The sequence below is a fragment of the Falco punctatus genome (assembly GCF_963210335.1).
Source record: "Falco punctatus genome assembly, chromosome: 13".
Classification (NCBI taxonomy): Eukaryota; Metazoa; Chordata; class Aves; order Falconiformes; family Falconidae; genus Falco; species Falco punctatus.
This window is the reverse complement of record NC_137593.1, coordinates 843334-1131691: the sequence shown is the minus strand read 5'-3', so window position 1 is coordinate 1131691 and position 288358 is coordinate 843334. Positions and strand designations below refer to the sequence as shown.

The window sequence follows — 288358 nt, the reverse complement described above, 5'->3', positions numbered from 1 at the left end:
AGAATACTGTTGAGATTCAGAATTTTGGCTTCTGTTGCAAAGAACTTACACTTTGGAGAAGAGTATACACTAATGGTTTTCAGACCTTTCTTGTGCCTATGTGCTAAACTCAACCTGTTTGGTTTTCTTAAGCGTTCTTATTTCCTAAGTGCTAGGAAATGCCATCCTGATTTCTATCTAGAATTCAACATGTGGCAAATCTTTGGTGAGCTTCAATGCCAGTATTAGATACAGCCTGCTCACATATTTTCAGTAATGCCTAGGAGAGCACCAGTGCCCAGGAAACTTAGACTTGTTCTTTCAACTAGTGTGTACGAGGTAGTACGCTGGTAACAGCTGCACTCAGGTACTCATTCCTGTTTGCTCAGTGTTACTTTAGCAATCACTGCACAGCACTGTGCAGGATAGATGAACTCAAGCGGCTTTGCAGAATCCTCTATCTTAACCAAATTTGGATGTTTTTATGTACAGAAACAGCACAGCACATCCTTGACTACAGTAATACCTTAGACTAATGGAAAGTTCCTGCTCCAAGGCACAAAAACGTCTCAATAGAACTATTGTAGTGTTCCTTTTCATGTGGCTAACAGAATGATTTTTTTCCTAGTCTCATGCTTATTAATGTCAGAGTGTAATACTAGTATTAGACTTCAAACTGGCTATCACATGAGAGAAGGTTCTTGTGAAATGCCTTATTATCCAGTTGTTCACATCAAGATTGTAAAACAAAGTATTTCAGTTTGCCTAACCTGAAGTAGGGCATTCAAGTCTATGCAAGAATGGGAAGGAAACCACTGCTTTGTCTTAAAAGCAGAAAACTATCTTTTGTAATTGTCAAAGCTAAGCATGCAAAAATCACAAGTCAGGCAAAAAAAATAATCAAATTGATTAGTATGATTCAGCATCACAAGATCTTAAAATAGCCACTGCACTTTTTGGATGGTGGTATGTCAAAGAGTTGATGAATAGAGAGACATTTGAACTAAAACACAGGAAGGCTTTCCACACCGCAATAACACAGACCTTTTTTTTCACCCTGAAAGCACTAACATCTACAGCAGGGTTATGCTATTTTTATTATCTATTATTAGATAGGGAGCTGGAATACTTTTCTCCTATTTCTGAAACCAGAAGACTCTCATATGTTCACACTGTGGCAGCAGGATGGCCTGTAAGAAAGCCAGACAAGATTGGTAGACTTGTGATACAGTCAGCATAGTCGACAATGCTGTTTAGTTTGAATTATTTTTTAGGATCAAACTTACCTGTTTGTCATTTCTAGTAAAAATCAATTATTTGCTTTGCATTTAAAGTCAATCCTAAAAATAAAGCTGATAAGATCTTGCATTATGTTGAATCTAAACTCGATGGTTTGAAGATGCATCAGTAACAGCAGCACACTGTTTTAAACCACTAGTCAACCACTAATATGCCATAACCTATTTATGGCAAACCAGCTATGCTACTTGGGAGTACCTGCTCTTTCAGTTTACAGTGCAATTTTGACCAGAAAATTCTATTTAAATTTTGAATGCTTGAAATTCTACATATTTAAATGGTTTTAACCATGATGGATTTTTTCTGTAGATTAAAAACTGTGGGATACCAGTATTGACCAAAAGAACAATGTAAACCCTTGGAAACACATTAAAACACAGTATAAAATCATCTGAGGAAAATCGATAGGGATATCCTTGTCTTTAAACCACTGTGCAGAACAAAAATATTCAACTTGCTGTTTAGCAAAACAGTATGTGAGTCAAGAAACATTTTCGTGAAATTAAGAATACTACAGTACATGTTCCCCAGACTGGATTTTCACCATTACTATGCACCCACTTTTGAGAAAATATGGGGCAATACAATGCTGTGAATTGAATGTGACTGAAACTGCTAATGAAAGCTGTAAAGGTTATCTTTCTACCATATTTAATACAGCGTGCATAGATAAAATACACTTTTCTAAGCATTGTTAACTCAATGAAGCCAACAGAAATACACTTAAATTGTTTTGGTTTTGGAGCCTGGACATAATTTTTCTGTTCATTTAAATAAGAGTGGAATCATTGATGACTTACCCAATAATGTATTTACAATATGTGACTTTATGATGTGCAGTAAGTCCACTAGCTATCATTAAACCCACACTGAGATTTTGTTAATTATTACTATTTTAAAAGATCTGTTACCAGCTACCACACTAAAGGCAAGGCTCACTGTAGCAAAGCTGCTTCCTGATGGCAGAGGGTGATCAGACTGTGAGTAGTTGAAGTACAATAAAATGGCCTCAGTTATTCAATCTGTCTAACAGAGCTGATCAACATAATCCACAAATCATCCCCTGTGAAAGCAGACATGTGCTCTAAATTCTCAGTGGAATATTTAAAAAATAAACTTATTAAGCAGCTTTGTTACTACTCATTGCTTCAGTCTTTAATTACAAGGGAATTGTTTTAATGTGTTGCCAGTTTCAGTCAGAACAACCTCTTTCTTATCCAATATACAAACCAGAGGAATATTATCATTCATTAGTCCGATGGTACCAGTCACACTAGTCTTGATGCTGTCTTCATATACATGAAAAGATGGTAACTCTCCCACCAACTGCTAAGTGCTCAGTTTCTATGGTAAAATCACCCTGGACACACTGAGTTCTGCCCATCTAAGATAACCAATCTGTTATTCTTTCACCAGAGTGATTTGAAATTCAAAGTTAAAACTGAGAAAAATATTCCTGAAGTACGCAGGTGCTCTTTTTACTAATTCAAGACAGCGACTATCACCCCTCAATCTGTATCACACCTCAGGAACTGTTCAGCACTGGTGACTCAGTTCCCATAGTAAGGGAATGCCATGAATTAATCTTGTGATGCACAGGGTACTTAAGCAAAAAGCGTAAGTGATTTCAGTTTTAACATGGTATCTAGGCTGCAATTTGACAAGTTCACAGCAAGGAAAAAAAAAAAATGTCTAAACCCATAATTTTCTGCTTGCCATCAGTTGTGTCAGATTTGGTACCTAGCTAAATAACACAACTGACCACAGTGCCATCTCGGATCAGTGAAAGTACCAATTAAAAAGGAAAAACCAGCAGCAACAAAAATATCCTAGCATATGCAGAATGAGAAGAAAGAGATCCATCTATGTTAAAAATTAAGTGTCAGAAATTAATTTTGAAAAATAAGCACACTGGAAGAAATTAATTGTCATAGCCTCAGGGCAATATTGACTGTATTGATCTTTCCTGACATGTATCTATTTAACTTGTTCTAAAAGACCAATTGTAACAGTCTTACAAAGCAATCCATCCTTTTCCTAATAACTACAGACTGGAAATAAATACTAAAAAGAGATTTCAGAGAACAAAAAGAAAATCATGTGTTTTTGTTTGTTGTTTTTTTTTAACAGAACCACACGCAGACTCAAACTTTAAGGGTCTGAGGTGATTATTTAGACACATACTAAGTGGGAAAAAAGGAAAATGAGATGAGTAACAATAAAGTTAGAGAGGCATTATATATCTTTCACAACAAGAATTTTTATGCCATCTCTGAATATTTTTAAAGAAAATGTATCCTGTGTTTTAATTTCTGAAAAGTACTTTTAAGTCCATCAGAGTGAAACATGAACGGAAGTAATTCCAACTGGTATTGTTCTCCTGATTTTATTAATAAGCAGCTGCCCCAAAGTACAGTAAACACATTAACAGGTATATAGGTCAACATGTATCTACATTAAAGTCTGTCAAAGACACTGCTGTCAGTTAGGCATGCTAGGGAGATTCTTTATCATTACACAAAGCTAGCACAGAAGCTAGGCAATTTAGCATATTTTTTACATTAAAAAAAGCAGCTAAGAAGGGGAAAGAAGCCATCCCAAACCACAACACTAACTGAGGCTCAGACTTTGTGAAGGACTGTAGCAAAGCGTACCTTACATCACTGCAAGATACTGGCTCTTCTGACCCCCTGGACTTCCCCTCCTTTCCCATTTGGTCCCCTTCCCGCGTGCTCTTTGGTATCTTTGCTCCATTCATCTGATCATACCCAATGGCTACTGGTTTTGTGCCCCCTGCCTGCTTCTAGATCAGAAACCCCAGCCAGCTAACTCTCTGAAATTATTTCTTCAGTTTCAGCTTTTGCTACTGGGTGATTGTCCTGACATAAGCTGTGATCTGCAAAACCACAGTTATACTCAAAGGGAAGTTACTTCTTCACAGACACTGGGTGTAACAGATACTGTCATCCTTCTGCAGCCAGTTGTGGCACAAAGTGAAATTATACCTTCACAAGCTTTGCACAATTTCATATACTGGGTATACCACATGACTACTTGTTCTCATCCTTTCTTGGTTACATATGAGAAGGAACCCCGCGTATTGGGATCAGAATATTAGCAGGCCCAGGATCTGCTTCAATAATTCAAATTGTAGCTATTCTTCATGCTGCATAACTGTAATAGCATTTTTATTTGATATTGCTTCATTAAAGGTCATTCTTGTGTGACATTTGCATAACTAGTGCTCTAATTATACTGCTAACCATATGAGAAGCTTTTTCAGGAACAGTTCATTCTCCCTTGCAAGGAGACAAAATTTAATTACAGAGTGAAAGCTTTAAATAATGGTTACATTAAGAAAATACTTCTGTAAATTCCTTTTAGTTTAGGTTTTGAATTTTTAAAGGTCATGCTCTTGTGAAGTCTGTAGCTTAAAGAGAGATCACAACTTAACTATATACCATCATCAGATACTTCAAATTTGCATTAGTGGACATTGTTCATTCTCTTTTTGCCACAAATGTTAAGTTTTGAAAACAACTAGAGATTACCGGCTGATTTTTTTTTTTTTTTTTAACTCAGTAGGTGGAAGGTTTCCTTTTAAAAGGATAAGCCTACGTATACATCTGTCTTGAACATGGCCACATGTCAGTGCATCCATAGTAGTCCATTTTTATTCTGGACATTTACAGTTCATTCTTCTGTTCTGCTCATCAGAAGCACAATGGTGAAAAAACAGCCAAGACTTTTATATAAAACGACTTATTTACAATAGTGAGGTTGCAAAATAAAACCCTCAAAATGTAAAGTCAATTAATAGAAAGATGTTTAAGTATACACATTTTAATTGTGGTACTCACTTTCCGCTTATTTTCTTAACCTCTGCCGACAACTCCAACCACACAGGTCTTAATTTTGTGAGGGATGAAGAGTAATTGGAACTTGATCATGGAAGCACTAGGGGTTTGCACCTCAACTTGCATCAAGCACCTAACTCAAATTTTAGGATGCCTAGAATGGTTTGCAAAGCAACAGCAGGGATCCCTTCTGACAACCAGGAAACACAGAACAGTATTCCACATCTACTTTTAGATGGTAAAAGAATGGCCAGATTCAGTGTCCAATACTACAACACAGAGCAAAATGAATCCTCATTGTTATGAGGGAGTTGCAGCTGTGCTTCTTAGCATGACCAATCTCTCCTTCTGCTCCTCTTTACTCCAGAAGAATTCTGTTCCCTCCTGTCCTCAGCATTCTGCAGAATTACTGTTTTGTTGGGCTATGTTGAGAAGATCAGAGGAATAATTTTTCTGCAGTTGCTAACACTGATGGCAAAAGGTTAAATTCTCTCATACTGTGACAGATTTGGAATTGCAGTTAAGATTAATTCATTCTTTGAATTGAAGATAATCTAAAACTACAGAAAGCATTCAGAATTGAGCAAAGAGCTCATATAAAGAGGATGACAAGCTAGCTTTGTTTTATTTTCTCTGAGCAGTTCTTGTTAACTTTACAATCTATGGTGATCAACACAAAGATTTACATGGGTGCTGTATCATTCCCATTAATTTAAATTACAAAACCATAAATAAAACTTACTTGATAAAAATAAAGTATAATATTAACAGAACTTAATATTTCCAATTCATATGTTTCATCTCCCAATTCATTAATTCTTCCAGTTCACAGTTGTTTTTTCAGTGAAGTTTGTGGCCTTTGCCCAATTTAGGCCACATTCTGCTTTAAAGTTTTCTTAGCTTAGTAACCTGTTGAGCATCTGGGCTCACAGCTGAGCCAATCATTGCTTGCTGTGTGAACATTCTAAAGCTCTTTCACTTCTGAAAATTAAGACAGTAATTCCCAACTGTAACTCAATGAAGAATCCAACAGCAAAAACATGTTCACAGAGAGAAACATGAAGTTATACTAAGGACACAATGCTTTTGTCTCTCATTGACAGTGGCATCTGTTACTTTACCTAATTTTGGCTGACCTTAAACTTTAAGATCATATTAAATGTTGCTAAAAATTGCTCAGTGTAGGAAATACAGGGCGTTCTTTGCTTCTCTTCATATACTTCTCTTTCTGATATTCATGTCCTCTTTCATATAAAACAGAAATTATCTAATTCTTCATAATGGAGAAAACTCTCAAGAAAACTTGCATGACAAAATTAACGGGAGATTGGAATCAGGACCATCCCTGTCTCCATTTGTATGAAGATGAGGCTAAAAGGAATAGAAAGACTCCTTGCCCCAAATAAAAAAGCATATGCAGATTTCTAGCTAATCTTTTGAATCAAAAAGGTTATTATGAGATGAACGAACTAGTTTTCATGACTTCCTGAACAAAGGGACATCAAAACCTAGGAATTATTTAGCAAACTCAAGTTGACAGCTACCTTCTGGAAGCATACAATCGTGAGAAGCATGCAATAATAGGGATGGGCAGGATCTTATGATGGTCAGAATAACATAAGTGCTTTCCTTCAGGATTGGGCTCTGAACCCATAAAATTTCAGCAAAGTCAAATTAAAATCGGACTAAGCACTGAGAGTTAACCCTCCAGAACTAATTATAAGATGTTAACAGTGGTTGTCATTATCCATATTGCCATACTACTGTTTCTGATGAGGAATACGTTTTAACTTGTCTAGAGTAAGATACAAAAAATTGTATTAAAATGTGCTTACTATAAACTAGTAGGAATCTATTCAACTTCACTGAGTGCTGGATGCCTTGAAAATCCTGGCCATGGAGGAGACAGGGTACATCTTAACTCATCAAGACAACTGCTAATGGGATCTTAAACATTCACCTCAAACATCTAACTCAAAAGCTGTAAGTTTTGTAACTTGGAAAGCCAACTTGCATGTTTTTTTCTCATTCACATTTTAAGTTTTTTTATTTATAGATGTATTGGAAAACTTCTTTCTAAACTCATCCATCATTTTCTTTGAGCCCAAACTAAACTGCAGTTGACCCTTCCACCAGCCAACTTCAGCTCAATTTTAAAGATTTCCTCTTCATTTCTGCAGGACACTTAGGCCTTTCCAAAACACATGTTAGCAAAGGAGCAAAGGAAGTGCCCCACGTTTTTCCTTACTGTTCATCCGTATGCTGCTAGAAATAGCATGACCTCTTCAGCAGTTTCAGTTCTCTCCAATACTCCTGTATATTCTTTAATCTTTTTCTACTGTATGACTATCATATGCCTTTAGCTTCCCCAATTTTAATACAGTACACAGGCAATATTGGAAGGTGTTGGGATGGGAGTTTTTTTAGCCTTCCTTCACATAGCTATGATATTAAATACATGAAGTCCAGAAATTTAATCAACAAAGAGGAAGATCCAACAAAGTCTTTCTCACCTGAATCACAGGGGTGTTTGGAAACAGTGTTCAGAAAAGAGATTAAGCAACTGCCTATTAACATAGAGTTACTCAACAGGAAAATTATTGTGCTGTCATTAATGAAACTCCATTTAAGTTAGATTTCTCCCACACAAGGTTAGAAATTGCACTCTTACCTCCAAACCCAGAGGACAGCTGGATAGAACGGGTCTTCTGAGAGGCAGATGAATCTGTAAAACAGAGCGAATTCAGCTATATGAAGATAAACAAGGCTTTCGTAAGGCTAGACTGACTAGATTTAGAAAGTAGGAGGGCTATAGCAGTGGTATTCACTGCATTCACAGAACAGTAATGTGAAATCAGTTTGCTTTATTTTCTGTCCCTGTCTAGTATCTGTGAACTCTGGAGTGAATGGCCTTCAGGAAATCTGCCAGAACAATGTGTCTAGAAACCCTTATGACTACAAAGGCAATCTGACTCATCATCTTTCTACTTTTCATGATTCACAGTAATTTCAGTTGCTCCTTGTTTTAACCCCCAAAATAGTTTTGTGTTGATTCAAGACATCCATATACCACTGGGAGCATCCAATGGTATTAGAGGTTAAAAAGGTGTTCTGCAGAAGTGGTAAAATGTGGGCTAAGAGCTCAGCACGTATTTGTTGCTCAGTATCTCCTACTTTACTTTTATTCTTAATATTTGTACATCATCATCTTTAGATAAAATTTTTCCATAATCACGCAGACATCTGGTGGTACACTAGGCAGGATAAATTCCTCACTACACAAAATTAGTTCTTCAGAGATCATAGCATCCAATTACATATGTAAGTGAAGAGAGTGCTACTATGACTTGAAGGCACATAAGAAACCCACAGCTATAAGACTGTGTTATTCAGATTTATTGTCTACACTGCTGTCCCACTGACAGTCAATCAACCAGACACACAAACTAATACAAGGGGTATGAGCTTTCCCTGGATAATTACTGAAATACTAATCCTTCAAAAGACTGAGCCAAACCACAAAACATTCACCTTGAGTTACTGCAGCATAACTGCAATGGAATGCCGGATACTAAAAATGGTTATTAACTGAGATACTGTGTAAAAAAACCCGTAACATTTAGAAAACATCCCTAACAGATCCCCAAAGCCTCAATGTGTGATAGTAGATCACAACTAGGATCACAAAAAATTTTAATGTAAAGTTGCCAATTTTTAGTTTAAATGAGTATAGTTAAAGTAAGCTGTAAATTTCAAGCATAGAAATTGGTAATAGCCAGGACCAGGAGCAAGAAAATGCACAGGTTTGCAGAAAGGCAAAGTGTGAATTAGTAAAATACCTTAACCGGGCAGTGGAACCTCTGAGGAATCATTTAAGTTGTACAATAAGGCATAAATAAGCAATTTCTTTCTTTTCACTTACTTTTTCTCCACAAACTCACGTAAGGCTTTTTTTTTTTCTTTTCTTATATTTTTTAATTAAAAGTTAGTAATTTGCTACCAACTTTTGCTGCATGAGCCTAGAAAAATCTTTAGAGTACTTCATTAGGTACTTGTATTAGTCTGTAGTCTGATTTGGATATCACTATCTTGCTTCAGTAGACAAGGGAAGAAATACTGATTGTGAGTGTATCTGATTGAAAGCATCCTCCCCTCTCCAAATCTGAAGAGCAGCAGCTGTAATACCAGCAAGCTATTCAGAACCAGAATCTTCAACAGTCTGCGAGATCTTTCTCATTAATCTTAAAACCACAGCCATTTTAAGACAATTTTAGGCAATCTTAATAGTTCTTTTCATTTCTGGTAGCCTGGGTAGATGGTATTCCACCAGTTTACGTTGGTTTCACAATTTGAAAAATAATTCCTTCACATTCTTAAATTTAAAGGCCTGGACCAAAGTCTCTAAGCTAGAACTCTGTTGACTTTAGCTTAGCACCTGACATCATTCTTATTTTTCTAGATGAGAGTTTTGATTTTGAATTAAGCAGCAAATTCCTCAGCAGATTATCACATTATACTGAGGTGAGAAACCAATACAGGAAAACCTTTTTCTTCAGAGATACAAGTGTAGGGCACAGCACTGGTGGGGAAACTGGGAAATCAATTTGGATAGACAGCTTCAGCCATTCTAGACCAGAAGATGCTTTTCACCAAAATGAAGCACCTTTATTGCATTTCTGTATCTTAAATGAGGCCCAAAACAAGGGTCTGTGAATCCAGGGGCCTATCTTTCCTGCCAAAGACTCAACAGTAATCTTTCCATTAGGCCACACACCCGTGTTCTAGAACTGCTGATTCTCACACCATGTGGCAACCAATCCACCTGAAAAACAAGCCAACTTCAGCGCTTTTACAGTTTTATTTTGCTTTTTCCTAGACAAATCAGTTTACTAACACACATCACCTTATGTGCCCACAGACCTTGTACTGAGACAACACAGAAGACAGGAATGAATGGTTACAGGTGGAACCTGACTGTGCACACAGACACCACTGAAGAAGGGCAGCACATGGAACCTCAGCAACAGTTCCTCAAATGATCTGAAGAAATGTAATGGGAAAGATGAGCAGCTTTTTCTCTTTTAAAATGAGTATCTTAATATTGTGCATTTTGAGGTTAAATTGTAGAACAAGTACAGCAGTTCATAAACAGTTTAATCCAAATCCAAGCATCACTTTCACATGCAAATTTCCCTGTGTTTTGAGATGTCAGTAACAGCACATCTGCAACCAACTGTATACTACAGCTGATTGTATATTTCTGCCTCATACAGTGAAATTTTTTGCCATGCCTTTTTATATCAAATTAATTTTGATCAATGTTTGATTGCAAGCCAGAAGCCTACACAACATACTGATCTCTTTTGTCATACATGCTGTTCTTTCAGACCTTCACCCATTTTCAAACTAGTAGTTTAATATAAACCCTCTGCTAACGTTCAGAAGCTGAATGCACGCTGCCTATAGACATACCCCATGACCATGCTTGCAGCGAAAAAAATTGTTCTTGTTGGACTGGTGACACCACCTGTAAAAGTGACACCTGCCAGTCTCAGCATGTAGCCTGGGGAAGAAACTCTACCAAATGCTAATAATTACAGCTGTCCTGTACCACACCTGTCACTATATGCTGGGAGGGGGGTATGGGAGGGACTGTAAAAATATTTTTGGTTTTGTTATACTTGGAAAATTTCCCTAGATTTAGGTCACTAGCCAATGTAAAGCTGGCCAAAGCAAGGAATGTTTATACTTGAACACTTAAACTTCACAAAAGCTGGAGTGAGAAGTATGAACCTGCTATTTGCACATGCAGAGGCCATGTTTACCTTCATGTAAATAATACAACACAGCAGAGTTATTTTTGGACCTAATGTGACATCTACAACTGCAGCTGATTGTCACAAGTTCTAATCAACTGCCTTGAGGTTCAGCTGCAATTCAGTGTAGAGGCAGATTTTGAACATATCGGGTCACTTTTGCAGAAAAAGTAGTAGAATCTATTAGAAGCACAAAGCCCAATTACGGAAAAGTTCACTAATGACACAGTCTTGCTTTTGCCAAGTAATAGAAATAGACTGGTGAAACACTTATTTTTGTGGCAACACACAAACCCCCAGTAACAGTTCAGTGCCCCCTCTGAAGACTGTTAACACCTTTATGACCCTGGAGAAAAGACTTCCTCCCTCAAAAGCAGCCTTCTCAAACTTGCTTACCTAGATCTAAATTTCATTTTGTACAAGGTAACTGAGGGTCTTTCCTCCCCCACACCTTGGCGCACAGCCACAATGCCATGACCAAAAAACTCTGTTCCCCCCCGCCACTGTTAATATGTGTTAGCATCACAGATGAGGAAGAAAATTTTTAAAAGGATTTGCTTGACAAGTTCCAGCTTCTCTTAGAATACAACAAAGTAAGGACAATAGCAGAAAATTAAAAGCTTACACAAGTGACCTACACCTGACAGACTTAAAGTGAAGCAACTGTGTTTTCTCTTTGAAGACCAGATATTGCACTGACATGTTTTACTTACCGCTCACTCATCTTTAGAAATTACAAATTTGCTTTTTATGTATGTTAATCAATTTTCTAGACTAGCTGATGAAAAGAGAATGTTTGAGATCTATAAATCTCAAATATTGTGTCTTCATCAGGTACAGATCCTCCAGATCCATCACCTGACACAGGACTACTTACAGTTCTTGTATACTGGTAATGATTACAGCAAACAACCAGGGAAGCGGCTGCACTTTCCCTCTCTACTTGGAATATGCAGCGTAAGTCACTAGTTGTGTTTTCAAGGCCATCTAACTATACACACTCTTCAGCTGCTTCCAGCTCTCCTATTGACAAGATTACTCCAAACTATTCGTTCAGCTTTAATCCCACCCATATACTTTGCCTATGTTAACACAGACAGGCACACAGATTCTTTTGGCATGCAAGAACAACTCTGACTTGGGCTATTAATCCCAGTACTACAAATTCCAGTAAGAGCACAAAAGATAATCATATCCCTGGCAAGTCAGAATCACATGAATGTAGTTAACAAGGCACTCATCTCTGGGAGCAAAAAGGCCTAAATTCCAGTTGGCTCCTTCCACACCTAACAGTACCTCCCAATCCATACTACCGGTCCTGTCAGCTCAGAGACACTGGATCTGTATCAATGCAAGGTTTAGAGGGACTCATTTTTTAAACATTTCCATTTCTGCAAGCAAATTTAAAGCACAGTCATATTTTAAAATCACACAATGTGAACACTTAGATTTAAAACCATGGAGCAGAAAGCAGCTTACAAGTTATGAAACAGCTCCTTAACTTACTTTATCTTTCCTTCAAAGCTTCCCACAACTAGTGTTCCTTTACTATTTACAGAAGACTTTAATAGAAATAGAAAATTGATTTTTTGGATACTGTAGTGCAGGAAAGGATGAATGAACTAATTCTCGGTTCCCACATTTTTCTGCTGCACCTGGGAATGCTGCCTGTTTTGTACCACATATTTGGCCCAAAAAGTGTGAGTCAAGTTGTGAGGAAATTGGTGGAAGAATATGAAATACAAAGCAACAGTTTGTACCTTCTCATCTCTCCTCACATACGCATACTTCTACAATCCCTTTTAATCCATTTTTGTTGTGAGGATATAACAATTCTTTTCCTCATGGAAAGAAAAAAAAAAAGAAAAATAACTCTGTCCTACTTCTGCTTTTATATGATGTAATAGCATCTAATGACGATATACATGGTGTGTGAACTGCACTTATACCATACACTTCATAAACACAATAGTTAAACTGTGAACCATGGGGATAGGGACTATGTTAAACTGAATATATCATTTATAATTTGATAAAGTAGGATTGGAGCAGATGAAGTCACTTCCACTAAAATTAATTTTATATGTACTCCTCACATTGAATGTTTAGAAGGCACTTATATTTGGGCATAGTCCCTTTTAAGGCAGTAGGACACTTGTGTTAAAATGACAAGGTTTCTTTGCATGCCTATATCAGAAATACCTGAATGAAAGGAAGATGCAGATTTCTTTCATTTTCTGCTACACTTGTTTCAGAAGTCCCTTGACACTGGGATCCTTCAAATTACTAATTCTGAGTATTAGTTGCTACTGAGAAGCGATGAGACTGAAGCAAGGAAGGTTTGGTACACTGAACTGCTTCACATTAATGTAGCCCTTCATAAATTTACAGACATTAAGTCCTGTTCTCCTACATTTTAATATACTAGCAATATATATTCCTGGTCAGAGTGAGGACGCTTGCTTTTTCTTAAAAAAAAAAAAAAAAAAAAAAAAAAAAAAAAAAAAAAAAAAAAAAAAAAAAAAAAAATGCTCACTGGACCATCAGCAGGAACCATCCAGAGCTCAGTAAGCACAGTTCCCCACACTTACAGAGGGTTTGGGAAGCACAGTAAGGCCGCCTAGCTACTGTTGCACAGTTTCAGCTGCCTGTGGCTGTGTCCTCCACAGAGGGATCTCAGAACCAAACCTCTCTGCAACAAATGCTTTGACTCCTGTCCACAAGGATTGAAAGCAGAATAGGACTGTTTATAAATACTATTAACATATGATCATTCTTAGTAATATTATTACCAGAATTTTAGAAATACATGTGATTTAATTTCCTTCTTCATTATTAATCCATTCAAAGGCTAATAATTAGCAAGGAAATTATCAACACCAGATAAAATGGTCTATGTGGAAAGCTACTCACATCTGAGTTGAGAGCCATAATCCCACTATTAAGATAAGATCACCTCACCTCCACTTTAACACACAAAAAAATCTATAATTTTTTAAATATACTTTATTGTAAAAAAAAAAAAAGGAAAAATTAGAAACAAGAAAGTTATCATGCAAATGATTTACTTGCTATATTAAAGTATCTTTAGAGAAGAGGACCAAAAAGACTATAACTTAATTAAATGGAAAAGTAATGAAAGGGTTATATTTAAATATAAATGATTGAATTACATAATTGAGCAACGCAGACTACAATAACTACTGGACCAAGATATTATTATACATAGCTACAAACACAATATTTTCATATGTATTAGAAGTGATAGTTATTCTCAATATATATATAACAAATCAGTATAACTCAAATCACTCTCACGTGATAGAACATGTTTAGAAATAAAAAAAATTAAGTATGATTTGCATTCAGAAAAGCATATTCAAAGTCAGTTCCCTCCTATAGACGCTCCTCATTAAACTAGAAAAAAGTAAAAAACTTATGTTAATGCCTTTTATAGAAAAGTATTCCAGAGAAATGTTTTCTCTCCAGATTGATCCTGTGGAAAAAACACAAACCATTGGCAATTTCTATCTTAAATGCATTTGCAAGTCAGAAAACTCAGAAGACAAGGACCAGAAAACAAATGCTGCTGTATCAGATCAAACTGGGAAGGTGCCTAGAGACCCAAGAGGCACAGTTATATTATAAACTGAACAGAATGATAAAAAAAATAATCTTTGAGATTATATAACAAAAGAAACACATGGAATATTTGACCTATGTCAGAAAAGATTTTTAAAATAGTGTTAAATCACAAAAAGATACAGAGGTAAGGGCATTTAACTTTTATTTATTATCCCTCCAAAACAAACAGTAAAAAACGCAGGAACATACTGGTTCATGGAATTAGTTGAAATAATGAAAGTAGTTTTAGGATGCACATTCACATTGTTCCTTTAAACAAGTCTCCCCAGTTTTATGTATAAGATGAAAGGGCTTGTCTACAGAAACATAAGTCAAATTACCAATTTCCTGTACACTTTTAAGTGCATTTATAAACTGAAATGTCACAATTAGACCTCACTGTAGCAGAAGGGGAGCCAGTGGTTTTTGTTTCTTTTCCTAAAGAGACAAAAAATAGGACTTCAATAAAAAAAAAAATCCATTGACTTTCATAAAAGACAAAATAAAGGTCAAGGAAAAGGCTTTAGATCTTCTGGGAAATAAGAAGTTAGTCCTGTTCTCAGAAAGACAGATAATCAGTGGCAAGTCTAGTCTGTTCTTCACTACCTTTCTTGCTCAAGAAGTTTTATTGTCTCCTTTTTTTCTGCTTATAATAGGAGCCACTGAAAATTAAAACAAAAAATTTCAAATATTTTTCCACTTTATTGCAATTCAAAATAGAGGAGTGGAAAATGCTTCCACAAATAGTGTGGCTAAAAAGTGACAAACAAGGGATGTGCACTCATCGAAAAACAAATAATTGAATGTCCTGTTAAATTTGAATAATCTCTACAAACAAATACAATAGTCATCAACAGCTTGCTTTCTAATGAAATAAAATGAAGACACATAAAACTGAAGGTGGAATACTGCTGAAGTTACTAAGTAATTAGGGCACTGAATGCCAAATGCTCACTTTAGCTGGGACACGAGACACCTGGCTTGGTGTGTACAAACAAAAAAAATTTGGTTCTTAAAGGCAACAACTGGTAATACGGATCTTACTTTCTGAAGTATGAAAGAAACTGATGAACTTCACAATGTCTAAAAATTTACTAGTGGAAAGCTCATACACCCTTATGGATGCAAGTCATTCTGTACCTTACTGAAACAAAGCCCTTAACACTTTGTTGGAACTTTCTTAGGAATAAGCCTCAAATTCAAGAACTGAACTTTTATCACTTAAGTACAATCTAGATACGATGGTGTTGGAACAGTGACAAGCTGGAAGTCCAGACTTCCAGGAATTAAGCTGGAAGTCCATAACCCATACAGATTCGATTCCACTGAGTTACCATCCAGTATTAAACACCTTAAGCCTTACGTAGGTCCTCTCAGGCCTCTCTCACTGCAGGTACTGTCTTACAGTTCAGACCTAGACACCAGTCAAGCAAGGTAACAATTATTTTAAAGATAGTTCTCCTGCCGATGGGTTACTTTTCTCTGCACCCTAGAATACAGCACACTTGTCCACAGGAGAATGTACTGGAACAGTCTGGAAGGATGCTGCTAGGAAGACTTGTGTAATGAAAGAGAAACAACTCCCCACCTATTCTCTTCATTTGTGCAGTCCACAAGGATCAAGGTTATCATTATTACACAAGGCCAGGCAAACCCCTTTCTGCTAATTGTAGATTTCCAAGAAATTTCAGCTTTCAATGTCTCAAAATCATATATGACTTCACACATCCAAATGGGAGAGTAATGAGGCAAAATACAAACAAAAATCAGGATGAGATTGATGGTTTTCTTCTTGTTATCCGGTTCAGTTTTAAAAGACTCAGATAAAATTGGGAGGCTCTGAACATATCCTCTTCACTGTTGGGGCACCACTTAGAAGTTAGAAAGTTCAGATTTTAAAAAGAATATGACTCCAAGGCTACTAAAGCTATGAGAAATATTCTATTTTATTTCTGCAGAATTTGACTTAGGCCTTTAAATAAGGCACAAAGGTGGAAAAAGGATCTCCATCTTTCTTCTGGGCTTCAGGAAACAATCCCAGAACTCAAATAGATTACACTGCATTGTGCTTCTCTGGATATTCTTCTTGGCCAATTATTTTCTCATCCCAACAAGAAATGCAATTAGTTAGACATTGAGCCATACAATGGAACAAAAAGAAAAATCTAATTGACAGAGGGAAAACAAAAAGATTAAAAAACCAATTAATTTCTTCTTTATTGCTTCAGAATCTGTAATAATTTGCATTCAAGCAAACAGTAATATCTTTTGTCTGAAGACATTACAGGCATTAGCTGTATGTAATACATCTGTGGTTTATTCTTTTGTATATTCAGTGGCTTGTTAAGATCATGATTAGATCATGACACTTTCTAATTCTTTGGGTGGTGATTCATCAAACCTCAGAATTGCTACCAGCTCATCTCTGAGACATATGGACCTGCCTATATAGTAAGAGACAAAAAAAGTAAAAGCTGGATGTACAAACACAACTAATTTGCTTGTGCATTCACAGTTAATATACACACAGCTGAGGGTTTTTTTCCATGGCAAAACATTTGTGTAGTAATCTACTTGGACAGTAGAACATATGCAAAGAGCAAAATGCTACCTTCTCTTACTAGAGATTCAGCAAGATTTTTGTCTTGCACACTTCTTATTTTCTTTTTTTTCCCTCTGAAAGCTGAATCTAGAAACTTATTGCCCCTTAAGGAGACAACTGAAAGAGTAATTCACTTTTTCTGCCCTCTGGGAATTACAATATTGTGATCAATTTAAAGACGTTCAAGATCTTGTCCTTGGTCCTACTGCAAACACATTTTTTTGCACATTGCACAAGACCATAATAAAATTTGCTGGGTTTCAAGAGAAAGTGGTAACATGAAATACTTTGAAGAAACACATGAGTTATCTGTGGAGCAAATTGCTGTTAATTACTATTGAGTTTGCAAACTCAGTGGAATTCCAAGAAGGAAAATTTGTGGGAGTAACTGAAGCAATCCGAAACATTACAAAATGGTTAAAATCTTTGTGCTTTAGGGCTGTAGCAAACACTAATAGATGGAAGTCTGTCAGAGATGTGATGTTTAGGCAGGTTATTCTATAAATTTATGCACCAGGCTTTATTACAATTTCATTAGGAACATTATGTTATTTTTAGTTATTTTCCAGAAGAAACATTCATATTCATTTATGGCAAATACCAGGCTTCTAGGGAGTCAAGCATTCAACTCCCTTAAATTCTAAATTCTGAGAGTAGTCTTACAAATGAAGACCTCCACAGGCCAGTTTAGGTAAGCTGACATTACTCCTACTTTTGTATTTCATCAGACCTTAAATACATTTTCAAATAAATAGGTATATACAGTATTTCTAATCAGCAGACAGAAATGAACAATCAGCTACACTCAAGTAACACAGCATGCAGATTGAGGAAAAAAATATTTCATTAATAAAATGAGAAAACAGTAAGTCATCTTTTCACTCACAGCTTACAAAGAAGCATTTATTCTGAACGCACATTAATGTTATCAGTGTATTAATACAGCTATCAATTCAGGTGCAGTTAGGGTTTGAAAAGAAAAAAATGAACTTGAAAGGTTTCATAATTCCACAAAACAAGAACTCAATACAGCGGGTTAATAGGAAATCATTGACCAATTACAGCACACTATTAATCCCAGCAATAACACTTTTTAAAATTACAGGTCCTTATGGAAAACTATTTTCTGTAATAACCAATCAGCTGTTCTAGAATATACTTCCTAGCAGCATCCTCTCAAAGTCATTTACCGTGGGAAACATTAGAACTTTGTCTGTATTAAGTTTGAAATAATATTAATAATGTCTCCTTGACAGGGATAAAAACAGACTTGGGGGTTTTGCTGTGTTCCCGTTCTGCGTTCCCCATGAGGGCTGACACATAGATAGGTCTTCCACCATCTGAACTACTTCTGTTATATTATTTATTTTATAATGAATGTGGAGTCACAGGTCAACAGTAGGGATATTAAGCATAGGGTCTGTCTATTTAGTTTACACCAGACAAGTTAATATCAACTGAACTAAGATTAAGCCATAATACAGTGAGGAATAGCAGGATTGCAGCAACGTATTGCTAGGTCAAGAAGAAATATTTCCATAAATAATAACCATATCAACATCAGTTAGTGTATTTCAGTAATACGCTTTCATGTGCTATACAGTTTGCATTCAATCATTCAATTCAGATGTCAGTACTTTTGTTAGTTAAATGCCATTTAAATGAACAAATACTTGCCCCACTGAAACATCAAACCATAGAACTATTTCAGTTTTGACAAAGTGCTTCTTATGCTAACAGTCATTAGGACATTATCAACATTTGTGGATTTCACTACTACCCACTATGGCCATCACCGCACAGGATTCCTTCGCTACAGCAGCAACGGTCAAGATCTGCTTTGCCAGCTATACGGACCAGATCTATCCACACTGGTAACAGACCTGTACATCAGCTATGGTTTCTCTTGTAATACCCTCAGCTTGATTCAGCTTCAGTCAGGTGTAACTACAGATTGTGCTATTAAAGAAACCAATAGTCAAATTGATAAAAGGAAGACACCAAAGAGATGATAGCCCTTCTCACACTTCTCAGAAACTTCCACAGCATTGCAGCTTACAGGAGAGCAAGGCAAGCAACACAGAAAAAGGAAGCTTTCAGAAACACAGCAGGAGTTCAGAGCCTACTTTAAATCCTCTTCCCACACATCTTCAGGAGCCCTCTTGCTCGCAATACTAAGTCTCTCCACATTCCAAATAAGTATTTTCTCCTGTCAAATTCCTGTGTGACTAACTTGTAGGAAAAGCATACTGGCCGTGAACTCCACAAGCTTTCTGCTATTTCCCCTTCTAACTTATTTCTGTCCCCAATACCTGCTCTAGAGAGATAGTTTTGCTCCATGAACACTATCCCCCTACAGTGGAAAGACAGGCACATTCATATATACTAGCAGTCTAAAATGAGGGTGCTTTGTCACAACTTAAGAATTCGCAGCACCCAAAATTAATCAGTTACACCATTGGTTTGAAATAATGTTTAGATCAACTGCCACTGTTGTGTGAAAATGCTAACCCTGGACAGTAGATGTAGAGAAACATGATTATAATTGTCCCTTCACATAAAGGGTGACATTCAAGAGTTGTATTGCTTCAATAATAAACAGGAGGAGTAGGAGGAACAGTGGCAGCACAAGTTTCTTATCAGAACAAATCCTCCTGCAACTAGCAGAAAAATTAATGCTTGGCATTCATACAAGCTCTTTGGTTGCTTGAGTGTATCCATGGTAACAGCTATCTTTCAGAAATTCTAGTATGCATCTACACACTCACTTTACATTCTACCTAAAACACAAATGGAATTGAGAGCACTGGAGTATCTGCTCCATTGATCTGGTTCTACTTCAGCTATAAAAGTGCATTAGAAGAAAGAAAAGCTCCCCCCATATCTACCCTTTAAACAAAATTCCTCCAAAACATGCAGCTGTAATTTCTGGATTACTCTATTCTTTGACAACAGTATTTATTGTCCTGCAACATGAAGATGAGACCTGCAGGATTTTGAATATTTTGAATGCATTGTTGAGTACCATTTACTAAAATCTCACCGGTAAATAAGCATTTGATTATATTAAAAAAGGATTAAAATATTTAATTATACCAATAGCTTTTTTTTATTATTATTTTGGGAAAGAAGATTGTGTATAGCATTTTCTTAGGAAATTTGACAGAACTAGTAACTTTTCTAATCCCAACTTAATCAAAAGCTTCTTAAAAGAAAGACTTTTAATATTTTTATTATTTATTTGTGGACCTGGAAAAGAACGTTACATTGGAATTTCAGATTTCTCTGTAATAAATTTAAGCCTCCAAATGACTTAACATGCTATTCTTAGGTAATTTGCATGACTTCTGTTAGTAGCATATTAGCGCACAAAAATTTGCATCCTCAGAATGAAAGCCAATATTCTAAACAATAGCCTGTGAAAGTTATGATAAAGATATTTAAATCTCTGAATGAATAGAATTGGAGTGGTGTTTCACTGAAATGAAACAGTGATTTCATTATAATGCCATTAAAATTTTAGGTAATTGTAACAGGAGAAAAAGAAATTATTTCTGCTTCTGAAGCAACTGACCTCTATGCTGCCTTTTGTTCTCTTAAGACAGCAAAACCATTGTCCTAAAGCCAACATTTTAAACTCCACTCCTTCCTAACAACTCTTAGGCTTTCATTGGCAAAAACCTTCTCACACAAGACTCTGCTTCTGTTGCTTGCCTCACCATATCAAACTTCACTTTAAAATAAAGAAGAGAGTAGATTGATTCAGGTTTAAAGCTAGCAAACAAAACTACTCCAAAAATCAACACACAGTGGATAAGAAATTACTGTCCTTTAAGGAACGTGTTTTCCTTAGCTTCACTTTTGTACTGCTCTTTATAATTCAAATTCAGCTACAGTGCCAGAAAATGGCAGGCATGCCCTTAGAAACAATGCATGCAACATGGGACTATTTTTATCAATGGGACTATTATTATCAATAGGACATTTTTAGTGGTATCTTTGAATAGATTGGGGCAGCACTGTACTGGAATCAGGTAAAACCAATGGAAATCTCCTCTCAATCCCATTTTGGCACCTTTGAAATCTTACGTAGGTTGCCTTTTCTGGAGAAAACAGGCCGAGTTAATTGCTGGGGATTTTTAGCAAAAAAGTTAAATTACCTTCAGAATGACTCTTGCATGTAAGCAGAAAGCCAGTACAAGCTCTCTCAGAATACAAATGTAACTTTCCAAGTAACACGTAGATTTTTATATTTTAGTTAATTCAAATGCCTAAAATTTGGAAGAAACTTCTCTTGGGAGGACTTCTGTTCCAATGAAGAAATCAGAGTTTTGCTATTTACTGCAAATGCCATTCATTTTGCAATGCTATTCCTTTTAGCTCTATAGCCTGACTGCCACTGAAATTAAATCTAAAAACCTTTCTTTTCACCCCACTTGGTCTTACAACACACACAGAAACTCAAAGAATGCCAAATATGATGCTCTTGATGCCTACATTGGGGAAAAAAAAAAAAGACAAAAGCTTCTTATACTTGGGGGGGAAAAAAAGGCCTCTTAGGAATCATAAAGAAACTGAAGAAGCTGTAGAATTCTATCTAGCCCTCTTCCCATGTCATCTTGGCAAGGAACTGCACAAAAAGATACTAACAGATGAGCATTACTGTTTCACCCTGGGCAAGTACAGTAAAATGGCTTGTTCGTATCTTACCTGCAAAGTCACAGCATCTGCGTTTCTTATTAGAAAAGTACTAAGTTATTACTTCCCTCTTTTCACCTCTTCATTAGAAGTCTAAATATGATCATTCTGCCCAGATTATTGGGGGAAAATCAATCTGATGTCTGAAATTCAAGACAAACTTGAGAATGCTTTTGTCTTTCAAACTTGCATAAAAAGTAAGAAAAGACGAACCTTTTTAAAAGAAAAAAAGGACAAACTAAGGCAATATGAAGTGAAACAGAGGAAGGATTCAGAAGACTTGGAAATGTATTTTAATTACAGAGACTGTAGGTAAGGGTAAATTTGACAATGAATTCAGGACAGATTCAAAAGATTCAGGCAGTCTATGAATTCTGACAGTTTTCAGATAGCTCACACTTACTGTGCAGAAGGTAGTGAATATTTCATGTTGTTTATTTTGAATATTTTTACTTGAAGAGAGGTCTCTTTGGTTAATAAAAACCAACACTAAGTTACAAAAAAGTATGTGTGTTCATAAATATTGATGAGAAGCCAGATTGAAAGTCCTATTAAATGGACTGGTCCCATCAACTTTAATGAGCTGTCACTCAGACTGCAGGCCTACAAAGCAAGATACCTTCAGTCACCTCTGGCATACACAAGTGTATAAGGGAAAAAGTACATTCTGAGCAGAGTATATCTGCTGGGGTTTCTCCTCAGCAGCACACCCATAGCCAAACAACCATCTTGGGTCTAAAGATCACCAAAAGTCAGTGGTGAGAAGCACTAACATCAGGTCCAGCTGGTGAAGTAGCTAATGGCCTTGTGATGTTAAACTACATCATTTTTTTTTTGGGGGGTGTGTGTGTGTGTAAAAAAAAAACATGTGTCCTCAAATAAGTGAAAAAAATTAATCCACAATTATTCAGTAATTTGTTTATAAGTACACGGTAAGTCAACAGATCTACATAAGTAAGTCAACTGTATCCTTCTGTCAGGTCAGAAAACCAAATTGAAGAAGCATACTAAAGTCATCTGCTGCCAATACATTACTAAATAATAGTTTTACAGAAGGAAACCAAGAATCAAGTTAAAAGCTAGATGTCACAGTGGCAAACAGACCATCACCACATACCCCTCTGTCATTTACACACCTGGAATCTATCCAGGCTTTAAGACTATTTGTTCTTCAAAACTTTCCCCACGATGCATAACTTTTATTTCCTTCTAAAATATGACAGAGTCGCCACAGGAAAAAGCAGGATATTCAGCATGTGCTGGTACTCCACCTGGAATTACCGTACCCTAGGGATAAGGCAGCCCTGATATTTGGAGTCAAAAAGGAATTTCTCCCCCACCAAAGACTGGTAGTGCTTTCTTGTTTTTCTGGGAAGAAAGCTGCGTGGCAGCAGTAGGGTTTGTTCACAGCTTTAAAGCTATTCACGATGACACAGTGTAAATATCAATTTTTGAACACTAAATATTCCCAATAAATACTTGCCAAACCATTCACATTTAGAAATGAAAAAAAAAATCAAACCAAAAAGAGCAAAAATTAAGATGTTTCACATGCTGGTTAAAGCGATGAAAAGGTGAAATGAGATTAAAATGTTTATGCCCTCTACTGTACAGATATCTAGATTATATTTTATCATCCTTGGAGGTGCTGTGAATAGTGCATTTGTACAGCTATTTTACTCTCTACCGAAACCTTTCTGAAATAATATCAGACACTGACGTTTGCCTTGCTGTGGGTGGTGAAATTTCATTCATATTCATCCTCCTGTAAAGAACTTAACAGCAAATTATCAGTGCATTTCCATTCCACAAAATCACCTCAGCAACCTCTGCAAAACAGTTTCATCTTCCAGAAGTAACAGTCACATGAAGATCTGCAAAGCATCCAAAAGAAATATACTACGTCTGGTAAAGAAAAAAATAACAAAAGCTTTCTGTTTTGCTACATAGAACCTCATAATCCCTGTAAGACACAGAAGCAACTGGTAAAGGAGCAAAATTTTCCTTTCAGAGCAAAACTTTCTGTCCAGAATATGTTGCTGTTATTGGACACCCTGCCTAATATAGCTTTAAAATTAGTTTGATCAGTATTACCATCACTAAACTGGCTATCACCAGAATTAATTTTCCTGTCTTAATTTCTAATATGATTCTAGTCAAAGATCTGGCAGAAAAGCAGCATTTTTTGCTTGTTGTTCAGAACTTCTCATGGATTTGGAATGCTAAGAAAATTCAGCAGAAACAAAATACATGTTTGCTTCCTGGCTTTTCAGCAAGATGTATGCTTTTCGTGATTTCATGTAATTAATAGACCCCAGTTTCTCTTTTGTCCTTGCCCATTTTCAGACCTGCTTTTTTTGCCCTTCAACATAGTGGTGTATGAAAGCGGCAGGACGCTTCCATTAAACACTAACCTTCAAATGCTCTATAGCTGTTCTGATCCAAGACCCTAAATCAACTAATAATACAGCTTGTTGTCCCCACAAACAACTCTGCTCTTAACAGGGACTAACCTACAGCCCACATGACAAATATAATCTGGCTGGCAAAAAAACCACTCAAACACCTGGCAGCTATCAAGCATGTGCTAAACATAGATGGGGTTTTTATTTGTTTTTTACTATCAGATTCAGGTGTTCTTGGGTATTTTGCTAGACCTCAAAACTGGCTGCAGCTGATTTCTACCATTAAATGGTCACTAATTTCAGCTACATCAGTGCATGGCTAGGGTTAATCAGTATCTGTATTAGGCAGCTAAAATTCTGAAAATTTTAAAGTTATTTTACAGGGTGTTTAAAGAACCTAAGTCCTGTGGCATTTTTAGTTACTTCTTTTCCTTCCCTCTTCAAGATCAACACTGATTATTTCTAACTGTGATTTTCTTTATTAAATATTCTCTAGGAATCTCATTCACAAAAACCAACAGGGGTTGCTCACTGCAAGCCACAGAACCAAGATCCTCAACCAGCTCGCTGTCAACCTCATGCAACAATGCTGTCTTAAATTTTTACCAACTTGTCTAGAAACACTGTATTTCCACCAGAATATTCCAGCCTGGAATATTCAGACAGCTGCTCCTAGCAACACTACTTGAACATTAGCCCTCGTGTGGGTTTCAGTTGCCGTGAAGGTCTATGGTGGGTGACACTGTTTTAGTCACAAATCCAAAACACAGCACCATACGGGCTGCTGCGTAGTCTCCATCCCAGCCAGAACTGACACCAGGTCAAACACCCTGACATAATACCTCGTCATCAGAGGTTAGCAGTCTATCATAGCAGGAGTTTTATTGATAGGATTTTTAACTCAGGCTGAAGTAGGTCATGCTTTTAACTCTGAAAATCCTTTCTCAATGAGGCAGCTGTACCACCAGAATATCAGTGGTTACAACAGAACACAAAGAAATGGGGATTTCACCCATGTATGCATGTGCACATGAATTTTTAGGAATTGCACAAGTGTATTTATTTTACCCTTCCCCACCACACTGTCTAGGCCATATCTAGTTTTAGCTTTTTGATCATAATTTTCTTAGCTCCTCTGGATAAAGAGGATGAAATCTACAGGCCATGTCAAAGATGCTAATGCCAGCTTTATAATGAAACAATTAATTTCCAATTCTCTGAAAGCCTTGAATATTTTTTAAATATATGTAATAGGATATAAGCTAGCATGTAATTAATCTCTCAAATGGAATTCCAGGAAGGTACATTTTTACATACCCAAAAGAGCTGTATAAATAATTATATATGAGACCATGCTGTACCTGAAAATGACACTCATTTGCTGTAAGGTTACATACAAGAGCCTTTGAAAAGGTGAGGTAGGTCAGTCTAATAGATCTGTTTCAATTACAGATCTACCTAAAAGCCTGTTACTGCAAAGTTCTGAGCAGTACTTTGAAGTCAGAAGGATGAAAGGGTGTTCAGTGTGTGCCAGCCTGAGGGCTCTGGTATAAACGAGAAAAATGTCCAATTCTATACTGACCAGTGTAGGGATTCCTCAGCTTTAAGCAGGAGGTCCACTGCCCACTTTCTAGCTCATGCTTAGGTAGGTAAAATTGCTTAAAAGAAATTCTGAATCTGGATAACGATAAATTGGATCAAGGATGGTTAAAACAGGCTTAAAAATAGAATAAATTTAGAAAAAACGTTATCTACAAGAACATGGAAAATTCGCTTCATTAAAAAATGTCTATAATTGCCTTCACAAGGCTACAAGACATCCAGTGGCATTTAGTAACAGTACTAATTTCTACCAGCACAGGCCAGATGAATCAGGTTAACAATTCCCACAGTCATTTAAAAAGCTGCCAGCCTAAACAACTCTTTGTTTTTTAATATCTCACTATCAAACTGGAGTAACAGATCAGATTGTCCCTCACGGTTTAGAAACCTCAACAAGAAGATGAGATTTCAAGTCATTCATTGCCAATGCTCTGTAAATCATTAGTGGAATTTGCGAATATTTTGGTAGCTATGAGCACCTTTAAGTTAGTTCAGTATACATTTTGTTTACACAACCACAATCTCAAAACTGAAAAAAAAAAAAAAAAATCATCAGCACAGCAAGTTCAGTCAAATACTAATACCAGTCTGACACACCCATGGTGAGTCGTGCCACTGGGTTTGTTTGCAAAGCAGGTGAGCTTCCCTCCCTCAGTCTCCCAGGTCCACAACAACATGATCTCCTTTCCAAATGTTCCTATGGTCAAAGTATATACGCTGTTCCTGCAAAGGAGCAAATCTTCACACTTATGCAAGGAACAAGTAGGGTCTGTCCACGGAGGTACACACAACCCCCCAATGTCCCTCTGTATAGATCTGGTGCTGCATTTGCCAGGCCAGCCCACAGTTCATTCCAGTGCTGCTGAGCATGGTTATTGTTTGGTTTCTGAATACTAATGGGGACAGACCTCTCTTTGAATAAGAACGCATTTCTTGTGAGTCAAAACTACGAAAGGGCTTAACTTCCCTCCCCCATCTTCTTTTTTCCTAAATTCTGGAATGCAGAAAACACATCATAATTACCCTGAAAGCAGCAGAGGGAGCATGAGCAAGAAGGGAGTTGGTCTCTCTTATTCATAATTCTATTCCTTTGCTTTTCAGTCATGATCTGATGAGTTACTGTTGCCACAAAAGGCTCCCTGTTATCAGCTTGCAATTAAAGCCTTCACAGAAAAATATTCAGATTGTATTCAGGCATTAATATTTAAGGAATAAAATCTTTTCTTATGTACTTTAGAACCCAAGCTTAAATATTATGTAATTTTATTACTTTCCAAGTAGGTAAGATATTGGGAGGGGAATAATTTTGTTCTCATAAGTAAATGATATTAAATAGAACGATGGTATAAATGATCATGATTCAGCATAGCTTTTACATTTTGTTGTGGAAGATCTACCGCAAACAAGAAAAATCAAGCACTTAAAATGGCTGACAAAGCACAGGTGTCACATTCATTAATGGTTTTATATTAGCTGTGGTTTTTCATGTTTCCAAAGAATCATTAAGAAGTTTCTGTTTTAAGTTTGAATGGTTTCCTGCAGCATTTGCAGCACAAACACTACAACACTGTGCTAATGCATAACAACTTAAAAAAAACCAACCAAACAAAAAACTAAGACTCTCCCAAACAAGAATTTATCTTCCTTCCCCTTCAATTTCACATCTTAGTTGTTTCTCCTCTTGTCAATGCCTATTACTAGAGAAATACAGGAAGAATAAAAAATTTAAAGCATAAATGATGACCAAACAAGTCAGTTGTCCTCATGACTGTCAAGTTCATTTGCCTAAATACTACTAGTGCTTTCCATTCTGCAACAGTGAGCTCCTTGAGCAAGCTACCAGCAAGAGAAGATGAATGGCATGCTGCACTAAGCCCTGGCTTATCCCCAGAAGCCTAACTTAAGCAAATATGAAGCCTTATATCAGTCTCGCTCTCAGTTTTATCCCCAACAACAATTCCATGAAAAGAGCTCATTTACAGAAACTCATCAAGAGAATTTTCAAAGAGTTACAACCTTATGGAGAAGTTATTATGTCTCCACAACTTTGTTTACCATATTTGTAGTTTGCTTTTTTCATACACTCCTTAAACTTATTTATTTTTCTATGGTGGAAAACCACTCAGTAAATTAGACTGCAGAAGGGCACATACATAAATTGTGGTGGGGTTGAGAGTGCAGTTTACTTTGGAACTCGTTAGAAACATAAGGTGTGAAAATTTTCTGTGTCCACAACTTTCATTTGATGAAATTTAAATAAACAATTTTTTTTAATTCATCAAGTATTGCACTCTGAAGTAAAAGCGGTAAATATGTGGCATGATATTGTAAGTACAGTAAGGTTTCCAACAGAATTATAATTATTCAGTCAGCTTTCAAGTCCTGCAAGGTCTTTTGTGTTATTACAATACTATTATTTTTTGGTACAGCAAACTGAAGAAATTAAAGCAAGGACTCTACATAGTAACAGTAAACCATTAATAGCTCTGAGTGTTTTTAGTTGGTAAACAGAATGCATATTTTTATATTGTCTTGCCTATCTCTATCTGCTTGTTAAAGCTGTGAGAAAAGTACACAAACACCAGTGTTAATTGCTGGTGACTAGCCTCTCTTCCAAAATGCTTCTATACACACTATGTAAGCAGAACCCATTTCTTCAGGCATGTTCTGTTGTAGATGGAAGCAAACAGTTCCTAGCAAAGGATTTAAATAGACATAGCCTCTTCATTCCATTTATTTTTAATTGTGAGAACAAGTAACTCAGAGTATTTCTTTTGCTTGGGATTAATATTTCTCCAAGGCAATTTATTATCTTCCTTTCAAGGTATTTAGAACTATTGTTTTGATGTAAGATCACACAGTACTTTTTGGGATCTCCTGGCTGAGTAAGTATAACTCTTGTTTCCAGTGAAACTTCTGATATTAAATAAAGTGTGTCCCAGAAATGTTTCCAATATTTTCTCTAACATTCAATGTAATTAATTGAAATTGCCTAATTTCACATATTGCTTTGTAGACTACCTCAGAAGATTAATGTAAAAAATGCAAAGAACAGCAAAAAAAACAGAAGGGAAAGTTGCACCAAACTGGCATGGCCAGGAAACATGAGTTGAAGTACTGCACAATACAGCTGTTCACCTTCCAGGCACACCTGTAGCCACAACTACTAGGAATAAAGGCAGAGCCACACAGACATCTGCACCTGACCCTAAAAAGTCAACATTTCTTACAATTACTAGGACAGGTCAGCTATTTCCTAGAGTTCCTACTTCCCAAAATAATTAGAAACTGTGAGACAGAAAGCTTGATCCCTTTAATTACCTTGGCTATCAATGTGTTAAACATTCTTTCTGTGAAAGGAACACAGCTAAAATGACATTAGTTACAGAATTACTTTGAATGACAGATAAATATATATTCTTGAGTTGGCCAACATGCAAAATAAGCAAACATACAGATCAAGGAGGGCAGAGGCATCCAGAAGCCTTTCTTCAGCGAGTCTTTCCTAAAAGCGATCTATTTCTCCAGTGCTACCTGGTAACCAAAAGCCTGTTACCTAGCAAGCAGTGGCAGCACTTCAACAGGTTCTCAGCGAGGTTCATCACCACGTTTCCCAAGGCAGTTTTGATAATATGATTAAGCAAAATTATTTGAACAGGATAGAGGCAGTAATATTTGGCTAATTTTCTCTGCTGCAGATTCAGCAAACAGTAATACCAGCTGAAGGCCAGTGATGTTTAGACAGAGTAACCACCTGCAGAAGGGTATGGGAAGTAGCTGAGGACAAAAACTTCTTTACCTACTCTGGATAAGGATGCCTGCATAGTCTCTCAATTATGTCAAGCTGTGAAAGAAGAAGGAGCCTGCGTTGCTGCATTCCCACTCATTTCCTAGTCCAAAGATCAAACTCTTCTATTTCATGGAACTCTGAACCTAAATTTCATAGTAAGCTCCCCAATTCTCTTACCTTGAGTTATTCGTAATAAGGACAAAGTTCTAAGTCAAATGAGACCTGTGAGAAGAACCCTAGGTCTTAACGCCATCTATAAATTGTGTAACTTATACCAATTACAGCATAATTCTCCTATAATTGACATGAATTGCAAAAATTGAGATTAATGAATAAAATACAAAGATAGTCCTACAGAAAAGCACTCACCCCGTTATTTAGATACGGCCCACACACACACATTTTAAGCCGCCACCGAAATCCCAGCTTCCAGCACACTGCAAGACAGCGGATGATCCCTCAGTATGAGGTAGCCAACAAAGGTACCTCACAACCAGGTAAGAGATAACCACAATTTTCATTACCTGAAGAGAAGTAACAACCCTCATAGCTCGTCTAGTTTTTGTGACAATTCAGTAGTAAAAAATCCAACCATCAGAGCTGGCATGCTTTGTCTCTGTTACGAAGCAGCACACGGCCTGAAGGAAGGTGCTTGTGGATGAGGAAGGCAACCAGGCAGCTGCCCTTGAGCCAGGCTCCCGTAACCACCCACAGCTGGCTCCTCACAGCCTGTCCCACCTCACAGGGGCAGGGGATCGCTGCCGCCTCAGTGCCTGCCTGCGTGGAACCTTCCAGAGGCAGCAGCGAGGGCCAATCAGCATGCTGGGTGGGAACCCGGGCCAATCAGAACCCAGCACTCTCATGGCCGCCTGTCCCACCTCCCTGCACCCTGCGGCCCTGACAGGGCTCAGTGGCGGGGCAGGGCGGGAGTGCTTCTGGTCCTTTCCACAACGAAAGCCAAAGCTGCATACAGGTTTCTGACTGAATTAAAATGTTATCAGAGAGCACGAAGTATTGCTAAGTACTAACGAGCTGTTTCTGTGAGTCTCTGAGTTGTGTGATAGCCAGTCAGAGGAAGCAAGCCTGGGCCAGTGTTGGGCAAGCTGCTGTCCCAGCCTGTCTGAATAAAGGTCTTTAATCTGCCTCAGCTTCAGTTCACAATACCATGTGTATCTTGTAAAATAAATTTCACAAACACCAAGATAATTGTGTTTCATTACCTGGCAAGCTAAAATTTTATTTGGATTTTCCTCTGGGTTTTTAAAACTTTCCTCCTCCACACAAGTAAATCTGACAAACGGAACCATGTTGTTTACACATACTGACTCTGATATACTTCCCCTGGTAAATAGTTAACTTTAATTACACAAAAGTGATAAGTTTTCCTCAAGTGCAGGAAGTCTGCTGGGAGAGGGAAGAGGTTATCATGGCACTGATCTCACAATAAAATTATGCCACAACAATTCCTCAGGTCAATTTTCTTGTGTAAACACCAGCTACAGCCTAGCTGTCTGAAGTGCCACACGCACCTTGAATGGGAACCACACTGTGGTATCGAAGTCAAATTGATACTGAATATATTTAAGATTAAAGAGGGAGGTTAGGTTTTTGCAGCTATCTTTTCTGTTTCCTATGTAGGAACCTGCTTATATATTGGTCTGTCTGTAGCAGAGATGGATGGAAAATGAGGGTGGATCCTGCCCCAGACTGAAAACCACAGCCTTCCTTCCACCAAGATAAAGGTTACAAGAGGAATAAATTGCAGCATTTTATGGTGGTGAACTATTGAGGTGCTCTGCTAATAAATACACAAAGAACTAGAGCATGCACAAATCTGGAAGTGGTAACTGCTCTTCACAAAACATGCAGTTCCCTTTTTTTATTAGACAGATCTTCTCACACTTTTCCTCATTAGATCACCACAGGATCATTAATTTTATTGCTTCTAGCTTATCTTAATTGCACTAAAACAAATGTTTCAGCTATCACAGACCGTTAGTAACAACTTCCTCCAATCTCTGTTTCCTTAATCCACTTACCCACAGCGATGTTGCAGAATTTGCTTTCAGTAGTTCCTACGCTTGGACATCATCAGTGGTGCAATGCCTAAAGGCTATCACAGCAGCCTGCACTGTCAGCTGAAGCACACTGTCTGTGATGCCAGAGCTCAAAACAAAACACAGACATGCCTCAGTCTTTGATCAGTCTTGCCATAAAGAAATCTGAAGAAAACCTATTTACTGGGTATACAGATCACATGGAGCATCAAGGCATAGCTGTAATATCAACCAGTGTGCTATATAATTGTAAATAACTGTCACTGCATTACTTCTAACAGTAACTGCTTGGCCTAAAGATAAATACACATGATGGTGTTGCAAAAGCTATGTTAACACATAGGATCAGGGCTTAAGTTAGTAGAAGCAATAATAAAACAGATGCAGGCATGTCTATAGAATCACAGGCCCTTAAACACTGTGCTCTTTGCAGCTGGGACCACAATTGTTTGCAGTTTTTTATATTAAACAAATAAACATAACAGCAGTATGAACTTAAACCTCAAGGTGCAGAAAGAGTTTTCAGTTATTCTTCATTTTATGCAGATTTCAAGAGTCAAACCCCATTAACTTTGAAGGGATCACTCCTACAGGAGGCAAGTGTGAGGGCAGCTGGTCTTGTGTGTGGGGACTACAACAACCCTGATGTTGAAAAAAAACTTGAAATATCACAGACACTTTTTAATCCCTGGTATTTTTTGTAATAATTAACCAACATATAAAGGAATTTTCTTTTTCTGTTACCAAGCATAGTTGGTTTTGTGTCTTATGGATTTAAAACCACCACTACTTTAGAGTTATCCCTGATGAACTTGATCGATCTTTGTATTTAACCCCACACACACTTTTTTTTGTTAACTGCTGGAAGTTTCTGGTAGCTACTTCCCCTTCCTGTCTTCATAAAATTGATGTATTTCCCTGGGGAAAAAAAAAAAAACAAAACCCCACACTTTTTAAAAATGTAAAACAAATGTGTGATGAATTAAATTTCAATCTCCTGTTACTTTAGCTGAAACTGTCAGAAAGTACTAGGTACAAACCCCAAGCTTTTGGCAGGTACCTTTTTGCATTCTTCCTTCCTACCTGTCTCAGGAGCTTGCAGCACAGCTACATGTACCACCTCATGCTTATGGCTGCATTCTGCAAAGACCTCAGAACAGCTTTTTCTATACTTACCATTACCAGTGACATGACTATCGGTGATCCAACTATTTTAAATATTAACATACACTCATGCAGGATTGGTATGAGTGAGAATTTTGTGCAGAACAAGCCTGAGAACAAACCACCTTCCTCCTAACTTGGTCTCATTCAACACACACTTAAACAGGTAACTACCATCAAAAAAAACCCCAAACCTCTTAAGTGCATTCTGAGAATCCTGTTCTCTATGCGTTTACAATATTTATCTGGACCAAAAAATAACTTTTTTTGGTAAAATGAAAGTGAAGAATGTTGAGAATCCTTTCTCTGCTTAATATGAAATAAAATTAAGGAAATACATTTTTAAAATTCACTTCTGTTAGGCTTCTGTGGCTCACCCTGTTCTGGAGCAGTTGCACACTGCCCCACTACACATTTCTGTGCCTCCCGCATTTCTTTACTTTGAATTTACTTCTCTTTGTTTCACTTCTTGCGCAGATCACTGAAGGATCCAGATTTATGTCTTAATCTTCTTTTCCACTTCCCTTCTTCAAATTACTCATTCTCCATTCAGTTGTGACCCAAAATCCCATTGCTTCTCAGCCTGACGCCCAGTCCACTATTTTGTCTCGGCTCATCTCCTGCTCTCCCACCCTTGGTCTCTGTTAACACCCGCTGACCTTTTCCTGACCTGAGTTTGGAACCTCTTAATCAGCTATGACTCCACCGTCTCCATTTCTTTTTACAACTAGGCATTAGCTAATTCCCACCCTTATTCTTTAACATCATCTCTCAAAAATTCTTCCTCCTAAACTTTATTGCCAAAATGATCCACACTGTGTTAATTTTTTGCCTCATTCCCTGCAGCTTGCTTCCTATGTGAATCTTGTCCCTACCATCTCTCTCCTTCCAGTGCACCCAAATGTAGCTGCAAAATTTTTTGGGTTTGTGCCCTTCTCTATTGTGGCTTCTCTACTTCCTCCAAAGAACCAGCAAGATTCTGTTTGCTGATTATGCCTTACCCTTTATTTCCTGACTTGCGAAGTACTGCAAAGTAAAGTAATAAAAAAGATTAAATTACACACTAATGCATACACACTCTCCAAATCCCTACTCTTAGCAAGTGTGGTTGCTCATAGGGCAGGAATGACAGCCACCTCCACATGATACCTGTGTTCCCATTCTTTATGTTCCAGCATAGGTGTGGGGAGGAAATATTTAAAGGCAAAGAAAACTCCACAATGAACCCTCTTAGTTTCATCAGGAAAACAGGAAAAAAAGCTTCAGTTTCTATCAAATAAATTTTTTACTATTTGAATTTTTTTTCTTAAATTCAGTTCAGTCTCTGAAAGAAAATATAAAAATGTTTAATTGAAAACCATTTAAATTAAATGTTAGTTTTTAAAAATATTTCTCAGACAAACTCTAGTTAACCCAACTTTTTTGTTGAACAAACTGTTCACATAGAAAAGAAATCTATCCAGAGACAGATTCTCTGAGGATGCATTGTATGATTTTTGCCTTCATATTCATAGGCATGGGAGTCAGGCAGAGATGGAAGTATAGCATATTCTAATCTTCAGACACCCACATTTCATTTGGAATTTGAAACAGACCGGAGGAAAAAGAGGTACAATGTTTGGGTGTCTCTACTGCCGAGCTGTTTCCATCAGCTATACTAACCGCTTCATATATATTTAATCAAGAGAAACAGCTACAGCAGATCCTGTCATGGTACTTCCCAAGGAATTGTTGATTTTAAACTGACTTGCAGTTCCTCTTCCACTTTTTTATGCTGTTTAACATACATTATTGGATCAGATGCTTTCCTGAGTTTGTTTATTGCTCGGTGAAGGCATTCAGTTATTGAGTGATGTGTCCTCAAGGGCACCGTTAGGTGTTGGTACAGCACAGAGCCAGCTGGAGGGCAATGGGGAGGGGATTCCACATCCTGCAGCACCAGCTGGTTCCACCTCCCATCCAAACAGCCTCTGTCACCCTCCTTCAGCCCCCACAGAATGCTCTGAAAGGAGACAAAGAATGGAAAAGAAACAATTAGCCAGAGACATTACTTGAGAATTAGTTGAAAGTCAAATGTATAGACCAGCAGGCTGATTCAGTAAGTCTGTAGCTAAAATCTTTGACTACTGCCTAGCTGACTTCACTAGCAAATTTGGTAGAATGAATCTGTCTGGAATAGGCTTTTATACATTGCAAGCATTTTTAGGAATTTTGTCCCTCATTTCAACTATGTTTAGCCTTCCAAATAGTCTCCATCAGTCCTCAAGTTTTATCTTCAGCCCCTTCTGAGATGTTTAGAGTAGCATGACAGTCTGCCAAAGTTTAATGTAACACCTAATAAACCCTATGCATAAAACAAATGCCATTTCTTTTTTCTGTTCTTGTCTTAAACATTATTTTAGTCTACTACGCATTCCTTCCCATAATCCATCTTTATTTTTCCCATAACCATATGTGTGAATAGCATTATACACTTTTCAGGCATTTCTTCAAGGACAGCAATGTTTCCTAACAGTTTAGTGTAGCTGAGGTGTTCTCTATTGACTGGCATGCTATTTCCTTTTTACAAAACTGAGACATTTCTAGAGGCCAAAGAAGATTTATGTTAAGCTGTACTTTTTAAAGCTCTGTGCCAGTCTCACCATTATCTCTAGCAACACAAAAGGTTCCCAACAATATTTATCACATCCCTGTATTGAATTTGTTAAAACTAGGCCTGTGTAACATTAACTTTCTTTTTAATTTATATTCCCAGCTACTAGTAAATCCTGCCTTACAAGCACTAGAACTATAAATGGTTTCACTTCTTGATTACACTAGTCTCAAATAGAAAAATAAAATATTTTTGACCCCTGAAGATCTGTGTAAAATGTTTTTGCCTACTATTTGCTTTACAAGTCAAGAGTACCTTAGTGATTCTTCCATGAAACTTTCAGGAGGCAAAGAAAATAATTTTGCTGATATGCTTAATAAGTACTGATATGACTTTAAACACATATACATTTTACTACTACACCTGAAAAGAGCGTAGTAGTCCTTGAATGTTGCTTCATACAAGAATAATTTTTCAGGCTGAGCATACAGTGATGAGAATTTCAATTTTTATCACTTATAACAAGTAAGGACCAGCAGAAGAATGAGGACAGTGCTCCACGTCCTGCTACCAGTGCTCAAATCATAAGTCTATATTTTCACAGCCTGGACCCATCTGCTGTAGTTGTTCCATGCACTCATTTGACAGTCATACCACTGAAGGCAGGAGAAAGGCTGCAAAGCATGGGCGTTCACAAGCCCACATACATGTTGGAAAGTAGTATTTAGTGATGGAATCAAACATGAATGTGTCTCCCTTAACTTAGCTAGGTATCACTTAAGGAAAGACAGAACAGAACAGAACAGAATAGAACAGAGCAGAGCAGAACAGAGCAGAGCAGAACAGAGCAGAGCAGAACAGAGCAGAGCAGAAGTTGGAAGGGATCTACAACAATCACACAGTCCAACCACTTCAGGGCCGACCAAAACTTGAACCATGGCATTAAGGGCATTGTCCGAATGCCTCTAACACACTGACAGGCGTGGGGCATCAATCACCTCTCCAGGAAGCCCTTCCAGGGTTTGACCACCCTCTCAGTAAAGAAATGCTTCCTTACATCCAGTGTAATAAAGCAATCATTGACCAGCCACTCCACAGTCTCACAGGCAGGTTGGGTGACTGGCAAGCAAGATGCCAGCTGAATGCTCAAATCCATTTGTCCAGGGCCTTGATGCAGCATAAGCTAAGCAAAGAGGTCTGACTCCAATGGATCTTTAAAATAAATAAATAAATAAATAATTTCCTGCTCTTCTTTAAACCCCTGGTCAGCCATTCAAGGCAAGGGTTGAGGCTGTGCCAGTGTCCCACTCTAAGGTCACAACAAAGCTTTACAATGACAAGTGACTGACGTGTTGCAAGATGCAGGGGATTAGTTGGTTTGTTTGTGTGATTGTTTTATAGTAGGTCACCCTCAGCTTCCTAACCTTTACGCAGCATTCCACTGCATCCAACTTTTGGTTCCAGACATTCATCATCATAAAAAACAACTCCTGGGAGATGCAATTCTGGTATTAGCCATCAGAATTTAGAATCACAGAAAAGTCAAGTTGGGAAGGAACTTCTGCATGTCATCTGGCCCAGTCTTCCTGCTTCCAAACATGCATCTGAACTGATTTTGGCAAAAGCCCAAAGTATGGATTCAATATTCTTCTAAGCTGACAATTTTGAGCTGATAAGAACAATGTTTTCTTTGAAAGAATTGGATTTGAAATTGATTCCTAATATATTTTCTCTGGTTGGTATATTGCTTTATCTGTGACTACTAGGTTCTTTAGTTTCAAGAAATTTCTGTATACATTAAACTGTTCTTAGTCCTAAATAATTTTAAACTTAATTTGAACCATGAGCTAGTATTTCATGATGAATCGCACATAAATCAACTATACATGTCATTATAAAAGAAATGTAAGACCTTTTGTTCATACTGATTTTCTTTTATGTCTCAAGAATAAAGCAGTCGTAAACCAAAGTTTCACGCATGAAGGATTATTTCCAATAATACTAAAATTATTTGCAATAATACAATAAACTTAATATAATTTTCCTTTACGTGTAAATGCACAAGCACTCCAGAAGCAACCACAATTTTTGTAAAACTCCTCTCTCTTACACACATCCTTAAGGCTTGTTTATATTACAGACTTAAAGAGCCATAACAAATTAGAATCTTTCTCAGCAGGATTTTAAGTCAACATCATTTAAATTAAATGATACAACAACAACAACAACAAAAAGAATCACCACACTTTTTTTAATTAGCCCACTGTGCTAATTATAATTTGAAATTCTTATGATGGGAATAGACATTTTAGCTTTATAAGAATCAGCAATAGAAACTTTATTTGGAATTTATTTAAATAATCTATGAATTTTTAAAAAGTATGTCTACAGTTCTGAGACTTCACAGGAAGCGTAAGGTATTTCAGATAAATCTATTGCTACTTACACACCACTTTTTCAATGGGGAAAAAAAGTTTGTTTCATTTCAAATGTTGGAAATAGATTACTAGAAATATTGGGGCTTAATTACTTTTTTTTATTCCAAACAGACAAAATCTCTATTAAAATGCTTTCTAATCTGAAAATGAGAAGTGCTACAAATAATTTCATTTTTAGTCTCATAAAAGGGACAATAAGCTTTCTTAAACTGTTATTTCTAATAAAAGTAATCCTTTGTAGATGTATTATTCTTGTGTTGTGCTCCACCGGATCCCTTTTACACTGAAGCAGGAATTTGAATAAAGGAGAATGTTCTGTTATACGGTGATCTAGAATATTAGCAAACTAGGTTTTTTCTTCCTGCCTTATATACTCCTTTTTATTAAGATATGCTTGGCTTTTATTAAGTTTAAAGTGGAAGATTTTTCCATAAAGATTTAAGCATAATAAAGAGTATTATTGTCTAGAGACTTTTATAACCTTTACAACATTTTAGAAACAATTAAACAGGCCTTACTTAAAATAAAATCTTTTTTGCTACATTCAGTTGCAAGACTTCTGAGGTCTCAATTTTCAACATCATGACTTTTGCTTTGAGCAATAATTAAAACTGAAAAAACCAATGAGGCAGCCTGTGCTTGCTGCTTGCTGCTTTCTATGTCATTTGTTCCCCTTCTGTTCTTCCAATTGTTAAGGTTATTTTATAGGAAACTGTAGCAGCACAGTACAGCCCATTAATGTCACCAAAGAGATGGCACAAAAAGAAACTTGTGTAGGAGTGGGTGTACGAGCGTGCCTATCTGTGTCCCTCCCCAGCACTGCAACCATGTCTACATATGGTAACACTACAAAAGCAAAATCTAAAAAGCATTCTTTTAAATTATACATATATCCAAAAGTAAGATTCAGTCTACTGCCAGGCATTAAAGTATAGTGTAAGTATATACAAAGTCACAAAAATCATCAAGGCTCGCTCATTAACCAAGAGATTCATTTGCTGACATTTTGGACTGTTGTGCCACCTTGCCTTCTAAATACAAACCCCTCATCATTTTACCTCTGGGAGGTGAAGTATAAGGTTTAGGTGATTAAATGCTTAACAAATTTTGTGAAGTGTTCTGTCAAGAAATACCTGACAAAATTAAAGTTTGGTTACAAACACTCACCTAGGCTGGATCAAAGGCCATTACTTCAAGCAAAACACAAACAGTAAAATCCTGGTCCTACAGAAATCAACAGGAGCAATTTTGTTACTGAGTCCATAGGAGCTAGGATTATATACTAAGTAGTTTGGCACATGGGCCTCTGGCACTAAATTCACAAAAATACTCCCCCCACATCCCTCCACCCTGTAACCCTTCCCTCCTGGTTTGCTCTCAGTACAGTCAGGACAGTGCTGCTCGTGTGACACCACAGAAGGTTGTTGGTTCTGCTCCCCAGAAACCACCATTTGTTTGGTTTGGCTACATCTGATTAAAGGACATTAATTTGAGGAAACTTTTCATAAAATTTTATAAAAAGGAAAATAAAAACCATTTGGGTTTTGTCCTTCCCCCATGGAAGTCCACGGCACATCTTGCAGAAGGGCAGTGACAGCAGAAGGAAGCTCCTTACTGCACCAGGAGATTCCACTCAGCTCAGCACAAACCTGCTCGGTGCCAGTTATTCCCCAGGAACTCCCACTGGTGTCAGCTTAAAGGGATGCACGTCAAATTGCTGCAAGGAGGGGTTGCGTGGAAGGCAAGCGGGAAGTGCCAGGCTACATTGCATAGACTTGAAAGGTTGCATAGGATTTACATGTATTTTCAATAAAACATATCTATAATTAAAACGTGATACTTCATGAGCACCTGTTTGTTATTTAACTGACCTTATTCAACTTTAGAAAGTAGGCCAACTACTCTGGAACCATCTCCTCTCACCAGGTCACAGCTCAAGAATGTATTGCCGTAAATCCATGAAGGTATTTCTTTATGTGTGCTGCAGGGAGAAAAGGAGAGCCAGACCCCTGGGATGCCCTCGCCATCTTCTCATTTCCTGGTGTGGCGCAGGAACGTGGGCAGATCACCTGTGACGAAGAGATGGCTTTGCAGGACACAGCACTCCCAATACCTGCAGGATCTTAACAGCTGCCTGTTCTGTAACGTACTCTGTGCCATTATCACTCCTGATAGTAAGAGGCTTCAGATTTACCTACTGATGCATAAAATTGTAGGCATTTGATACAACCTAGATCAAGCTTTAAGTACCACTGAGCATTCTTATTTGCGGTCAAGACAGAGGTTTGTTGAGATCTAAATGGGGTTCCTTTGTAAGAGGTCTCAGTGAGATAGTAAGGCAGCCCTGGCTTTTCAGCTCCAGCATGAGCTAAAACAGGGAGAAACCACAGGCTCGGGTTTAGTGCTTCTGGTCCTTCCCTTGAGGTTCAGTAGGGACTGTAAATATATTTATGAGGCCTATGCTAAAGAGTCACTAGATAAAAATGTTTATTTAAAAGGTTTATTAGGGGTACAGGCTCCAAATACTTCACAAAACCTGGTTCTATTTTGGTTTTTCAAACCCTATGGACTGAACAGTTACTTGCACGACTGGTAGATAATGCAGTGTTGAATTCCGGAGTGCCTTAACAAAAAGGCTGTTAACACATGGACCGAGGCACAGCCAGTCCTACTTCTGACTCCTTATTCCTTCAGATTTTGCCTTCAAAACCCACATGACCCAGGCAGCAGAATGCAAGGACATTTCTGTGGGATGTGAGATACTAATTGTCTCAGTTTTAGTGGTAAAGTGGAATTTCCATTTAGCAAAGAAACCTATTGGAAATCACCTAGATGTGCTGTTAGTCAGCTTGGTTCGCCTTCCAGGAAAACCCCAACACAGGGAGAGATTTATTTTTTTCATTTTTTTTTTACTGTGGGGGTGGGAGGCGCTGGCCCAGGCTGCCCAGAGCAGCTGTGGGTGCCCCGTCCCTGGCAGGGCTCAAGGCCAGGCTGGACGGGGCTCTGGGCAACCTGGGCTGGGGGGAGGTGGCCCTGCCCGGGGCAGGGGGCTGGAGCTAGGTGGGCTTTAAGGGCCCTGCCGACACAAACCGTTCTGTGATTCTATGATTCTCCATCCACGAGTAGGGGCAAGACATCAGCACAGAGTTGGACCCAGTGCCCAGGAAACACTTGCTGACACGGTGCCATCTTCACCAGCAGCAGCACTTGACTCTTCCCCTGATACCTAGGCCTGTGCAAGTGATCTGAACCCATTTAGTCAATTGTTCAGCACCTGATTTCTGAAGGCAGTTTAGGCAAGATCCTCCTACTGAAACCTGTAAAAAGGGGGGAATAGATCAGCTTGAAAGGATCTGGTTGGACAAGACCCGAGAATCAGCACTATAAGTACAATAAACACAGACTAAGGACTTCAAGATTAGGTCACTAAGGTCTGTATATCCTCCAAAACATATAAAATATTTCCATTTCATTAGGCATTTAGCATTTTTAACATCCTGTCAGATTAGCTCCTGACCTGATGCACAGCCTAATGATAAAAAATTAAACTTCATATATTTAAAAAGTATTTTTCATTTACATGACTACAAGCAATCTCACAATCTCCTTAGTGGAAGTCTATAAGAAATAAGAAAATTAAGTTATTAAAACTGCCAAAACCTAGACATTTTCAGAATAACATAATAAGGTGTATTACATAGATGCGCAGGCTGTAGAACACTAATCCTCTGCTGTTATTCCTTTAAAAAGGACCAGCCTTCTCGGCCAAGCCTGATGCTTCATGCTCATGGCCCTTAAGTTCCCTAGCCAGATTCCTGACTTGCAGTGCAGTGATGGTGTGGATACGCCTCCCTGTTCTCCGTGGCTCACAGACCTTGGATTGAGGTCCTTAACCTCTTGGCATTGTGTCTGACATCCCATTATAATAAAACACCATTGTAAAGAATAGTATCAGAAGATGAGGTAATGTTATTTACCACGTCCGGAAGGAAGGTTTTCCTGTTTGTGTCTGAAGTATGCTGGAAACATCACCATTTGCGTATGGAAAAACAGTGTCAGGCAAGCACTGCAGACGCAGTTAGTTTGTAGCAAACCTGCCCACACCAAGCCTGCACCGCGGTGTTCGCTAACACAGCCTGGCACCAGCACCGCAGCGCCTGCTTCTGCTGCTGTCACCGAAGGAGGGGTTGGCAAGAGCTCGCTCTTGCAGGGAAATCCTTGGCCACAGCAGAGGGAGGCCAGTAAGCGCATCGGACTGGATTGCTTAGTGGCGATGTACAGCGGCTGTGGTGTGCTGGAGCCCACAGCCTGCAGGCCTGCTCGGGGCTAGGCTGGGTGAGAGGCAGAGGGTGTGGGGAACCTTCCAGTGCTGCCGATGGACTACATAGCCAAAGGCAGGGCACAGCAAGGGACATCTGAGCTAGGCAGAAGTCCAGGAATTAGGGAAGTTGAAGAAAGAATTAGCAGTAACAGAAGAGTTTGTTGGACTTTTATCCTTTCTTCTTTTCAATGCAAAAATAGCAAACACTGGGGAGAAATCATGGTATTTACTAAAGCAGGGATGCAATATAGCTCTGTAAATGGAGGAGAAAACACAGCCAACTGAACATAGAAGCTGTGGGACACACATTAGCCATGAAGGATACCTAACAGAAGTTATTTATGTGTGAAATGAGCTCTGACAGAGCTCACAGGGGAGAAAATCAGAGGATTAAAAATGCATCTAGAAAATAAATGAGAGAAGAATTAAGATGTGGCAGAAGAGTGGATGAAGATGCTGTACAGAAACCTCGGGAACTGCAGGTGCATCCTAAGAGTCATCGTCTATAGAAACATAATCACAAGGGAAAAGTAGCATTAATCCTGATCATGAGCAGATTGTGCATTTAAACGAAAAGTTAATTAAGCAAATAAGCAAACACATGCCTGTAATTAAATATTTCATAAGGTAAAATTTTTAAGGAGTAGTGAGTGAACTCAGCAGGTAAGGGATTTAAATGTGGAGGAAACTCCACATTTTTTTATATTCTAGTCCAAGATGCAAAAAAATACTTTCTAACTTTCTTCTGAAAAGGGGAGCTTGGCAGGGGAGAGCTGTTGGCGAGGGCTGCAGAGCCCAGCTGACTGACTGGCCGGCCAGGATGAGGACAGACACATAGAGAAAGGAGAGAGCTATGAAGAATGGAAGAAAGAACTCACCAGACAATGAATGATGACAATAAAAGTGCTGGAGGTGTTGCGAAGTGAAGTGATACTGTGAGGATGCCAAAACCCAAGCAGAGTTACACTTGTAAAGAACAAGCTTTAGAAAAAAGAATGTTCTTCAGTTTAACAAATATTAGAAGAAAGAAGGAAAGGTGGCCACAGTGCTGGGTGCATAGAAGAGGAATTACGGTATATCACATTTTGTCTCAAAACTGACAGCAATAACTCAAAGAGGTTATGATCTTAAATGTGGGAACAAAGGCAACAAAAATCATTATGTTTAGGCTAGAAATAAGGGTCCAAGAGGGCACACCTCCTCTTCAGAATGCCAACAGTAAAATAGCATGTAAAATAGCAGGTCTTGGACAAAGTGTTTCATGTTTGTTTGTTCATTTTCTTAAACATTTTTGTTTTCCTGGACACTTGGGATGAAGAAGATGCTGTAAGTTATGACCACTGAAGAAAAAGACCTGAGGACAGCATTCAAATGGGCAGGACCTGCCAGCAAGCGCCTTCTGATTGCTAAATTCTTTCTCCATTTTGTAGGACGATGCCCTGGAAGTCAGCAGCATTCGCAGCAAAACCCAAACTGCTTCTGGAGAGCAGCCTCACTGGTTTATAGGGACGGGTTATATACAGCCACGGAGGGGGTCACAGCAACCACAGTGATGATTTTCCCACTGAGGGGTGGCTGTGTGAGGGCACCTGGCCAGAACACCTGCATTTTACTAATATTATTGTCATAATAAGTGTCTTATAAAAACAAATTACTACCGACTGTGGTTCCAGAGTCACAAGTGTTCTTGGAATAGTCACCAGGTGTCCATTTTCCAGAATCCATGCCAGTGAGTCTCAGCTGTGGGGGTGTCTATATACAAGGTCCAAGAATTTTCAGATAGGGCATCCATGGAATAGCACACAGACAAAAAATCCATTTCTCAGAGATACTGAGAGACACTAGAATAAACCAAGGCTTTTCAGGAAAGTTGTTTTCTGTCTAGGAAACTGATTATAATCAAGCTGTCTAATAAGCTTTGTGCGCATACACAATGCGCAACCAGTAGGCTGTCCTACCACACACAAAACACAATGTCAACAGTAAAGAACTGGCTGATAATTTAACTAATACTGAGAAGATAGCTTACAACAAAATATTCTTTACATAAACCTGGAAAATACATCTTTCAGCTGTTTTCTTTGACAAAATTTATTAGTATAGAGCCAGGGCCTGATCCTGCAGCCAGCAACAAATTTTCCATTTGGTTCTTGCTACCCCGTGAGTGTACTGAGGGTGCCTTCATTTTATTTCCCCCAGCAGAAACATGTCTGGTTTATATAACATTAAAAATAAAGCTGCCAGAAAGCATGCCTATTAGAAAAGGCAAAGATAAAGAGCATCCATCAGATCCAAACTAAGGCCACAGCAACAAGAACTCGCATTCTCTGTCCCTCTCCTGCTGCTGTGTGTCTGGCAGCAGCTGCCAAAGCACACGTGGACACTACGAACACCGTGTCTGCTCCGAGAGCAGCCAGGGCACCTACAGCTAAACCCAGGCAAAATACGCTGTGCTGGACAAAGGAGCTTTATGGAGCCACAAAGATGGTGATTTGTTTGTGAAGCAGATGACACAGCAAAAAAGGAAATCAACATTCCCCCCCATCCCTGGTTTGTTGTTCTCTGCTATAGCGGCACAGCTCGAGGAGAATCAAGGCAGTGAAATACAACAGCAAATGTCTCTGTTGTTTCATGTGTATTTCTAGGATTGTACTGCAAAGACAGAATTTTTTGTGTTGGTCAGTAAGATCCATAAATACAACTGTCACAGGTTGTCAGTTCTCCAGGACTTTTTCAGAGTGCTATCTCATTTATGAGAGTCCTGATTAATATGACTGGAAATACGAGATAGAAAGGTGTTTCAAGGGGTGCAGCTTTCCCCAATTCTGCTTCCATTAACTTTGATGAAGAGAACTTTGTAAAGCCTACAGCCAGTGTAAAAGCACCCTCCGAGGGTCCTGGGAATGCCATCCAAGCTGCTCCAGTCACCCTTGGTTCTTACAGAACATTTGTGGTGTGACTGTCAAAAGAAAAACCTGAGATTTAAAAAATAAAATAAAATAAGGAAACCCTGCAGATACTGAAATTGCAAGATACAGACAACCTCACATTAAAACCAAAAAACTGAATAGCAACCAAGGCACATTTTTTGATTAAGTATGGTTGGAGATATACAGCTTCATTCTGGCTCAACAGCTAATTACGTTCTCCAAACAGTCTAATGAAACAAAACATGCAGCCAAATGGGGTCTCTAATTTGCAAGCAGTCATTGGCTTCCTACTCCCTTGAACAAAAACAAAAAACAAAATCCAGCAGTGCTGCCTTGCAACACTGGAACAAAGAGGAAAATGGTATTGAAATGTAAAGCTATTTTACCTGGTTGTCTACACTTAAAAAAAAAATTGAAATAAAAATTAGAAATGCGTATGTCCTTCCTATCTCCAGAGAGCAGCTGGTGTCCTAGCACTTCAGGTGCCACATTGCATGATATGAAATGAGTGAAACCAATTTATGTCATCTAAATGGCTTACCATTGACAGCGTATATTGGCAAGGATGTATTTATGGCTGGAACAAGCACATTCTGATTAATTAGCATCTTTCCCCAAATGAAAAAGCAGCAGCATTTCAGACAGACCATGTTATTTGTGAACTTCTGAGAAGACATATTTTAACAGCAGTATAACAGGAACAAAAGGCCTACTTAAAAGGAGAAAAACATTGAGAGGACCTACATAAGGAGTTCAAATCTTCAGAGGAAGTTTCCAGGATACAGAATGCATCTCTCATTATTTTCAAATGCACTGGGACATGATCCAGCTCACCCAACTCCCAACAAATATTTACCATATTGTTAAAGACAAAGGCTTTTTTTTAGAAAATAAGCCACAAAAGTATTTCAGACAAAGGAACTGTGCTTCAACAAAAGTCAATATTGTTGGTATTCCGTAGCTTTAGCTTTTTAAACTACAGTAGCGGCACTAGAGTTACCACCTTTGTTCTTGGTTCAGCTAATGACATGTCACAAAGAACTGGTACAATAATTTTGAGCTATTTATTAACTCTCTGAATCAACAAACTGCAGTCAAATCAGTATCAAAGACATGACAGACAGTTTTACACATAAGTACACCTTTCATAGGCATGTCTCTAGCTTATGAAAGAAGCTGACAAATAAAGCTCGGGGGGAGTTCTTCAACCAAAATGAACCACAGATCTAATTTTAAGGAAGATGAGGTGACAGATGGTATTGTTCCTATTCTAATGTTATTTTTAATTTGTTGAGAATTACGAAAAATTAGAAGAAGTGCTACAAGCCAAGCTAAACAGTCTGATTTAAAACTAAAAAAATTTAAAGCATTAAATTAGATGTGCCAAAATGCATTTGTTCTTTTGTAAAAACTGTAGATACCCCAAATCAGTGGGAGAAGTACATGTAAATTTAAGAAACATCTCAGTGTTGGCAGATAGGCCTTTTTCTTCTCCTCATCAATCTTCGTCCACAAAAAATATTTCTATAAACATCACCCAATGCCTGTGATGAGTTTGCAATACTGCATCTCTTTGTTGTTCCCTGGCTCCTTCCTGTGGAAAAAGCAACAAAAAAAGCAGGGAACTCTTCGCAGGCTGCCTTCAGGGGACAGTGCAGGGGTCTGTTCGGGACTGCTGAGCACATGGCAAGCTCTTCTGCCCAGGAAATTTAGATGAAAATAAGACACATATTAAAGAAACAAGAGAAGTTGACCACTGAAAAAAAGTGGATTGTGACAGTTCTTCTACACTGGCAATAATTATGCTCTGTTTTGTTATGTTATGCATAGTTATGCCATTTTTCTTCTAAGAGACACGCTCCAGTTCCAAGGGAGCATTGGGCTGGGGGCTCAGCAGCCCAGCAGCAGCAGGACCCCTTCGGCTCGGCGGAGAGACCCACCAGCCCAGCAGAGCAGCTGTATGATCCTGCCCTGCAGGCACCACTCCTCCTTTGGCATCAGTGTTGTCAGCAAATACTGTTCACCAGCGTTAAATCCACGCCATTTGTAGACTGAAATTTATACGTAGGCTAAACTATTTGCAAATACATCCAGATCGCAGCTCACTTCATTGTGTGTGTTGTACGTGGGGACACACACAGCTCAGGCAGCCGTTTTGAGCAGTTTAACTGCAACAAAACCAACACAGTATCGCAATTTAAGCTTCTTTCTGCTACCTTCTTTTTTCATTTACAGATCTCTACCTATACAAAACCAGTCAAAACCACAGCTGTAGAGGGAGTCCATTGAAAAACTGCCTCACTCTAGGGCACAGAACTGCAGTGCTGGACAGCCAAGTAGCTGGAATTAAGAGACTTGTGTTATTTTAAGAGCTGGAACCTGAAGTATTTCCATACTCTCCTGTTCGTTATTGCCTTTCTGCTCTCATTACTTGTATTGCTTGGTAATTATAGGCTGTGTATCATTACTATAATTCATCAGCAGAGATTTGACTCTGCCTGTACCAGGTCATACATAACACTACATCATTTATCAATCCTTTGGTCCCTGTCCCCGGCTGGCTTGGTGGATCTCCAGCCGTTACTCATTTTTAGTCAATATGCATAAAACTGAATTGTCTGCCTCATTTATTTCCCTCCTTGCCAGCTTTATTAAAACAGTTTGTAGAATAATAATTAAAAAAAAGAGACTAAAGATTCTGTATTCTCCTATTTAACAAACAATGCCTGCTTTTATTTTTGAGTCGGGAAGATGATAAATCATTAGCCTTATTCTTAGAAAACTCCTCCAAGAAATAAATGTGAAGAAGTCTTTCTAAATGGTCCTTTTTCTTGGAGTCTGTTTCATCAGTAGAAAAAGATTTCGTTCTCAGAACAGAAGAGAGACTCTTAGGTTCAAGAATTTTGTAAACTATAAATTTGCTGTAATACAGATGAATGCCAAACAGTCAATTAGAAGAACTACAATTCACATTCAATTCACAACTGCAGTTCTCTTCTGAACTCATCCTCACCAGAGAGCAGGTCTGTGGGTTGCTGGACACAGCAGCAGCAGTGTTATTGTATGCACCCTCACCATTGTATGCACCACATCTTGATTTCACATCACAGCTTTTCCAAAAAATGTCACCATTTGAGCTTTCACCTCTGCATAATGTATTTCAGAGTATTCAACCAAAATGCCAAAAGATAAGATGGAAACAAATAGACAGAATCCTTTTCTTGTGCAATTAGGCTGGAGTTTACATTGCTGGAAAAAGGGACCTAATATTTTTAACTGAAGAGCATTGAGTTTGTATTGATGGAAAATTGATGGAGAGTTGTACACACATCTAACATTCAAACATTACTCGGCTGATGAACGCTCCCTGCCCCACACCCCCCCCCCCCCCAAAAAAAAAAAAAAAGAAATGTAATGGGAAGTTAGCTAAAAGTACGAGGTTTAAGATTGAAAACAACCTCTTGTGTAAAGACAAATTAAACATCATGACAGCCTGACTTAACTTCTAAACAGGACTTTGTGGTTCAGCTGCTTCACAGTTTGCATTGTGAAGAAGTTCATCAGTATCAATTAATCTTTGTTTACATCAGGCATCCCGCTTATAGCTGGAATGCCTCAGGGGAGGAAAGGAGAGGGGCAATAAATGCCAGGTGGATTTAAATACATAAATTCAATCTTCCATTCATGCCCAGTGAAAACCAGAAATTATGGAAGATAGAAAACCTCCCATTTGTAGCACCAGAGCCAAATTCTTTCTCTGTTTCTGCAGAAAATGTAGTGACCGGAAGAATACATTCACAGGCTTCCCAGGAGTAGGGGCTGTCCATCTGATCAGACAGTGCAGATGGTGCTTGGCCTTTGATAAAAAGATATTTCATTCACTAGGAAGAAAGCTGTAGGTTGTGTAACAGTAAGAATGAGGCAATATGGTGATTTGGGCAATGTAAAATGTATCTTCTGTTTATTTCATCTCATTGGTTTGGGAAATACCTTTGCACAGTATATAAAAATCAGCAAGTAAAACACTAGTCTTAAAGATTTTTCCCATTAAAGCTGAGTGTAAGAAGGATCCTGACAGACATATAACCTGCAACTGCAGATGAAGATAAACCCCAGCCCAGCAGCCTGTTGACACAGGACAAGTACTTTAAGCTTTGTAAGACTGTGTATAAAGTTTACATGCTGATGTGTACTTCCAAGAGCCAGGAGCATCATCATAAATACTTTGTCTCATTTTCAATAACAGCCTTTCAGTCTTCATTCAGGTTGAGAAAAATGTTAGTATGACATCTCCAGCCTACATAAAGAGTGAAGGCTGCCAGAGAAATCTGCACTCTGTCCTTGCACTTGGAGAGTGCTTTTGCAATAGATGGCAGTGGGGACTGCAAAATAATTGCCTGGTCCTGCTTGGTGGACATTTGATCATTTTCTGCTTGGAAAGACAAGCAAAAAATGCTCCCTTCTGACATTCAATTAGGAGAGCTATTTGGTGTCAAAGCGCTGAGGGAATTTAGTGGGACCAGTTATTGCTACTTTATGCATAATTCTGAATTTGCTGCTCTAATGAGCCCTCCTCTACATCCTTCGTGATTGTCACTCATCTTGGTGAAAATGACTTGGCCTGACAAATCCTGTTAAGCCTCAGAAATTAAATGAGATCTGAAAATGCTTGAGTACACATCCGTAGCTCAACATACTGTTCTGATCAGTAGCTTTAGTTAAGCAAGCTTGGAGGAAAGCCAATAAACCTACAGCTATCAAACAGGATCGCCAGAAGCAATTAACTGGGCCTGAGAATAACAGGTGCTCCCCACTCCTCAGGATCATGCCCTAAACAAAGGCAATAGAAACAATTAGCAAAGATACAAGCTAATTACTTGGAACCATCCAGGTCTGCTTGGGGTGGAGCATACAGTCCCCCCGGCCGCGGCAGAGAGCAGGCAGCCTGCAATGTGGAGCTGGTGGGGCTGCGGGGGCCATGCTGTGCCCTGCACCAGCCACAGCCCGACAGCAACCGCCTGCAGGAGCTGGAAGACAAAGCGCTACAGGGGTTTGACTGCTGGCACGGAGCAGAGGATATTTCATTCATTTTTTCTTCAGATGAAATTGCCAGGTAAGAGGGAAAGGTGTGGTACCTTTGTAGAGGCTGTTGAGATTCCTTAGCTCTACCCTCCCAAATCCTTTTCAATATAGACTGTCCGCCGGAGTGCTGTCCTATCTTCCACTGGCCAGCTGCAAAAAGAATATAACCCCCCCAGTATTTAGAAAAAAACCCAGACCACCACAGACTGGACTGGGTGGCCTGTGGGATTGTCCTGGCTGTGACAAAGTAAGGCAGGAAGAGTTGGAGTTGAGGGGGAACAGTCGGACAAGCTTTTGTATTCAAGACCTTTCTTCAGATCCCCCAAACCAAATCATGCTTCCAGGAATTGATTCTGACAGTTGCATTTTTAATAATTTATTTAAACCAAAAGACCTGTAGTAGTAGATAACTTTTTTGATGCCCCTACTATTTTTTTGTCTAAAGGAAACCATGAGGGGAAGTTGAATTCTACAGCATTGATTTTAAAGCTCCAAAATAAAGCTGCAAAGTAAAAACTGACTGTTGAATATTTTCTTGCATATTTTAAGTAGATAAAAAGCACAAATACCATGAGAATATCTAGCAATCCACCTTTATGTCCAGACCTAGATTCCCACAGGGTGAGAATTCCTAGCCATAACACCTCTTCCCATCACTTCCACCCAACAGCTCCCACTTCTCTGTCCCAGGTGGCAGATTTAATCTGCTCCTGTTTGGGAACTACTCTGCTGGTAGCTCTTTTCAATTTCAGTCAAGTTAAGAAAATGGACTTTCAAGGCTGTTGCACCATGTTACTGGGTTAAAAAGAGTCAAAACAGCGAGGAAGAGAGCTGGGCTCCAGAGGGTGCATTAGGAGGGAGTGCAGCTGCAAGACACTGCTGTCCACAGACAGAATTCAAAGGCAGCTTTAAAGGTCATGCAAATGAACAGTGACGTGGTCTTCCTCTGCAGCCCCAGCATGTGATTCTCATATGATTTCAGTGATCTGATGTGGGGAGTGAAGACAAGTCAGCATTTAAACCAAATGAGAATCACTGTGTCAAAGTGGTATCACTATTAACCACCAGATAACCAACCATCCCAGCTCAGCTGCTCTGGAAGAGCCTCACTGTGCAACTGCAGGAAGAGCAATCATCTCCTGGATGTTGTGGCATCATTCTTTTTTTAACCCTAGTAACTTCAGAGACTTGAGCTTTCACTAAGGCAGCTACAGAGGTATACAAGTACTTTATCCCTACAGGGTGTAGCTCTTGCTCTCCGTAACAATAATCCATCATTGCTAAGCTCTGCAGGTGGGTTTCTATATCAGGCTGTACAAGCATCTGTGTAGCCGGCAAACAGGCGTCCAGAGAGGGGGTTCCTGCCCTTCACCCCCCACAAACCCCATGGCTGTGCTCACTGCACCTGCAGAGCCAAGCTTTGATCAGGAGGTTAACAGCACTCATAAAAGCAGCTCAGCTGAGAGATGACAGAAGGTGTTCACCTCCAGGAGGACGGTGACCCTGCATGGCACTAGGGCAGAGAAGATGCTAGGCTCCCCCAAGCAGCTAAACCTGGATTGGATCCACATTACCAAGCAGACACCCTGGAATGACAGCAAGTGACAGAGCACACCGCAGTGCAGCCTACCGAGTGTCTGGTCATGCTTTCAAATCTGTCTAGAGCTGGACATCAGTACCCACACCCCTCAGACCAGGAACTGCGCTCCAGCTCCTAGAAATTCACAGCCTGATCCACAACCCTTTTCAATACCGAATCCCATTTTCACGCACTGAACTACATGGTCTGCTCATGTGCCTGAGACACAACTGTGCAAATCTATTCGAAGCATGAATTCAGATACATCCCTGAATGGCAGCACAAAGAATCCAAAATTGGGAAATAAATTCTAATTCAGTCTGACAAAATAATTTTATAGCTCAGTGTTGGCCTTACAGTGATTTGCCCTGCTTCACCCATATTTAACCCAACTTCCTTCTCAGCACATTGTGCTGGGTTGAATTGCTACCGATTCACATGTCCAAGTTGGATATTTTACTGCAACTTCATCCATATGAAATTCATCCAGCCACACATGGCTGTTGCATACCAAGCTTGGTGTCAGTGCAAAAGTAAGCCATGTTTGATGCAATATAGTATGAACTTCAAATATTTATCTTGTGCAATCTCTGCATTCCTCTGCTTTGAATGGATTTAGGGGATTTTGTATTCTATTCCAAGGAGTAAATGCTGAATGCTACAGTTATAGTAACATAATACATATTTGTTTGAATAACACTGCATTTTTCCACATCATCCCTGCAAGAGAAGGAACATACGACAAGACTATTTCTTCAGTTGCTGACAGTAGTAACCAGATGCTCCTACATGGTTCATTCACTGCTCAGATACCAGTTGCTAACCAGTAAGCACAGCCTCCAACGTTAAGTTTTGCTCATGGGCAGCTCACTTTCTCATTTGTATGAGCATATATCCTTCTCCAGAACTTGATTTCAGCCCGAGCTAAGTTTTCAGATGATAGTCAATTTTCATGTAGTTCACAAGAGCAGCACTGTGTGACTAAGTCTGACAACAGCCAGATTGTATCAAGCAAACCAAAAAATGCACAGAAAGTTAACAGAATTCCCCTTTGTCTGCATAAATACAAACTAACTTAGAAAAACAGAAGTGGAAATATTCCAGAACCAGCCTCAGTCTCTCCCTGCTGCAAAAGAACCCCCCCCCATGCATAGTACAGTCTTTAAGATCAACTATCCTACTTGCTTCCAGAACAACCCATTTCATGCAAAACCCCTCTTTCTTCAAGACAATATGCAGTACATTTAGTGCACTTATATATATATATCTATATGGAAAAATAAATATATTTTTAAAATACATATAGTGTACACAATAAACACAATATATACACATTAAACACAAGAACCCTGGACATCCAATCCAGCCATATTTTCAAGCCACAGTGACATGCTCAGCGCACACCTTGGTGACGTAGCAGACACCATGTAGCTCAGGCAAAATACCCTTCCTGCACTGGCCACACATATCACAAAGAGGACTAAAAGTTTATAGTTATTCTGAATGCAGCTGCCGTCAGCAGAGACCCAGCCTGCAGCAGCAAGGTAATGGACTCCAAGGAGACAACACTTAAAATGCTTTTCTTGAAAAGGAGGAATTCAATATGGGAATATGTCCAGTCATAGTGGATGAGGCTCATCAGTGCCGTGTGGCCACCTCTGCCCCTCTGACATGGGTAGCACAGGTGCAGGCAGGGTCTACCAAAGATGGCAGCCTGATGCCTGGAGTCCTGCCACACTCTCCCTCACTACAGCTGGCAAAACAGAAAAAATGGACAAAGCTCGAGGAGGGCAGAAGAGTAAAGAACAAGCAAGTGATCAAAACTCACAGCAATGTGTCACTTTGTTCTGTGTTTTCAATAGCGTTTACACCCAGAGTATATTAGAGCAATCAAAAGCCTGCTCTAACTCAACAGTTGACATACAGATGTGATACGGACCTTATTCGCTCAGGTGCTGTGCTAGTGCAATTACATCAGCTGTGTACGAATTCCAGAACAGAAGTTAGAAGCGGTGTAGGAAGCTGAGCAGTCAGATGCAGTTCATTGGTAAGAAGTCAGTAGCATGGTGTGACTGACGGGAGCCCTGGTGCAGGGGGTACATACCCTCTCTCCCCACAGGCACCTGCTATCACTTTTACGTGACTCTGTCTATCCTTCTAGCCCACCCAGGTTCAAGCGTACCAGGTGCACACTCAGTAGCTGCCGGGACATCACTACACCTTGCCAGCGCGTCCCTGTGAGCAGCATGGAGGGCCCTCGGGGCGGCTGGCCAGCTGGAACTTCAGCTGAATTTAAGCAAGACCCTTCTGACTATTTGCAGATGGTAACATTATAAGGATAACTTTTAACACTGGACATGCACAAAATGTTCCTCTGGTACTTCTATGGTTGCCTCTGCACTTTGTCCCACACGGCAACTTGTAACATACATGTGAACCTGAAAATAACATGTGCAGGCCTGGACCCTGCAAACACAGGCTGTGCTGGGTGCAGAGCTCAGCCAGGCAAAGCAATCAGTACGCAGCAATCCTGCAACAGGAGAGAGGGCAATATGGGAGAGTCCAGCAAGACAGCTTGCTCATTCATGGTGCTTTCAGCAGTAAATCAGAAAAGAAGCCAAAACAAACTTCCAGTGGCCTCCTTTCCATCACTCCTATTTTGAGAAAGCAGTGCGTCTCCTGGAAAAGAGAAGCCTTGCTCTTTACTGGTGGCTGAAGCGCTTAATGTGATGTGAAACCATCGTTCTTGCCTTGACCTCAGGGCCCCATTTCTGACACTGCTGTAGCAGCAAGTGAAGTGCAAGAACAGCAGCGTGCATCAGCACTCGCGGCAAGACAGGAAACCTCCAGCAGATCCACCCTTCCTTCCTGCACTCCCCAGCCAAGTCACACACCCCAGGCAAGGGCAGCTCACTCAGCACAGAGAAAGCTGAAACAAGCATTCTGCAACTAAATTTAGAGTTTCTCATACAACACAACCATTTCGCAGAATCTCTGAAAAGCTACCTTGGTTGTAAGTCAAAACATGACGCAACACACAGTAGGAAAACCACCTAGATTTCTCCTTTTCATAACATTTATCCAATTCTGGACTTTACCTTGACTTTAAGGAAATGAAAGAGGCCCAAATCTACACAAACCTTGTTTGGACCCACGAAGTAAGTTAGTTAGTTGCAAAGAATAACCAACCTCTGAAACCACAGAACTGCTGTCTGAACATTACAACATACTGAAAGCTTGAAACAGCAAATGGCAAATGATAGATCTTAGGACAACATCTGGTCCCCCTGAAGCAGAGGGAGTTTTCCCTGAAAAGAACCCAGATCCATCCTTTTAACTTTGTACTCTTTTAGCTATTTTTTCCATTACAAAGATAACAAAAAAAGCCATCACAAACCCCCTGCACAGTATTACCTCTAGCAAGCAAACTTCTTCAAGACAGTTAAGAGTGATCAAGATTTTTTTCTTCATAATTAATGTTGCATTTTCTAAAACTACTAAAAGCAAACCTGCTTCTCCATGTTTGGGTATTTCCTACTGACAGACCCACTTCAAAGAGAACTGACTTGTCAGGGGCCTTTATTCACAGCCACCTTCCTTCGCACCCTATAAACAGAGAAGCAGTTACACAGTGGCTAGAAAGTGTTTGTTCCTTCTGCCAGCAGTAAAGAAAAACTACCCTAAAACAACCCACACACAGCAGAAAAAAACCCAAAACTCTGGCTCCATTGTATGGCAGAGTACACAGTTTTAGGCCATGAGACTCAATTGAATCATTAAATACAGCTTGATGCTCTTTAACCCAGTGGGGCTGTTGGCAGTAAAGGAAACATGAGGTTCTGCATGCATGGCAAATTGGCAAGGTTTTCATTCCCAGTCTTCAGATTTTCTCTTCGCTTTACAATGGTATCATTTAGGATCTATTTTTATTCAAATCCCTGATGAGTCTGATTCAGGTCTGTAAAGACCTATTTGAAATTCTTTAGCTCAGCAGGAGTATCACACGCAAAAGTAAACAAGCTACAAGGGTATATTTTTCTTCGCTATTTAAGTCCACTGCTATTGGTATTTACAGGCAGACTGAAAAGTCACATCTTTTTCCTAGAACAGATTTTTCCAGGCTGATTTGCCACATAATCCAAAAAGTGAATCTCTCAGATTTGCCACATTTAGGCGTACTCCAAACTCCCAACATCTGACAGACACTGACAAAGACATAATCAGTCAGAACAACAGCAATGCCACTTGAATATCTGGAACAGTCAGAGGGGAAGGTAATGCAAGCCAGCTTTTTTTCCCCCCATTTACTCTGGTCCAGCCTAACTAGCAGCTGAAACAGTATGACCCACACCAGCATCGTATGAGTAAATTGTGAGGAGTGATGCTTTGCTGCCAGCTTGCCCTTGTCTTGGCTCTGCAACATGCAGCCTCCGCTAGTGCCGCCAGATGCCTGCCCTTGGCCAGGAGCAGCGGCTAGCGCTCGGTGCTGGGCAGCTTGCTGGGGAGACAGGCCACAGCCCAATGACACTTCATTTTCTGATGTTGATAGCCACTTAGGAACTGCCTGTCATACACTCCAGATGTATTTCCATTAGAGGCAGCATGTACTATAGCTTCTTCTGGGACTGACCTAGGAATAAAAGGCGGCCCGCAGCTCACTCAGTGACCCAGCTAAGCAGAAAGTCTTTCTGCACCATTACTATTTGCAGGCAAACCCGGTGCCGCTGCACTGATCCTCACAGAGGAGCAGCATGAAGAACCTTCTGTGATACTTCATGAACAATTTTAATGGAAAATTATTAATAGCCAGTAGGATGAAACTGTGGGTAACAGCTACAGAAGCTACTGTATTAGGAAGCCTAAGGCTTTCCAATAACAGGAAACTAGAGAAGAGAGGACAATTCCTCTGTTTCTACCTGACACACAAGTCTTCCATTGGCAGATGAACTGCTCAGAGGACCACAGGAATTATTCTTAGTTCTATCAAAACCCGAGACTACTCACATAGTCTTTTTTATTATAGGAATAACAGTATTTTATGCCAATTCTACACCCTTGAGTTTCTCATATCTTTTTAGCCTCATGCCTGTTGTCAGTCATACTGGTATTTGCACGATAGAAGCAGCACAGGTCTCCTCTTTACATCTCGAAGCTCCTTGACTATTCTAGACCTGCATCAGCCCCAGCAGGAAGGCATCCCACCACCACGCACTTGGTCACTGCATGTGGAAGGATGCAACAGGTATTTCATTGTAGGGACTTCTTTTAGGAGAAGAGCTGCCCTTGGCCCTTGCCCATCTGTCAGCCCAAACGCAGCTCTGGACAGCTGGCAGCACGCAGACACTGGTGAAACTCTCACACTGCAAAGCCTGCCATATGGCAGTCCTCATGGTTAAGTTTTACAAAGGTTAAGTTCGACAGCCTCCGAGAAAGCAGAGCCAATGCCAGTCAAAAGTGCCAAACTCCCCCACAAGCTCATGTTCAGAGAATTACAGACAGTTGCTATCTACCTGAATTTTTAAATGGAAAAAAGATACCATGGTTAAAGCTTGTGAAATAGAGAGGCAGAAAAGGGTACAAATTTGTAACTGCTAGTGACATACATTCCAGGCAAAAGAGAAAACATTGCAGCAGGTGCTTTGTCCAGAGATGGCACTGAGTGGGAGGGCTCAGCACTAAAATTAGGCTCTGCTAGTCTGCAGAAATACAGAAGATGATCTGCCTCTCCTCTCCAGAAAACAAACACAACCTTGTCGCTGACAAGTTACCTGCAGCAGGAGCTGGAGCATAGGGAGCCACAAATCAAGGGCAGACAATGGAGCAACATCGCCTCTTCCTTCACTCCACATGGGTGCCAAGGGACAAGGGGGTGTTGGGACATCAGAGGCAGCCTTCTTCATTTCCTACTGTCACGTTGGGTGGTGTACTTTCTGGTTCTCCTGAAGAGAACAAAACTGGTACAGTCACCAGGATTAAAACTAATATAAGCAGTAGAGGACTGAAAGACCATGATACAGGATCACTGATAGAAGTTGCTACTTTAAAATCAAAAGCTCATCAGCCATTTCAGCACATGCAGCTTGCATTTCTACTAAGCCTCATGTATTCTTAAGTAAGAGAGTATTGTCTTAAATAATTCAACCTTAGTAATCTGCCAGTCTGATTAAAAACACTGAAAACAATTTTATACTGCGCTCTAAAAGACGTTAGCAGCTGTCTCTCCTCACTGCAGAAAGACTAGGATTTACATATCAAATCCCAAACCCAAATCTAAAATGTTAGGCTTTAAGTCAAATAAAAATAAAACCCAAAAGGATAATGACAAAAATACTTATCTTGCAATATTTTGATCATTCACGATTTGGGAGACATGTGAAACAAATTAATGGGAGTGTCCTGTTTTGGAACAAATTACCGTGGTGATGCACTTCGCAGCATTCCCAGAAACTGCCATCGCTGCCTCATCTATCCTATTAGCAAACTTTACAGAACTGCAGCTATATCACATTATTTGTAAATTGAAGCAAAACCTTAAGCCAGCTCCAACAGTATCAGACCAGAAATCAGTTCGTCTCTTAAGAGTCAGACCCCAGCTGCAGACCAGTGTACGTCTGCTTGCATAACGGACCCATTCAGATAGCTCAGAACATGACCTTCCAGCTTTAGGTGGATAGTGTTCTGCCCAATAAGTTTAGCAACAAAACAGGAATACCATGAAACAAGTAGCAAAGAAAACTTTTAGAAACACGGCACTTTTGATAAAAATTCAAATGCAAAACCTAGTGAGACAAAAAGTGCTAAATTGGTCTTTATGAATCAGTTAGTTACCACAGTCTGGATCACCTAGCATCATCTGATAGGAGCGGCATGTAAATCAAATTTTTGCTGCATAGCACTCTCAATAGAGAGAGCGTGTATAAATCTAGTTATGCATATAAAGCAGCAATTTCTGATTTATTATGCATAGCTCCTAGATGACTGCCAAGTTACCAGAATATAGGATGTATTTTATGGGTGCAATGTGAACAAAGAACCTGTAAACACTTATAATAGACAAACCTTATTCATCCACCCCGTATATGTCTTCTATAAAGTCAAACTCCTTCCCGTTTTCTATCAAAGGAAGACTATCACCAGCAGAAATAATAAATTATATTTCTGCCTCATGCTGAGGAAAATCACTATGTGGCTTAAATGGCCCCAGCGCAGGCCCCTGCTATACCAGCCCAAGTTAGTTCCAAAGTCAAATCATGGTGGCTAAAAAAAATACTATATTGCAGCAGTTCATCTCAAAACCAAGTAAAACATGGGTATGATAAGGTGCATTAAGCATGATTTCAATTTTGATTTTATTTTTTGTTTGATAAAGTAATAATAATATCAAACATTCAGACACCACACATACATTTCTAAAAATCAAATGCATGGAAAGGAAAACGATTCTTGTCTCACTGTGGAAATAAGATCCAAAGTACTCACACAACCAGTTCTGAATGACAGCACCTGACAGGAGACATCAAACTCAAAGTCTAGATTGTCATTTAGTGAACAAGGAGGGAAAAACAGCAGCGTGTTATGCATACCAGAAAAAAAATATTAAAAAATTTGCTATTATTGAATTTATTGGAAAGGACTCAGATACCCTAAAGTGATCACATCATCATGTTGGAAGAAACCACCTTCTTCTCTACTGGTAGCTAAAATCAAAAAATAACATAAAAAATTCAGACTACAAAGAAAGAGAAACAGTTCAAATCTAAGGTTGCTCAACCAATAAAAAAAGGGTGCATTAGATCAAAATAAGAAGTATTTTGATTTTTGTTCTAGCTCCTTCACATTTAATTTTGATCAATTTTTAAATTGAAAATAATAGCAAAATATTTTTAGCACTTCCTAGGTGAAACGTGGTTTTGAAAATCCAAAAAAATGCTTTTGATCATTTCCCCCATGTCCTCCTCCACCCCATGCAAACTGCGCAGTATATTCAGCTCAGACTGTGGAACAGTTTTGGTCCTTTTTTCATGCCTGTGTTCAAAAGGGAAGTTAGAAGAAGAACTTTTCTTACACTAGGTCTTCTGTGGTTACACTAAAACTTGCTCCATTACATCCAGTATTTGCAAAATATGGTTCCAGCTATTCTCACATGTAAACAGCTCCCACCCACTACACATGCTTTTGGTTTTGAATGAGAGGTGAATCCCAGCAGCCAAATTAGGAAACCTCCTTTCACACCATGCTGTGGTGATCATAAAAGACATGAAATTGGTCACCACCATTTGAAATGCTGTATGAAAATAGATTCCAGTTTTTAACAGTTGAACATGCATGGCCATATTACTGAAAAGAAAGTAAATTATTAAGCCCTCTGTAATATACATAACTGGATTCTCTCACCTCCACACGTCCTCTTCTACCTGGCACACTGCCCTCACTCAGTACTTACCCATTTACACAAGCAATCACCGTTTTCTGTTAAATGATCACTTCCTTTCTCTACACTTTTTTTCAACATATTACGGTTAGCCCCAAGCAGTTCGGCACCTTTATAATTAGGGGAAAGGCCTCAAAATGAGGAATCACGATTATGACAAACAGCTGCCCCAAAGGCAAAGAACTAAGAAAGATCGGGACTGCAGAAGCCTGCTGCTCACCCTGGGAGAGGTACACAGCTTCAGCAGCCCTGTGCTGACGCTGGTACTTTGAATACCAGGATGCTTAAAAGCTAAGTGAAATCTCTGCAGACCCAGAAGTGAGCTTAGTCTGTCCAGGCGGGCAAGACCCTGAGCTGGTGTACATGTGATATCCTGGGTCATGCTGTGGTTCAGCCCAGGAACCCAGCAGGATCACAGCCTCTCCTGATCTTTTTTGTTTGGTTGTTGTTTTTTTGTGTGTGTGATTAAAAACTGCTTGGTGGATTCCTTAATAATGAGAGCTGCCTGATCTTTTGGCATTTCTGTACTCCAGACCAAACCTCCTTCTCCTCCTCCTGTTGTACCTTTCTGTTGTTTTCCTACAGAAGCAGCATTTTATTGCAGTCAGCCTCCTCCTGTCTCAAACAGTCATGCTCACATCTCAAATTTAACACAACTCCTGCTACCGTGGGAAGCACAGAGCATCCAGGGTTGGGTGCAATTAAAGAATTCCCAGTGTTACATTGCAAGCCAGCTGTAATCGCAAATACTCAGTTTATCCACTCTATGCAAGTACAAATCAGCCTTTCCTGGCCTTTTCATTTTTAAGAAAATTAACCCCCTTTTCCGATATTCCCGAGAATCATTCGTTGCTTTAACTGTCAATAGCATGGCATTAAAAAAAGATCACTGTTCAGTAATGAAATTACCTGCAGTCCTATGCAGCCAATGTACAAATGAGATAAGCTATAAAAATTCACCAGCTTCGCCACACAGGAGAGCTGGTGGATCCAGGACACTTCGAGGTGCTGGGAAAGACCCTGCTGCCCAGAAGGTCTGGGCAAACCTGAGAAAGACCAAACCACTTAGGTGGCTCGAAGGAGGTCTGCAACAAAAGCCTGATACTGGGCAGAGAGCAGGGACAGCAGCAACCTCAGCAAAGCTGGGACAACTTGACAAAGAAAATTACTAAGGAGAGAGCCTGAGTCGGAGGTACAAAAGGAATACAGGTGGCTTAGAATAAAAATTAGTGTTGGGAAAAATAAAGAAAAAAGGCAACGTTTTCACCAGTCCTCTCTCACACTCCTTATTTGCATTTGCTGATGCCAGCTCGCTGATACAACATGGAAACAGTTTGACCAAGTGATGTATCTGCAGGTTTCTATGGTGATCAGCACATAAATTGCCTGCCCAGCCGCGTGTGAAAGAAACCATCCGTGTCAGAAACTGCAAATTCTATGCAGAGAGAAAACCATTCCTTGAATCAGGGTGTCAGAGGATTGTAACTGCATGATGGAAAGCCCAGTGCTTATATGCCAAGCTGGAGATTTCTTTGCTATTGGTATAGAAGCGCAGGCAGCGCAGTTAGCTGATAACTTGGAAGAGGACAAAAAAAACCTATACAGAGTAACACCAATTACCACTAAATAATTAAGACTACCTAACATCATGTAAAAATATTGATATACACCAAATGCATACAAAATATTTTTAAATATTTGAAATATTGATTTACACAATAACACTTGAAAACCCTGTAAATAGGTAAAAATTGGCTGATCGCCCACGGCTACTGGGTGTGTTACTCCCCCAGATGCATCGGTGAGAGGGACAGCTTGGAGGCAAACCCCTGGGGAAACTGCTGGGCTCCCGCTGGGGTTTTGGAGACAGTTAGACACTAGTAAGTGTGACAGCTTAGATGCTTTTGTTTGTTTCATGCTTTTCTTGAAAATGTTTGCCATCTACCCCGGTACAGACAAAAAGGCTCCACACAACCAGCAGAGAAGGTGCTGACTCTCTCCACTTCGTAAGGGTAGAAATCTGGAGGATTTTTCACACTCCTTAGGGAACCTGCACCTAGAGTAGGAAGAAAATTATAAATGAGGACCTTATATGACAAAGTTTGTTGGGCAAGTTTGTAAAAGCCTCAAAATATCTGACAAAGTGAGATTATTGTCATCATTACTACTAAGAAAAGGAAACACAGGACAGAAATGGTTGTTAGGAAATCTGAAGCCAATAGAAGGTGCCCTGGAGACATGGTGACATTCCTGTACTGAAGCTCATGCTTTCTTTAATGGAGTACACAGGTCTGAGATTCTGCTAGTCTCTTTAATTAAACAAAATAAAACAAAAGCTGGAGTAGAGGGGTGAGGGCTAGTTTATGCTGGTGTCTTCATTTCCTTGAATTTCTGTCCTGGCCTTAATCCCAGAACAGGTAAGCTTGACAAAAGTAAACTATGGTCAAATACCAATTATCAAAGTAAACACCAAGAATAAACCATAAACAGGAATGCCTTTCAAAGTTTGAGGGAGTCCCTCCACCGGTTTCCCATCACTCCATCAATAGATCAACTCCAATTCCATCAAAAATGAAATTATGGTCTAGGCATGAGCATCATATTTGTAGCACTCAAAGTCAGCAACCCAAGTATCACACAGAAAGCTTTCACCATCTATCCAGAAACCCACAAAACTGATTTTACAAATAGATAAAGATTCCATGCATTATTTTCCTATTGAAAAAGCTGGTTTCTTTCCAGTTCAGGAAACAAAATTCTGCATGATCAAGCCCCCGAGGCTCCAGGGCAGCCACAGCGCAGGTTGTGCATGCCACCAGCCCTGCATGCTGGTGGGCCACCATGGCAGGCGACACAGGCTGGCAGGTAATGCTAAATTTCTCCAGAGAATGTTCTGATTTTGAGCCGGCATGGAAAGAAAACACTTTCAAATAAATAAGCATATTCAGTATTATAATCTTTTCATATGAAAATATATATTTACTAATATATTGGTGTGAAGCAACAGACATACTACTACTTCTTACATGGCATGAAATATAAAAATACTGTATCTGAAATTTCCAAGTGAAATTCCAGACATTTCTTGAGCACAAAATATTTTCCACTCCATTCCATGGAAACTAAACATAAAATAAAATTAAAAAATTCTGAAGATTCATACCATTCTGTTTTTGACATAACAGTTTCTGTTCCTCTTCCCTAATTCCTCCTCCTCTCCCCATTACCTGCTCCGCTGTTTTTTTCCCCCGAGCAGGGAGCTACGTGCCTTCCCCAGCACAGAGGTGTTAGCCTGCACTAGCAGAGATAGAAGGGCATGTCTGTCAAGAGCAGACATGAAAAGAATGAATTAGCATTTTTATTACACACAACCCCAAATAGAAAAACAATTTCATACATGTACATATGAATGAACACCCATGTAGACTGCAGTTACTGTGAAGAGCTATTTTAAGAAATAAAAGCTAAGAGGAGGTGGGGTTTTTTTCCCTTAAAACAAGTATGACTTATTTCTGTTAATGAAACATCTAAGCATGTAATAGTTGATCTCCAACAGCAAGTATCAGCTACACTCATGATAACAGGGCAAATTACAAGTGGTAAAAATGAATTAAATTCATGTACTCTGTAACTAGCTGATTGTCTAATCCACATAGAAGGCTTTTGATTTCATGTTCACTGTTCACTTGTGAACAACAGCATGAAACCTTGTCTTTATAAAAGTGTTAGCCCTTTGCAGACCTTTATGATGCTGAAAAAAGATTCTCAGATACTGACTGCCACACACCTTAGGCAGAAGCGCTGTATTCCATCTATTTAGGGTACTTCCAAAAGGAAGCTGTGGACAATGGACAACAAAAGACGAGCACTGTCAGCAAGACAAACCTTGTTAATCGATACAGGCTAAGTCTCTGGCTAGCACTCTTCAGCTGAGAAAGCATCAAGTACATTCCTCTTGAAAATCTTCCCCTGCGCCCAGGACTATTATTTGCCCATGGCCACGGTCTTAGTGTCCTTTAGGAATCAAACCTGTAATTTGTCAGTTCAAATACAACTCAGAGTAGACAGTGATCTAAGTTTAAAAAAAATAAAATGTTTACTCTCAGTTTTTCCACAAACAGGCTTTAAAATGCCAGCCAAGTTTTGTTTTACCCCGTTATGGAGAAACATAAATGCCAACTCCAAAAACATATTAGAAAATTAGTATGGCTGAGAAAAAGGATATAATATACACAATTATTTTCTTTTCCAAAGTCAATTACTTTAACTCCCAAGCCTGAATTAAGCAGCTGCAAACCTCCAGAAAGCAGCTGTTCCTGTAACCCCCTCCTGCACACTCGCCGACTCTGCCGGCTGCGAGCGCCAGGGTCCCAGCCCCGCACAGGCAGCTGCAGTGCAGACCAGCAACCCCAGCGTGGCCCAGCTTTCCTGACCACTCCAAGCACCATTTAGTCACCCTGGGCCATGTGATCCCCATGTCCTCCCACAAGTACTTCAGCAGTTTTATAGTTTGTAAAGCATCGCATGATCCCAGTGCGTGGATGGGGGGAAAGCAAGACTTGGGCTCCATCAGGCACTGCCCGCATCGCCAGCTTGCTGGGGAGCTTGCGTTCGCTGTCCATTAAGGCTTACACAAAGAACCATTAACCACCAGCATCTCCCGAGACCATCATTTTATAACAGTTTTACAAACAGCACCGCTGCACAAAGTCACCTTCCGCAAAGATGTGGGACTCAATGAACTTACAGATGCAGAAGATGCTACAAACACACGGCCAAAAGGTATCGCCTGCTGGGAAACCTGCCTGCGCAAAAAGTGAAGCCCCAATTTGGAGCCAGAGCGCCACTTCTGCTACTTCAGACATGCCTAAAAAAACACAGGAGATGCATGTATTCAAGATGCCTGATCAATAAATAATAGCAATTAGTAGCCTGTAAACAATAAATCTATACATTTATTTGGAACACAATGCTAAACAGTTCAATAAATAAAAACCTTTTAACAGAAAAAGGGAACTCGGTAGCATGGTGACTGCTTTTAATCAGAACAAACCACTTTTAACACCCTTAAACTCTGAACACTAATCAACGTTTATTGCTTAATGCTTAAAATTAGAGACTGCAAGTTCTGTTACTATGGCACAGAGCTGGGAGGCTGTATATCCACGCCATGCTCAGAGTGAGGGCATTTCAATTCACCAGCTAGGTTATTTTTTCAAATCAAGGCAGAGCTGCTGTCACATGCCGCCTGTTCTACGCCCAGTGAAATTAGCAGTGACTGGAATAACCCATGATTGGAAATTTAAATTATTTATAAACTTTGTGTAAACCTCTTGAGCTAGTAATTTAGTGCTGCAGCATTCACTGTATTTTCCATTATGCCAAGGAAAAAGATGATGCTCTGCCCTGAGGTGCTGGAGGCATCGGGCAATGCCGAGTAATCATTTCTGCAGCCACTCGTCTTTGTGGGCTGTGCAGTGGGGGAACTGAGGGTGGCTGCAGCTGAACAGAGCATTCACCTGCTCCAAATTCAGACATGAAAACATGTGCTTCCTTCTTAGCACCCCTGAATATGAGTTTAACCACTTTTCCTTTTGTTGGGGTAGAATGGGAGGAAGCAGAAGTATGTGCGTGTAAAAGGGAAGAAGAGGTGAGGAAGCTGACGAGTCAAGTACACTGAGATCTTCAAATCTTTTTCTTCTACAGCTATGAAGGGAGCTGGCACAATCATCTAGATTAGATTAAAGAAATTCTGTGCTGTGGGGGTGGGAGGCGCTGGCCCAGTCTGCCCAGAGCAGCTGTGGGTGCCCCGTCCCTGGCAGGGCTCAAGGCCAGGCTGGACGGGGCTCTGGGCAACCTGGGCTGGGGGGAGGTGGCCCTGCCCGGGGCAGGGGGCTGGAGCTAGGTGGGCTTTAAGGGCCCTGCCGACACAAACCGTTCTGTGAATCTACAAATCCACCAAAGAGAAAAGACAAACAAGCATAGCTTCTCTAGCGAGACCCCGCTAACCCGGAGAGGTGGGCTGCTGGTGCTGTGAACAGGGTGAGGCTCCATCACTTTCTGCTCTTCAGCCTCACAAGTTTCTGCTGGAAACAAGCTGAACTGATGCCTGTGTGAAGCTCACCCTGCGGAATGCTTACTGGAGAGACAAGAGCCCCGTGAAATGATCACCTTCTCAGGGAAGGGCTCCAATCACCAGGTTTTCTGGATGGGGCCACCCCAAGGCCTGCCGACAAAGCTCTTCTGTTCCGTACGGAGTACCCGCAGCCCTAAGAAGCTGCAGCAGCAGGCAGGAGCACCACCCCATCAGTCACAGTTTATTTCAGCCACCCCAGACAAGGCTTGCTAGAAACCCATCATCAGAGAAACATAAACTTCCTAAAAATCACTGTAACTTTACAGGCAACAAAACAAGAGACTGGCATGCTGTCTTCCAAAGAGAGTCTGCATAAATCAAAATCTGATTATGCTACATTTTAAATGTTAGATTTTCCACAAGATGGTGAAGCAGAGATATATAACCTGTTTTGCATTGGTAATTGAAATAAATTATCATAATCCTCCCTGAGTCCTGCAATCACTATTTTTCAGATTGAACCTTTCCTGAGGGTTTAAAAAAAAAAAAAATGTTCTTTTTCCATCAGGATAGCTTTAGACTTAAAAATAGTACCTACTCTTGAAAGAAAGCTGGAGCTGTAACTCGGTATGCACCCTGTTACAACGTCGTAATGTAGGAGTGAAACATTCCCTTTTTCTACACTCTGCTGGATCAACCCTTTTTGTTAATTTGATGAGCACTGTGATGGATCATCACACAAGCCCTTTTTGAAGTAAGTGTGTTTAATCTTTCAAAGAGATTGATTTGAAATTGACCCAGTTTCAAGTGAATAAAAATTTTAACAGTTTCAAATTGATTCAATTTCAGGACTACTCAAATCATATGTTTTACATCTAACCTTTGGATCTGAGAGAGAAATATTTCCATTTTTCTTCAAAGAGTGGAGGGTGGGGCCACCCAAAGGAACCATACTTCTCTTTACAAAGTTTCTACAGTATAGTATTTATGCCAAAGCAACACAGAAGTCTTGCTTCCTGATGCACTGAACTGCACCTTTTTTTTTTTTAATTGTAGAATATGTATGTTTTCATATATATGGGCCACCCACCCCTGCAGTGACCCACAGACTCCAAGGCTCACAAAGTTTATCTGTTTGTGAATGCAGAAAAGGCAGAAGGGCAGGAGGGAAAAGCAAGCTCAGGGCACCTTTGTTCTCCCTCCAGTTCTGACATAGTTCAGGGGCTTATGTAGCTCTTGGCATCTGCTGTAAAATTAAAAAAAAAAAAAAAAAAAAAAAAAAAAGTGATGCCTTCAACTAACTTATGCTCTGTTGATACAGCATGGAGCAGCTGCAGAGAAGAGCGCTTGGGATGCAACCTCAATAGTCACTCTGAGATATTGTGGACATTCACCAGGATTGCTCCAGCTGCAATGCTGCTCATCCCACAGGACACCATAAGGCATTGCAATGCAACCAGTTCAGGGTACAAAACTCTAAAAAATAAGGCAGCAGACACTCCTGGTCTCTCATGTGCCTGGTGAATTACTGCAGAGTCATTACCCAGTAGACAGTGATCATTTACACAGCCATCACACATCACCAAATAACCAGCATGTACAAAGCTCAGCACCCAGGCACCAGAGAGCCCCTGCAGCTGACCAAGGCATGCTCCAACCAGCACAGGGAGCATCAGAAACAGGAGCAACCTGCTGAGTCTGAGTGAGTCCTGGAAAGCACACCCACAGTAGGGCCCATATCTGAAAGGAACCCAAGGTGCTTCTCTTCCTGGCTGGCCACCAGCACAAGTTTTCTACCTTTTCCTCCCCCACCCCCACCCCCTTTTTTTTTTTTCTTTTCTCTTTTTCTTCTTCTTCAAATTGTCACTACAAGGAACTTTTACCATTATAGTTGACATATGCCATCAGCCACGCAAATAAACCATTGTGTCTGTAAGCCTGTCTCAACCCCCTTTTGGGAGCATACGGAAAAGTGTTCTGTCATTTTCACAAGAAAAATGCCATTTAATGCAAACTAGACCTAGGAGAGGTCTTACACTGAAAGTGTCCCAGCTTCCCGGACAGCCAGCCTGCAGTATCTGTGCTCCCCTGCACATCAGATCAATTGGATATCACTACAAGGATAAAAGGTTGTCTAATGGCTGTGAATTATGAGTATGAACAAACCTTACTGATACTAAAAAGCAACACATTATAAACTTCTGATAGAATGGGAACTACTGTCTGAAATAATAATAAAAAATATATAGTCTTATTGCCATTTCAAGATGGCATTGACAATTTACATAAACCCAGTATCGCTTCACAATAAGAAACACCCATACAAGGGGGTGGGGCAGGGGAGGAAGGTTTACATTTTAGACATCTGAAAATCCAGTTAAAGGTATGGGGGAAGGCTTTTTTTTAACTAAAGGACAACTTTTTAAAAAGGACAAAGATCACACTACTAGGTGCATGCAAAACATGTAAAATGCAGACTGGGGTTAAATTCTGCTCCTGTTTGCTTAAATAAGGCTCTGATTTCAGTAGGGTTACAAAAGAAGAGGGAACTCAGCATAAATACATTCATAGAATCAGAGAACAAGTCAAGTTCAGATTCATTACAGTGTAAGTCAGTACACAAATAAAACTTCAGTTATTAAGTTATATTAAAAATTCTGTTGTAGCCAATTTGGATACCAGACACATTTGTTTAGAGTTTGTTTACATCCTGGAATAATACAATTTATGTCTTCATATTAGTATGCACAAACATACCTGCCAAAGAACTCCAGTTACCCATCAATTAATTTCTGTTAACTATCCTAAGTGCTGAAAGCCCCTGAGCGATGATAAAGGAAGTCAGCGTCTTACAAACACCTGAAACAAGCTGCGACCAGATGCACATTGAGCAATTCCAATCTATCACAAGATCTGTAAAAGATCCAAGAATATCTGCCCTTGAACTCTCAGTATTTTAGTCCAGACAGGTTTGGTTTCCATTTCCTTATCACAAGAAATACAGAGGTAAAACACAAGGCTAGCAGTTTTATTCACAAACAGCACTGACCACTAACGATTCAGACAAGTTCAACAGGTTGCTGTCCCCACATCTGGCAAAAGGCTCCACACGTTTAATAACCACAGTGATTTTCTGGTTTAGCTGTGCTGAAAATTAGTTTGTACCAGGTCAAAAATGCTTGAAAGGAATCAAGAAAACTCTTTTTAGGCGCTTGTAATTGGCTAGATAAATATGTACCTAAGTTTCTACACTACTGGTCTGATATTCAGCGAGTGCAGGCATCCAATTAATTATTTTCTATGCTAAGGGCAGAAAAATGTGGATGTTTCCCAAACTGTGCATACCAGATACAACTTTGTACATGTGCATAAATATTTATGCTCAGAAATCTTTCACTCTTGCTACCGAGGTTGAACTATAGTAATACTGTAAGTGAATAAATATCTAAGTACCTGTGAACACTCTAACTCACTCCCAGGCTGACCTAGTTCTTCGGTAAATAAGCTTTTTCAAGCTGTTACTCTTTTGAGAGTCCAGGCCTTAGAAATACTTTAAATATACAGTGTTCTCCTTAAACTTAATTTTATTGCAAAAATACATGGAGTGCATGGCCTGTATTTCTGGAATCTAGGCAGTTTGTGCTACACAGCAACTCAAATGTGAATCTCCCCTCTCTTTTTGTCTTTAATTAAAGGAAAACCCGAAAGATCTGACAAACAAAGAGAAAGCAAAACCCACACGAAAGCAAACATAACATTTGAGAAAAGAAACACAGCAGAAAACAGCTAGCCAATCTGGAACACGGCGGAATATTCAAAAAAGAGAAATTAAGATCTCAAACATTAGAAACTTAATTATTCAAGTACTTCATTAGCACACTTTCATCTTAACTTTGTTAATCATCAAATAAACTTGGCAGCAAACTCCCAATACTAAACTGAGGTATGTAATATTACTGTAGCTCATTCAAGGAATAAAATTATCACTTATCTCATTCTTAAATACATATGGCTCCCAACTACCTTGAGTCACATTGTAACCATCATTATAAAGTTCCACACAGTTTACAAGAGATTATGGTGATTAGTGGTGTAGGGAAGTTATGAAACTCAGTATAAACTCAGAACATCAACATCATCCTTGGTGGATAACACAGTCATTGCGCAAACTTTCTTTGCACTTTCAAATCTGCTTAGCATCATAAAGGGTGGGGAGGGGGGGGAATAAATTCAATCCACGACGTACACAGAATTATGCTTTTTTATACTTTATATTTCTTTTCTGAATCTGAAAAATTCAACCCATCTTCTCCCAAACTCCCCCTGCCTCCAGCAAGACATCCCGATTCCTAACCTTCCACAGAAATCACATCTGGTGTTTAGAAAACCTGGCAATGTGTGTCCTGCTTCTAGTCCCACACCACAAACCCAAAAGACAGTCCTCCATCACAGATTCCTGCCCTACCTAGCCAGTATGTTATTAGCCCTGCACTGCTACTTCTTGATTGCTTCTTTCTTTCTCATAAAAATGTGGGGAAGGTGCATTGTTTAATACACTAAATGTCATGGATGTGTATGTACACTAATGCCCCAAACTTACTTTTATTACAGATATGGAAAATACTGAACATGCATTCAGTTTCTGTTCACCCACAAGACTCTGAACAAGCAGACCTCATCGCTCTGTTAGGGGTGGTGTGCGAGGGGAAAAAACCATGATCCAGCAGAGGAACTTAAAAAGGAGTCACATTATGCATTTCTTAAGAAACACATCTACAGAAAGTATTTTCAGGATATCTGCAGAAGACTTATCTTTCAAACTACCTTTCTGGACAAGCAAGAGTGGCTACAACACATATGCATACTTCTTCCTCAAAATGCCAAACTGTATTCCTCCAAGCCTGCTGGACGCCAGCCGCTATACAGGAGCCACAGGAGTACACTGCAAGATCTCAGTTCACCTTGCAGGAAACAGTTCTTTGTTAGTGCTTTCCCAGAGCAAACCTACAACAAACACCTAACACTGCAGAGCAAGGAGTTGCATGTATTGTGTGAATGCACGGTTTCAAGTATAACTTCAACAATGCACACATTCTCAAATGTTTAGATGCGAGCCAGCTTCCCATCCCAGGGTTTCGATAAGCGACCACTTCATCATCACTGCATCATCTGTGCTCCCTCCTCCCCCATGCAACCTACAAGAGGAAGAATGCCAGAGCTCCAAGCAAGCAATGAAGTCATGAAGTCAGCCCGTGTCTGACAAACACCCATGGCAGCAGAAAGATCACGGTTTTTCACACTATAGTGAAAAAAAAAAAAAAATAAAAAGTGCAATAGCATGGCTAGTCAAGCAGCAGTGAAGAGAAGGGACAGTCATCTCCTGTCGAAAAGGGTGTCTGTTATTCTGAGCAATTTCTGAGAAGTCATCCATAAATTTAGAAAGTTACATTAAGCATTCTTATGTGCATCATCATATTTCTGAAAACAGAAGCCTGGATCTTTTAATTCTTTATCTCTGGTAAGGCCTTCAGTAAGTAAACAGACCATCACTTCATACTTACTGTGTCCATCAATCCCTACAACATGGAGACATTTAACTAATACAAATATTAAATTGTACTTAAAACACATCCTCTATCTAGTGATAACTATCAAAATAATAAACCTTAGAATATTTAAACAAACCAAGGTCAATGAAAAATTGCAAAGATAATTCTCTGCAATCATTCAAGTACCATGCCTCCAGCTCAAAGGACTTTTAAGTATCTTTTTCAATTTAAGCATAAGGCTTGGTTAAATCAAGACTTCTGCTAGTTACCTAATACTCAAAGACTTGCTTCCAATAATTAGGTCTGTCTTAGAGGAAAAAAAAAATCACACACTCTTCTAAGTGATAGTATCCTTTCTGTGTACTTTCTTGTGTCCTCAATCCCCCTCTCCCGATCATCTTCCTTTACTGCATTTGTGGCTGCAATGCCAGAGCCAAACGCCCATGCAAAATCAGTTCATCTGCATTGAAATGGACATTTCAACAAAATACAGACTTGGAGAAACTGAGGTGTAGAAAGCTTTGGATGTTTGGTGGAAACATGCTGAATCAGTGCTGAAGCTGGAAACCAGAAGCAGGGCTTTGGTAGAGGACTGGTCTAGACACCCCTGGATCTAGACACCCTTGATACAGATCTGCAAGTCAGAAACATCTTGCTCCCTCCTTTTAATTTCTAACTCTATCACAGATGCAGTGAACTATTTAGAGGGTGCAAGATGGTAAGGAACTTAAATGATCTCTCCCATCAGGAAAGCATGCTGCTTCCCCACCTCAGGACTGCCAACACCACAGCTGGAAGGAACACTACCAGTTTTGCAACCTCTTGGCAAGACAGGGGAATGATACAACTCAAGTTTTAATTCAACAGTAAATAATGCATCTTATTCTTGCATCTGTTCTCAACTCTCAGAACAAATGCTATCACAAGGGCATCAAGATTCGTGTTTCTCAGGAACACTTTTAGGTGGACCACTTCTAACAGCTAAAACAAAACTTCTATTCAGATACTCACATCAGGCTCTACACCTGAATATCTTGGCTATTAATAACAGAGCAAACGCAAATATCCAATTTTAAGCTCAGCACTTACTACCCTACTTGGAACTCTACCTCTAACCTGAATTTGTAAGTATTCATCCTAATTGTTTAAATTGGGTTAACAGTAGTAATGCTGCAGAAACAAAGCTTTAGATTAATACACCCATAAATGAGAAACTAGTAAGGAAATACTGACACAAATGCTGACCTCTATCTTTTTCAATACCTAATTCAAAGAAAAAACAAAAACCAACTTCCATTTCAGGTTAGTTTTTCACCCAGAAAGTCAATTTACAACCATCCACCAAACCAAGCTCAAACATCTCATTTCATCCTAGCACCGTAATACAGCAGGATAAGAAGACTGTATCAACAGGCAAAAAAATTAGCAATGTCGTTCTGATTGGTCTAGTTGCTACAGCATTTCTTGCACAATTGCAGTCAATCAGGCAGAGGAGAAACATCTGGGATCTGTCTGTTACCTGCACATCACATCTATTAAATATGCACTTTTTCTAATGTTCTCTTAAAGAGCTTTTTAGAAAAAAAATTGTTTTAAGCCATTAAAGCTGAAGTTACATATCAGACACCATTGTCCTACAAATGTATCTCTGTTGAGAATTACCAAAGTAAAGCTCTGGATTCTTCATCAAAGCTTCCTCCTTGCCCAAACCTCCAAAACACCCAGAGACTGCCAAAATAAAATAAAGTCATTACAGAGCAGCTGCTTCCAATATTTTAAGACTTATTTGAACAACTTAAAAGTTCTGGTTAACCAACTTCTAATTTTACAGTGTTTTATGTAGGATCTAAGACTTGTTAAGATATTGCAGATTAAATATTTAGATACAGTATTTTCTTTATGCTATGCACAATGCCATCTACTGAATCGCTATGCTCTAGCATCAACAGTAGTAAAGCAGGACCTGATGCATATTAGAGCAGTCATACCCTCAAAAAAGTCTGAAATAGCTATAGGGAAATTTTAATAGCTGTTCTTAAGCTTTCTGCACATAAATCTCCCTGCTCTAGCCCATTATTGGTCAATGAGTTCAGGTTTCATTGGGAGTTTTCTTCAGCGTGATACTGACTACACGCAGAACTGAGATCACAGAGGTTGATATCACCTGTGGCAAGGGCAAGAATTTTGATTCCAACCTCAAGGAAGTCAGAATACACACACACACTGACTCTTACTTGGGAAATACACTGAGATTCTCGATTACAGACTACAAAACCCGTGGTCTACTCAAATTAAAACTGAAAACCAACAACAACCCAAACTCAATGCACCCAGTCCCAGCAATACACTTCCACTCCATTTCTCATAACTCGAATATCTTTAGGTGTTTGAACTAAAATTCTGCTATTGAATCACTCTCATTTGCTATACACAACTTTACCAAAGATTGTCAGCCCCAAATAAAAAGTTTTAGAAGTTGGGCAGCATTGGATTCCTACAAAAACAAGGTTCTGGAACACCACACTATAACAGTATGACAGGAAAGAGAATTTTTTTGACGTACACACTTTGTATGAGGCTATAAACACTGCAGGAGTAAGCCACAAGCTATGATCATTATTTAAAACTATTCTACCTTCGAACAGAGCTCATGCACATATCTGCTTCTACAGCAAGTCTCAAATCTCACCAGAATGTGAATGGGCACTCCAAACAGTAGTTTCCATAGATGCAGTGAAGGTCCACAAAGAAGAGCGTCTGGGTTGCCTGCTATACAAACCTGGAGAGTAAGAGAGCTTCTAACAGCAGTAGAGCTCCAACCATTTTCCATTTACAGTCATGGAAGCTGTCCCTTCATCTGAATGGGAGAATATGCGTGCCACTCATTTTTGTACAAAATTCTTAAAGAACATGGAAATTTCTGCATTCTGTCACTCCTCGAGGAAATCTGATACTGAGCAACACCTGCACGCAATGTGCATCCCAATGAAGAAGTCATAAAGAGCCAGCTGCCCTTTATTTAAAATGCTCTTTGCATTTTTTAAATAAAAAACTTGCCATACATTCTTTTGAGAGAAGCAGAACTGTCAGGAATCCCACAGCCACAGAATTCAACATCATCTCCAGAACCGTAAGCATCAATAAAGCCTGGGCATTGTGTTGATAAGAACCACACTTGTATTGAAAATGAGGTCGAGAATACTGCACGATTACAATCACAGAGACGAGGATTTCAAAGACACGCTTTCTTGCAATAGAACAAGCTTGGATTTTTAAAAATACAATCATCATGTACAGCAAAATATGTGGCCATAAGACCAGCCTTAAACTAAGGCCTTGTTTACACAATTTCTGCACTGTCAGGAAGTATTTTTGGCTGGGAATGTAATTTTTCTTCCAAATCAATTAAATATTTGCAGTTCTGACTGTGAAAAGAGCTATATACCACCTTTGTATTGATACGGGTATAACATATTCCCACAGGGAAAAGGAATAAGAGAGTACCTTTATATTGATACAACATTTTCCTCAAGTGTAGAAGCTAATATAGCTTTCATTACTCGGTCAAGTTAAAGTGCAGTATGACTTTTTTCTACTTTATAGACAAGGCCTATGTTTAACAAGCACCAAAACACTTCAGAGTATTTGCAAGATCAGACTACTGAGCTCTACTTTTTGTACGGTCCTCACAGAGTCATAGAGAACACCGAACATCTAAATACATTCAAACCTCTTGATTAGACCCATGCTATGGTTTCTGAAATGCTTCACTGTTTCACCGAACACACTTTTTTGGCAAGAACTAGAATGTATCTACAAAAAAACCCCAGCATAATCCAGAACGTACCAGGCTGCCTTCAGCTGCTCTGCTAGGCTGAGAAATACTGGACTTTTATGTGCCGCCGTGTGCTACAAACACCCATTTTTGCATTATTCCTCAATCACAACACAGGCAGGAGAGAAACAGGAGGCATTAGAAAACATGAAGAATCTGCTATCTGTTGGGCAGAACAGAATAAATACCTGCTTTTATTAAGCACAATGAGTTCCTGTCAATAAACTGATCTAGAGCAAGGCCTGTTGGGTGCTAAAAAATATATAATCCCAGTGAATTTAAGGCAAAATTGAACCATAGGAATAGCTGAGATGTAAATTTATGGCATTATTTTTTTAAAAACTTCAGACATTAAGTGTTTTTAAACTGCAGACATTGCGGCAGTCAAGCTCTCTTAGTTTTCAATGCAGTATTTTTGTTAAAAGAAAGCCCTACTATTAATAAGCATTATTCCTCTGCCCATTTAACATGCAAGTCCTTGAGGAGCTGGATTCTAACTAATTTTTAGAAATTTCTGGAAGATCAGCTGCAAAGGGGTTTTCAGTTTCTATTTAAAAATGGGGGGTTGGATCAATTTATCTTGTTATATGAAGGCCTCAAGGAGAAGTTGAGGGACCATCACTCCGGTTGCCTTCTCCAACCCTCTTTGTTTTTAACTGCGATTGTATCAGTCTGATACAACCTGACTGATTGTATCAGAAGGATACACGTCAGCTCAGAAGAAGAGATACATTCAATACTTAGGTATATAATCTTTTCCAGACTTTTAGTAGATACCGGATGTTGCCAAAGTAAGTATTCAATTTTCAACTAAATCACAAGTTTATAATTTTCATCTAAATCACTGGGATTTCAGTACATAGAATTAAACTAATACTAAACACTGTTTGCTGAAGCAGAATTTTTTCCTACTTAAAACCAGAAATTATCACATTCACAGTAGGAATCATGGCAGTTAGTTTTCAGTGCCTGATTAAAAACCCATTTATGCATCATTGTTCAATTATTGTTTTCATGTTGTAAAATAATTTCCAGTCTTCTTGGCATGGGATAGGATTGGGGGGGGGGGGGGGAAGGAAAAAAATGTTACAGGATTTGTGTGCTAATCTTTAAAGAAGGGGCTAAGAAAGGTAAACAAACTCTTTAGAAGCTCCAAATGACAGAAGGTACAGGTGTCCTCCCACCCCAATGCCCCTGCAGACCAGAATTGAAATAATGCCCTGGTGCATAATTTTGAAGAGTTACAATGCAATGAGATTAAAATCTTAAATTTTATAAATAACCGACCTTTAGAATTTTACCCCAATAAACCATGCTGTTCCCAGTAAGGAATCTCACAGATTGGCCTAATCTTACAAGGCCTTTTGCATTGAAGGCACACTGCCTTCCTAAGCTACCTACTGAATACAGTGTTCCACTCACATGCTGGCATCACATAGCATCAGGACCTAAACACAAATGAAAAACTGTATTAAAAATGACTAAATATTAGGTAAAATAGAAATCTTGTGGTTTGCTTTTTCCTTTTTTTTTTTTAAACACTGTCCTTAGCTAAATTGAGCCCCCCTCCCCCTGCCTTTCACTTCTATTAAGATATACTATACATCAGGATCAACAGCCTATGTGAAAGTTAGTGTTTCATGTAATACATAAAAGCGCACAAAGTTGTTTTCTAAAAAACAGCATTTGTATTAAAATTCTTAAAATGGATAGACATCTCTTAAATGCATGTCTGGAATTAAAATGACAGTTGTTAGAATTTTCTTGGTACATCACAACGGTAAAACTTCCTTCTTTGCTGGCTGGAGGTACATCCCACAACAAAATCAAAGGAAAAAAGAATTAAAAAAAAAAAAAGCGCCCCCCCCCAAAATCCCAAAAGGCTAAATTCTTGTAAATTTGAAGTAAATGAAACCCGAACTTGCAAGACATGGAAATAACAGTTAAAAGGCTCAGATGGAAATAAGAAATAAATTCCACTAACAATAGGCCCTTTTGTCCTGGCTTGTTCGGAATGATTACTGCAAGGAAACTGTTAAGTAGTTTTTGGAGTAGTAGATAATGGGATTCTGTGGAGCTTTCACAGGTTGGCACCGGCTGGAACAGCTGAGTTTTGAAGGCACTCTATAGACACAGGGTTGCTGTTGGCCCTGCATCACATATAGGAAGTCTTTGCACTTTAGAGAGCTAGTCATCAAAATCAGTTATTGCCAACCTAAAGAAAAAAACCCTCGGAACAAAAACACCACCGCTCCCACCCGCTGAAGAAAAGTTAAAATAAAAACGAAATCACACAGGCACGCACACCTAAAAAATTGTGCAGATTTGTAACATTTTCACAGCTGATTTAAAAAAAAAAAAACAAAAACAAAACAAAAACAAAAAAACCAAAACAGGAAAAAACCAACACGCTACCACTCTCCTGCAAACTCCCATCCGATACAGCAGGTAAACAAAATAGAAAATTATTTCACGAATCATCAGCAGACACTTTCTGGCACCCCACACTGTATTGGCATCAGTGTTTTAAGTTAAAGTCCCAGTTCCGATGTGCAATTCTCCGGGCCGGGCGCCCCGGCGCAGCCGCCCCACTTTGCATAGAGATCCCGGGGCTGGGCGCGGGGCGCTGCGGGCCCGGGAGCAGCGGGGTCGGGCGCAGCGGGCGCGGAGCGGAGCGGGCAGGGCGCCGCGCTGGGCTCCTCCGGCGGGCAGGGGCCGCTCCTCGGGCAGGCTTTCCCCGCCGTGCCCGCCCGGCAGCGGCCCGCGGCAGACACTGACAGGAAATATGCAACGACCAACACTGGACGAAACGTACATGCCGAAAAAAGCCACATTTCCAACACGATTTTTTTTTCTTTTTACGATTTTTGTCTTTTGTGTGTGTGAGTGTCTCTGGCGGCTGCCCGGGGCAGCGCCCGCCCCGCGGCTCGCGCCGGCCGGGACGCGGAGCGGCTCCCGCCGTGTCCCCGCCGAGCCCCGGCCCGCCGCCGCCCTCAGAGGATGGCGCAGGAGGAGCAGCACTGCTCGTCCCCGTTGGGCTGCGAGGCGTAGTTCATCTGCCTGACGATCTCCGCGAAGAGCTCGTCCACCGAGGCTTTGTTTTTGGCCGAGGTCTCCATGAAGGGGCAGCTCCACTCCTCAGCCAGGGCTTTGCCCTCCCCGAAGGAGACCTCCCGCTCGCCCTCCAGGTCCACCTTGTTGCCCACCAGGATCATGGGCACCCTCTCGTACCTCTTCACCCGGATGATCTGGTCCCGCATGGGCTTGATGTCCTGGAAGCTCTGCTGGTTCACCAGGCTGTAGACCAGGATGAAGCCCTGCCCGTTCTTGATGTAGAGGTCCCGCATGGAGGCGAACTGCTCGGTGCCCGCCGTGTCCAGGATCTCCAGCACCGACGGCGAGGAGTCCACCTCGATCTCCTTGCGGTAGAAGTCCTCGATGGTGGGGTCATACTTCTCGATGAAGGAGCCCGTCACGAACTGGACGGTGAGGGCGGACTTGCCCACGCCGCCCGAGCCCAGCACCACCACCTTGTACTCCCGCATGGCTCCCAGCGCGCCGCCTCCCTCGCCTCCCGCTCGGGGCTACCGCTTCCCTCCCGCCCTCACGGCGGGCGGAGAGAGGGGAGGAGAGGGGGGAAGGAGGGGCGCGGGGAAGGGGCGGCCGCGCCTCACGGAGCCGCGCCGGGCCGGCCCCGGCGCCGGGCAGCGCCGCGCCCCAGGGGCGGGCACTGGGTCCTGCGCGGCGGCGGCTGCGCGGGGAGGCGGCGACCGCCGCCGAAGGAGGAGAAGGAGGAAGGGGAGGCGGAAGAGGAGGAGAAAGGCGAGCGCGGCGCTGCCGCTACCGGCCCCGGCCCGGCGGCGGGACGGCGCTGCCGCGGCCCATGGCGCCCTGCGGCCCGCCCCGGCCCATTGGCTCCGGCCCCGCCGCCGGCCGCCCCCATTGGCTCCCCGGCGGCGGGCAGCCGCGCGCGCAGCGCCCCGCCCCGCCCGTTAGACCCCGGCGCCGCTCCCCTCAGGCAGTGGGTTCCCCCTCCCCCCCCCGTCCCTCCTCCAGGCAGCGGGTTTCCCCCTACAGGTAGCCGTGCTGCCGCGGCGCGCAAACGGGAGAAGGGCGGCGGGAGCGGCAGCCCCCTGCCCCCTTATCGGTGGAGGGCCCGGTTATCTCCTCGCTGCTGGTCCTCCCGCCCTATCGGCCCTCGCCAGGGGACGAGGCACCCCTCGCAGCCTGCGCTGGGGCAGCTGCCATGCCTCCTGCTCCTCGGCGACCGCCCGCCCTCACGCCCCCGCGGGGAGCCGCTGCCGCAGCTCCTCGCACCCCGTACAGAACGGCCGGGCCGCGCTGGGCCCCCCGAGCACCCCACGCGGCTCCCCAGCCCCTCTGCCCGGCTGGCTCTGGGGGCCGAAAGTGCCCGCTCCCCGCCGGGGAGCACCGGCCCCGGTGGGGGAGGCCCCTTCACCCGCCGGGGCTCCTCAGGAGCTGGCTGGGCTATCCGCCGCCCGCCCCGGCCAGAGCAGCCCCCGAGCTAGGGGGCCGTGGCCATGGCGGCTCCTAAGGAGCCCCTCTCGGGTTGCACCAGCTTCGGTGTCGGCCCTGTCCGCCTGCAGTCGGGACCGGCCGCTCCCTCGGGCTGAAGACGTGGTAATTGCGAGCTGCTGTTGCTGTTTGCATTTGGTGGCCCCGCACGGGAGTGTGGCCTGGCGGGGCTGGAGTCACGGGGACTGGCTACTTGCCACTGTTTGTAGAAGTCGTTCCTTGGACTTTCTATCAATCAAACATTCCTTTCAAGAAAATACTTTTAGTTATTTCGGCACACTCTGGCCTTTGGTTTATATCTTACTCAAGTTTTTTACAATCCTCAGTGCTTATTCAAGTAGTTGTGGCATTTAGGTCCTTTCTACAACACCTAGTTCAGAAACCCAATTTAAACGCAATACTTGAGGAAACAGGCTATGGTAGACAAAGGCAAAAGGATTTGAAATAAGTTTCATAAGCAACGTTCTGTTAATCCCTGAACAGTTCTCACAGAGACTAAATTCCACTTAAATTATTTTTGCTAGAATTCATGGTGAAGGCTTCACTTTGCTGCATCTAGCTGTACTGCATCCCTGTGGCCATCTGGCGAGTACTGCATCTCCACGGGTTCTCTGGTGAGTACCGCATCTCTGGTGATCCTGTCTTCAGGAGCTTAAACTAAACCCCTCTGCTATTGCTTGTGTAACTCTTTGCAAATGAAGCCTCTCGGGAGGAACACAAAAGTTGCATTCCAGCAGCCCTGCTGTGGAGTGGGCAACTGTTTAAACAACTTCCTTAAATATGTTGTGTGTCTGAAACCCAGCACTCGCTGTATTCACCTTGTAAATATAAGTCATGCTTTGCTGCTGTTGAGAGTCCCCAGGTGGGATGTTGGTCTGCCAGGCCTCCACCCGGTTTCTCCCAGGTGCACAGTCTTCTTGCTCACCTGCAAACTTTGTCAGCTGCAGGCTGAGCCTGAGCTCCTTCAAGGTGCTGCACAGATCAGTCTGGAGATCGATCAGATATTTTATCTTATATTGAATCCTGGGAGCTGGGCTTTGACTGTATCTCTGTTCTAGACTCAGCCTGCTAACCACATTACTCTTAACTTGTGGCAAACTTGTAGGATGTCTTTTTTCCAGTGCAGTACTATAGTTCTTTGAAAAAGTGAAAAAACTCACCCCTAGGAGTACTTCCAACCTCCTGTTCTGTGAATGAGTTGCCTCTCCATGACTGCTCAACTCGTTCATAGACATGCATAGATGTTGGGTTGGGAAACAAAATAACCAAGCTCACTATGAGGCTTCCAAGTCCTTTCCCCACCTCTTCCTGTTGCTCAGCTGGCTGTCCCTCTGGTTCCCCCTTCTAGAAGCACTCCAGAGGCAGAGCTAGCACATCACCCGCTGACAGCGCACTCTTGCCTTCATGTAAGCCAGCCAAAAACGGTCACCAGGCAGCAAGTGCTTGCAAAGTTATCTTTAAAAACAGCTATAAAAAATGGTTGAAAGGCTACGGTATCACTGCAAAAATATTTAATTTTCTTGTTCTGCTGACGCACTTTGCTTACGTTACTCTAAGGTTTTGGGTACAATGTGGATTTGCTTGCCTTCACCACCTCTATAGCAAGCCCACACGTAAATTCACACTTAAATTACTTCTATTGCACTTTCCCCTGACATGGCAGTAGTGGATTTTGCAAAGATCAGACAACTGTAATGTTGGTTCAAATGCATTCTATTTAATCCAAATTTGCTGTTGAATTGTGTTGTGGGTGGTTGTTGGGTTTTTTTCCCCAGTGACAGAATAAAATTACTCTCTATTTTTTTCATTTTACGTTATGCTATTAAGGAAGGATGCTATGAAGAAGGAAATGTATCCTGTTCAAAGTAACAAATGATCTTCAGCCTGTTAAGTGTGGAGTATTATTTCTGAAGTCCCAGTCCTCTACTGCATACATTAATTTAATCTCTCTTGTTATCAGCCAGCTCTAGGCAATTAGTTAGTCTGCAGTGCTGCTTTTAGGAATTTGGAGTCTGTGAAATAATAGCAAGGAGTCTGTGGGAAGTAACTAAAAGAAGCAAGTCTGTGCACGGCTACAGACTGCTAAGGGGATGTGTGAGTTGAAAGGCTGAAAATGCCCAGCTAAGGTTTTAGACATTTAAGTTAAATAAATCACGGGAGTGTGCAGCATGTAATTTTTGAGTTATGAAGCACACATTATATTGGGTTGTTGTACTTCATGATCAGTACTGTAGTTTAGATTCTCTCAGGAACAAATGAAAATTGTCCTGAAACAAGCTCTGTTTGGGCAACATGAAGCATTGCAATGCAGCAGAATCCAGGCAGAATATAATTATCAGAAAGCTGGCTGTATGTATTTGATTTTCAAAATGATCAAGTATATTTTAAAAACAATTTCAAAATTATTTGATACTATCTTAAAAATGTCAAAAATAATTTGAAAAGCATAAATTTGGTTATGGAGCAGTTTACAATATTTACATATATAACTAGCTTTTATGGTGTTGAGTAACCCTGCTTGTTCAGTGAAACTTTTCATACAAACTAAGATTTTTTTTCTTTGCATAGTTTAGAAAGATCAAATCATTAGCTGCTTTTGTTGTAGTTGCTTTTGTCCATACAAGTATCAGCATTGTAGAACTATAAAAGCAGTGTGCTATTGGTTTGGGGATTTTTTTTCCTTAAAAAATTTATTTCACTTATAGGCAAAGAATAAACTTAAGTGTAGTTTAACTCAGTAACACGTCCGATACCCGAAACTTCAGTGCTGTGAAAGCTTGTCAGTCTGGTGACAAGATTTAGTGATATAAAAATATGTAAAGACGTTCTGGTGTTACTGAAGAGGCCTTCTAACCAGCTCTTCTGGTACCTCTTTAAAGAGGCATAGCCAAAGTACTTACAGCTATGGGATTAACTCCCAGCCAAGGTCAGTGTTAGTGAAGGGATGTATAGCCTCCTGAGATCTGATTAAATACTGCTGAGCTTACTTAGAATGAGTATTTTATAGAAAAACTGTGCTATACCTGAGGAACAGAAAAATGATGTGAGGAGAAGGCTAAGTTGCAGCTTATGTCCTGCATAGCATTTGTATGCTTCTGAGTTTTAGAAGGCCTGAGCTCTGTAAATGAAACAGAGCTAAAATCTGTAGGAAATGCATGTCTTTGATTAAAAAAGACTTTGACAATATGTGGAGAACTAGGTGAGTGTGCGAATGCATCTGAAATCTGAAACTGCAGGGGAAAGAGATTATTGCCTTCATTCAGATTTTCCTGGCTTCTGTTAGTGACTACTTTTTTAGAATAGTTTTTATTAATACATGGAAAGTTCTTGTGACTGTGAAAGAGACTCTTCTGAGATTGTGGTGTTCTGCCATGTACTAGCTAGGCACAGTGTTAATGGAATTTGAAGGCTACAAATAATACTAAATGTCTGTCATAATTTGACATTCAAGTTTTATAAGATAAAAGTGTTTTTAATAGTAATTTCATAACATATATTTATGCGACACCTTTAATTTCAACATGAAGATGCAGTTCCATACACTTTTTTCTCTTCTTTCTTCTATGGCAATGGGACTTGATATCCTTCTTTGCTCTCACTTGTGCAGCAACAGTGTTTAGTTCCACGGTGTAAATGGGCCCTACAGCAACCAAGGTATCTGTGACAAGAATAGGTCCTTCTGCTGTGGGTTCTGTTTAACTGCTTACAGGCTGCTGGGGCCAAATGCAAAGAGCTGAATGGTGAATTGATCCTCAACTTTAGCAGAACTGAAGGTCCGAAAATGTCTTAATTTAGTACTGCTGCTGAGAAAATCCTGAGGGAAATCAGTCTAAGAATACTGCATGCAGGTGTTTCACTTCCTAATATCTGCAATGTTTCCTGGATATAACAGAGGTATGTTACAATTCACTTGAGTTTTTATGACTTAAATGGTTCATAATCCAATATAAAACAGTTAAACAGAGAAGATTCAGAATCATTTGGGGAAGAGCTGCTGTTCTGTCACTCCCATACTGTTAGTAAGTGACATTAATATTAACAGTAAACCTTAAGGTAAAGAGAGAATAATTACTGAGGGAAACTAAGATGATAAGACAATCTGAAATAATTTGAAGTACAGAATCACACTTTTTTCTGGCATCTGGAGAATTTCTTCAATGTTTATTAATTTTGAATATATGAAATTGAGCAAGATTTCTTGGCCTGAATTAGTTCTTAATTCAGTGGTATACAAAGAAGTCTTTGTCTTGTATTCAAAATACAGGATAATTTAGGTTGGTTTGGGGTTTCTTTGGGGGTTGAGGAAGGAGATGACAACAAAATTTGAAGGATTTGCATGTTAAAGTATTTGCAGGTTTTAATAGCTGCTTTAAACAGTAGTGGTTTTAGGATTTTGTACTTTGTGGATATTTGATCAATAAAACCTCGCTGCTTCAATAGTAGCTATGAGTGGGTTTAGTTATATTTGTCACAATAGCATCTAATAATATTGGCATTGACGTTTAGTGTTTCTTGTTCTGAAACAATGACTTTAGTTTTCCTTATTTCATTTGGGTTGCTCCTATTGAATAGCATTGGTGCATTCAGCACTGCACAAGGCAGAGACTCAGCCCTCGGCCCTAAAAATTTGATGGCAAACTTTAACCAAAAATCAGCAAGAAACATTTATGTGGTGGGTATAAATTCGTTTTAAGAATAACTGAAAATGGTTGACTACTTTTGAAAATCTTTCCACATCCCAGCAATGTTGGGTTGAAGATCTCTGTCCTCCTATCTTTACTTCTCCTATTTCATCCTTCCTTTTTGCCATGCCAGTAACCCTAAATACTGATGAGAAGGTAATGAAATATATTGCTACAATAAAGTATTCTGCTCTCATGTTCTGCCCAGAGAGCTGTGCAAAAAGCTGGATGTTTTTGTGTCCAGGTTACACGGTTGTTTATAAAAGTGCACTTGTTTTCCTATGGTCTATATTACAGAAGATTCCTGTTTGAGAGAAAAGACCTTTCAAAATTCTTCGTCAAAATAATCTGGCATTGCAACAGTATTTAAATGTCATAATTAACTTGTCTGCACCTTGAGTTTTTCTTGATAATTCTGTATGTGAATACATATCTGAAACATGACTCCCTAATGTCTGTTTATCTTAATCCAATGGTATTAGGTATTCTTATTCTAGAATCAAAATGTCTACATACAGAGTTAAATGAGATAGTCAATTAGGGTAATTCCATGGGTAGACTAGTTTTATTTTAAGTGAAACTGTTCCATCTGCTCAACACCCAGATAATCAGAAAGAAGCTGATAAGACAAATTACTAAGTGACTCAGGCCAAAGGTACTCCTTAATGCTGTAATTGGATATGTTTGTAGTATGAGCTGGTTTCTCCCCTGACTCAACCACCTGAACAGTTTCCCTTTTGCCAGCTACTTACTGAGTAGGAACTGATTTATGCAGAGTCATCCTTTTCCTGCCTGTCTGTATTAGCAAGTCTAGTGTGCATGTCTTTGGGGAATGCAGCCCCACTGTGACTTCTCTCTGCAAAAACCTTCTCAAATGCAAAATACCCAGGTTTCATTTTTCAGGAAATAACAGCAGCTGCTGGTAGGTGTAGATATTGAAGGGAGGGGGGAGGGAAGGAAAAAAGGTGGCACACAGAGAAGAAAAAGTTCATTATTTCCATCAAAAGTCCCGCCAGAGATCTTATCGGTATTGAAAAAATAGCCTGTGCTGCCAGATTTTATTACATATCAGCTCACTTGAAATGATGGAATGTCACTTTATTTTTCTTTATAAAGAATGTGTTCAATGTCATGTTTATATCCAACTCATAGATGTGATGTTTATAGTCAAAATATGCATAATTGTCAAAATTCAGGTCTATTTCTACCTTCTTTATTAGTTACCAATTTACCACAGTAGCAGTCTACATCACAGGCAATGAAGCTTAGGATTTTAGGTAAGCATATGAAACAGAGAACACTTTATTTGTTACTGTGTGTGGCAGTCAAGTTGTGTGTAGGTGTAGTGAAACAGCTTTTGGAACCGTAAATGTAATCTTGATAGCACTTGCATGGAAACAGTGCTATTGTATGTTAATGAAAATTGTATAATCAGCATGAAGTGAAACCAGTGACTAATTCAAAAAATAAATTTCCTGTCTGCAGCAAAAGCCCTTTTGTAGAAGAATGCCTTTTTCTTCATTGACCCATAACATTATATCACATTGCAGTATTGACTCAGCTGGCAGCAGCCTTCAGGTACAGCAAAAAATTATAATTTGGAGAGTTTTCACTCCAAGTTAATTCCTCCATCTCCTGACCAGGAGCAAAGAGCTTTGCCTGACAAGAATTTTCTGTCAAGTGGCAGCAAGGAATGAAAACTTTCCCCTGTGATCTTACCATATTTTGTAAGTGAGACAGGAGGTTTCCAGAAGTCCTAAAGAAGAAAATGTGGTGTTTGCAGGCCACTAGGTTTTGGTCTTCTGTGTAAGGAATCACTGTAAAACACAGCCTTTGTTTTCAGATTGGTGGCATAAAATTGTGGTTGTAAGTATAGGTAGTTATTAAGGTCTGGGGATTTTTCCCTAACTAATAATGAGAGAAACAAACACATTCTTATTTTTTAAAAATGGGAGTAAATCTGTGGAAAGAAATCTCCTAGATAAAACCAGAGTTGTACTCAGTTTCTTTTTCATTGCCTGTAATTCCCATGAACATTATGGAGTGATAGGTGAATCCAGCAAACCAGGGAGTCCATAGCTGTTATGTACGTAATGTGGAACTGGTGTGAAGAAGGGGCCTGTAGATGGGAGAGGCAAGTGAACCTGTTTCTGCCGTGTACCAGAACAAGAGAAATAAAAATGCTTATTCATCAACAAGAAAAAGTGAATTAAACATAGTGAAAACATATGAAAGGTTTTAATTTTTAGAGGAGTTTATTTTCAACGGACAGCATGGAATTTCCCCCTAGAACATAATTTAATCCAAGTACCTGTTGAACAGTGTTTTGCAGTAAATTTTTACTAACCCTAAGAGCAAGCAAGAAATTAATAGCTGCTAGAGCTCGCTTTCTTCTAGTTCAAATTACAGTGATGACATCTGTCAAGGTGAACTCTTTCCATTTCCTGACATTATTTCTCTTAGTGTATTTTTAAAAACAGTGTGGACAATATATCCACTTCTGGATTCAGATGGAGCACCTGATGACTCTATCATCCCCAGCTGAAATTTTCTGCATTCACAGTTTGCCCTGCATCACGAGCTGTATGACAGCTCCCTAGGCTACTTCAGAGCTAGCCAGGTTAGCCCAAAAGGCCCTTGTCAGTTAAAACCAAGAGAGCTGACCTTGCACTGAGCTACAAGAAGGTTGTCCGCAGCTGCTTTTTTTTTTTTTTTTTTGCCAGCTTTCTTGTGGCCTGTAGTGTAGATTCTGTTGTAAGAGGAATGGAGGAAGCTGAGCCTTAAGTCACAGTAGGGGTCTGCAAAGTCAGTATATTTAAACCCGAAGTCTCCTTTTTTGCCACTTGATACTAAGTGCTGTGAACACTTATATTAGCTACAAAGGGGAGATGCTGAGTTAGGAACGTTGGCTGCAACAAAACAAACCATGTTGAGTTATGGAAAAACTTTGCTTATTCAGCCTCCAGGGATATTTGTATAAATTCAGATCTTACCTGACGGGTTAATGCGGGTTTGCTGACTGACTCATCGTTCTGTGTCCTGCATTGTCATATTTTGTCCTTTAGGCTTGTGAGCCAAATTGGTTAATACTGAAGGAGACTTAAAATAGCATTTCTCTGATGGTAGCGGCTGTAAAAGACAGGCTGCAGTTTGTGTATCCAGGTTTAAAAAGGCTCACGTGGCAATCAATGAACAGTCAAAGGTTTAAAACCAAATAAATGTACAGAGTAACCATCAAGGCCTTTTGCCTGCTTCTGTTTTTGAGCTGTGCAAGAGAAAGTTGTTGCACAAACATGTTTTGCTGTCTGTCTGATTCTATCTCTACATGATTTTTTTTTCCCAGGAATAACGATATTACAGACTTGCAGAAGCTCACAAAAATTGCACCCATCTTTAGGCACTTGGTCCAAACGCATAAAATACTTACAGTATGGCCCTCCGGGAAGCTAAGCATCTGTAGGTCTCATGTAGGCAGGCAGGCCACAGATCCATCAGCCTCACCCTGACTGAGTCCTTTAAGACACAAGAGAAAAGAAATTAAACTTGACAAAAGGGACCACCTGCTCAGTTGAGCTTTATTTTGTAGTACATAGGCAGACTGCAAGGTCAGCAAATCTCTGCAAGCTCTGTGGCCATATGGGCAATGGCAGTTTATGAAACAACTGTGCCAGATTTGGCAGCCTTGATGATGACCACATGGCAGGTCAGTGAAAGCCATTTCGGTGCCTGAATTATACAGCTGAAACATTTCAGTTTTATAATTTCACTTTTCAGTCATCGGAGAGGAACATGTAAGACAAGATTTTAGGAAAAGTGGTGTCATTTTGGCTCTGAAACTTACACTGTTCTTTATGTAGTATATATGATTCCGATGTAACCAGCAGAGACCTTTTGCTACATCTTGGGTAACTGAAAATACTCGATCTTAAATTTGATTGTTATTCTTTATATGTGTGTGTAGACTTGTATTTGGGTATTTTGCAGTCATTTTGGGGTAAACCAATCAACAAAGAAGGTAAGTGGGTTTTTTAGAGAAAATCAAGACCCATATTAGGCTCAGACTGAAATAAGTTACTTGCAGCCTCTGTAGCCTTCGAATCTCTTGAAGTCCTCTACTTCAACAAAGTGCCATGTTTTCTGATTGTTTTAAAAGGGTTGCTGCTTACAGCTTAGTTGTTTCTGGCTGGTCAAGGCTGTAGGGATCGTTGTGGCTGACCGCTCATTGTGTCACCAGCCTAAGTACTGTTTCATCTCCCAGGCCTTCAGCTGCTGGGCCAGATTAACGTAAATGTGGTAGCAAACCGACTTTTGCAACACCTGGCCTCTGCAGATAACCCCACCCAGCCTGACTTCAGGCCAAGTCACGGCACAAACAACCTCTGTTGTATTGACACGACCTCATGAGAATGAACAGATAAGACAAAATGAGGTTGATACTACTTGATCTGTAAGCCGTGTTCGATATTGTCAGCCAGGGCAGTCAGGAATGCTGATGTGACCACAAGCCCTTGGAGAATTTGTTTGAAGGCTGGCTATCATCTCGGCCTGTCAGGACACTGACTGCTCCCTTAGGGCTTCGTCCCCATGACAGCTCTGGGCTGGCAGACTCCTTGCCCTGTCAAGGAGGCCCACCACTTTTGAGTTTTCTATAGGCCTTTCTGCATACCACAGCCCATAACAGCAACAATAAATGCAAAACATTATCGCTCACTGAATGTAGATTCTATTTCTGTATACTTTATTTTGTCATAAGTATTTCCAGTAAGGAGATACCACTGGAGCGCCAATGGCAGTTTATCAGTGTAACTGCCTTCATCGGTGTCACTGTACTGCTCAGAGTGCACCAGTAAAACACATCCCAAGCTAGTGCTGTCATGTGAGAAAAATATACTGGAAAGACCAGACTAAAATTGCTTCAAATGTGAATTGATTCTGTTGGTAATCCATCACTGAACAAGTGTGAGGGACCTGCAGGAGGCTCATAGAGACAGATCCCATGGTTCTTTGTCAAGTGGATTGTGACTTACGTGGAAATCATGTCTGAATAAAAGTACAGTAACGTGGTATCAGGAGCCAATCATTAGTAAACAGGGAAAAAACCACCAAGTTACTTTATTTACAAGAAGCATATTCCCTGGGATAGAATTTAATTCTACTTGTTTGTCCCACTAGCTAACAGCAAACAAGGTCCTAGGATCTGTTCCAATTAATCTAATGCTTCTGTTCATTTTGGCCAGTTCTTGATTGCTCAAAGATTCCTCAAAGGTGAACTTTGAGGGTCTTGTACAATCAATGAAACAGATGTGGCATTTTAACACTATAAGCAAAACAAAATGTCAAGGTGTTCAGTTTCAGTTTTCTCTGTACTTCAGGGTTTTTTTGCTTTTTTGTTTCATTTCACCCTACTAGTGAAGCTGCAGGCTACTTCACCCTATAAGCAGATTATTTTTGTGTAATGGTAAACTAAAAATGAAAACTAGATACAGCATTAAAGATGGCATACAAGGCACAAATGTTCGTCAGTTATCCAGTTTATCAAAAACTCTTCAAATTCCACTTCTGTTCTCCAGAGTGCTGACAAGCAACTTGATATAATTGGCAAATTTTGCATTTGGACTTCTGGTGTTCAGGGTATTAATAAAAATACAAATTGCATAACAAACCTTTTGGTACATCTTCCAGTTTTATGGCAGACTATTGATAACTACTCTGAATACAAGACAATTATATATATATCATATATATATATCAACATTGTTTTCTTACTGGAAACAGGGGATGTGGGAAAAGCTTTTCTACAGTTAAAAATACATCAGATCCACTTTTAATGAATGGCCACTTCATCAGACAAAAATGGAAACCACACTGTGATGTGGTTTGGTCATATTTATGTCTGGATTCACATGAGAAGTTTCTTAACAGGTCGTTATCTTCTAGATGCTTTCACAGGCTGTTTAATGAAGTGTTGTAGTATTCAGCCAGGTACACTGATATGGAGGTGACTGACTAATGCAAATATGTATGTAAGAGTCAGCTTTGATTTCATGTTAACTAGTGCCTTAGTATCTATCTGTCTTTGTACAGTAAACAACATATTTCATGGTTTACATCAGATTGAATCCTTCTGCTAATATAAACAAATACATTCATGAGAACAGGAAAGTAAACTCTGTGGGACATTCATGGCTGCAGTGACAAATCAAACAGTCTTTTATTGTTGGGTTTTTGTAAACTAAACCATCCAGCACTGTAGTGCGTAGCACCTAAAGCAAGAACAGTTTGTAGTCTGCACAGCCTGGAGAAGTGTTTGGAGGAGAGTTTGGGATCTCGTGATTGCTGGGATCTAGAAGGAATGGGCCAGTTCTCTGCATCGTGAACTCTTTCTGCACTGTCATTGCTTAAAATAATGATTTTAAAGCTCCCTTAGTCTTCCTGAGTAAAGGCTCTCATATGAAGAGACTTCCCTCACCTGGGAAGGACCGCTGTGGAAGACTGTCAAAGAAGGGGTAAAAAACCAAACCAAAACAACTTCTCATTTAGTTTCTCAGTTAACTGGAAGCAGAAGTGTCTGTGATCCTTACTCCACATGTGACTGGTCTGGGCATTTCCCTCTGGCTGCGGTGAGCTCTGGTGTTTGCGGAAGGCGCTGCTCTGACTCTTCTGGCACAGCTCACCCAGCTGGCTGATGTGGTAAGGCTTGATAGCAGGACAAAGGCTTTTTAGGGAGCGCAGTTACCGGTGTTCAGCGTGAGTCGTATTTGCTCTCTGTCTGGCAGATTCATACCTGTTGTGAGTGCGGCAATGTCAGCACCTGGGTGCTGTGATTAATGGCCTATAAATACCACCCCGAAAGCGTGAGTCATGCCTCCTGTGTGGGACTGAAAGCCATTTCTGGGGCTCCAGGGAGTGGAGGGAAGGGGAGAGCACGTAACACCTGGGACATTTTATAAGGTGTGGTGCTGACTCAGGCTAGCTACAACCAAATCTTATTATTTTCCTGACCAATAAACAAAATTAACCAGTAACAACAACAAAACTCCACACCTTAAACAGCACAAAGTGGCCATCTGCCATACCATGTCAGATCACTGAGCCCCAAACCTAACATCCTGACTCTGCAGGAGGGTACAGCTTGGAGCTGTAGGGGTTGGGAACCACCACAACAGCAATGCAGTTAGCTCCTGCAGTAATAAGCGTGATGAGAATATCTCAGTGCACTGATAAAGGTGTGACCTGTGGCTTTGGCTAGCTTTACATTTATATGGAGATCTGTGTTGGTTCTCAGCATGTGGTTATCAAGATCAGTTGTGAAAAGATTGACATCTATTAATAAATCGGTTGCATTTAAACTAAGTCTGCTTACCACTAGCACTGATACAAGAGGTTAGTAGATGCTATTACAAAATCAGATCATCCTACAAGAGGCACTGTGCAGAGGGGAAGAGTCACAGCTGCAAACTGTGCTGCAATGCATGAGGAGAGGATAGGGTTCTTCCCCCTGTGCTTGGCCATACTCAGTGGGTAAAACCGCAGTTGCTGTTGCCTCCACACAGTCTGGTGCTCTCTTGATCCAAAGACCTGGGTTGGTTTTCTAGATGGATGTATGGAGAATGGCCAAAGTTGGGGCAAATTCCTTGCAACTTCTTTGCCACTCACATGTCAGTGGAGAAAAAGCATCACCAGGGAAGACAAAAATGGGTTTTCTGTTTTAGTGACAAACATCACTGATCTGAATGATTAAAAAAACGCTATCCAAATGACAAATTTGTTAAAAGCTAATTCTCTTCCTTTATATGTAACACAGCCATTTATTCCCATCATCAGTAGAAACCTTATAGAAGCTATAATTATATGTAATTAACTTTTCTCGCTCTTTTTTTTTTTTTTTTTAACCAAATACCTAAAACCCTGTGATCTCAGAAAAACAAGCTGTGTTAGAAGGGAAGAGCAGAACATAGAATCAGTTATAGTCTATTCTTGCTAATGAGTGTGCTGCACAGAAAATATACCTGAGTTTTGCTTAACTTGAAAAAGAGCAGAGGCTCCAACAAGAAATATCCAGGATATTAACTTTACTGTTATATGGTGAATAAGTGTATGGGCTATTTCATAGTCATGGTTACAATATGTGAGGCACTTGAGAAGTCACAGGGTTAAATTCACTGGTGCTGTAAATAGCATTCTGGTGAGCCTGTGCTCTTCTATTCTACATAAGAGAAGGACTGAGGCTTTGGTGTGAGGGGACGTGTCTGAAGGTAACATTGACTCACGTAAGACATTTTAAAAGAGAAGTAAGAAGTAAAAATTAGGTAACACTCTCAAATTCCTCATCTTCTGATTGCTATAGGGACAAAAGTAATTTAAATTTTTAATGGTATGGACTCTACTTAGACTGTACCAGTAAGGGAATATTTTAAGGCAATTGACAGTAGTTCCTGGAGAGAGAAAAGCTGCATGCTGTGCCTGTCCTGGCCATGGGATGGGTGCTCAGTTATGAAGTTGCCTCTGGATCCAAATGCTTTTTTCACTGATGTGACAATAAAAGCTGTGCAAAGAAACAGAGAAATGCTGCAGTTTCAATGCAAATGTATTTCTGAGCAAAATTAAAGTTGAGGAATGCAAGTTTGCAATACTGGTAATGTTGAGCTTTATGGGCAAAACCAAATTTATATCTGTTTGATCCTTTGAGTTGTGAGATCTGCTAAGATTTTGGTTACAGAGACCAAATGAATGCTTGTTGTAATGGTATTCCTAAGCCATGGCAAAAATAATATGGCTAAAGCCCCACTATCATTCACTCAGTACATTTACAACATTAGATAAACCTTGTCTTGTCTTTGGAGAGCCATTACCTTCACACTTCCCGTCTGATCATGTGTCCATCCTCACTCCATTAAATCCAGTTTAGACTGTAGGGTTCCCAGGACAGGAGTGTGCTGTTGCAAATGCATCTGTCTGTATGCCAGTGTGCGTGCACATCCATACCGCACCCGCCAACAGCATTGTATGCAGCTGGCTGCAGAGCTCTTGGCACTTCTTTTGCACTATATTGAACGCAAGGTGCTCAAACACGTGCCTTGGGGATTCGTGATGGGGCTGCTTGCAGTGAGTGTATCACCACCCTGTTCTGCTCTGAGGAGCTGCTGCCCCTTTTTTGCAGTATGTGCTGGGCTGCGAGTGGTACCAGTCAGAAGCATTTACCTCTGGCTCTGGTAGGCAGTCACAGACAGCAGCCTTTCAAATTGCCCTGGTATGAATTGCTTAAGAGCTGCTCTGGAGGCAAGGGCAAGAGTCTTTTAGAGTTTCGTTTAGAAAAGATTGTCTATCACTCTGCAGCTAAATGCCCAAAGTGTGTCTTTTTCACTGCAAAGGAATTCATGTTATATTTCTAAGTCCTGTCTATATTCGAGTCAACTGAAATGACCCTCAGTTAAGAGTATACCGAGCCTTCACCTGAAAAGGAGTTTCACTTGATTTAACTCACCCTTGTAAGCCTCAGAGCCCACAAGCAGCTGATTTGCCTGTTAGTCAGGATGTAGCAGTGGTACAAAAAATATGGTTATTACCTGGGGATTGTGGGCAGTGGTTTGGGGTTGAAGAGGGTTTCTCGAAGCTTCTCTTTTGTACATCCTGAAATATGAAAGAATAGGTGGTGAAAAAGAAGTAAGTGTAATCTGGAACATTAAAATAAACCCCAAAAAACAATAAACTGAGTGTTATCTCTTTGTTATAGATGTACCATGAGTCTACAAATAGATATGCTGTGTTCTTACTACAGTTGCTTCATTTTTAAAATAACATATTGGTAGCAAAAGTAAAATTTCAAAGTAAAGTTTAGTGTAGATAAAGACCAAACTACCGTTCCTACTCCTACTTACCGTATGTAAAAAGCCACTGAATGTTACAGCTATGCCAATAACTGAACTCATAGTACAATGAAATTCTGTAAATAGTATTTAAGGATTGACAGTATTTGAACATTTAACCCATTGCACCTGGTGTAAGTACTTTTTCAGCATTAGGAAATCTACTGCTTAATTAATGTCTTGTGGCAGTTTGCATATGTAAAGCACTATATAAATGCTGAGTATGATTCAGTTGTCAGTATTTGACGATAAATTACATATCACACAGGGTTTGGGATAAGAAATTCCATAACATTTGGCAAAATGGCTTATGCATTCCTGGTAATTTTGCATAAAATCTATTCATAGTGTCCGTTGACTGGAAACAATATATGTGATTCTTTTAGTTGAACTACTTAATTCAGCAGATAACCACTGCTGCTTCATAGTTTGTGGATGAGAATTTAAGAGAGCAGCTGAGGCATATATTTGAATTTAATTCATGACAAAGGAACCGTTTCAGAGGACAGAGGACACACTGTCCAGTTAGCTCACAGTGCAAAACAGAAAGTTCAAGTGAACACTTTCAGTTGAATAGTGAGACAAGAGCTGGTCCTGCCCTGCCCTGCCCCGAGTGCAGCCAGTCTTGTGCAGAATGAAGGCACGAGGAGGTGTGACAGATAGCAGTGCTTGAACAGTCCTACCATATTCAAACTGCGGATGTAATTTTTCTGACATTCAGTCAAAGTGAGTGCTTCTCTCTTCTGGGTTTGTTTTTCTTTCCTACCTTTGATGATAGCAGGGTTGTTAGGTCCTAATATCGTGCTCTTTGGGCACGCAGAACGAAAGCAAATAAATGGCCGAGACTAGCAAGAAGCAGGTTTGCACGGTGCTGTGTAAAATACTAGAACGAGCTCTAAGCAGGCTTGAGTTTGGAGGGAATATTGTCCTGGCAGCATAACACCTCTGTGCAGAACATGCCAAGGCAGGTAGCGTGGCCACCGAAGCGCTGTGCCGCTCCTGCTGAACAGCTCTGCCTTGTGCCACCCTGACACCGCTTACAGAACTGCAGGCAGCACGCAAATCTGCTGTCAGCACCAACAGCACAGAAAGGACAGCAGCCTGAACAGAGCTGGAACTTCAGCCAGTGAACAAAAATACCTTTGAATGCCTCTGAAGGGAAGAGGCAGGAAAACTGCCCTGGAGGGAGGGCCATTATGGAGTATGGCCTTAGCACAGCAATTACCAGTGAAAAACAGGTGATTGTGATGAAGTATTTGCCTAAGTGTCTAGAACTGATTCATCCAGTATTTCTGCTGTTATTTTATGAAATAGTGTTAGTATTCACTCAAATAACAAAATACTTCTTTTATCTCAGGAGATAGGATATCTTATCAGCATCTCAGGAGACTCAGCTGCAATGCTCTGGGATGTTTGCTCCATCAGAAGATAGCAGTTTGAACTCAAGGAGGAAATTATCACAATACACAAGAGTAAGAGAATGGGCTCTCCTCCATTGTTTTGGACAAAATCCATGTGATTTCACTGAGAGCTGTAAAACCAGACCTGAGAACTCCTGGTACTAGTTATTTCCTGACTGACGTATTTTCTCTTTTGCTTTCCTGTTTTATGCTTCTTCAGTGCAGATGCCCTGTAGATCTCTCAAAGCTAGGAGGGAGTCCGGTCAGATACCACTGCTCGAGTGAAACCCTAACTCTCGCATCAAATCTTTTTATGCTTTTCTTACATCTACAGTTTGAGCAAGAGAGGTTTGAGACTTGTAAGACTTCTTTCCACTATCAAGACATCTGCAGAGATATAAGAGTGTATTACAAATGCACTATGCCTTTCCTGTATGTTTTTATTAAATACAAAATACTTTTAAAGCTCCTGGTGGAGCTGAATGACTCACCGGATTGGTAATAGGATTAGATCATTGGTTCAAGGCTAGTTCAGGACCAATATCCTGTAATCTGATATATGTGGCTAAGCCCTATTTATGTCAGTGGGGTTCGGTGGGGAGATACTGGCTTCCTCCTGCAGATCTCGATGCAGGAGGTAGAAGAACACAGGCTAATAAGCATTGGCATTTAATCATTGGGTTCGGTCATTTTCTCATTTCTGTTCCCAGTTCATGTTCTCATCGCTGGGTCACATCATTACATAAATAGAACCTTTTAAGTAACTGCACAAAGAAGAGAGCTTTCTTGTTCCTGCAGCATCTCTAGCCCTGCCAGAGCCCCATAGGGATCCCTGCTCTGGCCAGCGGTGTCTGGAGCTACCGAAACCTGCTCTTTAAACATGGAAGAGGGGACACATCTCTGCTGAACAGTGAGTTGTCAGACCATGCAGGAGGGTCCTGCATCTGCCCTGCCTGAGTCATGCTGATTTGTGATAAAAGACTTTGAAGTTTTATCTGTTCACAACCTGGATATGAGACCTGTGTCACGCTTGAACTGCGGTTTTGTAGAGCTTGTTCATACTATTCTTTAATTCTAACCTAAGAATATTTTTAACACGCTAAGAGATTTTCATGTCTCCTGTCTGAACAGTACATATAGTCATTCTCTCTCATTTTCTAATAGGATTTTTATTACTTTTGATATGGAAGGATAGCATCTTTTTCTTCCCATTTAGTGCAAGAAAGCCTTGCTATGGCCAAGAGGAAAAACTTTCAAATTGCCTGAAGCTCATAAATTTCAGAAGATGAAAGTTTATATCCACATTGGCCAGGATAAAGATATTAAAATTTATTTTGTAAGAGCATCAGTGTGGTCACCATTTCTTTCTTTTGAAGAGCTTATGGAAGGAGTATGTAAATCATGGGCCTTAACAGTTTGCTGCCAGTTTCATGTCAACTTCAGAAACAACAGGAGTCCTCTCTTTATTTTCCTGTCCAGCATGTAACTGCCAATATGTCCACATTCTTTCTGCTCTAGCATTATTTTTCCCCATTGTGTATATTTTAAGACACCTGAAGGACTTTAAAAATACTCTAGCTTATTTAAATATCAGTGTCTAGGACCCACAGTAGTTACAGAATGCCATCACTAGTTGCTGAATGCCCTCTCCCCAGTACAGGAGAGGGACAGCATGCACTGAAGTTCTTCTGGACACAGCCTTGGGTGGGGGCAAAATTCCTGACAAACAAATTCCCTTCTCTTCCTGGGCCAGCTAGAAGAAAGAGGTTTTTGGACTTTAAGAGGCTATGGAAGGAGCTGAACACTGCAGAATTAAACTGTGTTTATCTTAAGCTAGTTATTTCATGAGATTTCTGAAGTATCCTAGACCTGCTTGCAGGTGGTCTTTGGGGTGGAAAGGGAGGAGGCAAGAAGGAATGAAGCATCATTATTTCTTCTGTCACAGGAACAATCCTAGGAACAACTGAGTTTAAGGAAGTTATATATATGTGCATATATATGTACATAAAAATATGTACCAGGGTATTATATATTTACATATAAAAATAGCAAATATTTAGATATATTATAAATTATATATCTATATCTGCAATAGATATTATACACAATTCTATATTTAATAGAATATATATATTACATATGTTAAAATACATATAAAATTGTGTATTCTCTATGTCTTTGCTATTCTGTTTCTGGGAATTACAGGCATCATTCTCATCCTCCCCTATTTTGTCAGGACTGCCGTGATCTGACCGCTCCCCCAACCCTGTTCCTGCCCACGGCCAGGTCCATCTATCCACTCCCACAAGTCCTCTTTTTCTTTCTTTCTTACGTTTTCTGTTCCTGATAAAATCGTTATCCTAGTTTCCAGCTTTTCCTAAATGACTTGCAGAAGGCAGTGACAGGTTGCAATTTTAAATCCACTTAGCTATTTTTTTTCATGAATAATCCTGTTTGACAGGCTTTTCTCCCCTCCCTCCTTGTCACTTTTCTCCCCTCCCTCCTTGTCATTAAGCATGGCTGCAGTTCAGGCAGAGTGAAGACCAGGCTAATTGTTTTGGTTAGGGTCACAAATGAGAGAGAGAGTGATTTCCAGCTACTGTAGCCGAAGCAGAAACAACAGAACTGGTGTCCAAAATCTAGCTGAAAAGTAGTTTCGTTTGTTACATACCGTGAACATCTATTAATTCATGTTTGGGCTGACATTTGAGTATTGTTTCACTACTGGTAAAATGGAATATGGACAACTCTAAACTGTTGATGTTCAAGGCCCAGCAATCAGAACAAATGCCGATAAAATCACTTGCTCTGTGCAAAGTTGTAATTCTATTCATTTAGTTCTTAACTAAAATCTATTAAAGACTATAAATATATTTTTTGTTAATGCTTGTGTTAATGCTTTCCAATAGCATAAATTATGCAGTCTAATCAGCTTAAATTTTATTCCTTCCTAAAGCGAATAAAAGGGTTACCTAAGATGAGTGGTTAGAAAATGAGCACAGATCTCCACCTAACCTGTGATGTGTAGAGAGGAGAGGGGCAATGCACCAGCTCCGGGGCTCAGACACTCCTCTCCAGCTACACTTGCTCAACACTTTGCTCAAGAGCACAGCTGGCCTGTCTATGCAAGTGTCCCCATTCATCTCACAAAAACACTTTCTGTGGCTTAGTTAACAGGGCACACTAGAGACAATCCAGGAGAGAGGGAGGAACCATAGAATGGTTTGGGTCAGAAGGGACCTTAAAGATCATGTAGTTCCAACCCACTGCCACAGGCAGGGACACCTTCCACCAGCCCAGGTTGCTCAGAGCCCCAGAATGGACAGCAGAGAAGAGGCAGTAGGCAGGTAACATAACATGTTAAGCCTCTTTGCTGTGCTGCTGCTGCCTTGCGACCTGGTGCCACTGTGTGCCAAAATCAATGGCATGGGATCCAGGACAGGGGAACCCTCCCTGTCCCGTAAGGATATTACTGGCCTGATGCAAGCATGAGATTCCTAGGGATTTGTGTGGGCTGTGGATCTGATACAGGTCTCTCTGCATGTCTGCTAATGTTGTAGGTGACTGTAGTATATAGTATAGTATATAAGTAGTATATATGAAACGTGTACACTGAATGGAAAGAAAAGGTGTCTAGATAAACCTAGCTTGTATGTATGAATTATTCCATACGTGCTCAGATTGGTACTGGCACTATGTTAGCACCCAGCCTTCAAATCATGAATAAGCAGCACTGGAAGATGATCAAAGGAACTAAACCCACCTACAGCATGCCATGCATTGCTGGGGCAGAACTGAGGGTATAGCTTTGCTAACTTGGTGAGGACAAGACCCAAGCTTGCTCTGCCTATGCTCTAAGCTGGTCAGATGCATCCAATGCAGAAGCCAAATATTTGCATTCGTAGTGTTGCACCAAAACCATACCCCTTTCTCAGCATGGTGCAAGCACAGCCACATGGCTGTTGCACTTGTTCACTGGAGCTAGGTCAGATGTAACCATGGGCAACATAAATATGGGTGCTCAATTCTGCAGACATGAATTTACACCTGGATTGATCCCTTTTGCATGCTTATGGAAGATGTTTATGTTAGAAACCATTTTACCAGAATCCCATCACTATTCAACTGATGGTGAGAAAGAATGAGCTTCAGGCAGGTGAAGCTCCAACTAGATGAATTGCTTTGTGGGGCTGCCAAAAGTTAACAGGGATAGGCCTAGTTATTATTTTGTTAACATTATGGGAGTAAGCTATTTCGGTAAAACCTCAATTTCCCATTTGGTAAAACCTCACTTTCCCATTTGGTAAAACCTCACTTTCCCACTCAGAATTTTGCGTATGTTCTTCTTTCAGTGTTGATTCACAATAAAGTTGGTCTTCTCAAGGACAAAGCCAAGTCCATTAGCATACATGCCCTCTTTCTTCTTGAGACTTTGATCTCTGTTTCTCTCTCTCGCTCCTTTTCACTTCTGTGGGATGGGCAGTCTTTAAAATAATGAGCCTGCAGTCCAGTGGACGTGCATCTTGCACAGGCTCGCACTGTCCAAAGTCTCTGAAAGTCCTACTCACTCAGGTGTTTGAGGACACTTTGCAGAGCAGTGGGCACAGAGCAAAGTGAGACCAGTTGTCTGCAAAATTCAGATGCAGAGCACATCGGTGGAGGAGGCAGCCTGACAAGGGTTAACTACAACAGCCCCTCAGCAGGTGCCTCCTTGTCCTACTACAGCTAGTGTCCTCACTTAAGGGTGGAAGTATTGGGGGTATCTGTAGATCCTGGTCAAAGCAGAGTCCCGTTGTGCTGTTACTGTGCAAACTTGGCACTACCGGGCTGGTTTCACTGGAGCCCATATGTGCTCAGGCCTTGTGTGCCCGTACGTTGAGATGTATTTATTCGGCCTGGCCACATTCCAGTCTCAGTTATCTAGTAACAGTTGGTGGCTCTTCGTCTCTACCACATTTGCCCTGGGCGTTTCTTGCCTCCTGTTTCAGGCTGTGGTCAGGGGGAAGGGATGCCCCATGGGATGCCTCTGCCCCAGGATGCTCCGTGGCACCCCGAGGGACAGGACCACTCAACACAAGGCACACTTGCCACACATGTCTCAGGGCGCTGCCAGGGACCTTTATCCAAAAGAGGTGGCAGGGAGCTAGAAAGCTTTACAAACCCAAAACTATGTGTAAGACAAGGTAACACTGATGCAGCACAGAACTGTTGTTTGGGCTGTGACTATTTTCTTCAAGTTTTCTTTCTAGATTAAGCACGCATCCTTCAAAAGGCACTGCCAAGTACTTGTCATTTTTATTGCGGACAGCCTGCATTGTGCCAATGTCCTTTACAACCCAAATGATTTTAGTCTTTCCCACTAAGTGTCTTTGACAGGGATTTTGAATAGGTTGGAAATAATACAGTGATCACTGTGTATTAACAACTGTTAGCTTTAGCCTAGCTAAATGGTCAATTTGGTGTATTTGCACTGTTGTGCCCCTTCATGTCAAAGCAGTCTGGCAAAATTAGTTTATTTTACTTCTTATTGATTAGTTTAAAAAGTTTTTGCTTACCCTGTTCTCTGGAAAAGATATAAACCTAGTTATTTTGTAAAGCTAATGAAATCTTTCAAATTGTAATGGACACATCTATTGCCATCGTGTTTAAGAACTTTTTGCCTCGCATCCAATTGTCCAAGTAATCAACACACAGAGCACATATACTCTGATATGTTTATTATTCTAGAGGAGAGAGGGAAATAAAAAATAGCCTCCTGTTGCCTTTTAATTGCTCATTTCCTGCTTAAGACAGCAAATGCCATTTTGCTGCTATAGGATAGATAAACGGTTGGGATGGTTTTTGCGCTCCATTAAGGCAGCAGTGCTTTGATTAATTATTACAGAAGCAAACTGAAAAAATAATTATTAGGAAAATAAGCTAGAGGTAGTGTTGTTTTCTTAAGCAAGTAATAAATGCAGATGATTTCCTCCAAATGCATAAAGGTTCCACAGTCATATAAAGTGGCACTAATTGATTTGATTCCTGTGTGCTGCCAACTAAGCAGATGGGTTTGTACTTGCATTTCAAACCAGAGGTTCAGTAACTAAGTGGATAAAAGCTCTGGCCTTTCACCTCAGGTGCAGCTTTGTTTTAACAGCGATGTGGGGCTTGTCTTTCTCAACAGTTCTGACGATGTATGGAAGTTAATTTCTGACTTGCTATTTACATTTCATATATTATTAATTCCCTTGAAAAATGTTGTTTCTCTACAATTTCCATGGACTTTTTAAATGCCTGAGATTTGATTAAGGGCAAAATATCAAATCTAGAATCTTTGTGAGATTCCAGGATGGTACAAATATCACATAGAAAAATAGTGACATGGCACAGCTGGGAGAGCAAAATTGTCTTCCTGAGGCAGACAGAGACTGGGAGCAGTGGAAGCAGAAAGACCATGAATCTCAGCGGTACCTGAGCGCTGCTGCTGAAGATGCTGTTGTGGTGCTTGGGCAATCAGCACCCAGGAATGCCCAGCACTGTGAATTCATCTGTGGGGCATGGACCTGAGCATTTAACAGCCAGAAGCGGGGAGGGGGTGTCTGCAGTGTTTGGTCCCTGAGGAATGGAATCCTGGGTACTGGATGAGAGCAGGGGACCTCTACTGCTGCTCAAGGGTGGGCTAGGGATGCGGCCCTGCTTTCCCACCTGGGAGAAGAGCAGACAACAGTGACTGTTTCAGCAAGAAGAAACCTATCTGAAAAATTCCCTATCAAAAGTGAAACTCTCCTTTGAACAACAAAGCCACCCCTTCCAGGGGAGGGAAAAGCAAAAAAACCCCATTTTCACTGACCTGCTGCAGGTAGATATCTATGCGAAGCTGCAGCTGTAGAACCGCTGTGGTACAAACAGCTCTGACAGAATAAAGAAAGGTCTTTGGCTCAGTTCAGCTCCTTCTTTGCACTGAGGAGGGTGGCTGTTGGGAGGATTGGCAAGTTCTAGCAGTACAGTACCAACCAGCTTTTCTTACAACTCCAGCCATGTTTCACCTGGAGATGAATGAACATTTTTAGCTCTCCACGTGCTGTTTGTGGATTAAGTCATGCAAACAAGCAAACAAACAAGAGTAAAGCTCTTAAAACTAATGCATGGCTACCATTTATAAAAGTTCTTTGGGTATTAATAAAAACTGCGGCTCCACTGATCTCAGTGTGCAGCATTTTCACGTTATCAAGGCAGAGAATGAAGCGAGTGGGAGTAAGGCAGATGAAGCTTAATCAGTCACTGCGAGCTGAATGCGGTCCTTGACACAGTGCTGGATCTCGTGCTTAATAAATAATTATGACAGATGTTAAGAAATCTGAAATCTCATATTTTAATGTGGTGCTAAATTCACGTAGACGTGTCTACAGAATAAAAAATGAGAGTGCACTGACTGAGACAGTCTAAATGTGCTGAAATTTCATCATTAAGTGGCTATTTAAGCACCTTTGAGTTAGTGCTTCGGGGATAAGAAGTCAGCGTTGTGTGTGGTGCTTGTGCAGGCACAGGAGCGGGGTGCAGTTCCACAGGGAGCTAATGGGGTGATACGGCAAGAAGCCACAGGTACCAAGATGCTCTTAGTCCCAGGGAAAAAGGCAGCACTTGAAACACTCTTAGGCTGACTGAACTGCCTTCTGTATTTTTTCTCTGCCATTATAGTATCTGCGTGCCAAACTTTGTGCTTAAGCAAAGCTTACAGCTGATGGTATATAAGAAAAGCCAGGCCCATCAGTTGTTTACGTGACAGCTTTTTTTGTGATTGCTCGTCCCAGGAGAAAACTTGGACTGAAAGGTCCCCTGGCCCTGCAGGTTACAGGTCTTTTCTGATGGGAGTGCTCAGGAGAGAAGGGCAGGTTATTTCTGTCACCTTTCTCAAGAAGCCATTGTGGTTAAAGTGGGGCACTGTCCCTAGACAGGATCTCTCATCTCCCATGGAGAAGATAATTAGAAAAGCAATTATTTAAACTGTCTGGAGACCTTCCAACTCAAATATCTACCTCTGGAGAAAAGCGAAGGTGAAGGAATGTTTCCAGAAAACAAATTTAGACACTTCACACAACCAAGAGAAAAAGAAGGGGGTTGCCTGGTGAATGGTGCTTGTGGAGCCTGATTCATGTAAGCTGCACGAACTGGAGTCAGTGGAGTTACTTTAACCTCCACCTGTGAAAGGCTGGGTGACAATAAATTTCAGATGGATTTGGCTATGGGAATAAGCCAGAAATATAGACACGACCACAGAGTGTACTTTCATTTGATATTTCCAGCATTGGCACTGCAATCAGCACATTAGCAACCTACTCTTAAGAAGTGTTTGGTTTTGCACTGTCTTGTCTTTGCATTTCTGGGATTGTTCAATCATGTAAAGCAAAAATTTATTTCACTGGAAAAAGACTCTCATTAACCTCAGTGAATAGCTTACAAATCGAGCCCAGTTTTACTTTGGTTTTCCCACATGGGGGCAAATTCTGTGCTGATCAGCCACTGTTCGGCCACAAATACATAACGGGCTGCGCAGCAAATCCATATACAATGCGATCCAGTGATTTCAGCTGAAATCATCAGTCTCTCAAGAGGGCAGCCAAGAGCCTGTGCAGAAGACAATTTAAAATTCCTTGTACCACCTTAATAGAAAACTGACAAAGTTCCTTGAAATCTTAAATAGCCCTTTACCCCTATCACACAGTCAGGGGAATTTGTGGCGGTTTCCATTGTGTTTTCAGCTGTTTTCCTCCAGACCCAGGCTGGTGCAGAAGGGGAAAGGAGAAGAATTTCCACAGTGGGTTGAGAAGCTTCTACTGCTTGCCTTGCAGTGGGTGAGCCAGCCACATCAATCCCTCCTGAAGGTCTTTTGGCTTGTTTCTTCACAGTGCCCTGGACATGGGGATCACTCATGTGGGGTATTAATGGTATGAGAATACTTAAAATCTTATAAATATGTTATTCAAATGCACAGGTCATTTTAGTGGTTTGCTTGTGTCAAGCTAAGCTCCATATGTGTATTGTGTTTGAAGATCTATTGCAAAACCTCTGTGTTAACACTAATCCCCTCGAGATCCCTTCTTAGCAGCCAGGACTGCTGACCACTCAGGACAAAGTTAAGCAAATTGCCCTAAACAGGGTTATCTAGTGAAGGGAGCCGGAAAGCCAAATGCAGGAAGGCTGAGGTTTTACACCTGTAAACAAAAGGCACCCCCAGCCCGGAGGGTTTGAAGCTGGGAAGATCCTGTCTGACACATGCAGCCATAATTCCAGCCTGCTTCCTTAAAGGCTGGAACAATGGGAACATTGAGGCTCAACAACCCATCGGGAGGTTTCAAGTACCATTTGCTACTCTTGTTTACAGTCTTGTCTATTTTCAAATCAGTTCTCTTAGCCAAACAAAAGTGACAAAAAGAGTCAGATTAACAAACAGGATCAGTCTTCTGGTAGCAGTGTGTAAGCAGTTTGCAAACAAAAACCCCCAGAGGTTGAACATTCAAGCTGGAGGACATCCGAAGAGGTGAACCCACATCTGTTTACTTTCATAAGCACTGCATTTATAAGTACATACCTGAAGCTTTCCAACCACTTAGGCAAGATCATGGTTGAGAGTAGCCAAAGCTGTGGAATGGACAGGGTTACAGAGCACCAAGCTGACAAGGGGATTTAGGAGAGTCTCTCCTTTCCCGTCATGCAAGTGAATGCTCATGTAAGGATGTGACACACACACAGAGCTTTGTCTCATTCACACAAGCACTGCCACCACTTTTCACGCATACCTTGGTCTGTGCTATAAAAAACAGTGAGTTTGACAGGAATTGGTCATTTTGGCCCAGGTCCAATGATATCCCAACAATGAGGACAAAGCAAGAAGAATTCAAGGCCTTGGTCAGCCGCTGGTGGAAACCATTGCAATTCCACTGGTCTCTACTGGGTTACCCCAAATCATAAATACTGAGTCCTGGGAGAGTTTTAAGCCCTGGGGGTTATGGCCTAATGCCACCTTATTGATATATCTGCTGCTCTTTTGTTTTTAACCCAGTAACAGATAAACATTTGGTCTCAACTGTGATGTAGGACCAAAACTTCCTCTTAAGTAAGTGAGGAGCCACCAACTTCAAAAGCAACTCTTCTTTATCACCCCCACACCAGGCAAACCTGTAACCCTGTCTACAAACCCCTCGTGAACTGGAACCTTTCTTCTAATAACAAGGGTAGCTGTTGGTCGCAGCCACCAGGTACATGAATAAATGGTATATTTTTTACCTGAGCTGTTAGTTGGAGGATTTATGTAAGTACAGGAGAGAGGATTTTCAGCTGGTGTCAGAGCAGAGTCAGGTGTAGACTTTGCTGGAGGCAGAGTGCAGCACTGCCCAGCTTCCTCACCCAGTGGCACAAATCCCGTGTAACCACAAAACACAAATCCTGTAATAATCATAAATCCAGTGTTGAAGTTCAACACTCCACCTTGCTGCCTGCAGCTATGTTCTTAGCGTCTTCACTGGCCCGGGGAGCAGTGACCTGCTCCCGGCTAAGCTCTGTGCACAGTGTTAGCCAGCAGAGACCAGCTTGAAGCCAGAGCTGGAGAGGAAGGAAGAGCAATCCCTCTTCATCCTCCTCTGCCAGTTTGCAAGCACTGCCCTCCAGGTCTGACTCTTCCTCCCTGCCTCTCAAACGAATGAATGTCTGCCAGGCTGCTGCACTCATGTTTGCATGCACAAATGTTTGGAGTTGCTGTGCCTTGAGACGGGGGTCTGTCATTTCAATGGGAGTCAGCTTTGGCTGGAGTGTCCTGTACCACAAAAACAGCCGCAGAGAGCAGGAGCCCCAAACAATGCAGGTCCCTGTGGGGCTGGAGCCAGGGAAGACCTTGGCCACATGGCCTCAGTGGAGCAGAGCGGCAAATGCCGCATTGCCAAGCCCAGCACAGCCCCCTCGAGCCCGCTCAGGCAGGGCCAGAGCAGCCAGCACTCCGAGAACAGCTCAGCTGAGGTCGGCACCAGCTGCCCACCCTCACCAGCTGGTACAGTCTTCTCTCCCTTTTTTCTCCCTCAAAAGCACTGACATGCTCAATGCTCCACTTTTCAGCATGGTGGGAGCAGATGCTGCTCCTTTCTGTGCTAGCCCAGAGATCAGAGCTGCCACCCAGGACGTGGGAGACCCTGATGAAAACCGCTTTGCTACCCAAAAAGAAGCAAGAGTGCTCATCCTCCTGAAGGAGCTGCCCAAGCAGGCAGGGGCTGCGGGCACAGCTGCAGGGCAGTGCCCGGGGCAGTGGGCAATGGCATCGGGTGGCGCGGATGCGGGAAGGAGCAGGCCTGTTGCCAAGCAGGTTGGAGGCTCAGCCAGGAGGATGGACACTGGCATGGAGCAGCACAGCAAGTGGAGGGGACGGAGCATCAGCCTGAGAGCAGAAAGCAGACGGAGGGTGGAACGGCAAGTGCCATGGGGACATGGCAGGGAGGCAGCAGTGGTGGCATGGCCTTGCTCAGCTGGGAGCTGCTCCAGCAAGGTGCAGGAGAGCTGGGGACCCCACACTGCCCTGTAGCCCAGGGTCCAGCAATGTAAGGGCAGGCTCTGAACTGAAATGCCTTGAAGCTCAACTCTCCCTGGCTTTCCCAGGCTCACTGCAAGGCTGGTGGCAGTCGCTGGGGCTGGGCTCTGCTTTCTCCTAGTGCCTGGGAAAAAAGGAAATAGTGGTGATGCTTTGTGGTTACTGCTGCGCTGACTTTTCCAAACTCCCAGCCCTTGTGTGGCTACATGCACAGCTGGCTCCAGGCACAGCATCTATTGAACCTCTGCTCTGGTGGCAGTTTAAAATTCAATAGTACATTCTCCTCCAGGTCCCAGAATGGCTCAACATGCTTGTGTTCACCTTGGTGAGCAATAATCACATGCTTGAGCTCAAATAATTTCTGTTTCCTACCCAAAAGCACCACAGAACTGCCAGAGAGAGGTGTTGGGCTAAAAAGTCACACATGATGTGACCTGTGTCTTGTTTTCCCATTCACTTCCTGCATCACCCTTCCCCCCACGCTCCTCTCCCTAGCCACTGGCCCTGCAGAGCAGGATGGAGCAGGACAGGCAGCATGGCACCAGGCGGGATGGATGGGTGCTGGTGCGGAGCCCAGCTGCTGTGCTGCCCAGGACGGGCATCCTCAGAGGCCAAAGTGCTGCAAGAGGCAACTTGTGAAGAAACAACTCTGCTTTTAACCACCAACCTGGGCACAAAGGAAGCCTCCTCGTACCTACTGTTGTATGTAAAATGTCTCCAAGGCAACAGTGCACAGCAGAAGAAGCTGCATTATATTCAGTGATAGCAGTTGGATGGACTCTCAATGATGTGGGGAACTGGCAGGATGCTCTCTGGCCAGTCACGAACAGCCTACATGCAGCCTGCTGAATATTTTCAGCACTGCAGTACTATGAGCATATTTATGTTTATTTTATACATCTCTGCCTTTCTCAGAGTTATGCTGGGTGTGGAATTGGTTTTAGATTCAGTTATATTTAAAGATGAAAACAACAAGACCCCACAAAACCAGCTGCTGCTCTTCATTCCAAGCTGGAAGTTGGTGAATCAAAAATGAAGGTCCAGTTTTAAACAGTATTCAGTACTCTTTGAACTAAAGAGCTTAATCCATTTAGTTTAACAGAAAGATAATTACAGTGATTAACTTACAGCTTATGAACACCTATAACAGACCAAAAGTGTGTTGGGTTTAGGTCTCTCTATCCTAGCAGACAGATGTGTTTTGAGACCCAGTGACTGCAGGTTGAAGGTCTGTAAAGGCAGAGCGAGGCAAATGCGAAGAGCCAGGATAACCACAGCTTGGAATGCTCTTTGGAGAACTAGGAGCCTCCTACCCCTACTGGGTTTTTTTAAAACAAGAAATTTTTTTCATACACGAGATGCTGCGGGCAGGCAGGAATGCGGCTGGGGGAGTGCTGCAGTTTATAGTGTGGAGAAGGTCATGCTGGAAAATTACAGTGATGTCTTCTGGGTTTGGATTCTTTGAATGTAGACTGCAAGGCTACGGCAAGTAGCGCCTGTGAAACGCAAACCAGAATAGCTGAGATATCATAGGGAAAATAAGCCAAGTAGTTGTTGAAAATTGCAGAGCACAGTGTCAGATGCTATTTATTGCAGAGATAAGCTGTTGAACAACTCGCAGCCTGCGCGGAGGCAGGTGCCTTGGACCAACATTGCTCCGTCTCGTGTGAGATGTAGGGAATCGCGCCCCTGGCCAGGCAGGTGTTGCCATGGCCGCAGGGAACACGCGGCCGGGATCCGGCGCGAACCCTGGCGGTTCCGAGCAGGCGGCCGAAGGGGCCGGGCGCACCAGCCCGGGGGGGCAGGCGGCCCCGGCGCGCCCCGGTGCTCCGCTCCCCGGGTTGGCCCGTCGGGGAGAAGCCCCCGCGGCAGGAGCGCGAAGCCCGGCCCGGCCGCTAGCCCCGCCTGTCCCGCCGCTCTAGCCAGCCCCGCCGGGCCCGCCGCGGGGGTCCCCCGCCGGCCCCGGCCCCGCCGGCCCCGGCCCCCCCCAGCTCGCTGCCGCGGGGAGAGCGGCGCCGCGCGCGCCACCTGCTGCTGCCGTCGGGCGGCACAGCCCGGGCGGGGCACGGCGGGCACGGGGGGCGCGGGCGGGGGTGCAGGGGGCACGGGGGTACTGGGGGTACGGGCTGGGGGTACGGGAGGTACGGGGGACACGGGCCAGGGAAGTAAGGGCCGGGGGGGCGCAGTCCGGGCGGGGTGCTGGGGGGTAGGGGCTGGGGGTACTGGCCAGGGCACGGGCCAGGGTACAGACCGGGGGGTACAGACCAGAGTATTGGCCAGGGTATGGGCCGGGGGGGGGCACGGGCTGGGACTGGGGTGCGGGCTGGGGGGGGCGGGTACAGACCGGGGATACAGCCGGGGGTGTGGTCCAGGGTCCGGCTCAGGTGGGTCCGGGCGGGGGGAGTCTGGCTGCGGGGACCCCACCACCCCACCACAGCCAGGTCCCAGCCAAGGGCCAAGGCGAGACCACGCAGATGGTGCTACATGCATGCTGAGGGTGAATCTGCGAGCAAGTGGCTGTTAAGGAGGGGTGACATGCCAGGTGGAGGCTCAGGGTGCTGGGGAGCGTGGGCACCCACCGCAGCCAAAGGCAGAGCCCAGGTGCTGGGAGCTTGCGGGGCTGCTGGGCACTGGCCCGCACAGCACGGGAGGGCGGCAGCAGCTCCCCAGAAGCTTGTGACAGTGCCACTTCCCACCCTCCGCTGTATCTTTGGGTGCCGACTCACTGCCTGCCTGCTGAGACCAAGGGAGAGCCAGCAAAGGCCGGGGTCCCTCATCAGCTGGAGATTTTGGCAAGGTGAATCCCAGGTGTGAACACACCTTACATGGGGAAACTGTCCAACATGGGCTGGGAGCAGCCGGGTCTCTCCAAAGGTAAATGAGCAACTTCAGAAGTTTGGGGATTCTTTTTCTTAACACTATGAAGCCAATGCCATTTAGCTCTTCCGTGCTGAAAATTTCATAGTAAATGTCAGAAAGCTAGCAAGAGGAAGAGATTTTTTTTTTGTGTCTTTTACTCCTCTTCAACACCAAAATTACTGCAAGACTCATTGATGTCAGTGGACTGTGGATGAAGTAACCAGTGAAACTCGGCATTGGTGATAGATCTGAAGCTGTGGGCATCGTGGCCTGCATCCTCACCCAGAAACACCCCTGCAGGGTTTCTCTGCCAGGGCTTCGGAGGGGAAAATCAAAACCAGCCCTCTCTCGGAAGGGCGGCGAGCCTAGCCTAGCGTTTATTCTTGGTGCTGCAACTGCCACCATGGTCTCAAGTAACGCTAATTGTCACAACAGGGCCTGCGTCATGCCCTTTCCTTGCTGGCAGGGAACGTCTGTGGCACTGCAGTCACCAGCCAGACCTGGGATGTCGCCCCCAGGACTGGGAGGGAGCAAAGCGAGAATCCCGATGATGGACACTGTGTCCCACAGTGGCAGCTGAGCATCCCTGCAGTTACTGCTCTCACAGTGGCTGGGCACATGCCAGCCTGTTGTTTCCCATGGGCCACCCATCAGGTGGTGACAGTTTTAGGATTGGCACAGTGACCTAGTCACAGCCCAGTTCTCTGCTTGCAGTTTCATTAATCAAGAATCTCTAGGAGGCAGTTTAGGATAAAGACACAGAAAATAAAATGTCTTTCATGTAAAAGGAAAACAAAAATCCAAGTGCAGTCCCTTTGCTTCCAGTTTGGTTTGTAATTAATTGCAGTGGTATAATATATCAGCTTGTTTTGTTGTGTTGTTTCCAAGTGGGACTTCAGCTTGGCCTTCATATATTTCCTAAAGTCTTTTAGAAAATGTGTTCTTTGAGGCTTCTTAAATAGACCTGCATGCACAGGGCCAGTAACGCAAGGCGTCCGCTGACGTTTGCTGGGGGCGGGGGGGGATAGTATTTCAGCCCAAGAACAGACCAGATCACTCAGCTCCTGCCAGAGCAGCCTGGCCTTTCCGAAATACAAAGGGGCCTGAGGGCTGCTGCACCCGTGTACGCAGCACCCGTCCCTGCCCGGCTCTCAGCCCACTGTGTGAGGCCACTGGCCGCCTCCAGAGAGGGTGCTGGGAAGCAGGGTTCGGCTTTGGGGGTGAGAGATGGAGAGCTCTGCGTAATTAGTGCTGAGGTAGTATGTTAATTGTCTGGCAAATACTCTGTAAAGGTGGATTAATTTGTGGGAGCAGCACAGCGCAGCCAAGGCTCCCATAGGGGATCCAACAGGAGCCAGTGCAGAGCCCACCGGCCACCCGGGCAGCCTCTCCTGGGGGAGCAGGAGGTGTGCAGGGCAGCAGAGCAGGCAGGATGCAGGCATAGTGCAGGCAGGATGGCTTGGCCCCTGTGGAGCGGGCAGGGCCATGGGGACACAGCAGGTGGCAGGGCCAGTGCCATGCAGCTGGCAGCATGATGCTGAACCCCCAGACCTGGAACCGGGGAGCTGGGACCTCCTAGCAAATGCAGATGGTCTTGCAGACCCACCTGCACCAGAATCTCCAGGCACGGTCCATGCGCTGCCCACGTGGAGGCAGGCATCCCTCCAGACCTGTTGCTGCATGGCGTGCCGAGCACATCTCCCTGTCACCGCTGCGCTGCGTTGCCGGCTTACCCGTGAGCGCTGCCCTTTCTGTCATGTGAATGTGACAAATAACAGTTTGGGTGTTCAGCGTTTTTTACCTCATCTTCTTCCACCCCACTGCACCACATTTGCAGCTTTCTCAAAGCCTGACCACATGCTGCTTTGCTGTGGCTCTTCGCCAAACGTTACTCACCACACGGTACAAGACATATTTAGCCAGTGCAGAGACAATACCACCAACTTAAAAATAGGCATACATGAGCCTGCAGCTACTGCTGCCAGCACCTGCGTGTACCAGAGGGGCCGTGGCCGTGGCTAGCTGCGGGGCAGGGCAGCGCTGGGTGCGTTACCCATCATCACGGGGCAGCGCACCGCCAGCACCACGGCCACTCTGCCCTTGCACATTCGGCTTGCATTGAGCCTTCCTGGGTGCTGAGCCTGCGGCTCTGCCCAGTGCTGGCACTGAGGGGTCTCTGTGTGGCAGCCCACTGCGGAATGTAACCCTGTCTGTGTCCTCCCTGCTGCTCCTGCCAGCTCCCTCAGCCCAGCCAAGCTGCAGGTGCTGCTTGAGCACCCTGCGGGAGCCCGCACCAAGCAGTAACCATGGAGATGCCTGCAGCTCCGGGGTCCATCCCTCCATGGATCTGCAGAGGAAGGGAAAGGCTGCTTTGCAGAAAAACAAACTATTATTTGCAATCGTCCCCTTCTTGTTCTTCATATGTATCTCTGAGTATCTGTGCCGGTGCTTGGCTGACCCTGGGTCTGTGAGAGCTGGGCTGCTCCACCCAGCACCAACCCAATGGTGCCCAGCAGCCGAGCCACAGAGCTGATGCTCGCCTCCAGGATGGGGACTGTCAGCAGGCCTGTGCCGGTGACAAGCTTACCTCTGCTGTGGCCGATCTTCACCCGCTCTGCGGCAGCCCTGTCCAGCCCCTGCCCCCTGCAGCGAAGGAGTGGATGTGGCAGCACAGGGGGGGGGTCGGAAACACAGGGCATCTGGGGGCTGCTCGGTGAGGGGAAACAGCAAAGTCCAGTGAGACCATCTTCACTGGCACTGCACGCGTTTGTGGTTCCCATAAAGGGAGTGACTCTCTTAAAATGGGTTTCACAGCAATTACCTCCATTTGGAAAGAGTTTTGTTAGGGGCTTTCAGCACCCTTACCTGCACTGAGCCCATTCGAAGGTGCTTTGATGAGGTAGCTCATCTTGGGGATTGTATCCAGCTCTCCAGTACCACGATACCTAACCATGTGATATCTCACTACAGCCGATCTAGGAGAATAAACAAGTACGTGCTTTGCTAAATGCAGCTAAATTCTGGGTCAGGATGAGACCAGCTCCACACAACAGTGAAAGATGCTGTTGTCCCTGTCCATCCTTTGGTGAAGAGATAATGCTTCCTTGAACTGCCCAACATGGTACCTGACCTGCCTCTGATATTTCTGTGAAGTATGAGAGCACAAGTAATACTTGCAAAATACACATCGTTCTCACAAATCACACATTGCAGAGAGATAGATCAGTAAGCTTTGCAAGACACAGGCCTGTTGTTACAAACAACAAACCCAGCTGATGCCAAGTAGCCTGTGGGTGGTGGACAGAGACACCCAGACACTTGCCATACCTAAGAAGCTGGGATCCAACTAGTGCATTACCATACCTAAAGGGAATAAAAACCCTTCAGTGCTAAATGATGCTTTCTAGTGTACCTCTAAATTGACCTGTGATACATTATTTAGGAGCTCACATTATAAGACCATTGTTCTGATAGTGGGATTAGGACACTGTTAAGCTTAAGAGGAGAAATAAATCATCTTTCCAGAAATGAAACACTTCATGATTTTAATGCAACTTCTTGTTAGTGACACATTTGGACAGACTGCAATGCCAGAGCACTCCTCCTTTGAACTGCTGGGGTTAGAAGACTCTTTCATTTACCCTGCTTCCATCCTAAGATACTTGCTTTTGCATCCGAATTGCCATTTACTGTGCACGCTGCTAGAGCTCTAATTTACATTTTACCAAAACATCACGATTCCTTTCTTAGCCTCTTTACACCCACCTTGTTTTCTCCAGTCCCAAACTGCGGCATTCAGCGTGTCTTGTGTGATGGCAGGGTTATGGTCTCACTACGCGAGGGATTTGTAAGCATTTTTAATTTGGGCATTCCCCTGTTGCTTGGACATACCTTTTCTGTCCCTTCCCTTTCTGGTCAGATTGCGTTATCCCTGACACACCGGAGGCTTTCTCCCTGCTGCTGCCGTGGAAGCCAGTGCCCGCAGCCACTGGCCTCAGCCCTGTGGGAAAGCCCTTCTCCTGGCGCTCCCCATGCCCAGCTCTGCTGACTGAGAGCATCCTCCAGGAAGGGCACAGTGCTTCGAGGTCTTCCACAGAGGTGCTGTGATTGAAATGGGCAGGTGGCAGTAACTGCCTTCTCTGAGGAGAGAGAATACCTTGCTCTGCTGCCGTAGGGCTGGCAGAAAGTTCCCCGTGTGGGAACAGCAGAGAAAGACCTTGTCTCCTCTTCCTGAAACTGGAACATTCACCCCGTGGCACACAGCCTCTGGAGAATGAGACCTGGCCCCGGTGTGGCGAGGCGGCATCTGAGCTCCAGGGCTGCACTAACAGGGACACTTAATCTGAAAATCCCCTTTTTGGACATACCTTCATGTATGGAGACTTAGGAACCCCAGTTCTCGAAGGGTGAAGGCTTTCACCGCCAGCTTTCTATCTGCACCTTCAGGGTACAATCCCAGCTAATCATGTTTGACTTTTCCCATGTGCACTTTTACTCTAGCCCTGTGGAAAATGAAAGTATCCATCGGGAAACTGATGGTGCCAACTCCCAGGCTCTGCTCCATCCAGCTTCCTGCACAGTCCAGCACCCTATGGCAACTCCTCCTGTGGGCCCAATGAGCTGAAGACGGGACAGCATGGCCAGAGGGCTGGCACACTCGCTGCCAGGGGCCAGGGTGGGTGGGCACCATTCCCCTGGCCATATTTGAAGTAGCTGGTAGCCATCATCCATGCTTCAGAGGGTCAGAGGTGGCAGGAGAAGGCTCAGTCCCCGGTACAGGTCTGCGAGCAGCAGGCAGCACTGCCTCGTTGGGCTGTCAGGATGCACCTGGCCCTCAACCATGTCTCCAGGTTGCAATATGCCGAAATAAATGATAGGCTTGTGGTAAAAGTGTAATTGGCAGAAAACAGCCGCTTTCTGGCTTTAAGCACAAAAAAACTTTCTAAATCAACAGCAGCTTTTTTCCTTATTTACTTTGGAAAGCCTGCTGATTTCTGAATTGCTGCAGCCTGCTGTAGATGATGTCTGAAATGAAAAAGTGTCCCCTGCCCCAGCACAGGCAGGTTCCAGTGGCGTGTTGCAGCCGGACACAAACCACATCAGGCCTCGCCAGGTGGCAGGAGAGGTTTTGCCCCTTTTCTTGGTCACAGCATGTACAGCTTGATTATTTTATTTAAAAAAAAAATCACAAGAAAGCTGCTTTCTGCCAGCAGGGTCCCCTCCAGCCAGGCGAGGGGCTACAGCCTGCGGCTGATCCAGCTCAGCAGTGTGGGCTGGTGGGCAGCAGCCATCCCCCCACTCTCACTCCCAGCGCCCTGAGAGGTTGCAGGAAGCCAAGCTTAAAGGGGCTGAGCCCCAGACAGCCAAACCAGTGGAGCATAAATGTAAAGTTTTGTTTTTCTCTCCACTTGCCTCTTCTTCAGGCACTGGGAGGGCAGAGCCTGGGCTGCAGCAGGGCAGGCAGGGAGGGCAGCAGTGGGCCACTGTGCCACTATGCCACTGGCCACAGCTGTGGCTGTGTAGGCAGGAGACAAGCGGCAGATCCAGCCCATGCTGTCGGCGAGGCTCAGCACGGCCAAGTGTGGCTACAGCACTGAAGCCCAAGGTCTGACTGGCAGCAGCCCGGCAGGAGGGGGCTGAATGGGAGCCAGAAATGTGGTGTTATTGCAAGAAAAGCAGCCGTTGGAGTGGTATCGCTTGGGTAATACTTTTCCCTGTCTACCACGCGATAGTACATGTTAGCTTAAATGTTAGCTGAAGTGCGGGCAGAGCCTGAGGCGCAACTGTGGATGCAGATCCGCTGTTGAGAGTCCAGGGGGCGAAGTGAGAGTGATGGGGTGCATGGCTTGGGAAGCAATGCTGGGAGAAGCAGAGCTGGGCAGAGAAGCAAAGGCTGGAGGGAAAGGGGATAAAAGGCTGCTTTGAAGGGAGCGGGAGCAGCAGGAGCAGCTGCCCAGGCATGGGGGATGCTGCCGAACAGCTGGGGCTTGACACAGAGGTTTGTTCCATGACTGCAGGGCCAGGCTGACCCTCCTCGTCATGGCTGGGGCCAGTGGCTGCTGTGGCTGCTGTGTGGGCACGGGTCACTCACCCGGCAGATGCCATGGTGTTCCGTGTGGGGCTGAGCTGCTCCCTGCTGCAGGCAAAGCAGGGCAGGAGCTGCTCTGCTCCTGACGCCAGCACTGCCACTCCCAGCGCTCCCAGTGCTCCCAGTGCTCCCAGCCATGCTCCGTGCTCCAACACTGGTGGAATAATCAGTCTCTAATAGTTTGTTTCCTTACCCATTTTTAGCTTTTGTGGCCCTTAGCTGAAAGCACAGCTAGTGCAAGTGCAAACAGACTAAATGGTGTCATAGAATTGTGGAACAGTTGGAAGGGACTTAAAGCCCATCTAGTTCCACAGGTGCTCTAGGCAGCCTATGCCTCGCCACCCTCACAGTAAAGAATTTCTTCCTTGTATCTAATCTAAATGTCCCCTCTCTCAGTTTATAACCGGTGCCCGTGGTGCGGTTACGGTGCAACACGCTGGGCACAGCTCACAGCTCACCCCCCCGGCAGGCTGCAGCGCTGCTTCAAATGTTGTGGCTTGTAACCAAGTGTGTACCTCTAGGAAATAATGTAAGCTTCTAATCATTTGGGTGATTATGTTGCAGCAGAGTTCTGAAATGGGAGTGCCTGGGAAGAGCCGGGAGCTGCCAGCGCTGGCACCTGGTTGGTCCCGGCCAGCACAGGGGGCTGCTCACGGCAGATGAAGTCTGGCACCTGGCAGGGTTTAGTTCCAGTGCACGAGGCTTCCTGGCAGGGATGCTGCTTCTCAAGGAGCCCAAGTGGAGGCTGGCAGAAGTCAGGAGGTTTTCTAAGCAGAAGAAATTCAAAAAAACTTTAGTTATGCTAAGTACGACTTGTCTAAAGCAACAGTGTGTTTGTGTCTGGCGGAGGTGATGCAGAACATGTTTGACATTTCCTTGCTTCGGCCCATTACAGCAATGACATATTTTCAGTGAGTATTTAATAAATAAAAAGCTAAGCAAAACCCAGGCCATGCAGACGGCTGTAAGGGGTTGGGCAGAGGACAGACTCCTTGCAGCAAATCTCTCCTAATAGTTTCAGGTCCTCTGAAAAGAGGTATTTTTCTTCTGAATGCATTTGGTAAAGGAGCTTTGCAAAAATACAGAACTAAGCTACTTTTTTTTTTTTTCCCTCTTTTTAAATGGTACTAATCAGCTTAACACAATGAAAGGCACAGTGGAGAAGTTGCTTTGTAATTTTAGACAACCTTGCAATCCTGACCTCACTGCTGAGTTAGCCAGGGGTGCCTGGTCTCTAAATCTGCCTTCCATGCATCTGCAGCATGGGAGGAGAGGGGGAAGGAAGTGTGGAGGGATACATGTTCCACCCCGATCTCTGCTGGGCATTCCCTGGATGAGGGTTCCCAGGGACCCGATGCAGCCAGGACAGATGTGGGGAGCCCTAGGCAGCACCCAATGCCCCAAGGTGCAGCCCCCTTCCAGCACGTGGGATTGAATCAGACCTGAGCGTGATGCTCCAGGCTGAGAGAAATGTCTCACTGCTGGGCTTTGGGGGGGAGGGGGAGGGGGGGGCAGTCCTGCCACGGATTTGATGGCAAAGGTACGCAGTGCCAAAGGGGAAGTTGCATGGTCCTAGCTCTGTTAGACTCTGGTATAACCAGGCAATCAGTTTAATTAAAGAAAAGTTTGCTTGTGATTATTCCATGCTGGAGTCTGGACACGAGCTTTCACATGTTTTGTATCCTTCAAACTTGCTGCACTTGAGCACAGCATAAATCCCTGCCGCTTCAACTGTAGCATTGCTCTGTCAAAAATCTGTGCACTGATTTGCTTTTAGCACCCGTTATATAGGGCATTCAGCAGTTTGGTGGCCAGCAGGGAAAAAAAAATCCCTGATACTTAAATAAACCTGCATATAAATATGTATGCCTGCAACGGAGCAGAACAGCCCGCAGGAGCCAGCCCACCACCCGTTCTGTATGCTGCTGCTGCCCATACATATGCATACCCGGCTCCTGGTGCATTTATAACCCTCCATATGTGCATATCTATAAAAGCACGAGGTCAGCCGCCATCCCCTCGCCGGGGTGCCAGGCCTAGGGGGTGTGCTGCAGCGGCAGGGTGTGATGAGGGCCAGGGGCTGTGTGGGTCTGGGACCCCGCACTCAGGACTGGAGGCCATCCCACCCCGGGCATCCCAGCCCCAGCGAGGACAGTCTGCCTGGGCTGGCATGTGCAGTGTGGAAAAAACCCCGCGTGACACCTGCAGCCTACTCAGGAGCAGCTCACTCCTGAAAGTGTAAAATCACATTTCCAGAAAAAACAAATGTGCTGCAAGTGGCTGGGAAACACAAGTGGCAGGAGGTGGCTCTGAGCAGCTATTTTAGTGTTTTATTTTAAAAACACAGTCAGTGAGTGCCCCTGGCAGAGCCAGAGATGCCAGCATTTCGGAGAAACGTGTTGAAGAAAAGAGAGGAAAAAACACCAGAAGGATTCCTGCTTCCTTGGGAGGTTTGCAAATGTGGTCTTTGGAGGACCAAGGATGCTGATTAACTTGAACAAGCAGACAAAGACCCTGACATCAATTAAGTGCTGCTGATGAGGTGAGGTCAATAGAAATTATAACCTGCTCATATCTTCACACATTATAGACATGTTTAATCTTTTTATTGAAAAGCTTTTTACTGAAATTATGTGGTATGATAATTTCCTACAGTGTCCTGTTTCTAATTAAGTAGTTGGAAAAGCAGTGGATTGCACGTAATCGTCTCTGCTTCAGTTAAGTCCTTGCTGAATAAATACCTTTAGGGGTTTTTTTATTATTTTTTTTAAACTTTGAAAATGGAGAACACACTTGTATCACTATTTATATACCCTTTCCAAATGTGAGCCTTAGAGTCAATGGCCATGACCATGGGACAGCCATACCTTCGTGTTTTGCAGGAAATCAACTGTCTGTGTGTCTCTGGCTCTGTTTGATGCTCACCAAGTGCCAGGTTAGCGCTAAATGCTGGAAGCACAAAGGACATTTGCTCAGCAATAATCATTACTGGTGTGCGGCTGGCTGGTGTTGCTGGGTGCGGGACCTTCCCGAGTGACCAGTGACCGGAGGCAGCCATGCCGGGGGCAAGCGGGGGTCCTGCTGCCAGTTCACCCCGAACTAACCCTGGGGTGACCTGGGTGGGCATCTTAGGGGACTTGGCAGCCCCAGGCCAGGGATGCCCCTCTGGATAATGCAGTGCATTGCCAGGAGAGGGGACCCGGCTCTGTGCTTTTGGGGTGGCTGAAGACGAGCTGCCTTCAGCTTCAGCTCTGTAACCCTGCCAGTGGCACCGGGTTCTGCTGGAGCACCAGGGTGGTGGTGGAGGTGGCAGGTTGGTACAGGAGAAATGTCGTGTCTCAGAGCTGCAGAGGGAGCTCTGGCTTCCACCTGCACAAGCCTTCCCTACCTCGTCAGTATCTCATAGAAAGCAGCTTTGATTCAGGGACTGTCTAGGGCAGTTTTCAGTCATGTAGAGCTCTTCCACCCACTACCAAGCCCATCAAGAAAGATCACAGCTTTTCGTTTTCCTCTGCTGGCCACGGAGGAGCTGCCCACAGCAGAGGCAGCCCCCAGCCGCCAGCAGCCAGCGGGGCTCGAAGCCCCTGCTGCTCTTGGGGGGCAGAAGAGGGCACGCGTGTGCCAGCCTCCTGCCACTGCTCGCCAGCATTTCTAACAAATGGCCGTGCAAAAGGTAGTAACCACATTTGTTAAGCCTAGCTGTGAAATCTTACTGAGTGTTTTAACCCAGACAATTATGAGGGAGCGCGACAGCCAGTGGCTAAATATAGCTCTGGAGCGGTGGCAGCAGCGGGGCTTGGGAAGGCGTTTGAAGGGAGGCTGGGAAAGTGGGGAGCGCTGGTGGGGGGGTGCCTGCTGGCTTACGCTTCGCTGCCTGAGCTGAAAGTGCAGCCAGGAAAGATAATGCAGCTCCTCTGTCACACTGCCAGCTGGGAATATGCTTCAGCCCATGTTATCACTGATTTGAAATCTCTATGGAGAGTTTGTAGCTGAGGTGAATCATGCTGGGAGCAGAAGTGGTGTGGAAGGGAAGGGTCAGGCAGCGGTGGATGCCGGCTGGGCACGGGGCTGCTCCTGCCCCAGCTCTCCCAGGGCATGCCAGTGGTTCTCACTTCTCATTCTCACCTCGTCTCCCTGCTTATTTTCCAGGAGCTGTGACAGGATTTGTCCAAAGCAGGTTACCTTATGCAGTAGCAAGAGTTGTCTGTTGACATTGCCTTTAGCATCACTGCTTGTGCTGAGGGTGCTGGGGGATTGGAGGGCTGTGCTGGTGCCCCAGGCTTTGGGACTTGATGATCTTAAATGTCTTTTCCAACCTAAATGATTCTGTGATTCTATGTTTCTACCATCGCCAGTGCTGCCTGGCCAAACCAGGCCTTGTGTTATCATCTTGAAGCTGTTGACTGGGAGACTGTGCCCCTACTCCCACATGATGAACGTGGTCTGTCTACCAGCAGCTTGCATACCTGAGCTGGAGAGGCTGCAGCGCGAACAGGCAGGGCTGGAGCTAGCACCCCTTCTCTCCAGCTGCCCTCAACTACACTGCGACTCGCTGGCTGGGGCGTGCTAATGTGAGGTTTGGACTGTGTCCATTTAATGGTCACTCGGCAATGAGACAAATGTATTAAATTTGTTGGAGAAAGTTTATATACCAGTTAAGTGGCTTTTATAGTTCCAGTCTGGCTGAGAGCTGATGCAGTGGTTAGTGCTTTTGACTCAGTGCTTTGCTGCTCCACAGACTTCCCACACAGTCTGGGGCATCTCCATCACTCCTCATCCCCTTCTCTCTCGGTGGCACTGTCCCTAAGCCCAGGGGAGGGCTGGGGAGGACAAGTGGGAACTAGAGGCACTGACACTGGGATACAACAGTGACCAGAGAAACTGAAAAACTGGTGGTGGCTGGGGAGAGGCAGGGAGTAACCAGCGAGGCTTTGGGGTATTTCGCAGAGGGAAATGCCAGTGCCAAAGCTTCGGTACCTCTCAGGAGGTGTTGCTGCCACCCACCTGGCTGTGCCACTTCCCCAGAAAACAGCTCCTGGTGTGCCAGATGCACAGGGGACAGTTAATGAAGCTCCACGGAGCATTATGTGAGCAAAGACAAGCAAGAAGAAGTTCTCCTGAAGTTACTTGAACCAAACAATGCCAGCAGTCTCCAGCACTCCCTTCCCTCTCATCATCGGTCAAAACAAAGTTGAAATAATAGCACACATCTCTCCCTGCAAGCCACGAGACATCAAGTCACCAGGAAAAGGCTGAGAGCAGCTCGTCAGAGCGCGTGCCGCTTGTCTCTCAGCATCCCAGCTTCCCCGGTGATTGAGTAATTGCAGTGCTGACTTGCACTGGGACAGAGCAGAACTGCTTTTATTATTTTAAAATAGCCCAGAAGTCTGAGGGGAAATAAGAGCTGTGGTCTTTCCCTTTCCCAAGCCAGAAAGGCCCCTTGCCAGTGACACCAAAGCCCGTTGGAGCACTTGCAGTGTCTGTGCCATCTCTAGAGCCTCTCCTGCGCAGCTTCTCCTTCTTGTGAGGGTGGGTGCCTTGGCTGGGCTTGAGGAGGGGTTGGGGGACACATCCTGTCCCTGCAGTCCCTGGCCAGGGCAGTGCCTGTACCTGGTGCCACGGCTGTGCTCCAGACCCCACGGGCACTCTGAGTGCTGCTGCCTGTGACCCAGCGGAGGGGCTAAATTCCCTTCCCTTCCCTTCCCTTCCCTTCCCTTCCCTTCCCTTCCCTTCCCTTCCCTTCCCTTCCCTTCCCTTCCCTTCCCTTCCCTTCCCTTCCCTTCCCTTCCCTTCCCTTCCCTTCCCTTCCCTTCCCTTCCCTTCCCTTCCCTTCCCTTCCCCATGTGCTGGGCATGTTTGTGCACTGTGTGTGCTCTGTGTGCACCTTGCATGTGTGTGTGCTGAACTCATGGCACAAGTTCTGCAAAATAAAATCCATGACGTGCATCACACAGCCACCAAAAGCCCTGACAAGCTTCTTTTCTTCCACCACCACCTTCTCCCTGCCCAGTCCCTGTGGTCACTGTCCCTGTGGGCAGGGCCTGGTGTGCGGGTGGCTGGGAGGAAGGGCAAGGCCCTGGGCTGCCTGACGTCCTCTGCCAGCACGAGCATGAATGGGGACAAAGTCTCACAGCACAGCTCTCTCCTCGAACAAGGCTGCTTTCTTCTCCATGGGGCTCAGGATAAACTCGTGCTGGCTAAAAGCGGCTGGCGAGCACAGCTGCATGCCGGGCTGTGCTGCACAGACCCTGTGCCGCAGCCCTCGCCAGCCCGCTCCCACCCGACAAGCACCCACCCAGGCAGCGCCGTGGGTGCCAGCAGCCAGCGCAGTTCTGCTGAGTTTGCCGCCGCTGAGCCCAGCCGTGGGAGTGAGCTGGGATCTGGGCTGTGCCTCGGTGCTGCTGCTGAGGCTGGTCTGAGCAGCCGCAGAACAGAACCAGATGGCAGAGGGGCTGGCTTGGCAAGTGCCCACCTGCGCAGCGCGAGGGCAGTGGAGTCGTCCAGTGTTTGAGCTCCAGGGCCAGGAGGCCAGACCTGGTCTGTCCTGCAGCACCCATGTGCATCACTGTGATGGGAGCAGGGCTGGTGGCTCCGGAGACACGTGTGGGTGCCCGCCTGCTCACAGGCAGTGACAGACAATAAGCGTTATGTTCAGCTGCACACCACAAACCCCACGTCCTTTCTCACAGTGGAACCAGAATGCTGCTCTCCTGCCTTGCCAGAGATCTGAGTTGCTCTCAGCTGCCCGCGCGTGATGGTGCGTGGTGCACGGCAGTGGGCAATCTACCACTGCCCCTGCCCGCGTGGTTTGGAGTGACCCTCCTTGCCTGGTACCTGGAAAGGCACATCTCCAGATTGCACCTACATATGTTTACATAAAAGTCTGCAAAAGACAAATTGCAGCCTGTAAGGAAAGCGGGAGTCTTCGGGATCCGCTGATAGTTTGCAAGCAAAGGTCCAAGCAGAAGCATTTTTTCCTTTTTTTGGTTGCTGTTTGCTTTTCTTTAGATCACATCATCGGTGCAAGCAAGAGCATTAGGCACCTGGGGACTGATCTCCTTCACACAGAGAGGGTAGTTCAAAAGGTTTCATGACAACTGCATCTGCATTACACCTCATTTTACCGGATAAAACATGTTAACAACTTTACAGGTTTGGAGTTGATGAAAACGAGCATCACACTCAAATCATTTTCAAAGCAGAGATCTTGAAAACCACTGGCAGCCTGACACACTTCTCCATATGTTATGTAAAGTAACTGTTTACAATATGAGCTGGCAAATATATAATATAACTAATAATTAGATGACACTGAAATATGACTCATTTTGAGTGATCTCATATGCATATTTATACCCTTAAAAGAATTACTAGGGAAAAAGAGCAAAAGCTTCTCAAGGAGCACCGGCCCAGCATGCATGCTGCTTCAGCTCTTAGCCAGGGAGTTCGGGGGTGCACAGCCAGTTCAATATAGTGCCTCGTGGGATTTCTGGGGGTGCACAGCCTAGATCAGCCTGTCATCCCAGGGATTTCTGGGGGTGCACGACTGGGTTCAGCTCCAGCATCCTGGGCAATTTATGGGGGTGCACAGCCCAGTTCAGCCCCAGCATCCTGTGACTCCTTAATGCCTTGTGCTGAGAAGGTGCCTTGCTGCTGCAGGTGAGGTGCAGCACATCCAGCCCGAGAGGCACTGACATGGGCAAACCAAGGGGCTACTGCTTTGGCAACATGGAGTGGAATGAGGGTATCTCAAAAGATAGAGAAAAACTGTAGAAAATTACTAATTCACTGCACTTGGCCATGCTAAAATCGATCTGCTGTCCTCGTTTTGGCTAAAGCCATCTGAATTCTACTTCCTTAATCCTTTTCCCTCCCAGCACCGGGCTGGGTCTCTTCCCTCCTGTCAGCCCAGTACAGAGCATGCCAGGGCAGCTGGCCAGGGGCTGCAGCCTGCCTGAGCCCCGAAGGCTCAGCCCGCCCTGCACGCCCCTTGGTGGGGCAGCAGCTGCTGCTGGAAGCAGCTCCCAAACCGCTGGGGAGCACCACACCCCGGTAAGGCTCTTCCAGGCGGCCTCTGTTCCTGCCATCTCACCTGCCTAGCTTTAGAAATTAAATCTGGTGTTTAATTACAGGTAGTGATGACAGCAAGGTTAGTCATAACACAGTAATTAAGCCCAAGGTTTGTACTCACTAGCTGCCATCCGGCGTAACAGAGCAGTGGGGCAGGCAAGGCAGCGGTGCAGCCAGCCCTCGGCTGCAGCGCCGGGGTCGCGCCGAGCAGGTGCAGGAGCTTCGCACAATGTGCCAATTATTTCTGGGGTTTGCTGGGGCAGACTCTGTCACAGTTCAGTTTAAGTTTATCTCAGCCTGAGGCAAATTCTTTTGTTTGGTATTTTAAAAGTTTCAGTCTAAGAGGCAAAGGCTGGAACGCAGCCCCTCATCTTCTTGGCGTCAGCTGCTGATGGAAAGGATGACGGGGCTGAGTGGCTCCAGCTCCTTCTGGAGATCTCCCATCAGTGGGGACTTACCAGTGCTTCTAGATCTGCTTCCGACTCTTATGAGCATGGAGGGGCTTCATGGCGTGCTGGGAAAACCACAAAATCACCATTTGCCTTTACAGCGAAGTGTCGGGAATTTCTGGCTTTGAAATGCTATAAACGCTATGGTAACTGTGCAGGGGCCACATTAAAGCAGGTTGGTCACTGGGATGCCAGACCCTTGGGGAAGGGGCTGTTCTGCGGGTGGGTTCACTGCCATGTGCTCCCGGCTGCTGCAGCTTCCCAGGGCCACAGCCCCGAGCCCCAGGCGGAGCACAGGGCTTTGGTGGAACGTGCTGTTAGTAGTACCTGCTGCTGCAGTCCCTGTCAAACGAGGGTGGTAGGAACCATCTCTGAAGCTGTAAAACTTCTCCCCCCACATGGCTGGGTATTGCCGTAAGCAATTTCAAATGTGTCATTTAAAGTGGAAAAAATAGTATAAATTACAATTGGATCTTAAGTGCTTTTGAGACACATGCACATACACGTAGTTATGCACACACATACTGCCTCTTAGATATGTATGTATGCAGTTGATGGTGTATTTTTAGGTGCAGTGTAAATTGATCCTATTCATAAGCTCTCTGGTTAGTGTAAATTGATTAAGAAAAGCAGCAACCAAAAGCTTTTGTTTCTATAAAAACACGAAGTAGCCGTGCAATTCTGGGAAGGAAAGTGAATTAATTTCCAAAGGTTTCATTTGAACCCTGGCTGGTGATTTTTCCTTGGCAGGTGAAGAGCTGACGCTGCCCGGGGTCTGCTGCTCTGCATCGCCCCTTCGGCTCCTGCTGCTTTAGGGGTCGTTAGGGGGCTGACGGCCAGCAGCGGCAGGGCTCGCCTCTATTTCGGGTGCAGATAACTATACTTAGGGCTGAGTCATCCCTTCCAGTATCAGTTGCAGGAGAGCTTAAATGAGCAGAGCCGGTGACCAAACCCTCTGATGAAGGCTGAGGGCTGCATGCTGGGGCCACGAAGCCAACCTGGAGCCTCTCCGCCAGTGTCAGCAGCCAGGGAGCTGCTCGCTGCCGGAGCCCAGTGTGAGCGATGGGGTGAATGTCAGCTGGTGGCAGGGAGCGGGGAGGTGGGTGCTGCTGTGCTGGGCTCCAGCCCCGGCTGCGGCAGGGCTCCTGCAGGGAGGTTGGAAAGGCAATATCCTGCTGTGGAGCCATTCCTTGGCCAGGGATGGGAGGGCTGCAGAGGGCTGCCAGCCAAAAATTCAGGTCTACCTCCTTATGTGAGTCCAGCGAGGGCAACCGCTGATGCAGCCATTTACTGGGGGATTGCAGAGGAATGAAAGCAGCGGGTTAATTAACACTGATAACATGCAGCTGTGGCCTTGCTTCAACGGCAGCGGGTTGATTGACATGGATGATGTGCAGCTGTAGCTCGTTCCTGCTAAGTAGTTAAATAGCCCTGAGGAGCGTAGAGGAGGTGGTTGGGCAGAGGAGGGGTGGTGTGGTCTGACCTCTGGAGGAAGGACAAGCAGTATGGGCAGTAGACTGAAGATAAAGCCTTGTTGCAGCCTGATAGCTTGCTTGTGTTGCAACAGGGGATGATACTCATTGGTATTCATTAGCATTCAATGCTATTTAACCTCCTTTCATCCTAGTACCCTCTGATGATCCCACAGCCAGCCAAAGCAGCTTTTCTGTGTACTTATTAAGAATCATATAGAAAGCTGGCCTTAGCAATGCTAGGTATTGATGGTATGATACTAGTCCTGCCAGCAAACAGCAAAGATAAATGTTTTTCTTTGCAGATTTATTTGCAGAAAGGGAAGGCTAGAGAACATTTTCATTGAATTGCATCCAAACAGTCAAGTCAGCCTTCTCCATCTGCTTGAAGTGAGGTTAATTTGTTGTTAATTTGCCTCTATGGGTCTCTCTGCACCTATTTTCTGTGGTGTTACATTGGATACCTGTAGGTCATTTTTCTTTTGATTTTTGCTGTGCTCCATTGTCACTGCCAAGTGACATTTTGAACAGTGTCTGAAGGGGAAGAAACAGCTTAGAAATAAAAGACTTTCAGTGAAAAACTGTTCTGATGGCAGCAAGAGCCAGCTTATGAAACCAGAGCTTTTACTCTGAATTGAGTCCCCTAAGTAATATCTGACTATTGGCACAATTTTTTTAAAAAAGCATTTAACACTGAAAACTTTATTTTTAGTGTGTAAGTGTCAAGGTGAACGACAGCCTTTCAGTCTTCCCCCAGTAATTCCTGCTCAGTCTCTGAAGCTCCTGCTCCCCTCCAGCACCCTCTGTGGGGCTGGGAGCCCCCTCAATGTGGGGGGAGAATGCTGCTGCTCCCATCTGGGTTGGCGGGTGATGGGATACAGGGGTGATGGGATGGAGAATGATGAGAAGGGGAGTGATGGGGCCAGGGCATGACAGGATGGGAGGTGTTGGGGCCAGCAGGTGTCAGGATGGGGGGTCATGGAGCCTGGGGGTATCAGAGCCGCTGCTGGACTGGCGCAGTCAGGGAGAGGAAGCAGTCCTCCCAGCTCTCTCCCTTCCCCGAAGGACTTTGTTTTAAAACAAGTTGTCTTTTAAAAATCTAGGGCAAGTCAGTCTCTTGCCAAAATTAGTCTTTGTGCAAGAGCATGAGAAGGAATTTTAATGGGTAGCTCGTATATGGGGTTGGAGGGAAATGACTGCTTTTACTATCTAAACGCTGTTTTAAACAAGGCTGTAATATCAAACAGCTTTGCCACACTTGCAGATATGTTTTACAGGAAGCATCACTGCCACCACTCAGTAATACACAAGAATGTTAAACAACTTTTTTATTTGTGCCAAACGTGTCCTGACACATTGCTGAGGCAGATGAAAGCTGCAGCTCAAAAGAAAGCACAGGCAGAGCCTGGGCATGCTGCTTTTATCTGGCCTCGTTGTCGCCGTGTTGGTAATTGCTACAAAAACCCTGCAAGGCCATTTTTTCATGTAGAATTTGCCTAACTGCAGCTGAGGGGAGCAGGGAGAGGCAAACCCCAGCCTCTGCTGTGCCCGGGCAGGTCCTGGGGGCCCTGTACAGAGCCGGCAGCTGGGATGAGGAGGGGATGGGGACAGGGATGGGGTGGGCTGATTCAGCAGCTGGGCTCCAGCTGGGTGTCCCCACCTGGTGCTGCTGCCCTGAGCAGCTGCCGTGGAGGTATGCAGTAGAGGACATCACTGGTTATGGAATGAATATAATAGAAAACAGGGAAATGGGAGTTGCCAGGGGAAAAAATAATTACATGATTGCACGCCCAGTTCTGTGCTGGCTCCTGCCCCTTGTCAGCACAACCTGGGCCCTTCACAGTGGCATCGACCTGCCCCACTGCCTCCCCTGCCCGCGGGCTCTGCCAGCTCCTCCAGAACCTACAGAATTATCCGAAGGGGCTGATAATTTGTGATTTCTTTTTGCAAAAATTATGTTTGACTTTGTAAACTAAAATCCATAGGTACAGTCCCTTCCATATCACAAAGCCGTTTAATATCTTTAACTGGGTTTTTATAATCCCAGCCCATGCTGGTCCCAAGCTTCCTGCTGAGGCTGCATGTTCCCCCCCAGGATGTGCTCTGTGGCAGCAGCACTAATTCCCAATGCTCCTGGAGCAGGAACAAAATCCACACGATGTACTGCCTTTACTGGTTGCATGGGCTGTGCCGGTCTGCCCGTATGCTGAGACAGACTCTGTATGACTTCATTGCATGTTAATCTGTTTCTGAATGCACCTGCTAGTCCAAGGATTTCCCTCTGCTGCTAAAGCCTTCTCAGTGGGGAAAAAAGTTTCTCAGTGTGGCAAGAGAAGCCCATCCCCTGTGCCTGTGGTACAGACGCAGCTGGGGACAGGAGCTGCTGTTTCTTCTCTTCAGGCAGACATGCACAGCACTATGTTGGGCACGACCTTCAAAGGGGCAGAGATGACCTTTGGGTTGCCTGAGCCCAACACCCTCGGCTCTGGCAGCTGCGGCACCTGCCCAGCAAGGGGGAGGCAGCAGGTCCGGACCCTGTCCCAGTTCAGCACAGGAGGGGTTGGGTTGTGCTGGAGTTGTCCCTGGTCACTGCACTGCTTGCCTTGGGAGAGTCTGGGGGCGTTAAGGAAACAGCAGCAGCCTCTTGTAACGGCAGTGTTGTTTGGTGAATCCACCATAAGAAAGGCCCAGTAATATCAAACAAACAAGTAATTTCAGCTCTACAGTGCAAAGTTTATTTATTTTCCATGTATGACTGAACTTCTCAGGTGTTTATTCAAATTGCTATTCAAATATGTTATTCAAATTCTACCATGCAAGTAGTCTGTAAAGAATTACACTTGCATAGTTTCTTGAAAGTACTCTTTAATTCTGAAATTAATAATGGCATAATATTTGGAAAGAAAACCAAGAGCTTCTCCCAGCTGGGTCCCAGAGAGAGAGAGTCCACATCCACCGGTGGCAGGGCTGTGCCCCAAGCCTCCAGCGCATCGCCTCAGGGTGCTCAGCTGTGCACAGAGTTGTCCCTTCCCCACCTCTGCCAGTCCTTTCTGTCTGTTTGGGTGGCCTGAGATCAAGGGCCTCAGCACGGTAGCCCAAATGCTGATTAATGATGTCCTATAGCTAATGCTATCCACTCTACAGCTCAGAAAGCTCTGCTTTCTCCTGAGCCGCCGGCCGGGTCGGCCGTGCTGTGCCAGCTCTGCGCTGCCACTGCCCCAGCGGCCGCCTCTCACCCCAGCTGTGCTAAGCTGGCACTCAGCTCGTAGCCAGGTCACCTCTCTGTCACTGTCTTGGAGAAAAACCAGTTTCCTACAAAACACTGTTATTCACAGTGGAAGGAAATGCATTTTTAAGCACCCAACACCTCTTTTGCAGAGAACAATCTGTCCGAGAGCACATGCTGCCAGCAGCGTGTCCCACAGGCAGGGGACAAGCCCTGCATGACTGTGACCTAGAGGCAGGGGATACCCCAGCCCCACACCGTGGTGCGCTTGCAGCCACAGCGTTCCTTCACACGGTGCAAGTGTGGCAGTGGTCCTGCCAAGGGCTGGTGGTACGTACTAGGCCCGGCTTTGGTTCTTAACATGAGTAAAACGGAGCTGAGGCACTTGCCCTGCTGGGCAGGGTCTGTGCGGGTGGCAGGGCTCTTGCTGCTGGATTTCAGTCTGTCCCCAGGTCACTGCTGCAGACTCGGGGAGCAGGGTTCAGGGCAGCTTCTTTGTGGAAGAGCCATAAACTGATCAGAGAAGACTTTTATGAATTATTTACATAGATAGCACTGCTGTTCCTTGGCTGTATGGGAATGCCAGGAAGGGTAAATGGTGTTTCGAGCACTTGAAACGAGTGGCGCTTCTGGTGATTGCTCCAGGATGCTCCCACAGGCAGGCAGCAGTGTGGTGGGGCAAGCACAGGCAGAGGTGCAGGACCCTGGCTATGGGTTTCCCTGTGGGAATCGCTGCCTGAGTCTTGGCTGGGCAGTCTGGCGTAAGCCCAGGTTTCAGGACCCCTGCCTGCTGGCTGCGGCCCAGCACCAGCTGCCATGACCCTGGCGAGAGAGCAAGAACCTCAGAGGCAGAGGGGTGCTGCCGTTCCCAGGGAGCACCATGCTGGTGTGTATGCCCCAGGGGCTATAAATACACCCGTCGCTTCACTGTCCTCCTGGTACCTCATGCAGAGGCACTGCTAGCATTTGTGACACCCACACTCAGCTGCCATGTAACTTGTGAGAGTCTCTGGGTATTTATATTTCTGCCAGCAGACAGGGTTGGTTCAACCTCAGCAGTACCAAACAGCCCTGGCTCTCTCCCACCCGACCCTTGGGCAGGCAGGGCTGCGGGGCTGCCTGCAATGGGCAGCAGGGCTGGGATCCCACTGGGGCCAGTGGGGCTGTGCACTGGCTGCGCACAGCACTGCTGGCCATGATTTGGGGTAAAACCCAGGGGAATGTGTCACTTCTCCAGTGGCCTCCAAGCACTGACCTGCTCCCAGCCCGATCTGCCTGAATTCAGTCTGAACCGTATCGGCAGCATTCCCAGCATCTCCCTCCCACTGCCATACAGGCGGGAGCCTGATGCTGGCAGCAGAAACCTGAGCTGCACAGTTTGAAAACCCCCATTTAATTCATTATTTATCTATTCAGCCCTTTGCCTGTTGCCATGGGCTTGTCTTCTATTTTTTAATGCTGTAAGATAATTTAAAAGAAGTTTATAAACAAATATTCCCTAAATTCATGTGGTGCCTCACATCTGCCAGGGTGACAACAAACAGCATCTGCACGCTTAGGCCAATTTTAAAGGAAGCCAGGAACAAATGCACAATCAGTGCAAGTATTAAAATATGGTGTTTATACACTGTATGCTGCTCTTTATGTTAAATTTAACCAGCAAGAGCTGAGCTTTACAAACACCAATGCTTCTAGACTTGGTGAGTCTTTAAAGGCTTCTGTGCTGAGGCTGGAAGAGGCCATCATGTCTTAGCAGGTGTTGGATGGGGAAGGGAACTTTGGAAAGGCATGAAACAGAGCTGTTCGTTGAAGATGGAATCCATTTGCTGATAAGAAAATAGCATTACAACTGAAGGGACATTACAGCAAAGCTAAAACATTTTCATGAAGTACAAATCAAAGCAAGAATGATAAAAAAACCCTGGGGTAAATAAATAGTAATAAAAAATAAAATGAGGTAAATAAATCTTAAAATAAAGCAGATGAAATAAATGAAATACCAATATATTATATCCCATGTAGCTGCAGTTGGCACCCCTGTTGCTCCCAGCACCCCACACATGTATTTTCAGTTTGCAAGATCAAAGTATTTGACAGCAGCGGTCTGTGCCTCCCCTTGCAACGCCGGCCGAGGGCCTGCGGCCTTGGTGTGTGCGCCGGGGAACTGCCTCGCGTGGCTGCTGGCACGGGAGGAGGATGGCAGCAGCTGTCCCCCGAGGCAGCCGTGGTGCTGTGGAGAGCCAGGATGCAGAGTCGGCAGGGGCACAGGGACCAGCAGCTCGAGCTCTCCCAGCAGCTGCAGGGCGCTGCGGCCGTCCCACAGGGATAAAGAGGGGAGCAGAATGAAACTGCCCTGTCTGAGGCTAGGGCAGCTGCAGGCAGTGAAACAAGTCAATGGCTTGAAAACAGAGGTTGACATAAAATCCGAAATGCCTATACTGTCTGGTGAGGATAAAAAAGGGGGTTAAATAATTATTTTTAAGACATTATGCTGTTTGGGAAGGAAGAGTCACTCTGCATCCTGCAACGAAATCAAATCAACGTGCAGGAGCCATTGCCAATTAGGAAAAAAGAAAAATTCTGTACAGACAGGTGTAGCTTTTGATCTGTACAGACCAGGCGATGCACTGCAGGCTGTCAGGTTAGTTGCACAGGCTGCGGGGTGATAGCATGAGTAAATACCCACAGCCGAGAGGGAGCTGCTGAGGAAAAGGGAGAGGGGACCTGGGAGCAGGTGCCCCTCCAGCCGAACACGGGGTCAGCCCCCTGCCAGCTGCAGCTCGCCCACCCGCAGATGTGCTGGCCCCTAGCACCCAAGAGGACAAAGCATCATTCATTTACTCACTACTTTTGATTCTCAGTTGATCCACCTGGTTCTTCCCAAGATTTTAAATTCCGTATGTTTTGCAAACCTTTTGTTATATGTTTTTAAGTCCATATCACTGCCTGAAGAATCACCTGGAAGCATGAATTAACTGCAATAATACAAAAGGCAGAAAAAGCGTTTCATAATTTTATTGGAGCAGTTTCAAAGTGAGGTTGCTAGGTACAGTGCCAGTAACTCTGTGGCTGCAGTTCTGCTGCCACTAAAAATAGTTACAACTTCAAAAGCCATGCCTAACAGTAAATGTACATGCAAACAACCTCATGCTTTATTAAAAAACGAAATCTTTTTATTCGTTAAAATTATAGACAACTAAGGGGAGGTTTTTTTACTACTATTTAATTAAAGCAATTACATAACCTGAGCTTAAATACCAAGTAGCACTCTCTCTGCAGATATTGCAGTCAAATTTCACTAGTATTTGCACAAAAATTGAACTTACTCAACAAGATTAAAATCACAGTACAATAGAAAAATAAACATTTTCATGTATATCCTTGAAACACACTGCAATTCACAGCCACAAAATAAGTGGTGGTTTTAATTCACAAGTTGTATGTCTTCAAAGTATTTCAAATTATTGTGCCAGTACAGTTAGGCTCCAGAAATACTATTCCCTAGTAGATTCTGATTCAGCGCGGAGCATCTGAGGTTAGAAATAATACAGCAAATGTAAGCGGGGTGAAGCCGTCCTAGTCAAGCAGCTGTAGCTGTGGGTTGTTCTGCTGTTGGGTTTTGTTGTTTTAAAGTTAAGGGCTTTTAGTGTCTGTCTAAACCAGCTTCCACCCGAGGACCAGCACTCCCCTGCAGCTCCCCTGGTCCCAGCCCTGCTGTGCGGCTGGCCCTCGTTGGACACAGCTGCGCAGGGGCTTGGCATGCATGTTCCATAGGCAAAGCAAACCTCAAGCCTGTAGCCTCCTTCAAAAAGTTTACCACAGGTGAAGACTAACCACTGCAGGAAAGAAATACGAATGTGCAAACTTGAAAAATAACAAGCTTATCACAGAAATAAGTAATACCTGTGTTAAGACATATGACTGCATTAATGTTTTTGTTCTGGACCAATCTAAAGACAAAAACTAGTAATGAGGAAGAAAAAAAAAGCATCCCAGAAAGGCAGTTAGCAGGTTTTGTGTGTCCTGGCAGCCCTGGGTGCATTTACCTGCTGCAGCTCTGACTTTCCAGGCAGGGCTCTCTGTGGGCGGTGGTGGGGAAGCACAGCCCCCTCCCACCCACACCCTGCCCAGCCCTGGGCACAGAACTAGCGCAACGGGTGCTCCAGCCGGACAGAGCCCCACAGCTGCCGGGGCTCCTGCTGCTCGGCCGGGCACCCTGCGCCTCCTCCTTCCTCAGCGAAGAAGAGGAGGCCAGGCTGAAGAAAACTTGGCCCGACCCCTCTTTGGGCTCACACGGTGTCCAGTTTCCATGCTATAGAAACAAACCTTCAGCATCTGTCCTCAAGCGTGACCAGGAGGGCAGCGGGATGTTCTGTGGCAGTCACTCATGAGCCACCAAAATGGCCCACAGTCACCGGAACAGCCCACAGCCACCTCCTGCGGGGTTCTGGGGAGCTCGGCTGGCAGGCGGTGTACCCGGGCATCCAGTGCGAGCTTCTGCTGGAAGCATGGTCAGGCTGATGGTTCTCTTCACCTGCTCATTTTTTCATTAAGTTGGTGTCATTTGAACCGGATTAAAACAAAAAATCCATGGTGCTGTATTACAAAAATGTACAAACTGACAGCAGATCATGCGTAGGTTTCATACTGATTTCATCTTGCATTAAAGAGTTAATGGGCATAAAGGAGAAAAAAAATAACGCTGTGAGCTGGAGGAAGCAAAATATAGCTAATTAGTAATAATTTGTTTCAGCATTGACCATTGTAGACTCTTTTGGCAAAACTTAAGCTCTTAAATAGCTATTTACTTCAAACCTTTTGGTGTCTTTACTGAATGGTTTGTAGTTATTAAAAGATTCCCAAATATGCCCAGAGGAAGAATAGGTTGGAAGCATGACCATGAAATCATAAAATGTTTAATCTCATTTGCTAGTTGAAGGCTAATACAGCACAACAAGGGAAGGTAGAACTTTTAGATTGTCCTCCTGTAGTGAGACAATGAGCTGAAGCTCATTCCTAAGAAACATGAACCATCATCACCATTGATTATTAATTAGCAGCCCAAAGGCTGCAGCTGAGATTGCGTTCTCTTTGCATATTGATCAGAAAGAAACTCCAGCCGAGCAGCTTAGGGAAGGGCTTCTTCGGCTCTGCCCATTACAGAGCTTTATGGATAAACACAGGGATCACCTTGGGCCTCAGGTTGGTGTACTGTCTTCCACAAATATATAGTAAGGCTAAGTGCCAAAAGGCAAATATTTAACAGCAGACTTGCCAGACTCCCCAGGAGCTCCCGGCTCCAGCCATCGCACTGCCTGGAGAAGCACTGCTTGGGTTCTGTCCCAGTGGCGTCCAGTCCCCCCTGTCCAACCAGCTTCCTCGCTGCTGGGATGGCCCGACAGACAGGATTCTGTCACCTTGCAGGTAAAAAGTAATCGTGTGGGAGGACATAGGAATTCAGTGTGATTTTGCAGTGGTTTTGACTACCCCACGTCAAACATAGCAACGCTTAAAAAAAAGAGCAGGAACTCCACATGACATTGTGAGGCTCAGCTTCAAGTTCCAGCTGGATTCAGAGGCGGCTGAGACATCTCAGTACATGTACAGCAAGGAGTCACGTCACAGCAGGACGCGGTTTGAGGTGTTAGCTCTGCAGGTCAGAGGATCTGAAAGATGGGAGAATAAACTGTGTGTAAAATGTGTTTAATGATCCTTCTCGGCGTTCGGTGGGAGGCTCCTGTAGCTTCCGTGAGGCGAAGATGCCAAGCGCAGATGCCTGCTGTGGCTGATCATCAGTAGAAGTGATCTTCATTAAATCAAGTATCAGAACAGACCTCAGTAACGAACTGGATGAATCATCTGGCCAATTGCACAGTTCTCTTCGTCGAGGCAAGATGAAACAGAGAGCTTTCAGCGGGTTCACGAGGAAAGCACGAAAGCCTTGCAGGTGTTCAAGCCCCGGAAGACCGTGGGGAAGACCATGTACGAGAGGCCCGGCTGCTGGGAGCTGCCGAAGGTACCTCCCCGGGGCGCAGGGCTCCTGCCACACGCCCAGCCTGCTGGAGCTGCGTCCATCCGTGCGTGTTGTACTTGGATTTCACAAGCACCGTCACAGTCAGCCAACTGTGCCATATTAAAGAGACACATTGCAAAAAGACTGTAAGTAACTACATAAGGACCAACCTGGGTGTGCAGTTTCACATTCTGCTATGCCTGTTTAGGATCTTTTTTCAGACACGAATTAGTGGAACATTTTATTTCCTAACTGAAAGAGAGAAACAGATCACGAAACACTGGGAGATGAATACGATTTTAAACCTACAGAAGCAGATTCTGAGAATATCCTATTTTTATGCTCTCCCTCCATTTAATTCATCTGCCATTCCAAAAAAGACATGCCTCAAATGAATGAAGTCTCAAATAATCACATAATAGGAGAAGTCATTTATTGTGAATCAGGCTTATTCTCTGGTGATATAAATAGGCTGTGCTCTTCCACAGTCTTTCTCTGTAGGGATTAATTAGCAATTGACCCTTGGTTGGGATTTCTTCACTACCTCCATATTTTTCATCTTATAGAACTAAATGAGATCTCAACATTGCTTTAAGAAGCCTTACTTCCTAAGCAGTAGTCTAATTTATCTCTAGGCTATAAATCAGTAGTTTAATTTATCACTGGGTTACATATCAACAGTGAATAGCCAGGGTAGAACTGAGTTTATTATAAAGATGATCTGTTAGAAGACACAGTATTACAGTGATTGAAACATGCTGTTAAATTTTCCATTAATGCCCAATTCTGAATAAGAACACAGAGAACCACACTTTACATACTTTACATTTAGTTTTCTAATAAATAAGTTCAATAAATAGGGATTTTGCAGATTAAGAAGCTGTACGTGTGAACAGAAGCTGCTTCACAATGTTGTCAAAAAATAACTAGAGCTATCCTTGTTGGTTACCAATCACTGGAAATGAGTAAAATATAAATATTTTACTCCTACTATGAAGACTGGAGGAACAAAGATCTATTAAAAATCACCCTCAGGATTACATAGAACGTAAGTTTGTACACTGAATTTATAATTTAGAGCATGCTTTCATACCATTTTTTGCACACAATATTTTCAAATACATTTCTTAAAAATATGAGAAATGAGTAAGACTGCCCATGTAAGGTTTCATCTGCTCTGATCACTAGCTCTTGTGTTACACAATATTGCAGTTTGGCTAATTTTGGATCACCTATTCCACATTTGGAGAAGATATATAACAAAGGGTTGGATTTAGTCTGTAGTATATTGCGACATCTTGTTAATACATTAGTTTATTTGTCACAGTAAAAAAAAACTAATTCCCCCAATTAGTGTGTGTATGTGTGTGTATATAATATAATCCATCTATATTACCCATTTTAATAATTATTTTCTTGGGAAACAACTCTTCGTTATCACTAAAGATTGCCAGGAATAGAAATATTCCTGTACCAAATGAAAATGCAGGTAACTCGAGCAACTGTAGTTTTTACTTGTCTGAAAGGTTAAGTTGTTTTCAGCACACACATTTCTCATGTTTTACCCGTAAAGAACTCCAGCAAGGCTCCCAACCCCAGCAGTCGGGTGTTTGCACTGCGGCAAGATGTTGGTCAGCCTTTGGGAAGGGCGGCTCACCCCCGGCTCTGCAGGGCTCACGCAGGCGCTCCCCAGGTGAGCCCAGTCCGTGCTCAGCCCCGTCCCACGGTTCCTCTGGCTGGCAACATGCCGGTTTTCCTCAGCAGGATCGGACCATCAGTTGCTCAGAACCAAATCACCTCCACACGCATTTGCACGCCGACATCCATTCACGAAATGATGTGTGCATCACTACGTGTGCACGTGCAAAAGAGGCACCTGCTTGCACCGGCTCCTAGAGAGACCTGCTTATCTGTCTGCCAGTGGCTGAGGTGTCAGTTCACCTGGAAGCCAATCTGCCTTTAAGGGGGGGTCCAGATTTTTCATGAACCACCATCGTAATCTGAAAGCACAATCATGCACACATCAGTAAGCCTCCCTTTTGTGAAATACCAGCACTCAAAGAAGACTGAATCATAAATGCTACCGAACTATCAAATAATCATCAACACTAGAAGTAGATGAAGAAACAATAAAACTGTAAAGGTGAGACAACTGCATCGTGACTTTGATTTAAATACATGTTTACAATGGCAAGTGAGCAAAAGGCTGGGTATGTGGACTGAGCCTCAGAAGAGAAGACACTGCTCTTTCTTATTTTTATTTCCTGTTTTTAAAGAGAGGCTGATGGAGAACATTTCTGAACGTGGGAGACTAAGTCATTAAAACAGAAGCACTTGGATTGCTTTCCTCCTTCAGGGGATTTACTTCATTTTACTTTATCTGACACAAGTCAGAAAGAAATGAGAATGCTGTAAGGAGAAGGAAAGCTGAATTTTGACATGTTATTCTCCATTAAAATTCTTCCACTGACTTTGTTAAGCTTTTTCTAAGATCAGAAAATGAGGCTTTACCTAAACCGAATTTGAGAGGCTAGTAGATTTTCCTCACACACTTGTAGCACTACAGTGTCCTACTGTCTCAAAGTGGGTATTTTCAAACCGTTCCCAAATCTTCTGCTTTTGTTCACAAACTGGTATCTCCATTCTGTTTATACTCTGATAAAATATTGAGAGTCATTTCCTCGCTTTTGGACTGCACGTTGTGTTCACTTCTTCTGGACGATTTCCTGGTAGCCCTGGAAAGCCGCCTTCGAAAGGTGTCACCTGCCAGAAAGTAAAGAATAGGGTCGACGCAGCTGTTAAGGCTGGCCAGACCCCTCGTCACTTGGTAAGTGGCATAAACCTTATCATTGAAGGCACACATTTGTGGAGTCTGAAAATCCACTCTGGCTCTTAGATTTAAGGTCTTCATCACATGGAAGGGAAGATAAGACACAGCAAAGACTGTCAACACAATAATAACCAGGTAAATCGACTTTCTCCTGAGAGGAGAATTGTCCAAATCTTTGTAAATCAAAGCTTTCACAATGAGCCCATAGCAACCAAGAATCAGTATGAAAGGGATGCAGAACATAAACACCGTGGTGCACATGCTGTAAACGAAGTAACTTCTCAGGTAATCATCAGCTGTTGTGTCATAGCACGTCGTGGTTTTATTTTTTCTTATCCCTGTTCCCGAGTAGAAGAGTATTGGAGAAATCACAGCCACCACAATGACCCAGACCAGGGTGCTGATGTACACTGCGTTCTTCTTCTTCAGCCTCCCCAGCGACTTCAAGGGGTGCACCACTCCCGTGTACCTGTGCACACTTATGCATGTTAGAAACAAAATACTGCCGTACAGGTTCACGTGGAAGATGAACCTCTGCAGCTTGCACATGATATCTCCGAAGATCCAGTCTGTTTTATTGAAGTAGTAAAAGATGAGGGCGGGCAGAGTCAAGACATACAAGAAATCGGCCAGCGCCAAGTTGAACATGTAAACCGAGATGCCGCTCCAAGGCCTCATGTGGAAGACAAACATCCAGATGGCCACGCTGTTGCCCAAAAACCCAGTGATGAAGACCAGAATGTAGACAGTGGGCAGGTAATAGAACTGGAAGCCAGTTTTGGTCAGGGAACACTTGGTGGTGGTGTTTCCTGCAGACCAGCTGCTGCTGGATAACAAGTTGGGCTCAGTTCCATTCAAAGCAGCAGAGAAGAGGACTTCAGTCATGATCCTTCCACAGCAGTCACATAGGTCCGAGGTGAAGCAACGAAGTCCCTACAGGAACGGGAGCGCATCTAGAAAGGCAAAGGAGCAAAGGAAACCTGACTGGAAGGTAAAGGCTGCCCTGCTTTTTTCTGCAGGGGGGTTCCGAGCGGGTGTGCTCGGCCGAGCGCCCCCCACCGCGCAGGCCGGCCTAGCGCCGGGCACGGCGGGGACACGGGAGCGCCGTGCCGTGCCGTGCCGTGCCGTGCCGTGCCGTGCCGTGCCGGCGGCGGGAGCGACAGCGGGCTGGCCCGGCCCTGGGACGCGCCGGCGGGGAGCGGGCGATGGCCGCGAAAGGACAGCGGGGGCGGCCACGCTGCCCGCGCCCCCCAAGCGAGCGCCGCCGTCCCGGCCGCCTCCGTCCCGGCCGCCTCCGCCCTGTCCCACGGCCGCCGCCGGCCGCCGGCCCGCACGCTCCCCCTGCCCGCCCGGCTCCCGCCCGCTCCCCCAGCCCGTCGGCTCGCCCAAGGTCCCCCCAGCCCGCCCGGCCCCCCGAAGCCCCCCCAGCCCGCCCGGCGCCACTCCCCGCGCCGCCGCGCCCCGGCCTGGCCCCGAGGAGTGGCGGGGCCGCCCGCACCTGCCTCCCGCGGCGCCCTCCTCAGCCCGCGCTCGGCTCCCCTCGCCGCCGCCAGCGTCCGCCCGGCGGGGAGCGGCGTCCCGCCCGCAGCTGCCGCGGCCGGGCCGGCTCCCATCGCCGGGCAGGGCAGGGCAGGGCAGGGCAGGGCGGCCGGGGGCAGCGGCTCTAGGGTGCGGGGCGCCCCTCCATGGCGGCGCCGCCGCCGCGGGGAGAGCGGCCGCAGCCCCTGTGCCGCGGGAGGCAGTGCGCCGGCCCCGGGCGGACTGCGGGCGGGCGGGACGAGGCGCCGACTCGGCCCAGGGGCGCGCCGCCCGCCCCCCGCACCGCCCTCGCAGGCGGGCGGCGCTCCGCGCTCCCCGCTCCCCGCTCCCCGCTCCCCGCTCCCCGCCGCGGCACGGGGCGGCCGGCCGGCGCTGCGGGCGCTGCGGGCGCTGCGTGACCCGCGGCCGGTGCCCCCCCGCCCAGCCGGGGCGCGGAGCCCGGCGGCCCGGCGGCGGCGTGTGGCCCGTGGGGGCTCCCCCTCCCAGGGGTCGGGCGGCGGCGCGGCCAGCCCGCGGGCAGAGCCCCCCGGCGGCCGCGGCGACGTGGGGGTCCGCGCCGGCCCGGCAGCGGGAGGGTGCGGGGTGCGGGCGCGCCCCCGCCGCCCGGGCCCGGCGGCAAGGCAGGCGTTAACTGCTGAGTGGAACAGCTGAGCAGGAATATGCTCAACTGACCTCTAATTAAGCGCTATACATTTGGCACTTGAGTCAGAATACGATTATTATTTATTGTCTCAGCAAAACACAATCTGCCGGCCCCAGCCACTTCTTCCTCTTCACGTTCTAGCTCAGATGTGTGGCGAGCGAGGCGTGAGCTAGTCATAGCTGCTCGCAGCTAAAAGCCGTGTTCTAGACGGAGGATTATTAGTACTTCATGAATATGTATTCATGTCTCAAACTTTTGAGTCTGTCTAAATTATAAAACTACTTTGTTGGGAAAGCTTAATTGGGAAATCAGCTGCATATTGTACCCCCGTTTGAATATGCAAGTGGATGCAGGTGGAGTTGCCAGCCCGGAGTCTCTTTTGGGGCAAGTTACACAGGCTACAGCCTTGAAGCAATGGCTTTATAGTACCTTTTCTTCTTATATATAGGGGGGGTGGGGGTGGGGAGTGGGGGTGTCCACCTTTTTGTATTCATCCACAAACTGCATATTCACTACTTTGAAGGTCCTTTTAATTCTATTACAAATTGAAGGCGAAGAGAAAGGAAAGCGAAAAATGAGGCAAGAGCAGCAACACCTGTAAAATCTGTGTTGTAGAGCAAGACGGGTTTACAAAGCTATTCGGTGGTGCCCTCTAGGATTTTAAAGTGCTGGCAAAAACGAGTCCTTAGCCTTGGTATTCCCGCAAGAGAAACCACCCAGCCCACAGACCAGACCTGCAACGGGTGCAGTGTAACAGTACCAAGCCCACCAGGCTGGTTTGTGAAAAAGCCAGCTTGCTCCCCAGAGCATCAGCTGCATGGCCCCGACCAGAGTTCATTTTAATAAGGGGCTTGGAGTATTGTGTAAAAATAAACACACACACACACTCCTCCCCACCCACCCCCCCACCCCCCCCACCCCCCCCCGAACCAAAGCGATGCTATTAGCATAGTAGAAGCTTTTTAGTTTATCTTTCCCTTTGTAATTGTTATTTCATTAGTGATTTTTCTTGGTCCCATTGCTAACATGTAGCTTCTCTTGGCAGCTTCCTTGAATTGAACAAATTTTGAGTCATACTGAAGCAGGGTGAGATAGCATCGGTAAATACACACTGTGAACTACAGCCTGTTTTCCTCGGTTACCTAAGCGCAGTAAATCCAAACCACGGAGACAAAAGGGCAGTAATTCAGGGAGCCCGCAGCTGTCTGGCAAAGGAGGCATTTCATGGGAGCTGTGCTCGTGCCTGAGACAGGCGGAGGTGCAGGCAGCAGCGTCTGGCGTGGGACCAGGCCACGGGGACCCTGCCCTGCTGCCAGCGGGTGCCGGCAGCAAGTGTGAGCGGGAGCTGGTGGGAGGACGCGGCTGCATGTGCCAGCTTCGCCCAGCACCCGTGGCAGTGTTCATGCCGTCCTCAGGGTTAACACAGACATGGCATTCGCTGGGACAGGAGGGACAACACCTGATCCAGCATGAAGCCGTGGCTGCATGGAGTGGTGACACCTCCTATGGCGTAAAGTTCCTGTAGGACCAATATGCATATTTCAGGGATGAACACAAATGTATAAATATCTGACAGCAGAAGTGAATCTGTACCAAATCCCACTTCCTTCAGCAGCAATACTGTTGATCCGCTGCTAAAGGCTCCAAGCTCAGATTTATAATCTGCTCTGAGAGACTTCAATTTATTTAGTCTTCTGTGCCAAGGCAGGAATTTCCAAGATACCCGACATTTCTGTCACTTTTTTCTGAGTGTCATCTCATTTTCCAATTGCGTTATGGACCAGTGGGCACCCGAAGCGGACACTTTGGTTGTGATGGTGCTGCTCACATTGATTACAAGCCTCAAGCTGCCTCCCTGCCCCATCAGTTTCTGATGGTACCCTCCAGGGTGTAACATCACACCTGCGCATTGCCTCCTGGCTGCTCCTGGGTGAAAGCCTCCACCATCAGAAGATTAGGTGCTACCACACACTGCAAACAGTAGCATCTTTCCAGAACAACACTTGCCTTGTCTCACAGGAGCGGGAAAGAACTATTTCCCTTTTTTAAATGCATATTTTCTAAATCACTGGCATTCTTGCTTCCTTTTTTATTCCTGCCTCACATACCTTACTTCATCCAGGCTTTCCTTTTCTATACCCCAGTTACTGTGACTGCTCAGTATTTCATCCTTTGCCTAGCCTAGCAAACCTCATCTGTTGTGTCAGCCTACACTGCTTTTCCCCTCTTGCTGCAATGTGGGGTCAGCCAGGCTCTGCCAATGGAGGGCAGAGGTGTGTGAACGGCAGGGACCCTCACTCCTCACCTGCTTCAGTGGCACTTTGGACCTGCCAAGGAAACCGCCTGTCTGCTGCAGCTGGACCCATGCAGCCTGTGCTGTATAAGCAGCTACATCCCTGCTGCTTCATCGGCTGCCTGCCTCTCAGAACCGCCCTTCTGAGCCTGCTGGTACTGGAAATGGAAATCTCACATACTGGTTTTAACAGTCTGCACATTCTGACTGCAGTGCTTCAGCTGCAAAAGGTCCAAGTGCTTACAGGAGTAAAGAATAAGGCATATTTTTTAGTAGCCATAGCGTTACATGCCTTCATACACAGCCAGCACAGTGTCTTCCTGCTTGTATCACTGCTCTGTTCTTATTTTGGACCACAACCATAAAGCATGTTGCATTAACACCTTTTCCTCCATAGCTCTAGCATATGCCTTGTAGCTGAATAGGTTTTCTGACTGGTATAGCTGAAACTCAGTTCCTTCCAGCTTTGCCTCTTAATGCACTTTCTGCAAAATCTGGGATTTTATACCACTGATTTCCATTAAGCTGAATGTTTTGTTCTGTTAACAGCTGATTTAACTCAAATGGATGATATATCCCTAATGAGAAAAGAAAGCATGCTCGACAGCAAATGGAAATTCCCAGTCAGTCCAATTAGTGCTGAACTATCACAGTATGTGGGTGTGCAAAGGGAACGGTCTGGACATATATCCAGCTGTTTCTACCTGTTGGCTGTGGTTATCAGAAGACTTAGATGCAGATTTCAATATTTCAGAGTGTGCTGGCATGAACGATGGGCCCAAACCAGGTGCAGACTGAGTGGAAAGGACCTCCATAAATGATCATCGTAATGCCTGCTCATAGTGAGGGTAAATATATATGTATATATATGTGCGCACATGCACACACATATGTAAGGCACTCTGTGTCTCACTCGGGAGTGCTGCTGGAAGGGGTGGGTTATCGTAGAACTAGGAGAGTGAGCTCCTTCCTCCTGCCAGACATCTTATCTGCTGCAAAAATGCCTATTTCACATTTTCCCTGAACTGGCTTGTGACCCCCCTATTGGCTTCTGGTGACCTTCATTCCCCCCATTTCATTAGGAAACTCTTTAGGTCAAACAATGCTTTACCACACTGAGTTTTCTTTCTCCAGTCTCTGCAATTTCATATCTTCCTTTCTCATTTGTCACAGATGATGGCGTCTCTTCCCAGCACCCTTTATATACGATGCAGACTTTCCACAGTGAGTCTGAAATATTAATTTATTTGATTATAAAATGCTACTGCCTGTAGTATTTAAAATACTACAACTCTGAAGCTGTAAGAGGTCCCTCAGCTGGACTTCCAGTGGCCATCTGCACACAGGTGAGAACTGGGGAAATTCTGGTTTAAAGGACTCGAGCAAACACATGTTTGTACAAAAAAAAAAAAAAAAAAAGGCAAAGCTTATCCTTGTCTATCTGAAAATACTTAAAAATAGAAAGCAGGCAGACCGTTAGCAATGGCTATTTACCCTAGTTTTTGTTTCCTCCCAACCTTAGTTCCACATGCTGAAAATGCCCAGGTTTGTCCCTGACTTGTGAGTAAATCTATTCAAGAAACATGAGGGTGAGCAGACAGGTATGTGGAAAGTTGCTTTTTCTGCGATAAGCAATTTCTGTTACCTTTCTGCAAGAACTTGTGGCCCTTAGCAGTGGGGACAGAAGGCTCAACGCTGGCAAAGAAACAATGTGCAAGGCAAAGAGGTCCATAACAGCTAAAAGAAAACCAGGAAGGCATGTAAAAGCTCCCACAAGAGATGCCCAGTGTTTCCTTTTCCCCCTCGTGAAGGGCTGGCAGGGCAGGTTTCTGGTCTGCAGTTCTGCACAAGCCCCAGGGATCCTGCTGCACAGGGCAGCGCAGGAGGTGCTTGGCTGTAGGCAGGAGCGCAGGTGTCAGGGAAGGGGCGAGGCGGGCAGTGGAGGCACAGGGAGCAGGAGACCCCAACCCCAGCCTTGGCACACCACAGCACTGCAGCCAGCCTGGCACGGCATGGGTCCTGCTTACTGCTCCAAGCCTCACCTGTCTCTGTCTTTCCTCTGAAAACAAACCGGGAAACGACAGTTCAAGAGCTGGTAACAAGAATCAGATGTGCCTGTGGCAGATAGGACATGTGCTGCTGGTTGAAAGCAAGTCTTAACTGAGTTCCCAGCCTGCTCACAAAAACTGCCGGCAGGATATGTGCCCAAATCTCCACTGGTGCTTCTGCCAGCAAAGTCCTGCTTCGCCACTGCTTTGCCCTCCTGTGCCTGCCATCCCTGTGGAGCAGAGGTTGCCGTCCCTATTGCTGTTCTTGGAGACTGTCACCCCATTGTTTGGGGGGGTGACATAACCCTGCTGTGTTATAGCCCTCAAGGAGATACCACTGCTGCCTGCTGCTAAGGCACGGGGGGCAGCTCTCCCCCAGCCCCGGTGCCAGAGGAGCATGTGCCTGTGTGCATTTTTATGTCTGAGCTGACATTTTGCTGTCTTGAAAACAAAAGCTGTTCATGGGCTAATTAAATAGATCTGCACACAGCATAATGTAAGCCCCAAGGAGCAACAGAGTCCCAACAGGATGTGAACTTTGGAAGACAGATTGACACGGTATTGTGTATGCAAAAGATTATAAATTTATAATCAATAGTGGGTAATGTGGTGAGTAGCTAGCGCGGGAATTCAGGGTGCTTGGTCCGTGAGGCCCTGGTAAATATCCGACTGTCACATAGTCCCATAGGGACAAATACTATACATCTTTGGTTCTCCCTCTTTGCCTTTATTAGTATTACAAACCAACAAGAATAATGTAACTGCTATTTTGGAGTGCCTTCTGTATTTCAGTATATGCAAATAGTTTCTGATCAGCACTGCTGCTGCGATGCCCCTGTGATACAATGCAGCAATAAATAGAGTTAACAGAGGTGACTTAGTGATCCTTGTGGAGCAACTACACTTCTGGTGCCTAAAGATAATGCAGAATACTGGAAAACTTGTTCTAATTACAATATGGAGCATCTTGCCTCCTTCCTATATTGCCATTTTAAATTGAAATTATTGTTCTCAGTAGAAAAGATCTTTTGTTCAGCTACCAGCCAGGAAAGACAGTTCTACTGAGAAGGTTTAATAGTGTGTTAATACTCACATTACAGTTTCCTCAAATGGCCAGGAGGACAAACAAGCAGGAAACAGTGAAGATCGCATACCAAGGGAGACAAAATGAAGTATTTCAATTAAGTACTTGCTACCTAATGCATTGAGGGACACAAATGCAGCAATTCCTCTGAGGTGCTATAACCAAAGCATCCTACAAGCATGTCTTGGCAGGGCACAGGGACAGATGTTCCCATTGCCACATGGCTGCCCAGCTGGCTGGCAGGGAAGCCTTGGGGGTGGCAGCAGGGCCCCACAGGTTAGCGATCCCAGCAGGGACCTTGTCTGAGGTGATGGAAATAGGTGTGAGAGCCATGTTTCCTTGGAACAGCTCTTCAGAAGCTGGGAGTTTTGCCCATCTCCTCACCTCCTGGGTAGGTTTCAGGTCTTTCTTGCTTCCGGTAGGTCCATATAGCTTACAGGTACGGTTAGGTACCCGTACTGACAGCAAGAATTCAGTTATCAGCATAGCAGGCATGTTCTTCAGGCTGCAGAGATGGGAGCAAAGCCCTTGTTTTTCTCTGGTTTGGCAGCAGCAAACCCCTGCTCCCTGGGCATCGGTGATGTCTCTTCAAGGGCATCCCTGGCTGGGGCCGAGGCGAGTGGTGTGTTTGCTGGAAAACACACTAGTGCTGCTGGATGATCGGTGCTGACAGCAACAATTTACCGTCTGTGTAAGGAGGTGTCCTGGCGATGACCCTGAGCTGTAATAACACACGGGGACCCCCCGGGATGCTGGAGCTGGCCCACAGACATGCAGGGGCTGGCTCTGCCTTGCTCCATGCCTGTGGCCTCTGCTGGGATTGCCTTGCAGTGTGGGGAGGGATGAATCCCTGGATCCCAGACTCCACCCAAGGCAAGGACTTGGAAGAGGTGGCCCTGCGTCCGCTGGCTGGGGCAGGATGGCAAGGGCTGCTTCCCTGGCCAGTTCCAGATGTGCAAAGGGTGCCTAGCAGATGTTCTCAGAGGAATTGGATCTCGGCCACTTTGCATGTTCACATGGCATCAGCTTCAGGTGCTGGCTTCGAGTGTGCACCTGGACCCTGCCTTCATGCCGGTTTGCAGGGGGAAATTATTTGCCTGCAGTTTGCAAAGCTCAGCAGGCTGCTGCGGGGGCAGTGCTGCTGTGGGCACAGCCAGGGGCAGCGTCCAGTCTGGGAACAGGGGAAGTCAAATATTATTCAGAAAATACCTGCGAGTGCATCACCGTCAAATCATGTCAATGGTAAATATCTTCTGCTAATGTTAGAATAATCTGCTAATTAGAAAATATGGTAATATCAGATTTTCAGTTAAATTTCCCTTTTGGTATTTCCTTATTAAACATGTTTAAATGGAGGCAAAATCATTTCTTGACATTTTAATATAGTGTTTGATCAGGTGATCTGTTCGATTAAAATACATTTTGTAAATACTAAGGATATAGAAAAGCTAAAATCAGACAGTGTTTTCAGGCGTTAAACTTTTCTACTGTCTATGAAACACTGGAAAGAAGATGTTAAAACTGATCTGGAACAATTCTTTAAAAGCTAAGATCAAGAAGACAGAAAATAGTAATGTAATAGCAGGTGAAAGCCTGGCATATTGCCTTCCTATGGACTGGAGGTAGCAACAACCACAATTTGAAAGTTGGGGAGGTGACCTCTTGCTGCTGTTAGCAAAAGCCCTTCTTACCAAAGCCCTTCTGAGCTTCTGTCCTTCACTTTTCTTTATTTTTTACCCACATTTTCCTTCCCCATCACTTCTACATGAGTTGATCTAGATAAAAGGAGGAACACGCCATATACCCACGCATGGTATTATATTTCCTGCAGAAATCTCACCCTGTGCTATTATTCTGATGGAGCTGAAGTGGGTGACTCATCACTTCCCATACAGTGGCATCTTGCCTGCTGTGGTGCTGAGCACCCGTGCCAGAGGCTCTCACCAGCCGTGGTGGCCGATGAGGAGCTGCTGGGCTGCTGCACCAGTGGGCTGGGGCCAGTGCTGGCTGTGCCCCTTCCCCGCGAAGGTTGTGCCCAAGGGCAAGCGTCCTCCCTGCAGCAAGCATTGCGCTGGGCTTGTCCAATCACTCCGGGAGCTGTAACGATTGTCTTGCTCTCAACAGAACTAATGCCCGTTCCTTGCTGGAAAATACACAACTTCTGAATTCTGTTGGATTGTTATTTCTACGTGGATAAAAAGAAACACCCATGTACCCTTTTGCTTTGCTGTAGAGCAGCATTTACGTGCTTATGCATTTGAACACTGACATACAGAATATCTAACCCTAGAACGGCATTTTCAGAGGCTGTTAGCGTAACGATGTTATTCGCCAGGTCCCTACTAATGGCACAGGCTCTCTTTGCTGTGGGCCATGCTACAGTCTGGCTGTATTTCAGCTGCTCTTGATTTGAGGGTCAAAAGCTACCAATAATGACCAGTCAACAGTTCTTCTAATGGATCCTAAGGATCTACTTCAGCACCCGTTTTACAACAAGAATAAGTAAGGTGCAACTCCTGGCCAAGTCTCACTGCTGCTGCTGAAACCCAAGTGGCCTTGGGCGGTGGCAATGCCCTTCTGCCCTACCTGTGGGCACCAGCCCTGCCTGTCCCTTCCTCCCATCAGCTTGCCATTTTGGAAAATGCTGTCCTTCACATTCCTGCCCAAAGGGTTTAATCTTGGGAAGGAAGGGCCTCAAAAATACCAGTGATGGAAACAGAAACTAAATTGCTCAGTTTAGTGCTGCCGCATAATGAATCCTGGATTTTTAGCTGTCCTGATGCCAATACTCTATTTTATTTTATTTCGGGAATATCTGGAAATATGGTAATGACAAAGAAGTGACAGGAGTTCAAGCTAAGTATTTTAAGTCCTTTTTTTTTTTTGGATTCTTTTCTGCGGGTTTGGAGCTAATCAGGGTAGGAGCACCATGAGCAATACGTCTGCACTGGCACCTCTGCGGCCAGGCCCTTTCATTCCTTCTCCAGCTATTGTTCCCATTCTCATTATCCTGCAGCTCTTTCTCTCTCCCAGCTGCTCTGGCCTCCTTTCCCCCAGAGCTGTTCATCCCTGGGAGCTGCTGCGTGGGTCACAGTCACCTCTCATTACCAGGATGCTCTCAGCTGGTTTCTGCCTTGCCACTGGGCTGAAACCAAGCAAGGTGAACATTTTCCTGGCCACATCTCAGAGCACCCAGGCATCTACCAGCAAACTGTACCTCAGGGAAACTTCAGTATGCTTTTGACAACTCAAGGTAAAATCTGACAGCTCACACTGACAATTAGGAAGGAAGTGATGCTATGGAATGAACACAGAGATACATCAGTACCTGAAATAAAAAAGCCTAATGAAAAGCTAACCAGGTAGTACAAAGAAACACCAGCTCAGCTCTTACTGGAAACAAATGCCTTGGCACTGATTACTAAGGCCATTTCTAATACAATGTGCAGTTGCTGAAGCAACAGCTTCAGTTTGAGCTGCAGAAGGTGAAGCAGTGCAGTCCTGGTGGGAAGGGGCACTGCTGCAGGGACCACTGTCCCCAAGCCCCCACCTCCCTTATTTAAATTCCAAATACAAAGAGACTCACGTGGTTTGTATCTGAGTCATTATAAACCAGATACAATAGGCATGTTGAATGTAAAAAACCCCATAAACCCTATAAATATAAATCTAGTCAGGCATGTAGAACGAAGTTAGCCCATGCCGCAGGTGACATGTGTGGGGACACAAGGCAGAAAGGCACTCCAGGAAGCAGACCGCAGCCCAGGGTTGGAGGGAAGTCCTGGCTTAGCCAGACAAGTTTCCACTTGCCCTCAGGAAACCAAGTACCAGTTCCAGACCCGCTGATGCATGTTCTGATGACTCTGCTGGGTGCCTTTACATACTGCATCGGTGCCTGGAGCGTTACAGGTCAGCTGTGACTGTTGTCCCTGCAAATGGCTCATCCCCATCAGGACCTCCCTATTTTCAACATATCACATGAGGATCAGGTCTCTTATTATATCTATTTGAACCCCCATTCTTTATGTCCCTGATTTTGTCTTCTGTTTCATACCAAAGAAGCCACTTTTCTGATGTTGTACCACCCACTGTGTGCAGCCATTTTGCATGTCAGTTCTTTCCAGATGCCCACCTGGGTGGGAACTGAGTGGTGCCTGCACTGCCCAGCTGCTGTTTACTCTCCTGGACATCCACCACCACAACCCACCATCCCCCACCCCGAAAAAGCTAAATTCTTCCCTGGAGTGTGTCCAGTGAGACCATCACTACTTCAAGGGTAAATTTAGCCAAAAGTCATCCCAGCACCCACTGTCCTCCATGCTGGGCAGGTCCGTCCCCATGGGTCATAGCCCTGTGCCAGGCAGGGACCCTCCCAGCCTTGTTGCAGGCGAGCAAAACCAGGCGCTGGCCATGGAGAGCTCCTGGGAGATGGAGGTAAGCTAGGCATGGAGCCGTCCAAACCACGAACGCTCCCCTGAAATGGCAAGCAGCATAGACCCTCTTTCCCCTCAGGTGAATTTTAGGCTCTTTCACCCTTCTAGCATTTCGCTTCTTTGCCTAGAAATCAGATCAGCTCACCCAGGCCATGCTGCACCCCCCAACAGCTGGTAGCACCTGGAACCCTGGCAGTGGCAGGACCCTTTGCACCCTGCCACAGCAGTGGGACCCTCTGCTTGCTGCGCCGTGGCAAGGCCAGTGGCTGCTGCCTGCTGCAGGCACATCTTACCCTGCTGCCTTTCAGCCTTTGGTTGCACCACGCTAATGCTTTCCATCCCCTTAATGATTGTTTACTGAGCTCTTAAGGGATTAACCTTTGGCTTTTAAAATTGGAGCTTCAGCAGCTTATTTCAGGAGCCTAGTCTAAAAATATACTGGAAAAAAAGATCACTGGCACAGATAATCTTTTTTATAATCTCTAGAATTTATCTAAAAGAAGTCACTGTTAAGGAAAATTACCTCTGTTAATGTTCAAACATAAGTGAGTATGGCTGTTGTTGTATGAACCTTTCAAAGCTATTAATGATTCATTTTAATGTCTTGTATTTAATGGGGGGCAGGGTCAGCACTGACTGAAAACCGTAGCAAACTTGTGTGAGGAAAGGCAAAAAGCTCTCTCTGAGTTTGACTTCTAATATACGTAAAATCAAGAGCAATTACAAATGGGGGCAGGTAGAAAAGCCATACTCCCAGAACTGCAGAGGCGTCTCGGTACGGATCAGTACCAGAACATGCTGCTCTTTAACACGAGGTTTCTTAGGGAAACTTGCCCTTCCTGCAGCGACGGGCGTTACGGGCGTCCAGAGCCTCACTGGCTCGGCTTAGGCACCCCAGACTGCACAGCGCTGCCAACCTTCTCCTTTCTGTACCCTGCCCTTTAAGAAATTGCATCACCACACATCATAATAAAATTTTAAATCTTGATCTGTCACAATTGTCAATGTTAAGGAAAGGGAAGGTTCCCTATGACTCTGCACAGTTTTATAGGAACAACCGAGATGCGACTGTAAGCCATAAATACGAATTGCTTCAGACTTGGAATACCACATTACTACTGCACAAGCACAGAGTGATTTACTGAAATCCCAATGTCTGGAAGAGGAAACGCCAGTGAGATGTGTCTGGTGGTCATTCCCTTTCCATGAGAGACCTTGGGCGTTGCTACTGGCTGGCTTTCCCCTTATCTCTACATGAGGAGGGATAGGAGGGAAGAATTCTTTCAGCCTGAGTCACTGAAAAACAAAAAACTACAGTAGGAGACAGAGAGAGGTCAGTGATTAAAACAGCAGTCTTTGCTGTAGATTTGTGTAGCCCTGGTACAGAGACAACCAAGTAGTAGCTTACCCTACAAAACCTGCCGCCGTCCCCAAGGCACGTCTGGGCACAGCTCTGCCCTGCGCCCCGCTGTCCCCTTGGCGGACCCCCCTACACCTGAGAGTTTGGCTCCAGACCACAGACTGGGGGTTGGGGTTGCCCTGTGCTGGCTAGAAAACTGATGGGCAAGTTGTACAAGAATTAAGTTCTAATTTAGAAAAAAAAAAAAAAATGGCCATGGCAAGGAGGAGCAGGGCGCGACACCTGAAAAAGCCAGAAGGTGTAAATTTGCTACTGTGATCCCCAGCAGCAAGGCAGCCTGCCCACCCCTCCTGCCCACCCCCTGCCCGCCCCCCTGCCCACCCTGGGGCTGGCTCTGCCACCTCACCCCTGGTCCAGCACTCCCCTTTGAACGGCCCAGGGCAGAACGCTGGCTCTGGTCAGCCCAGATGTGTTTGAGGGTGGGAGGAATATAAAGACTGGGCTTTCCTTCTCCAGCATGTTAAAAACAACCCCTGGAGACTTAGGGGGCTCCTGTTCTCTGGTGGCACGGTACCAGCAAAGCCCCCTCTGGGCATAAAGACCCCCCCGAAGCGCTTGGTTTGTAAGGCCACCTGTACCCCTGGTGTCAGCCACGCTGTGCAGCGCAGCACAGGCACGCATGGCCTGCCCCAGAGCCAGGGCTCCCTGCAGCAGCCCTCCCAGGGACAGGGACATGCTGCAGGGCTGTCCCAGCCCCGTCTCCAGGGGTGCCAGTGTTGGCTGCCCAGGCAGGAGGCAGAGCCACGGACAAGCTCGCTCAGGGCGCAGCCCAGCTTTGGCAGGTGGTTTGAACAGATGCTGAGTGATGAGGGAGCTCTCGAGGAAAGGGGAGCAGGACTTTGTCTCCTGCTGTGTTTGCGCTGTGCCCGGTAGGATGGCACACTCCGTGATGTCTTAATGGAAATAAATACATCCCGGTACAGGTGCTAATGAGGCTTCATCTGTTTGGCTAAGGCAGCTGCCGCAGGAGCCCTGCCAAATCCCCTTGGTCCCAGCTGCAGCAGAGAAAACAGCAGCCAGGGCAAAGGCTTAGCGCTTCTGTAACGTAATGAGAGAAGAGGGATCATCCTGCCGAGCTCACCGGACAAATAATGAGATTGAATCTCTGAAGTTATGGTTTGGTTGTTAAGTGAACAGGAGTAATTCTATGTAAACTGACAGGTCTAATTACTGGATGTATTTCTAGAAAAAAACCCCACAAAACGGTGTGCAGGTGTCCAGCAGCCTGCTGCAGAGCCACGGCTGTTTGAGGGGTGCTCCAGCACCAGCAGCCCCGAGCCCCTTTGCCCTGAGGCTGCCTGGGTGCTGTGTGAGGGTGCGGGCAGGGGTCACACAGCACCGACCCTGGGTAGTGGGGTGTCCTTGCAGACACACCCTGCGGCAGCAGCATGAGGCACACACCAAGCATCCCCTGCCTTCAGGTGTGGCACCCGGGCGCCAGCCCAGCGAGCTGCCCCCAGCCCGCTGAGCGGCTGCGCCGGCATCCGCGAGGGTGGCAGTGGGGCGGCACTCAGCAGGACGGTGGGCACTGCCCCTGTGCCGCTGGCACTGCGAGAGGGATGAACGGGCGGCACGGCTCCCTTCGCCCCCTGTCCCCATGCACAAACACCGTCTACGACACAGATACCAGATGATCCCAATTTTAAGAACAGGAGTTTCTCTTTCATGAGAAAATAGTCCGTCTGGCCAACATTGCTGAGAAGGTAAAAGGGGTGAGAAAAAAGGCCAGATATGAAGACTTCCTTCACACCGCCCAGGAGATGAGTAGAAAGCATAAGAACGGCTTCTTACAGCCCTCTCGCCGGCAGCTTTTCGCTGCCAGCCCTGGCCAAGCAATCGCCACGTGGGAGGGCAGGCGGCAGCACACACCGCTTGGCATGGGCACCCCCCGGCAGGTGCCTTTGCCGGCCAGGACTCACGTTAGCCTCTTCACCCAGACAGCTGCTGGAGTGGAGCGCTGCCACCCACCCACCCTGTGCACCCACCCACCCACCCCACACCCATGGCTCTCTCACCAGCTCTCCCCATCTGCACATCCGCAGGTACCATGTGGACTTGGTCCCAGACCTACATAGTTAAACTTAATCTCTTCTCTGTGCTTTTCTCTAGTGGATAAAAAATAACTTTTTAATAATTTTTTTTTTAGCACTGGTTAATATTAAAGTGCATCTCCTTAGGGGTTGTTTAAAAAAAAAGCATAGCCTTTTGAAAGGGGGAACGCTGAACTGCACCGAACTACATAATTTAATTTATATTATTTTGTTTAAATTAATGCTGGGTTTTAAAATGCTGTTTAAAATCAGGACAAAGAAATCACTGGCAATGTTAACTGTGCCACTTAGAGTAAATAGGCTTTTGCAGAGAAATGTAAAAATAAATATGCTGCTCTTCTAGCGGCCCTGCCGATCATTTCATAATGAAAGCAGGCAGGCAGATAAATTTCCTTTCAATGAAAACATACAGAAAAATGACAGGCTCATGGTTATTTACTTTAGGTTTTGAAATGAAATTACGGCAATTATTTTGCTTTTCAGAACACAAAATGCAGAAATAATAGAATTCACGGAAGATGAATATTCAATTATCCTGGTTTAGGGTGGGTTTTTTTGTGGCTGGTGCTGAAGCAACAAACAAACATTCCTTGGGAGCTCTGCCTCCAGCTCTGCACAGCCCCTCGAGGGCTGGGGCTGGGCGATGCCGGCTGCTCTGGATGCTCCCGGGCAGCACCCATGGGCCAGGGCACCCTTCCCCTTACCGCAGCTGGGTGCCAGCAGGGGAAAGGGCCAAGCAGAGGCTGTGGGGAGCGGGCAGCGCTGGGTGGGCAGCACTTGGAGGGGGACGGGCAGCGCGCGGTGGGGCTCGCCCAGCTGCTGGGGGCAGCAGAGCCCTCGGTGGCTTGTCTGCAATGTTGTGGACAAACAGTTGAAAAATTTGTAATCAGAACCCACTCCAGTTCACAGAGGGGTTTTCCCAGGAATGACGGACCATAGAGTACATGGCTGGTGTGACCTGTAGTCCATAAACAGCCTGAAGTTTTTTAGATGAGGGATTTAGATGGTGGGGCCTGGAGTATGGATTCATGTGCTCCATGTGGGCTCAACTCCAAGTCATTTTTATTGTCCTGCTTCAACACTGCCACAAGTGATCCTGCTCATTAAAGTCACCAGCTGAAGGAAGCTACCAGCCAAGTTACTGACTCTCAGATGGTGCTGACCCTCGGTACGAGGAAGCGGGATCGCTGCCTGCGGGTAAATGTCCACGTGCATGCCAGGTGACGTTGTTTCTGCCTTGCAAACTCACCCCGACCGAATAACGTGCATTTGCATTCCACAAACCGAGGCTTCAGAACTCATAGCTTAAAATAACCAGAACTAATTAAGATTAAAAACTACCTCTCCAACCAGGTTTCCAGCACACAGCGGAGCCCCTGGGCTCAGGGACAGCTGCCCTGTCTCCGTGCATGAGGACAGGATCGCCACCCCCAGTGTCAATGCCGGGAAAAGCTGATGAGCCCGAAGTCTGGCTTTGACTGTCGTCTGGACCTAACGATGGGAAGTGCCACTTGTGGGGTCCTGACCCTGACCCTGCACAGGGCCACCAGCTCTGCCCTAGACCCTGGAGCAGGACCAAAGAGTCCTACCTGCCCTGCCCCATGGGATACTCTGGCTGCAGCCCCGCAGCACCTCCAGTTATGGAGTGTTAAGGTCAAGACTTATTTTTCCAGCTCACAACTATACATTAGAAAACACACAGGTAAAGACTTTTGAAACTGTTTTTCTTCTCGTAATGGCAAGGTCACTTTTGTTTTGTTTTTGAAAGCAACAAACTACCATATGGCAGTTACTAAAAGAAATGGATGGGGGAAAATGAATGTTGAAACGTGAGATGATTCAAAACTGCCTTATTCTAGTGCTTGCAAGGAAGCAGGTCCTTCAGCAGCGGTGTCCTTGAGTAGCCCACCCATGTTTTGTCCCTGAAGCCACAGAGGCCTTTGACACTCCTTGCACATCCAGACATCGTGGGAAGCAAGTACGGAGCCAGGCAACAAAAGGGAAGGTCTGCAGGCTACGGCTTCCGAGCCTGGTCCGCACCAGAGCCAGGAAAACAGCTTTCCTGCAGAAAACAAACTTATGGAAGCGTGCTTCTGTCCTGAAGCTGTGCCCGTAGGTGTGACACGGTGCAGATGCTCTGGGGACCATTCCCGCACCCCAGGAGGTCCTTCCTCTCCTTGCCGGCTGTCCCAGCTGCCTCGGTGCGCACCGCTCCGCGACACTCCTCCTGCATGAGCAGGGCATTTCTGTGCGGTGGCTTAAATCTCCCAAAGGAGACAAGGCAAATCCATAATGTCGCCACCACCACCTTTGAGTCCCACCTGGCACAGCCTTTCCACTGCCCTTCAAACCAGCTGGCCGCTGCCAAAGTTCTGTGGGCACCTCTGCTGGGGGGGACACCCCAGAGCCACCTCCCAGACCCGTGGGGATCTGGTCTGGGGCTGGTTCTGCCAGTTCCGCAGCATAAATCTAAACCGTTACAGAAAATTTCCTCTTATTTCCCTTTTCTAAGGTATTTAAGGTTCACGCAGCCTCACAGAAGGAGGCATTAGAAGAGCACAAGCTAACAGGTTTACAGCTTCACGTTTAAATTTGAAAACGTGTTTTCTAAACTGATGGCTGTATATTTTCAGACCTTTCCAAAGCACTTGTTTTTCTTTGTATAGCTTCTGCTTCATTATTCTAATCTAATAAAACCATAGCTAAGGCTGAGAGCCGACTCTTTCTGGCTAATGACAGACTTTGATTTGTTTGTGCTTCTTGTTATAGATTTTTCCTAATTACAAGCATTTTTCAGAGGCAGTTGAAAAAATAAACGAGCAGCTGGTTTGAATGTGCAACATATTATTGTATTTCCTAGAGCTGTGGAAAAAGTATTACATTCACAGTAGGATGGTTTTCAAAAGAGGAGGGCAGAAAAGGCACTTTCCAGTTGGGAGTCCTCTCACCTCCCTCCCTCTCCCAGCGTTACTGCCAAGAAAGGGCTAATTTTTCAGCCTTTCTGGTATCGCTGGAGGTATCCACCCAGCTCAGAATGCCAGGCGTGGGCTCTCCCCAGGACAGTCCATAGGGCAGCCAGGGCAGGGAGGAAGAGGAACAGCATCCCTGGGGCCCGACAGCAACTGTGCTGGGTAAGAGAGAAGAGGGGTCTCCAGGGCTGAGTGCAACATGACCAAATTCGTATGTATCTGTACAACCATTTCCCGTTAAATACTGATGGAAATATCTCCTGAGATAAATGCAGACATTTTTTTCCAAGCAGGAGATGTTATTTACAAATCTACATATTTTAAAGTCAGATATAAGCTCTTGCAATAAGGCAGTGAGTTTCTGGTTGTGGGCAGGACTGTGCCGAATACCGAAGCAGAGCTTCCTTCCCAAACATGGTCCTGCTGTTGCCAGTCACAGCTTTGACCACCTTCTTGTCATGCAGTTCATTAGAAATCACGCACATATTATAAAACTGTATTGCTAAACGCCTGCTCAACTCATCCAAGTCAAGGTCCCTGCATGTTTGATTCATTCTCCGAACAAAGACCGATTTTCCTATGAAAACAAACCACTACGTGCTTCTCTTCACCCTTTAGGCAAGAGGATTTCTGGAGGTGGTTTTGTTGCGGGGTTTTTTTCTATAAAGATACCATACTTGATTGGAGAAACCATTTTAAGACTTGACTCAAAAGGAAAACTGATTAGGAGCCTGTGTGCTTTACTAGGGTGAATTAGGAAAAAGGTGTATTTAAATCAAACAGTTCACATTTGCCCTCGGCAACATGTTGTAGAAGGGCTACAGCCCCCGAAAAGCCAGCCAACGCTTATCAAGTGCCTTTTAGCTGCCCCAGTTTTTGCAAAGCAGCAAAGAAATGCAGCAACATGGTCACTAAGACAAGGCTGTTGGAATTCCTCTGCTAACCCCCTGGTACCTTGTTGCTCGCTGGAGCAAGCTGTGTTAAGTAACAAATAGTTGTTCAGGATACCAAGGTGCAGAGAAAATGCTGAGCGTTACATAGAGGGAGGAATCTGACAGCCTTCCACGCATGTGTTGCTGTTGGGAGTCACCTAGGGTCCCTCCCCATGCCCACCGGCGCGGAGCCACTCCACGCTTCCATGCTGAAGTGTCTCAGAAGCATTGTCAAGTGGTGCTCCCCTTCGCTCCCTCCGTCTGGAGAATGATTAAGTTAAAAACCCATTAAACCAAAGCAATTAGGCGCTCCTGCTGGTACATATATTGCTCACCTCTGGGCCCGCCGCACAGCCCTGCCAGGGCTCGCTGCCCAGTGGGGGATGACGCAGGGCACTGCAGTACCGGGGGCTGGCGCAGGGCTGGGGTGCCACGAGAGCACCCAGCTGCAGTGGCTCACCCGCTGCAGACCCTACGGTGGGGAAGCCCACCCCCGTGTGGGTTTATGCAGCCTTCTATATTCACATGGCATCGCAAATGGGTGTTTTCTGGTTGCAGTAAGAGTCAAGGGCCTTCCCACGACTGTGTGTGTGCGTGCAGTCAGTGGCAGTGGGAGCGAAAAGGGGAAGAGAAGCCCACGATGTGCAGGCGAGGAGCGGGCTGCGGCTGCAGGGTGGCATGAAGCCTGCAGCCGTGATGCCAGGTGTGCAGGTCATACCTGCATCCCCCTGTCCCGGGTACCGCAGGCTTGCCCACTGCCCTGTGGGGTGGCCCTGCCGCAGAATGGCTGTTCCTGGTGGAAGGGAGGTCACTGCCCGAGGGCAGCGAGGGCTGCGGGTGGAGGGGGCAACTGGGGCTGGCAGGCGGGTGAGCCTGCCTGTTACTGTGATGGGCAATAAAAACAAGATGAGTTTTGCTGACCTGACCCGACCCATCAGGATCAGACCAACGTGGATGTAAGGCCCTGCTTCCCACGGAGCCCCAGGCTGCAGCCCCAGCAGAGCCTCTCCCCATTGTGGCGGGGACACTGCCAGCCCCGCGCGGGGGGAGCCGAGGGGGCTTTTCAGGAGCGGGGCAGTTTTTCATTACTCATGGTAATGCTGCCTGCTGCAGGAAGCGGGAGGATCGAGGCTTACTTTGCCAGGATCCATGCCTACTGAAGGCAAGGCTTCATCCTAAAAATAATCCTTCTGCTCCTGTGACATGAATTTTTTAGCGTGATTCATTTAAAAGGAGAATTAATTCCAGTGTGGTTGGCTGTGCAGGGCTTTTCAAACAGAAAAGCAGAGGCAGGCTTGCTAGTGGGAGGGCTGCCGAAGGGGAACCTGGCATTTTCCTCTAGCTGTGACCCGTTCCAACAGGGAACAGCCCCTTCGCTTGCCCCTGCTACAGCTTCCTAGCAAGGGAACAAGGATAATCGCGATTAACCACCCTGGTAAAATGCTTGGAAATCTAGAAATGCAAAGGGTTATAAAAGCACAAAATCTATTGTAAAGGAGTAATGGAACTTTCTAATTGAATTAAATCCAGTGTAGAGGAGCAATTATAACATTCAATAGTTATTAATTATGACCCAAGAGTTACAAGCTGCAAGCACAGAACGGAAGCAATAAGGAGTCATCAAAAAGCAGCAGAGGAGGACGAAACCCCACAGAAGTCCAGTTTGAAAACAAGCAAACAGCAATATAAGCTCGTTCAAATCATCCTTGGCTATCCTCAGAATGCATGTAGCCAAAATTCTTTGTTTTTTCTCCCCGGAGACCATGCTTGAGTGTGTGTGCCCTTGCTGCTGGCCCTGGGAGGGCTGCGGGGGGGGCGTAGCAGAGCGAGCGCTGCAGCACACAGCTCTCCGCTGAGGCATTTCGAGACCAAAAGGACACCCCCCTCCACCCCCCACCCCCCCCGCGACCCCCCGGCACAGGGGCAGCCGGAGCCGCCTGCCACGGCTCGCAGCAGGCAGGAAGCAGATCAGACCTATCTGGTGCCCGCTGCTGCCGCCGCACTCTGGCCGCAACTGCATGACCGTTATTTTCTCCTCTTCGGAAAAACTCCCCCAAAATTAGTGGAAGCCTTCAGCAGGGGGTGGAAATAAACCTTCAGCAGTGTACTACACGGCTAAGCAGCACGTACTCAAGTGTGCAGTTACCCAGTTGTGCATCTGGCAGCAGGAGGCCCCCACCACCGAGTCACCTCTCGCCAAAGCGGAGCAGAGCCTGATCCAGGCACAGGAGCACTGCAGCTCACTGCAAATGAGCTTTCTGTCGGCCTAGTTGTAATTAGACCCCAACCAGCCTCCCTCACTCAAGACAGTCCTGAAGGCCAACGCAAGGCTCCAAGATCCCAACACCAGCCTCCTCCTCAGCCATCGGGCCATCGGTGCATGGCATGTTCCCAGGGGTCCCCTGCCAGGGCTCTGCTTTCAGCCTGGCTGGAACGGCAGCATCACAGGCGTTTTTGAATGTGGTTAACAAGCTAATTTTCAGATGCAAATACAGTGTTCAAGCAGGGAGCGATTCAATTCACCATACAGGCCATCCAAGAAGCCCTTTGCATCTCCCCTCACATCATGCTCCTCAGCACCTGCAGGGTCCTGACCACTTCTCTGCTAAACGTGCCAGATCTGATGATGCATAATTAGGGCTGGAACTTGCCTTGCATTATGCATATGAGCTCTGTCTGACCTGTAATTACAGCACCAGTTCTGGCTGCAGAAGAGATGGCTCCCTCCCAGCAGTCTGAAGTCAGAGGGGTGAGCTGAGCAAGGAGGTAAAGCAAAACCAGAGCCCTCATGTTTTTCTGCTTTTTAATCTCCCTGTTATCCCAGGTGAAGGATTTTAATGACATCCTTTTAGGGTTGTGGTTTGTTTGGTTTTGTTTTTTTAAGCACATAGGTTTTATTATTTAAGCAATAAAAACAAATAAATAAAAAGATTGTACTGTTCACACAACTGGCAACCACACCTGCAAATGCCCATCCTTGCAGTGACGTGAGAAACGTCACCTGAGTTGTACAATTTGTGGTTCCCACAGTCGGGCAGTACATTTCTGAGCTAATTCCCTTCGTGCCTTTCCAGTTTTCCTCTGGAAGCTTCTGGTGTGCACTGGGCCAGGGCTCCCCAATCCCTGGGCCAGCAGGCGGGCTGAGCAGGGCCAGTGCCAGCCCTGGGGCGCAGCTGCTGTCCCCTCCGCTCTCCCCGGCAGAGCCACGGGAGGACAAGGCACAGCCAGCTGGGAGGGAGCAGGGGCAGGGGGTTTCGCACACCCCAGGCACAGGAAGGCAGCTTTCCCTCTCCCACCTGAAGCCTGGCTTCTGCAGGCACAGCCCTCCCCTCCCCCCAAGCCTCCCCACACCTTTCCCTGGTAACGCAGGGATTAACTGATGCATTAGGAGAGAAGAGCTCAGGTAGACAGGCTTTTGCACAAGCTATTAGGGGTTTCAGTGTCAGCAGACGATAACAAGACCAGAAGATGCAGGGGGCTGCTGCTGCCCTCCTTGCCCACCATGCCAGGGTGCGGCGCAGCTGGCAGGAGCGAGGGCACGTGCGGTGGCCGTGTCCCCGCCTGTGGGATGGGACAGGAGGAGATGGGACCAGAGAAAAGCATTCCCCAATGGCTCCTATTTTATCCAATCTTTTGGCTATTCATACCAGAACATTTGTTGACGTTTTATAGTTGGTTTATTTATAAATGTTCTTATTTCCACATCAGGCTACTCTGCAGAAACAGATGTTCTGTGCAAACAGCTTTGCAAATAGGGTCATATCTCTTAGGCTAAGTTATCTCACTGACCCCAGCTACATGCCTGCTTAACAGAGTCATAGGATGGTTTGTGTCGGCAGGGCCCTTAAAGCCCACCTAGCTCCAGCCCCCTGCCCCGGGCAGGGCCACCTCCCCCCAGCCCAGGTTGCCCAGAGCCCCGTCCAGCCTGGCCTTGAGCCCTGCCAGGGACGGGGCACCCACAGCTGCTCTGGGCACCCTGGGCCAGCGCCTCCCACCCCCACAGCACAGAATTTCTTCCTTTAACCTGACTGTCCCCTCCTCCAGCTGCAAGCCATTCCCCTTCAGGCACTGGAAGCTGCTCTAAGGTGTCCCCGGAGCCTTCCCTTCTGCAGGCTGAGCAACCCCAACCCTCAGCCTGTCGCACACCAGAGGGGCTCCAGCCCTCCGAGCATCTTCCTGGCCTCCTCTGGGCTCGCCCCAGCAGCTCCATGTCCTCCTTATGCTGGGGCACAGAGCTGGACGCAGGGCTGCAGGGGGTCTCACCAGGGAGGAGCAGAGGGGGACAATCCCCTCCTTCGACTGCTGGCCACGCCGCTGGGGATGCAGCCCAGGGTGCGGTTGGCTTTCTGGGCTGCAAGCGCACGTTGCTGGGTCACGTTGAGCTTCTCATAAACCAACGCCCCCAACATGATCTCCCCAGGGCTGCTCTTAGTCCATTCTCTGCCCAGCCTGTATCTGTGCTTGGGACTGCCCCGACCCACGCGTAGGACCTTGCACTTGGCCCGGTTGAACCTCATGATGTTCGCGTGGGCCCACCTCGCAAGCCTGTCCAGGGCGCCCTGGATGGCATCCCTGCCCTCCAGCGTGTGGACCGCACCACACAGCTTGGGGTCGTCGGCAAACTTGCTGAAGGCACGCTTGATCCCACTGCCCCCGTCGCCAACAAAGATGTGAAGCAGCGCCGGTCCCAGTACGGACCCCTGAGGATCGCTGCTCATCACTGGCCTCCACTTGGACATCAAGCCATTGACCACAACTCTTTGAGTGTGACCATCCAGCCAAATCCTTATCCACCGAGTGGGCCGTCCCTCAGAACTGTGTGTCTCCAGTTTAGAGGCAAGGATGTCGTGTGGGAGAGCATCAGCTGCTTTGCACAAGTCTGGGTAGATGGCATGAGTTGCTCTTCCTTTATCCCCCAACGCTGTCACCCTGTTGTAGAAGGCCACCAAATTTGTCAGTCATGATTAATGACTTTTTTTTAATTACTGGAATACTGCACCAATTCCCCTGGTGCACTGCAGAAGGGAACCAGACCTGCGCTCAGTGTTGCAATAGGAGTCGGCAGACAAGCGAAGCACCCGAGCACAGGGCAAGGCAGACTCCCTGGGAAGCTCTCCTCGCTACCTGGGCTAACATCCACCAGAAAGTCACGCATTTGAAATGTTTAAAGTTTGCCATTTCCCACAGTTCTGGGAAATAGTTTTCAGCCATGGAAAACCAGTGGGCTGCTTAAATAAGGCACCTGATTCTCAGAGTCACCAGATGCTGCGGTTTTCCAGCAGCAGCTTTGCTGGTGCTGGCTGATGTCTGGTACCACTGAAGACCATCCCACATCTATTGAAAACTTCAAATACTAAATGTGAGCTGCACCTGAAGGGGCTGTTGCCCCCCAAAACCGAGGGCATCTCCCTCTCTCTGTAAAGTGCCAGGTCAGGGACACGGGACATCAGCGCAGGGCTCTGCCCCTGAAAACCCCAACAGCCTTTTGCCGGTCACCCACAGTCCTGCTGCAAAGACCCACCGCCACTCACTGGCAAGATCAGAGCTGGTCCAAAAAAATAGAGCAAGCAGTATTTCTGTTCCCTGGGAAATTTTAACATACTTTGAAATGAGCTGCAAATTTTTAACATTCATAGTTGCTATTCAGTATTTTGAGTCAAAATATTAATTTTTTCACATTGAGTAGTGTTAAAACAAAAAAATGCTAGAGCATGGCAGCGTTTCAAGCTGTTAACAACATACTCTGAAATGTTCCCATAAATAGGAAAGACTAGATAAATTACACCATACAACTTTGTAAAACTAACATAAACCCATGAACAAAATTAACAGGAAATGAAACCTCTCCTCACTAAAGCTTAATTGTAACTGTAATTCTTATCTCCAAACTTTTCCTCATTTAACCTTGTTTTTAAAAGAGCATTGAAAATTTTCTTCTTTAAAAAAAAAAAAAGATCCATGCAGCTTTGCAGAGTGGATTACAAGGATTTTTCCTATCTTGCTGCCTGGCTGGTAATATCAAACCTGGGATTTGGTCTGGGTGGGGAAACCACTGGTCAGTAAGCCTGAGCAGCTCCTGCCGGGGGCTGGACCGCAGCAGCACAGTGAGCACCCCCACACTGGGCGAAAGCGCCCGCTAAGCAGCAGGAGAGTGCAGCCTCCCTGGCCTCACACGCACCGTGCTCCCTTCGGCCCCAACAAATGCGTTGCAGGTTTTTATGTTATCGCAATAATTTCTGCACCGGTTTGATGCCAAACACGCCTCAGGAGTGCAGCTCCAAGGAGCGCATGGTAGCCGTGTCGCAGCTCTGCACAGCACGGCTGATGGGCACATGGCACCAGGGTCCCCTGGATCCCCAGGCACAGCCCCGCAAAAGCAGCCACCCAGGGCAGAGCTGTCCTTTGGGTTGGCTTGTTTGAGGGTGTTTGTTTTTGATGTAAACTTCCTTATCTACTGTGGTTACAGTAAATCAAGCTGCTGTGCTGCTGTACCCCCCCTGCCCCTCCTCCAAAAATTCCAAACTATGGGCGGCATAAGGCACCCCTGCACGCATCCTGCAGCCCGCGCTGGCCAGCCTCCTCTGGCCAGGGAGCCTAATTAGCTAATTAAGAGATAAACTCATCTCTCACAGCCTCTGTAACCCAGCGTGTGTCTGACAAGGCAGCATTTAATTAAAACAAATCCCCACGTGATTTGCAAACAATCTTTTTTTTTTTTTTTTTTAATTACAGTGCGTTGCCCATCAGAATATTTTTAATGAATTGTATAACAACGTGGTGATCTGCCACGTGCTGCTGAAACTCAGGAGTATACGTTCATTTCCTTATAATTCATTTCCTTATATGCTTTTTTTTCCCCCACCCTGCACAAACATTCGAAGACCAGAAGCCACCTGGAGAAACAAGTGCCAGCATGCCATGGCGATGCCTGCGGTGGGGTCAGGCATTACCAGACCGGCAGTGTCCCTGGGACCTGGTCCAGTGCCACGTGTCCCTGCCGTGGCTGGGGGCACCAGGGCCATGCAGCAGGCCCAAGCGTGAGCCCCCACCCAGCTCCATCCCAGCGCCAGGGATGCGTCCAAATTCCTGTTGCTGCAGGTTACGTACAGACAACAAAAGCCAGTGGCTTCCCTGCGGCCCTGGGATCAACACTTTGCATCTCGGCACACGAGCTTTGCCCAGAGCAGAGCCGAGGGGCTGCCGGCAGCTCCGCAGCATGGCCAGGGTTGGTGGGGGGCCACTCTCCCCTCACCAGAGCCACCTTGACCCACGGGCTGGGCGAGCCTGGGAGGAGAGGCGTGGGAGGCCAGCACACTGCAACCGCGGCCAATACGCAGGAGAAAACACAAGCTCCGTAACACCCATCTCCTCCTTTTTCTAGGGAGGAGGTGTGAACACAGCCATATTTTAGCCCTAATTAAGCCAATCCCAACATATGCGGCGACAATGAGTGACCTGTGAGGCAGGCCGGCACGCTGCTGGTACGTGCTGTTCCCAGGAACAATGACATTAAGATGAAGTGGGAAGCCACCACGCTCACACGGAGGCTGGAGCCGCGGCACAGACGCTCCACGCCTGGCGGGGAGACAGCTGGGCCTCCTCCGGACTATTGAGAAAACTGAGGGGATGACTCAGCCTCCCCCTCAAAGTGCGGCAGGAGCAGCGCGCGCAGGCAAGCCACGTGGCTCCCGATCCAACGGCGGGCAGGCGATGTCCCTGTCACCTGCCCCTGGTCCAGGGCCGCAGGGAGGACCGCCCGCCACAGGGCTCCGAGCAGCATCCCAGGGGCGTGCGCCCGCGGTGCAGGGTTGCGCTTGGCAGGCAGCGCTTTGCCGAAAGGCATCACCGACTTGGCGAGGGATGCTGCTTTCCAGACAAGAAGAGACACGAAGTTGTTGACACATTTCTTCCTGTTCCCATTCAAAACTACATCACAAGCAGTGCTGCAAGAGTCACGTGCCAGATTTAACAGATTTCTTCCCAGAATGAGTCCTCAGCTCAGAAGGGTAGGACATGAAGGATTAAAAAATTAATACAAAATTCTGTTTACTGGAGAGAACTGTCACAGCATGCTTGAAATAGGGTGCCAAATTCTTCACTGATTTTTGCCCTGCAGTAGCCTGAACCAATGCCACTTGGAAAGCAGAAGGCTTAAGTGGCATTTTGGTTCATACAGTTATTAATATCCACACTACTGGGAAAGAAATCACAAATAGAGTACAAGAAAAGTTGCCCATCCGTCACAAGCGGGTACCTTCAAACTGCAGCATTATGAACATTTGCCTGGGGCTGGGCGGCGGATGGTGGGGAAGGAATAAAAACTAAAAGAGGGAAAGTACTGGAAGCATGTCACTTCCCCCACCGCCCATCCGCCAGCAGGCTGGAGCAATGCCGACCTGCCCTCCAGGAGCAGGGCTGCGAGGCACCAGGGAACAGGAGCCCTGCGAGTTACGGGAACAGGGTGAAATATAAAAATGCCAGAAAATAAATCGGGAAGTGGTGAGGCCTACATTTTAGCACTGAATACGAAATGACACAGAAGAGGCATTGAAAAAGACAGTTTGGTTCTGGCAGTTTCCGACACTGGGTGCTGCCTGCAGGACGTTGCCCTGTGCCTGCACGTTGGGGCATCTCAGAAACGGGACCAGCCCCGTCCTGTCCCGTCCTGTCCCATCCCACCTCCTCCTGTCCCCGCCAGAGCGGAGCAGGGCCCAGCTGCAGCATTTGTCCTGGGAGCAATTCAGGGTCGGCAGGACCCCGGGACATGGCTCAGGCCACAGGGAGGGAGTGCAGGGGAGCAGGTCACAGCCCTGCGAGGTTGGGCAGGCAGGTGCCGAGGTGCTGGGCGCAGCTCCATCTTCCTTCGTGTGAAAAATGAGGGGGTTTGCTAGTATCTGTTGAGCAGGAAGAGAGATGCATGTGTGAACTAGCAGCTGGATTATGCTTTTGTTGTCCTGAAAGCAAAGCAAAGACTGAATTCCTGAGAAAGAAAACAGATTGGGAAACAGAAGATTGCCCAATTTACCCACCGGTGAGTCAGAAAGTGGCAAACTTGGCTCATTTGCCCTCCGGGCACGAGCATTCTGTTCGGCAGGGGTACCTGATGGCAGCCAGCAATGACCTTGAGGGGGCAACCAGATCCCCGGCTTCCCTGGCAGGGCATCTGCACGTCAGGCTGCGTGCTGGGCTGAGCTCCATGCTGCTGCCGAAGGCAGATTCCCGAGTGACATGGGCTTGGTTTGGCACGCAGGGCTGCGGCAGCGCTGGGCAAGCCCTGGCCAGGGCCCCGGGGCCGGAGGGCCGTGGCGCTGCCCCCACCAGCAGCCCCCTTGCCCCACAGTCCCCGAGACGCAGCCTGCCCTGGTGACACTGCCACTGCTGGGGAGGCGGACCATCACGACCAGCTACGGATGTGGGGGCAAACAAGAACTGAAACACCCCAGCATTTTCCTGACCAGTTCCAGCAGGGATCGTAGACAACTGCCTTAAGCTTACAGCAGTTTTATTACTGTCATTAACACGTTTGTGTTCTGACAGTGGGTATGCAGAAGCCTGCCTCTGGTAACAGGCCAGCACCCGTGTTCATCAGCACCTAGTTGTATGAGGTTCCTCCAAAGGAAAATAATCTAAAGAAACTTGAACATATAGCATATTAAAGTTCAATTACTGAGGCAATGTTGGACACAAACTCAATGAACCCAAGACATGGGTAGGGGCCCAGGTGGCAAGCACTTGCTGTAGCATCTTAGGCAGAGACTGCAAATGGGCAGCAACCCCAGGCAGCAGCTGGTTAGCCAGAGCACTTGGTGAAGGGAGTGCTCAGAGGCATAGCCCTCAGGACCTGGAGAAAACACCTTCTCCACGGGCAACAGGAGTCCAGCCAGAGCTCCTTCCACACGCACCACACCAGATGCCAGCCCATGTGACTGCCCAAGCTTCCCCCTGCCTAAACACGGGCCAGTGGCACCCTGGGGTGCAGGATCCACGGGCAGCTGCAGAAGGGCTCGTGCTTCTGCTGGGAAGCACGTGATGCCTGCAGCGCAGGAGCTGGAGAAAACAAGGTTTTGGGTTACTGCAGCTGAAGTAATGGAGCTGCTTTGTTTTTTCTCTTGCAAGTCCCCAGCTCGCTCATTTAGCTCAAGGACAGAGCTATAGATACAGTTAAAAACATTTTGGTTTTAGAGCAGGGGTCCTCAAACTTTTTAAGCAGGGGGCCGGCGCGCGGATGAAGTGGCAGGCAGTCACCTGCGGCTGCTTGGTTTCCCCCCCCAACCCCCGACGGGGGGGCGGGGGGCGGGGGGGGTCTGTAAATACGGGGGGCCGGATTGAGGACCCTGGGGGGCTGTATCTGGTCTGTGGGCCATAGTTTGAGGACCCCTGTTTTAGAGTTTCTCCATTCAAAACCACTAAGAACCACCCATCCTTCTCAAGCATGCAGGATGTACAAGACAACTAACATCTTTCCAGCTGGTTTTGGTGAAGTCCCTAATACACACACGTACTCACCCTGACCTTGCGTGATAAGCTACCTCCTGATCCTGGCCCTTCTCCAAGCAGTTCAAGTTGGCATGCTCAAGCCAAGCTCCAGAATTTTCTTTAAGATTAGCAAAGATCAAAGTGACTCCCTACAAAACACAGCGGGTGTTAGCTGCATCGCTGGGAGTTTTGCAGGCGGTGGCTGAAGAGTTTCCCTGGGGCAGCGTGCCTCCCAGCATCAACCAGTGCGGCTCACAGGGCAAGACGACAGGACAAAGCTTGATGTTATGGACAATAGACAATTAAAAAAGCAACAAACCCCCCTCAGTCACACAGCGCTCTGTTTCCCCCTGCTCCATACGAAGCCAAGGTAGGGGAAGGGCACTTTTCAGCCCCAGGATCATGGGGACGTATCCTGCCTTCTGTCCCCAAACAGCACGGCTTGGGGAAAACCTCATGGAGCCAGGCTGGCAGCTCTGGTCATCTCCAGCGGGCACTGCCAGGCTGGCACCGACACCAGCATCACCTGCCCCGTCGCGGCGCCAGCACACGGCTCCCATCCGCTGCCAAGCCGGCACCCTTGGCTGCCACCACCTTTTATTCCATGTCCCATCTCAAGGCTAAAGGCCAGCAAATGCCAGCCTATGCGCTTGTATCAAGTGCCACTGAACTACGGCTGTGCCGAGAGCACAGGACTCTTGGGAGGGCTGCTCTGAGCTGCATGAGAGGATGAACAGAGGTAATTTAATTGCAGACTAAATTGAAGCTCCATTATAGCCACTCAGAAACCCAAGCACCAACCAAAGAGGTAGGTGATGCTCAGGCGTACATTACCAACCTGGTTTTCCATGCTGCACACGGTAATTTCAATGTAACAAATCAACCCTCCACTTTTCAATGTGTCAGTGCCCCCCACAAAGGGCAGCAGCCACTCCAGCGAGCGCACCAGCAGGGAAAGCCCCCAGTGATACCCACAGGTTTGCTTGGCTGGGGGGGCAGCACCCTGGGTCTCCCGCAGGCACAACACTGGCTGGTTCAACTTGGCCACGGCCTCCGCAGCTCTGGCAGAGCCTGGCAGGACAGACACGAAGGGGTTTCTGAGTCGGAGGTGATTCTGCAAGCAAATACCGGCAGAGTTGTGGTGATGGAAACTGGTAAAACTCCGTTCTCTGACCAGATGTCATTGCCAGGTGGTTTGTGCCCACGGTGCTGCCAGCTTCAAAGTACACAGGGGTCTCCTGGCCAGCTGGTTTTGTGCTACAGTTGAAACACCTCAAAGGGCAACACAGCCCACCGCAGAGATGCACATCCTCCAGACAGCATGGGGTTGTTGTAGAGAACAGATAGTAAGTGATGAGTGCCGGCTACTGGGGGAACGAACACAGCAACGCAGCAGTAAGCAAAGTTCGGAGGGGGTGCTGGTGATGCTCAGATACCCCCGAGCAGTCTTACAGGGAGCCTTAGATTCTTGTTAATTCCCTCAAGCTGTCTTCCATAAGTTGCTCCTTTTCACTCTGTATCTGCACATCTATTTTAGGATGAAATATTCAATTCAGCACAGATGTTCAGAACTGGGTTTCATGCAGCAACGATCTTTTCACATCATTTTCCTTTTTGCACTAGAAATTACGAACAGAGGAAGAAGCTGGAGCCAGCAGCAGCTGTCAGAAGCTGGGTAAAATGACACACTGGATGTCTTTTCTTCCTTCGCTTATGGTTGCCGATGTTGCAGGCCCTGTGACCGCAGTCACAGACCCCTTCCCCATCAGGTGTCAGTGTCTCCTACATCCCTCCCATCCCAAACGCTGTTCAGGTAACGTGCTGCGAGGTGGGCTGTGACTGCCAGCACTGCCAGGAGCACATGGGACCCTGCACCAGCCATTGCTCACCAGCTGCTCCTCTAGCCCAGCCCAGGAGCAGCCCGCCTGCCCCAGCACACCCAGCCAGACACCCGAGAGAGACTGATCCATTTAGCATGTGCATATGTACCGATTACAAAGATGGCATTTTAAATACAGGTGTTATTTCACCACCAGGGCGGTTTTGCTGCAGAACATGTGGCACGCTCGTGACAGCCTCATGGACCAGGTCACCCCGCAGCCAAGTGCCCCAGAGCACCACTGGAATCACCCAAACCCGACCCCCAGCCCCAACTCCTGCGCACCACGGGCAGTGGTGCTGCATGGGGGCACACAGCACAGGGACCGCCAGGCACTTGGGGTGACCTGGGCTGGGGGGAAACACAAACCCGCAGCCCCAGGCTGGATGCACACACCCCACGCAGGCTGGTGCTGCACTTTTCTAAACAGCAGCAGAAACGCCCCGTGAATGAGACACAGCGCATTCTACAGACCCGAAGCACAGCAGCTCTCGTCACCTGATGCCGATTTTTATCCACTGCTAGCGAGCACGCACTAACTGAGAGAGCTCGGTGCCAAGCCGGGCTCTTCTTCATGCTTCTCTTTCAAGATTTCAGCACACTCCCCACTCCCACTGCGGCGGGTCCCATGCACGTGTGCCCAGGGAGCACCCAGAGCTGGTGGCAGCCCAGGCTGTGGCACCGCTGCTCCCGCTCAGAGCCAAGCCAGCCCCCCAGGTTGCCCCGGTTCAAGGTGCCCCTGATGGAACAGGGGCGAGCAGTGGCGCAGCTCTGCCACGGGGCAGCAAAGCCAAGTGACAAAGCAAAGACACCAAAAGGCAGTGCGGGCAGGTGTCACTGCTCCTGGCTGCTCAGCAAGAGGCAGGCGTGTGGAGAGGAGGGAAGGGACAAGCAAAGCCCCTCCAAAGCCACCAGGGCTCTGTGCCCTGATGCTCCACAGAGGCATGACCTCAAGCAGGTCCATCTGGATTTGCCAAACGCTCACACAAACACCGAGATGGGCTCCATGCTCAGGTGAGTGCTGGGAGAAGCTGTTCTGCGTGCAATAGCAAGACATGGTGCCTGACCCGCGGGGAGCGTGCTATCGGCAGGACACAGAAGCCTACTTTTAGCCTTACCAAGACCGGCAGCTCAGCTGGGACTTGCCTACTCAGCAAAGGTCAGCTGGTCACCACAAGAGTTTCCCCGTGACACTGCACCCTGCTAATGCTACCAATACGATACTCAGTTCATTTCGTTTAAATTGTGGTTTAGAGCCCCTAAAAACTTGAGAGGAAGGTAGAAAGCAGCAGCTTCCACTGCTGACTTTTTCCCGGACCAGAGGTATGCATTGAGAAGAGAAAAAAAGAGATGTGGGTGGAAAAAAGCAATTAGCAACACTGCTTTATGGAAGAGTTTGTTTTCCTTAAACAGTGTTTTGCAATGCCCCTGCAGAGTGCCACGGCCAGGCGGAGGCTGCGGCTGTGCCAGCCCAGCTGCAGAGCTGCTCCTGGGGCTGCGTGCCCAGCCCGCCGCGCTCCCCACAGCGAGCACAGCCCCAATACCACATGCTCCAAGTGCAGCCGGGCTGGATAACCGGCACACCCAGGCAAGTACGGCTTGGGATTAACAGCAGCATCCAAAGAAGAGCAGGGAAACAAACCTTTTCCCTTATAACGGAATGTTTTCTCCAGGGCAGATGCTGCTCTCCAGCATGAGCGACCCACCTCTGTCCTGGCCAAGCCCATCTGGGCATCTCACCAGCACCCCACGGCTCAGGTGCCTGCGCTCAGCCCTGTGGCTTCATTCCCACCCCCCAGCCTGGGGAGACAGGGAGGGGGTCTCGCTCTCCCAAGCAGTCAGGTACGTCCCCCATCCTCAGGAAGAGCTTCAAGTGCCTCCCACCTTGTAGCTGAGGGCACGTGGAAACAGTCAAAAGTGGTTTTGCTCTCTCCACCCACAGAGCCAAGGCTCTGCACTGTGCCCACGGCACCCCCCTCCCCTCCCCTCACAGGGTGCCTGCCAGGGAGGGACCCCGTGCCTGTCACCCCGAGGGGGGCTGCACACCCAGCGCCACACTGTTGCTCTCAGAAGAGCAGAACCTGTCCTTTCCCATCCCACGACTGACCTTGTTCTCCTGCCACTATTTCATTGAATGTGTCTCTGTTGGTGCCAGGTAACTGCCCATATATGCCACAAAAAGCTTGCTAAATTCTGGCAATGGGCAGAAGGCTCCAAACTGGCCGTTCTTAGGTACTGGGACCATACGCACGACAGGCCATTCGGTTGCACCCCCAGCGCACTGCCAGGGTGCTCAGGAGCACCTGCACCTTCACTGCCTGCCCGCTCCCAGAACAGCCCTGTCATTCATGCCCTCCTGTGGTTTATTTGCACAGTGGTAACACACCTTCCAACGTCTTCTCCAGCTCCCATGAAAGACACAGCGCACGGACTCCTCACCTGCTTTCAGTTTGTTCCTTGAGCCTCCACAAACCGGAGCCCCTTCCACCCCCCGCCGTGAGGGCTGCAGGCAGGGGCACCCACACCAGGCTCCCTGCTGGGAACGCCACAGCGCTCAGCCCTCCCTGGCACACCCCCCACACACACCACAGACCGTGTTTTTGCAGAAGCACCGCGACCACCACGGGGTACCACTGGTCTCACCAGCCATCCCACCCCCTGGGGCTTCCCCGTGCCCCCAGCACACAGTGAGAAATCCCAGTTAAAGCAGCTGCACGGGAGCTGCCCTAGAGCCCCCCAGCCTCTCCCACACATGGCAACAAGCTGGAAAGCATTTCAGGAGGGGGGCACTGGCTCTGCAGGCTGGTCCCCCCGTGGAAGGCCCCTCCCCTCCCCCCCGCAGGTCAGCGGCAGGAGGCCCACCCCCACCTCGACTCCTTAAAAGCAGCATCAAGGACCTGTCACTGCCCCACGCTTCAATTGCTCCGGGCCACGACAGGGGCATAGCCGCAAGGGCAGCCCCACGGCACCGCAGCCCCACCGCCACTCTGCACCACCAGCCAGAAACCAGGGGACGGGGCTGAGCCTCAGCCAGGCTGATGCGGCCAGGAGACCCCGGCCAGTGCTGCACAAGCACCAGGGCAAGTCTCCCGCAGCATCCCCTCAGCGCTGGTGTCCTCCCGAGGCCACAGATGAGCTGTGCCCTGGAGATCTCCCCCCAGAGACCCCAAGCCATGCCCACCCCGGCAGCAACCAGCTCCCTCCTCCAGCGCTGCCCTGCTCCCTTCAGCCCAGTTGAGCCCCATCATGCCCAGCCCACCCCAGCCCAGCCCCGGGGCCACTCAGCACCACTGCAGGCACCTGTGCGATTCCCCAGGCCTGCCCTCCCCACTGCTCAGGGGCCAGAGGGGCTGGTGCCGTGAAGGGTTGCTGCGTCCCACGGCACGGCGCGGTGCGTGGCAGGCATGCAGGCTGGCCGCGCTGCCCCCCCCTGCCCCACACCTTGCTGCATGCCCCTGGGTGCTGCCCAGCCCAGCAGGGCACGCCGGAGAATTGTGTGATGCCTCTGCCGCGGCCACAGAAACTGGTGTGATCAGCTCTGTTTGCACAGGAAAGCGGCATTTTTGTATTACAGGACGCAAAAAGACCCTCACAATTACCGTTTCCCTCTTCAGGGCCCGTTCCCTGCTCACATCTCAAATCACATGAAGGCCATTCAAACTCCATGTCAGGTTTCTGCTCCTCCTCCCCTGCAGGCTGAGAATCCTTCCCGTTTTAGAATGCACCTCAGCTGCAGACACATGGGGATCCTTTCCAACAAATTTCTTTTACTTTGGTTCTAACAGCTGTAGCAGTTGCTGTTGTTGCTCCTGCAGCCACTACCATCTCAGCCCCAGCCGGCCAGGTGCCGCAGCTGCTGGCTTCCTGAGCCACTTTGGCCAGAGCTCCTTCTTGGGGCTCCCCTCAGCATCCCAGTGCCTTTATTTCTCTCAGCGCTCTGGCGAGAGCCCCGCTGCCAGCAGAGCTGTTGCCCAGTACCACTTACCAGTGGCCGCAAGCCCAAGCCCCCGCAGTGTGGGGATGGACCCCACCTGGCGTGACACACCAACCTTCTGGGGGCCGGTGGCCCAGGCAGCGGCCCCCAGCCGTCCTGCCCGGCTTCGGCCCCCAAGCACCCGCCAACGTGTGTTACCGCCCACAGGCACCTCCGCGGCCCTTGTCACTGCACAGACAGGAAAATCAAGCTGTGCTATTTTTGCCAATTTAGAACACCGGCGCTGCTCGACACGTTATTTTTTCACTTGGCAGCTAAATGCAATGATCAATGAAAATGCTGGTCTCGTTGTGAGCGTGGACCCAAGGAGCCAACAGGAACGAGGCACCCAGACGTGCTGAGCTGAGAAATGAATAAAACCCGCCTTCAACGGCCTCTCCGGCTGTGCCAGTGAGCACAGGGACACCTGAAATCCCAGTGGCAAACTAGCGTCCCGATGCTTCTCCTTTTCTGTATTAAAGCTGTCGGGTTTTTTTGGTCAATAATTTTGATTATCAGTGACTGGTGGGAGATTAACGGAGGAGCGGCAACACACGGAAACAGGGCTCCCTCTACCGTCAGCCGCCGCCCCGCTGCACCCCTCTCCCTCACAAACCCGCGCTTTAGATTTCCCTCCAGATTTGACAGTAATTCCAGATGCACTTCGCGTACTTAATACACAACCTGTGTATTTCACATAGCGTGCGCTGTTGAAGGAAAAAAACACACCAATACCGGTATACAAGGCTTTTTTTTACAGATAAATTATATCCGCATCAAACAAATGCAAAAGTAAAATTAAAAATGCGTACACAAAAGAAAGCGGTGCGATTTTTAAGTTGATATAGGAAAATGTAATTAAGAAAGAGAACTTTTATTAGGGCAATTTCACTTTATTTTTTCCATACAGCAAGGTCAACTATAGCAGTAATAATAAAATAAGCATAAAAACAAATTGCAGCCCAGGACAGAGTACATAATTTGGAGCAACTACAAGCAAAAAGTAAGTCTGTGATTACATAATAGTAAAACCAAGCACATCTGTCCTTTCAGCAGATGAAAGTTGCGGGGTTGCAAATAAGTGCAACTTCATTAATTATTCAGTGTGAATACTGGAGAGATCAGATACAGTAATGGCCTAATCGCTTCTTTACAGCTTTGGCATATTTAACAACAATGTTTCTTGAACGCTTTCCATTAAAACGGCAAAATTTCCCAGGGTTTGGGTTTTTTTCACCTGCTAAAAGAACAGGACCACTACAGCAATAAAAAATAATCACATAACAACTACAGCTACGGTGTGCTGTTTGGTTTGCCTGTTCATGATTTAACTCTTTTGTGAAAGTCAGTATTTGTTTTGAAGAATCTTTTTTGTGAACAATAAACCACTGAAATTGTCAGAAACTGGTTTGAATAGCATATATCTTTAATATATTTTTTGATACTTTAAACATGCAGTAGTTTTTGAATAATGTACGGAATATTTGATCCATGATTTCACCTTGATGGTCTGAAGTACCTGCTTTTTTTACTTTTTTTTTTACCTTTTTTTTTATCTTTTTTTTATTAATGATTTTCAGGCAGATTTGAACCAGTGGAGCTTTTGTCAGTCATGAGATCTTGGAAGGATGGCATATCTTTCCAGCTGAAAAAATCCTGGCAAACTACAAGCTGTCCACATAAAGCAAAGCAACTTTTTTGAAGGGGTATGGAGTGCTAACTCTGTGCCACTTTTGCAAGCAATTTTGTTCAGCCTGTCATTTTATTAGCCTTAACAAAACTCCTTGTAATTATAGACATTTTTATTCAAAATAAGATCTTACTATTATACAGGTTTCTCTCTTTTTTTGACTATATACAGAAGTGCAAAAAGTCAACCTTCTCTCTATACGTTCCCACATGCTAAACTGCAGCATAATCAACCCTCAAGAGTTTGCACACACACACTATAATTCTTGTTACGTAAACTTTGAGTATTTGGATTATCAACAAAAAGTCCCTTGATCTATTGATTATGCAGCTTATTTGTAACAAGGCCTGATATTCAGGGATTTCAAAAAATATTTAAACAATATTTTAACATTTGAAATGGATACAGTAGAAAATAAATTTTATTCTAATATCTAGGAACTAGATTTTTCTCATAATAACTAATTACAAACAAAATAAATCATCAAAATATTACTCAATTGTCTGCCAGGATTGTTGCGATAGCAACAACTTAACTTCTTACTTAGCAATGATTATATAATTATAAGATATCCATATAAAAGATCTTTGTTCTTTTAATGAAAACTAGACAAGAACTAACAATGACTGACATTCTTACATTGTAATATTAAATCAGTAAAATATAAATCATTTAGTTAACAGTAATACGAATACTCATATGACACTACATGTAAATTCAAAACTGAGTATGTTATGAAGAAAACTACTTTTTTTTTGTATTTTGAAAAAGTCATCAGTAAACTCTAATAAAACAAAATTCTATAAACTGAAATGGTATTCAACTGGTAATAGAAAATGAAAACAATCTAATAAATGTAAGAAATAACTACACTTTTAACAAGGAAAAAATAAGTAATACTCTATAATGTTAAGTAACTACAATAACATGTGAAGTCACCTATACTTTCTTAACACGACTGAAATTACATTGGTATGGGTTTTAACCCGTAATGTAATAATCTAAGGCTTTAATAGATGTACAGTACAATCAGTAAAATCAACACATCATTCTTATACTATAAAGCATCTCTCTCAAGCATAAAAACTCGCAGTAAACTTGGAAGTATGGAGAGTTCTACAACCGAACCCGCGCTTCTTCCACTCCACGCTACGCTACCAGTGACCTGGCCCCCACTTCAGCACTTTGCTGAACATAGCAAAAAATATCCTTTACCAGCTGCAACATCCAAACCACAAAAAGGAATTCCTTTGGATAAATCCATTCTTAAAACTTGAATGCACATCTATTTTTTTTTTGTTTTTATTTTGTAAAGGCTTTCTAAGGCTATAAGCAGTTAATCTGAACAAAAAAAAAAAATCACATATAAAACTCACCCAAGTATTTAACCCACCCGATTCCTACGCTAATTAACATCTCCATTTTTTCATATTTTGGTTTGTCATACATCTGATGTCAGTGCTTCTTTCGTCTTTCTTTAGAGTCACCATGTAAAGCGTGACTTTGATGAAGTAAAAGTGAAACCCATCTCTGCAAAACATTTATAGTCCTTTTGACTTTTGACAGAGGCTATAAATAGAAGCAAAAGAAGTTCCTCAAACATTTGTTACTGTGTCTCAGAAATGGCTTTTCCCTTTCATATATCATGTTATACAGTAAAATATGCATAAATATTACACTACAATGCCTTAAAATAGTTTATATATATGTCCAGTATGGGTTAATTTGTACGGCTAGAGTATCTTTCTTGTGCTGTCTACTGTTACTGTAAGGAATAGTTGGCCATTTCTGAGACAGCTTTGGTTTGAAACAGAATGGTGCCCTTTGACTGGTTAGTACTAACAAAGCAAGTGAAAACGTGGTTCTGAAAATAACACTGCAGAAATAATACTCTAATTGGATGTACAGTCTATGGCACTTCATGAGAATCCTTAACAACATGGTACTTAAAGCCATTGATGTGCTTTAAAATATACACAGTTGTGGTTTTGCTTGGCACATTCATCTCTGTCAGATACCTCTCTTACCACTTCTTACAATCTATTACATTAAAAATATTACTCTTAAACAAAAATTACTGTGCATGCACGCTCTCATCTATAATGGCAATTTTAAATACAAGGTGCACCTTTTTTATTTGTAAACCTTGAAAGAAATAAACTTACTTTAAAAAATTATATCTTGGTCTACAGACGTACCAATACATAATAGATTTATGGTTACATCATCGTCTGTCTTTTCAAGGTGACATACATGATTATGTAGGAAATAGACTACATATGCATATTTAAACCATATGCATACTTCTGTACTAGAAAAGATAGACAATGTTGTAGTTTTTAGACAATAAGATCACCTCAGCACAAATATCAATTAAATGTACAAAGTATATAGGCAACAGTGTGCAGTGGATTTCCGAGTTCTCATTTCATCTCGTTAACATGCAAGGTGTGGGATGTCTTACTGCTGAGGGAGTTTCCAGGTGCTGCTTGACGGTATATATTATATACATTATGGCTAATGAGCTTGTCCTCTTCTCAACCCAAACACACTGTCCTTTTCTCTTTAGTTATGATCTAGAAAGCAAAGAACAGAAAGCATTTTTAACATGGTTGTAACCGTTTGTCGGCGCAAGCTTTACATCTGCAGCAGGGAAACGTGCCGTGCCGTGGAGCAGCAGCAAGCCTGCACCCAAAGCCCTGGGAGCTCGCTCCCTCCAGCAGCCTTCCTGCAGCAGTGGCTTGCTTCACGTGCAAATCCTGCAGAGGCAGAAGCGCACAACGCACCCACCAGCCTCCTGCCGCTGTCGAGCCCCCAGCCATGGGGTCAGCATCTGGGGGACAGCTTCCCAGACCCACAAAGTGCCATGTGAGTGCTGCCCAGCAGCTCCGTGCCCCCCTCTCTTTCCAGGCCCTGCTGCCACTGCCCCGTAGAACCTGGGAGCCCAGCTGATACCCGAGAGGCACCCAAACGTCCTTGGAAATCTGGGCCTATGTTCCCAAGGCAATTCTTCCTAACTGCCCAGCTAGCGTAGCTATTTCTCTGGTCTCTTTTGCCTATCACAGGAGATTTGCTCTAGAGAGCAATTCCTCCTCCACCTGGGCCCATCTCCAAGCCAGGGCCATCCTAGTCCCAGCCGACTGCAGAGGGAAGCCTGGCAGCAAGTGCAGCCAGCAGATAAGAGGCGTCCCACCTGAGTCAGTCAAGCAGTTCAACACTGTTTACGCTCAGCTGAAAGGAATAACTATTATTACAAGCCCACTGTGGCAAATCGGTTAATCCTCACTCAAAGTAGTAATTCCATTATGGCTGAGCCATTCAATAAAAAACACGGAGCAGAAATGGAGCGCAGGAGAGAGAAAGGTAATACAAATCACAAGCTGTCCTGGGGGAGGTGATGTGCTGCGGGTGGGCTTAATGGTAACAGGCAATTTAGTGATAGACTGGAAACTACAGTTTACTCACAGGAAGATACAGAGGGGAAAAAAAAATTCTGAAGCTTAGGCACACAAACCCAGATTTCAGGCTATGCAGGATGAAGGTTACAGTATACAGAGCTGAAATATGCCGTCTCCAGCGGCCGTTCACGCCAACGCAATGCAACGCAACGCAGGTATGAACTGCGCCTGCACTCTGGGGCCTCCCCTTGCCACACCACTCATGCCAGGAAAATACCGTGTGTAACATGTGGCGGTCTGACATCCTGTGTTCAGGAGAAATCAGGCTTCAGCTAGGCAGACGACTAAGCCTGTATTTTCAGAGACGCTGCCCTTCCAATTCTGGAGATTTAAAATTTATCTTTTCTAAAGACAGCTGAACATAACCACCTCACTGCTAGACCTGGCCCTTGGCTCCCATCAGTGCTGGAGCCATCCTCCTTTACCAACAAAACGCAAAATGCTAGTTTTTGACCCTCTGATTTAGCTATATGGGTATGTACAAACACCTGGTCCAACACACTGGCTAACGTGGTCACTGCTAACCATGGGATCTCCACTGAGAGAAGAATGGAGCACCAGTGGAGTTCACAGCCTCCTCCCTGTATCTTACTAGTTTTCTTAGAAAGGAAACAAAAACATTCTGTCCCTGAGAAATACACAAATTATGCATGCATGAAGGTGAGAAAAATGCAAGCAACAACACACTGGGAACTTACTGTTTGATGACAAAATGTCTACATCTGTGTAACATACTTGTGGCTAGTCAGATGTTCGGCAGATATTATGGGTATCTATAGGTAAAAAATTTAAACAATGAATAACAAGTGCAATGAGCCAACCCAGAGACACAGCATTTTGCTATAGAACGTAAGTTTGGAAAAGTGAGGATCAGCTGTGAGTTGGTGGATTTTATATTGTAACTGTAAGTTAAAGTCAACTGAAGTGCTACAATAGCATCTTAAAACTGGAAAACATTGTGTTAAGTACTACTTGACAAACATAAATAAGTATTATCGGTTGTTTAGGAAACAAGAGAAGTTAAAATCTACAAAAGTCATGCAATGCAGTAATTGAAAATAGCCCTTTTTGTTGGCCTACACAAAATTCTGTGCTTTCAGTGTATCATGTAAAATGATAAAATCCTACAGTGGCCTTGTTTCAGTCTGATTTTGTGTTCACTGTTTTCACTGTCTTGGTTTTTGAATGCCAAATCCAAGATGCCCTGAGCTTGATTTTCACGGCTGGTGAAAATCCACTGTAGAGAAGAGCTGCCTGCTCTTTGCACGGCCATTGAGGGCATCATGGTGGATCAGGTGAAAAGCTAAGGCTCCCCAAAGCAGTGAAACAATTCTCAAAATATTTGTCTGTGTAAACAGAATTCAGTACATGGCTCTCTTGAAGTGCCCCCTCAACTCCATTTCCCATTTTTTTAAAAAAACAGTATTAAAATCAGAGCAGATTACCAACAGTACCAACAACAAAGTTATATTCTACAACCCACCCTTGGGTCCCAGCCGTGCAGCCCTCTGTGTGCGGTGCGCAGGTGGGAGTCCACGGGGGCGAGCCCCAACAGACCCTGCAGGTCAGGCCCTTGAGAAGGGACAGCACCAAGGCGTGCAGGCGTTGGAGGAACCTAGAGGAACCCTGCGTTACAGGCAGGACCCGAAGCCCTGCTGGAGGGAGCAAATAGATGCACCTGCTATAGACGCATCTATAATGCATCTATATAGAGAGCAAATAGATGCACAGGGAAACATGCTGGGGCATACGACACAAAATGGATCTCTACGACCACAAATGGCTGTTGCACTCGGAAAGACTCTTTTTTTCTGACGGATACTAAGGCTGACCTGTTAATCCACACAAGAGAGGGAACGGGAGGTTTCTTAACTAAACTGTTTACAGGACCTGGTGTTGTTTTTTCCACCCCTTGTGCCCTCTCCTCCCCTAGCAACTCCACACAACTCTACAACATTGCCCAGTTGTACAGAAATGTGCTTTGAGCATAATGAAGCTTCTCATACCATTTTTTTTTACTGCTGCAGGACAGGCTGTTGCACCCAGCTGTGTAGAAGCATCAGGGGTAGTGCTGTCGGAACATACCAAGGACCTTCAACACCAGTCAATGAAGATGGAGGGCCAGATCTTAAGACTTTTGGCATGCATGCACATTGCATCGTGTGGCATTAAATAACTTCAGCATTGCTCACATAGTATATACATATATTTGTTATATATGTATATATTGAGGTTTGGCTGCAGTACTGACACTAAGTGTGTTATGAGGCTCCAGGGAGGATATGCATGAAATGATCAGATTCTACAACAGAAAGTTTCCCTGTAGTCTGTCTGGGAAAGTGCACGGTTATTTAGACAGATGATTTTAAAAAACAGTGATGCTTTTCTGTGGCTTGGCTTGTTCTCACAACTCTCTGGACTTACAGAGGACGTAGAGACACACTCAAATTAATTGTATGGTGCAATAAACTACAATATTAAGACACTCTGGGCATACAGGTGGTTGCTTGCTTAGGTGACAGGTATATGCAGAGGCAGTCCTACATATAAACTAGCTTTCCAAAAAACAAAGTAATTCTTAACGCTAGTTTAAATCCGTAAGTGGCATGCGTGGTCATTCGGCAAGCATTTCTCAGGAGCAGAAAGTGCTCCCTGCTAAGCAGACAAACCTGAGTATTATTTGGAATTGTAAAATATCCAGGTCCCTTTTGAGACTCGGGATGTGCATGCCTATGTATCACTGCAATTTTTGGGAGTCATATTTTTGAGAGATCAACCTCCAGCTGGGCGTAGTACAAAATGGTACTGCTTGATGGGCAAAGGTAGAAAGGCTGGAAGTCACAGCCTCTGGACTTAACCTTGCAGCACAGCCCAGGGTGTTGCAGCGAGCCCCGGGCTCCTGGCTCCGCACGAGCTGGCCCTGTCCACCCCGCGCACAGAGGGGCACGTGCAGCAGGTCACGGCATGGGTATTGCTGCTTAAGGTCCAACTGCAAACCCAACAGCTTTATGAGGGGATTCTGAAACTGTTTAAGGAGAGCTCTAATGACTTAGGGAACTGAGTATGTCAGGTGAGCCTGCCTTAAAAAACTGACATTTATCTCCAGAATTAATTACACATACAGAACCACACCTGCAAAATGCTGCAGAAGATGTTTAGTTTCCTTTTCTAAAAGGCACACGTGTGATTCCCACTGAGTCGAAAGTAATACCTGCATTATTAGACCAGAATCGATGGTTTCATGACCTAGGCCATTCTGACTTCCCAGTAGATCTCCAAGATTAATTCCTTTTTGTAAGAGTAACAAGAGGGTCCTTAAAAAGACTTTATTGTTGCACTTTCAGCCAGATGTACTACTACAGAAATCTGCACTTTTGACAACCCAGCTAGACAAAAATAACAGGCCACATTCTGTTCTCAGGTGCAGCTCCAGCTGGTATGCACGGGGACTGCAGATCCTCTGGCCCCTGGTACTCATCTTTAGAACATCGGTTCTGGCTTTTCTGGGAGGGCTTTTTATCACTTATTTATTCTTTTATTCCTAAACTACATTCAAATATGGAAACAACTGAGGTAGCTATTTAGAAATAAAAACAGACTCTAATGGACATTTTCTTAACTGAAGTCTGTCTACTGCAACAAGTAATCGGCCATTTCTAAGCAGAATCATAAGCTGAAACAAAGGTTTAAAAGAAGTTTCTGTGTGGCCCATGCTCAAACGTTTTCATTTTGCTCTTGGAAGAGGAGAGTCGGAACATGTTCAGACTGCTAAATTCAGACTGTTTAAAAAAGTGCTCCTGCAGCCCCTCTGCACAAAGGTTTTACTGGCTTTCACTGGAGTTCTGCACTAAAAGGAACTCTTGGCTTCACAGAAATAGAAATAAATAATGGGTTCTGTGTATTATCCCTTTCTCTTTACATCTCTGAGAGCAGAAATAAACAGCATGGCCCATAAATGTTAAGACTGAGTCAGAAACTCTACTATCAATTCTTTTTAGCATCAGAAATGGAACTGCAGCACCTTTTGAGCATGGATAAAGGCTTACTAAGCCGTGCTGCAGATCTTAAGAGAGAATGTGTAGGCCAACAAGAGGTAAAATCAAAACCCCCATGCTCATTAAAAGCACCAATTTCAAGTTGTCTGTAAGGAACAAAGCTGTAAATTAGCAAACCTGGTTGGCTGTGGCTGTTGCAGCGAAGGGAACACTTGTGGCAGATGTTGTTGCTGCAGACACAGTGGCTGGCGTAGCACCGTGCACCATGGGAACTTTCGGAAGGAAAATCATATAAGCAAACATACAGAAGAGTGTAGCAGTATGGGAACCAGAGCGACATGTGGCAGGATAATTGAGCATGGTATTTATCACAGCAAAAAGCCCGAGACATCATTGCCAGCGCATGACATGCAATCACAGTGCAAAGCAGGATGACATTCCAGGGAGAAAGAGAGGAGGGAAATGAAAGAGAAAAAAAGGGGAAAATGCTTGTTACCATCAAATCAAGAAAATCGACAAAAAACAAGCTTAACCATTTCAATACAAAAATCAACAGAAGAATTCTTAGATGCCCTTACATTTACAAATTTTTTGTCTTTTAAAAATTCAACCCAAATATTTACTGCAAACATAAATTAACCTTGTTGAAGGACAGTATATGTCTATGTGGCTATAGCAAGATACAGTCTTTATTTAACACAAGATTGTTTCTAAACACTGGAACTCACAGTCCAATCAAAATCCACCAAGGAACAATGTGCAATTCAAAAAACTGCTGTACAAAATTAACAACGTCTGTGTGTCCATGTCAATTAAATAAAACAATTGCATTTAATTGACAGGTGTTAGTGGAGAAGGCTAAGGGAGATGGATTGGCACGGGAGCTATAAGTTAAAATCTAGCAGTGGATTTTGAGGGTCCGTGAGCTGCACCACAGGTTTAAGATAATCAAGAAACAAAGCTGGCACCTACCAACACTTGTAGCGGGTGTCATGCACAATATTGAGCCTGCCCATCATGCATTGCAACAGGAAGGTGGATTTGGAAAGGGAAAAGAATTAAAACAACCCATCACACGTGTAATTAGAAATTTCATTTGAACAAAGAAGAAAAATTGTTATTATGGGAACAGAGGCATGTAACTGTCAGCACAATCAAACCATACAACAGCACAGTGATCCATTAGAACTAGTCCCCAGTGAAGGGAAAGAGCTAGTCGAACTGTGTGCTGGTATATCACGTTTGCCTTTGTGGCACTGTGGATTATCAGCGTGGCTAGGAAAAGTGTCTTCAGCTTTTGTTTTAAAGCTCTTTTCTGCCGTTTGACATTAGCTCTGTAATGGTCTGTACCCTGGCTTCCTCAGACCGAAAGAAATGCTTTACACTTGCCCTTGCCTCCAGGCACACAAGGCCCACCCCTGCCTGCAGAGCAGGACACGGCCGGTCGCAGCCCCCACGCTGCAGGTGCCCGGCAAGCGCAGCGGGCAGCTCGCTCTGGCCAGGGCCGGCGGCCAGTTGGCGAGCGGGGCTCTGCTCCTGCTGGCGCGTCCTCGCCAGTCGGGGCCTCCTCGGCAGGGCTGCAGCCGCAGCTCCTCGCAGAGCGCTGACTTATCTGTACCGTTTCATTAGCCACAACCTGACTGCTCCAGTATCTGGGTAATGTATAGGCAAACCCCAGGTGAAGGCAGCATGCAGGGCTTCTGCTGTACCTGCACGGCCCACTGTGAGCTGCCGGTGAAGTGGCAGCAATCCTGACTGCCCCCGGTCTGTCTGCTTAATACACAGGTCAAAGGAGTGACTGGATAGCTGAAGTCTCCTATGCAGCCCACAGCAGCACCTCAGAATACTTGTTCAGCACTTGTTTCTACATTATGGGATGCATTTTAAGCTGCTGGTGTCTGGGCTCACAACCTGCAACTCTCTTCAGGCTGCACAAAAATAATTAAAGTGACGGCATCTGGTGAATTCTGCCCTGCAACTAGAGAACCAACAGCAGTATGGTGCTTTTAGGAACATTACGCTATCATTACGGTATCATTTTTTAAATATCACTAAGTTGGTAATTCTGTTTAATTTACATAGCAAAATGCCTTCCACCAGACTGAACTCAGAATATTCTATTTTTGCTTCCAGTATGATAAATATGTACTGATATTTCAGAATATCCTTTTTTCAATAAACATTTTACTTTTTTTATTTAATGTTTATTAACACCACTAATTATGCTTGACACAGCAGAAACTGAAAAAAACTCTGAAATCTGGGAACAGGGATTGCAATGGAAATGGAAACATTCTAGAAGACTGCCGGTGGGAGCCACAGCAATGCTGCTTCCTCGACATTACATGACTGTAACGAGGGGACAGGAAATTGTTTTAGCTGGTGCCAAGTATTGTAGTGGCTTGCACAATCTCACGAGCATTTAACTAAGCAGGGAGAGTCAGTATAATTATTGCTGGGGACAAGGTTATTCTCTGTCATCACTGTATCTGTGAGGCTACAAAGAAAAGGGCGTAATCATGTTTCCTAATTACTCTTCTATTTCTGTGTCATGGAAGAGACTGAAAATATTCACAAAGAAAGGTTAAAAGAACGATAGCTTTGCTGACTTGCCCATGCACAAATCACGGCTGAAGTCAATGGGATCACTTGCAAGGTTAAAAAATGGAGCAAAATTTGGCTATGAAGTACAAAGAGTAAGTAAAACTGCTTTCTCAGTCTCTCTATGACATCTCTATAGCGTTAAAAGAGGTTACAGGGAAGAACCTTTGAGTTCTGTCTCTGTGCAGAAGTGCTCTATTTGTAGGGCTGTACGTATTTGATTAGATCTGGAATATTGTGTCATTCCATTCATAATTACATCTACATGCTAAAGATGAGTTAGATACTCATATGAACTCTGAAATATCACTGTAAAGCTTTTCAGCCCCAAATTTTAGTTTGAGTTATCATTGTTAACATTATAACCAGTGCACACAGTTTTGGAAGGGAACTGAAGCAAATGAACATAAGGCAGAAATGAAAACACTAGCTAGAGTGCAATAACTTGCAAATATGAAGACAAAATGCTGTATGACCCTCTTACCAGTAATAAAAATAATTTTTATTATGACCTTAATATTCATCTTGACTTCAGAAGCCTTGACTGACTAATGAGAATGCATGAATAATAAATGTGCAGTTTCAAATGTTCCCTAGCTTTTCAGCACAGGGCAGAATTTTAATTCAAGGATGTGTCCAGTTAACTGATCATAACTTCACAACCAGATCACTTCTGCAGTGGAATAAAGCTATTTTTATAAATATTTGAGGACTACTGGTGTTTTAGGCATTTTCTTCTCTTTTCTCCCTTTCATTATTCCCCTCAGTCTATTTATTCTGTCCAATCTACTAAATCCAAATTAAAAATACTGCCATGGACAGCACAAGCACTCCTGTCGAGGTGAAGAGCTGTGTCTGACCCACATCCCTCCCTAATATTTTGGAGGGCAGCAGTGTTTTTACACAGACCCAGAAGCCCCATGAAGGAAGGCGCTTACACAGACGCTGCTTTAGGAAAGCACCTGTGCCCTGACTGAATCCCAGCCCTGAGGAAGTAGGCTCTCCGGTGCTGAAGCTGCAGTAACTAAACAAATACGCAGTGTGTTAACTTAATGGCAGAGGTGGCTGAAGCCTTGCCACGTCTGGCTGCGTGGTTCAGCTGCGCTGCTGAGATTCCGTCTCTTGCATGTGTGTCAGGACAACAGCTCCTCGAGCATCCTGCAAACCTGAGCCCTTTCTTCTGGAGGTTTAAGCTTCCCCGAGACTGCCTGACCACTTGGTTGACAAGCACAGGCCAGGAACAGCTGTATATGCACAACTGAGGAAACAGTGAGCTGAGGCACAGGATGGTAACAAGCACCAGAGTAGGAATTCCATCTCGTTGCACATAGGAGCTCTCCCTCTGCACGTACAAACTTATCCCCAATCAGCTCACAGTTACTGCAGGACAAAGAGCACGTGCAGAAATAGTGAATGCCAAGTAACTGCTGCTCTGCAGGTTCACAGCCCCACAGCGAAACATTTGCCTGCGTGTCTGCCAAGGCATCAAGAGTCAGCAGCCAGGACCAACGTACCAAAACAAGCTGTGAACATCTATTAGGTCGTGCAGAGCCTCCTCGTTCAGCAGACTAACTCTGCTTATTTCAACTAGCCAACACCACAAGTGTTCCCAGTTCTTTCTTGCAATGCTTTTTAGCTTTCCCTCTCAGTCTGGGGACAGCTTCCAGCAGCCAAGGTTTCTGGGAGACCTCCAGAGGGGAGCCGTGCAAAGAGGGAACTTTATTTGAGAGCGGTGAGATGATTATCTAAGAGCATTTAATCCTTTAAAGTGTGCTGGAATGGCAGTGTCCATCCTCTGGCAGGCATGATCCCTTCATTTGCTTTCACATGCCCTTGTATACAGGCAGGCAGAATTACACCTTACAGTTTAGAAAAGGTATCTGGGTTTGTCTGGAACATGAACAGAAAACTCTCAAGGGTCAAACATCAAGAGTGAAATGCCCTGTGGAGAGGAGGGTCCTGCCAAGTCCTCCACGGGGGCACACATCCACACGGTGTAGGTTCTGCCACTGCCCTCCAGACCTCCTGCATTTCCATAGGTTGCAGCTGAAGCAACTAAAAACACGTATGAGTAATTACGCTTTGGGTGTCTGAACCTGAAAAACATCATTTTAACTCAGACCCCACTGAATTAACCTGTCTCTGCTCCATGGCAGTGGAGCTGAGGGTACCCATGCTCTGTGCTCTCCCGTCAGTTCTTACGGACTGATGGAGAGACTCTATTTCCAGATGACTACGCACAAACAGGACTGATGCTAGTTTATTTTTACATGGGGTAAACTAAAAAGGGCAAGGTGGAAAATCAAATCTCCAAACTTTCAGTAAAGTTTGATTACTGGATTAGTGGAAAGCTCCAACTGCTGCTATTTGAAAAATATAAAAGGAGAAGCTGTAGTAGCTCATGCTACAAAAATCCTTTACTTTTCCTGTTCAACATATACTAAACTTCAGTGGTCAAAAAAGGTCAAATGAAGCATCAAGAACCACCACGCCAACTCCTGTAGGTTTCAGTACGGATTTGCTAGAGGAAGTGCTGAGGCAGGCTCTGTGTAAGTGCCAACATGAAAGATCCCAGTCAACGATGTAGTGTAAACAAGGTCCGATGCACACGAACCATAACCCCTGCTTCAAAGGGTGTGATTCAAAGCAGCTTGAGAACTTCCAGAAATCATCCAGCCCCTCACTGATTTAATGGAAGCTGGAAAATTGCATGAGTTACTAGCCACATCAGTTACACTCTGCCAGAACAAATCTGTAAAATTGTTTAATATCTACAGGAAGGACTGTGACTGCATAAGCATTTTTATATCAATTTTAGTATGTGGGATAGAGATCTGATCTAAAACTTACTCAATCAGTTTTTCTATTGACTCCTACAAGCTTTGCAACAAGCTTTTATTAATATATCTCAGTGGTTGCAATGCATTTTTGGAACCTAAACAAGTTATTAAAATGTACTACAATCAAGCAAGTGACTTTTGTGCCATTTAAATTATACATGTTGGTTGCATGCCAGATCAAGAAATAATGGTAAAAGGCATTATACTGAATTCCTGGGAATATACTTGCCAGAAATGTTTAAGATAAGATCCTTAATTTGGGGGGGGGCTAAAGATTAAATAGCTGTATTTTCTCCTGTCCCCTCAACTAGTCTGCATTATGAAGGGCTGTCTGCACTGACTTCTTCCGATTTTTTGAGTAGAGATCTATCAGACATCCTCTGTGTCCTTCCTAGAATGACAGTGCTGATTTTATGGGGGTTCACATGCAAGAAATTAACTCAGCTGTGTTAATACAGGCATAAATTCAAAAGACGTACTAGATGCATATTTTTTTGTGAAGTGCTGTTTGCAGAACCAAAGCATACATTACAACTTTAAGTCATATCACTTGTCTTCTGAAGGGATTTCTGCTTACGTGAATAGTACAGGCATCAATTCTTCAGCAATTACACTGGAACAAGTGTAGATTTGATCACTCTTGAACAAGTGCGCCTGGGCCCTGCTTAGTCCAAAATCAGCCCTGAGGCTTTAGTGGTAGAGACCTGAACCTTGATTTCTTGTGCAGGTTCAAGATTAGCCTACCTGCGAGGCTGCCTGCCTGTGCCTTTTATAATCACTGCACCATCATTTAAATCAAAACCTTCGCTGTGTGACTCAGAACAACTGTTGCTAAGCACATGAAGGCAAAGGGGTCTTACAGCAAAGAGAAACAAATACAACAGCTTGAGATGTGTAACGAAGAGAAGTTAATTGAGGAACAGAGGAACGAGAGAGAAGATTGCAAATTCTGATTTGGGATGACAAAGCATGATGCTGATTTTTATATTAGACTGGAAGACACCCACCCAGCTTCCCAGAGAAGCAGAGAGAAGCCGCAGCTCACCGGGCACTGCAGCACAGCGGGCTGGAGAGAGGCTGCCTGCACCCGGCAGCCACCACGCAAAAAACTCTACATACGTGCCGCCAGGAACAGTTACTTCCTAGTGTATTTTTTTCCAGATTTCCCCCTTCTCCCTTCCCAGAAAAAGGCAAACAAGAAGCACTTACCTGGTGGGAGAAAGGCTGTATGCTGCTGTAACTGCATGTTGGCAAGAGCTTGCTGGTACTGGAAAATACCAGTGTTAAAGACTGCGGTGGCACCATTGGTTTTTTCAAGCGCAGGCCTCTTTGGTAATGGGGGAAGTACAGCTTGAGGAATTCCCTGAATGGTGGATGAGTATAAAAATAAAGTCCAGTAAAAAAAAGAAAAAAAAAACACAAAAGGGCAGGTGGGGGTGGGGTGGGGGGGGTGGAGGACGGGAGGGAGGGAGAAGAAAAGGAAAGAGAGAAAGGAAAAAAGAAAAATCAGTAGAAGGCAAAAAAACCAGGCAGCACCATGTTTATCCATGAGCAAGCAAGCAGCGTGGCAGACTTAACTACCAAATAAAAGGCGAGGTAAAAGCTTTACAAGGGAGCACTACTTTAGCCTACCATTACAGCGGCACAGGTAACATGTTGGAGCCGTACGTTATAGGAACTGGTGTAAATATTACTGTAAAGCTTCAGGGTTTCGGTCAGGAGCGAGGCTATTGGGGTAGAGGGAAGCAGCACTGCTAGCTCCATGAGGATCATCAACACGTAGAAGCAATGTTAATAGTCACCGTCCGGAGCGGATGGCAGGGCTGCTGGCGCCAACCCACTCCCCAGGCCCCAGCGCCTGCCTGGGCATGCAGAGCGCGCTGCATGCCGGCACCCCCGGCCGCTTCCGCGCCACGAAGCCATGCCAACGCACCCTGCACCGCGGCCGGCCCTGTGCCACGGCCGCCCACGTGGCACCCTTGGGGGGGTACGGGAGGGGAGGGAAGGGGCCAGGAGGGGATGGCAGGGCGCAGGGGCGGCATGGTCCCTGGCCTGGCCGCCCCCGTGCCCCTCGCCAGGGATGGAGGGGAGGGAAACCGGGATAAGCCAATTCTACACATTAACCCCAAACTCGACTCTACGATACAGCTACATGCCAAGCTAAAAGGTGAAAGGTCATAGTACCAGGTCAAAGGTTGCCTCGAGGGGTCGCTTCAGTGATTTGACAGCCGACTGAGTCTTAATTAGCAGGCAGCGAGCACATGATGGCAATGGCCAGTGGGGTCAAGCGCATTAACATAAACAGCAAGCAGAGGTGCATCATGGGGGCAGCAGTGCATTTGGGTAGGTGAGAAAAAACAAATAAAAACAAATCACCGGATGCCGTGTACAACGGTAACAAGACTAGGCATGCACGGGGGGCCGGCAGGCGGCCCCCGCGCCAGCAGGGCAGGTAGGGCAGGCAGGGCACTGCCCCCGGCCACCGCCCACCCCGGCCCCCCTCCCACGGGCAGGCCGGGGCGCTTGCGGTGACGCGGGAGCACAATCAGGGCTCCCCGCCACCACTGGCCACTAGCGCTGGAAGCCCGTGGCCACCACCTCACACCGCCGCGCCCCAGCCGTGCTCCTCTTCCCACTCCCCCTTGGGGCTCGGCACAGGTGGGGTGCTGTCCTCTCCTCGCCAGGGAACCAGTTCCTGGGTAGTTCCAGATCTGGCTGCTACGGCTACGAGGTTTGCTTTGCTCTAGGGCCCCGCCAGAGCTGCCGCCAGCCCTCGGCTGGGGGACAGGAGGTGGGCTACAGGCAGCGTTAACACAGTCAAGTTTGACTTCAAACTAAGTCTCTGCAAGCACAGACTTACGGTCACCGCAATATGGGTTTATCTATCTGTGCGACTAGATAGATACAAATCTACCCACACACAAACACACAATAAACTATATATACATATGTGCACACACACGTACAGACACGCACACACATATGCACACATACATGTACATATAGATACTCTGTACATCAGCAGGCAAAATTAGTGAAACACCTTAACGGTCTGAAACTACTTAAGAGCAGATCTGGCACCACATGCTGAGAAAGCTCATTGCACCGTGTAGTGACTGGGATCCCCGAGCGCACGCACCCCCCCCCTCCCCAAAACAAAACAGTTACCACATCCACTATTGCCTCTCGTCAACACACTCCTACTCCAGAGGTGTCTTCCAGACTCACCATGGCAGCTGCAGTCGCTGCTGCCTGAGCAGCTGCAGCTTGGTTAACCTGGTACTGGGCAGCCTTGATCTTGGCTTGCAGGTGTGCAGGAGGGTGAAAATATTTGCACTTTTCCCGTGAGCATCTCCCTTTGATGTAATCCATGCAGACGGTGACTGTGTTGTCATTGGTGTCAATCATTGCGCTGTCGGCAGGGTGAGCGAACCGGCAGTCATTCTCTCCCCTGTTGCAGTTGCCACGCTGGTACTCTCGACATACCTGCAACATCAGGGAAAGAGTCACTTAAGTTGGGTGACGGGTGTTGCAGGCATAGCTCAGAGAGGAGCCGGGATTTCTGAATGTCTGCAAGAACAGGGGCCTGTCCCCAGGTGGACCACAGCAGCGGTGGGACGGTGGGCTTGGCTCCCTGGCCACAGGGACCTGACTTCCCTGAGGCCACTTGTGATGTCAAAGAGCATCAAAACCCACGAGGAAGGACCCAAGCACACAGCAGATTTTGGCTCCCACTCAGCTGCCCACAGGGCTTTTTCTGCTTTCTGAAGAAATGTGCTGTGGCTAGCTCTCAGAGATCAGCCCAGGCACCACGGTGCTGGGAAGCTCTACTGCGGCCTGGCCATGCCACTCAGCCATGCTCTATGCATTAAGGTGACTGGCCAGAGGTGCGGGAAGGATGACTGCGTGGCCACCCCCATGCAGCCCCAGCGGACAGGCGCTCCATGCCCGTGCCGGGGAGCGAGCTGCACCCGTGGAGCGTGCGGCACCGCACTTGGCCCTCAAATCCAGGCATCTGCCACGAGAGGGCAACCACCCACAGCGGCAGCGCCTGCCTCTCCTGGGCTTCCCAGCGATCCCCTGCGGACCAACAGATGGTGGGCCACGTTGGGAAAGAGCAGAGGCTGCAGCCAAAGCGGTGACCAGTCCCACTGTCACACCGCTGCGTGACAGCGGCCGAACAAAGCTGAAGGGATCAGAAATTGCAGAAGCAAACGGGCTTGGCTGTAAAGCACCCCCCCGCAGCATCCCTGCTGCTGGTACAGGGGCTCCAGCCCGGCCCAAGCCAGCACAGATGCCTCCCGGCCCAGCGGTGCAGACACCAACTTCTTCACCAGCACAACAACCACCGGCTCCTTGTTCACACACCTTGCAAACCCTGCATTTAAAAAAGTGACACATCTTCTTTTCACAGTCAGCTCTTCACAAACCACAAACAAAAATGCATTTGCCATCTCAGTTTCCCAAAGGCTATAGGAAACAGAAAGGGACAAAAGCAACCAAGTTTGTATAAAAATAAAACCACTTTAGTAGATGGAATTTCCTTTTAAAGGTGGGTGTCCCTGAGCTTGGATCACCAGTATTTCCTCAAGGACCTTGGCTCTCATCCCTGCAACAAACCAAATTTGCTTGTTACTTGGTTTCCACCCATGCTAGCACTCTATCTGCTTTTTAACCCCGCTGTTACTTCAAGTACCATCTGGCAGCACTTAGGACATATGAAATGACATCCCCAAAGGACAAGAGCAATGCCATTTGTGAACCCGTTCACAGGAAACATCCATTTGTCCAGGGTCATTCCAGCATGACCCTATTTGTAGTCTTTTTCAATGCAGTGACAAAGATTCTGGATCTATATATGCAGCAGAGGCAACTGTCCTGGTTCAGGCACCTCTGTTGCTCTCATTCATCCCCGTGGCCCTACAGCTCACAGCTGGGTGCTCGCAGAGCCGTTTCTGCAGCGTGTGTGAAACAGACTGGGCAAATTCCTCAGCTGAAAAATAACCACTTGCCCTCCAGGTAATTCTGCAGGCAGATCCCTTCCCCCATCTAGTCCCCGTGCAGCGACACTGACCGCTCTGCTAGATAGCATGACTAGATAGCATGACGCAGGGAGTGACTGGGGAAGGAGGTGGCGCCTGCTTAAGCCATCAGAAACCACTACTTTGAGGGCTGGCACCATCGCTGCTCACTCAAGACCCCTGGTCTCCCTTCCCCCACTCTCAAGCACACACCCAATAGAGCTGGCATGTCACTGCTCCTCCAAGAGAGCTGCGCTGGGCTGGGCAGCCTCACTGCCTGTGTAACGGCTTGCTCTCTTTCACCATCAGGAACACTTTCTGGGTCACGAATCAGTGCCTTCTACCCAAAACCAGGCCTCCTAAATAGACAAAAGCGGATAATTTCCTTTGATTATTTGTTTACAGTCTAGAAGTAAACTGACATATTTTTCTCTGAAGATAAAGAAAAGGATGCAACTAATGTCAGTTGACTGTCTTCACTCTTTATCTCGTATCGGTGATCCACAAAACTGAGGCCTCAAAACCACCCCACATGCAGGCAAGAACTGCTCCATTAATAACATCAGAACGATACATACAAATTCATATATAAGTGTACACATATATAGAAGCATCTGTTCACAAAGAGAGAGGGAGAGAAAGAAAATGCATCTACAGATAAGCTGATTTTTTCATAGTTAAAAAGCAAAGAAGAATGACCAGGAAACTGAAATAGGCAGAGAGAGATGATCTTCGGCATGTTCAGAGCGAATTTTCACAGAGCTGTCATGCAGTGGCTGAGATAAGGCAATGAATGGCACACTCTCGGTGCTCCTCAACAGATCCCTGAATGATGGTTTACAGCAGTCAGACACAGACCATGACACTGCTAGTCCTTTTAATTACTGTGACCAGCAATGGCTTTTCAGCTGCTGTGATGGCAACCAAGAATGTTTCCAATTCTTGTTCATTTAAAAGCATGCATTGAAAATAATGTTATTTTTTGCCACAGGATGCAGCAATATAACATTCATCTGCTTGAGTAAAGAGAGGCACAGAAGCATATTATGTTGTCTGGTCTTTCGGATCTGGGCAGTTTTTATGTAGTTTTTTATTAATAGCCCTGTAATTAGCATCATAATTTTCAACTCAGTATGTTATGAAACAGAAACAAAAGAGGCACCTGTAGATCTCTAGCCTGTCTGCAAAAATGTTGAGGTACTACTGACTCATTCCAACTTACTTAACTTGTTCTAACTTTGGGCTGAGTATATTCTGGTCACCCTGCTGGGAATGAAGGTGCCCACCCTGGAGGGAGGCAACTGCCATGTCACCCCAGCTACAGCTGAGGTACCATGCTGCTCCCCCAAAGGCTGGGCAGAGGTTTGGCTGGAGGGACACAGACAGCAAAGCTGAGATCCCTGCCCTTCCAGGAGCAAGTCACACCTCCTGCCTCCTGTGCAATGAAGAACATGGCATATTGTTATCTAGCATACTCTGAACGTTTAAACAAATGGCTCCACTAGGTCAGATTTCCTGATTACCCAAGACCCAAAAACCTCCAAGAACTTCTAAGCTGCTTCTTTGTGGCAAAAAATGTTATATATGAAGCAAGGAGGAAACAGCAGCTTGGTTGTGGTCATTCTTGACTCCTGAATACTTCTAACAGAAAATGACGGCATTCAAATGGAAACACATGCATTTTAAATAAAACAGTTGGGCAATTCCTTTCTCTCTCACTTCTCTGTCCTTCTTGCTTCTCTTCTAGTTCACTGGAAGAGCCACACTTCTGTTCAAGATATTTCTGGCAGGAGAGGAGCGTGAGGAAAGCTGTAGGAAAAGCCTCAACCCATGAAATTTCCACCCTGAGATACGGATTCCTTATGGGAGTGACTCAACACACTGGACACCCAAACATCTGCATGCGATCTGCACAGGCGACATGGTCCAAATACATATACTATCAACCCTACTGCTAGTTACAGTCACTGATCTCATCTTACGAGTATTCATATTAATTCAGGAGAGGAGGCACACTGCCTCCCAGATCTGTGTTGTCTGCCTGCTTTCCTTAAAATCCCAGGTATATGTACTGAGAGTTTTTAGTTATGGAACAGTCTCATTCAGTATCCCAGAACATGTGTGCTAACTTAACTAATGCCAAAGTACCTAATTCTTGAAAATAAGTATTTAAAATTCTGAGCAGAACAAATCATATTCCAAGATTAGATGCTAACATCATAGTAGTTATTTTTCTCAAGGACAGCTCATTCCAAGGGACAGCGAGCTAAGCCTTACAAAGCTCTCTACTCATGTCATACTAAAGGACAATACCGACAGCAATAAGCTCATTTAAAGAGCAGGTAGATGCATGCTGGCTCCTCTGAGAGGTCACAACCAGACCATGCAAAATCCTTCAGATCAGTTCTGCATTTCTGTAATCTATAAAGCACATTAAAATGTTTGGCTGTTCATAAAAACAATGTGCTTATTTGGTATTTGTACAGTAAATTTGGATACCCCAGATTGAACGACCAATACACCAGAAAGCCCTAGCAGATTACCTATTACCTTCTCACCTAAATATTTCACTAATTAACTGCATAATTTCACTATCAAACTGCATTTGCTGTAGGGAAGAGACAAGGAGGAAAAGACACCCCTTCCCTGTAACAGATACTGATTTAGTAAGACAGCAGCACGGTTTGCAATTGCAGAGTCAGTGGGTCAACCTGGATGTCTTCCTCATCCCAGTCAAAATAAAAAGCAAAACCTACCAACAGCTTTAAAGGGCTGAAGACGCTGGATTTCTTTAAAGTGATCTACATGGTGCAATAACTAAAGCAGAGCCACGGGAAGGGCCCCGTTAGGAAGGCAGGGCTGGGCCAGCCTTCCTCCAAGGACAAGGACATCTCTCCCAAGAGCAGAGCCCACCAAGATAAAAGCAATGACAGCTGAGAAGGCTGCTGGGTGCAGATGAGCTGGAGAATACAGCTGAGAAGTGCCCTGCTCGACCGTGTTCCAGCTGTGAGCTGAGCCACGGGAGGGCTGGTGCTGCCCCCCCCAGTGCTGCCGAGGGCTCTCCCCAACACAGGGTGCTGCCCCTTGGGAGCTCAGCCAGCACCCAGGGACCTAGCACACCCCAGCACCGCCTGTGTTTCCTGCAGCAGCTGAGGTCTGCATCCCCGAGCAGTGCCATTTCACCAGGAGAGGTGACAAAAGAGGCACTTTAAGTCTCAGCACTTATTTTCAGGGGTTTCCAATTTGGGTGTCATCTTCCTTTCCATACAAGTTCAAAGCAAAACCACTCATCCTTTTCTAAAAACCTAATGATTTCAGATGTTTTTGCTGGCTTTTTCTAATTGATAAGCATGTTTTTTACTGCAGACTGTGCCCCTGGGTGTTTTGTGAGAGTAACACTCTCACAACTCCCTCTCATGCAGAGGAGTTTGGCTCAGCAGTGTATCACTTCTCTAAATAGCTATATAAAGAGAACACAAGCACCCAGAGGACCAAATCCTGCACACTGAAGTCCCTGGTTTCATTAGCTCCTCATCCACTTTGGTCACAGTCTGCTGGGCAGCACAGGGTCTGCCCTGGAAGCACCACATGAAGAGCTGCGCCAACACAGCCCCTCGGGCTTCCACGGATATAACGTGCTTTTCTGGCCACGGGCAGAACTGGTTCTTGGGGACTTTGGCTATGTCCTGCTCCTTCTTATGAACAGAAAGCTTCTGAGCTCACATGTCCCCAGCACCACTGACCAGCGCTGTGCCCTCTACATGGGTGGAAGCCCAATCAATTGCAGCAGCTGACCGTGTCACTGTGATCCAAAGGGCTCCCCACCATCAGCATCCTCCTCTCAGTACTCATTTCCAAATCTAGCATGATTTATTTATGAATTTATCTAATTGCATTTTGGTTTTAATCCACCTCTGGCAAGTACCCATGGTGAAATAGGGTCCTCAAAGGAAAAACATCCTTGGGTGATTCAGAACAGTCACCCACGTGCCAGCTCTCAGCTCAACACGGCTGCCTCTCCTGTAACCTGACCATGCTTTGGGGAATACTGTCTTCAGAGAAAACATCTCTAAAAAGGGAAATGATGTGATCCCGCAGAAGGGGAACCTGTGGTGATGTGAGCTCTGAGAATAGTGACAGCGGCAGCGGGAAATGCTCACTGCCAGATGACCCTCCACACTCGTCCCAACTTGCAGCCTTCTGAGTGGCAGCTTGTCAGTCAGAGATGTAACCAAGAAAAAGGAATTAATTTTCCTTGTAAGGAGAATTAATCCCTGTTAATGCACATGCACGGGCAGAAAGAAAAGCATTACAATTACAACTGGCTGCATTTTAAAACAGAGATCCTTCTTGTTCCTCCCATCTTGCTCCCCGAGTTCAGGGACCATATCCAAGAGCAGAACAACCCCTGCACCCTCTGGCCTTCCCACCCTCCCCACAGAGGAGATGTTGCAGTACCGGGATCTCCAAGACCTGCCATTGCACTAATGCCACAGGAACGCCAGTGCTGAGCCCTGAGCCCTGGCTGCCAGCGTAGGGGCTGAGGGCAGAGCAAGAGGTCTGGGGCTGCAGGCACAGTTGCGGCACAGCTCAGCTCTCTCCACTGCCAATCAAAGCTGCCACTGGCTGCTGCACAGCGCCGGAGAGGGAGAGCACCAGCAGCCATGCATGCTACAGACAGCTGACCTCTCACAGGCGGCACGTGCCCTAAAACACCACCCTGTCCAACAGACAAACAGGGTGGCAGTGGATCACCCCGTCGGCTCGGCCTCTCCCAGCGCCACCTTTTGACCACCAGACCTGACCAGGGCTGCTGAGCGCCCACACGCAGGCTGTGCTCGCAGGCGCACCCCAAGTGTGCAGCATCTGCTGGCTCACCACCCACCCTGCCGCAGCACCGATAAGGTGCCGAAAAGGCTGTCAGGCCCTTCAGATAAGAAAGATTGAGGGCAAGGGTGAATACCAGCTAGAGAGCACTAACACTTGTCAGGGTTGCAGCAAGGATGATAAGCTGGGCGCGGGAGGCTCCAGGGGAGTGCTGGCACCATCTTTCCACAGCAGAAGTAATAGAAAGGCTGAAAATCATCCTTCACCCAGGCAGCTGAAGCCCTGCCCTTATAGCTGCCCCTGGTGCTCATACCCATGCTCGTGCTCCCTGCCACATTAACACTTTCTGGGCACACAACAACACAGTTCCAAGGCGCTTTTGCTGCTGCCACAGTCATTCCTAAAAGGGCTCAACAGTTCCACTTCTTTCTGCGGCAGAAGGTCAGAAGCAGAACCACAAGCATTAACTTAGTGCACAATCACCCAGTCACTTCCCATCCTTACCCATCACCAAGACAGGACATTATCAGTTGAAGCGAAACCTGCATTATTTTCTTCCATAATAAAAGTATTTTATATCTAGGAGCACAACAAATGATACAACTTGTGAGAGTAAGTTATACATATTAGCTCCTACCTCCAGCCTGTCCGTCCTCATTAGCTTTTGGGCAGCAGCGGCAGCAGCGGCAGGAACCGGTACACCGGGGTTCCCTGTCACCAGCATCGGGGCGGTGGGCAGGATCTCTGCTGGGACCAGGCCTGGGGAGACAGGCCCCAGGTAGGGGTTGAAGGCGGCTGATGCATTGGTGGCTAAGCTCGGTGCAACGGAAAACATCGGCTGCAATTAGAGAAAAAATGATGATGGACATTTTAAGTATGTATAGCGGCCACGCTGTCAGCATAGTAACTTTCTGGCTATCATCTTGAGCACAACGGCAGTGAGTTTCCGTTACTGATGGGAAAGAAGCATTTGTGGTCTTTGTGGGACGTGAAGAACACCCGTAGAAATGTTGCACATGAGTGAGACCACAAGGACAGGCATCCCCCGCCAGCCTCCACCGGTTCTTCTGCTCCAGCTTCCCCTCCACACCTACAACACGTGTCAGCTCTCGGTGCAAATTCTCATTTGATCCACACTTGAGCAATGCCATTATAAATGAGCGCTCCTCATGGCCACAGGAAAAAGACTGGGGCTCTTGGAGGGACACATCCAAAACGTGACCAAAACATCCACCCTCTGGAAAAAGTCATCTGTGTGAGAGCCTTGACACACCATTAAACCACACTCAGCTTCAGATACAGATAAAGACATTTCTGACCCTGATGAGAGCCCACACTGGTTCAGAAATTACAGAGGTTTAATACAGGAACAAGACCAGACAACCACAATAATTTATTTTTACAAATTTAAACAGGCTGTCCACACAGATATTCAGAAAGAAATATACTGCATCAAGGATATGCTTTATTTAGGCTAAAACATTAAACCAGAGGAAGAGAGAGAGAGAGAGAGAGCGAGCATGCAAATACTTTTGTTCGTTCGTTTGTTTGTTTTCTGTTTTAAAAAACAGAAGGAGCCAGATGCCCTTATAGGCTATCACATTGTGAAGATAATTGGATGTAGAAGACCAAATAATGCTGTAAGACCAAATGCGGAGCTGTTACACTGCAGTAAAGATTAAATAACTCTTCTGCCCCACTGGATGCAAAGGCACTGTGCTACCAGTGTAATTGCCAAATAAGATTTAGTCTGGAGTGTTTATCTTTATTATCTAAATAAAGGGTTTATTCAAGGCATTTAGATTTTTCTTCCAAACTAACTTTTCAAGAGAAAAACCACTACAGAGTTAACGCAACTCTTTCTCTGTTTCATATCTATTTAAGCCAGACACCATATAACACCACATGGTTTTGTATTCCTGAGGAAATGACTGAACCGTTTGGAAGCAAGGAACAAGTCCACCTGAAACACTGGACAAAAAACACATGCAGAGATTACTGAAGAAAAATAACTGAAAGTTGTGTAAATGGGAATAATATCTTTAACATCTCTGGTTCTTCATCCATGTGAATGAAAAACAAACAGGCAAATTTTACAGGAAATAAATTATTACTCTTAAATATACTATAAATTAGCTGGACTTTTTGTTACGGTGTTATCAGCTATGTAATAGTGAACATTAAAAATAAAACTACAGACCAGTCTGTTAACGTGTAACTTAAGAGATACCACTGTTTGATTCCAGACCAATATACTGACTGTACAGTAAATAAAAATAAAAATTACCCAGTTTATTTTCTACTGAGATCATTTTATACTAACATAAATATCCTTTGGCCTTTAGACGCTGCAAAATAACAGCATATTTTATCAGAGCCACTTCATGTAATTTCAAAACTCACAGGTATTTTGCAATGTGCTGTACACACCTAAATTAGGAGATAAAAACCTATCCTACAGTCATATTAGCCCAGACTCAGAACCACACTGCTGGCAGAAAGAGATGGTGAAGTGCTGAAACCTGGGCACCACACAACCACTTCTCTGTAGCAGGAGTTTGCCAGGGCACAAAGCCACCCAAACACTCCTGCACACAGAAAAAAAAAATTCTGGCAAGAGAGCGGCCTCAGCGGACAGGCGGCACAGACTGGGTCTCCCTGGGACTGTCCCCAGCCACCCCAGCACCCACCCAAGGCTTGGGCAGCTGTGGGACAGGGACCAGCGGGACTGCCACCAGGGCCACCTCAAGCACGGCCCTGCCATCTGTGAGCATCAGCCAAGGGTCAGCCCGGGCATCCAGGCCTGTAACTGCAAACTGGTCAGAACTGGGACCTGGGTGCCAGGCAAGAGAGGAGAGACAGGGGAAGCTCCAGGTCAGGGAGAGCTGCTGGGCTCACCTCTGCTGCTTACTGCTCACTTGTTTTCCAGCAAGCTTTCACTTTCCTGTCTCTAGAAGCAGAAGTAATATTTCTCTATCATCACGACCAAACCATGCAACTACTTATGGCCTTGCAGTCTGGGCCCTACTATGCTGTGCGTCATGCAAAACAGCTGAAAGAAAAAGGCAGCTCCTGTAGATCAGCATAGAGAACAGAGGTGAAGGAGGACAGCCCTGGATGCAGCTCTGTGCTGCCAGGTGCCCCATAATCTGCATCATCTCCTCTACTGAGTAATACTGCTCTAAAAATGCCTGTGCACAACCAACACAAACCTCACCAGCCAGTCTGATCTGCACAGGCCTGACTTGCAGAGGCACTGCTCGCTGATGGGGTCTATCGATTGGGACTGAGCCACGAGGGCACCTTTGCAGATCGGCCTCTGTTGTGCAGCGGGGCCACGGCTCCCCCCAGACAGACAGATGGGCTTTCTGCCCGCGCTCCAGCTCGCTGGTCCCAAAGGAACGGCTGTCCGCAGGGAAGGCGCTGAACTCATTTAATGCATCTTTCACAGTCACCTACGAAGCACCTGCAGTGCCAAGGGATGCCCAAGAGCATACCGCATGCAGACAGGAACACTGACAACCCACAGCTACTTGTGCACTACAGACCTGCAGGAGGTCTGGGACCTTGTTCTGCTGCAGAGTTGCACCTGCAGCGCGCTGCGCATCGCATCGCCCCAGCAGCACCGGTGCTCTGCAGAAGTCGTGCCTGACTACCAGCCCTGCAGCTCAGAGCAGAGCAAGCAGCCCTGGGGCTCCCCAGTGGGCCCCTTGGGAGAAAGGAACAGCCCCAGAGTCTCCAGCCACCTTCACAGTCCATCTCCGCTCTTCTGGTCTCCCATCCGCACCTTCCTGCTTCTGTTTAGCATTTTTCACACTCTTCCACACTGGAAAAGGCAAACCCAGGGTCTGATGCTGCTACTGTGAAGCCGCACAGCATCACCCACTGATGTGCCAGTACCAAAGCTGTAGCCTAGCTGAGCCCAACTCCCCTTAAATCGGTTTACGAGCAAGGAGTGTGGAACCGATCTGAGCGGGTAGAGCTCTTCCTCAGGGTCTCAGCGCTTGCAGGACGTGTTATCCTCACTCACCATCTGAAATCCCCTCCCTCAAGTGCCAGCTGAAGACAGATAAAAGAGTGAACTAAAAAGGAAAGATGGACAAAGGTCCACATACATTACTTGCAACTGAGATAATTAAAACATTTATCAAACAGAAATATGAGTGAAAGGATCCCACTGCTTTGCTTACCAAAGAGTCTCTCACTAAGTTAGTTCACTTACTTTTATTAAAGCATAGGGTATTGATTTTTGTAAAACAAAACAGACTGACTGAAGCGTCATTAGATGAGATGATATAAATCACTTGCTAGAACACCCTGAAACAACACATGTTTCAACCATGCTAAAAAACATGAAGTAAATTTAAGGCCAAATTAACAGGATGACATCCATTTGGATACACTATTGCTGGGACAGCCAATGGGCCTTGCTGTGAATCCCCACACTGAATGAGACTGAATGCTGAAAACACAGACTGTAACGTTTTAACTCCAGCGATGTAAACAGAAATTATGCAGGGATGGGTAGAAGGTTCATGCTGTGCTTCAAAATACAATGACTTACATTTTGCTCTTTAGGAACAGTATGAGTGTGGCATAAAGGTGAATTTACATTTTATTTAAGTGTTATCCTCACACTAGCCTCTCTTTATGTTAAAAAGGAACATTAATCCAAAGGACTGCAGTAGGGTTTTTTTTTCCATGTTTATCCAAATGTTGGTGTGTGCCTACACACTGCCCTGTGTAAACGCAAGCCTACCGTATTTGGTTACTATTCATGAAACAAACAAACAGGTTAACAGAGAAGAATATTTTAAGCAGTGGTTCTTACTGCTGGCTGCATTTTGACTTAAACTTTCTCATAGCCCCCAAGACAAATCTGCTGACCCTAAAGCTGTATCACTGTACTTACATCAGGAAATAAAACTGTGGCACGTGCCAACGTCTGTTTTGAGCTGCTGAAATTGAAAAATCATTTTGAGGCTGCTGTGGAGTTAAAGCACATGAAGCACAGCCTGCTCTTGAGTTGCCTAGCTCTACAGACACTGAATTTTGTTCCTGATCTGAAAACCATCAGCAGCACGCACCAGCCCACAGGCAGCCCCATTTCTCTGGCAATATGGGAGTAAGGAGCAGGCTGCAGAGCGCAGTGTCAGGGCACCCCCTGAAGCACCGCAGTGCCATAGCATTTGATGTCTGTGTGCTGATGCTGCCTCACCTCATCTCCTTGCCTAGGTGATACAGACAATTTCGTTTAAAGAAAAGCCAATCAAAAGAGAGAGAACAGGATGCGAGATCTTCTCATGCTGTGCTAACAGATATTAAAGTGAATTTACTGTGATGAACCTACCACAACATTTTCTGCTTTTCTCCCCCACTACAATTTTTCTTGAAACAGGCATAAACCTCCGTGGGAGAATAACAGTTATATTAACTGAATCAAATCAGCTACAAAATATTCAGCAGTATTCTGCAGACCCACAAAATGTGGGGCCAAATAACCATTTGACACAAGCACAAGAGTTCTTTCTGTTGAGATTATTTATTCCTGAGGATTAAGATATATTTTGAGGAGTAACCATTGTCACTCTGTTTTCAGAAATAAAAGCTGAAGAACCCATCTAACAGAGTGAATATAGATTCCTAATGGAAGGTACCCAGAAGTAAATTAAACTCCCTAAATTCTACCTTTGCCAGCAGGAAAGGAATAAAAGAACTGTCAGTGAATGCAGATATATTTATTTTACACATATATTTCAACTTATTTTTTCCTTTGTTGTCATTTTACCCATTGGAAGAGAGAGCTTCAGCCAGGGAGGCATTGTTTGCCTTTTGATGTGGAATATACCAGCCTTGCTCATACATTAATCAGTGGCAGTCTCACTCATACATTAATCGGTACCCTCTAATATCTGAGCTAGGAATTTATATCAAAAGGGTTCTTGGCCAAATTTATCCATAGGTTAGTTAGCTCAAATGACCTCTATGGACAGCATTAGAGAGGGATCTGGCACAGGGTGTTCAGCTCCCAAACGCCTATGTGCATGGCGGGTAGATGCCCATCACCTTTTACATTTGCTGAAACGAGGGATTACTGCAGAGCAAGAAACTCAGCCAAAGCATGTGACTTTGTGGAACACCATACTGTACTTGCTTACTAAGGTATAAGAGAAACAGATATGATGTAATATATGATCACATTTTACAGTGACCAAATGAGAGATTTCTGATAGATTCTCCTTCCCCCACCCCTTGGCTTTTTACAGAAAGTATGATTATCTATACATCTTCCTGCCAAGCCTGAGCTGTTGATCCTGCAAGTCAGACTGATGTGCAGCATCCATCACTCAGGGCAAGTTTTCTCCTCTGCCTGACAGTGGGCTGTAAAAATCAAAGTCCAGTTCCAGCAAGTAATTCCCTGAGAAGTTTCCCCTGAGCGAATGGAACACATCCAGTGGGAATCTTCTCAAACCCAGGAATTTCCTAGAGCCCATAAAATTGCAAAGGAAGCATCTATTTACGAAAATCCCACACAGATCACTTTCTTAATTGTAAGAAGTGGCAAAAAATGAATTCAATTAACAAAAGATTAAGAGAATTAATTAAATTAACAATATTACTTCAGGCAAGGAGAACTGAGCAGTACAAAGACATACAGACCAGCATTTCATTGTATTTCACTTCTCTACCAGTTCCTGGTAATTGTGGGATTTTACAGGCGTGTAAGCACACCTGCTAACTTACTCCAACTACAACTCATTGTACCCATTGATTGAAGCCAAAAAGCACACATACCACAGGCTGCAACGGGGCACCAGGCATCATGGCATTGGCAAGCTGCATCTGCTGGGCCAGCATGGCCATATTCTTCTGCTGAATCAGGTTATTGCGTCCATTTATCTCCAGCTGTGTTTTTAAGTGTGGTGGTGGGTGAAGATACTTGCAGTTTTCCCTTGAACATCGACCCTGAAGAAGAGAATTGACACAACTGGCTTAGAAGCTATAGGAGTATCTTGCTTCCTTATGTCACCAGCTAAAAAACCCACAACACACACTACAGGCCTAGGAGGAAAGCCCCCAGCTACTTCTCTTGGCTACCACGCACTGAGCAGAGCACCTGGATAACTCCAGTATCAGCTGCTTGCTGCTTGCTTTGAACTATGCATTTCTGCAGTACAGCTCTAAAAAAAATACTGTTTCCTTTAAAAGTTGCTGAAGGCGAGCTTGTTTGATAGTACAGCATGCCCACCCTCCATGGGCACAGGCCCACAGGGACTCCCCTCTGCCCACAGACCTGCCTCCAGGAAACAGGCGGCTGTGAAGCCAGAAACCCAGCAAAAGCAATGTGGCACGGCGGCAGCAGCGGGCCTGTGAAAGCTCACACGCTGCTCTGCAAATGCTCAGGGCCTGCTTCCCATTCTGCTGCACAGGGGCAGAAGCAGAACTGAGCGCACAGCAAGACGTGTGGTCAACGTAGCATTATTACCAGGAACACAGCACCAGCTCTGCACTTTCACCAGACCAGGGACACAGCATCTTTGGAGAAAACCTGTTACACATGATGCATTTTGTTGCAATTGTGTAATTAAAATAAAATCAGAATTGACTGTTTCTAAATTTTTCATTACATTCAGATGTGAAAAACAACAAAACTCAGGCACTAGTTTTATTTAGACGAAAGGACATTCCTCAATATGACAACCACTCCCATCAAGAAATAAAAAGTAATTCTATGCACAACGTATATCCAAACCCCACTGTACCTCCTTGTTACCAAGTAAACCAGCTCTGCACATAAGACGACCCTGCCTGGTGAACTCTCTCAAGGCGATCTCTTGCTCTGGGGGCTCCTGGCTGGAAGCAGGGCAGCTGGGCCACAGGGAGCTGGGCATGAAGGTGACTGAAGGGGACCCCCAGTCCCCCCAGCTGTGGCTCCGCTGCAAAAACCTCTAAAATGAAAGGCACACTGGCTTGGGCATGGAGTGCGGCAGAGGGAGGTCAGGGAAGAGAACCCCCTCCTCTCACGGCATGTCAGCTGTGATCCCAGCTGTGATCTCGCATGCTGTGAGACTTCAGAAAATGCAAACTCATTAATACAGAAGCTTTACACACTAACTGTTCTTTAAAATTTTAACACTGGAGCCCATACTTTCACTAAAGACATGTTAACAATAAAAAAAAAATAAAAAAATAAAAAGGAAAATTGAATCCTTGTCTGGAAAAAAACAGATCCCTTACATTTTTTTCTATTTACTCATTCATCTTTGAAATAAACCCGAACAGGAACAATGACAAGGCAAAAGCCAGCCTTAATTTAAGTAAGAAACCGTTTTTATCAGGAAACAAATTAATTCAATATAGTTTGACCTTATCCCGCAATTTTACTCAGAAAGTTAAAATGTATTCTTCTTACAAGATCTGCCAGAAATCTAATTTGTATGATGATTTTTGTCTCCCCTTAAGGCTGGGATAAGCGGTTTGCTGCTGCCCCCCCTTCCCAATCCATCTTTCCTGCTGGCAGTCCAAAGTTCTTAAAACTCATTTTCATAGTTATTCCACTGACATCTGAGTGATCCTTGCATCGGAAGATATCCCTGATACAAAGAAAAATACGTAGTTTTATGGATATCTTTGGGCTACACACAGAGACTATAGGAAGCCCTATGGATATGGAGACCACTACTGTAACAAACAGCAAAGGAGGTGCATCTTTCAGAGCACCTGTTCACAAACTGTAAGCATCTTTCCTTGAATAAAATGCTTTTTCCATTACACGATTCCGTCTACCTCTAGAGACCGCACGGAAGCGCTGAGTGGCGGCTGCCAGCACCACAGGAAGATGCAGGCCAACAGAACCCCCGGTGCGGGTTGCCCCAGCGCTCAGCCATGCCAGGCTTGCTGCCACCTCGCTGGCACCAGCACGGGCTGCAGGCATCGGTCTTCTTCGTGGCAAGAGTCGGAGGGGTCCTTCGAGCCCTTTGGCATGCGGCCTTTGAACCCCCCCCAGCCCCATGACGGGGCTCCTGCAGGCGTTTGGCTTGTCGGACTGAGGGGTGCCAGGGGCTGTCCTCAACAGAGCTGGCACACGGAAAGGCCCACTGAAGTCACTTGCAAGAAAATCTCCCTAATAACACAGCTCCAAATGTTGGAAAGCAATCAAGAGAGGGGGCAGATAATGCAAAAAGCTAAAAGCACAATTATGCTACAGATAAGATAGGGGGAGAAACATGTGCAGCCTGAGAAAATATTTTTACAGGGGAACGGAGTTTCCTACCGCAAATAAGGATTAGGATACTTCAGTAACAAACATTAATGTTTCCCAAGTAGAAAAGACAAATCAAAGTTGGCAACAGGAATCGGTGTCTGTGAAGCGTGAATTTTAATCACTGTGCTATTAACTGAAACAACATTTTTATATGTGTGTGTACTCACACACAGACAAGCGTGCATACATGCATCTGCCAGCTGCTGTCCCATCCGAGGGAGCCCCGGCCATGTCCATGGGGACAAAAGGCAGCAGGGGACTGCCGGGAGCAGCAGCTAGACCTGCACAGGGGCTGGCACAGTCTGGGGCCGGCCGGCCGAAACAAGGCATGGGACATCTCCCACTCAGCTCCTCTGCACAGCACGCTCTGGCTCGGGGGAAAGCATGCTTTCAGCCTGGAGGGATGCTTTCGGACAAAATGACCCTCAGTTCTCTTCAGTAATGCCTCGCTGATGACACAGTTCAGTATTTAAGCTATTCTGCACAAAGAAACCAACCTCATTTCAGCAGACACACCCACCCACACCGTGTCTCCCCCCCCCAAATATTTCACAATTATATAAAAGGCAAGCACTTTGGAACAGCTTTATTTATGTAAATTTTTCTCTTGATACTAAAACCTATGTTAATTGTTGCTACCTCTAAGTAACACAGGGCAAAATTACACATTTACTAGCTGCCTGGAAGATGCTATTTTACATTAGCACAGTGTAAAAATCAGGCCTAATTACTGCTAAATGAGTGACATGAAACTATGATGTGTTGCTTAAGTCAGAGAGGAGCTATTAACAAACCTGATTTCAAAATGCAGATTAAACTCAATGCCCCTGTTTCAGCAGTGGGGTTCAGGCTGCCCCACACCTCTCCAGACTGGATCCGAAGTCTGGCAGTCTGTGTTGTACGTCATGACTGCTTAAGGTACTTCATAGCCCCAAATGTTTTAAGGCCAGAAGAAACCATTCCAGTGATCTAGTGGCTCCTGGGAAACAAGGAAACCCCTCTGTTGTTTCCCCATCAAGGCCCTAATTTCTATTTGCTTTGCAACTGATCTTTAAGGAAGACAATTTACTCTGCGTTAAAGACTACAAGAACATAACAGGTCCCAAGGTAAACTATGCTTATGCTTAGTTATTGTTACCTACTCACATCTTTCTTGTTTGAACGTCACTGTAGAGCCTAGTGCAGCATTTAACCTTCAATCTTTTTAAAGTTTCAGATCTTAGCAAATTTTCCAAAAGAAATGCAGAGTTCTCTGTTTGGGAAGAGAGTTTCTTGTCTTACTTTTATTCCATGGGCCTTTAAAAATGGTCCACAGAGCACCCAGGAGTCAGAAACTGCAGGCTGAAAACCACTGTCAAAAATCTCGATCAAGAACATGGCTGCATTCATCTTTATACTGCGAGCAGGTGGCTTTCTTAATTAACTTTTCACTAGATTCCGTTAACTTCAGTCAACAGAGTTCAAGGCAGATTTTCATCTCTTCGAAACTTTTCTGAAACCTTTGCTGTTTTTTCAATCATAAAAAAAATAAACACTCTAAGTGAATACATCCAGAGAAGCGGAAGCTGAGCATGCTGGCAGCATCCTGAATTATTTTTTTTTTACCAGAATCCTGCTGGACTAAACTTACTAGAAATGCTCCTGAGGCTCGCTCTCCAGCAGAGACCCTACAGATCTCTGGTCCCTTGAGACAAGCAGGACAAGGCCTTCCCTCTGAGCAGTGCCAGAAGGGAAACCCGGGGTGCACAGTGGGATGCTAAGGTGGGGACACCCGCATGGTGCTGGGATATGTGAACAAAGACCTGGCAACGCTGTGGCTTTGCCTGAGGGGGCCAGTCTTGGGGAGCCTGCCAGCCATGGCCAGCGCCCTCCCTGCACATGTCCCCGCTGCACAATCCAGCTGCCACTACCCAGCACCCACCAGGTACCGCGCTCCAGACAGCAGCATCCCTGTGCCCACACATGTGCCCCGCAGAGCAAGGGCGAAGAGGGCAAGCTTGGTCCGTCAGCCAGGCAGCTGGGCATCCTCCCAGCAGGAACGCTGGAGCGGGAGGCTGAGCTCACATGATGTTGTTCTCCAGCTATCATATCAACAACGTTCAGGCAGAGAGCCCAGGCTGCACTGAACAGCCAGGCTGTCACTAAATGAGGGCAGCATGATGTCTGCAGTATTTTAAGCTGTCTAGCCTTGGCAAGAGTGGGTGATGGGGACTGGAACAGAGAGGAGTGGGGTGGCACTCGCCCACCCGGGGAGCTATGCAGGGCCACAGGAGGTGCCCCCCAGCAGCGCTAGGTGTGGGGTCTGGCATCAGCCACCCCAACGGCGCCGGCGGAGCGAGGGTGTCATTGCAATGCCTCCCACCTCACTCTCCAGCACCTCCCATGCCTGCATTAAACATTCACAGTCCACTGACCCAGGCACATGGCAGCCACACGCTGAGCTCTGGGAAGCCATGGAAAGACCCGGCTGGCTCCTCAGCAGTTTGGGGAGGCAGGAGGGATGGGGCCAGGGGACTGCAGGCCCAGATCAGCCCAGGAGCTCGGTCTGTCCATCTGCCCCCACACTGCCTGCTGGATCAGACTCATCTCTGAGTCCCTGCCCAATCTAAACACCATGCAAACATCATGAAATGGCGAGGGCATGCAAGGGCAGTGCCAAGCTGACAAGCTGATCTACCTGCATGTTACCTTCTACACCATTCCTCCTCCCAGCAGTGTCCCTCAGAGCCCTTCTCATGCCCACGGGTGATGCTGAGCCAGTGCAGCTCCTGTGCCCCAGTGCAAGCAGCGGGCCCAGCCGAGGGGACACACTGCACCTCCACCCAAAAATGCCTGGAGGCCCTCGTCTGCCACTCACAGCCAGGTCCCATGCTCGGAGGGCACTGGCAGACTTGCCTCTGGCTTCACGAGCACTCGGTTCGCACCACCAGCTGTGCCAGCACTGCCAGACGGCACTGGCACACAGCAATGCTCCAGGGAAGCTGGGTTTGCATCCCAGCCAAAACCACGGCAGCCGGGTAAGTGAAAAAAGCCAACCCAGGAGCAGCTGCAAAGGTGGCAACTGCAGAAGAGCGGGAGCTGCCATGCTGCGGGGGTGGGTGACCCTGAAGAGCTACGGACACACCAGGATGCTACACCAAATTAATCAAAACCAGCTTTTTGACCCTTGCACAGCTCCCTAAGAAATAAAAAATAAGCCCCCAAACACACAGAGCACTGAATATCTCAAAAAATTGGTTATTGCTAATCTCAGTATTTTTTTATAAGCTACACCCAAACCCTGAAATATAGGTATTTTCCTGAAGATTACTGTGGTTTTGTAAAAAACGCTAGTCAGATTATCGTGCTGAGGAGATTTTAGTTGGAAATAGGAATTAATAAAAATCTGTCTGTAGGAAAAGATTTACCTTGTTTATTCATTGAAGAACTGCCCAGATCAGGCTCCAGAATATCTAAAGAACCTGAAGGTGCACAAGTGCAGGGAACTGGCAGATGAAGTGGCTCAGCCACTCTCCATCACATTTGAGAGATTGTGGCAGTCCGGTGAAGTTCCCATGGACTGGAAAAGGGGAAATATAACCCCCATTTTTAAAAAGAGAAAAAAGGAAGACCTGGATAACTACAGGCCAGTCAGTCTCACCTCAGTGCCCGGCAAGATCATGGAGCAGATCCTCCTGGAAACTGTGCTAAGGCACACGGAAAATAAGGAGGTGACTGGTGACAGCCAACATGGCTTCACTAAGGGCAGATCTGCCTGACAAATTTGGTGGCCTTCTACAACAGGGTGACAGCGTTGGGGGATAAAGGAAGAGCAACTCATGCCATCTACCCAGACTTGTGCAAAGCAGCTGATGCTCTCCCACACGACATCCTTGCCTCTAAACTGGAGACACACAGTTCTGAGGGACGGCCCACTCGGTGGATAAGGATTTGGCTGGATGGTCACACTCAAAGAGTTGTGGTCAATGGCTTGATGTCCAAGTGGAGGCCAGTGATGAGCAGCGATCCTCAGGGGTCCGTACTGGGACCGGCGCTGCTTCACATCTTTGTTGGCGACGGGGGCAGTGGGATCAAGCGTGCCTTCAGCAAGTTTGCCGACGACCCCAAGCTGTGTGGTGCGGTCCACACGCTGGAGGGCAGGGATGCCATCCAGGGCGCCCTGGACAGGCTTGCGAGGTGGGCCCACGCGAACATCATGAGGTTCAACCGGGCCAAGTGCAAGGTCCTACGCGTGGGTCGGGGCAGTCCCAAGCACAGATACAGGCTGGGCAGAGAATGGACTAAGAGCAGCCCTGGGGAGATCATGTTGGGGGCGTTGGTTTATGAGAAGCTCAACGTGACCCAGCAACGTGCGCTTGCAGCCCAGAAAGCCAACCGCACCCTGGGCTGCATCCCCAGCGGCGTGGCCAGCAGTCGAGGGAGGGGATTGTCCCCCTCTGCTCCTCCCTGGTGAGACCCCCTGCAGCCCTGTGTCTTCTGCTTGTGATGTGGTTTTATTCCCCACAAAGGGGAGGCATTTCATGTGAATATTTGCAGAACTGTAGAAGAGAAATAGCGTCGAACTCGGACAAAAAAAGAAACCATAGTCAATCCTGGCTTGGGAAAATCACTGCAAAAATTCTGCATTCTGAAAATACAGTGTAAGTATTTCTACAAGACTTGGCTCATCTGAGAAATGTGTTGGATTTTGATGTTACACCTAGATATTTAAGACTGTCACATAGATAAGCAAGAAATTAGTCCATTTCTATGAGGTCACTACCTCACAATTCCTTCTCTACACCACCACTTTTCTGTGAAGCACAGCACGTCCCGTTTTTCAGATCCCACACTAAATGCTAGAAATACAATGGCAATTCTTGCTCTCTGAAAATAATCTCCTTCCAGAAAATGCTCTGATTGCATGTTTAATAAGGGGAAAGTATTCTTGGGATTCACTTCTGAGACTGCAAACTCCTTAATCTGCTACAGTTACAGCTTAGGTAATGTGGGTACTAACAATTTTCACTTTTTCCTTGAGGGATATGTAATGGATGTATCAGCAGAAGTCAATAACTAATTAACAAGAAGATAATGGGAGCCTGGTGTGCTGCGGAGCCCTCTGTGCAACAGCACTGCTGCCCAGCAGAGAAGCATGACCCGCTGGCAGCCCCAACGCTCACCCACAGCTGTGGCACAGCCCACAGCTTCAGGCAAAACCATCCATGCCCTGAAAACACTCTTTCAAAGGCCAGATGTGAGCCACTGGAGCAGCAGGGATCACAGCAGCAAGTGGGAGGGTTTACCAATTAGCAGTACCCAAGCTGTTCTTGTCCAATCACGCAGTCTGCAGAGAAGATCTCAGGGTGGCATTGGGTCCAGCTCCCGCACCTGTGACCCTGGCAGCTCCAGGACACTGCTGCTGGCTTCTACCTCTGCTCCGGTAAGGTGCGGGTGAACCCCCAGTCTCATTCACTCTCAGGCCAAAGGGCACAGGCTTTGTGCAAGTATCTGCACCAAGGTCTGAAAGCAGGCCCCTGACTTTGAGCGTTAGCTCTTTTAAGATCTTGCAAATGTCTACAGCTTTCAGTACCCACATGAATTTTAAACCAATTCAAATTCAAAATAATTACTTTCCAATACCTCCTCAGAAACACCGTCTAATCTGTTGCACAAAGGAAGAACAGTAAACTTATCACCTTTGTGGACTTGGCTTCGGCCTAAAACTTTCTTGGAAAGCACAGCCTGGTGATGCAATAAATAAGGTCTAATCAGCAAACTGCTTTTTGCAAGGTCATTACTCCTCCATACACAACCCATCAAGACCCCACAGCACCTACACGAGGGACCTGCAGGAGCCCTGAGCAGCCCCCATGCAGGGGCATGGCCGAAGCTGAGGTGCCCTGTCCTCAGAAACTCTGCGAGCAGGCAACGGGAGGTTTTCCACACCAAGTCCTTAAGGGGTACAGGAAGGCAGGGAGGATCCAGACCACACCACCATGGCCTGGCACCCTCAGTGCCATCACCCAGTGAGACATCCAACATGAACCCGCTCTCAGAAGGAGCCTCTGTGAGCCCACCACACACCTCTCCAGCACTGCTCTGAATCTCAGGCTGAGGTTCCTCAATGCAGGGCTTACCCTGCATTTGGTTATTTCCACAGGGACATTATTTGCAGTAATGCAACATGTAACTGTTGTCAGTATTCCCTCTAACATCCGGACAGATACTGGACTGTGACAGGGCGCACAGCCATGGAGGGGGGACACACACCACTCAGCACCATGTAGTTGCAACCAAACCTGCATGACAGGGGAGAGCAGCAGAGAGGGGACACTGCCTTTGCATTTCTATTTGCAATGTTACCGGCGACTAGACAGACCAATAATGCCAGGATGCCTGCAGTTTTGGGGACAGGGCATCCTTTGCAGAAGAGATTGAAGGTTTTGGGAGGATCAGCACACATCAGAGTGGGCACAGCCGAAGAAGAAATACAGATGAATTTTGTATGGATAGAGACTAAATAAAGGTCACAGTTACTGCTATCATTTGCTAAACACCAGAGAGTGCATGCTGAGCACAGCAATCCTGCCATCATTGTTTAAGGTTATCCCTCTGCAGCAGTATAAAACCAGACAAACCACAGAGACCCAACAAGGTGGCGTGTGCCACTGACCCCTTCCTTCAGCCAGGGCAAGTTGCCTGACTCCACATGAAGCTCCTCCCTATGCTGCTGGAGTTAGGTAATATTGATCAGCCTCTATGTATCTGAAGTACATACATCTGTACAGACAAGTTTCGTAAATGCAGTTGGTCTGAGAAAGTCTTAAAACTGAGCTGCGCCAGCCTGCTGAGTCTGTTTATTTATGCTATTTTTATACCACTGCGGTAGCACAACCAAATTACCAAGCACTTGCTACACAACTCCGTGCGTGTTTATACAAGAACTACTGCTCAGATATGCATACAGGGAAGCTTCTTGTTTTTCATCAGTCCACCAACACTGTACCATTGAAGTATCACCATAGAAGCCCAGGGGCAGAGGAGAACCGACAGCTCCAACGTGCTACTCACTGTGTGTGGAGATTTTCCTGGAATAAACCCTGGCTCTTCCCCCGAGGTCCCTGGAACTAACACCCAGCTCTTCCCCCGGTCCCAGCAGGCAGAGCCACAATGCTGCACTGGTGCAGCCGGCGGAGAAGCGTGGAGCCCAGCATGGCACGGCACGGACACCAACATGGACTGCAGGCTGGCTGCTTGCTTCAGAGCGAGAGGCTCACCTGCCACCCTGCAGCGCTGGGGGAGTGGCTGCCTTCCCCTGCACCCCCCCCCCCGCCCCAGCTAACAAAATTCATGAAGAAAAGGGACTGTTACCTATAAACACAGCATAAGTACAGGACTGATGCAGCAACCTTTCAATTACATTTTTAGCATCCATTGCTACTCAGGATGTCCTGGAGCCAAATTAATTCCCTGATTAAAAATTGTTGCTTAGCAACAGGGTTTGAGATACAGGAGAAAACAGCGGGGTGCCTGCGACAGCTAGCTGCGGGTAGGCAGGGTGGGCACAAGGAGCTGCTTCTGCATCAGGGGGCAGCCAGTGCCGGACCCCCACCTTGATGGAGGTGTCTGTGGGGTACCTCATGTGCAACAGGTAAAAACAACCCTCCAGTGCCACAGGGTAACACAAACCGTGGCCCAAACTCTGCTCCAAGCTCTGCTCTTGCTTATTCCAAAATAAAATTGAAGTGAAAGAAACACCAGCCTCATGTTTGCTCAATACTCAGAGCAGCTCCACTTTTTCCTCTGGTGGTTTTGTGGAATTATGGTCAAATATATGATCCCGCATGCAGCATCGCTACCATTAAATCAATGAGACAACCTCCACACCATAGGATGAAAAGAACCTGGCTTCTAAACATAAAAGAGTCAAGCAGAAGCAGGCTGTAATTTCTGCTGACAGCCTTCGGCAGCTACCACAGCTTTTAACCACCTGCAACAGTGCAATGGACTCGCCAAAGCATTTCTGCGCCATTAGTTACCAATTCCTGCTTTTCAAGATCAGACACATAACCCCCTAATATCTAACAGGCTACCTCCTAAAAAGAAAAGCAGCAGCTTCCTGTGGCCTGCAGACACACTTCTGAATGCTGTGCATCCCAACTGCACTGCATGAGCATTTGACACCCCATCATTAACAATTATTAATGACTGACATAAATAAACCAATCGCTTTTGGGTATTCCGAGCAAGCCATGAGACTGAATGGCAACAGCCACAGCTGAGGATGCTCCCGTTGACGCTTCTTCTTGGCTGGGGGACTCTGCCTGTTGCTGATGCCTCTGTGCCAGTGCTGCTGGTCCCGCCATGCTGCGGGTACCCAACCAACTCATATCTGCACCAGCCAGAGCTAGCAAACCAGCAGCCACGCTGAACAGCGCAGCTGTAACAGATTAAATATTTTTGATCCAAAACAAATACGCAAACACCTCCCTCTTAGGGAGTATAAATTCCCTCTGACAGCAGAGAGCTCGGCACGTTAAAACCCAAGCAGGAAGATAGCTGTTACATAAAATCCAAATATTGCCTGTAAATGGTAAAACTATTTATACTGATGCCCATGTGTTTTACAGGAAAACATTTAACTACATGTAAGTTATCATTTGCTTTTTTAAAATAAACTGTTTGCATGTGTTTTGTTGTAGTAGCTGGCCTGCCAAGCATACATTCAAAGTTTTCTAATATTAAATGAAAGGAGTTACTGCACCTATTTTACTGACTTGAAGCATACAAACTGCAGTCCCAGAGAGTCAACAGCTATGCCGATGACTCCAAAGCCAGCCAGTGATCCAGAGGCAGGACCACGACTGCCAAGGCACTACCCAGCACTGATGTACCACCCGTCTCACCAGCCCAAAAAACGCCAGAGGAGGAGTTGCTACACCTCAGCTCCTCCACCACCAAGGCGGTTGCTGTGGGACTGTGGGTGCCTCTCCTCAGAGCCCATCTGACTCTGTATCCAGCTGCTGGTTCACCGTCAAACCCACTAGCTGGGAGCGATGCTTGCTAACAAACCCTCAGGCAGGCTGCCCACCCTCACCCGTGGGGCAGGCTCTGTAGCACACCGCCACCACAGCCAGGCCCCAGCTTATGGCCCAACAGCCTGCCAAAGAGATGGCGTGGACTCTGATACTCACAAATAATTTTTATGTGCAACCAGAATGCCTGCTGGTGGCAAATGCCTGCCTTCAGAGGAAGGGAGTGAGGGCATCGGCCTCATGAAGACCACTCAGCCTGCTCCAGGGCTGGGCTGTGGCACAGGGGCACTGATGGCAGCACACGAGCTGCTGCTCACATCCTCCGCAGACACGATTTTTCCACTTAAGGTGAAAGCTGAAAATTACCTCAGCTTTTTTCCAGGGGGAAACAGCTGTGATTGTTTTCTTTTGACCAAAACCACACACTCCAGATGTGTGGGGAGCTTGTGTTTTGCTCCCGAAGAGGCATAAAAGAGGGGATAGGCAGCCTTCACCCAGCCACATCCCTGAGGTTCCTCCAGAGGCTGAGCCAGACAAACTCACCACTCACTGAAGGCTAACGAGCTGTGCTTGATCCTGAGCTGCTCACACAGGCAGTGCAAGCACGTAACCACATGACACAGCCCTTCACTGGGGACCAGCTAACCACAGGAGGAGTAAATCATACCTGTTAGCAGCACTCCATCCCAGTGAGCAAATAGCATACCTGATTTTATACTTTGCAGAAACCACCCTGAGGATCTATCCTTAAAAACAAATTTCTGTTTTTTAAATTAGGTTGTTGCAAAACTCATTAAAATCTAGGCAGTTGGTACTGTCACCCATGCCCCTGGCCCCTGTGCAGACCCTGGCAGGGCTGGTCCTTGGCACACACCGTCCTTGACTTCAAACCAGCAAGTGTCCTGACAGGGGAGGGATAGGGGTACTCAGGGCTCCAGCCCAAAGTCTGATTTAGCATGTCAAAACCAAATCTGCCTGCAACCTTGCTGGCTCATGCCTCCTGTACCACTCCAGGATAAAGGAGGATGTTGCAGCATTTTGCTGGTTTTGGAGCCATTGGAGCAGTGCATTTCTTTGCTGGTTCCTCCACAGCACTGGCACACTAGAGGAAAGCCTGCCAGCTCCAGAGCACCAGCAGAAGGGCAAATGTTGAGATAGGCCCAAGTGAAAAAGATGAAAATCGTGTGTATTTCTGGTTTTATAAGTGGTTTCCATGCATAAAATGAAAAAACAGCACAGCATGGCAAAAAACAGCAGGCTCTTGTTTCTACATACAATAATAATCACATTCCTGGCACCATTGTGGTCAGGCTACCCTGTAAGCAAGCGTTGCAGTGCAGCTGCCTACAAGAAACACAGGGGGAACTAGGAGGACAAACACCCTCCCTTGAAATACACGTTTCCTCCTTGAGTACAGCAAGCGCCCAGCAACATGCAGAGCACAGAGGACTGCAGGCACAGAGGCCAGCAGTGATGGATGTGGCAGTTGAGGTCTCTCCCCTCATTAGTAGCCCAAGCTGCCCTTCAGATCTCATCTGTTTCCCCAGTTATCACCAGCATGCTTTGATCTGCCCAAGCTCACTTCTCTGGTCTGGAAAATCATCCCTAAATGTCTCACTGAGCAACAGTCCAATTCTACCTCCCTGCCAGTCCCACCTCCAGCTTCCAGTGGTGGCTGAAGAGGCGAGTGGACTGCTACCAGCCCCAGCTTTGTAATGCTAGCCTCAGAATAATTAAAGAAACTTATAAGTAAGGTAGAATTCAACCTACAAACCAAGTACAGAGCCACGGTAGTCGAGGTAAACCCCTCCCACAGCCATGGGGTGCAAGTGCTTCGGTCCAACAGCAGCCCAGGGATGGCACAGTGCAGAGCCGGTATGGCCATGCAGAGGCTGGCAGCCACAACACCCGCAGCAGAGTGCCTGCTCACAGAGGGAAAGCAGCAGAAAATGTGATAAGGAGCTGATTAAACAGCAGCGGACAAGAATAAATATTGATAACAACTACTGAATTTCTATTAAACAAAGGATTTCAAATAAATACACACTGGCCAGTCACAGCTGAATATCCTCACCATAAAGCACAGAAGCTGAGAAGCGTTCACAGCAGCAGGTGACACCAGGAGAGGGGCCATGCCCCAAGGCTGCACACACACCGAGAGGTGCTTGCAGCCAGCCAGCCAGCATCCCCAGCCCAGCACAGCCCGGAGCTGCCCCACGTCACCAAGCACAGATTTCTACCAGCACTGACATTAATGAAGTTCTCATGGAAAACACATTTTTAACGAACAGCAGCAACAAAGTAAAAGGATTAAAATAATAGGGATAACTTTCCAGAGCCTTCAATTCAGCTTGAATTTGTCTCCCCATAAGGCTTTCTGTTGGACAGCAATGGCTGCCAAGTGTTAACAAAGAAAAGCAGAAAATATTTTTAACAAAAACGTGCCCTAGCCTTTATTAGGTAGCTGAAACACGCATTTATTCAGTCCTTAAATATGGGTCTTGGAGAGTGGATTCGTAGCGGGGAGCGTGACAACATCACAAGAGCAAATGGACCTTGCAGTGGGCAGCCACACCAGTGCAGCGATGGCACACGCACTGTGCTGTTGGCGCCTTCTCCCTGCTTGTGTTTTGACCAATCTCCTCTGCAAAGCCCCAAACCAGCCAATTCACAGCGTCAAGACTAAAAATAATTTTGCTTTTACTGGCCTTTACCTCCTTCCATCTATCAGTGGGCTTTAGCATTAAAGTCCCTGCAGAGCAGGAGTCTCCCTGGCAGCCCCAGGCAGGCTCCGGAGCACCCCAGGGACCACCCCATTCCCATCCCCACCTGGCTCTGGGCAGTGGCTCGGCAAACCTGGTGCAATAAGTGCAGCTATTTCATTTCTGACCATAAACTTATTTATTAAACTTATTAAAGGTCCTGTAGTAGAAAGCAAGCAAACAACTTCTGCTTTTAAAGCACTGTAAACATTTAGCAGATATATTCAGTGTATTTAGTTAAGTCCTGCTTCCAGGAATACCAATCAAACCTTTGCCACAGTCTGGAAAAGAGTTTAGCTTTGGTTTGGAGCTATTTCAAGCTTGGGTTAAGGCTGCTCTTTCTCGAAGACTTTAACCTGGGGCTGTCCTGCCGCCCACTGCATCCCCTCTGTCCTCCTGGGGTCCACCCTCTGGTGCAGGCGCCTCTGCAGATGCCCCTCTTGGCACAGAGCTGCCTTCCTCGGGACTGAGGAGGAGGAGGGAGCCGGGGGAGCATGCCTGGGGCAGTGAGTACCCACCACTGCCTCCTCACAGCCCCCGCCCAGCTCAGCCAGGTGAAGCTGCAGGGCAGGGGACACTGCCTGCAAGGTGCTCCTTCCAGCTGCACACCTCATCACGGCTGCTGCTCCTGAGGACGACTTTACTCCGTCTCTGATAAACCCAGCCATAACGTATATGCTGTGCTGCAGCTAGTGCAATGCACTACTTTGATCTATTCAGCTAAATTAAGTCATCAGTGGCTGAGTAGAATTATTTCCAAATACATTTCACTGATTTATTTCTTTACCATGTATTTCATTCTATGATTTTATGGCTGCTGTTGCAGAAAGGAGGGGGAAAAAACAATAGTAAGAGGCGTTTTTCAGTTATTCCTGGCCACTTTGGGAGCTCTTTGCTGAAATCTGCACTACCAGAATAGCAAAACACTTACTTCCAAACTCAGCCCCTCAGACAGAGTCAAGACCTAACAGGGGACAGTGGCCACCCCTCTGGCAGTACCAATGCTGCTGGGGGCCGCGGCCTCACCCAGGTGCCCAACAGCAGCAGCCCCCACAGCCCCACTCCGGCTGCACCACACTGCTTCCCTGTGCCGACAGTGCCAGCGACCCCTGCCTCCTGCAGCACCGACTTTGCCTCTGCAGAAGAAGAAACTCGATTCATTTGAATTTGCTGAGATGCTTTGTCTCACTTTTCTGGCATGACGTGATCTTGGTTATAATAATTAAATTGATTCAGCTACAAGTTTTATACTTCTTAATTATCATTGGGCATCTTTTCATATCTAGTGTAGCAATAAAACACACTGAAGTGACCACTTAATAACGCCTTTGTGTATGTATCTTGTAGATAAAAGTCTCAAACCCTCTAATGTATCACTTTGGCTTATAATGGCACTTGTATGGGAGGAAATGCATCAAATTGCCATGAAATTCAACAGGCTTAAAAAAAAAAAAAGAAAGAAAAAAGAAAACAGAGTAAGCAGACTCCCAGCATGAAACCAGAAGGAAAGAAGACAGCACAGCAGCAAAACCCTCCCTGCTGTTTCTGAACTGCTGGGAGCTGCCCTGGGCTTTGCTGCAAGGGCTCTAGGCTCCTGCCAGCCCATGCATGGGGACCGAGCAGGGGATGCACACTGGCACTTGCCCGAGTCGCTCCTCCGGCCAGTGGCTGGGATGAACGGACACACACCTTCTGCTCCGGCCAGGCCAAGCCCTTGCCCTGTCATCACTGGTGATGCAAACTGCACAAACCCAAGGAGGAGCATACAGGGAGAAACATGGGGAATTGCAGAACAACCCCCATCTCCAGGAACAGTGGCATGGGTACAGAGACAGGGATGTGGATGGTGATGTTCATGCCTGCACCCTCCTCCTCCTGCGCAGCACCCATGACAGCATCACCAAAGTGCATGGCCAGCTCAGGTCAGCCTGTAACTGGGGGGTAAGGTGGCCACTGGAGACCCTGCCAAACTCCCTGAATCTTTGCTTTATAACATCCACTGGCAAATGCATCAATAGCTTACAGAAATATAAGTATGTTTCTAATCCTTCAACACAATTTGGGATTGATATTCATATTATTACAAATATCTGGATATCCACATACATACTTATATGTATCAATTTATCAATATTTATATGTACACCACCACCACCACCACTCCCATGACACATAAACTCTGCAGCCTGATGACACCAGATTTCTGCCCAAGCAACCCTCCACCTGCCCCCCAGCCTGTGCTGTACTGCAAGACAAGAGGGAATTACATTTTTTCCAGGCCTATACAGGAAAACCAAATTCCGCCTCCAAGAGGCAGCTACCTCCCAGGGGCTGCATGTGGATAATGACAGTATTAGAAACCACAGACATTTCTAGCAAGGACATCAGAAACTGCCTCTCTAAACTCCTAAAGCCATAAAATCCTTTCAGAGCAATCTCAAGCAATCCGCATGATCCTTACTCAAGCATGTAATAACCAACAATTTAAGAGTAAAATGAATGACTTTATGTCAAGATCAAGTAAAACACATGCAAGATTTAATCTATTTATCATTCCAACTTCATGCAGTGCCAACCAGCAAGTGGCTGTGAACAAAGCAGCGCTGCACAAAGCCTCACCAGTTGCAGGTACTGAGGATTACTTTTATCAACATTCCATTCTCAGTGTATAATCTCCCTGTAAATGACTTGGTCTGAAAAACAGTCCTTTTGCTGTCCAGCCTCTGCTCTTAGGACCTCAGTAGTTCCAAGTAAATGATTAAAATGAGCAGCAAGCTGAAGCTCCATCAGGTTGCACTGCAACTGTTTAATGGATGTACTGCAGCATAGTTATTATTTAATATTTTCAAGTTTCTAATTTCTTGTGGCGTGGTACAACAGAACATAGGCAAGCATGTCACTGCATCCACACTGGGGGAACAAACAAAAAGGCCACTGCCCTTGTGCAGCAGAGCTGCTGGAACAGGTCAATGTTATTTAGGGCAAGTTTAAAAAGGGAATACCATAGGAGGGATGACACTGTGTATGTTGCCATAAACTTTTTACACAGTTGATGTATTTTATAACTGTTCCAGAAACCCTCCCTGGCTGTCTGTAGGGGTGTTCCCACTCTCCTAGCCCCAGCTCCGTGGCTGCTGCCCAGGGTGTTTTACTCTGCGCTGCCTCCAGCGCCTGCCCGCATGCGCTTTAGGGTCCCACTAACTCAAGCACAGTGCTGCTATTAGGCATCAAACATAACTTTTAAGGCAGATATATGCACACGTAAAATACCCCAGACGTAACTATTTTCATTTTTTTTTGCAGCCTGCTGGCATTTTAAGTCTCTCCTACCTGGTGAAAAGGGGAGGTGGTTGGCATGGTGATCTAAACTGGAAAATTAGTGTCCTCACCCAAGTGCAAATAGCAGGAGAATTCTCCATTATAGGTGCTATATTTTAAACTGAATTGCTGTAGTTTAAAAATAAAATCTTGCTTTTGTGATTTCAAGAGAGAGAAACTGCCATCACCTGTTGCTTGCATCTGCAAACAGAGAGTAAGTTGAGGTCAAATACAGTGAGCTCGAGCTTGCAGCAAGTGGAACACAGTGCTGGGGTGGCCCTGGTTATGCCTCCATGGCAGGAGCAATGCCACTCTGATGCTCAGTGTATAAAGCTCTTTCCTAAATTGTACTGGCACAACACACAGCACTACTACAGCATCTTCATAACAAATCTGACCTGGAATATACAGAACAGGCAAAGCAAACAAGCAGCACAAGCCAGGGCAAGGCACCATCACTGTGATAATCCCTGGACCGAGCCCGCCAGGGGCACCCACCGCAGAAGAGACACCAGCCCCAGCACCTCAAAGGCTGTGTTCAGCTCTCCCAACACCCAAAGCGTATGCCAAACCTGCTCAGACAGGGCACCTGGCCCTTCTGACACGCCACCAGCACCAGAACACCCAGCCCGCCCCTGGATGTGGCCTCTCAAGATGTGCACAGGGAGCTCGGGGTAAGCTCCAGAACAAGGATGACGAGGGGAAAGGAGGGAAAATCTCTTCTCTTCATAATAAATCATTTACTTTAGAAAGAGAAAGCACACTTTTCCCCCCTTTGAGCTCTGAGGAGGCTTAAGGCAATGATACACCATTGCATTGCAATTAGGGTGCCCGAGACATGAGGAATGTTAACAGATCACAGCTGCAAACTGCCATGCTTCTTTCAAAATGGGAGTGATTTGATAACCAATTCACAATATACCCACTGCAAAACCAAAAATTTCCTTAAAAAAATATGTATTTGCAGAAAATTTCACTTTAATTATACATGAAATTAATTTCCCTCTTTAAGCCCTGCATCTCATTTCCAGATGTTGCTCCAACAGCCTTCCACAATGCTGTAGCTGCACTCATAGCTGTGCCTGCCTGCACTGCCATCCCTTCTGCAAACTGCTCCTCTTTTTTTATTAATAGTAATTCAAAGGCAGTCCTTTACATAATGGGGGAAGCAGCAGAAGCCGGCGAACCCTCAGCAATACAGCAGTATCTGGAGCTGCCCACACCTCACCACCACTGCTGAGATGTATCCATCCCTGTTTTTCAAGGCACAGAAACTGCAGAGCACTGTAGTCCTCTGGGACTAAATTAAAAACAAAATAAAACCACAAGCTGGTAACAGGCTGCCACAACACTCAGACAAGACACAATGTGGAGGTGCATCTGGAAAAGGAAAGCCTGAAGGCAGGTGTTCAGGTATGGCCATGGAGACACTGCAAAGGGGAGCTGGTCCCAGACAGACAGTGACAAAAAGGACGTTCCCCACCCCTACTCTCCTGTATGAAAGTCATCTCGCTGGTTTTGTTTGGATGTCTGAAACACTCATTGCTAAATCTCTTCTGTAACACCCTACAACCATCTTATTCTGAAGGCTCATTCTGCATTTACTCCATTAAGGGAAGTGATCCCTGCAAACTTTCATGCAGTGTTACCCCTTACTTATAATGCACGTTACTTTTGCTAGTATATTTTTGCAGTGGCAGGGTTTAATATCTCCTGAAACCTACTCATGCTGGGTCCCTTGTAGTGTTAGGTTTTAAGCAAATGGCATATTGTATTACACAGGTAGTGAAACCTGGGAGGCATCTAACCTGCCTCCATCCTAATTAATAATTTGGCTGGTGAGGGACGAAGCCCTAGGTGAAATGAGGACACAGACTGCAATGCTCTGCCATGCCGGGCAAGACGTCAGTGGCTGAGTAGCCTGCCAATGCCATGCAGCCTCTTCTCGCATTTATAGTTAAGGTCACTGCTAAATAACAAAAAAATTAACGTCATATCAATAAATTTTTCTCAACCTTCCAACAGTACACCAACAGCCCTCCTTTAGCAATCTGAAGGTCAACTGCTGCCATTATTTTTTGTCTGGATTTTTATTGAAGAGAGGTTGATTTAAAGCATCGGTGAGAACTGCAGCCCTACACCACCAACACTGGAAATCACTACTGGAATCATAACCTTAAAATGCCAACACACCAACATGTCCAGGCTTTTTATTGACATGGTTTACATAAGAATTACACATTTCCTGCTACCCCTTTCGTAGTATTTTTCCTTTGTTTTTGCAAATGCAGCATCTTGTCATGCTGTTTTAAATACAATTAGAACAAATTTGTCAGGCAAGTATTTTATTAATTAAAAAATAATGAATATGGATTGACTGAAACTATTCTTAAATTTGACTAAGAATTACTCAACAACATTAGTGGGGGAAGTAATTGTTAAAGTACTATTTTATTCAAGTGAAATGAAATGACAAAATCTGATCAAAATATGTAAAATTACTAAACTTAATTTCAAAATAGTATTTGACTTTACTACTGAGCACAAGTAAAACAAAGCTTCCCAAGTTTCTATCCTGTGTGGTCACAGCACCTGAACAGAGAACCCCACCATTTGCTTTCTGACCTGGGCGCAGCAGACAGTGCTGCTGTTCTCCCACCACCCACCCATCCATCACATGGACCCCGAGCGGTTGCTCCGCTGTGGGTCCTGTGCCTGGGCTGGGCATCTCAGCACACGGGCAGCCGTTGGCAGCCACACTCCACTCACCTGCCCTGTTCAGGTGTCTGTGCTGTACTGCCCTGCTGTGCTTTTGATTTCTTCTCCCAACAAAGTGTGTCTCTCAACCAGATTCCTTCTCCAAGCAAATCCAAATGTAAGACGTGCCTGTTCAGGTCCACTTCTGCAGCAGAACCAGCCCACTGCAGCCCAGGCTGCCTCACCGCTGCGTACCCTCTGCTTCAAGCTTGCAAAGTTAGAGGTTTTGCCTCTGAAGTTAAAGATTTGCCAGAGGGTTAGTTAGAGGCTGGGAGTAACCAAACTGTGCCTCCTACCCCAAAACACAGCTGGCTCACAGAGGACCTGCTCCAACACTTCTTTCATGACAGGAGACGCCCACTGACTTGGGATTAATCAAGGGAGCACTGGGCAAGGTAAGGTCTCCTGTGGGGATGCTACCAGCCCCAAATGTTAACTGAAATTACGGCAAGGTGCAGGATTCCAGTGCCCTGCAGGAGATACTCAGTATTTGGCAAGACATCTCTGCACCATTCCTGCTGGTCTCCCTCCTTTGCAAGGGTCTACACTGGGTATGGGCTCATTCCAGCTGATTTTGGTATCTCAAAGCTATGCTGAAAAATTATCGTATGTTTCAGTCAAATACCGAAAATTTGTACTCCAAATTTTAAACATCTACATGGTCATTTCCACCACTAAAAGGCAAATGAGATCTCAGCTGGGAAGACCAGTAGTTCCTTCTGTGAGTAGGCAGACTTGTGCAACAAATGGAGATGCCTGAGCACACACCAATGGCAAAGAGCTAAACGATGCCTTCTCCATGCTGATACAATCAGTTTAGGGGGAGAGCAACTTTTTCAAGGGAAAGGAGAAAGATACAATGCAAAACTTGACAGGACTTGAGGTACTCTGTACAAATATGAAAATTATTTTCAGATAAATAAAACATTTCCCTGAAACCAAGGTCAGTCACTGAGATGGGAACTGTTCTGTGAATCAATACCAAAGCCCAGGGAAATGACTTCAAATGCACCCACTGAGCTCTGCTCCAAGATGCCGCTTTCATTTCAACATGAAAAGCATAAAGTGAATCTTCATGAAGCCAACACCAAGCATGGGGCTCTAACAAGTCTTTACACAAACAGCAGGTTAGTGGTGCTATGGGAAGCAACTGCTATTTTTACCTGGAGAAGTGAATAGCTACCTTCTCAGCACTACAACCTTTTTTCCAAAACTTTGGGAAGGATAACAACTTTGAATTACCAGTGTGAGAAATTATCTTAAATCTCTTCCAGTAATGCCATACTGATATCTCTGCTGAGCGGCATGTTCTGCTTCCCTGTGCAGTTCTGTAAGAGCTGGCCAGCATTTTTAGTCAAACCAGACAAAATAAAGCCAGCACATTTCACTTGCTAGGAAAAGCCACTAACTGCAGGGCATGGCCGTCCATTGAAAGTCACTGAAAGGAGGCACAGAGAAGTGACCTGATTTTCAGGAACGCAAACAGCTCTCCAGTCCCTAATCCCCACACGTGTAAGATGTTTTACGATACAGCAAATTTTCTTAGATGGAAACATATTGCTTCAGTAACATCCAAACCTTTCTACTTAATTACTGCACATAGCTGGTACTGTCAAAATAAACAGAGAGCAGCAGCAACAGAGGGGAAAGGGGAGAGATATCAGGGGACTGCAACAGAGACTCTCTCAGACGTTACAGCAAATAACACCATTTTTACAGTGCAAGGACACCTGCGTGGGTGCTGCTCAGGCAGATGTGTGCCTGTGGCAGCTGACATACAGTTCTGCCTCTAGCAGTCAAAAACTTTACACTTCTGGCCCTTTTGTACAGTTCACTTATACAGTCATCAAATTATGGCCATTCAGTCTACTCAGTAATAAAAAAAAAAGGAAAAAGGAGAGACTGAAATAACACACATAGCCAAGCGAGAAAGCCTACAAGGAGGCATGGTTCTCATTTACCCCTAATTGCACCAGATTTCAAAACCAGTCTAATGTCACTACACCACAAAACGATAAGCCTGGAGATGTAAATTCAACAGGGGCTTCAGCTCTGAGGTACATGAAGATGCCAGGGCCGATGGACCACTAATGTCCATCACAGTGGGCAAAAACTGGACATTGCAACACTTGCAGTAACAGTGAACTTGTGATATTTTTTTTCTCTTTTACATCTCTTTTTAAAAACAACCCCATAAAGGCGGTCTCCGTTGTGCCATTTCATTGTCCTGTGCTGACCCACAGCACCAGGGAGGGGTGACTCACGTGTTTAACAGTGAAGGTTTGCTTTTGGTTCACAGTTGCCACCATCACAGTACCACTGCTGGAAGGCACACTGCGAACTGACCAAGCGCTGCCCAGCCTTGCAAACCTATCAGTGCCAGCCTGGCTCGTTGCTCCCCAGGGACGGGCAATGCCCTGCCAAGCTACATCAGGTGCTCAGGGAGGCGTGCTGGGGCAGCACTGTACCACACCACTCGGGGCATCCTCCACTGTGGGATGAAGGATGCATCTTTCACCTGCACCCAGATGCCAAAGGTCCAGCTAATCCCAGCGCCAGCCACAAGACAGCGTCCAGCAAGTCAAGCACAGGACAATGAAATGCCACAATGGAAACTGCTCTTACTGGGTTGTTTTTAAAAAGATACAAAAGAGAAAAGAAAAAGTTCACAATACATAGAAAAGGAAGGAAAAACACTTAGGGCTTGCAGTACTAGGACATGTCAGGGCAGCAGACATCCCTCTTCCAGCCAGCATCACTGCTGTGACCGAAAGGACAAAACCACAAAGGTACTTGAGGAAAGCAGAAAATACCTTCCCTATCCAACAGGAACTTTAGAAACTAATAAAAGCTGAAGAATTTCTGTTCTGAAAAAACAATCAGGAAATCAGACAATTTTTAAGGAAAAATTTCACTTTTTTTCCACAACAGGGAACTCAGTGAAGCCAATGGCTTCACCTTTTCACAAGAAAGTGATTTCCAATAAAACACACCTTTAAAAAACAACCATCCTCTCTGCAGTCAATGCAGTCCTAAAACTGATGGCAGAAACAAGCATCTTGAGCAGTGGCTCACAGCCAGGCTGATGCACACGTGCTGGCCAAGCGCTGGGACAGGCATATGCTCCTGCACCACAACAGCCCCCATGGCACATGGTCCCACCACCCCGTTTCCAAAAGAACACTGGGCTGCTGGTGCCCTAGGGCACAGCCACCCATGTGACCCTGATCCTGGCACCGCCATGTGCCCCACAGCCCAGCGGGCACAGACTGCTTAAAGCCCATGAAAACGTACCTCCGATGACAGGTATTTAACTAAATTAAACCACCAGGTATTTAATTTAACTGTATTCCTAAAATTGGAGCAAGAAGAATCCAGAGTGAACAGTTGGTTTGCATAGCCAACCAAGCCAAGAAGTGTCAGCGTCAGATTATTATTTATTGCACTGATGGAGCTGAAGCTGAAAGAAGCTGCTGTAAGCAGAAGTACACTAAACAAAGTGGTAATTAATGTGCAATCATGCACCAGCACAGGACAAGGCCAGCTGTCCAAGAGTCAGTGTGAAATACAGCTCCTCACCACAGCTCACCATGCTGCCTGTGCTCCAGTTAGACAACTACAAAGTTTCCCGTAGCTTGACATTACTACACTTAACAAGTTATCAACGGCAATGAAATTCTCCAAGACTTAATCAGTAGTTCAACAGGAATTAACGAACCGGGAAGCATGCACATATGAGCAAGGACAACACACAGATCTCAAGCCTAAAAGCATCCACAGATCAGCAGCAGCGCAGAAGACCGGTGTGCTGCTGCTGCCCACAGTAGGGCACTGCCACGTCCCACGCCTTTCCTTTTGATTTCTGTCAGCTGGCAATTAAATACCCCCATCCCTTTGAAATTTTTCTGTTAAAACTTAATTCTGTCTTTTTTGAAGTGAAAATCAAAGAAGGATCATTAAAAGATAAAGCTTAGGCTGACAGAAAATTAGACTTGCAATTTTTCCTTAAATGTGCAAGACAGAACAAACACCGCTCTTTCTCTTTTTCCTCTCTACTGCATCATAGTTACAACCTAAGTACAATTGTTATCTTTGGCCCTTTTTTTTTTTTGCACATGCATGTAGACACACTACCTGAACTCCATACTTCACCAAACAGTGAAATCTTTCTCCTAGGGTTAGGCTGATTACTAGAAATCACATATAAGTTTTATGTAAAGGAACAGTAAACACACTTCAAAAGGAAACAGGGGAAGAGCTGGCTATATGGCACACAACTCTTGCGGCCACCTTACAGATTTAAAAAAAATAAATAACCTATCTGCCACAGGGTAAGGCAGAGGATACTTCCTCTTGCTCTTCACAACTCCTCCTCGCTCTATTTGCTGGCTACTGGGTGTGGAAGGAAAGGAGGTGTTTCAAGAGCAGAGGATACGGTGGAAAAGAGAGACGACACATGAAATTTTGAAGACAGTAGGTACCGAGACAGATGCACTAAGTTGCAGGTTTTTTAAGAGACCTGGAGGCCAGCTCTACAAAATGTGCCAGGAACAGCTGGTGACAGAAAGAGATGCCCTCAGGACAGGTAAGCAAAGCTCTGGAGAACCATCAAAATCAGTGCCAATATAAACAAAAAGGGAAGGAAATACAAGAAAAAAAAGGAGCAGTTGGTTTTTATAGGTAAGACAAAAGAGCATGACAAAAAAGCACTGCAGACAGCACACCACCACAAGGCAAACAACCAACTACAACTGACTGGAAAAGAGAGGGGTGGAGGAGGAGAACAAAAGGCTTTGTAAGATGAAGAGGATGGGAAGGCCTGGAGGTGAAGGCTCCGCCTGCACCGTGACAGCAGCACCGGAAGCGGCTGCGGCGGGAAGGTCGCATCTCTGCTCCCAAGGTGCCGAACACGGACTGCAGGCAGAGCGTGGGCAAAGCCTTGGTAACAGCTCACTGCATACATGGTACCACGTGTCCTGACTGTGGTACAGCCACAGCCCAGCCGAATTCCCCACACTGCCCCATCTTCCTTTAAACTTTCCGCAGACCAGTGCTCATTAAATCCTCTCCACTCATTACCCCTCTTCCTTACCTTGAGCAGAGAACAGAACGCTTCTTCTTGCTCTGGTAAAGATCCAGAAGACACCCAGAATTCACATCCCAGTGTCCACAACACCAGGAGCTGCAGAGAAGGCGGAGTCAGTGCGCACTGGCAGCTGCAGGGCCAGCAGCAGAAGCCGAGCCCAGGCAGGTGCTTCGGAGGTAGCCCCTGCCAAACACTAGCCAAGGCACTCACGTCGCCAGCTACAGGCAGGCAGCTATTTATGTGGTTGCAAACAAACAACAAGGACTTGCCTCTTATAGTCAAAAAAAAGGTGTTTCCTTCCACACGCACCTAACGGCTGCTCAGGCAGCCCCTTTGGCCAAACCAGACGGAGCAGCCGCCTGCACCTGCCCATGCCACAGATGCCTCGGCAAGTGGCCTGGCACCCGGCAGCGCTCTTCCCTGGCCACGGAGAGAGCATGCCCACTGCAAATGATGTATCTCTGTAAGTCAGATAGGGATAACATTAAATCTAAAATACAGGCTCTGATGCAAGCACTTACAGCACACTTAAAGCCTTGCCTGCTCTTGTAGGAGAAAACCTCTGGAAGTCAAGAGGGAGACAGCCTACAGAAATGGGAAGTGCTCTGTTATACGGTTGTTGCTTATCACCATAAACCCCATGGAGCCTAACTGGGAACAGGTACTGTTCCATATAATTTAGTAATTAACAGAGTTCACCACACGCAAATTAAAACAATTAAAATTAATACTTTTTACAGTGGTACAGTGCCATCAGAAAGGGGGGTGGGGGAGGTACTCTTCCCCACACAGACAGGCTTGCTGCAGTCTGTGTGTGCTGAGTGTTTTAATTCTGCATAAAAGAAAGTATTTTCCATTCTGTGTTATTTTTCATGCCAAATTTCTGTGGGCACTATTAATTTTCTACCAGCTTTACCCCTATTAACTTTCAGAAAATGTTTCTCTGAAGGAAGGTAAAAATTTAAACTTGTCCAAAGAGAACGTATTGCTGCAGCATCCTGCAGCACAGCAGAGGACTAGGCAGGGGCAGTCACCATCAGCTGCATCAACTTTGCAAAACAAGTTCTTTTCCTCCCATTTAACTGCACCAGCAGCACTTCAAATATTACTAGTTAAAGGATTTAGGTGTGAATTTCAGATTTTTTTATAAATTGGCTGATTTTCAGAAAGGTTGAGTGCTTTGTATCCCTCATAGTTTGCTGGAATCCCAGTGCAATTTATGGTACCTGGGGCACAAACACAACCAGAACTGGCACTGGCTCTGGCAGGTGTACCTGTCTTGCTACAGGACCTCTGGACCTAGCACTTGGACACCCACTCTGCCAAGACGTGGCAGCATCACCTCGCAGCCAGCAGCTCCTCCTGAGGCACCGACACCCCCCACACCCCACTGGCCCCCATCCCACTGTCCGAAAAACTGGGGAAACGCCTCAAGTTGTTTCTAAATGCTCAGGATGTCTGAGTAAGCCCTCAGTGCAGAGCAAGGCGAGGCCCTGAGTCAGTTACACAGGGCCACCCCTAACACACAAAAATAACTTGTTTATTCTGACTGGTGTGTTATTTTTATACCAGCAGCTCCGGGTACCCATGGCAGTTTGCTGCCACTGGTCCCAGCAAAGGCACAAGACAGGAGCCAGGTGCATGAGCCCTGCAGGGTGCCAGACTGGGGACACCCCTGGCTGGCCCACCTCGATGCAGAGGGCTGCCCTGTGGGGCTGGGGGAGGTTCTCACACCCGGGGGAGGGGGCTGGTGTCTATGAGAAACGCCTTTAGCCACTGCCCACCCTGCCAGCTGTGCTGGGCACCCTCCGAGCTCCAGAAGGAAAGCCTTCGCCTGAGCCGCTGCTGCCAGAGGAAAAATGGTTGATTTCCAATTGTCTGGAGGAAAGCTCTTCCAAATCAAAATATGCCCACGGTTTTCAACAAGGCAGAAACAATTTCTTCACGCACACAAGCAGTGTTTACCAGCTCAGGATAGCGGAGGACAACTTAACAATGCCCACCCTGGCTGCACCCATACTGCTGCTTAAAGGAAGAACCAAAGTGCCACTTTTGCTTCTGCAGGTGGAACATCAGTTCCCAGCACATTCCTGGAGTAACTACTTAAAGCTCTTCAGGAGTTGACTTCTCTTCACAAAACCTGGCTTTGGTGGATACAAGTCCAACTGAGCGAATGTGAACATCCATAAGGGCTGCTAGTAACAAAGCGTGGCTGGTGAAAGGTATGTGGGAATACAACGGAGCCGGAGCGGGTCAGCGGCAGAGGAAGCCGCTGGCAAGTAAATATTGCTCAACACGACACCAGTATTGGGGAAAAACTGACAAAGTGGAATAACAGGAAGCTTAGTCACTTCTGGACAAAAAAAGCAAAGTGTCTGAGAGAGGGGCGGGAGCGGCGGGCTGGAGCGGCCGGGCTGGGAGGGCCCAGAGAGCAGAGCTCAGCTGGCAGGGCAGGCAGGCGTGGGCAGGGGATGCGCTCTGCCATGGATGTTGAACTGGCCAGAGAAGCACTGTCCTGCCTGGGTGCCCCCGCAGGGTGCTGGCCCAGGGCATCGAGCAGCCCTGCTACAGCCAACCCTTGATGAATACAGCAGGATTGCTGCACAGGCTCCTTTCATCCCCAGTCGACTCCAGCTAAGGACAAGTTAAGCTGTGGCCTAGTTAAACCACATCCCCAGCTTTCTCCTCTGCCTTCCTAAGCTTGGAGAGCACCACAGCTATCCAGCCTGGGGGGCAGATAAGAAAATACTTAGGAGAGGCCAAAGAGGGCTGAAATACACCAGTTAGAATTTAAGGATAGATTTAATTTTGAACAATTACCACCATCATTCAAACCTACCACAGAACAGCTTCAGGAAGCGAGTCAAGTATGAGCAGTGCAGCACAGGACCCCCGCCACCTTTCACAGTGATTGCTTGCTCCCATTAGGAACCACCACAGAAACAGCGTTGGAGATGACCGGCAGCTGCATGGGAGTGTGCGCACCACAGCCGAGGAAAGGACTCAGGCAGCAGACCATGGACCATCACAGCGAGGTGCAACCCTGGAGAGCATTTTGCTGGTGTATAAAATTAGCATGTTTCTGGCAGCTCTCAAGCAACACAGTATTCAGATCATAAGGGTACTTTGCAGAAGCCTCAGAAGAGGGGAGAAATGTTGAAGAGAACATGAAATTTCCCTGATGGCCATCTTCCACATTGAAAAGTACTCGCTACCCTTAAAATATAGTTTGTACTGCTCGCTGATGAAGGGATAACAGCACTGGATGTTAGTAAAGGGACTATGTTAGAAAAAACACAAACCCAAAATTTTACTCATCATCTGCAGAAGCATGCATAGGAAGAGAGAAAGACCAATTTAAAATAATTAAAGGCTAGATAAAGAAAGCAAACAAACCATGCCAAAATGAAGACAAGCTTGATTACTTCTGAGGCAAATGAGGGAAGAAAAGGATGTAATGAAGAAACGGTTCAGAAGCAGAGAAATAAAAAAACTTAACCAAGTTTATGGTTTAAAAATTACTACATCTGTCGGTAAGTAATTTAGATCTCCTTGGAAAAAAAGAGAATCAGGTTTTTTATTTGATATCGGGAGGAAAACAGACAGTTAAAAATATTTTAATGACAAGTTTAAGCAAGCAAGGGTAGCAAAGGAAAAGTGTCATGGGCAAATAAAGGCTGATACATCAGGTTTGTTTTACCTAGCAAGTGTGCGCTAAGGCACAATAAAAGCTCCCTAACCAAATAAACAACCTTGCAGTCCCTGCAGGATAACCACAGCTGTGGCAAAATCAAGCAACTGGGCAAATGGCTGGAGACCTGGGCCAGAGAATCCAAGCAGTGGAGCAACATGTGAGACCTCACATAAAGCACTGCTTCACAAAATATTTTGGGATGCACTTGTCATTTTATTTAGAAAAAAAAACAACAAACCCAAACACAACCCTGAAGTGGTGTAACAGCTACATGGAAAAACAAAAAGAATGAGAGGAGGATGGTGGGAAAGGCTTGCATTGCCTTGTTAGAAACATGCACTCTGCAGACATGCCACACACAGCGTGGCAGGGCTGTGAGGCAGAGCACAGCGGAGCACGCATGTGGAGGACATGCCAGAAGCCAGCACGTGGCTGCAGTGTCCCGGGCCAGCACAGGACAAGCCCAGCACCATGGCACGGCCCTGCAGACATGCAGGCAGAGGGCAAAGGGGCACCTAGGCTAAGCTGGCAGAGCAGAGCCAGCATTGCCTTTGCAAACCCCACCCAGCACACACCATGCGCAGTCTGTGCTCACGGCATGTGGTGGGTGCCCAGCAGCCCTCCACAGACCAAAGGACTGGGCAGTGCTGCAGACACCGGCCCCTTTGGGTCTCTGTTGCTGGTACCATCCCAGCCGGACAGCCAGGGTTGGCCAGCAGCACACAAAAGCTCTGGAAGCAGTTCCCTGGCCACAGGCAGTGCAGGACAGCAGCAGAGCCACGGATGAGAAAGTGGGGTTCAGCAGGCAACAGAGCAGGATGGCTGAGCCATGTGGCACTGGGTCCACCAGCCCAGCCTGTTTCTGCCCAGCTCTGGAGGGGTCACCCAATACCACAAGTAAAGTTTTGTTTAATTCCTAATTTGCAGTGGCCAGCTGTGGCTTGCCTTCACCATGCAATAATGAAACACTGCCCAAGGCACAGGCTCAGTCCAGTGTTCAGCCTTCACACCCTCAGGTCAACATCTGGCTCCACCACTGTCAATGCCATGATACAATCCAACAGTCATTAATACTGAGACATGGAAACACTAATGAAAATTCCAAGTTTCAACCCATACCAACGAAGAATTTCTTGCTCAGAGCTCTGTACTGCACCGCCTGAGCAGAGGGGAATAGCAGGATGCTGCTGACCTGGCCGCAAAGCTGGACTCAACAAGCCCTGTATTGGTCACAGATACTTTTTTTTCATACAGCTCAGGAATAACTTCCCACACTAAGTGCTTTCCAGGCCTCATAACACTGATATTGCAGATCGATATTTTACAAAGACAAAGCTGCATGATAGATGTATGCACTAATCAAACCATATCTAACAAGCAGCACTGCTGTAATCACACACTTTGTATCCCTTTTAGCTTTTACACTAGAGGTTTAGCCTTGCTCACTTTCTACATAAAACAAAATGACAATAAAATGACAGAACAAAAGATCCACTGTAAGCTACAATGTGCAAATAAAGATAGTATCTACGTTGTCTGTACCAGCACAGTGCAAATATAATTAAGGCTATGAGAAAACATCACTTGCTCTCAGGAGCTCTTTTACCTTCTATCTAAAGCCCCTGTATAGGTTTTACCTTTAACAATGTAACCCCTTGTTAGAGCAAATACATACATACACACATAGCACAGATGTGCACTGCTAGAACAAGTCCGATAGCTCTCACAGGAGGAGCTGGGGCTCCATACGGCCCCAGACAGTGTTAGTGACATGCATCCCACACACCGCAGCAGCACTGAGGAGCGGGCTGGGGGCTCTCGGTACAGCTGGGGATGGTGCCTGTCCATCCCCTTGGCCACAGGCACATCCCACATCCCCCGTCCATTCCCAAGGGAAGCCTGCTCACTGGCCTGGCACTGACCAGCAGCCCTGGTATGATTCAGATACACACATTGCTCCTGTTGGATAAGACTCAGGTAAAAGCCCATGGATGCTCAGGAACATGGATGCAGGATGAATACTCAGTACCAATTCCTGAAAAGCTGAACTCTGTCAAAGTCACATACTGGGGGGGGAGTTGGGGGAGAAGGCAATGATAACTCAGAAAAGCTTATGAAACATGTGACAATAACACTAGAGGAGCAGAAAGTACACACAGCAGTAACTGTTTTCCAGCATCTGTAAGTCTTACAGAGCACAGCATCTGGGCTCTGAAGGAATAAAGGAGTGAAGATTAATCTGCCCTTGCCATTTCGCTTGAGCTGTTGAATAGAGGAGGTCAATGGACATGAATTCATGGGAAACATATGGCAGAATTTGTTTTTCTAACTTTAAATAATCATGAAATATGGCAAAATACTGCTTTGTGGTCAGAATTCCCTTTAATTGTTTATTTTAACATGGGCACTGACAATTGAAATGTACTGTCACAAAAACAAGCTGTGCAGACAGAAGCAGCAGCTTTCCTCTGATGGAAGCGCAGTTCCCAGGTCCTTTCAGTGCCAGGGCTGCAGCAGTGGGCTGCCCTGGGCCAGGATCAGGGGGTCCCACCCACCAGGAGCAAGGTACAAAACCCCAAATGCAATGGTGAAAGAGTGGGGGGAGTATTTGTTTTACAGAAGCAATCTTGCTGTAGGAAGTGGCATTTGTACTAATGGCAGTTGAAGTTCATTGTAAGACATCTCAACAGTTGCGCTACCTTTCCCATATACACTGAGAAAAAGAAAATACAGCCTCTGCAGATATTACCTGTAGTGTGTACGAGCTCAAAAACATGCCTATGACCTGAATACTTGAATGCTCTCGCTTGAAGTGTGCAGCCACATCGCTGGTGGGAAATTAAAAATTTTCCATGTGTAGGAGCCAATTGAACTGATGAAACAAAAAGTAACATTCAGTAGGAAGACCAGTGCATCATGATCTCATTGGAGAAGCACTTTTTCCCTAAGTTCAGCATGTGCAAGGCAGAATCACAGTCTCAGAGATGAGAGCATTGGCTTCGGGGCTGGGCCGGAGGGCTGCATTACAGGTGTTTCCTCTTCAGGAGTCTAAGTTCTCCTCTAATATACTTCACACAGATCTACAAGAGAGGAAAGAACTCATTTCTGGGTGTTAAAGGGAAATAAAAACATCATTAAATTCCCCTCTTTTCTCTAACTTTTTTTTTAAGTGAAACCAGACTGACTCTCAAAAGTAGTAAACCAAGAAAGAAGTGAAATAGCAAATGAGTACTTTCTACACTATAACCCCCCCACAATAAAACAAGTTCAAGCTGAAAGCTTCACCCACCACTACTGCCAAGCCCCAAAGGCCCCAGGAAGGTACTTCATGCGATCCAGAGATGCGTAAGTCCCAAAAGCCGGTGCTGCCCCTGCACTGCCCTAGTGCTCACATCCTGCTCCACTGTGGCACCTCCAAGGGCAGTGGCAAAGGGCAAGAGACGTCTTTACCAGCACACACCTCCCTCCTCTTTCTCCACATGGATGAAGCCAGTTAATGTCAGGCTTCTCAGCAGTACTGGCAAAATTAGTTTTCCCACTCCAAGAGTGACAGCTGGAGCACGTCCATTCCTGCCACAGAAACAGGTGGAGGATGGAGAAGAGGAGGGTGTAGGAGAGATGGGACCAGAAGTCAAGATGAGAAGGAAGGAGGAAGATGGCTGGAGGGAGACCTGGCATTGCTGCCCATGGCTGCTCCCACTGCTGTTCCAGGCGCTGTCACACCATCTACCACCTTCCTCCTCCTCAAGTTTCACTGTAATTAGAGCAAGGTCAGAGAGCAAGGACCCTCACTGCTGATGCCTCCCAGACTTGGTCCTATCAACAGTATCTGAACTTGTATCAGGCAGGCCCTTAAAGAGAGTTCCCTGTCCTCCAGCAACTGCTCCGCGTGGAGTGCTCCTGTCTGGGAACAGGGGTCCCAGCTCTCAGCAGCCATCCGAGCACTCAAAGCGACACAGCAATATCACCACCAGTGGAAACTCAGCAGTGAAGGGCTAAGGCATGTTTTAAACAAAGGAGCAGAAGTTGAACTCAGTAATTTGTCAGGCGATCAGCACTTACACAGTCACTTAATAACATTCAACTACTTGTCATTTAAAAAGAACAGAGAGAAAAGAACGAAGCAACTATGGATGGTGCTGGACAACTGACCTTTTGCTGTGCTCCAGAAAACAACAAGATCCATCAATGCTTTCCAAATTTTAAAAATTAAATATGGGTGTATTTTTAGCAACTGTTATTTTTAATTTGTTCAAGCACAAAGAAACTTCTCAATTTACAAAAGGCCCTTCCAGCTGCTGAAGTCTCCTTTTTACATACTAAACCACAGTCAATGCACAAAACACAGCAGCCTGAAAACAACGTGGAGTCACCTGGCACCAGTTGCTGCAGTTGCTGAAATAATCCATAGCAAGGCCAAGGATTCAAGTGACATGGGGCGAAATGGCTGGCGTCTAAGGATGCCGCCCCTATGATTCATGGCCACTTTATCTCCTCGCCACAGCCACGGTCACGGGGTGTATCACCAAGATAACGACTCTGTCCTCCCAAATTACCAGCCTCCCACCCCCAAGGGAAATGCCTGTTTATGTCCCCGGCAAGGGTGCCAGTCTGCACCCCCTCCCCAATGCCACACCAAGCAGCCACACACCACGCAGCATTCTAAAGGCCGAGGGCTGTGTAGTCCTGCTAAATCTTAGCAGCAATGCCCTACAGCATCACTCTGCCAGTTCACACCTCGAGGCAGCTCTGGGGTGTCAGGAAGGTGTCACTGTCACACCTTCCCAAAGAGTGACAGCAGTGCTCTCCGGTCTCAAGCAACATATAGGGAAAACTGAATTAGGAAAATGTTTACTTTTCAGAAAGTATTAAAACCGAACCATTGATGCACTGCAAAAATACATGCAGCAGTAATACCTATGTATAAACTAAGGAAACTCACCACAGCCAACCATAACTTTATCAGAACACATAAATGCAGAGACAGAAAAAAGTCAGGAAAGGGACATTTCAGCTCCAGAGCCCTGCTGGAATCAGCAGCAGATAAAGTGTAAAACCAAGAAAGTCATTTTGATGATGTAATTTACATCATAAAGTTTAATTTTTAACAATTGTAATGTGAAATAAAATAGATCAATGCCAAGTTCAGCTATTTTTCAAATCAGTGCAGTTAAAAGGGGAGAAGAACATAAATAGAAATCAAAATCAAATTGCCTTCAGGGTCTTTTTTCCCCCTTTGAGTAACAGCAGGTACATGAGACTGACTGCAAGGCGAGACTGGCTTATAGCAGGGAGCTCAGTGATCTGGTTTGAACACTACCCTGATTTACCTGGAGTGCAGTGGGCTTGCTACATCTGCGTTTTCCACCCACACTGCAGCCATCAGTTCTGTACGATTTCAGCAGACTTGTCTGTCAGTCCAGCAGACCTGCAGCACCAAACAGCCACGCACAGGAAGAGCTGTACTGGGGCACTAACCTAAACACCCAGCATCACTCCAAGCAGTCTGAATTACAGTGGGCTGCCATTGCCACTGTGGCACCCCACAGTGCCACCAGCAAGCGACACTCATCCAGCCCATCCCAGCCTGTTGGAGACACTGCTTTTTCCCCACCTCAACTCAAACGAAGAAGGGGATATCTTGCAGTGGGGTGTGAAAGGAAAACACTGACTAAGTCTTACCTTTTGTGCATATTTTCTTTTTCCAAAAGTGTTTTTTTTATGTTTCAAATACTTCACCATAAAAGTTTTATTTACAGATTTTTGCCAATCAAGAGTTTAAGACGGGTGTTTAAAAGAAACTAAAAAAATAGTTTATCTGCTGCATTTCCTGTACTTAGCTAAATCTTTAAGTTTTGTCACTCAGGCAGAAAAAAGGCCAGTGGGTGTCTAATCCTACTGAGGTCACTTGGTGTTTCCCTCATGTCTTTGGAGGGAACGAAACTCTATCCTTACCTCAAAGCCCCACTGCTGTTAAAGGTAGTGAGAGCACCTCCCCTGCCTTTCACCCACGTGTTCCGGAGGGAGCTCTCTGTTGGTTTCCTGCACACTACTCAACTGATGCCAAAAAGAAAGCAAGTACAGAAGCATTTTGAAAAACATCCTGACTTACAAAACTATACCTAATATAGATAGATAGCACGCCAGATTAAGAAAGCCAGGCACTATGATTAGTAAATCATGTAACAGTTGGAATAGCTCTTGTTATCTAAATTCTGCCAAAACACAACACAGGTATTACAAATAACTATTGCTGACATGCATATGCACACACACAAGCACGTGCCTACTCCTAGGTACTAAAAGACTGTCTGCTTGCAGCTAATTAATGAAGAACACCACCTTTCCGTGCCTGGGTGCCAAACGCTTTCATCAGAATCCAAACCCATTGCTGGAACCTCAGAGCAATTTTGATAACAGACTTACTTAAATTTCATGATCCTTTCAAGAAATGTGAAGCAGTGTTTACCTGGATATAAAGCCAGTTGGCTTCACGCAAATGGTAAGAGCCATGGTGCATAAGCAGGGCCGGGAAGCAGCTCAGCCCCTGCGGTGGGAAGCCGGGCTCCCTCGCAGGCGGCACTGGAAGCACCAGGGCGCGCACGGCCACCCTGAAGCAACAAGAACGGAGCATCTCCTGGAAGCTGCTCCTGCTAGCACAGGGTCTCCCCACACTGCACAGCCACAGCCATCAGCCCCAGGAAAACCCCAAAACCAACACAGCTCTAGAAATTCACACCTCCTGTTCCCCACCCGATGTCAGTGAACCTTGCTTTGTGGTGTTTTCTGTCATTAACCTCTGATGTTCATATACATACAGACACATGTTATATATGGTATATACTGAGCACATACATACAAACAGTATACAGTGTGGTGTATATACACATGCACATATAGCAGAGTAAAACAGTTGAAAGCTTTGTAACAAGTAACTTTAAACTTCCACTGTATCCACTTTTTCAGTAGTTAACCACTTAAGCATTTACACATGTAAAATCATCAGAAACATCTAATAATAAATGTTACATGGTGTGACAAGCACCATGTAAAAATATTTTACATAGTTACAGATATTAAAAATATCTCAGCTGATGGCCCCAAACACTAAGAGGTGGCCTCTGCTTCCCTTTGTATTTTCAGTGCCTTTTAACATTTTCAAGCCAAATGTTAAAAGTTTCCAACAAGGCAAAATTAGGTTTACCCTCTTCCATATTAAAAAAAACCAAACAATCCATCAATAAGCATTAGTTTTCTTCTCAGATATATTTAAGATCACACCAGTAACCATGCTTGCAACTAGTTACAAAAACTGCCTTGCAAAGAGCTGGCAGAAACTGAGAGCAAACGCATTTTCTCAGGGAATTTCAGAGCCTTTCTGCATGCTATATCCAGCCCATGCACTGCCCTGAACGGTTTAGTTCTCGACATCTCTGGTGTTTTCCTCTGTCTTCCTCTTCCCCTTCTGCCTGCTCATGCTTCTAAAACAGTCCTTTCTCCTTTGGTATCTTTCAGGTCACATGACAGCACCTGACCCCCTTTAACTTCACCCTTTTTTCTGCCTTCTGTCTCTCCTTTTAATTTCTTTCTTTCTTCTGCTTTGTCTTCTTTTCTAGTCAGAGATTAAATCGCCTCCTCACACATTTAATTTCTGTCAACTGAAGAACACCCGTGGTCGTCACCTCCTGTTCCCCTTTGACTACTTTCTTTTTCACTCCCGCCCCCCCCCCCCCCCCCCCCCGTGTGTGAATGTGTGCCGTGAAGATGCCCTCTCGCCTGTGCCATCCCAGCTGCGAGCGCCTTCCCCAGGGCCGGGCTCGGTGGGGAAGGGGAGGCTGAGCCTGGCCCCCGCCCCACAGTCCACACTCTGCTCAGGCCCTCAACAGTGGCGCAGCCCCAGCCCCCACGCAGCCCCCCGCACCAGAGGGGCAGAGCTAGGAAGCTAAGGGTGCCGTGACTTACCACAGTGCGGGGTACACCAGCCCCAGCCCCACGCGGGGCGGCGGCGGCGATGCTCCCGCAGCCCACACAGTGCCCACCCGCGGTGCCGGCCAGGCGGCTGGCGTGGCAGAGGGCCGTGCCTCCCGCAGCCGCAGCCGCGCGGTTTCTGCCGCACGCGCAGGTTGCGCCCAGCGGGGCTGGAGCGGGGCAGCGATCTCCACGCGCTTGCCCCACCAAGATGAAGGTGCCTTCGCGGGCGGAAGGACCCGTCCCACCGTTACGAGGGGCTGCCTGGCACCCTGCCCAGTTCAGTGGAGAACATTAGACCTCACCAACACTACCAGCTGGAGCCAGCCACCCCCTGGATAGCTGCAGCTTTCCACCTGAACGGGTTTCTTCCCTCCAAGATGTGAAGTGAAAATACACGTGCAAAGAAGGGTTGAGGGACCAGCCCACAGTCTGCTCTGGTTTCGGGCTGGCCCATTCAGCCCCGCAGCAGCTCCTCCTCCCCCGGCTCTCCTCCAAAACCCAATATACATATACGCCATCTGCTTTCACCTATGTTTCACCTATTTCAGCCAAATGTATTGTAAAAAACAAGGCAAAAAGGCTTTAACAATGTACTGGTCCCTTAGCTGGAAACGGTAACACAAACATTTTAGCACCTGAACGCCTTTGTTCTTCCAGCCTTGAATTAAAACAAACCAACTAACCCCTCCTTACAGAATTTCCTGCAAAAATACATCTTTAATGCACCAAAGCAAATAAAAATAGACCTAAGAAATGTGTTTAAATTTCTTGTACACTAAGTAGAATGAAATTAACAAAAGACTGATTTAAAAAGGAAGGAATAAGTGCAGTAGCTGCATTTATAATCCTGCATGCAGCAACTAAAACAGTATCTATCCTTCTATACACAATTGTATATATTTTCAAAGAAACTAACTCATTCTGTTCATCTACATTCACGGCTCCCATCCTGCCAGTCTTCATGTACTTGAAAAACACTTACGGGCAAGTTACCCCAGAGAGTTAAGCAAACATGGACCCCAGGGCACCTGCAGGACAATGGTGCTGGGCCACCTGCACACACAGCCCATAGCCTGAGCGGACGCTGCCCTAACGAACCTGGGTGATGAGGGAAAATGAGCCACCCTGCCACTCGCACTCCTGACCAGGTCCTAAGCAGGGTCAGCAACATGATGATAGTTAAATAAATGTTAATTATGATTAATCACTTCATATATCTGTTCCAGATCATTTTGGTACTAGATATTTGAATTTATAATAAAGTTTCTTTCTATTTATCCTTCCCCCCCCCCCCCAAGTATAAAATAAAAGGCATCTATAGTTCACGTAGATGTGATATAAAAAAGCAGAGAGAAATTCTGGTATTCTGAACCTTGACCAGTACAACTGGCATCTCTCCTTAGGAAGAATCATTTACTTCAATGTAAAGAAGCTGTATCAATTTATACCTGCAATGACTAATTTTATTTTACCTCAAGGAGTTTTTAAAATCAAATGAGAAATAATTTCCCAGTCAGTTTTTTTTCTGGATTTTTTAAATCAGCATTTGAATTAATTATCTGCATGATTCAAAACTTTTAAAAGTAAAATGAGCAACACTGCATACAACTTGCACTTTGGAACACTCAGCTCTATTCAACATAACCAGGCACATAAAAAAAAAAATCTTAATCATTTACAGCTACTGTGATTAATGCCTCTTACTGGTATCAACTCCAGGCAAAGGCAGTTAGTTGTCAGCTCTGACAAGTAACTGAGGGATCCCTCTCCAGCCACAGCTGTGACGAGCATCTCCAACAGGCTGAACACTGCCTGCAGGCTGCGAGGTCCTGCTTCCCCAAAACATGACTGAGGGCAGCTAAATGATTGCAAGGTAACAGGAATCGCTGCGAGGCCTCTGAAGAAGGCAGAGTATATAAACCAGACTTTGACTCTGTACAATTTAAGCTTATTTCAGTCAATTTCCAGGTTTTAGGCAAGTAATGTTCCCAGAAAGCTTTAAACACAGCAATCCATGATCTACTAAACCCAATACAGTTGCCAAGAAGCTGGTATTTCTGCCTTCTCACAATGGCATTCTTACCTTTGCCAATTCATTTATTTTAATGATACAAGTAGCTGTATCACAAACAAAAATCAGCCTCATCACACTGTGCAAGCATTTACATTTCCTTTTATCTATAAACACTGCCCTTCTCCCTCATGTACCTATCTAGATATTTCTGGAAAATTATGCAGACTATTTGTATGGCTTGTCTTATTTTCCAGTTTATGTGATAACACCCATTCTTCTCTCTTTCAAGTCACTAGGGAAAACTGGTGATTTAAAATAAACAAATAAATATATGATTACACGTGTTTCTACTTCGCTCCCTTCAGTTTTACTCACGATGCTTCAGATAGGTCCTCTCACTGTGTTAGCAAATGGCCAGTTTAGTGCACTGCATCTTACTGGGTTGCCATTTAACACTTCTCAAATCCCTTTACCTGGGCTGACTGAGGTCTGCCACAACTGCTCCTGAGAGCAAGGCAATTGCTGGCTGTCTCTGGAAGCACGGGTCGAGCTGGCAGCCACACCAGGGGCCAAGTCCAAGTCCAGAGGCCATAATACAGGGGGCTTATCTCACCCTGCGCCAGCTGACAGATCCCACTGCCCAGGCTGCCGCGTGGCACCAGCTGCACTTCTGCCTTGCTCTTCTGCTCCCACTTTGTTTCAGTCCTTGAGTAATAAATACCTCCTCCTATGTTTTGAAAATGGTCTTTGCTTAGCGCGTCAATTTCCTTATACTTAACACATACTGTAGTTGATTTGTTGCCATGAGGCTTATTTAACAGTTGCATGCAGAAAAGTTAATTTCTCACCAACATTATCACATTTTTAGATGCCTTCAGGTTTATTCTTCCTAAAGAGATCAATAAGCTTCCTTGCAAATTTATCTCCCCTGAGCACAAATCTTGCTCCATATATTCCACACTTTCACAGGTGAGAGTGTAGAAATGACATCCGTGCATTCACTGCTTTGCTTGCACATTAAGATATAACTTGCAAATAAGCTGTTACAAGTATGTAGCTGTTAGAAAGTAAAAATACTTCTAAACACTTCTTGCAGCAATATTTAAAACTATTGTCCAATCCTATACTGATACTACTTTTGCTAGTACCATTGGGAAGCGCAGACAGTTTCACTTTCAAAGTAACGAAAAGCTGAGTTGACTTTACAGGCTGGATACTCTCGTGCTCTCAAGAGTCCATAATAATTTCCAGAAAAGCCAGTTTTAACTGAAGCTGCATGGTACTACTGTTCTAAAAATCCCTTTTTTCCTCCTGTTCAGTCTAGCCTCAGAAAAATATTAAAACATCTAGTTCTGGTTAGTGTGCCTTTACTCTTTTGCTGCAGTATATTTTGCCAGTTTGCAGTTCTACGCACATTCACTTCTGTGCAACAAACTCTGGGCCAGGTGAGAACCTGCCCATTGCAAGCCTCCCTAGCATCAACTGGAAATATTTAAATCACAAATTACTTTTTTTTCTATGAAACAATTCCTTGTGCTCCACTATCAAAAAAACCTTCCCATTTTAATGTACTCTACTTTGAAATAAAGCTACCACATATATCCATGTGTATCCATCCATCTATTACCTACATGTCTTGTGCAAGGGAGGCATTATTCTGCTCCATAAAACACGAGATGCAGCCCTAGTGTTCAATAAAGAAAAGGAATAAATATTAACGTAACAGATACAAAGAACTGACTCTTCTGTTTCTGCGGAGGAACATCTAGTTTGAGTGTGAAATCTTTAGTCATTCAGTTTGCCCAATCTGGGTTTTTCCTAACTTGCCTGCATTTTCATTCAGTTACAGTCACTGCATAAATCTGAGCTGTTGCTTAGCTCAGCTCACTGCAGGGAAGATTTTACCACGGTACTGGACGAGCAAGGTTATGTTAATGTGAATCATCTTTTCAGCACGCCCTACCACCAGAAAGCTGGATTACAGGCACAATTTACCATCAAAAGCTGGCTCTAAACCCCAATTCCACTGTAGAAAATGGGAATTGATAAAAGAGCCAGCAGCCTGTCCAGCTTCAGCTCGCCGTCTCCAGCTGTACAACACGCTCCAAGCTGCTGCACACCAATGGCTGAATTCTGCTCTTAACAGCAGGACCAAGTAATTTTTTTTTTGTCCAGGTATTTGCTTCATCAATGTCAGTGTATAGCGATTGCCAAGGTCCCAGAAAACATTTCATTCTGTCTGTTGTTTTCAAAAGGCTTCAGTTAAATGTGCATTCTCTTGTTCCTGTATTAACAAACAAAGAAAAAACGTGCACCGTTCTTGACACTGCTATGCTAGCTACCACATGCAGCTAAAAATCTGCCAGGCTCTCGTGAAGTGAAAACCTCTCCATGGGCCAGTCAAGGCTGGAAAGAGCTCTAGCTCAAATAAAAGTGCAACCTCTTCCTTGCCCTGTATAGAAAAACTAGCACCAAAATTGCACAGGATTTTCAACTGAATCCCTGTGTCAGGATAAAGAAATACACTTCTGCAATGGATTATCACTCTGTGTTCCCAGAGTGTAACCGCTGTTACAAATACATCATGGAACTCTGCTTGCTCACTTGCACACTGTTACACGTGGTTATTCCTTAGATTTCTCTCCAGCACGTGTAAAGCAATTAATTTACTCTTGTGTCTTCCTGCAATCTTAATCCTGTAATGTTTATGATCAGCTTGTATTTATGCTTTCAAGACTGAGGATGCTGTTAAAAGGACGCACATCTAGAGAAAGGACAGGGAAAGGGAAAACAACACTGGAAAAGCTGGGAATTGAAGCAACATTAACATTGCTAGGGGCTAAAATGCCATAGGGTTTCTGATGTTCCTGAAGCTCCACAGGTGGGTGCTTCCCTCTGATAGCAACTCAACCCATGATCAGGAGAATGAAAGACTTAAGAAGAGCATAAAACAATCACCTTTACTCCTGCAAAGTCGTGGTTACCTACTATATCTGCAGCTACCCTGGGTCTGCCTGGCTACTCCTGGATTGTGGGGTTTTTTTCAGCGTGTCCACAAATGAACAATCTTGCTCCCCAGGTACACTGTGGACACCCTTGTACCAGAGCTGACTCTTGCCCATGATCTGCCCCAGCCATGAACTGCCATGTTCTCAGGTTCAACAGAGCACTTGCTCCTATGGGTCCCACAGGCATTTCCCCAAGAGAGGTGGCCTGAGGACCACCCACCTCCTCGCACGCCCCTCTCTACACCAGCTGCTTCCTGGCCCCTTGGGCACATAAGGACATGTGCCTTCCCATGCAGCTGGCACGGCAGGATGGACAGTGTGCACATACATGAAGGACAATTTCCAAACTTCGCCATTCCTCTTTTTCAAATTTAAATCTCAATCTCACAACTACTTATGTTTATATTTAAGCCTGGAAACTGTCCCATTCAAATTCAGTTAAATCCTGCTGAGAAAAAGTAAATAGCTTTGGTTCCTTAAAAAATGCTCCTTTCTTCAAATAGTATTTTCATCTTTTTTTGCTAACACTCTGTACTATGTCGCCAAGTTAGAAATGGTCCAGAGGAATCTGGAGCTGAAGAGAGTCTTTCCAGGAACTTGACAGGACTTGAAGTGCTCTCGAGAAGGAAGCTCAATCCAAACCCGCTATCCCATCCAGCCCCTTGAAACCCTCCTGCTAAAGCACCACCACTCTTAAGCAGCCTTTGAGCAAACTTCTGAAGCATCAGCATTTTCCCACTGGAACAGCACCTGTGCTCCCAGTATCCCATTTCTGAAAAGCAAGATAACATTACAGGATCTCCAGGGTTGAGAGCTGGCAGTCAAAGTGTACAAAAGGCTGCTGAGTTCAGCACTTTTATCAATCAGGAAGTCTATGCAGTGACTGGGATATAAAAAAATGCAGTCCAAGGAAACAGACCCTGTTTATGACACGAATGTCTCTGCTACACCCAGGAATGCCTCTACTCAACTTGAAGCAGGGATGCTGCTTCTCCAGGCAGCGCCCACACAACGCAGCTCTGTTTCTCTGTAATGGAGCAGACCTCAGCTGCAGGTCAGACAGGCGGACACCCTGGGGGGCAATGCCCGTGAAGGCACTCATCACTGCTGCTCTACCGCTGCCCTCAGGGAACCCCACTGCCCAACTGCGGACAGGTAACAGACCTGGCTTGGCAGGAGGCACACACCAGACCATTCTGCTGTGACCCTGCCAGCCCCCTACCCTTGTGGGGGGGTCCCAGGGTCAGCTCCGGGGACGTGGCAGAGCTTCTGCAGCTCAAACTGGCATTACCTGGGTATGCACTATGTTCCCAGCACAGTTTCTGGTGATTCACATGAAGCAGAGCTCCTTCGAGGTCTCCTACATTGCTGCTACTAATGCAGTAGGAGCTCAGCTTGCCATTGGCTGGTGTGAAGCACTCCAACATCACTACAACCTGCAAATGAAGTAGCTGGATTTATTATTCTTCTTTAAAAATCCACTTCATCAGATCTTAGTATTTTTCTCCATTTGATCAAAACGCTGAAGTTGCTTCCAACTACATAAACAGGTGTTCTGGGTCAGTTAAATAATTAACATTCCCTAACAAAGGGGATGTCCTAAGTATTTCAATAAACTCAAATATGAACTCCAAAAAGGTTTTACTATTTGCATAATCCTGTGTTTCAGTACCTGACAATTCAGTGTTTACTCAAATCTTATTTCAATCCAATAATCCTTCTAGTGGCACTATGCAAATTCAGGAAAGAGAACTCGGGATCAGAATAAAAGCATCTCTTTAGTTATTTTATACAGGGACTAATCTAAGTGCTGTTGATGCAGCCCTGAATGAAGAAAAGCCTGGATCCCTGAGCCACAGCGTGAGGCTCACACAGTCAGGCGAGCAGGGATCAGCTGCCACTGTGCCGCCTGCTGGCAGATTCACCTGTAGAAGTCCAGTCCCTTGTGATCAAGGCTGCCAGCGAGCACGCCAATTAGCACTCCAGCAAGACGGAGACTCAGTGAGATGGCTTCATATCCTTTAAAGACTGAAAAGATCACCTTCTTATTTCCCCCAAGCCATGTAACACAAGCCCGCTGGGAGGAAACACACAGCAAGGCAATCAGTGGACAAAATCAAGCAATTAGTTTCCCTGAAATTGCACAGTCTGAGATCCTGGTCCTCAAAGCGGGAGAGCTGACCTGATGCCACAGGCAGTGCTCCCCACACACACACACACCCGCCCCATGAAGATGCTTCAGCCAGCACCAGACTCTGCTTTCTCCCTTTTGTTCCCTTTGAAAGCAACACAGAGCAGAGCAAAGACATACAATACATAGGAATACTTTTTAATTGCTCTTCATCAAAGCCCTCCCTACCCCAAGCCTGTGCTTGAGCACGAGGCACTGCTGCCCCCTGCCCCCCACCCCAAGTGCAGACCCCCAGCAGCAGCAGGCCAGTGCTGGGCCAGTGCCAGGAGCTGGTTCCCAGGGTGAGAACCGCTGCGGCAGAACGGGGCGACCACGTGCTCGGCTCTCCACTGATCCCAGCCCCACACACCTACCACCGATCCATAGGGAAAAACAACACTGCATGGAAGGAAGCACAAGAAAACTGAGTGAGGATTAAGAAGGTGCCATTTACTAACCCACCCCAAAACAATACTGTTTTTTTCTTGTAACAGGGCACTCTGAATCTGACCGAATTGGTGCAGGGCTGCAGGCTTGCCTTGGCTTTGGCCAGTCTCCTAGAGAAGATGTCTCATGCTTAGATGCTAGAAGCTCCAACATGGAGCTTCGCTATTCCTGACATGAAGCACAGACTTCTAAGCAGCCCCCAGGGCTGTAATTCCTAAATGGCATCCAGTTGGGCTAACAAGGCTATACAGTCCCAACGAAGAAACATTAATGCTTCTCCAAAGTCAAAACCCAGATGTGATCATTCAGTCTTGAATGTAATTGTTGCTTCCAAAAAATTTCAGAGTGAACCCTGGCAACAAGGCATCTGTATTTAGAAAAACAGAGACTTGGGGTCACCCCAGGAAGGAAAGAGGCCTCACAGGCTGCTTCTGACCACTCATTTGAAGACTTGGAACAAATGACTGAATATTCTTGACACAAGGTTTTCTTATTTTATACCTCTTCATATTTTCCCCACAAATTAGTTCAGAACTTTACTGATTTTGACTGCACCCAGCAGAGTTCCTAACAGCACTGAGTTCCTAACTGTAAACCCACGCTGGTTTCTATTATGTACAGCCTCTAGAAAAATGACAGTACAAATGCTGCAATGCAATTTTTTACATTTTTTTTAATTTCTTCCTGCAGATGTAGAGATGAATCTATTATATGGACTCCGAACACCATAGTGAGCCATAACTCTTCTGTCTGAATATCTAGTAAGATTTCAAAATGCCATTTATATTCCCACAGAGGAACATGCATGGTTTTGATTGTTTTTTTAATGGACTATTTGCCATTCGGCCTAACAATTGCACCATTTTCCCAATGTATTTGCCCCTTTCCTTTTGCTTCTTCTTCTTCTTCTGGAGCTCAGCCTACTGGCAAACGCACAGGCTGAAGAGGAGAAAAATGGCAAATCACGTCTCAGGAATTTGAACTCTACTTATATTTTCATTTTTTTGCAAGGGTTACTGCTTTACAAGTTTCCTTGGAATCAGACATGTGTCCATCTGCCTCCCAGCCCCTGAGCTGAATCTCACCTCTGCACCCTGAATGCCGTTACTGCCGGGCACTCATGCGATGCCATATACCACAAAGTTAGCACTACTGAACAGTCACCTGCTAGTGCTCTGTAACTACGTTTCTGTATTTTTCTCTCCTGCCTTCATTAAAGGAGAGATAGAGCCAATGATCTGCCATCCTCACATTATTAATGAAATACACTTCCTGTGTTTTTCTTTTTGTGGTATTAAAATAAGTAACATCCTTATTCTGCACCCTTAGGTAAGTATAACACAAATGGGAATGACAAGTCAAAAAAAAATCATTATTTTTTGAAGCAGTGATGAAGCAGAAAGATTTGAACAATTAACAGTTACATCTCTGAGGTGGCAGAAATAAGCTGCTTGCCAAGTTCACCAATAATAATAATAATAATAATAATAATAATAATAATAATAATGCATTCATATTTTTTTAAGGTTTCTTGGTAAAAAGTGGCATGTCACTTTTACAGAGTTCATGAGTTTCATTTTTAAAATACTTCTTCAAAAGTAGATAAAATACTAACATACTACATACTGGTGGATTTTATACACAAGGCACCAGAGCTTCAAGCTCAGATGTCATCAGTGTAAAGACTTGAACTAGTAGTCTCTGCCTTTTTCTTAGAATTTCAAAAAAGCAGAGAAACGTGAGTGTTCCAAGACTTTTCAGATGCTGAAGGAAGAGCAGGAAAAAGCTTTTACACTTCACTGGGACATCCAGTCGAGCATGAAGTAGCTGCCTTAGCAGAAGCATAACTGAAGAGAGCGAAAATTTATTTGAAACTTTCAGTGCCCATAGTGGATGTTAGCTCCAAGAGGATAAACTGATTCAGACCAAATCCTGCCATGTTTACCAAGGCTGCTGAAATCATATGAAGTTCTGATCGGTTAGAACTGGCACATTATGGATCACAACAGCTCCCATCCTGCACAAAGCCCACTGCCTGCAGTGGAGAACTACCAGCTAACAGCAGTGCTGACCACAACTGGGCAGCACCACAGGAAAAACAGTCTTGAGTCCTCGTAACCCCCTCCTTGCTTTCTTCCTCACTGTCTTTATACTTTCAAAAAACTAGGAAAGATGATGTGGCAGCCAAAGGACGTGGCACGCACAAACTACAGGCAGGCTGATGGGGTGTCCTCGGCGCATCTGCAGCCTCCCACAAGATTTGCATTTGACATCCATCTCCCCATTGTTAAGACATTGTTATCTCAGTTTTCAGGAAACGTCAGATGACTCATCTATCGGAACATCTGATGAAGCTAATGTAATTTCAAAAATGAATTCTACTTCAGCGTATTTTTCCAAGGGGGGGGGGGGGGGGGGAAGAAAAAAGAAAAATGCTACAAGTCTAATTTCTGTTGCATCCTGATTTAGGAACTCAAGAGCTTATTTTTGCTGTAGACAGTTTAACAGGCTTTTAGGCATCCAAATTTAGGAAAAAAATCCTACGGCATTTAAACAACGCAGAGCCAGAACTGGAGCTGACTCAGCCACTCAAGCGCACAATTTGAATACACTACATAATCATTCTTGTTTTAAAATTATCCTACTAATATCTAAGGGCTAGATTATCCCAGATGCATTTATCTTGATTAACGCGCTACCCTCAGGACAGTCCTGCAGATTCCAGTTCGAACTAATTATGAAGCAGGGTATTCAACAGCAAAATGATAAAATCTTGCTGATTGACATGGCCCTGACCTCCTTCTTGCACTACCTTGCCACTGTCACAGAAACGTACATGTCTTCCTCCTCCTCCCCCACGCTCCTAATTAACACATAACAACTGCTGCTTGTTACCAATTCAGGATGAAGAAAGAACCCGTAAGGTGCACACACAGGACATGTTTCCCAACAAATGACACGTGTCCAGGGATGAACGCTGCAGTGCCACAGCTCCATAGCAGCCCTTGCGAATGCCAGCAATGGCACCCACAGGCAGCAACACAACATGGAGCAGAGATCCTTGGCTGTAAATGCCCCTCTTTTTTTGCTTCAGACCTACACACATTGGTTTTGCTTTCATTTCACAGGGGGCAGGGTGGAAATACTTTACCAAAGCTGAAAAATGCACTTCTGAAATCTATTTTTGCCTCCTATGAGCAGATCAGGGGAGCTGTGTCTGCTTGAGGCTGGCTGCATGCTGTCCCTGCACAACACCCGCGGAGGACACCTGGGACGGAGGCCAAAGTCTGGCTCGGCAGAGCTGAAGGGTACTGCCATTTCACGGGGTCCCCTCAGAAAGTGTTTGCTTTGCCTGTTTATGCTCTAAATATAGCAGAACACACCGGCCATCTCCAGCTCATGAGCAAGTATTCCTACCGGGGGCTGCAGCTCTCTGCAGCACTACCACACACCTGTCTGATGTCAGCTAATATAAAGCATTTTTCCAAGACACAGGAATCCTTGGGAATGCTATGAGCGAAAGATGCATTCAGTTTGTAAAGAAAAATTCAGTGACTAAATATCAGTCTTATGTCCAAGAGACAATGCAATAGCAGCTGTTTGGTAAACACTAATGTTACACAGAGTTATAAGAAACCAAGTACCTTAATAATGAGGTAAACGTGTAGGTGTAGTACTATTTTAGTAAAGAGTAAGGACATTATATCCACACCGAATTACTGAAATATTAAAAATTACTTTTGAATATCCTAAACAAAGACATTTTCTTTTTCTTTGGTAAACTATCAGCTGACATTACAGGGTCCAGACAAATCTGGTACAACATCTCCCTAAACTGTTTCTGCATAACATCTACGGTTTCTGATATTGCAGAAAACTTAATCAAGTAACTAGAGCTTGTTTAGCTTCACACACAGAGATTGCCAAAGATCTGAAACAAAACAAAAACCTGAGCAACTGCTTTTCCACTATGTGGACTGGACGGGGAATTCAGTGAAGGGATGCATTCCATTTTCTGTTTACCAGAAGTACTCATACATTATAGAAGCTACTTTAATAACAATAATAATTTTAAAAAATAATAAAAAAAAAAATAAAAAGCTCAGGAGCCAGCTGACAAACACATGTGAAGGCCCACTCAGCGAGCGGGTCTCCCGGCTCCAGCAGCAGCAGCAGCAGCGTGACCCAGCCCTGTTCCCCAGCCTACAGCAAGGGAACCCACTGGATCCCCTGGGAGCCAGCACACAGCACCTCAGCTACAAGTAAACCTTCCAGCACGAACACAAGTAAACATATCTGGTAAGCACTGTATTTTTAAATAGCAGATTATTTCCCAGCTTACAGCTCTGCTACTGCACTGGCTTCACATGGGCAGAAGAGTCTCTTTTCCATGGAGTATTTCTGAAGCAATGCAATAATGCTGTGTTGTTACCAAGTTACTATCTGCGGACCTTGCAGCTCTTTACAGAGGTGATAATTATCTCCTCCAACAAAAAAGGAAGCGGAAGAGCCCTGTTGAGGGCAACAGAGAAGCCAGTTGCACCGCCGGGGCTGGGGAAGCCTGGCCAGCCCCTGGTCCTCCTCTCATCCAGACACAAGCCAGGCTGCTGCTCCGGCTCCAGTGCCACAGGCCTCCTCGTCCGGCACAGAGATTTGAAAGCACTTCCAATGACCATGGACGCCAGGAATCTGAGCAGAGGGTGATGACATACAGCAAACTCAGGTGATGCCTCCCACAGTGAAGGAGATTCATGTCCAGTTAATTCCAGTGCTTTGTTTCAACCTTTTTGGTCTCATCCTTGCTCTGAAAAGCGCCAGCCCAGTGGGGTAAGGCCACTGCGACCATGACAGATCATAGGGAAATTAAACCACGGGACATTGCGGGTAGTGTTTTACCAGCAAAAGAACCTTCACCCTCACAGCCTCTCACACAGAGGCAAATTTAGACCTCCAAGGCTGGGATGGGAGCAACACTGCAGCACAGCCATCCCCGCTGCACCTGGCCACACAGCCTCCAACGACGGCACACGGCAGGCACAGTGTCCTTGCAGTGGTGGCTCATGCCATGCCACACGAAGAAAGCACCAGGTGGGCTTGCTGCCACCCAGGGCTGGTGGCCACGGTGGTGAGGGCAGGCAGAGGCGCTGGGCCGCTCTCCGGTGAGGGTGATACCTCGGGGCCAGGACTGCCCGTCAGCACCGTGGGTCAGCACCGTGGCCTCTGGCACTGCCCTGAACTCCAACACTATTGTAAATGCATAGTAACATTTCATTTCCACATTTTAAAATTAATTTTTCTCCCCCTGCCCCCTGCATATATTATAATTACTGTAAACTAAATCTGAACAACACAGAAACAAAACCATTCCATAATCAGTGAGTTAAAACATGGCTGGGGGTGATGGGGACAGATATTTCGGGCCAGAGAGCATTTTAAAGGTTCACTCTTTACCCTGATCTGAGACGAGATACATTTTTAAACTCCGGAATTTTAAACTGCAGGATTTATATAAAACTGCTACAAACCCACTTCCTGCCCAGCTCCTGCTGCGATCGGGACCTGGCCACACAAGCAACCTGCAGTAGCTGGTTACAGCTCCAACTCCCTCCCCAAAGCATGTCTCTGCCACAAGCCAATTCGGTCTCTGCTCCACTTCCTGGGATTTGGTCCCAGGAAGAGAAAATTATACTGCAGAAAAAACCTGACAGACACAGTTCCATTTTCCAACTTTTGATATTTTTTTTTAATGACTCTACTGAATTAATTCCACACTGTTTGTGGCATAAGTATTTTAAATGTTAAGATTATTTAATTCATAAGAAATTAAGGGAGGGCACCGGGATCTACATGTCTAACTACTGAAACTATGCTACAGCAGAATAGCAGCAATACATTTATAGTGCCTAACTCAGGCATCCCTCCTAAAAATCACAATGAGGCTGCACCCTCCCTGCTCCAGCACGTCTAGAGCTCTGCACCTTGCTTTCTGCTAAGTGTTGGCCTTCCCTTAAGCAAGTGCATTTGTGAAAAAGGCAGGATAACCACAGCAGTCCCAAACATAGAAATACAAGCAGGGTGCTCACAGATACCTAAATAACCTAGGGAGGAAAACACTCTTCTAAGATTCACCATCAGCTGTCCAGAGACACCAACAACCTGCTGGTAGTTAAGAGATGGAAACAAATCCTCATATTGCTTACGTGGTTTGTGCTATTAAAAACTAAGAATCCTTACAGTGACTTTGCTGTTTCTACGTGAAGAGCCCTTTATTCCAGCTACAGGCAGAGGATAATTCGGAGGCAAAGAGCCAGTCACTGTAGCCATACCGGGGGATTTGAGCCTTGCCAAGCGTATTTTCCCTTCATTTCCCCTATCCTTCCCCTTCCCCCGAGGAAAACAGCAAAACAAATCAACGAGCATCAATAAAATAAGAGCAGCAAAACATCCCGCTGCTGGCAGACAGCAATTGCTCCATTTGGGCTGCAGCGTTTTTCTGGCTACAACTGTGTCTTTCATTAACCATATATCCTTGAAAATAATATAATATTTACTCACTTTCAATGAATCAAAGCAGGCGATTACGCGTCCGTTTTCAACTTGGCAGCTTTTCGATGGATGTGCAAATTTACATTCCGTGTCTGGTCGTGAGCAAGTCCCCCTTTGGAACTCTCTACACACTTCCAGCGTTAGCCATTTTGTGTCCCGAATCGGCGTGACACTAACAGCCATCTTTAGATTTTACAGGTAGTTAAAATTTCCAATAAAATGGACAAACGAGTAGCTGAACTGATAAAACTGGAAATGATGAAAGCGCCACCTCCAGAATTTTTTTTTCTTCCCCCCCCCCCACTCCCTATTTTAAAAGTACGTGTAAAATTGGGTGGCTTTTCTCAAGGAAAAGCTGTGCCACCACGAGTTCACAGCGTGACACTGTCAGAGGTCTTGCACTTAGAGAAACGCCAGGGTTACCGGCAAGGTGAACGTTAAAATGTGCAGCCCGGGGCTAGGCTGGTGTGCTCAGTTACCCATCCCGAGTGCTGGCCGGAGCCCACGGTGCAAGCTTGGAAATATGGCAGACCCTCCAACACAGGATTTCCAAGCTACTTTCAGGTAAAGTTGTCTGGAAGGTGATCTCCACGCAGCTGAATTTGCAGCGGGGTTTTTTGTGGTGCAATCGGTATCGATTAGTTTGGCATAGACAGATGCAGCAGTTTAGAGCAACGATCAAGATAGGGTGGTTTGGGGTTGGGTTTTTTTGTTTGTTTTTTGTTTGTGGGTTGGTTTTTTTCCTCCTCTCCTTGGTTTTCGGGCGGAAGATATCTGACCTTCGCAGCAAACTTTTATTTTTACAGTAAAGCAGGCTAGGGCAGGGCCCGAGCGCGCCGGCCCCTCGGCGCGGGCGGCAGGGGGGTGCCTGGCGGATGCGCTGTCGTCGCAGTCTAGCTGGCAGCAAGCAAGGCAAAAAGCAGCGGCTGCTCTAGAAGCGGTCCCAAGCAGCAGAGACGTCAGGAAAGGCACTTCTTAGTACCAACCTGCAGAGAGAAGAGACACGTTACAATTCAGCGGGCGGCATCCCGGGGGTCCCGCGGAGCCGCCGCCGCCCCGCGCAGGACACTCACGCCAGCCGCCGCCGGGCCGTGAGGAGAGGGGCCGCGTCCCCGCGCGGAGCCAGGCATGATCAGGAGCGAGCCAATCGCAGATAGCGTTGCAGCGATATTCCGGGCAGCAAGCCAATGGCGGGGGCCGTCTTATGAAAGGTCGCGCCTGTCAGACGCTGGCTGCGCTGCCCCCGAGCAGCGCCCGCCCGACGGGGCTCGCCCGGCCGCCGGAGGACGAGCGTGTGGGCCCGGGCCCTACCCGACATGCAGCGAGGGGGACGGACCATCGCACCGCCGCCGCCGGAGCGCCCACGCGCGGGGAATGGTACCGTCCGCCGGCCCGCCCCGCCCCGCCGGGCCCCGGCCCGCCCGCCGCCCCCGCCGGTACGGCCCCCCCGCCGCAGGGAGCCGGGAACTCCCCCCCACACCCCGCAGGTACGGGCCGCTTCAGGGGGCCGCCCCCCCTCCCGCAGGTACGGCTCCCCCGCCTCAGGGTCCGGGCCCCCCCCGCAGGGAGCCCGCCACCACGCTGTGGCCGTGCCCGGGACCCGCCCAGAAGAGCCGGCAGGCGGCGTGCCCGCTGGGCGACCCGCCGGCCCCAAGCCGCGCTCCCGCGCAGCCCAAGCGGCCAACGCAGGGCGTCCCGGGGCCACCGCCAACGGGCCGGACCGCTGCCCTCCCAGGCCCCAGGAAATAGCGCGCCGCTACTCAGCGCTCAGCTTCCTTCCACTAATATCTTGCAGGTGCACTACACTTCTCGTGATAAACATCGTTCACTTAAAAAAACACCCAGGCATTTAACATCGAGAAACGAGAGCGTAAACCCATCCCCTCAGATGCCAGTGGTGGAATGGGCACTTCATTGAGACGAGATGCCCAGCTTTGGTAGCTCTATAATAAATTACAACTCTTGTCCCAGCCTGAAGATCTCGAAAGAGCAGCCTGGAGTAGAGCCGGTAGGCCCTTGCAGCACTGCCCAGGGCATGCACAGCACAGCCCGTGGGCAACACCAACCATGGAAATTCTCCTGCCAGCACTGCAACCCCCAACAGCATCCCACCCTTCCCTGTCTTTCTAAAGATACTGCTCCGTCACCTTCCTGTTTCCCACCACCACCACAACCCCCAAAGCAGCATCGCTGACACTGGAATCAGGAACAGATCTTTGGGAAGCCTGGAAGCTGGTTGGCATGGATGCAAACCAACAAGATGAGGAAAATCTATGAACAGTCTTTTCCCAGGGACTAAGTGATTAAAACAACAAACTACAGGAGAAGTAAGACACAACCTAATACAGCTAATAAGATTATAACACAGGCACTCTGGTTTCCTTGCCGGGACACTTGTAATCGTGCCCACATTTTTAATCCCTGCTAGCAAGAGACAAACCACTGTGCATAATTACTTGCAAGCACAAATTAACCGCTAGGTGTCTTCTTGGTAAACACAGATACTCATTTGCTTCGACTACCTAAAACTCAAGAGTGTCAGTCATCCTGTGCCAGCAGTCACTACTGATCAGCACTTGGGGATACAGCCGAGACTCAGGTCTTGAAAACTCATTCCATAACAGGTGCGCAGGGAAACAAGTTTGGTTCTCCCACCTGTGCCACACTACCCAGCCATGGCAGGTTAGCACCATGAGATTTGAAAATGCAGAGCAACATGCCAGGACCTCATGAAGCTGCCTGCCCACGGCCGCACAGCAGCGGGCTCACCTGGGCATCCCAGCATCCCCAGCCGCCTCGTGCTGGACTGAGCAGGACTGCCATTCCCATCAGAGAGCTGTCAGAAGCATAAAACACACTGCCAGCCTCCCAACAAGGAGTTCCACAACTTGACCTTGTTCTCCACCGTAATAGATCTGCTTCCTTCCACCCTTACTCTTGTAGAGCACAAAATGATGACTTTTGAGTGTTATATTTTACAAACATTTATTCCCTGTGAATCCCTCAGGAGAAGGTGATACTGATGAAGGCAGGAAGAGCTCTACAACAAAGCTGTGAAACAGCTCTAAACAAAGATTTTCTCCCGTTTATAAGTTTGGTATACAATCCATACCAAGCATTGATTTTTCCAAACACCAAGAGGAGTTAGAGCAGCAATTGATGTGTTTTACATGCTAAAGTCAAAGCAAGTTAAAGGCCAAATTTTCAAAACAAGATACTTAATTTCACTCTCATTACAGTAGTCATCACCCGTAACAAGCAAAGAAAGACAGCACAAAGGCAACACACAAAACAAAAACAGATGAAAACTATCTTTTGTGCTCTCATGTAGTGAAAGAAGTAATATTCCTAGTAAAACTCATAAAACTATGTTTTATTCCTAGCTTTGTAGTAAGTTTTCTATTTGGAGCTGGACTAGCCACTTCCACCGAGCAAAATCTTACTCCTGTTGAGGTCAGTGACATACCTGTAACTGCATTCAACAAGGCAAAATTTCACCCTTCATTCTGCAGGCTGCCAGCTACCAAAAGAAAACCATTACTCCAGGGAACCGTGATGCCTCAAAGGTAAATCTTCTGAATGTGAAGAAGTGCTAGATGTATATTTTGTCTGCACAGTCACTGGAAGAAAAATTGTTTTGCCAGAATTTGTTACCTACCTGTGAAAACACAGGCAGAAATGTCAGCTTTAAAAATAGCCTTCCAGCAAAAATAAAGACTGACTTCAGACCAGAGGTATATCTTCAATATCTCCACTAAATAAAGGAAGATGTTAGCATTGAGGTTTGTGTTTGTTTTTTTTTATCTGCATAAACTATTTTGCCCTCACTTTTAAATTCTCTTGTTATATCCCAAGCCAGTAAGGAGTCCGCAGTAAGCATCAAATGCTAAAGGATACCACTGTCTAAAAAAAAAAAAAAAAAAAAAAAAAAAAAAAAATCAAAAACCAAACCAGCAGACAAACACGATGCCTCTCTTTGGGCTGTCTCTGATCAACAAGGGAAAGACTGCAACAAATCCAAAAGGAGGAACCATAGTCAGGGGACATGAAAAGCAGTGAGCTGATTTTTATTAACTTAATTACAAATTATTTGGGGGCTGACAGCTTCCAGACTCCACCTAGTAGGCCATTCTGTACTAAAGGCTGTTCTTAATCCACAGGTGGCTTTTGCAGTTCACCTTTTGAAATCTGGAAGTATTTGCTGCTTGCCTTGGGAATGCTGCAACATCGGTTTGGCCAAAGCATAACCTCACGTTCACCAATTAGTGCTAATACAAGGAAATTGAAGCTAAAAATGTTGAAAGCATTATTAAAAAGTGGTTCTCAGAAAAAGACAAAAAGGGAGAAGGAACACTGAGAAATCACTCTGTAAGAGAGTAAGATAGATGACTTAGTTGTCTGCTGAGCTGGGTCAATGAAAATAAATTATTAAGGAACAGCTTCACAAATCAATGGAAAGGTTATCTGGAAGTACCCAAGAAAGTGAAACTAACACAGAAAGGACCATGGGATTATGGTTTCTAAATTCTGAATAAATATGTTCTGGTTTTATTACTTCCCATTATTGCTATAAAGAAATATTGCACAGCCCAGTTGACAATATGTTTTTCCTCCTCTTCTCATTACAGGCCTTGAGACGAAAATAGGCTATCTGAATAGGAGTGCCTCACCGCACTGGGGACTGTTCCCAAAGAGCCATTGTTTTTCCTCTTCCTGTAACTGGGCTTGCTGGCCGTTCCTGTTTTCTCTATCTCAATTCATACACGTCTCTCAGAAAGAAAGATATATAAAAAGCTGGACAGGCAAAAAGCACAACACTAAAGAAGAACATGGCAGTAAAGAATTCTGTTTTCATGCTCAGAGAAAGTGGAAGCCGAAAACACCAGTGTCAATGACATGAGAACTCTCAGCAAGAACAGATAATTACATAACATGAATTCATCCTCATGACAATGACTCTAATGATAGGAAATGGAACAAACTCAACATTCTATTTACATTGACAGTGCAGTCTCAAAGCCTGAAATTGCCCAATGTCTTTTAAATAAAGAAATACAAAAATTACTGACTGCCTTACAGTACTTTCAAAACACCTCTCTGCCAAATTTAAAGTTTACCAATAACATATCTCAATGTGAAATTTGGAAAAGACACAGCAATTACTTCATGGCACTATTGAGGGATATAATTATAGAGCTGTCACAAAATTAAGCAGAAACAATGAGCTAATTAATGTCTTGGCCATATAACAGTGAAGGATTGGTTAAAGAAAAATATTATTTAGTAAACTACTACCAAACAAACCTAACTGGTCTCGTACTCTAGCTCTGCAGGAACTGCTACACCCCTACAACAGTACATAAAAGCAAAAAGACCCCTCTCTCAATTTTGTACTTTCACATATATCAGGAAAAAGTAGAGCACAGTAAAGGCAGCAGCACAAAACAGCCAGTTCCACAGCAGGAATGCCAGAATCTGCACCATTTGAGGCATATTTCACAGCCCCCCACAGCCCAGCAACTTGCAACTTGGAGAGCTTGGTAGAACTACAATCACCTCTTAGCTCTGACCTACTAAGCAAGTCCCATACCGGATTTGTAAAAAAAACTGCCAACACGACTTCTATGACCCAGATATTTTGCATAATACACATAGTTTTAGTAGTAGTAGTACTAGCAATAGTGTTTTAAAGGTTATTGCTGTACTGTTTTAGCTCTGGCAGAGTTGCTTGGGAAGGCAGTGCAACCTCCCACTGACTTCAGTGGGCTTCTTAGATCCTTATCAGCCATGTTTTTATCTTGAGCATATTTCACAGTTTCTGAAACTGTTTTAGCAGAAACACCTAACGGTGACATGACATCTGAATTTAACATATCCAAGTGTACTCAGTTCACAAAAACTGGATAAATAATGAAAAAAAAAAAAAAGAGGCAACAAGTGCCTCCAGTTGCACACATGTTACTGCAGTGTGCAGAAATACAGTATTGCCCTCAAATCCGTTCTCCAAGATTTACATCCCTAATCAAACTGTGAACCAACTGTCAACAACAGTGTAATGGCACCGACATACAAATCCCATAGCCCAATATTTTCTTACTTTAAAGTATATGCTATTTTCAAGTCAGAAAGTTATACTGCAAATTCCATACACCCGCTTTCCTTTAAAAGGTAGATGGTTATGAATAAACCACTATTACTGTAATTAAAAAAAAAAACAACTTTCAAATCAAGAGACAGACCTGTTGAAATTCTTTTTTTATCACCTATGGTATATATCAATGTCCTTCATAAAATCTGGGACTTGCAGAATTCAGATCATCTTACAGCATTAGATGGATGGGTATTTATAAACTAAAATCAGGAAAGATCAGTGTCTGTCCCCAGACTAGGAAGTGTGCATGCTAGCTATTATTCTGCTCTTTCAACTTGTAAGCCAGAGGCACAAAATGGGAGGAAGGACTACTCTGCATTTAAACCATTTTGCCATCAATTTATGTATTACAAAGCATTCATGTATCCATCCACACCACTGAAGCTGCAAATGCGGTTTCTGGTAGTGAAAACATATGCATCCTGTAATTCCTTTACCGTAACATTTACATAATATATTTTAGAAATATAAGGTTCTGTATTATACTGGCACAGGGGAATTTCAATCATAAAATAAGTGTCATTTCCCACATGAATCTAAAGAGAAGTTCTTTATCTTTAAAAACAACAGTAACCTAACGATCCAACTTAAAACTCCAAGTAGTATTTTTTTAAAAAAAGAAAAACTGAATTGGAATAACCAAATGCTATTTGTTAAAATCAGTCTTATGTGGTTGCTTCAATTAATATTAATTTTGAACACTGTGTTTCCATACAAAGACATTTGAGAGACCACAACAAAATAACTATGCACTCTTCCAAAAAGCACAGAGCTATTTATTAACCAGCCTCTTGCACATTAAAGACATTTTGTTTGATTAACTGCACACATACATAAGCCAAGTGATGCAGGAGCGGAGTGAGATGACCTACGTCAGCAGCATCAAACCAGGATCAGCCTCCCACAAACCCCGCACCATGTCTGGGGCAGCACAGGGAGAGCAAGCACGGTGGCCGGCACATCGGTCACTCCGAATCGCCTGCTCCATCTCATCCCCTGCCATCAGCAAGGTACATTTCACACCCAGAACACTCCCTACTCTCTCCTGCATCACACACCTGCATGACTTCAGAATTCTTGTTACTTGTCTTGCCTGTTTTAGTGGAAGCAGGCTGGAGGTGCCTGTTGGTTCTGCAGCCAAATGGTAACACAGGCTGTCCCGCATGTGGCAGGTTTTTGGGCGTTTTCCTCAAGAACACAGCCATATGGCAAACCTTGGGATGAGTCCCATAACTGAGATTCAAAACCAGGAGCTACTTATAACAATGGCAAAAAGGACACATGCACATCAGTGGAAAACATTCCCACAATGACAGGTCATTTTTAACTTTACATGTGTGAATATATATATATAAAATGTTTTTTATATGTATATATAAAAGAACCATGATTATTAGTATCATCCATGACAACATCTAGAAAAAAGCAATGCCCATGACTCAGCAAGGGAAGCAACCGCTTTCCTCTAACATCAAATTCAGCTGATACAAATGGTTTCAGGGAGGAAAAGCTACCCAGAGGAGCTCTCCCTCACGAGGGATGCTGCAGACACCCAGTCTAGAGCTTCTTACAGCTTGGATGCCTTAACGTCTACTGCACAGTGAGGGAAAATACACTGGCACCTTATTACTGCTAAGGTTCTCACTTTTCACAATCAGATACATTATTTTTCACTTCCCCTTCAAAAGCAGCTGCTGCGGGGTCCTGGTTGCAAAGGGTGGCATTTTCCTTCCCCAGAAATAGCTGGATAAAGCAGTGGGTAAAATGAGCCTTGAGAGACCACCCTGGTGAGAACCTCATGGATTAGGGCATATATATATGGTCAGTAGTAACATTATTACTAATAGCATTTGCTCCAGCCAAGGAGCTCCTCCACTTAGCTTGGCTAACCTGCCCCAGTCTGGGCACCCCCCTCCCCGTTTGCCCTCATCACCAAACTCTAGATTTCAAAGTTCTTGCCCATTTGCATGATGACCGCTTTGTTACGTGAATAATTATGAATGAGGAGTCTGGATGCGACCTTGCACATGTCAAATGAATCTGTCCAGTTAAATCTAAACTTAATTACCAGAAGCAGAAAAGGCCATTCACATCACCTGCTCTGAGCTGGCACACCATCCGACTCCCCTGAACCCCCAGTATCCCCTGCTTGCCCCACAGAGGCTGCCTACCACAGCAGAGCCCATCAGGGCAGCTTCAGCAAAATTCAGCGTGGGGCACCTTACCATCAACTACCTGCTGCATCAACAGGCACGCACCTAGCGAGGCAAATCGAAGTTGTAATTATGTGGATTGCTTCATCTTGCATCTGACTTGAGGGCAAACAAAAAGGGACATGAATACAGATAACGAAGAACACATTATGCAGAGTTCCACTTTCGACAGCAAGCTAGAACTCGGATTTTGATGGCCTGATCACTTCAGCTCGGTAATGGCGAGCTGTGGCAATGCTGTGACAATCACGTGCTTCTCTGCAAGGATGAGAAAATTATAGAAGAACATGTGAAAACAGGGCTGCTGGTGCAGCACGAACTGAAGGAGCGCGCCCTGGCACAGCACCTCCAGGGACCCACACCTCTGAAATCACCCAGTCACGGACAGTCACAGCACTGCCATGCCGGGGCTGCACGGAGCAGCAGGCACTGCCAGCTCCGTGTGAGGGTGGATGCCTGGCTGCTCTCAACACAATGTGAGGCATAGGGCAAGGACAGTGCTGGAAAACTACTCCAGCATCTGTTGCAAGACAGGAAACAAAGCTGACTGTTTCTGTTCAAAGCTTTCCATTTCTCAAAGAATCTCAAACCCAAAGTAGAGTATTTTCTGTTTCAATACACTCAGGCCTTACGCTTTATTTATCAATAAATAAATTGATAAATAACTTCCAAGATAGTAAAAACTTGTATGACTTAACAGAAAATACAATGAATCTAAAGTAATTTCTTTTCATTATTTACATAAAAATCGAAATCCTAGACAAAGGTGTCTTTAACTCTCTCTGCTCTGTCACCATCTGAGGTATACAAGATAACTGCTGTGCACTAATACAAGAGCAAAATGATTCTTCAGCGTACAGCCAAACTAATCAAATTTAGGAGACGTTTTCCTTGATTTAACAGAGATGACTACACATACAGTGCTCAGCAGCACAGAAACATGATGCAAAATTAATCACATCAATCTCACCCAAGCTAAATAAAAATATGTGTCTTTAGACACAAAGGAAAAGCTCCAAATTAGTCACTGGTATTAAAAAAGAGGAACAAAACCTGAATGACTATGTTTTATTTTATGAAAGATGTGAAAAATGTCTTTGAGACCATTTTTTAATCAGCATTTGCTATAGTTTATTGTTATGCTTGTTCATCTTGAATCATGGTATTTACATAGCTAACAATAATCACGAAAAACAATGCACTAACAGCCCCTGTTTCAAACAGCTGCTTCTGTGCCAAACCTCAGCCAGAAGAACTGCCATGAGTGATGGAGGGAGCAAGGCCATTCCAGTGTGAGATGGCAGCGAGGTGGCAGGGTTTAAGCCTAGCTTTCCTCCCCCCTCCATCAAGAGCTGGGTTTGATGATGAATTTTGCTAATGCTCATTTTGTTCATGGAATCCCCAATGCCTGAATGACCCAGCTGGTGTAATGGTGTAACGCTGCTTCAGCGCATGCTTGCATACAACTTTTCTCTCATTTTTAGCCTTTTGCTGTGAGTGATAAAGATGAAGTTAGGGGAGGATGAAAAAGGTATCATTTTTTATTACTGCAGCAACCAGAAGGTCTGTGCTCACAGGGGAGGGAGTTGCAACACCATCACACCTGCAGCTCTGTGGCAGAAACCCCAGCCGCTACCAGCACAGGGTCTTGGGGCAACCAAGCAAAACCAGCTACAGGGACACTGCTGGTGCAACACACAAAGGCACAGGAGATCACCCACAGACTGCTATCTCAGCTTAGTAAACTTATATTTAAAAAGAAAACAAGTAGGCAGCAGCCTGGCATGGAAGGTACAGTGAGTGTGTCAGCACCTTCCCCTGCATCACCACAAACGGTAGCTACAGGGGGTTTCCAGCTCGGCCAGTCAGATCTTTTAATAATTTTTGTTTCTGGGTTATGGATTGGGTCATAACCCACTACCTTGCTAAGTTTTTGTTTATGGTTGTTGCACGGCTGAGCTACATGAACTACATCTGAGGTCCCATCTTACACAGAATAATCAAGGAAAGTCTCCGAGGCAGAACAAACACAGACTCCTCTGTGTTACCCCCTTGCATCCTAGTTTTCCTCATGGTCTCACATCGTAATAGCTGCCAGATTGCTCTTGTTCCAACACCACATGCCTGTGCCTCGCTCTTGGCTCGTTCTGCCTCGGTCAGGCCACGGGAGTGGCATTGCCCCCTGCACCAGCCAAACCCTGCGCACAGGGCTCACAGGCTGGCCTCCGGTACAGGCTCCTTCCTGACCGAGAAGTGACCTGTGCCCTTTTTGCTCACTGTGTAGGCAACCTTTCCTATGCTCAACTGGTGCCACATCACAGAACGCATAACCGTCACATTCCCATTAATAATTCTTACAGACCAAATGGCCTCTATATCCATGCAAGACAAAAATGGATCACTTTCCCTAAAACACCTGCCACAACAGAATAAAAATACTGAAGCTAGCATGTCAAAGGACCACAGGTGTGGACCAAAAATTTTACACCACTTTTAAAGTATCTAAAGCATTGAGGTTACATCCCTGTCGTTAGTTACTTTATAAACATTCTTGGCTTTTAAACAATCCAAAATAACAGCATTAAGAATGACGCTATAGGAAAACCCAATATTAAAAAGTGCTCAGGCCCACTTGTGCCGAGCTCCAGTTCTGCAGCTCCTCATCTTGTTTTCTTTCTAGAGGAGAGCCACGGCAGAGGTTCCCGCTGCCAAGCAGACAGTGAGGGTGCGAGCCCACGTGCTCGGGGAGCTCAGGCAGGCACAACAGCTGAGCCATCCCCCAGCTCCTGGGGCAAAGAGACCCAGTGATCCCACGCTGGCCCCTGCAAGCCCCAGCACTGCTCCGATTAACTCGCAGCACTGCACAGCAACTGCGGAGGCTTGCATAATACCCAAAACATTTCTCATCGTTGCCTACCCTCCACTACTTTTATCTGCTTTCCCATAGTATTTCTCACATGGGAGACTCCTGCCTATCCTCAGTTCTCCTCAATGCATCCCCTTTCCCATTAACACACCTGTGCAAGCCACCCAAACTGAACACCACAGTGAAGGAATTTTTAGAAAAACATCAAAAGACTACCACCTTCCTTGTACTCTCACTCTTACCTCTAAAAGCCAGTTAAAAATACCAAATATGAAACTTTAAAATTCTACTCTTACAAAACCCCACGGAATATTCGGAATATAGCTTCTGAAAAGATTTGAGAAAAAGCAGTTTTCATAAAAATGGTGATTAAAGACAGATTGCTTAGAAGTTGTAGAGAACAAAACAAGCCAACTAACTCAAAGCAATGATTTTGCCAGTCACGCTGAAAAATGAGTGAAAGAAGTTCAAATTCTTATATTTTAGTTACCACTGTTAGCTGTATTTAATTAGAAGAACTGAAGATATCTGCCTCTACTTTTCAGAAAAAGATTCTATCATTAAAGATTTATTTATGGAATATATTTGCACATAAATACAGAAGCACAATAAAATGCTGATAAGCAGCAAGCAAGATACCTTCCCAGGGACTTTCTTCTAAGCAGTCTGCAAAGCTAAGTCATAGCAGCAAGCGCCTGCTCCCAGAACATTTTTAACTGTTCCACATCAAAAAGCTGAAAAGCTCATAATTACATTATCAGTATCATGGGCCCGCTACCTTTGATTTTTCACTGCTTGTGGAAGAAGTCTCAGTCCATTTAAGTTTGCCTAGGTATTTGAGCACTGAAGGATTCCCGTATGAAGTTACATACAGAAAGGATTTCACTGAAAACCAACCGTGATCGTACAACGTCAAGAATGCTGTGCAGGTACTAATAAAGTTGTTCAAACACTGGAAGAAACATTTTTTGTTCCAATTTTTTTTCAAAGCTTCAGAGTCTCACAGAAAAAAAAAGAAAAAAAAAAAGACTAAAGCTTACTTCTCACAAGTAAATCATGCTGTGTTTATCAGTACGTGCAGCTGACAGGACCTTTCTCCCATGGAAACCAGATGGCACAAGCAACACCGAAACAGCCAGTGTCAGTCAGGAAGGCGAGCACAGACCCTCGGGGATCAGCGAGGAGGAGGAAGGGCAGGCGGTTCCACAGCACCAGCCCCAGAGCAGCCACCATCCCGCCTGCGCCTCTCCAAGCAAACTCGGCAGATGTTGGAGCACCGGCTCTCGGGCGCCTGCGCACCCGGAGACACTTACTTTCTATGGTGAATCCAGGCCTAATTACTGCTGCCTTCAGCTTGGCAACCTGCTCGGAAAACCTGACATATCTGCCTGGTTCAGTGAGCTCCCAGAGCCTGCATGTTCCTCCACGGTGCCCCTGGGAGCGTGGAGTTTAAGGGCTCAAGACCTCGGGTATATCTAGACCCAATTAACGCAGAAAACTTCATTTTCTCCTACAGCATTTTACTTCAATTTAAAAGAAAACCTTATCTCCTTGAAGACTGTGTAGAAGTCACTGCAGCAGATAATGTCACTGCAATGCCAGAGCTAAAGCGGCCTCAGGAGCACGCTCCCATCTCACGTGCCCTGCAGTGGGCTGACCTGACCCGCGGTGGGCTTCGTGGTGCACCCATGGACCACCCTCCCCCCATGCAAAGCGGGGAGCCTGCGGTTGAAGGATCACTGAGGGAGGAGCACCGAGGGCCTTGCGGGACCAAGCTGAGCAGTTCTGATCCCTTTTTTAGAAGGAAAAATTCCCATTAACTTCTCTGGAAGCAGGATTGGGCCCAGAGCCCAAAAATGCTCTGGGTTCCCAAGCCCTTACTCACCGCTCCCAGTCGGACTCGCCTGCACGGGAGCCAGCAGTGCAGTAGGAATGTGGGGAGCCGCTCCAGGTGGCACGGGCAACAGCGGCTGCAAGAGGCCAGCATCCGGCACCGCACTGCTCTCATTCCTCCAGCCTGCACCGCCGGCGTCCACACCCAAGCTCGGCCAGAAGAACAATTCTGTGCTTCGTACTTGCTGCGTTAAATGCCATGCGTATACTTCATAAATGCTGTCTCTCTCTGTCTGTGGGCACGCATAAAGGGTGAACACAGATGCCATCAACTGAGCTTCCCATGCAGGCTCTTCAGTCAAACTTGAACTTACAGCCACCCAAGTCAGGACACATTACTTACAAAGCTTTCAACATTTTACTTTTCTCTGCAAATAATACCTGCTCCAAGTTCAAGCCCAAAAGTATTTTGCCTTGCCAGATGATCTGCAACTGTCTCATGACTTACTGCATTGTTATCATCACAAAGCTTAGCAAACTGGGCTGCTAAGTCTATTAATCTTCTGAAACACAAAGTCTGCAACCGTAGAAACAAAACATCTCACTACAAGATACATAAAATGTGGTATAGCAAGATAAGGGGAAAATTCAGTGCGCACTCTGTTAATTTTCTTCTGTGCCACAGCAAACAAAACTGACGCGCTTTTGTAAGAACTAACTCTGAATGTAACGCTACTGACAAGTATGTAAGTGAAAAAAAATCCCTTTATCACAGCAGCCTCCCTCAGGGGCAGACAGCAAGGTACGCACTTCCAATAGGAAAAAACTGGACCGTATGCAGAAGGTTAAACCACCACCTGTAAATTGAAAGGAAGAACTGACAAAATGAGTCAAACGCAGCTGGGCTAGCAACGGAGGGCCATGCAACAGCTCACTTTTCAAAATGTCAAATGACTAGACATATTTTAACCTGTATAGTACTTATTTATTTTTGTTGTGCTGAAATGCATTCCGATTCAGCCACCGATATACAGCTTGCATATTTATGTCCCCAGATATTTTTCTGTGAAAACAAATACTTGGCATATTTGCCAAAAGCATAAGGTCCTAAGAGCAACACAGGCAGTTGCATGCTTTCTGACAGTGCTCAAATAAGGGCTGGGAGCTGCTTCTCTCCAAGACTGCTCACCGGCAGGGAGGGATCGGGACTGCAGGACATGCAGACCCAGGGGCTAAGCGGGCAGCCTGGCTGCAGCACACGCTGGCCCATGCCCCATGCTGAGTTAATGCCAATTATACACTTGGCGTAGGGAAATGATAATCCAGCTACACAAAACTCACAGCCAGCTGTGGTTTACTCAGTCCTGGCTTCCTTGGTTTTCCAGTGTAACCTATAGATTCAAACAAGATGAACTTGAAGCGCACTGTTTAGCATCCTAGTGACAGAAGTTTTTTTTTACCTTACAAACTGCTGCTGATATTTCTAATTAATGCCAAAAAGCAATTATCCCATTGAAAATTCAAGCTGCACTTAGCGAGGACAGATTACACCCATCGCAAACTTTGGCTTCTTTTCTTTATAGTACATCTAAAGGGAGTTTTCCCAGCTACCTAAAATAAAGATCTCTTGGCTAAAAATATTCTTTTATACATTTGTATGCTAAACATGAGTTATTTCACAGAGTACTAGCTGACAGTAAGTAGACATTAAAAAAAAAAAATTGATCCCAAATGAAAAGCAATTCTCCTGATAGGTAGCTGGATTTCATCCTGAGGTCAGCATGCATCAAACCCTCATGCAGTCATCAAACAGCCCAACGGGCACAAGCAGCCTTGCACGCGTTGACCTGCACCAGCTCAGCGCTGCTGCCATCGCCGTCCTGCTGCTCCCACTGAAGCTATGGAAGACATTTCAAATCAGCCTCAGCGCAGGACAATTTACTGCTGGTTCTGAATGCACCTAACAGTGTAAAACAACATTTGTCACTGGCTTTATTCTCCAAGCAAAGTGATGACTAAGATATTCACCCTACACAGACCACTGAAGGGAGAACGGGAAGGGGTGACGTGGACTGCTCACTCGCTTGAACGTCCTTAACAGGAACCACAGTCCCTTATAAAATGCCATATGCAAAACCTTCACCTCTCAATTCTATTAAATGTGTATATCTTTTATCTTGGCATGTATTAAGAGTTTCATCACAAATGTGGCACAGTTTTACTGGTCCCTTCTCTTTCCTTGTTAATTGCGTGAACTCTCATTGACACCAATGGGAATTACAACCGCACATATTCACAGCAGAAGAAACTCCAAATGTCACCAAGGATAGCAATAAAAATCCATTCACGTTTATTCTTTCAGTAAATAATTATGGGGTAGTAGGAGGGAAACATTCTTTACTTTGCTGCATTACTTGGGAAGCTAAGTTTACAACACATAACTGATAATAAAATAAAATGAAAAAATAATAATCATAGGCAACTGCTCTAATCCCTAAGGAACACAAACAGCGGAGACCACTGCATGCACAAGCAAAGGAAAGCCCCAGAGCCCCTGCCTGCCCTGGGTCCTCCTGCTGCCCCCTCTGCCCTGCACGGGGCTATAACTAGCCGGAGGGATCTGAACGTTGAGATCCCTAGCGAAGCAATCAAACCCAGCCAGACTCCACACCTTACAGATGTTAGGCAGATAAAGCAATTAACCAAAATCCTGGACCTACGAACCTGAGCTTTGCTCACACTCCAGCAGATCTCTGAACCCACCGCGTTTGCGTATGGGGTTATTCTGCCACCACTTACAAATGAACAACAGTACCAAAGCAGATCATTTCGGGCAACACCTGATCACTGACATCAGTACCCTTCCTTGTTTACACTGGGAATCCATCTAACAACACACAAAATAAAACCACAGTAAAATTCCTTCTGGACAGGACTAGTTGCAGGAATGTTTTTAGAAATATCCATAGTTACAGAAGTCATCCCCAGCATGGACAAAAATTATAAAAACATGACAACAAAAGGGAACAGAACTTTGCATTTCATCCTAATGAGCTGGTCTTCAAAGCATTTGCATTTAAAACAGGTGTAAGGCAAAGGTAAGGAATAGTTACTGCAAGGTGTCTTTTATAATCCAACAGGTATGACTTCCTCTGTGTTAGTGGCATCAGAGAAATGATGTGCTAGAGAAATTATGTTCCCAGCTTATACACGCAGTTCCCAAGTAGCAATCATCCTCTATTCTGGACATCAAGAGGTGCTAAGGCTCATCCTCCTAATTACAGGCATTCCTGTGCCATTACCACCTTCGCATTAAAGCTGAAGCAGCAGGATAAAACAAGTACTTAAAGGAAACAGAGACAAAAGCGTATGTTTTAATCTGAACTGGCCACAAGACCTTCATCTACACCACATGTATAAGAACCTTTACTGTGGCCACATAAACGATCCTGGACAGTACGGTAAAAAACACACCATTTTAACAGTCTGTCTCCTCTGGGAAACCAAAATAACGGCCCTGTGGACCCTTTTGACTATTTAATGTTTGTTTCAGCTGCTTGATGTGATGCATCACCATGTGTATCACCATATACACCTATGTATACTAGGTGTCCTGTATACTCGGGCTCTAAATTCAGGGAAGTCAGATTTGCATCTGACACAGAATGCAAAGTGATGCAGCTTGGACACTGTTCAAAGGCCACAGAATGACTACACTCACCAGTCCTCTAAAAATCCCTTGGAGAACAGGCTGCAGCGAATGACATTACACATTCTTCCCAACAGTATCTTTCCTGCTTGTGAAATTTTGGAAAGCTGCATTTCCAGTGCTCCTGCAACATACAAACTGGACAAGCACCAGAAACCTCCATGCAAAACCAGTTCTAAAAGAAACCAAAAGAAGCACCTGCTACTTTCTAATGCCTGTCACTGTGCGGTATTTGTCATAGAGGAATATAAAAATGTTTGTTTATTAACCCTTGGCCTCGCTGTAGGAAGCAGAATATAGATAAACTCGCTAATTACTACCTAGTGATACTACAAGATGATGAACAGCATCTGACACTTTGTGAAGCAACAAAATAGTGGCATTCAAGAGGTGGAGTAACACAAAACAAAACTAACCTCTTCCCAAAACTGAAAATGAATGTCTACATTTTAAGGCCTGATACAGCTTGATTCACACTTATTTCTGATTATACCGTTGAACTTCCCACAGCAGAATGAACTAACAGCTCTTCCAGACTCAAGTAAAATCAGCAAAACACCCTGAAATTTTTACACGCCCCACCAGCACGGCACCGCCAGCAGCAGCAAAGGTCTGCGTGCCCCTCGCTGACCAGTCCAGCACCAAGCCTTACCAGCACTGCACCCCACCGAGGCGCCTGCCATGCGGCCACTGCGATGCCAAGGCACTCCAGGACCCACGCGGCACCCTACTAAACCCCCATTCAAGCATCTTTCTTAGGATTACGCTTTCGCCATCTCCCAAATCTCACCAGGACAAACTGGGCCGAAAACCCTCGGACACACTGTATGCTGACGGCAGCCAGCCAGTGAAAGAGTAACTTGTTGGGCCTGACTGCCTACAGAAAAACCTGTGAGTAAAGACTGAATTATGATTACTTCTGCAATTAGATGACAATAAACCAGAGAAATTTTAAATTAAGAGTTCTCTGCTTTCACTAATTAAACTGTTTTGTTGATACTGCTGAAGACTGATACTAGTCATTATTACCTCATTAATCCACCAGATCTAAATCTCCTAATGCCTTCTGCCATGAGGGTGAAGAACGTGAATTAGGCATCTGCCTAAGAGGGTCTGGGCTGTCAGCAGGCACTGGATACATCCGAGCTGGTGGTTTCCCATGTTTGCGATACAGCTTTCAGCCCAGAAAAACAAGAAGCTCACGCCTATCTGGCACGTGGCACAGCCATGCTTCACAACACTTCTGAGACAACGAGCATAAAGGAGGATTTTCCGGGTAAATGAAAAGAAATCACAAAGCAAGGCTGTTCCCACCACAGGGAATGCTGGCGCTGTGCAGTGCATGTATGGAAACCATACCCTCCTCTGCAGCTGAGGGGAGTTTTCACAGGACAGCTTTAACACCGTTTCCTTACTCAAGTGAATTACAAATTGCTCACATCATGCCCCAACTTTGCCCACCAATTCAACTGCCTCATGGTAAAACAGAACATCTTTGGACTCAGACCCCTGCCCACCGTTCAAAATAAATTTAATCTAACGATGGCTTTAAGGAAATGAGACAATAAATATGCCCCGTCACTTCATCTTTCATATCATATCAGAGTAAGAAATCTGTAGCCTGTAGCCCAAGTAAATAACAGCAGCACAATCCTACACTTTTAGGTGTCGCGTAAACTACACAGGCTCCACAATAACCGCGATTTCATACGTACAACGTGCAGGCTGCAACTTTTCAAAATTTTCTCAGGTCTAGAGACTAACTGGTTATGAAACTTTGAACATTCAGTCATCACCATTGCTCTTCTATTTAAACATCTTCTGTTTCAACTAAGGCTGAAGAAGTTTTGTAGCTTAGAAAGCCCAGCTTTTAAATCCAGGGCAGTCCAATTCCATTTTACTTTTCAGTCTACATCTGCTCTGAAGCCAGCCGAGGAATGCAGAGTGACACAAATTTGACGCTGCGAAAGCACACGCTGCCCCCGCAGCCCCCCGCCCCGGTGGGTGCCGTGCTCCCCAGCCGCCCAGCCCCACCAGCAGGGACCCCCCTGCTTTCTGTGCCGCCGCGTCACAATCTTCCACCGGCAGCACTTCTGTCACCCACTTCAGTGCAACTGGGGACGCCAAGCCTTTGACTTCTTTCTCTTGTATCTACGTTAAATTGCCGCAGCGCTGTTTTCCACCAGCAGGGCGGGCAGGGGTCAGGTCCCCCCGCCGGCCGGCGCTGCGATCCACCGCAGCTCCCAAGCGCCCGGCCTCGGGCTCTGCCCCTCAAACTTCCCCCGCAGCAGTAAGCACCGTCAGTTAATTATTCATCAAGCAAACTGTTTCCTTGTTGTCACTTCGGAACGTGCCGTTTCATTAGAACCTCTTTCCCACAGCGCTAACGAGGATCCCGGCCGGTTCTTTGTTCGGCGCCGCCGTTCCCCGCCCGGGCCCTGCCCCGCGCAGGGCCGCCCCCGGTGCAGCCAGCGCTCCGGCACAGGTCCCCCGCAAAAAAACAACGGAAATAAATAGTTTCTGGAAAAAAACAATCATGTATTTTTCTAAAATAACCATGTTATAGAGAAGACATCCCCGCGTTTTTCTCTTCCACTACGCTGGCATCTTACCGAACCGACCTCTTTGCAGTAACTCGGGGCAAAACAAAGTTCGCAATTCAAGAACTTTCTCCAAAACCGAAGCCCGCCCCCCAAGCCCCCAGGCCGAAGCCCAGCGCCCCGTCCCCGCGGTAAGGCGGGAGCCGCCACGGGGTCGGCAGCGGAGCGGCGCGCTCAGGAGGCCGGCGGGCCGCCCGCCCCCCTGGGATGCCGCCGTCGCACAGGGCGTCTCGCCGCACTCCCCGCAGCGCCCGGACACGGCCGCGGCCGCCGCACAGCGGGCGGCCCACCCCGGCCCCGCGGGCTCTGCCTGCCCCGGGCACCCGGGCCGCGCCGGGGGGAGCTCCCGGTCCACGGGCGGCGAGTCCCCCAGGCCGGGCCACCGCTCCACCAGCGCGGGCCCCGCTCTCGGCCCCACCGGGCCGGCCCGAACCCGCCCTGCCTCCACCGCGCCGCCGCCCCCGCCAGGCCGCCGCCCGCGGGGCCCACCGCAGCCGCCGCGCCGGGGGAGGCCGCGCCGGGCCGGGGCCAGCCGCGCCGCGGGCACCTGCCGCCGCCGGCGGCACTCACCTCTGGCATGCCCGCGGGCGGGCGGCGGCCCGGCCCCGGCGGTGGCGGCCCGGCCCAGTCAGGGGCGCATGCTGTCAGCGCCGCCGGCGCGGCGGGCGGGCGGGAGGCGGCGGCAGCGGCCCGGGCTCCCCGCGCCGGCCCCGGCCCCCGCTTCCGCCACCGCCCCCGCCCGCCCGGAAGCGCGCCGCGGCCCCGCGGGCAGCCCCGCGCCCCGGCAAGCCCTCGGCGGGGGCCTGGCTCGGCCGCACTCACCTAAGCCCGGCACAGCCTCCGGGATCCGGGCGCAGCGAAGCCAAGGGAGAGGTGAAGAGCGGGGGCGTCGCGAGCTGCTCTCCCCCGGGGACTCGCCTCCCTCATCCTCCCCGCGGCGGCGCGGCCCGGCGCCTCATGAGTCACGGTGCCCGAGCCCCAGCACACGTGCCCGGCCCCGCCGCCGCCTCCGGTTTCGGAGGAAAGGGAAAAAGGAGGAGAAGAAAAAAAAAAAAAAAAAAAAGCAGGCAAAGCAGGGGGAGAGAAGCGAGGGGAAAATGTCACCGGCAACACCGCTCCGCTGGCACCGCCGCCCGGGACGGGCCCGTGTCTCCAGGCCCGGGGGGCGGCGGGGCCGGGCTCCCTCCGGAGCCACCAGAATACCGCGCCCCACCCCCGCCCCGCTTCCCGCCTTTCCGCAGCTTGGCAAACACCGCGGCGCAGAGCGGCCATGGCCCCGGCCAGGCCAGCCCCGAGGCTGGCAGCTGCACCCCCAGGCCCTGTGCCATCTGCCATGCTGCTCGCCACAGGAGGCCTCTCCGGCCAGAGCTGGTGGCCGGCACCCACCACGGCGGCCGGGCGCTGTGCTGAGCCTCCCTGGGCACCACAAGAGACCCAGCGTGCCTGCAGGAAAAGGAGCTACAACAGCACAGGTCAGTCCGGCATGGCATCAGTCCGACTTTGCCAGGCCACCCACATCCAGGGCCACGCGCAAAGGCACCCCAACAGTCTGGTGCTTGGGGGACAGGAGAGGGATGTATACCTAAACATGGGACCAGAGGCAGGCTGCCAGGTGGGGGGGGCACGGGGGCACACACAGGGTCCGGTCCCACCAGTGTCAGCCCACCAGGATTCAAGAAGTGGGACAGGAGCTCTGGGAATGGTGGTGGAGTCAAAATGATGGAAAGACCTGGAAACAGCCCGCTCATGCCAAGACTGAGGGAAGCACAGCAACCATCTTCCAAGATTTAAGGACACTGCAAAGTGCAGGAAACAATCTCATCTCTGTGTCAGTGGTGGTGAGGACAAGAAGATAGGCTTAAACTGCAGGGAGAGAGACTCGGCTGGACTCAGAGGGTAAAAAAAGGACTGACAAGGATACCAAATCAGGGTTAGGCACTCATCTGGAGGAGTGATTCAAGTACACTCCATTCCGCCAGGGGCAAGGGAATGGATTAAGTGACCTTTTGTCGTCCCTTTTCCAGATCTTTCTTCCTCTGACCCTGATGAGGTTTACTCTTTTGATCTATACTTCTCTTTTATAACACGCAGTCTGCTCCATCCCCAAGGCACGCCATACACCTCTTACATTGTTAATTCTTCTTCCTTTTGCCATTTACCATAAAAGAGTCTTGTGCCTTTGAAAACTTTTTCAGTTCTCTATGTTTTATCATTTTAATAAAACCAGTGGCAGCATTCCCTGACTTTGTCTTTTCATATCAAGGCAGCAGTCATGTATTAGCCAAAATCACACCCAAACCCTGCAAATATTTGCAATCATTCCAGGAGACATATGCTTAGTATTTTTTTCCAAAGTAGTATATCATCTGAAGCAACTGTTTATTGACAAGGATGAGTGCGTTTCAATGCAAATACACACACGTTTTCAAAAAACCTCCATTATTCTCTTTTCCCTTAAACTTTTAATTTCAATTTCTGTTTTCTTCCATAGGCAACAATTCTGAGAACCGTTGCCTCATGGTGAGTGCTCCAACAGCTTCTGTCCTTCCCTGGTCCCCATCACTAAATGTAACGGTAGGACAAATAGTCAAGACAAGGAAATACCCCTTTCCCCCTCCACGAGCAGCTCCCATGGGTGCCAGGCCCAGGCCAGTGCCCAGTCACCAGGTATGGGGGCAGCGGGTTGCTGGTTGCCCAGCGTGGCTGCCCACAGCCGCTGCTGCCAGCCCCGTGCTCCCACCTCTCTTCAGGAATGGCAGTGGCCACAGGGATCTTCCACCGAGGCTTTAACCACTCTTGGGCTGGGAAAGCATTCTAAAACAGGCATGTCAAATGCTCGCAGCTCCACCTCCATAGAGCTTTCTCCTCGCTTTGGCTGTGAAAATTAAGATCCATCAAATAAAAGAGTGTTCACAAGAGAGAGAGTGTGAATCCTACAGATGAGTCCTGCTGCCAGTATAATCGACACCATGCCAAAAAGACATCTTTTCTGAAGTTCCGTAGTTGGTACACATCGGTCCTTTACCAGCAGGGATGGCAGCATGGGGGTATGCACAGTGAGAGAAGGGGTTTAGGGACTGCTGCAAGGAGCAGGGTACCACGCACTTCAGAAGTAAAACACAGAAAGGCTATAGAAGGCTTTTCCATGGGGTTAAGTTTTCAAATTTGGTCCAGTCTCCCTTCTGGTGCCCTAACAGGTCAGGCCAGCGCCCCAGCACCCAGCTCCAAAGGAGCTGGTTTAACACTGCAGTGCACATGCTGCGCAGGGTGCCTGGTGCCCCACACCTCTCTTGCTGCTCACCTCCTTTCGTGTGGAAACACCAGATACTCCAAGCACCTCTGTCCTTTACACCTTATGCTCCTGGGTGAGTTTATTCTGAATTCCAATCCCTCTGTTCTTCACTATTTTTGGCATTACTACCACACTACGTTCCCTTGAGCAGCGGCGTGCAGTGGCCGCAGCAATGCTTGGGGTGGGTGCTGTGACAAGCAGCGGTGGTGCAGCCATGCTCTGTTGCCAGAAGATAAACCCACAACCTGCCTCCCCCAAGCAGGCTCCTATTTTCAGATGTGGTTTAATTTCAGCCTCTGTTTCCACAGCCTGGGACTCCCATGCCATGTATGTGAGGCTGATGTTCATCCCCAGACAACACAAATAGTGACTACAGGAAAACTATGAGGCACATCAACATCAGAGAAGACCAGGAAAAAGACACAGTATTTACCTCCGATATCGGGAGCACAACTCGCTTGTGTTAAACATCATCAACACAGACACCTTGTTCCAACTTCATTTTTTCTACCGCATGCTCTGGAGGTTATAGATCTGTGAGAACTTTCCGTCTTCTCCCTCTCATGCTTGTCTTTTTCCCCCAAATCTTGTATAATTTGTGTTTATGATTCTGAGCATCACTTGTTACCAGTACCCAGCTGTTCTAGAATACATTTATTTTTACCTTACAAACAAAACAAAAAAATCCGCACTAAAGTGGCATCTCTACCCCAACTGAATACTACTGTTATTCATTTATAGATACCAAGCTTCTGTTGACTTCTGAAATTTCAGGTGATTGCTCAGAACTACTTCCCCCACATCCTTCAATCTGTAACAGAATAAGCCACATCACTTTGCTGTTTGCTTTGACATTTATTAGGCTTGGGACTAGAAGAAATCTGCCTTTAAATATGCTTCTTTCCCTAATCCATACTTGGGGCTGAACTGAGCAGACTTAGTTTTGTGAAATGAGATGATAATGCACTTCTCAGCTTTAATGGGTAATTCCTCACTTTGGGAGACAAATAGTATTACCTGCGCACAAGATTTGAACTCTAGCTGTTTCCTTTGTAAGACTTTTTATTGTATTACACAGCCTGGCATGAGTATAATTAACTTTTCTTTTTGCGTGCTCTGATCGCACCCTGCAACAGACCGCATGGCACTTCTGAACCCACTGTGGGAAACAGGATGCCTCTACTGTTCCCGCCGCAGGGGCTGCTCAGGCCGAGCAGCCTCGGGGAGCATCCCGGAGGGCTGAGCACCCACGGAAACAAAGGCATGTCACTGGCTGGGAGAGCTTTCCAATATGTCTGTTTATCTTTTGGGGCTTTTTTACAGAAACCGTAAAACTTTTTTACAGAGACTGTAAAGATGTAAAAGGAACATTCATTTTTCCCCTCTCAGGAAAAGATGCGGTGAATTTACACTTGTGTTTAAAATTTAATCCAGATCAATAAAAAAATCCACAAATCAATAAAAAATCAATTAAAAAGTATCCCATCATGGTTTTACATTTGCCTGACCTTCATGACTTTGCCTGTCATTATATAAAGCAGCAGTGGTACAGATGTACTGCTCAGATAACTTCAGCATTGGTTGCACACACCTTGGTAGTCTCTGGGAGGGAATATTGTAATGGATCATTTGTTGCTTTTCCTGTTTCTGTTCCATCACAAAGAAATACATGAGGCTGTTTCCTCTCTGTACGTTTACATCAGTATGCTGCGCATGTTCAAAGCGGTTGGTTCGGTCACAAAGTTTTCTGTACAAATTCCTCACTGCCCAGATTTCTCTTAAATAACTTCAGTAGGCCAGCATCTGCACAAATGGTCTTTTCCATGCACAGAGCTACCTTGAAAAAAAATTTTAAAAAAAACCCTGCTGTCTAAACTGTGCCTCCTTGTCTGGCCTCACCAGCGGCAGAGCGGGCACGTGGGCACCGAGATGTTCACAGTGGGAATAGCAGCTCCTTCCCCAGCCCCTCCACCCCCAGTTTAAAGGGCCTGGCTCCAGAGCCCTTTTTTGGTTGCACTGGTAATTGGGTTCATTTAGTTTCACTTTCCCATCAAGGCCATTTCCATGTGGCAGCACACAGTGACCTGCCTGCTGGGTTTGGTACTCAGGGGGCAGCAGCCCTGCCCTGGCCAGGCACTTCTGGTGCTGGCTCCCACGAGGAGCCCTGCTCCAGCGCCTCCCGCCCCCCTCTCTGACACAGCCCAGCTCCGCTTTGCCTTATCATCATGTTTGCACCCTGTTCATCTGTGAGGTCGTTTCTCACTACATCCTGTGAAGCAGACGTGTTCTTTCACACAGGTTTATAAAGGTTACAGGCGGCAGAACCTCAGAGTGCAGAGGCCAAGCACAAGCTCTGCAGTAACAAGATGTCCAGGCAGGACAGGGTAAAGAGGAAACCAGGCTGAAATCTCAGATCCAGGGGTCTCCCATATTATCATCCAATAATGATAACCACTACCATCAGGATACAAGACGATGGACTAATCTTACAGCAGAGAAAGAGAACAAAATAGGTCATCATACACTTATCTTCTTATGTCATTCAAACAAAAAGAGCTAAATTAGGAGACAAGGGAAGAGGGAAACATGTTGTGTACAGAGAAAGTATTCTGAGTAATATTTTATGTTTTAGAGTCACTATGTGCTCCACTATGTGGAGCAAAAAAGAGGAACCTTCCTGGCTGAGCAAATGCAGCCCTGGCTCAAATGAAGGAAGAGCCTGACCTCCAGAATTCTGCAGCGGCTGCCTGCCCTTCCCTCCGCAGCGCGGCCTGGAGGGGCGCGGGGCCAGCAACGGGCCCAGGCCAGCCAAAGCCCTGCAGGCACGGCAGAGGGACACCAGCGTGTCCCGGGTGCCCCGGGTGAGGGCGGCTGTCGGCATCCTCTTCACAGCTACACCTCAAGGAGAATAAAAGCACATCCCACTTCAGTCCCTGCTTCAAAATGGCCTGAAGGGAAAGATTTACAGGAAAGACCCTGAGTCGTGCTGTAACAGGCATGGCATTAGGGATGTAAAGTGAAAATATGTTTAAATTTTCTCTTTGTCGTTACAAATGCAATAAATACTCTGAAAGATGACTTCAGCCTGCAGAATTAGGAAGCTGGTATTATGGATGCCTTATAGATCATTCCTAGCCCTTCCTTAGAGGTCGGTTTCTGAAGACATTCAGTATGGCAGGACAAGGTGACCCATGACACACAAACCACGGCTGCTTTAAGCAGCGACCCAGCAACCATCTTTCAATTGTTACTCCATAAAAGCAGCCAGCCTGGCAGCCCGCTGCCCACCCACGAAGCTGCGGGGGCCCTATAAAGGCTTGGTGCCTATAGGCGGGCAGGCACAGATGACTGGAGGTGCGCAAACAGGGGCGCACGCAGCCAGCCGGGTCCAACGCCTCCAGCTTGGCTTGCACCAGCACTTTACTTCACTTCACACCCCAACTCCCTCCTGAGTAAGGCTGTAAATCAAATGGAGATCTTGTAAATCAAACAGCAACATCAACAAGAAAAAAAAGTAGGGTAAGAACCTAACTGAATTCAGGACTAGCCCAAAACATCCCTGGGCTGCAGGCAGCGGTGTGACCAGTGCTGGGCGGGCGCAGCCTGGATGCATTGGCAGCACTGCCAGGGTCGGTGCACCAGCAGCTGCTGCACTCCCCACGGCACCCCAGGCACGGGGCGGTTTGTCCAGCAGCACAGGCACTCCCAGCTGCTCACCCAGAAGCAAAGCTGCTCTCAAGATTTACAGTAACAGCACTTAACGGATAACTGCATGAAGAGCTCCACAGTCTCCTTTGCCATCTGACCCCCATCCACACGGTGACCACGGCGGCAGCGGCTGCTCTTCGCTGCACAGCAACTGCAGAGCTCCTGCCGCGGGGAGCGCGAGGTGCTGCTGTACCTGTCTGTTAAACAGGCAAATGCCAATCTCATTGCAAATCCATCTAGCTGCAAATGTCTTGTGCCTTCATTTTATCATACCAAATAGCTGTGATACGATAGTCACAAAATAAACCTTGTACTCTATTTTTCCTTTTTTTACCCCTAGCCTTCATTAAAGGCAGATATGCAGGTTACTTCAAACACAGACTAAACACCATTGCCATCCTGGAGAAACTATTTGCTTCCTTATGCCCCTAATTTGTTCAGCACTCACAAAACTCAAGTTCCCCAAAATGTACATTTCAGCCTTGCCCATAAAGCAAGCAATGGTTACATCTCCGCTAGCACAGGGCAGCTTCTGAAGCAACGAACTTCCGCTTCTGCTTCTCCGCGGCACGGAGGCCATCGCTTCCGTGCTGCCCTGCTAAAACATTTTTATTTTCCCCCCACCCCAGTTTAACAATATTACCTGCATGCACATTTTAGTAAAGATAATGTGCACATTTCAGACTTTGGCCTCCCTCTGTATTGTCCTTTTATTTTAAAGCCTCCTGCAGCTACTAAGTGGTAATATTTTTGTTAAAAGTAATAAAATACTTAAAATCTCTACTAGTCTGCAAGCATATAAACAAGTAAAATTCACGCTGCTAATTTCATGGCAAATATTTACTATATACGCTATGCCTTTTCTGCTTTCTGCAAAGATGGTGTCTTTACTGCCCTTCAGCTGGTGCTGGACCCCAGCCAGCAGCACCAGGGTCCACCCGCACCCCAGCTTCCCCGGGGAGCAGCATGGGTGCCCGGCCCGGGTGGAGCCTGCCTGCAACCCAGCACCCTATCTAATCATGGAAACTGGTGGGACACGAGCCTGCAGCAGCAGATTTCACAGCAGGAAGCCGCAGGTTCGCTCTCAGGGGATTAATGTCATTTTAATTCCTGGTAGACTTTACTGTTGAGTCCCGGGGAGCAATGCTGCGAGGATAGGCACCAACCGCCTCGCCCAGGGCTGGCGGGGACCCCCGCGCCAGGGGAGCCATGCTCGGCCCACGGCACAGCCTGCATGGCGGCACAGCCATGGCGCCGGTGCCACCGCCCCACCAGCTGTGCAGCCAGCCGTTCAGCCAGCCCACGGGGCTCTGGCAACACCTGAAAAATCTTCCTCTCAACTTGTCCAGCAGAGTAAGGACCGCAGGAGATTAACTGCCAAAGCAACAGTAAAACCAGAGGAAGGGAAACATGCCCGCGCCAGGTTTGGGCCATGTGCTGCTGGCACTGGCTCAGAGGGGTCCCGCTGCACCCCAGCGAGCACCATGGGGGGTGTGCTTTGAAATCCCATTACTACTTTAAATACTGTTCAGAACTGCAGAGTTTTGTTAAATTTTACATAACAAAATCTTACATTTAGTTTCTTTAACGCATTATTTAAACCTTCCCTAACTTCTCTTAGGATAGCAAGACCCATGTACCACAGTAGATGCAACGGAATCCAGACAGAATAAAACAATTTAGCTTCCTGAGCAACTTACCATAACCTACTAAACAACTGTACCCTATTCTGCTGCCGATTTGCATGGCCGGCAGGGGCCACAAAGTGGGGTAAAAAGCGTAATTCTTACCTGGGGCCTCCCGCGCAGGCACGATGGAGCGTGCTGCAGGCTGTGGCAGCGCAGCCACCGCCTCCTCCGGCGTCGCGGGGCGAATTACAACATGCTTTCCTTGCAACCGCGGGACGGTGGCCTAGCAAGGGGGGAAACAGCGAAAGGCCAGAAGAAGTACGTGTTCCAATGCCTATAGGTCTAAGGATGTGAAATTAGCTATTCACAGTAGCATACGGTAGTAACCATGGCAACGGGCTGTGGTTTGCATGTATATTTTCTTAAAGAAGCAAAAATTACTTTCAGCTATTAAAAAAAGAGATGCAAGGGGAAGTGCTTTTGCATTGCAGCCGCATCTCAAGTTGCAGCGTGGCTCGCCGCTGGGGAAGCTCACGTCCCAGGCACAAATGCGCACTTTGAAATGCACCAGTTGCAGACATCTCCGCTGCGACCCGTTAATCTGCCCATGAGCATCTGGCGGGGGGACGGGCTCAGGCTGCCCGGGGCAGAACCATCGCCCTCAGTCCCTGGGACCTGAGCGATGGCTGGGGCGGTGCCCGGGGGCTCCCTTCCTGCTGTGAGCTGCAGATAACAGCTGCCCGGCTGGCACGCTGCTGGCCTTGCCGAGCAGAGACATTTAGACCCGTTTCTGTCACTCCTGCCACAGACCCTGCCATCTCCAGGCTTCCTGCACCAGCAACAGCCCTTCCACCAAGCCCTGCAGAGCCAGAGCCTGCTGCACGCTGCAGCGCTTGCTAGCAAGGCCCCTTGCTCAGCCCAGGGAGGGAAATGCCATCACCCCTGGCTTCAGTGCCAGCCCTGCATGACACTTCAGAGTGGCTCCCAGCCCCGGGCGCAGCACCTCGGCAGGGGCCAGCTGCCCATGGGGGGCATTGCGCAGGGTGCAGGGGCTATTGCCCAGGGCATGGGGGGCATGTAGGTGGCAGCTGGCAAGCAGCTGGCAAGCAGCAGCCCAGGCACGGCTGCACAGGAGTGCTGCCCGCCTTCCTCTCTGCTTGCCAAAGCTGCTTTCCGCAGGCAGCGCGAGAGGGCTGGGTGCCTGCAGGCTGCGGCGCACAGGACCCAAGCCTGCAAAGCAGCCTGCTTCTCAGCAGCTGCCTCCCTTAACTGCCCCTGCTTCCAGGGCATGCTGGAGGTGCAGCCTACAGCTGGAAGTACCCTGGAAACCACTGCAAAGGGATGCTGCAGTCAACGGCAGCAGTAGTTACGGGCAGGATCTCGTTTCTTTCCACTCCTTTACTAGTGTCTACTGTCATCATGCTGTCAGAAAGCTGGTGTCAAGGCACGGAAGTCCACCATCTCACCCTACAGGATGCTGTATGAGTGAACTGAACAGCTTTACAAGAGCCGTGCAGCGCATCTCATGGCACACCACAGCAACCCCAGGCCTGGTGTGCTGGCCGAGCAGTGCCCAGCACTGGCAGCAAAGGTGGCTGCACCGGGGACAGGGGCAGGAGCAGTCTTCATCTGCACGGTTTCCTCACTGAGGCTGCTGCAAGGGGTTTTCTCCAGACCTGATCATGTACACTGGCATCCCTGCCACCTGAGGTGGGGTGGGCAGGCAGAAGCGGGCAGGGACAGGCAGGACCGGTGCTGGGCAATGGCCTCTCCTGGCAGCAGTGGGGGCAGCAGCACAGCCCTGCCTGCCGGGAAAGGAGAAGTCACAGCAGCAGCAGGGCTCCCCTCTGCAACCGCTGTCAAACTTCTGCCCTGTGGGCTGGTTGGAGGGAAGGCTGCCTGCAGCAGGAGAGGCGTGCAGGCAGCACTGCCCCTCGCCAGCAGCCCCCAAGGTCCCCCTCCTCTGAAGGGTTTTCAGCTCTCACAAAGATCGGGGTGTTGCACACAGCACCTCTCCAGGATCTGTCGCAGGGAAAGAACAGACATAAGCAGAGCACTTAGCACAACATGTTTACTGTAATATGCTTATGCTTGCTTTGCAGGCAGAGGGACTTAACTGCTAATTCCTACAGGAATTACCAAAAGCTGTTTTTCAGGGAGCAGGATGCTTCAGGTTTGATACTTGGGCACTTTATATAACACCACATTTCACCTTTACACCTGAAAATTAGGAAGTGATTTACAAACCTGGCTTTTTCCATGTTAAAAGCCCAAACAACTATGAATGAAACATACCTGCACATGGACAACCCTAGGAAATGTTTTTTAATAACTCACAGAGACGGGCTTTGCCGGGCAGCTGTGGTTCAATGGCGCAACATCCTCCTGTGCTGCACCCAGCCGCTGTCGGACCCTCCTCCCGGCCGGCCGGCACGTGGCAGGGCAGGGCACCGACACCCTCTCTCCTGCTGGTAGAAAGGGATTTAACTGTGTTGGCAAACTCCCTGTATGGATGCTGTTAAATTGCATCAGGATTGTTTAAACTGAGGCACACAACCGAATGAGATGAGATGCTGCTACCCTGCCCGCATGGAAATCCTTAACCCACAGCAGGTGTGGTGGGGAACATGTTTAATCTTTAAGTGTTAATTGCTCCTTAGTAGATAGTACATTAAAATGCATTAACTGTTTAAGGGAATTTGTACTACGGACATCTGCTAAGCAGTGAATTTTCAAATAATGTATTTATACAGCTACTGCTTCTTGGGGGAGGGAGGGGGATGATGAAGACTAAGCCCACAAACTTCATGTATGTTTCATTTACAATGAAAAAGGTTAAGGAAATTTACATTGCATAGCTTATATTTTCTTTTTGAAAATTATTGACGTAAAACAGGCAAGCCACTGAGCACAGCTGGAGGAACAGGGCTGACAGGGCCAGGCAGAGGGAGAAGGCACTAAGGAGGCAGGGGAGAAATGCCAGCTGTCCCGCACACAGTTTGGTGGCAACACTACAAGGCAGAATGTGCAATACAGTACATATATTTACAGCAAAGTGCTCCTCACAAGATATGTCACAAAAACATTATCGCTCAGTAACTATTCTTGAGCCTCCAGACACAGGTAAGCAATCAAGAGAGTTGAAAACGGCCTGGTGTGCCTGAATGATTTTGTGCAATTTTTCAGTAAGGTAAGGCTTTTTAATCAGAGCTCTATCCCATTTAAAATCTTGTTTTTCTTCTCTCTTCAAAAGCATCACAGTTACCCCAAAATGTACCAGGACCGAATAGCATAAGAGCAAATTCTGTTATCACACATTCTGCAAGACACAGGGTAAGAACTTTGGTTTCATCAGTTTT

The 288358-nt window shown here is 45.8% G+C and overlaps 3 protein-coding genes and 3 long non-coding RNA genes across 30 annotated transcripts; 3 read left to right on the top strand and 3 right to left on the bottom strand.

Annotated features, from left to right (window-relative positions):
* Positions 1 to 69350: 69350 nt before the first annotated feature.
* RAP2B (RAP2B, member of RAS oncogene family) lies at positions 69351 to 79686 on the bottom strand. The gene has a single exon (XM_080410319.1). The coding sequence runs from the start codon at positions 79270 to 79272 to the stop codon at positions 78721 to 78723; it is 552 nt and encodes a 183-aa protein (XP_080266445.1). The 5' UTR covers positions 79273 to 79686; the 3' UTR covers positions 69351 to 78720.
* Positions 79687 to 79754: 68 nt separating this feature from the next.
* Positions 79755 to 176176, top strand: LOC308072851. The gene is made up of 2 exons (XR_013931832.1): positions 79755 to 80877; positions 155637 to 176176. It is a non-coding gene; the product is annotated as an uncharacterized lncRNA (long non-coding RNA).
* On the bottom strand, positions 136359 to 140529 carry P2RY1 (purinergic receptor P2Y1). Of its 2 annotated transcripts, XR_013931822.1 has the most exons (3): positions 140271 to 140529; positions 138454 to 139725; positions 136359 to 137942 (listed from the first exon to the last, which is right to left on the bottom strand). XR_013931822.1 is itself a non-coding variant. In XM_080410283.1 (2 exons), exon 2 carries the CDS (start codon positions 139655 to 139657, stop codon positions 138566 to 138568), a length of 1092 nt encoding a protein of 363 aa, XP_080266409.1. In that variant the 5' UTR covers positions 139658 to 139725; positions 140271 to 140529; the 3' UTR covers positions 136359 to 138565. The 2 variants fall into 2 exon arrangements, 1 of the variants encoding a protein (XP_080266409.1); XM_080410283.1 differs by having other exon boundaries at positions 136359 to 139725.
* On the bottom strand, positions 175371 to 285584 carry MBNL1 (muscleblind like splicing regulator 1). 24 transcript variants are annotated; one of them, XM_080410270.1, is made up of 11 exons: positions 285162 to 285569; positions 257009 to 257985; positions 205740 to 205910; positions 199582 to 199782; positions 192325 to 192582; positions 191281 to 191334; positions 190306 to 190459; positions 184628 to 184663; positions 183833 to 183927; positions 180359 to 180433; positions 175371 to 178778 (listed from the first exon to the last, which is right to left on the bottom strand). In XM_080410270.1, exons 2-10 carry the CDS (start codon positions 257180 to 257182, stop codon positions 180377 to 180379), a joined length of 1200 nt encoding a protein of 399 aa, XP_080266396.1. In that variant the 5' UTR covers positions 257183 to 257985; positions 285162 to 285569; the 3' UTR covers positions 175371 to 178778; positions 180359 to 180376. The 24 variants fall into 24 exon arrangements, 22 of the variants coding, with proteins under 22 accessions (XP_080266396.1, XP_080266398.1, XP_080266397.1 ...); XM_080410272.1 differs by lacking the exon at positions 285162 to 285569 and adding an exon at positions 277194 to 277338; XM_080410271.1 differs by lacking the exon at positions 285162 to 285569 and adding an exon at positions 276942 to 277092.
* On the top strand, positions 258422 to 260780 carry LOC308072852. Its single transcript, XR_013931833.1, has 2 exons — positions 258422 to 258524; positions 258795 to 260780. It is a non-coding gene; the product is annotated as an uncharacterized lncRNA (long non-coding RNA).
* Positions 277711 to 285155, top strand: LOC308072847. Its single transcript, XR_013931828.1, has 3 exons — positions 277711 to 277843; positions 278863 to 278891; positions 279972 to 285155. It is a non-coding gene; the product is annotated as an uncharacterized lncRNA (long non-coding RNA).
* Positions 285585 to 288358: the final 2774 nt, after the last annotated feature.

Bases quoted from the DNA above. Each gene is read 5' to 3' on its own strand.
- P2RY1 (XM_080410283.1), bottom strand. From the start codon at position 139,657: ATGACTGAAGTCCTCTTCTCTGCTGCTTTGAATGGAACTGAGCCCAAC.
- RAP2B (XM_080410319.1), bottom strand. From the start codon at position 79,272: ATGCGGGAGTACAAGGTGGTGGTGCTGGGCTCGGGCGGCGTGGGCAAG.
- MBNL1 (XM_080410270.1), bottom strand. From the start codon at position 257,182: ATGGCTGTTAGTGTCACGCCGATTCGGGACACAAAATGGCTAACGCTG. The intron at 190,460-191,280 runs GTACTATGACCT...TCCACCATTCAG, and splicing joins TCGAGGCAACCTTTGACCTG to GGAATTCCTCAAGCTGTACT. The intron at 183,928-184,627 runs GTAGGTGCCAGC...TCCTTCCGAAAG, and splicing joins GACACCCGCTACAAGTGTTG to TTCCCATGGTGCACGGTGCT.